The 250,695-nt window shown below is 42.2% G+C and overlaps 1 protein-coding gene and 1 long non-coding RNA gene across 2 annotated transcripts; one reads left to right on the top strand and one right to left on the bottom strand.

Moving 5' to 3' along the window:
- The first annotated feature begins 34,138 nt into the window (after positions 1–34,138).
- LOC137524388 (uncharacterized) lies at positions 34,139–208,039 on the top strand. The gene is made up of 54 exons (XM_068244164.1): positions 34,139–34,183; positions 40,767–40,873; positions 41,662–41,693; positions 43,347–43,421; positions 44,939–44,960; positions 45,062–45,092; positions 48,197–48,281; positions 52,493–52,645; positions 55,365–55,573; positions 57,918–58,009; positions 60,980–61,092; positions 64,337–64,683; positions 67,331–67,434; positions 70,290–70,405; positions 71,144–71,329; positions 72,726–72,940; positions 73,675–73,772; positions 79,391–79,488; positions 83,294–83,479; positions 86,978–87,180; positions 88,207–88,316; positions 91,030–91,148; positions 91,436–91,615; positions 99,990–100,189; positions 103,649–103,749; positions 110,592–110,704; positions 113,685–113,864; positions 115,805–116,007; positions 118,607–118,713; positions 124,116–124,231; positions 126,650–126,817; positions 130,076–130,278; positions 131,318–131,421; positions 143,088–143,209; positions 145,877–146,035; positions 151,359–151,552; positions 154,424–154,530; positions 157,237–157,355; positions 157,444–157,605; positions 159,198–159,403; positions 162,753–162,856; positions 165,557–165,672; positions 173,809–173,976; positions 175,749–175,957; positions 177,823–177,926; positions 178,997–179,112; positions 181,448–181,606; positions 185,581–185,789; positions 188,024–188,121; positions 188,804–188,925; positions 190,832–190,996; positions 194,788–194,990; positions 203,017–203,120; positions 205,314–208,039. Exons 2-54 carry the CDS (start codon positions 40,816–40,818, stop codon positions 205,457–205,459), a joined length of 7,419 nt encoding a protein of 2,472 aa, XP_068100265.1. The 5' UTR covers positions 34,139–34,183; positions 40,767–40,815; the 3' UTR covers positions 205,460–208,039.
- LOC137524389 (uncharacterized) lies at positions 113,691–127,896 on the bottom strand. The gene is made up of 3 exons (XR_011022667.1): positions 127,769–127,896; positions 115,888–116,060; positions 113,691–113,786 (listed from the first exon to the last, which is right to left on the bottom strand). It is a non-coding gene; the product is annotated as an uncharacterized lncRNA (long non-coding RNA).
- Positions 208,040–250,695: the final 42,656 nt, after the last annotated feature.

A 250,695-nucleotide genomic window follows, 5' to 3' on the forward strand; every position in this document is an offset into this window, starting at 1 on the left:
CCAAGTGGGAACGCAATCGCAAGAGTGGCGATTGCCAACAGCGACACAAGACTGAATGAGCACAGAGATAGAATGTATGTATGTCCACCAATCCAGTCGCCACCTGGCGACGGTGAACACACAACAGTAAAAACCAAGTGGGAAAACAACAGCGACACAAGACCGAGCAAAGACAGAGCATAAGTGTAGAAGAGAGACACAGCAAACAATAACGATCAGAACGCCAAGGAAAATAACAAACACTAGCTAAACGCGAACTCCGCACTCATTCGCAACAGCGAACGCGTTTAAAACACGGTCACCGCGCGTTAGGCGCCCAGTGACAAGCGTGCCACCCTAACTAACCAAAGTAACACGAAAATGAATAGAGAACGCGAACGCTTGCTAAACGGTTACCTCACCGAGCCTACAGCAAGCGTTAGTTCCAGACAACACAGACAGAAGGAGTAACCAGTAGCAATCACAGCTCTGGCCTACACTCCCAGACAGAGTACAGAAGGAACCACCGCCACTACCGCTAGGGCGGATGCAATCCAGACAGACAGACAGACAGATGGAGCAACCAATAGCAACTGCTGCTCTGGCTTGCATGCACCCCTAAGACAGAGTACAGAAGGAACCACCGCCACTACCGCTAGGGCGAATGCGATCCCAACAGACAGAACGATTTCCTGTCGACCCCCGCTGGTGACAAGACAATCGCAACAGAAAAGACAGAATAGGCAGTACAAATTAAACACAAACCGGACTGCACTTAATAGGAGTGCAAGGAGCACTCCCCAAGAATTACTCGAAGATAATCTTAGCAAACAGTTAGGAAAGGCTGAGATTCCAGGTAAGTTGCAGGAACAAACCTCTATGACTAGCAGGGAATTCTGGGAGCAAAAGGTATTTATACTGCAAGCCATCAAAGGAAGCAGCTAAGCAATTTGCATGACAAGTGGATGCAAATTTCTCACCAGCGGAGCAACTCTGAAACTTGCAGTGTGAAGACAGGTCTCCTTTCCAGGGACCTGCAGCACTCAGATCTACAAAATGGTCAAAAAGCAGTCTGTCTGTGCAGACAGCAGAGCGGATCATTACAATAGATTAGATAGGCAGCTTCCCCCAGTATAGATTAGATAGGCAGCTTCACCCAGTATAGGTTAGATAGGCTGCTTCCCCCAGTATAGGTTAGATAAGCAGCTTCCCCCAGTATAGGTTAGATCAGCGCTGCGTAATATGTTGGCACTTTATAAATACAATAAATAAAAATAAATAGGCAGCTTCCCCCAGTATAGGTTAGATAGGCAGCTTCCCCCGGTATAGATTAGATAGGCAGCTTCACCCAGTATAGGTTAGATAGGCAGCTTCCCCCAGTATAGTTTAGATAGGCATCTTCACCCATTATAGGTTAGATAGGTAGCTGTCCCCAGAATAGATCAGATAGGCAGCTTTCCCCAGTATAGATCAGATAAGTAGCTTCCCCCAGTATAGATTAGATAGGCAGCTTCCCCAAGTGTAGGTTAGATAGGCAGCTTCCCCCCAGTATAGATTAGATAGGCAGCTTTCCTCAGTTTAGGTTAGATAGGCAGCTTCCCCCCAGTATAGATTAGATAGGCAGCTTCCCCCAGTTTAGATTAGATAGGCAGCTTCCCCCAGTGTAGGTTAGATAGGCAGCTTCCCCCCAGTATAGATTAGATAGGCAGCTTCCCCCAGTTTAGGTTAGATAGGTAGCCTCCCCCAGGGAGGCGGGAGTAAGGAGGCGGGGAGCTGGGCGGAGCGGCGGGGGGAGCGGGCAGTTACAAACTCACCTCCGATCGCAGCAGACAGCCAGACACAGCCTCCATCTCCTTCCGACCTTCTCCTCTGGAGTAGCTCCCCCCCGCCGCTCCACCCAGGCTGCTGCCCATAGCTGTTCTCTTGCGAGCTGTTTACCAGCATCACTATATATAAATACTAAATAGTCAATGCAAGTAGTAGCTAGCATCAATTTTGAGTCATCAACCATTAGAGTATCTGTAACGATTGTGGAACTTTCCCCGTGATCAGCGCACAACGCGTGCGCTGACACGGCGGAAATCCTCCACAAGCGTATAATTTGCAGGAACCCAGCAAAAGGTGCTACGCACCTGTAGAGGGAAATTCCTGTCGGCAGATGGCGCTGGGGAGTGCAGAGGAAACAATCCTCTGTACCTCCACAAGTGCCAGACAGGAATTGTACGAAGCGCAGAACGCAATCGCAAGAGAGGCGATTGCGAATGAGATTGAGCAAAGGGATAGGTTGTATGTGTGTGCGCCAATCCAGTCGCCACCCCGCGACCGCGCACACACACAACAGCAGATACGAAATAGGAACACGATCGCGAGAGGTGCGATTGCCAGACAAGACACAAGGCAGATCAGAACAGAATACGAGGTTAGCAAAGGCACAGCAAATAATACAATGAGGAGATACAGAAAATAACAAATGCTAGCTAACCGCGAACACCGCACTCATTCGCAACAGTGCACACGGTTATGCGCGGTCTCCACGTGATAAGCACAATAGAGACAAGCACGCCTAACTAACCATTAACAGACAAACATGAAACAGAGGACGCGAGCGCTTGCTTAACGGTTACCTCACCGAGCCTCCAGCAAGCGTAGCAGACAGACACACGAAAACAGGGACAAGCGAGAGATAGGATCCACAGCACTAGCGAAAAGTGGCTAGCGCGATCCAAGTACAGAGTAGCAGAACAGAAGGATCCCCAGCACCAGCGAAAAGTGGCCAGCGCGATCCCAGAAGACAGAACAGAAGGATCCCCAGCGCTAGCGAAAAGTAGCTAGTGCGATCCCAGGAGACAGAACAGAAGAGATAGCTGGTAGCAACCGCTGCACCAGCTATACTCCAAGAACAGAGATCAGAACCATTTCCTGTCAACCACCATAGGGACAGGACAATGGCAAACAGGCAAGACAAGACAGAACAGGCAATACAGATAATACAATCCTAACAGCACTAGGGAAATCTGCCTAGCGCAGATTTAGGAATTACTCTAAGCTGATGTTCAAACAGAGAGCAAGGCTGACACCCCACCAGGAGTGTTACATAGGACGAAATCCTTATGAACAGCGAAGCATTGTGGGAAAGACATAGTACTTATAGTACACGCCTCCAATGAATGTGGCCAGGCAATTTGCATGACAACGTATGCAAATTCCTCTGCAAGCACAAGCTGCAAAACTGACAGAAGCTGTTCTTTCCAGAGTCCTGCAGCATGCAAACCTACACAATGGTCAAAAGGCTGGCTGCCTGCACAGGCAGCTGAGCAAATCATCACAGTACCCCCCCCTCCAGGGTCGAATTCCAGACGACCCTCAAAACTGCTATTAGCAACAGACTCAAATTGAAGACTCATGAAGGTCAGGACAGCCCGACAAGGTCCAATTCCAGAGTCAGTCCACCCGAAACCGACCTCATCGGAAACAGAAGCCACCGAAACATGCCTATCAGTACCACCAGTCTCAGTATAACACCCATCAGGACTGTGAACGCCAGAGAAGAAGCCATCGACACCCTCCAGACAATACCCACCACCTTCCAAGGAGCATCCGAAAATACCAAACCTGCCACAATACCTGTTCGAAGTGTCCCATACAACACAAAAGCCACCGTTGATCTTATCCAGGGGACCAAGCAAAATTTCTCCCGGAATCTCCCAGAACCTTTTGAAGCTCCACAGAGATCCCAAGAGGGCAGAACAATCACCAGGCTCACATAGAGAATTACAAAGAACCCCCATGGAACCAATGACAATTCTGGATTCAGAATTACGAGGACACCCATCAAGATCAAGACTTTCAGGGACCACTTCTGGGCATGCAAGCAGGCAGGCTAAATCAGAGCATGTCTCCACCGAGGAAGCATCTGAGTACGCTGGTAACCGAGGCACACTTGGGCTTTCTGGGTCACAGAGCACACTGGGGTACACCAGCACAGGAGAAACCTCAGGACATGTCGGGGAACTGCCAACCTCAGAGTCCGGCACGAGGAAACCAAAACCAGAACTGGGCAGAGAATCATCACGAGCAATGGTCTCAAGCACTGGACTTTCAAAAGAAGACTCGGATTCAAATTCGGAAATTTCTGTGACTGTAATATCATCATTGACTACACATGACTGAAGCTCCACCAGAGCTGAAAAGGTAGCCAGCAAGGCAGCAATGCCTACGGAAGAGGGCAACACCTCAGAAAGACTTGGGGGACAGGAGACATCTCCTACAAGTTCTGCACCCTTTGGGAGGAACTCGGAGACCTCCAGAACCGTGACAGTTAATAATGGCGCACAGCGCCAGGGGAATAAAAAGGGCGCCCCATAGACTTACATTATATAACGCTATTTAGCGTTATAAGTGTTAAAAAATGGCGCAGGCAGTGTGCCTTACACTTATAATGCTAAATAGCGTTATAATTGTTCAAGAATGCAGCGGGGGTCGGGGGAGGAGAGAGTCAGCGGACACTGGAGGGCATAGGCAGCGGGGAGGATGTGTGCAGAAGCATACGTTACCTTGTCCCGGCCGCCGATCGCTCCTTCCCTCCGCTCCTGCACTTCTTCCATTCGTTTACTGTAGTCCTGCAGCCGGCCAATCACCATGTGGCTTCAGTCTCCGCATGCTGATTGGCCGGCTGCGGGACTACAGCAAACGAATGGAAGGAGCGGAGGGAAGGAGCGATCACTGGCCCAGGATAAGGTAACGTATGCTTCTGCATACATCCGCTGCCTATGCCCTCTAGTCTCCCGCTGCCTCTCTCCCCCAGCCCTGCATGTTTATCATGGCGCACCGCTCTGCAATCAATGTAGCATAAAACGAAATTTACCGTTTTATTGTATTTACATTAAAACGGTAAATAGCGTTTTATGATACATTTATCGGCAGAACGGTGCGCCATTTTTCTCCCTGCGCCATTTTCGGATGAACCCCTCCAGAACATCAAACAAGACCTCAGGAACATCATTTTTCAAGTTTTCTAGGAAGGATTCTGAACTATCCATGTTACAGGGCAAAACTGGAACTTTATTTTGTGGACAGGGCAGATGTCCCAGGAATGGTTCCACCATAACCTGAGACTGGATCTCATCATCATGAGGGGAATGTACAGGTATATTTACTGGAACACACACTGACTCCCTAACTTCATTCTCACTGTACCCAGAATTCTGTGTGGCAGTCAAACTAGCTTTAAACTCCAAAACTGCAGAAAAACAAGTAAAAAATAGCAGCAATACCTAGACGAGCCTCTAGGGGCAGGGCAGGAGATATTGCACAAGGCAATGTTGACTCATCCAGAGTACAGGGTGGAGAGTCAAAACTTCCCTCAGAGCAAGAAAGGGACTCACAAATGTCAGTGTGATTGGACATCATATTGTTATTCATGGTACAGGGCAGGTTCAGAGAAAGTGTCTCTGAATAAGGCAAAGAGGGTTCAGCATCAGATTCGCAAAACCGAAGCGCTGTCTCACTCTTAGATTCGGCTAACAATGTCGAATCCGAGGAATCAGAACGCAAAACCTGCGAATCAAAATTCACTTTAGGTTGGGAAACTGATGCTTCTATAGCGCAAACCTCCGCGATCTGCGGAGCAGACTGCAAGGCATCTAGCACCGAAATGCTGGAGCAACTGTCCCCAGGCAACGGGCCCTTACAGGTGTGAACAGGGTGAGACAGAGACTCATCTGCAGAAGAAATAGTGACATCAACAGGACAAACTTTATTAGGCATATTAAATTTACTTTTGACGCTGCATAGTCGAGAACTTTTCCCCATAGCAGGGTCACAGACGGAAGATCTCAAAGATCTGTTTCTAAATGACAAAGGATCCCACACATCCTTGAGGAAACCGGCAGACTCATGCCGATCACAATCTGCAGGAACATCCGAGAAACAGGCATCAGATCGCACAGATTCAAACTGCACACTGTCAGGAGCGAATCCTTCAGGATTCGCACAGGAATCAACCACAGCGGCACACTCATTCATTTCAGATTGCACAAAGTCAAGACTCACTTGCTTTACCCCAGAAAGGCAGGAACAATCATCCGACAACGATGTCTCTTTATTGGAATCAATTGGTTGGTGTGTGTGCAACTCATCCAAAATCGTTTGCCATACATAGATCACCAGATCCACATCATCCTTGTCACATTCATCGGAATCAATCAGAAGGTACATAGAGTCAAGACAAGCATTCAAGACATCTTCGCTTTTTGCGATGTAAAAATCGCAAAAGGCTTTCCAATCAAAATCGAATTCCTCCAGCAAGGCCCCAACATCCCAGGAAGCAAATGGGGGTTCAAACAGGCCAGTATCCAGATAATCTCCATAGGGTTGGAGTTCAGGAACAAGAAAAGATTTTTTAACTGCTTTAATGTAGTGTGCGATCCTACCTATAGCAGGATCCACATAAGCTTTGGATTGGGGCAAAAAAGCCGGAGACGGAACAACATCATTACAAACATCAATAGGAAGTGTTTTATTCCGATGCTTGCGTTTTTTAGTTTTTCTCTTTTTCGCCACTTTGCGTGTCTGCTATTTAAAACCTGAAGTGGCAACAGACACATTGAACTGATTGTCATACTGAAAAGTTTTGCATGGAAGGGAAAGATCAGCTGACTTATCAGCAGCTACACACTCAATCAGAGCAGGTGGTAAGCCAGGCAGTTTAAACCAGTGAGAGAATATCACTGCAAGCAACTGATACAGATTACCATTCCAAGAATTGATTTTTAACAGATTATATGCCCAGGTGAACAAATCGTCTTTTAAGAGCACATAGGCAAACAGAAGAGCCGACGTGGACGGATCAGAAATCTGAAAGGTGGGATTCAGACAAAACCTCAAACATTCAGAAAGAAATTCCGCCTTGGTCTCTGAATTTAGCCTTTTAAAGCTCTTAAAGACACAGGACCCAAACTCGACAAAATCGTACAAATCAGAAATTCCGTCTACACTGGGGTTTTGGGTTGGGCTGTTCATACTGTAACGATTGTGGCACAACGCGTGCGCTGACACGGCGGAAATCCTCCACAAGCGTATAATTTGCAGGAACCCAGCAAAAGGTGCTACGCACCTGTAGAGGGAAATTCCTGTCGGCAGATGGCGCTGGGGAGTGCAGAGGAAACAATCCTCTGTACCTCCACAAGTGCCAGACAGGAATTGTACGAAGCGCAGAACGCAATCGCAAGAGAGGCGATTGCGAATGAGATTGAGCAAAGGGATAGGTTGTATGTGTGTGCGCCAATCCAGTCGCCACCCCGCGACCGCGCACACACACAACAGCAGATACGAAATAGGAACGCGATCGCGAGAGGTGCGATCGCCAGACAAGACACAAGGCAGATCAGAACAGAATACGAGGTTAGCAAAGGCACAGCAAATAATACAATGAGGAGATACGGAAAATAACAAATGCTAGCTAACCGCGAACACCGCACTCATTCGCAACAGTGCACGCGGTTATGCGCGGTCTCCACGTGATAAGCACAATAGAGACAAGCACGCCTAACTAACCATTAACAGACAAACATGAAACAGAGGACGCGAGCGCTTGCTTAACGGTTACCTCACCGAGCCTCCAGCAAGCGTAGCAGACAGACACAGGAAAACAGGGACAAGCGAGAAATAGGATCCACAGCACTAGCGAAAAGTGGCTAGCGCGATCCAAGTACAGAGTAGCAGAACAGAAGGATCCCCAGCACCAGCGAAAAGTGGCCAGCGCGATCCCAGAAGACAGAACAGAAGGATCCCCAGCGCTAGCGAAAAGTAGCTAGTGCGATCCCAGGAGACAGAACAGAAGAGATAGCTGGTAGCAACCGCTGCACCAGCTATACTCCAAGAACAGAGATCAGAACCATTTCCTGTCAACCACCATAGGGACAGGACAATGGCAAACAGGCAAGACAAGACAGAACAGGCAATACAGATAATACAATCCTAACAGCACTAGGGAAATCTGCCTAGCGCAGATTTAGGAATTACTCTAAGCTGATGTTCAAACAGAGAGCAAGGCTGACACCCCACCAGGAGTGTTACATAGGACGAAATCCTTATGAACAGCGAAGCATTGTGGGAAAGACATAGTACTTATAGTACATGCCTCCAATGAATGTGGCCAGGCAATTTGCATGACAACATATGCAAATTCCTCTGCAAGCACAAGCTGCAAAACTGACAGAAGCTGTTCTTTCCAGAGTCCTGCAGCATGCAAACCTACACAATGGTCAAAAGGCTGGCTGCCTGCACAGGCAGCTGAGCAAATCATCACAGTATCCTAATGATAACAGTATTTTTTTTTTAAATAAAACATTTAAAATGCACTGTTCAAAATTATTACGCACCATAGTTTCAAAACATTTAATGGGTTGTAAAGAACTAAAAAATGGTTATTTTATGAACTTGTAGCATTAGAAGGTCATATTTACTGAAATCAAAAACTATTTCAGTCAAAAACATCTTAACAGGTCAAGTTACATTTGATAGCAGCTTCACAATTCTTGCAGTCATTGAAATTGTGAGTTTTTGAAGAGTTTCTGCTTGAATTTATTTGCAGGATATCAGAATAGCCCCCCAGAGCTGCTGTGTAAATGTAAACTGCCTCCCACCCTTATAGATCTTTTGCTTGAGGTTGCTACAAACGTTCTCAATAGCTGTGCTGCTCGGATACCGCTTTTCAAAATCCGAATTGAATTCGGATCCTTTCGGAGGTCTCTCTCTCTCTCTCTCTCTCTCTCTCTTTCTCTCTCTAACTATCCGAATTCCTACTCAAAGTTCGGATAGTGGAAAAAGTTTGGATTATCTGGGTAGTTCGAATACCCGAATATTGGATGAGTAGCACTACTCAATAGGTTTGATGTCAGGAGAGGATGGGGGCCACACCATGAGTATCTCTTCTTTTATGCCAATAGCAGCCAATGATGCAAAGGTAATCCTTGCAGCAGGAGATGATACATTGTCATGCATGAAGATGGTTTTATCAGGGAAAATACGGTTCTACTTTTTGTACCATGAAAGAAAGTGGTCAGTCAGTGGTCAGTCAGAAACTCCACATACTTTTCAGAGGTCATCTTCACACCTTCAGGGACCCTAATGGGGCCAAAAAAACTCTCTTTGAATGATTCCAGCCCAAAATATTACTCCGCACCTCCTTGCTGACATTGCAGCCTTTTTGGGATGTGGGGGCTGTTAACCATCCACCACTCCATCTATCTGGACCATAACACTTATCAATAAACAAGACTGTTTGAAAATTAGTTTTCTTTAGTTCTGGCCCACTGTAGCTGTTTCTGCTTGTGAGCTTAGGTTAGGGTTGGTTGAATAGAAAGTTTATGGACTGAAATCCTCTGGTGAAACCTGCACTTGGATGTTCGCGGGACACCAGCAGCTTCAAGTATGTGTTTACTGCTTTGTAATGGCATTTTAGCAGCTGTTCTCTTAATCTGATGTATTTGTTTGGCAGAACCCTTCCTCAGGCTGTAGCCATACTACACTTTCTGAGAGATTTTCTGACCATCAGAGCTTTCTGAGAACTTTTTACAATTGATTTGCATAAAAATCATGGTAAAATCATGGTAAAATTGCTGCGATCGCAATTTTACCGCAGTTTTAATGCAAGTTAAAGAGAGCATTTTTTTAAAAAGCACTCAGAAAGCTCTGATGGTCAGAAAAGCTCTCAGAAAGCGCTCATAGTATGTCTACAGACTCATTTTGCTTTAATCTGCACACACAACCGTGTGTGCTCTGAGTCAGCTACAAATCTTTTAACAGTACTATGATCATGCTTACCTATGTTTTATAATATAAAGGTTTTCATACCTTGACCAAGGCATTCAGCTATTTCACACTTTTTGGCAGCAAGGAGATCATTTTTATTCTTCATATTGCTTGAAAATAACGGTGTTCTGCTTAAAAATGTGGAACACCCTTTTTTTTTTAGTAGTTTTTCCTATTATTAGGCTCACCTGGCAAACTAGTTATCAGAGGTGTCTGAGATTGATTTCAGTGATCAAAAGAGCCCTGAGACACAATGTCATCCATGAATTTAATTGAAAAACAAAATATTTAATCTTTATGACACTTAAATACAATTTGCATAATAATTTGGAACACAGTGTAAGCGTGGACATTTACCCAAGCCATGTTTCATATTTATGAAGCAGTCTGACTGCTCTCTAATATCAGTGGCAAGTCACTCCAAAAATAAAGTGATTGATTTATACATTTGATATGACTATTAACATCAGTACAACAAGCTGTGTATGTGAGTAATCCTATTTAAATGAATATCTGTGAATAGCACTAGCTTAGGCCTAGTTCACACAGACAAGTAACAGTCCATCCATTACTGTTGTAAGAGACACATGCACAGACATGCTACTAGCTGAATGCAGTAACATATTATTATTATTTAGTATTTATAGAGCGCCAACATCTTCCACATCGCTACCCAGAGTATATGGTCTTGTCATTTAACTGTCCCTCAGAGGAGCTCACAATCTAATCCCTACCATAGTCATATGTCTATGCATGTATCATGTAGTGTATGTATCGTAGTCTAGGGCCAATTTTGGGGAGAAGCCAATTAATTTATTTGTACATTTTTGGGTGTAGGAGAAAACTGGAGTGCCCAGAGGAAACCCACTCAGACACAGGGGGAACATACAACTCTGTTCAGATTGTGCCCTGGCTGGGGTTCAAACCAGGGACTCAGTTCTGCAAGGCGAGAGCTCTAACCACTACGCCACCAACATATTGGAATAATCCATGGTGTGTGTTGTAGTGTTTGAAGATGTTGTTATTGTTGCTCACTATGAGACAGAATGGGGAGCGGAAAGTAAGGGAAATCTTCTCCACAAGTTCCTGAGTTTAGACCTCATGGATGTTCTAACATTTTTGTGCTCCACCAAAACATTTGTATCATTGCACCCACTTGAGAGACTTCCCCCTACTTCCAGTATTCTGGAATATAGTCACCAATAAAAAAACATTTAGCTATGGAAAAGTTTTTGCTGTTATTTAATTTTAAGTGTAGCATTGATTGGCATCTGCCATTTCTGAGCACGGGCTATAATGATGAAGAAGCATACTAACAAAACATTGGAAGCAGAGGCATAGCTAGGTTTTTCAGCGCTCGGGGACAAATACAGTTTTTGCACCACCTGGGGACTCCTGTGCATGTAGCCTTTTTTGGGTAGGTACATGTTGTTGCCTAAACTATTAGCAATAAGTGGATGCTGAACTAACTCAATGATGAACCTGTGGGGCCAAATGACATATGGGGAACATTGGATCCTGGGCAAAAAAAGTACACTGAAAGTAGGTACTTTATTGATGGTGACGAGAGGTGGGCTGGAGGGAGGTGGGGAGTAGATAGGAAGTTGGCATAGAGCAGACTAGAGCAGGGGAGAATATCTGCCCCTTCCTTATTCTTTCAAAGGTGCTGCAGGGACCGGGAAGCATTGGGGATGATGCATTCCGATCCAGTGCCCACCAGATGGTGAGCCAGGGAAAGATGTCACCCCTTGCCCCCCCCCCCTTAACTATGCCTCTGAATGGAAGTGTTGCCTCTTGTTTATTTGGAACCAGCACTCAAGCTGCAGTATGAAGAGCTCTCCAATTTCCTGATGACTTTCTTGATGTATTACTTCTCAAGCTTCCCTCCTTGCTCATAATTACAATGAGCCCTTATGGCGGCCCCCAAAAATTCACTTTTTTGTCGTTTTTTTTTTTTGCAGGCAAGGACGGTAACGTTAGTAGTGTGGTAGGAAGAGTCCCGGTAAATTTACAGATATTCTACTATCGGGATTACTGGGTGCCCACATTTTCGAGCACCCACCTTCAGAACACCCAAGGTAGATGCAGCCATAATGCCCCCGGTCCCTTAATCAGCAACTTACCAGATCCGGGAAAAACCAATGGGCCTACATCATTAAATTGATCTGATTTCATTAGCGCATGTAAGGAGGGTTAACTGGCACTGTTTAAGTGTATTAACCATAATGAAACAACCCCATTGTCTCCTTCTGATGCTCACACCTCCAAAGATATCAAAATGATCACTTTCATAGTGTAAAAGTAACTTTGCTTATTCAAAAAAAAAGTATACAGTTATAAAAATAGAGCCCAACTCTAGTTCCTGCTGTTTATACTAAAACTTTGTTTTAAAAAGTAACATGCTAGCTTATAACATGAAGCCTTGACTTACCATACTTAAAATTTCAATAAAAATACTTTTTTTTGTTAAATGTGAGCAGCCACTGTGCAGACAGGAATCAAACTCAGTATGACTCATTCACCTCTCCTCCCACTTCTCCAGCCCTATCCCCCTCTTTCAGTCCCTTCATTGGCTGCCAGTTACACCTCATCCACCTCTCCTCCCACTTCTCCACCCCTATCCTCCTCTGTCAGTCGCTTCACTGGCTGCCAATCACAGCTCATCCACTTCTCCTCCCACTTCTCCAGCCCTATCCCCTTCTGTGAGTCCCTTCACTGGCTGCCAGCTACACAAAGATACCGTTTAAAATCCTTACACTCCCCTACAAAGCTCTCCACAACCAAGCTCCTTCTTATATAAATAAACTTATTTCCAGATACCATCTTACAAGCAATTCCGCTATACAAACAATATTCTCCTGTCTCCTTCTCTGGTCTTCTCTTCTCATTCCAAGACTTCTCTCGAACCTCTTCCCTCGTCTGGAACACCCTCCCTGAACTCATCCACCACTCACTCACACTTACTCTTTTTAGGCGCAATCTGAAAACTCACCTCTTCAGGCAAGCATAATGCCACAACCCCCTGACGAAGGCAAGAGCCGAAACTAGAGTCGGGTAGTGGAGGCTATGCTTTACTATGTGCTATTAAACAAAAATTGCTTCAGTAAGTGGATTCCCGTGTGTGGCCAATTCTTTCCACAGTGTGCACTATTGTTTTCCCTATCTTTTCAACAGCCAAGGAGCAGCGCAGTTGCTCACTTTGACTGAGCTGAGGAGATCAGTGTGGAATGCACATGAAGTGGAAACCAGAAGTATTGTGGATCACCCGTCCAGCCGGGTCCTGTTTGGAGCTCGTAGAGCGGAGCCATGTTGCTGACATAGCCGCATGCTCTTGTATGGATGTTGGGATTACATCAAGATACCTACATTCTCAGCACGGTGTGAGCAATCTCATCTGAGGTGGGATTACTACAGGAACAGGTACTGTTGCTCACTATTCCCTGACCATATCGTTCTGCACTTGAACTGTCCAACTTTGTGCGCTGAGGTATCTGACATTACTCTTCAGGCAAGCATACTCATTGTGATGCTTGGGGGTTATACTTTGACCACCCAGAGCAACAAGGCTGGTAGCTGAATAATGGAAGAGGCTACACAGGTTGCCCAGAGCAACTGCAGCTCTGGGCTTCCGATATCACTACAAATAAGACGCAATGGCAGCGCAGTGCGATGTTGCGCTGCCTTAGCGATAGCAAGCATTCAGACAGGTACAAGACAGGACTATAGATTGGAGCATAACTAGTAGCAACTGCAGCTCAAAGTCACATTATTATTATTATTATTATTATTATTTATTGTATTTATAAAGCGCTAACATATTACGTAGCGCTGGACATTAATTTAGGTTACAGACAATATTTAGGGGTGACAAACAGCAATATGACAATACAAGAATACAAGAAAACCAGATCACACAGCACAGTATGAGTACAAGGTAATGCTTAGTCAGTCACTGGAGGGGAGCATGGAGATTAGGCAAGTTAGGTTCACTCAAATGCATAGCATGGGTGCACAGTAATGGAGGTGCATGATCAGGTAGGACACAAAAGGAGGAGGACCCTGCCCAAAGGCTTACAATCTAGAGCAGTGATGGCTAACCTTTCAGAGGCCGAGTGCCCAAACTGCGACCTAACACCGACTTATTTACCTCCGAGAGCCAATGGGGGAGGGGGGTGTTGCGCCGCACCAAAAATGGGCGTGGCCATGATATTGTATGGGCGGAGCTAAGGTAATGATGTAACAGCGAGGCATAAGAAAGCAGTGTTTCCGCCATGATGTGGTGAAACGAGGATTCACATCATGGGTGTGCAGAAACTGTATGATGCTATTTATACCCGCCGTAACCCCAAAACAGCAAATATAGCCAACTATGACCATTAAGGGCTCATTCACACTATGTGCTGCGCTGTCAGTTTTGACGCAACGCACATAATGTAAGATTCATATGGTAACATGAAAGTCAATAGACTTCCATGTTACCATTCACACTACAGGTGTGCGTTCCCATGCGTTACGTTGTAACGCATCTGGGAACATTTTAACGCACAACGCATACGTTTCCCCGATGGGTACAGCTGCCAACGTCCACGCTTTAGCGCACCACAACGTGCATTCCGTGCGATCCCTGTGCGTTGGCAGCATATGCATGAAATCGCATTCGTGCATACGTTCTGTAGTGTGAATGAGCCCTTAATAATAAATGCAGCAACAGTTACCCCAGACACCAGAAAATAAACGCAATGTGTGCAACATTTCAGCAGAAAATTTTGCAATGTGGGCCACATTTCACCAGAAAACAAACGCAGTGGGCCACATTTCACCAGAAAACAAACGCAGTGGGCCACATTTCAAGAGAAAATAAACGCAGTGGGCCACACTTCACCAGAAAACAAACGCAGGGGGCAGCATTTCACCAGAAAACAAACGCAGTGGGCCACATTTCACCAGAAGAGAAAACAAACGCAGCGGCCAGCATTTCACCAGAAAATAAACGCAGTGGTCCACATTTCACCAGAAAACAAACGCACCGGGCAGCATTTCTCCAGAAAATAAACGCAGTGGGCCACATTTCACCAGAAAACAAACGCAATGGGCAGCATTTCCCCAGAAAACAAATGCAGCGGGCAGCATTTCACCAGAAAACAAACGCAGCGGACAGCATTTCACCAGAAAACAGACGCAGTGGGCCACATTTCCCCAGAAAATAAACGCAGTGGGCCACATTTCACCAGAAAATAAACGCAGCAGGCAGCATTTCACCAGAAAACAGACGTAGTGGGCCACATTTCACCAGAAAATATATGCAGTGGGCCACATTTCACCAGAAAATAAACGCAGTGAGCCACAATTCACCTGAAAAAAAAAGGCAGCGGGCAGCATTTAACCAGAAAATAAACGCAGCGGGCAGCATTTTACCAGAAAATAAACGCAGTGGGCCACATTTCACCAGAAAACAAATGCAGTGGGCCACATTTCACCAGAAAACAAACGCAGTGGGCCACATTTCACCAGAAAACAAACGCAGCGGGCAGCATTTCACCAGAGAACAAACGCAGCGGGCAGCATTTCACCAGAAAACAAACACAGTGGGCCACAATTCACCAGAAAACAAATGCAGTGGGCCACAATTCACCAGAAAAAAAACGCAGTGGGCAGCATTTCACAGTAAATAAACACAATGTGGGAAACATAGCATTTAGCAGAAAATAACACAGTGGGCCGCATTTCACCTGCAAAAAAAGTAATGTACTCACCTGACAGAAGTCTTCTCTCTCTGCTGGGCTCTGGCGCGCATCTCCCCCGGACGTTCCTTCTGCTGCTGAGTCTCCCGCGCTGCCGCTGACAGGCAGAGTGCAGGGCTAGGGGAAGATGGCGCCTGAAGCCCTGTACTGGAGACAAATAGTCTCCAGTACAGGGCTTCGGCGGCCATCTTGCCGTAGCCCTGGTCTGCCTCCCGGGAGACTGCGGGGCTGCGGGCTATGAACTGGCACGGCGGCGTCTAGTAGATGATGCGGCCAGTTCATAAGCAGCGGTGGCGTGCCAGCAAATTAGGCTACGCGTGCCGGGCCCAGCACGCGTGCCATAGGTTCGCCACCACTGATCTAGAGGGAGAGGTAGGGACACGAGAGGTAGGGGTCACATCCACAGAGGCAGAGCAAGTAGGCTACCAACAGTCACCAGCAAGCATCCACCCAGGCAAGACTACAGGATAGAACATAACTAATAGCAACCACAGATTATAGTTACATTCCCAGAAACTAGAGTAGCAGGAATACTACCAGTCACCAATGTGGTGATGGCAGAATCCAAGCTATCAGGATAATGGACTTCACTGGATGCAGCGAACGTCCATCAGGCATTGAAACAAGGCAATAAACAATAATACAGAAAAATAACAAACGGCTCAACTAACAGATAAATATATATTAGCAAGTCTGCATATATATTTATCAAGAAACTAGCTAAAGCACAAATAATAAGGTCACATTGAACTACAATAACAGATCTATAACAGATTGTCAAGATGCCCAGCAAACCAGCGTACTGATCGCTATGACGGGCGAGGTCTAAAAGGGGAGACAGACTTTTATGCCGGCATCGACCAATGGATGCAAGCATTCAAATTTCCACACAGCTGAATGGTAATCATTCAATCCTGAGCTGGCTTGATTACCATTTGCTAGCTGGTTGTGAATGCAAAGGACTCCCATAGGAAATACATGCAGCAATATGTAACAACATGCCTACAGGAAATCCAGGGCTATCTGGCCACAGCTCAGCTGCAGCAAGCAATTGGTGCAACGATGACAGCATCCTGAGCTGCCCAGAACTGCAGAGCAATTGCAAATGACAATGTGACTTATTGCAAATGCACAACCGAATGCAAGAAAACAAGCCAGAACTGTCTGTTTGCAGCTCCCCTGCAACGGACAGAACACACTACAGGAGGAATCCTTACAGTACCCCCCTCCTTTAAAGGCGGCTTCCAGATGCCTATAGAAACTGGCACAATTCTCCTGAACCACCCAAACCAGAAAACCAGATGCAGAAAATCCAGCAAACTGTTCTGACTGATAACTCATGAGGGTCGGGACAGCCCGACAAGACCAAATTCCAGAATCAGTCTCACCAAGACTGGACCAATTTGGAACCAGAACCTCCAGAACCATGCCCATCAGTACTACAAGCCCCAGTGTGATACGCATCAAACCGTGATTTTCAGGAAAAGCCCCCCGAAACTTTCAGAGCGATACCCACCACCTTCTAGGGACTGTCCAAAAATGCCAAACCTTTTAATGCAATGCTCACCGGAACTGTCATTTCCAACACAGTACCCACTGTTGAACCAGTCCAAGGCACCAGGACAAGTTTCCTCAGAAATCTCCAAGAACACTTTGAAGCTCCATAGAGGTCCCAAGAGGTTAGAACGCCCTTTAGGCTCACATGGAGAACTATCAAGAACGTCTATGGAACCTAGGGCAATTCCAGAGTCAGGGTTACAAGGACAAACATCAAGATCAGGGCTTTCAGGGACCAGAACCATCTCTGGGCATGCAGGCAGACTGGCAATATCAGAACATGTCTCCACTAAGGAAGCATCTGAGTATGCTGACACACAAGACACACTTGGGCATTCTGGCACACAGAGCACATCTGGGCACACTGGTACAAGAGAAACTTCTGGGCATGTCAAGGAACTGTGGACCTCAGAGTCAGTCACCATAGGACCGAAACCAGGACTGGGCAGAAAATCATCATCATGACTAGACTTCACAGTTACTGGACTCTCACTAAAGAATGCAGAATCAGACCTAGATGTCACTGACTCCACCAAGGTTATTAACAAGTCATGTTCAGGTGCATTAACAGGACAGGACAAAACTTCAGATGTATGCACTGAACTAGATAGGGTCTCCACAACTTCCTCTGGACTGGACAGAGACTCATCATCTAGTACACTGGATTGGAGCTCCAAAAGAGCTGCAAAACAAGTCAGTATTGAAGCAACCCCCACTGAACTGGGCAAGACTGAGGAACTCACTGGACAGGAAGAGGACTCTGGAACCTCTGCCACATTGGACATGGAACCAGAAGTTTCCAAGATACAAGGCAGGGTTTCAGGAACACTCACTAAACCGGACTGAAATTCTGAGACTTCTATTATTTTTACCAGAGAGTCAGAATTATCCATGTTACAGGGCAAGACTTCTGAAACATTTAGAGGACAGGGCTGGAGTTCCCTGGCTTCTACAACATCAGACAGGGGTTCAACAACATTAGTTAAATCAGACTGTGTACAGGGCAAGGTATCCAAAACACTTGCTGACGAGAACAATACTTCAATGGCTTCTGTTTCACTGGACAAAGATTCATCAAGTGTTACTAGAGTGGACTGTAGTTCCAAGACAGCTGCTAAACAGGTGAATATTACTGCAACACCAACTGAAGTAAGCAGAGGCTCTGAGTCCTCTGCTAGAGATCTTGAAGCATCTTCAGTACTGGGTGAAGCATAAGACTCTGCGACCTCAGGTTCTCTGGACAGCAGGGCCAGAGCTACCATAGAAAAAAATAGGCAACTGCCCCAGGGCCCCAGAGCCTGTAGGGGCCCCAAGTTGTCCCTCCCCATGTTAACTGTTACTCCCCAGGGTCTCTGCAGAGTCTGTTAAGTTGGGAGGTGATTGGGGGAGGGTCAGCAGCCAGCTCAGGGGCCCAGGAGGGAAGTTTGGCTGCAACAAAGGGACTCTAATGACGCTTTTTGGTCGGGGGGTGTCTGTTGGGGGGCCCCCAGGCTAATTTTGCCCTAGGGCCCAACTGTTAATTGAACCGGCCCTGCTGGACAGGATCACTGAGCAGTCCATATTGCAGGGCAGAACCATGAAAGCACCTGCTGGACAGCATAATGATTCTGTGACCTGAGCTTCATTGGACAGAACTACTGCGTAATTCATGGTACAGGGCGAATTTACTAGAACATTTTCTGGACAAGGCAATGATTCTGTGATTTCAGGTTCACATAACAGATGCTCTGAACCATTCGCGAAACTAGAGCAAGGTGTTGAAACAGGAAGATCAGGACACAGAGTTTGTGGATCTGAACCAAAGTTCTTCAACTGTAAAATTGTAAAATTCAGATGCTGGGGTTCTAAGGTTACTAAACCTCATTGCTGAAACTCAGGAACTGATGTAGTGCATCTATTGTTGTCTGCTGGATCATATGGTTTGCAGGATGCAGAAAACAAATCAGTAGGAATTTGTTTGTATTTTTTCGCAAAATGTTTTGCGATCAGTTTAACAAATTCCAGGGGGTCATCAAAAACTTCCTTGTTTTCATCAGCAACTTCCTCAGCCCAAGTTCTCATCTGGCTATCAAGCAGGTATAAGACAATAAACCTGGACTGATGAAATGTGGTGGCTGATGTGAAGAAAGAACATGAATTCAAAATTTTGCAATTCTGGAAGAAATTTAAAAAAGACTTATTGCCACCATTATAACGGGTTAGAGAAGCAAGGTGTACATCTGGAGCAAGGCTAGCAGCTGATGTCGTTGCTAGGGGCAACGGAGAGACCGAATTGACATTGGTTACTGAATATTGCTCACACTGACTCGCAGAGCGACCATTCAACATCTCATTCCATGCATCAATTAACGGAATCACAAAGTCATGCACACACAGATTCATTTCAATCAAGGAAAAAGCAGACTCAATGCATGCATGCAAAATTATGTTACTCTTAGCAGTGTAAAATTCATAGAAATATTTTCGATCATTCTCCAATTCATAAATCAAAGCTTCAATTTCCCATTTTTCAAACGGAGGATCCCATTCATTCTTGTCAGGAACTAAACAATTATTCTGGGCATAATTTACAGTTGGACCAGTCTGCAGGAAGCTAGCTGGAGTGGACATGGCTTGGTTTACTCCTGACAAAGAATCAACTCGATACTAGGGTATTTCCTATTCTTAAGAATGTCCAGGACTTGTAACAAGTGTTGAACTAAAGAATATGCAAATTTTCCTTGGTGCACAAACAATTTGATGTGTTCAGTACTCTGTAATATTTCCTCATAAGAATATTCAGACAATTCGTTTAAACAAAAATCTTTATTCTCCCTGGCTAGCAAGGAAAGTTCATTGATAGTTTCATAGGTCCATTTGACTCCCATGAATGACAATTGAATTTCATTATCTGTTAATGACAGAGTCTGACTATGGGTCTAATGCCCAGTTGCTATGGAAAACGACATTGCTGGTTGTGAACATTTTCTGGAACGTTTACGTTTAGTTTTATGCAAGACTTTAGACTTTGCTGCATACGGATTGCTTTTAAATGCTGCTGAAGAGACATTTGATTGACTAGCAATCAGGCGTTCATTAAGAGGATATGGTAATGGAGATATTCTTAACCAGTTATGGATCACAATAGCTATGAATTTTAAAGGTATTACTCTCAGCGTAGTGTGATTCAAAACATCAACTGCCCGATCAAAAAGTTTGCCCCTGAATAAAGTGCAAACTATCTGATCAGCCCAGGTAGAAAATGCTGTGGCCTGAGAATCTGGATTTAATAAACATCTAACAAATTCTGGCATACATTTGCTTGCGGTTTCACAGTCAAGCTTTTAAAATTTTTCAAAAGACAGGGAACCATAACACACGGTGTTAGAGACCTCCTCTATGTGATTTTGTGTTGGGCCCATCATAATGTAATGCTTGGGGTTATACTTTGACCACCTAGAGCAACAAGACTGGTAGCTGAATAATGGAAGAGGCTACACAGGCTGCCCAGAACAACTGCAGCTCTGGGCTTCCGATATCGCTACAAATTAGACACAATGGCAGCTCAGTGCGATGTTGTGCTGCCTTAGCGATAGCAAACATTCAGACAGGCACAAGACAGGACTATAGATTGGAGCGTAACTAGTAGCAACCGCAGCTCACAGTCACGTCCACATTAGCAGAGCAAGTAGGCTACCAACAGTCAACAGCAAGCATCCACCCAGGCAAGACTACAGGATAGAACGTAACTAATAGCAACCACAGATTATAGTTACATTCCCAGAAACTAGAGTAGCAGGAATACTACCAGTCACCAACGTAGTGATGGCAGAATCCAAGCTATCAGGAAAATGGACTTCACTGACCCACTGCTAGTGTTGGGCGAACACCTAGATGTTCGGGTTCGCGAACGTTCGCCGAACATCGCCGCGATGTTCGGGTGTTCGCGCCGAACTCCGAATATAATGGAAGTCAATGGGGACCCGAACTTTCGTGCTTTTTAAAGCTTCCTTACATGCTACATACCCCAAATGTGCAGGGTATGTGCACCTTGGGAGTGGGTACAAGAGGAAAAAAAATATTTGAAAAAGAGCTTATAGTTTTTGAGAAAATTGATTGTAAAGTTTCAAAGGAAAAACTTTTAAATGTGGAAAATGTCATGTTTCTTTGCACAGGTAACATGCTTTTTGTCGCCATGCAGTCATACATGTAATACAGAGAAGAGGTTCCAGGAAAAGGGACCGGTAACGCTAACCCAGCACCAGCAGCAGCACACGTGATGGAACAGGAGGAGGCGCAGGAGGAGAATGCCACGCTTTTTGAGACACAACAACCCAGGCCTTGCATGAGGACAAGAAGCGTGCGGATAGCATGCTTTGTACCACCATGCAGTCATAAATGTAATAAAGATAAGAGGTTCCATAAACAGGGACCGGAAACGCTAACCCAGCAGCAGCACACGTGATGTAACAGGAGGAGGCGCAGGAGGAGAAGTCCACGCTTTGAGACACAACAACCCAGGCCTTGCAGGAGGACAAGAAGCGTGCGGATAGCATGCTTTTTTCCGCTGTGCAGTCATAAATGTAATAAAGATGAGAGGTTCCATAAACAGGGACCGGTAACGCTAACCCAGCACCAGCAGCAGCACACGTGATGGAACAGGAGGAGGCGCAGGAGGAGAAGGCCACGCTTTTTGAGACACAACAACCCAGGCCTTGCATGAGGACAAGAAGCGTGCGGATAGCATGCTTTGTACCACCATGCAGTCATAAATGTAATAAAGATAAGAGGTTCCATAAACAGGGACTGGAAACGCTAACCCAGCAGCAGCACACGTGATGTAACAGGAGGAGGCGCAGGAGGAGAAGTCCACGCTTTGAGACACAACAACCCAGGCCTTGCATTAGGACAAAAAGCGTGTGGATATAGCAATGCTTTTTGCCGCCATGCAGTCATAAATGTAATAAAGATGAGAGGTTCAATAAACAGGGACCGGCAACGCTAACCCATCACAGATGGTCATTGTTCATGTTACTTGGTTGGGGTCCGGGAGTGTTGCATAGTTGTTTCCAATCCAGGATTGATTCATTTTATTTGAGTCAGACGGTCTGCATTTTCTGTGGAGAGGCGGATACGCCGATCTGTGACGATGCCTCCGGCAGCACTGAAACAGCGTTCCGACATAACGCTGGCTGCCGGGCAAGCCAGCACCTCTATTGCGTACATTGCCAGTTCGTGCCAGGTGTCTAGCTTCGATACCCAATAGTTGAAGCGTGCAGATGGATTGTTCGACACAGCTACGCCATCTGACATGTAGTCCTTGACCATCTTCTCCAGGCGATCGGTATTGGAGGTGGATCTGCACGCTTGCTGTTCTGTGGGCTGCTGCTGCATGTGTGTCAGAAAATTTTTCCACTCCAAGGACACTGCCGATACCATTCCCTTTTGGGCACTAGCTGCGGCTTGTGTTGTTTGCTGCCCTCCTGGTCGTCCTGGGTTTGCGGAAGTCAGTCTGACGGCGTACAACTGGCTAGAGGAGGGGGAGGATGTCAATCTCCTCTCTAAAGTCTCCACAAGGGCCTGCTGGTATTCTTCCATTTTGACCTGTCTGACTCTTTCTTCAAGCAGTTTTGGAACATTGTGTTTGTACCGTGGATCCAGAAGTGTATAAACCCAGTAATTGGTGTTGTCCAGAATGCGCACAATGCATGGGTCGCATTCAATGCAGTCTAGCATGAATTGAGCCATGTGTGCCAGAGTCCTGCCAGAATCCTCATCATCCTCTTGTGAGCGTTGTGATAGTTGTTGTGATGCATCATAGTCGTCACCTTCTTCCTGGTCTGCTTCTGCTGACCATTCGCGCTGAATTGTGGAAGTCCAACGTGCAGCGCTCTGGCCCTCGTCAGTGGTGGCATGAAATTCCTGCTCCAACTCCAGCTGTTCCTCCTCCTCTTCTTCGTCATAGCTGCTGGGGCCAGCATTTCCTGAGGAGGATGGCCTGATGTTGGTACCATTACGCTGATCGTTTTCTCCTTCAGATTCCCCCAGTTGCATCATGACAGCTGTTTCCTTGATTTTCAACATTGACCTCTTCAGTAAACACAGCAGTGGTATGGTAATGCTGACTGAAGAGTTGTCACTGCTCACAAGCAACGTGGACTGCTCAAAATTTTGGAGGACTTGGCAGAGGTCCAACATGTTGGCCCAATCGGATCCACAGAAGCTTGGCAGCTGGCCGGATGCGCCTCGGTACTGCGCCGTCATGTACTGGACCACTGCACTCTTCTGCTCGCAAAAGCGGGCTAGCATGTGCAGCGTAGAATTCCAGCGCGAGGGACATCACACAGCAAGCGATGGTGGGGGAGATTGAAGCGCTCCTGCATCTTGGCGAGTGCCCCCGAAGCAGTACTGGAATTTCTACAATGTTTGGCCACTCGTCGCACCTTCAACAGAAGATCTGCCACGCCTGGGTATGTCCTCAGGAACCGCTGAACTACTAGGTTCATCACGTGCGCCAGGCAAGGGATGTGTGTCAGCTTAGCCAACCTTAAAGCGCGAATGAGATTACTCCCATTATCACACACAACCATGCCCGGTTTCAGGTCCAGCGGTGCCAGCCACAAATCCGTCTGTTCCTTTATTCCCCTCCAAATTTCCTCCCCTGTGTGCTGCTTATCCCCAAGGCAGATCAGCTTCAGCAACGCTTGCTGACGCATGCCAACAGCTGTGCTGCACTGCTTCCACGATCCTACTGCTGCTGGGTTAGCATTTCCGGATGAGGTACAGCTTTGAGATGCGTTGGAGGAGAAGGAGTCAGAGAGGTAGGTGCTGCTGTTGTTATCCAGTGGGAGGGGCGGCTGTTTGCGGCGTGGGCAACACCCTTGCCGTAGCAGGTGAGGAATCGCTGCCAGGCTCCACAAGGTTCACCCAGTGCGCGGTAAGGGAGATGTATCGACCCTGGCCGAACGCACTCGTCCAGGTGTCAGTGGTGAGGTGAACCTTGCAGGCAACGGCATTCTTCAAGCTTCTGGTTATTTTGCTGACCACGTGCTCATGCAACTCAGGCACTGCAGAGCGCGCAAAGTGGTAGCGGCTGGGAACCACGTAACGTGGGATGGCCACTGACATCATGCCCTTGAAGCTGTTTGTCTCCACCACTCGATATGGCAGCATTTCGCAGGCCAGAAGCTTGGCTATGCTGGCTGTTACTGCCATGGCCCGGGGGTCATTTGCTGGCAATTTCCTCTTGCGATCAAACATCTCCGAGACAGACAACTGAAACGTAGGGCTGCACACTGAAGGGCTGTTGGTTGTTGTGTTTGATGAAGACTGGGAGACCTCAAGAGCACTACTCCGGAAAGTGACAGTGTCAGCGTCTAAAGTTTGTGAATGTAGTGAACCACGCAATGGCTGGGCTACTGCTGCTGCTGAGGTGGGTCTGGTGGTGAGTCTGGTGACCCCAAGGGAGGCAGTGTTGCTGGTACCCTGTCCTGCCGCGTTTGCCCACAGAGTGGGATGTTTGGATAGCATGTGGCGGCTCATGCTGGTGGTGGAGAGGTTGTTAATACTTTTCCCCCTGCTCAGGCGGGTCTTGCACACCTTGCAAATCGCCATAGTACCATCCTCAGTGCAGTCTTCAAAGAAAGCCCAGACTTTGGAGCACCTGCCTTGCTGGCGATTTCTGTTTGCGCCTCTTTTGCCTCTCACTTGAACTTCCACGCTTGTGGTGCCTGAAATTGCGCGCCGCCTACCTTGTGGCACAAGGCGAACTCGTGCAGCAGTGGGTTCTTCAACAGACTCATCTGTGCTGCTGCTGCTACGACGGTGATGTTCTCGTTCACAAACAAAATCTGCGTCTCTGTCCACATTGTCCATACCCTCCTCTTCCATCTCCTGAAACTCGTCATATGTCATTGTGGGGGGCCGCCGCCGTGGAGTAGAGCTCCCCAGAACAACCTCTGCGCAGCTCACTCCAATGGCGTCTTCCAGATCTTCTCGGCCGACCTCCTGCAATTGCAACCCCTCCTGCCCAACTTGCTCTGGGATTTGGGTTTCCGAGTCCTCCTCGGACTCGCCTTGTATATCAGTGCGCGGTGCATTTCCCACAGTTAATGGTTGTGAATCCGGGCACAACATTTCTGGCTGTTCCTCCATTGACCTTTGAAAGGTGGAAGTTTGTTGGGCTGGGAATAGCTCCTGCGAATACCCCATTGTGTCCTGAGGTAATTCATCGGACTGGTTATCTGGCAGTTGTGTGCGTGGTGTCGCTACCGGTTGTGTCAGCTTTGTGCCCACTGGCTCCTTGTAACTGGCTGAGGACTCGGACCTCGTGCGTGATGTGCTGGTGCTGCTTAACCCACTGCTGGACGCTTGAGAGGTCATCCAAGTAATTATCTGGTCCTGTTCTTTTGGATTTGTGAGGGTTGTTGTCCTGGACAACATGGGCGGTATTGAGTGGGTTTTCTTGGGTGCTCCCCTGTGGCCTGTACGTGAACCGTCAGGGGAAACACCTCTTCCCTTGCCCTTCCCTCTTTCACCGGATTTCTTCCTCATTTCACTTATCCTTAAAGTACACGCTGACTGGCAGCAGTACAGTGGCAGTACAGAAATGCTATACAGTGGTGGGTGAGCGGTGTACCACTATTCCCAGCAGCGACACAGAGCACAATGCTATATAGTGGCGGGTGAGCGGTGTACCACTATTCCCAGCAGCGACACAGAGCACAATGCTATACAGTGGCGGGTGAGCGGTGTACCACTATTCCCAGCAGCGACACAGAGCACAATGCTATACAGTGGCGGGTGAGCGGTGTACTACTATTCCCAGCAGACACAGAGTGGCAGTAAACAGAATGCTATATAGTGTGGCTGAGCGAGGTACACAGAGTGGCAGTAAACAGAATGCTATATAGTGTGGCTGAGCGAGCGGTGTACTACTATTCCCAGCAGACACAGAACAGTAAACAGAATGCTATATAGTGTGGCTGAGCGGTGTACCACTATTCCCAGCAGCGACACAGAGCACAATGCTATACAGTGGCGGGTGAGCGGTGTACCACTATTCCCAGCAGCGACACAGAGCACAATGCTATATAGTGGCGGGTGAGCGGTGTACTACTATTCCCAGCAGACACAGAGTGGCAGTAAACAGAATGCTATATAGTGTGGCTGAGCGAGCGGTGTACTACTATTCCCAGCAGACACAGAACAGTAAACAGAATGCTATATAGTGTGGCTGAGCGGTGTACCACTATTACCAGCAGCGACACAGAGCACAATGCTATACAGTGGCGGGTGAGCGGTGTACCACTATTCCCAGCAGCGACACAGAGCACAATGCTATACAGTGGCGGGTGAGCGGTGTACTACTATTCCCAGCAGACACAGAGTGGCAGTAAACAGAATGCTATATAGTGTGGCTGAGCGAGGTACACAGAGTGGCAGTAAACAGAATGCTATATAGTGTGGCTGAGCGAGCGGTGTACTACTATTCCCAGCAGACACAGAGTGGCAGTAAACAGAATGCTATATAGTGTGGCTGAGCGAGGTACACAGAGTGGCAGTAAACAGAATGCTATATAGTGTGGCTGAGCGAGCGGTGTACTACTGTTCCCAGCAGCGACACACAATGACTGGGGGGACCCTGGCTAGCGTGGCTGGAGCGCGAACTACCCTGCCTGCCTACCCAAAGCTAAACCCACAGACAAATGGCGGAAATATGACGTGGTTCGGGTATTTATTTACCCGAACCACGTGACAGTTTGGCCAATCAGAGCGCGTTCGGGTCCGAACCACGTGACCCGTTCGGCCAATCACAGCGCTATCACATGCGCTCTTAGTTCGGCCACGTGGCCGAACGGTTTGGCCGAACACCATCAGGTGTTCGGCCGAACTCGAACATCACCCGAACAGGGTGATGTTCTGCAGAACCCGAACAGTGGCGAACACTGTCCGCCCAACACTACCCACCGCGGATGCAGCAAATGTCCATCAGGCATGGAAACAAGGCAATAAACAATATTACAGAAAAATAACAAACGGCTCAACTAACGGATAAATATATGTTAGCAAGTCTGCATATATATATATCAAGAAACTAGCTAAAGCACAAATAATAAGGTCACATTGAATTACAATAACAGATCTAAAACAGTGTCAAGATGCTCTGCAAACCAGCGTACTATTCGCTTTGACGGGCGAGGTCTAAAAGGGGAGACAGACTTTTATGCCAGCATCGACCAATGGATGCAAGCATGCAAATTTCCACACAGCTGAATGGCAATCATTGAATCCTGAGCTGGCTTGATTACCATTTGCTAGCTGGTTGTAAATGCAAAGGACTCCCATAGGAAATACATGCAGCATTATGTAACAACATGCCTGCAGGAAATCCAGGGCTATCTGGCCGCAGCTCAGCTGCAGCAAGCAATTGGTGGAATAATGACAGCATCCTGAGCTGCCCAGAACTGCAGAGCGATTGCAAATGACAATGCGACTCATTGCGAATACACAACCGAATGCAAGAAAACAAGCCAGAACAGTCCGTTTTTCAGCTCCACTGCAACGGACAGAACACGCTACAGGAGGAATCCTTAACTCGTCCACCTAGGACACTTTGGCCACTTACCACCATTTCTACTATCTTATACACAGCTTCCCCTGTCCTATGCCTTTGTCAGGGACTTACCTGAATGCTCCCGCGATGAGGGCTCCCTTGGCGAGAGACAGGCTGCTCCGTCTTCTTCCGCATCTGTGCGCACAGCCCCTAGCAATGCCGGCGTCCTTCCCGACAGGGCTGCGCTTGCTCCTCCTCCCTGCGTTCCAGTGCTGGAAGGGGATGGACGTTTTGGAGCAAACGTCCATCCTATTCTTTAAGAAAGAGGAAGAGTTAGTGTCAGCTGACAGTTTTAGTCAGCTGACACATAGGTAGACTTTTTATTTCGTGTCAGCTGATCTGCTAGTCAGCTGACACTCAGGCAGGGCTGTTATGTGCTGATTGGTGCAGAGAGTGAGTGGCCGGCCACTGATTGGTGGATACTGATATTTAAGTCTGTCTCCTTCATTCACTTCTTGCCCGTGATAGCTTTGGCTGTGTGCTTTTGCTGGGTGTGATTACTTGTATTGGATTATTCGTGTACCGGCCCTTTGCCTGGAATCTGACTACTCTCTGTCTGCCGCCTGCATTGACCTTGGATTTCCTGACCCTGAAATTGCCTGCTCCTAGTGTACCTTGATACTTCTGATATAACGTGTATGACCTTGGCTTGTTACTGGACTTTCGCTATCTCCTGTTAGGTTCTGGTGAGTTACATAGTTCACTCTACGTTCAGCTCCTATACCTTGCACCTACAAGGCCTGGGTGTAGTCGAAGTCAGGCAGGTGTTGCTCTTCACCTCCCGTTCAAGTGGGGATGCACCACATAGGGTGAAGAAGGTGGTGGTAGATTGGAGCATAGGAGCTGAGTTGTGAGCTTATAACTTGTCAAGCCTGACATTATCACGGGGCACAATCTCATACTTATTCAAGAGGAACATTAACGGGGAATGTTCATAGATGGAGGCCTTATGTGAAATGATTGCTCAACTCCCTATTTCTGTGGAAGAAGTTAAAAAAAATCTTCGCAAATTCAGGAACAGTTGCACAATCCTGTGCCTACCCCACCTCCTGTTCTTCCTGCTGCTTCAACTCTTGCACCTCAAAGTAATCCAGTTCCAGTTCCGATTCCAGTTGATCAAGCTCGTCCTCTTGCCCCAGAACTTAAGCTTCCTCTGCCTGAGAGGTTTTCAGGGGACAGAACCAAGTTCAAACTATTTCATAGTGCCTGTTATTTACATTTTACACTGTTGCCATGGACTTATGCCAATGAAAGTGCCCATGTTGGAGACATCATCTCTCTATTGCAGTGCGAGCTACAGGCTTTGGCACTCCGTATGGTTGACCAACAACATCCAGCACTCTCTACCACTGCTACACTCTTTGAGGCTTTAGCTGAGTTAAAGGATGATCCTGGTTCGGGGGTTGCAGCTGAGATGGCTCTTCAGACACTCCGTCAGGGTAAATGTCCAGTGGAGGAACATGTCACTGATTTCTGCCCATGGTCTGGTGGTGACACCCTCTGTAATGATGCAGCTTTAAAGCACTAGTTCAGGCTGGGTCTTTCTGAACAATTAAAGGATGAACTAGCCAGAGTAGGGGTACCTGATACTTTAAAAGACCTTATCAAACTGTCTATCCAGATAAACCTTTGTTTCAGAGAGAGACGTCATGAGAAGTCTGCCTCTTTCCATCCAAATTGGACTGTCTCAGTTCCTGCAACTCCTCCACTTCCTGTATCTCCTCCTAAACCACCAGCTTTAGATGAGCCAGAACCCATGCAACTGGGCGTTTCCAAGCTTTCTACCACTGAAAAGACTAGAAGGCGTAATGAAGGTTTATGTCTGTATTGTGGGGGTTCAGGGCACTTTGCTCGGGAGTGTCCTAACAAGAGAAAGAAGCCGGAAAACTTCAGCGCTTAGGTGAGGTCGAGGAAACTCACCTAAGCGGGCAGGTATTTCCTCTAAAAAATTAACGAGTTTTGATTCCTGTTTCTATAGTTTGGGCGGATAAAACTCATAAAAACTCATAATTGTCAGGCCTTTGTTGATTGTGGGGCTGCGGGGAATTTTTTAGATTCTGATTTAGCCCATCAATTCCCGACTTCTATCTTGTCTGAAAATATATGTGTTACTGCAATTGATGACACTCCCCTTCAAAACTGTCAATTAATCACTGAACCCCCTGAAGTAGTAGTCAGTAGTGGGGTTATTCCATTCTGAGTCCATTCATTTTTTCATCTCAAGATACCCTCTTGTCCGGTGGTCCTAGGTCTTCCTTGGTTGCCTAAACATAATCCAGTGATTGATTGGCAGTCTAAACAACTTGTCACTTGGTCATCTTTTTGTTCTAAGAATTGCCATAAAAATCTCCCATTACTTGCTGTAGACCTAGGTCCTGGGAAAATTCCTAATGTATATCAAGAATTTGTTGATGTTACTATTGTGAAGCAGTACTCTAATTACACTCCCTGATTGATGTATACACATGCAAGATGTTTTAAAGCACTTTAGGCCTGCAATTTAGCATTCAATGTGATTTCTGCCCTTAAAACGCTGCTGTCATTAATTGTGAATTGTCACCTGACTTGTTTGGTCAGTTGTCCACAGTGCAGGATGAGGCTCCTCAAGCAACACCATCTGGTCGCCTATTTGTTCCTCTCAACCTCAGATTACAGGTTTTAGAACAGTGTCATAGTAGTAAAACTATGCAGGTCACCCAGGAGAAAAGAACTATAGATTTGCTCAAACGTCTTGTCTGGTGGCCTTCTTTAACCAATGATACTACTGCCTTTATCAAAGCTTGTCCTGTTTGCGCACGCAGTAAATCCTCTCACACTTCACCTCAGGAGTTGCTTCAACCTTTGCCCATTCCTAATAGACCATGGACTCACATTGCTATGGACTTCATAGTAGACGTACCAGTTTCTAAAGGATATACAGTAATCTGGGTAGTTGTTGATAGGTTTACTAAAATTACCCATTTTGTGCCTTTACATAAACTTCCATCTGCTAAAGAGTTAGCACAGCTCTTTATTAATAATATTTTCAGGTTACATGGAATGCCTGAGAATATAGTTTCTGATCGGGGGGGGGGGGGGGGGGTACAGTTTGTATCTCTATTTTGGCATGCATTTTGTACTCATCTTGGTATGTCATTATCTTTCTCTTCTGGATTCCACTAAGAAACCAATGGTCACACAGAAAGAATGAATCAATCTTTAGGACAATATTTAAGATGTTTTGTGCCTAGTTGTCAAGAGAATTGGGCAGATTATTTATCATTTGCTGAATTTGCTATCAATAATTTACATAAAAGCTCCACTAAATTATCACCATTTCAAATAATTTATGGTATCAATCCAAGATTCTGCTCTCTCTCTCTGGTCCATACTCTGAAATTCCTAGTCTGGAGGAATGGGTCGCTCATTTTCCAGATGTTTGGAAGCAGGTACAGGAAAATTTAAAAGTTGCTGTTAAACGTCAAAAAACCTTTGCTGACATTCATCGCTCTCCTGAGTCGGAGTTTGCTCCAGGGGATTTAGTTTGGGTATCTACCCGTAATATTCCACTCCAACAGCCTTCTACAAAATTAGCTCCCAGGTTCATTGGTCCATATCCATTTTCAGAAAAGATAAATCAGGTCACTTACAGAGTTAAATTGCCTTCTTCCATTAGATTGGTTGATTCTTTTCATGTGTCCCTTTTGAAATCTGCAGCTAATATTGATTTGTCGGAAGCTTCACCTCCTCCAGTTGAAATTGATGGAGAGCAAGAGGTAGAGAAAATCTTGTGAGAAATTCTCTTCAGTTTCTCATTGAATGGAAAGGGTATGGACCAGAGGAGAGATCATGAATTCCGGCTAAGCAGGTACATGCTAATTGTTAACTTAAATATTTTTATTCGAAATTTCCTGATACACCAAGATTGGAGTGTTTGGAGACCACTCCTCGTGGGGGGGGGGGGGTGTACTGTCAGGGACTTACCTGAACACTCTCGCGGCGAGAGACAGGCCGCTCCGTCTTCTTACGCATCTGTGCGCGCAGCCCCTAGCAACGCCGGCGTCCTTCCCAATGGGGCTGCGCGCCGCTCCTCACTCCATGCGTTACAGAGCTGGAAGGGGACAAACGTTTTGGAGCAAATGTCCATCCTATTCTTTAAGAAAGAGGAAGAGCTAGTGTCAGCTGACAGTTTTAGTCAGCTGACACATAGGTAGACTTTGTATTTAGTGTCAGCTGATCTGTTAGTCAGCTGTCACTCAGGCAGGGCTGTTGTGTGCTGATTGGTGCAAAGAGCGAGTGCCCAGCCACTGATTGGTGGATACTGATATTTAAGTCTGTCTGCTTCATTCACTTGTTGCCCATGATAGCTTAGGCTGTGTGCTTTTGCTGGGTGTGATTACTTGTATTGGATTATTCATGTACTGACCCTTTGCCTGGAATCTGACTACTCTCTGTCTGCTGCTTGTACCAACCCTCTGCCTGGAATCTGACCACTCTCTTTCTGCCGCCTGCATCGACCTTGGATTTCCTGACCCTGAAATTGTCTGCTCCTAGTGTTTCTTGATACTTCTGATATAACGTGTATGACCTTGGCTTGTTACTGGACTTTCGCTATCTCCTGTTAGGTTCTGATGAGTTACATAGTTCACTCTACGTTCAGTTCCTATACCTTGCACCTACAAGGCCTGGGTGTAACCGAAGTCAGGCAGGTGTTGCTCTTCACCTCCCATTCAAGCGGATTCAAGATTGGGGCATAGGAGCTGTGAGCTGATAACTTGCCAAGCCGGATACCCTTATACCTTTAGGCTGTAAGGCCTTTTGGCCAGGGTTCTCTTCTCCTTTTGTCTCACAGTGCTGTGTAATGTGTTTGCATACCTCCCACCCCTCTGTAAACCTCTGTAGTTGATTTTTATCACTGCATCAGAGGTAATCCACCATTGTCTGTTGTATACTTTGTATTGTTTGTTGTATACTTTGTATTGTTATACCGTGTATGCTGTTGTACAGTGCCACGGAAGATGATGTCGCTATATAAATCAATAATAATAATGATAATTAGAATAATAAAATAAAATAATAAACTCAGGGCCCTAAAATTGCAATAAATGTAGTCTTCACTCCCCACATCCAAAACCTCACAAAGTCCTGCAACTTCCACCTTCGTAACATCTGTAAGATTCGCCCTTTCCTGACCTCTGTCACCACCAAACTCCTCATCCATGCCCTCATAATTTCCCGTCTTGACTACTGCAATGCCCTGCTGTCTGGTCTCCCTATGACCCAAACAGCCCCACTGCAGTCCATCATGAATGCGGCAGCCAGAATTATCCACCCCTCCCATCGCTCCACCACGGCGGATCCCCTCCTTGAATCTCTCCACTGGCTTCCTATCCAGTCCAGAATCAGATTCAAGATACTGTGTCTGACCTACAAATCTGTCCACAAAACCTGTCCAACATACATTTCTGATCTTTCTCAGAGGTATACACCTAGCCGCTCACTCCGCTCTTCCAATGAACTTTGCCTAACCGCCCCCCGCATTACCCAGTCCCATGCACACCTCCAGGACTTCTCAAGAGCTGCTCCAACACTATGGAACTCCCTGTCTCCACCCATTAGGGCAGCCCCCTCCGTCAACATCTTCAAGAAAGCCCTCAAAACTCACCTTTTCACTCTGACCTACTACCCCTCACAAGTGCTCTAAACCCCACAGCTGAACTCTGGTCCGCTACCTTTCGTGTCCTTACCTCTCCCTCTAGATTGTAAGCCTTTGGGCAGGGTCCTCCTCCTTTTGTGTCCTACCTGATCATGCACTTCCATTACTGTGAACCCATGCTATGCATCTGAGTGAACCTAACTTGCCTAATCTTCATGCTCCCATCCAGTGACTGACTAAGCATTACCTTGTACTCATACTGTGCTGGGTGATCTGGTCTTTCTTGTATTCCTGTATTGTCATTTTGCTGTATGCCACCCCTAAATATTGTCTGTAACCTAAACTAATGTCCAGCGCTGCGTAATTTGTTGGCGCTTTATAAATACAATAAATAAATAAATAAAATAGTCGCCAAAAATTAACATTAGTGTAAGCAAGAGAAGTTTTGAATAAATAAAAACAAAATACACACAAAAATTTGCATTTAAAAATGAAATGTTATTAAAAGGGTGCCTGTATTTTGCCTTGTTTGTTTTGAATAGTTGCTACTGCTCTAAATTTTGCTGTTCCAGTTTATTGTGTAGGCCCTTTGCTTTAACTCCTCTCCTACAGGGTAGGGACAGGAGAAATGCTCCTAAGGCCAGAGCACTTGCAGTGATGCACGGTACATGCTTGGAATGTAGTGACACACACAACAGCCTATGATTGGGCTGGGCCTTTTGATAACTGTCCAAATAGTTAGCAGCATAACTCACCTGTAACCTTATGCCTCAAGTCAGGCTATAAGTACTCCTCACATAAATGACAAAGCACCAGTCTCCTTCTTTTTGGTTCCAAGACAGGTGCAGACAACAGACACCTACAGTAAGTTATTTTAGCTGTTACTATCCCATCGTATGCACTAAAATGGATCTTACAGAAAATCTCTCATATTCGCATTACAAGACAACATTTTTTTGTCCACTATGTTCCTCACGTTTTACATATTTGAGTTTTATTTTAGTGATTTAAAAAAAATGACAGGTAAAATTCTAAGTTAAGTAAATAAGGTCTGTTTCTTCAGTTCTTAATTCATTTTTGTCTCTTTATTTATTTTTGTAAATGATCTATTAAGTTGCAAATAATTTATACTGGCTATTCGAAAGTTAGAATTTAACTTAATTTTATATTATGCGTTATGGTATTAATGTTTAAAGATGTTCCATTATTTTAAAGTAGCCATTTTAATAATATTATATATTACAAATTAAGAATTATAAATTGCAATTGAAATTGTATGCATTCAAGTTAATATATATTTTTTTTAAAACCTTTTTTCTCCATGCTAATTTAGCAAAAAACAACAACAACAAAAAAAATTAAAAGCAAATCATACTATTAGAAAAGGTAACTCTTTAACTCCTCAGGATTTATGTCTTCAGATAAATTCTAAGCGATCAGAAGGGACCTATTTATAAAAAGAGAAGACCTGGGATTTAATCACCCTTTTACATTACATTATCTCTACATTATTAAAAAAGGGAAGAGTTTTTTTTCTGGCAATCGATGCTTAAAAATTATGCAATGTACAGCATATACCCTACAGTGGAGAAAAAGGCTTTCCACTGAAATGCACTAAAGAGCAAATCATGACATGTGTGAAAGTAGTGAACAGTGGAATAGTGAAAAACAGAAGCCTCCTTGACTTTAATGCCATGTTCTCAGTGGGAGTTGACTGTTAAAAGTTGACTGTTACATTGCATAAAGTGAAGCATACAGTAAATGAAAAGTATGCTTCACCATCATTTTTAGTGCATGCGTTATGCAGTAATGCACTGATTGGGATGCTGCTGTCTGTCAGATCGCACCGACACGTTGTGAACATTGCACAAGTTTTACATTGCAGTGCAATGTTAACCGTTACTACGCATCCATTGCGGTTCCCCGCAGCGCACCACTGTGAACGTAGCCTTATTAAAATGACCAAAAATAAGAGAGAAATACCAAAAGTGCCAAAAAAAATGGTATAAAAATGTTTCCCGTTATTCAACAAACGGGTGTGATCACCCTTTTTAGAGAACGCGGTGATCTGCCATATAAATGTATTTAAAAATAGTTAACATACTAAAGAAAAATAGGTGTGTTTTATTTTCCATTTTCAATATCAACAAAAATGCCTTAAATGTTTATTAGCAAAAGACAGCTGGTTCCCAGTCTGCCCTTTATTAGTAGGCCCATATTTAAAGGTAACCTGAAGTGATAACTAAGTATATATAGGCAGCCATATTATATTTTCTTTTAAACAATACCAATTGCCTTGCAGCCTTGCTGATCTATTTGGCTGCAGTAGTGTCTAAATCACACCAGAAACAAGCATGCAGCAAATCCTATCAGATCTGACAACGTTTTCAGAAACACCTGATCTGCTGCATGCTTGTTTAGGGCTGTGACTGAAAGTATTTGAGGCAAAAGATCAGCATGATGGTCAAGCAACTTGCATTGTGTAAAAGGAAATAAATATGGCAGCCTCCATATTCCTCTCGCTTCAGGTGTCCTTTAAATTATAATTGAAACCCTACCAGTTTCTATAATCAGATTAATTGTACATTGAAGTGAGCATTTTTACATAAAGAAAACAAGTATGTGAAGCATTCTGAAAAGTTATGTTGCATTCTTTTACTGTTGCTTGTGCAAGAAAATGTAAATGTAATTGAACAATGAGCTGCTTTGATGTGTGTAATTTTATGCAATAGCTCCTCTTCCAGATTGAGATGTGACTTATAGTATTTGGATGCCATGTTAATAACTAAGATTATCTGTCTGACAGCAATGAATATTGATTATGTGTGTGTATTCCACTTGGAGTGGTGCCAGAGGAATAAAAAAAGAAACGTATAATGATGTGACCATCAGTCTTATTCAATACAAGGAACAAATTAAAAAGAGCATAATAAAGAAGCGATAACAAATAAATAGTCATGAGCATCTCCCTAATGCAAATCAGTGCCACCAGAGAGACATAGTTTAGTGTACACAGATCGCAGCTAGCAGCTCAGCTGGTTTAGCAGGAATTGTAGTAATTGTTCAGTGATTCGCTGGCCCGACTGGATGAAGCCAATTAGCTGATAGGAGAACTCTTCACACATCCCTAACAATGAAAAGTCATTTTGCGCAAGACTAATGCTACGTACACACATGCGACTACGATCGTTCGTTGTTAACGACGAACAATCTTTTAATTGAGGAAAGAACGACCGGAGTAAAGTTAGTTCTAAAAAGTGTGTAACGATCACATCGTTAGAACGAACGTTACACCACGTAAAAGCACTTAATGCGCCTGCGCATAAAATTGTAAAGTTCCCTGGAGAAAAAGTGAAATGCGCATGTCCAGCCTGGTACAAACGATCGTTTCCAACGATGTACTACTTTTGCAAACGATCGTCGTTGGTTAAAATCCGCCGAGACAGAACTTTCTTTTGTAGCGATTTGGCTCGTTCGTCGTTAGACTTAATAGTCGGTGGTTCGTTTTTTGTAACGATCGTCGTTGGTAAAGATCGGGGAACGATCGTTACAAACGACTATAGTCGCATGTGTGTACGAACCTTTTAGTTCGATTATTCAGTTAGATCGAATATAAAGATTTTTCCAGCATGTCCGATCATTTTTCCCGAAAAAATGGGATAATCGTTCGAATTTCTTGATCGAAAAAAAAATAATTTTCAACTTTCATTCAATTCGATCATTTAGATCGAATAAACGGGAAAATCGAAAGTTTTTATTGTACCGTGTATGGCCACCATAAGGGTGGCCATACATGGTACAATTTTTCATTTTTTTTCGATTAGATAATTTAGTTTCGATTATTCCGTTAGATCGAATATAAAGATTTTTCCAGCATGTCTGATCTGATTTTCCTCGAAAAAACAGGGTAATCGTCCAAGTTTCTTGATCGAAATTTTTTTTTCAACTTTCATTCAATTCGATCATTTAGATTGAATAAACGGGATAATCGAACGTTTTTATTGTACCATGTATGGCCCCCAATGGCCCTTTTTTCCACTGACAGTTGGTAGGCAGTGAAATGCCTCTCAAACTCTCACAACTGCTTGCTTCGGCCTGGCAACTGCTCACTGCTGCCTGATAACTGTTCACTGCTGCCTTGTAACTGCTTGCTGCTGCCTGATAACTACTCACTGCTGCCTGGTAACTGCTTGCCGAGCACAAAGTTCAACTATCCGTGGAAAAGAGGCCTAAAGCTTCGTACACACGCGAGATAAATCCCGGCTGCCGAGAATCTAGCATGCTTAGGTAACTGATTGCTGAGCACACAGCTCAACAGTCTGTGGTAAAGAAGCCTTAATAAGGTTCGAAGTGTCCTGTTAATAAGTTACTTATGTTCTCCTGATATGACCCAATCAATAATATATACATCATACTTATTGACACCTGTTGTTAAACCCACCAGGCCCTTATTAAAGCAACACTGAAACGAGAAAAAAAAGGATGATATAAGGAATTGTATGTGTAGTACGGATAATTAATAGAACATTAGTAGCAAAGAAAAGAGTCTCATATTTTTATTTTCAGTTATACAGCCTTTTTTCGTATAACCCTGCATCATTCTCTAATATTTGCAGTTTACAAACTATACTCTGCATTTTCAACTATGAAACAGAGTAGAGCTAATGACCCTTTGAACTCTGAACTCTGAAGTTCAAAATCTTATCTGAAGTTGGCTTTCACTGTTTCTTTGATGTATAATTGCTTCAGAAAATAGCAATGTAGACAACCAAGTTTGGTTGGAGAGCTCAGAGAAGCTCTTTTGCATAGATAACAATGGACGTTTCTTAACTCTTCCTGTACTGGAAACAATATGAGACTTATAACCTAGCTACTAATGTTCTATTTCTTAGCTGTACTACACATACAAATAATATCATAAGTTGATTTTCACTTCAGAGTCCCTTTAATAAGCTCTCATGGAAGGCTTGTTTAAATGTCAGCAGATGTCACAGAAAACCTGTAGTGAGAGGAATGTGGCAGCTGCCATCATTATGTCTTTGAAATAATTTATACTGCCTGGCTGCCACATAAATCTTTTGTAGTGTAGTTTGAGTCACACCCTGGGACAACAAGGCAGTAAGTGAGGTTAGATTTAGGTGAAAACATGAAAACATCCAATCTGCATACTGATTTTTGTTCAGTGACTCAAAGTATGAGAAGCAAAATTACTTTTCAAAAAGCCCTTGTAGTTTTTGAGAAAATCGATTTAAAAAATACTAAGAAAAAATGTTTTTCCTCTGCATTTTAAAATATATTTTCTCAAAAATTACAAGGTCTTTTTGAAAAATTATTTTTTGGGCTTGCACCCACTATTCTCCTTAACATATGTAGCAATTTTGGTGGCAACATGTCTAGCTGTGCTATTAACCACTAAAATTGAAACAAAATTACGCAAAAATTACATGAAAATTACACGAAATTATGAATGATTACAATTACAAACAAAATTAATAAAGATTTTTCCCGAAATTTCGCATTACGATTTCACATTGTAAGTGTGAATTTCGATGCAAAATGACATCTATGCGAAATGTTTGCTCATCACTACAGTTAACCAGAAGGTTGAAGAAAATTTTGCTTTACAAGGTGGGCCATGTTGCAGGGGAGTTTTGGAAGGGATTAATTATATTATTCTTTTTAAATAAAAATCAGTGGTGTGTGTAATTTCAACTTTTCACCACTAGATGGTGCTAGAAACACTCCCAGGAAGTGTTTTTTTTTTTTTTACACTGTTCATTCACGTTCTTTATAATGAATGGACATGGCCCTGATTGGGGTCATGTCAATTCATTAAAGGCACTGCGGTTGGTTCGGGGAAGCCTTGCTTCCCTTCCCCAACCACCGACATGGAAATTCCATCACTCAGAGAGTGGCCGTCACACATGTGCACACAGCCACTTAAACAATGGACAAGAATACTCATCCAGTTTGCCTTTAGCAGCTCCTATCTATAGGCTTAGGTGGTTAACCAGCTAAAAGCGAATTAAGCGGCAGCTACTGGACTCAACTGGGTCAGTTTCAAGTGAGGGGGAACTTATATGGAAAGACAAAATTGAAGCTCATCTCAACTCTTCTATATTGATTGGGGGGATGGGGGAATACGGGTGGAGCCCTTGCATCAGTTACTGCATCTTCATTAATGTTATCTTGGTAATAATTTCCATTATGTGTGCTTTACAAGGTGTAAAGAATGTACAGTACATTCTTTACAACAAGTAAAGCACACATAATGGTGGTAGCCCATGGAAATCAGAATCCTTGGAAACCAAAGTGCGATGCTAGGGGGCTCCAGGGTAAAGCTCGGCTGATGGGGGCTTTCAAAATTTGATTAAAACAAAAAAAGCTACAACTAGACACCACATTGTGTTCTAGGAGATACTTTATTACTTTTACAGAGCAACGTCTTCAGTTTTGGTGAGTAGAGGAGATACCTAAGCAGGTATTACGTATTGTTAATCCACTTACTCCAGCCAACACTCCAGTCAATTGGTACTTGTTACACAAATGTTAAAGGAAACATCCAAGCTTAAAAAAAAGATCCACTTACCTGGGGCTTCTTCCAGCCCATGGCAGCCGTCTTGTGCCCTCGCCGCAGCTCCGTTGGCTCCTGGTCTTCTCCGCTGGCGCAGCCGACCTCGCTAGGTCCGGTTCCGGGTCAACTTCTTTGGTGCTACACTGCGCCGAGGTCAGCTGCACCAGCGGAGAAGACCGGGAGCCACCGGAGCTGCGGCGAGGGCACAGAACGGCTGCCACGGGCTGGAGGAAGCCCCAGGTAAGTGGATCTTTTTTTTCTTTTAAGCTTGGATCACTCCTGTAACAATTTAAGTTCTTGGCTGAAAGAAAATGGACTCTCTCCAGAGGATGGTTGGTGCATATTTAGGACAGAGAAGGTAACAAGCTTGCAGGAAAGGTGAGAGCAACTATCCATGTCAAACTGAAAGAAGTATAACTAAACAGGAGAGTGAGAAGTATAACTAAAATTCATCGTCAACTTACAATTCCATCTTATCATGCTTACATATACATTTTTAAGAAAATGAACAGTTCATCCAGGCACTTAAACAATAAACACATGTATGAAGTGTGTTAATTAGTTTGTCTGTTAGCTGGAGTAATTGGATTAATTTAGGACTTATAATTTGTAACAAATCTACTTCATTGATCAGTTGCTAAGTAAAAGTGAAAAAAACTTCTTTTAGAACATAAGGAGGCGTCCATTAGATGAACCATGACCTGGTTAAATGAAAAAACCTCAATAGAAATCATGTGTATTGGTTCTGGAACTGTTCGACTTATGCTTGTAATGAATGCTTTTAATTTTTGCACATGCAGATAAGGAATCATGTTTAACCTGACAGTTTATCAGGTTGTTCAATTAAACATCATCACTAAATTTATCCTGCAGGAAGAAGGGGAACTAAGATACAGCCGGACACAGACCGGTGTCTGCAAAAATGGGCAGAATATCAGCCTTATCTGTCCTTCTATTTCTCTCTGGAACTCTACTCTCAGGTAAATTCTGTTTATTATGGGTTTTAGGGGGGTATTTTCAATTGAAAAGGTCACTGGGTGACAGACCTTTCCTTTTAGCAATCTTATTGAGGTAGAGATACAGGCATGGTGACCATATTTCTTGACTTATAGACTTTTGAAGAATAATACATATAATAAATTCAAAATTAAATAGCGATGGCTAAAAAAACACGAGAAATACAGTACCTTAAAGAACTAATTTGAATGGAAAGCCCCACCACCTTTTTATTCCTTTTTGCTAGGGAAACTTAAGAATATTTACTTGACGAAAAGCCTGACCCAGTCCCTGCATTCTAGGTTATAGAAATGTGGTTAGATCTGGAATCTTTGGTCTGTGTGGGCAACTGGGCATGCTTAGCAAAGGCTCGTTCTATGCAGATTTTCTTTAAAGAGGAACTGTCTCAAAAATCTTAAAATTTAAAACACATACAAATAAGACGTACATTTCTCCCTGAGTAAAATGAGCCATAAATTACTTTCCTCTTACAGTAAGTAGTAGAAATCTGACATTACCGACAGATTTTGGACTAGCCCATCTTCTCATAGGGGGGTTCTCAGGGTTTTCTTTCATTTTAAAAGCACTTAGTGAATGGCAGTTGCTCCGTCCAACTGCCAAAATAGTGTGCAGCAAGCAGGTAGGCTGGCTAGCTTCTTTGTATTAATCATTTTCAGGGAATGTCTCTATAAAGCTAGTGCTAGCCAAAATACAATGGAGGCTATGCAACTTACTTGCAGCAAATACTAAACACGTTTTTAATTTTGTTTAGATCACTATGCAAATGGACAGACAACCCAAATAGTAAGTATTAGCACCACATTACTTAAATCTTTTTTTAACTATATTGTCTATTGTATATATAAGATCATTTGGAGCTTAATTTGCAAAAGGAGACCCACTAACTAATTTTCATTATATTCTACTGTAGAGGGGCAATTCTTAATCATCTTCGGAAACTTAGGCACCCTAAGTTTCCGAAGATACACATGCACTACTTCCGCCAACAATGGGTCCATCAGACCCTCCCGCTGGGCGGACGTTCAGCCGACAGTAGCGCCTCTGCATGCGCTGTCGGCAGACTGATAAGGCTGTTTCTGAACAACGGATCGTTCAGAAACAGTCTTCTCAGTCTGCCAACAGCGCATACACATGTGATACTGTCGGCTGAACTTCCGCCCAGCGGGAGGGTCTGACGGACCCGTCGTTGGCGGAAGTAGTGCGTGTGTACGCACCTTTAGGACTACTTTAGGTGGGCTCAGAGGATAATAGAATAAGTGATCATCAATGAATTACAGTAAGATTTGCAATGCAAAAAGACAAATTGTATAAGCAAACTTGAATGGGTATAGGAAATAAAAGCCATCAAGAAATGTTTGAAAATATACACCAATATAGAGCACTGCCAGGTGTCAACAATCGGGATCCTCAACGGCACCAGCCATCACCACCGGTTTCTTTTGTGAAGGGGCCATCACTGCTGAACATTTGCCTCCCTCTGTCCCCCCTCCCCCATGTCTCCTTAGGGATAACAGATGATTGCCAAGTGTGACTTGTGGCAGTGTAGTATGGCAGCCTTGGCTCATGGCTATCAGACATTTCCACCCCTTACTCTCACCATCCAACCCCCCTCCCTCCTTCTAGAACTTGTACGACCCAAAAACAATTGTGGGTACAATTCCTCTGTACTTGGCGAAATAAATGATTCTGGTTCCGAGTACTCCTAAGAAAAAGCTATGTGTCTAGGGGTACTTGAGATAATGTTAATAACCAGTACAGGCATTAATAAAGAGGTACATACTGAAATAAGGTTGATAAACACTGATCTAGAACCTATATAACTTCTTGGGTCTGTTTTCAAAGTCCTCCTCTTATTTTCATTTCATCTTTGCTAAAACTGCCTTGGGGAACAACATACTGCTGATGTCTTTGCTTATTTTTGGTTCATAATGTAAAAAAATGAAGTGCATTCTACCCCAAGGAAAAAAACAACACACGCACACAAATTTGAAAGAATTGACCACACCTTAGTTTTAAATAATATACACTCTTCACATTCTTTGACTTTATTCACATTGTTCAATACATTTCTTTTAAAGTTAGCCACTAAATGGTATTATCCTGATTCAAAACTTAATGTTCAATAAAAAACTACACATTAGATTGTTGAATTGGCTAGTTCCCATATCAAGTCTTGCATGTTAGTCAAAGTTACTTTTCTATATGCATTGATGTAGAGGTCATGCCACCTAGCATTGATGAACATGGCTTGACAGAAAACAGTTTACAATTTACTTTTTTTTAAAGATAAAATAATATGCATCTGGCAGGATCACACATTTTACTACTGTATGTGTTCATATACTCTTGATCATCTCAGGGGGCATTACTTTGTTATGCTTCCAATTTTTTAGTGAAATATAGATTCTAATTTTCAATTTCTTTTTCTCTCCAAAGTCAGGAACAGAAATCTTCACTTGGACAATGGAAATGTCAACCGAAATAGGAGCAGTCATAACAGATAGCAATACTGTAAGGATCCATCTCTTTTACATATTATAATGTTGTGATTGTTAGAAACATTGTCTCATGTAGAAGATAAAGCAGTTTTCCAAATCTTGACTGTTGACCTGGCTGATTGTGATATCTATGTGACCACAAAATATAAATATATAAAAAAATATATAAAAGCCCTCGTGGGGACAGAATCATCTGCCGTTACTGACTCTTTTTAAAGGACCGCTGTCACAAAAAACTACAATTTAAAATGCACATGCACACATATTGCTGTAACTTACACTAGGTAGAAAAAAAATCGGACGGATCTGGAACTAGTTGGACTAGTCCATCTCCTCATGGAGGATTATTAGTATTTGCTTTATTCTTTATAAGACTAACCAAAGAAAGAGGTAGGCTACTGGCTACCAAGGAAAGACCAACCTGACAGCCGTTTTGCATCTATGGACTCTTTTGCAGTGACCTAGTCAGTGTGTTGGTCACGCGTCTGGCAGTATCTTTCTTGTTGAAGGTTGGATTTACAGCCTATCTTTTCTGTCATGCAGATGTTTCCTGTCTGATTTCCAAAAATTGATGTGTGCAGTTGTTTGCTATCAAGGGAATTATCCTATCCTTTTGTGAATTTACCATTAGAAATTGCAAGAACCTGACCTACTTCCTCTCCTTGACCCTGACATTAACCACTTCACATCCATTGTTTCCCCCTTATGGGCTAAAGCAGGTTTGACATTTTAGCTATGTCCCTATTTAATCAGCAATTATGTTATCCCTACTTATGATACCTGAATAAAATATGTATCGTTTTTTTCAAGACAAACTAGGCTTTCATTGTATGGCATTTTTTCCTTTGAACAATTTTTTTTCTATGTAATTAAATGGTAAAAACTATGAAAAAATAGAAAAAAACAAACACATTATTTCTCAGTTTTAGCAATTCTAGTTTAAAAATAAAAACCACTGCAGCGGATATAAAACACACATTTTGTTTGGCTATTTCTACCGTTTATTACAAAAGTTAGATTATGTTTCTGTCACAATTTATGGTGAGGAAATTTGATTCTGAAATAATGCTACAGTGTGTATTTTTCACTATGAACTGAGAAAATAAAAGCCTTTTTAATGGTGAATATCACTTTTATTGGCTCAGAGAACATATGTTCCCTTTCACTAATTAGTGCTGCAGCACATAGTGCCAGAGGTTTTGCACAGGAGCAAGCCCAATCATGCACAGCTGTGCTTCAGCTACACAAATTATATCTGTGTCTTCGTGGCTTAGATGAAGTCACAGAGGACATAGATATGCTGTAGTGGTGGATAAAGTGGTGAAAGATGACAGAACTGATCATCTTAACTAGGGATGTACTGAATGATACAAAAGGCTATTGGCTAGAAGTGACACTTCCCCAAAACGAAAAGTTCAAGTTTAGAATGGTCCAATTCCTAGTTATGTGCAATTTATATGTCCTTTAAAAGTAAGACAATGCTTCACACATCACAAATAATTTGTCATTTTTTTTCCTAAACTATTCTAGTGCACTTCATATGCAGAAGCCGGTGAGTATTCTTTTTTATTAATGATTTCTTATGTTAACAATAGGATAAGTTCTAACTTCTAATAAGTATGTGTTTAATAAATGCATATTCCTCTTTGGCAGGTGCATCACTGTGCAGCAACTACACTGGCATGTAAGTACTCATTTTGATGAAAACCTTGTAACCCCAATGTACCTCCCTGGCGTTCAATTTTCCCAGGATTTCTGGGCAAAAAGTTATAACATTTATTTTTAAAACTTTTTTTTCCTGTAACTTGCCAAAATGTGTCAAGATTATGCACACAACCGAGAAAATATACCAGGGAAAAATAATCAAACACAGGGTCACTAATGACCAGCCCTTTGAGTATCAATATAGGAGTATTTGGCTCCACATTATTGGACCTAATGGTCAGTAAAAGAAACACAACTTTAATCGTGCCTAACAAGATTCACAAATTAATGTATAAAACCTCTAGTGTGGAGGTCTTGGCTTATCCCCCACAATAAGACATCTAATGTGAACCTATCAGAATGACATAATGCACAGTGGTTGAGACTTTTAGATACACTCTATATACTCACCTGGAAATCGATAGACATCATTCGAGATGATGTGTTATGTCATGTCAGTCACAATGTGACTTCTACCCTAAGATACAAGGTGCAAGTGTATAATTGTTACTGCTACTTATCTATGTGGAGGCTCTGATGCTGAATTTCCAAAGTGCATGTAATGCATGGATGCAATGCCAGCATTGCAGTGCTCAGATGAGCAATCGAATATACGTTTGATACATATCATGCGTTTATTTGTCACTTTGCATATGGATTGAAGCACAGTCTTATACGGACTAACAGCGCTAGGCCTAATAACATGGGTTGTTGTAACCCCCCCCCCCTCCTTTTGGTATGTCTCTACAGCTGACTTTGTGATGTGTCGCAGGTGCAGTCGACATTCATAGCTTATAGGCTCGCCGGCTGCAGGACGCATAGATACGCATCACTTCACACACATCAGAACCCTGATGTGTACCTGAATAGAAATGGTTAATGCATGTAGCCACGCCCTGTGGGTGTGCTTGTCCTCTCTCTCAGTCTATTTAAACCTGCACTGCAAACAGTGCCTCAGCTCTGACTTGGGCTATTTGCTGGGGGACATTTTGCTGGTGGGGGGTGCACTATGCTCATTGTATATATGTATAGCACTTTTTGAAAAAGCCGTAGGGTGAAACATGTTAAAGATCATTGTACAATCACTGTGTAAATAGCACTATCACTCCTCTATATGTCCTCCTGATATGTATATGTAGGTGATGGTCTGTACTGACTACAGGCAGCATCTGCTAGCAGTCTACATGACAGCTGATTGAATGCTAGTGGCTACAACCATCTCCTATACCAGCAGGGTTCTAAACCTTTATGTGGAATAGCTACACCACATTAGATGTCTTATTGTGGGGGATAAGCCAAGACCTCCACACTAGAGGTTTTATACATTAATTTGTGAATCTTGTTAGGCACGATTAAAGTTGTGTTTCTTTTACTGACCATTAGGTCCAATAATGTGGAGCCAAATACTCCTATATTGATACTCAAAGGGCTGGTCATTAGTGACCCTGTGTTTGTTCAAAATGTGTCAAGCAAGGGTCTAATATGCAGTGCAGGAGAGTATTGATGTGTATGCACGTTTATACTGTTCACAGCATGTTTTTATGGACGGATATATCTGTCCATACCGCTAGGGAGGTAAAATTAAGCTACAGTTTTATTTCGCCTTATCTTTTTCTAATTTTACAATTTGTGTAGAAACTTTTCATTACAGAGCAAGCAAAAAAAATGAAAAAAAAAACAAAACCCTCAAAATAAGTTGCCACTGATTAAGTAAAATCTCTTAACTTTTGATCCTATTACAGTATTTCAATAGAAATTATACAGATAAGGAGCCAAATTCTGTTATATTAATCTGGGATGAGAGGGTGCAGGCTAATGTACCATGTTTTCCGGTTGAACTCAAAGGACGTAGGTTTTTTTTTTACCCAAACTAACTATGTAACTATGTAATCACTAGTGTTAAAGCAGCACTGTAGTAACATATAGTAAAATGCAGTAAATATTCAGCACATAAAGGAATTACTGTCTTTTTCCTGGTTTCAGCATCAGAAACACTTCCTATAGCTATATATTGCTATATATTGGTATGTAGACCAGCCCTGCCAGTGATGGTTAGCCTAGGCTGTTTAGCTATGTGGAAGTTACCCCCCGCCCCCCCAAGCATCCTGGCATTCTGGGAGACCAGGTATTATTTGCAATGGCTTCGGAACTCTCCATAAACAAACATTCTTCAGAGATGCACCTTACAGGACTGAAAACGACCAGCCAGGTCGGATTGCTGGGAGGGGTCAGGGAATGTTGTACACATCCCAGCAAAGGCCAACATCATTGGCCTTGGCCGAGTTTCATATATCGTGTATACAGAGTTTAAAGCGGAACTGCAGATTGCGCTATTATCTAGTCCTGCTATGAGCGCAGCACGCAATTGCGGCTGGAACGCAGAAAAAGATATGTGTGGCTCGGGGCGTGCAGGCACAGCTGCCGTCGACTCACAAGTCGATGGTAACTAAAAGTAGCTGGCGGCAGGAGAGTGGAGGATTGTGGAGGACCGACGCAGGACGGGAAGGCTGCATGGGACTGGCAAAAGCCCCAGGTAAGTAAAGCACTTTGTTTTATTCCAATCTTCAGTTCCGCTTTAAGAGACCAGGAATGGTCTTTTTGTAGCTGGGTTACTGAGATTCCAAAGGGGCAAGGAAAACAGCCAAGAAAAAGAAGAGCTCTCCAATACTCCACTCCACCAACAACTGAAATATCACTTTTGGGGGTTTCTAAGACAACTTTCTAAGATGTGTCACTCTTCAATTATTTGTAACATTGCAACTTCCTCCATTTTACATACCAGGGCCAATATGCAATTCAGTTTTTCTCCTGAGTTTTCCCCTTGGAGATAATTTTTCATCTTTTATTCAAAATAAATCTTCAACACTTTGCAACTGAAAAAAAGTATCAAAAAGTAGGTGAGAAAGTACTATAAAAATATTTTCAGTATTTTCCTCCTTGCTGGTGGTTTTAAATACATTTTATTGACAATTTTGAAAATATCACCTTGGAGAAAACTAAGGAGAAAAAGTTAATTGCATATGGACCTATATATTTGATTTTTTAATGCTGTGTGTTAACTATGTCTTATTTTTTTTAATCTAGAGAGGATCTCAATGTTCTTCTTAGAAGTGGTAACACTTTTAGTTACTGCGATCACAGTCTTCAAGAATATGGTTGTGCCTCAGCAGTAAGTTTGATGGTCATTCTTTAGTTTGTTTCTTAAATAAATTGTCTGTATTACATGAGCATTGAGAATAACATTTGTAATTGAAAGGAATACTATAGGGGGGTCGGGGGAAAATGAGTTGAACTTGCCCGGGGCTTCTAATGGTCCCCCACAGACATCCTGTGCCTGCGCAGTCACTCACCGATGCTCCGGCCCAGCCTCCGATTCACTTCTGGAATTTGAGACTTTAAAGTCTGAAAACCACTGCGCCTGCGTTGCCTGCGCAGTACGCTCTTGGTGACATCAGCGGGAGCGAGGACACGGCAATGCAGGAGCAATGGTTTTTAGTCTATAAAGTCTGAAATTCCAGAAGTGAACCGGAGGCGTGGCCTGGAGCATCGGTGAGTGGCTGTGTGGGCACATGATGTCTGTGGGGAAATGTTAGAAGCCCCGGGTAAGTTTAACTCATTTTCTCCCGACCCCAATACAGTATTCCTTTAAACCTTTTAAACACATTCTGGCATAAAGTCACAAAGATTTGCTCCTGTCTTTATTAAGAAGCATAGTCATTTTTCATCTTGGTGATAAATCTAATATTCATAGTATTCACTAATATTTCTAGGTCTTATTTTCATGATCTTCTTTGTGTATTCAAAAGAGAATAAAACTGCACTTTAAAAACTTTTGGGTCTGTTGCTGGGTACAAAAGTATCAGAAAAACATAGTTCTTTACCACATCTTTTTTTTTTTTAATAATTTATAATATTATACAATCACCCACAGTATGTGTCACTGCAGTATCTTCATACCAGAAGATGCAGAGTGGAAGGAAGCTCTCTTTGGGTTATACTTTTACTTCTCTCTGCCTCCCAGGGGCGTATCAGGGTAACATAGAGCCTATGGCAAACACTGAAATTGTGCCCCTTCCTTCTCTGGTCAGAGCCCCTCTCCCCTCAAAAACACTTTCTTTTGTACATGTGTTATAGCTGCCTTAATTTTTGGGCTCAGGATAGGGCTGAAGTTACTTTTTTGGAAAGATTCTTATTCCCTCTGCCCTCTTTTCTAACACTAAGCCAAGCGTGCCCTACATACATAGGTTAAGTTGCCATGTGTTCCCAGATAACAGAAATAATCTAATCTGAGGTTTAAGTGATGGGGTAGGCACAAGGGCAGGCACGGTGGCTCAGCACAGGAGCAGGCATGGCAGCGCAGCACAGGAGCAGGCATTGCGCCCATGGTGCTGTGGCGCCCATGGCATGAGCCATGCCTGCACCCCTCTAAATATGCCTCTGCTGCCTCCTCCCTTTCAGTGAAGCATTACCATTGGAACAGCTTAAACGTCACTAGGCAATGGACCCAAACTGTGCGGCTGCCACTGGCCCAAACACAATGATGTCACAGTGTCTGACAGCGTGTTTGGGCCAGTGGTAGCTACTGAGATTGGGTCCATTTCCGAGTGACACGTCAACTGTAGCCACAGTATGTGTCACTACAAGGGAGGAGTAAAATTATAACCAACAGAGAGCTTCCTTTGCTCGGTACCTTCCAGTTTAATGCATAGACACATAGGTAATCATATAAATAGATCAATTTATGAAAAAAAGTGGTGGTGGGGGAGAGCTGTGTTAAACTAATACTGGCTTACAAAGTCCAGTTTCATCCTCCTTTAACTTTAGTACTATATACTTAAGTTTAGGATTTGCTCCATATTTTAAGGATAGAATGCGGTGTGAAAAGTCAGTTCGCAATGAGGAATACAGGTTTTAATAACTCTTAAAGTGGCTCTTTTAGAACTCTTAGAGTGGGATTAAACTCTGAAAATTTAAAATTAAGTACCTGCTCTTAGGTACCTAAAAGAAAATTTAAAGCCAATCCCATGTTCTAAAATATTTATTTTGTATGCAGAGAGCAGCACAAGGTTTTATCACTCTCGTAATCGTCAAGATAAGCATTGCAGCTCTCTGGCTTTCTGCCTGGCCTGCTCTTCCTCCTTTTTCATGTACTGCAATAAGGAAGCAATAATGAACAGATCCTTAAAGAAACAACATGATGAATCCTTAATATAAGGCATAAAGTACCACGCAAATTCTTAAAATAATGACTCAATCTCTTAAATAAAGCATGACGTGAACATCTTTTGTGAATGGACATTAAAATGTGTGTTATGTGGCTGCCCCTCCCTGCCTCTGTGCCCGCTGCCCACTGCACCCCTTCCTGGCTGCTACTCCCTCCAGCTCTGTGGCCCCACGGCCAGGCAGGCACCACCATCCCCCCCCCCCCCCCACTTCCACCACCTGAGGAACCTGCCCCCCTGTCTAATGATTTACCCTAACCTCACCCTCCACCATAATCCTCTTTCTAATGCCTTACCTAACCCCATTCACTAACATAATACCTTTTCTAATGCTTAAAATATGTTTCCCTTCTTAATGCTTAACCCTAATCTCCCCCTCTATTGTAGTCCCTTTACTAATGTGTAACTTCCCTTTTAGAATAATCCCTTTAAACATAAACTAGCACTAAAGTCCCGAACACATGCTGGAGAAAACTTGAACGAGGTGGCTGTGAACGACCACCTCTGCCAAGAATCTACTGTGTGTACAGTGGCCCCTGACACCTAAGGTAGCGATCCGCTGGCTGGATAGAGTAATGGTTAAGGGCTCTGCCTCTGACACAGGAGACCTGGGTTCGAATCTCAGCTCTGCCTATTTAGTAAGCCAGCACCTATTCAGCAGGAGACTTTGGGCAAGTTTCCCTAACACTGCTACTGCCTATAAAGCGTGCCCTAGTGGCTGCAGCTCTGGTGGTTTGAGTCCACCAGGAGAAAAGCTCTATATAAGTCTTTGTCTTTGAATGAGTTGGCTGATCTCTGGCAGAGGGCATCTTTCTTCTTACTCACCCTGCCCGCCATGTGACGTCACTCGTGTGATGCTCCGCCAGCCCCCCTCCACATAGCAATAGAACATGTCTCTAGCCTAGAGGATAGTGACGCATCTCTACAGTGTCAGCCGGTCATCCAAGGAACTGAGCAATTATCACTTGCTGGTGAAATTCCTTGTACGTGTGAACGGAGCTTAAAGCAAACCTAAACCAATGTAAATTTTTATCCAACTGTAATGTATGCCATTGTGAAGATACTGCGGTAAGAAGCAAGCACTTACCGCAGTGTCTGCACTTTTGTTTTTGCCCCCCCTTCCTCAGAAAATGCCTCCGTGCCTCCCCATCTGAATCCCCATCGACTGACCAGTCGATGAGTGTAAGTCATTGACTTTCCACAAGACATTCCTGGGTCTTAGCATCGATCACTGTGTCTTGTAATGAGGTACATGCGCGGCTTGTTTATGTGCGCGCGTGTTACCTCTGACATCACATTTGTGCATGCACACATGACCAGGGAGCGGTGACTGAGCGCGTTTATCACCCCCCGCATTCAGTGATTGTGCTCCAGATTACCCTGACATGCAGGACAGAAGAGCACACGTCAGAAGAGCAGTTCCACCGCACGGCCGCGCGCCAGACATCAAGACGCTCAGCTAGTGCACTGAAGTTGAACAGTGCACGAGCACGAAGCAGGAAATTCCTGTCAGGCGCACTGCGAGGAAGACAGAGAGGGTTCATGCACCATATTTGAAAACACAGTCAAAACGAAATTGCAGATGTGAAGACAATGCAGGCAAGGCGGAGTGGCGAAAATCAGTTCAGTAGCCAGAACAGAAGGTGGGCTGCTTGGAGAGGTGTTTTTGCAAAATATACTTTTTGGTTTAGGTACTCTTTAAGTTGTAGGCTAGGGCAGGATAGGATAAGACCATAATGTATTCTGATAGCTTGCTCGTCATGATTTCAGAAAAATAATTGTGAATAATTACATTTCACAATAGACTATTTCATTGTACCCTGGCTACCCCGAAAGCTAAAAGGGGCCATTTTCTATGACTGGAGTAACATTTTAAAGGAAGCTTTAAAATGTGAAATGGAAGCCAAGTGAAGAGATCTGCAAAGAGCAACAGCAGATAAAGAGTAGCAACAGGCATGGATTAATGTAGCTGCAGCCCTTGTGATGGACTTCAGAGGCAAGAGACTTGTTGGAAGCTGTAAAAGAAGAGTCTTACAGTTGATAAGAAAAATAATAAGGGCATGTAATTTGTTAGTTTGTTATTCACTTGACATAGGGTGAGGCATTTTCCCTCTGTGACAGAATATCTTTAAAAATGACTACTTTTCTTTTCTTTCAGGTTAAAGATGCATCGGTTGAAACTCTAACTTCTATCTTGAGTTGCTTCTTGACAGGCCCTTCAACCACCACTACTAATGAAGGATTTGCTTCATTTTTCGCACAATTTCCCATCGACAAACTGTCTGCACTCTTCAACGCAATCAATAATCAGGTAATTGTCAGTCTTACCATCTCTACCTCATGCTATATCACTAGCCAACAATAGGCATATTGGACTGCAGCCATGATTGTGTATGTTTGCATTAGCCTTCTCTGCTATTTTCTATATAAACTATATAACTATATAAAACTACCTACAGTGCCCTCCTTTAACCTTTTAGCAGCCAATTTATTTAGAGGCTTGCAAGTGCTCCAGGCCAATTTATGTTAGCACATTTTTTTTTTATTTGTTACATTTCCCTGCTTTTAATTAGTACTGCTGTAATGTGTATCTATGGCCACCTGTCACTAGGGAGCAGTGTGAGACAATAACAGAGGACTTCTGCTTCCAGTTTCTATATTTTCTGCTAGGAGAGATTGATCAAAGTATTCCAAGAATTTACAGCACAACGAGTTCTGTCGACTGAGGCCAAAAGCAGTGCACTTGTCTCAAACAAGATAACTCTTTTGAAGCTGCTAATAGGTTATTTATGTACAATGTCCAACCTGCTCAGAGCCATGGGAAATTAATTCTGCAGGAGAAGCAGCGGTCTGGGCTTATAAAATGGTGCATTAAAATAGAGCACATATAATCTAGTACTGTGTAAGAGGATGTGTCATTGACCACCAAAAGTTAAAGTGTCAAATGAGGCTACTGCTGAAATAGTCATGTGACCCAAAACCTGAAACAGTAAAAAGTACCTGTGGGTTGGAATACTGCTGCTTGGTTTGGCATCAGCAAGGTGTTCAAGAGGAACTGTAAAGTCATATAGTAGAATCAGGGGTGTAGCAATAGGGGGTGCAGAGGTTGCATCTGCATCGGGCCCTTGGGCCAGAGGGGCCCCAATGGGCCCTCCCTCAACTTCAGTATTAGCTCTCTATTGGTCCTGCACTCATAATAATCTCTTCTATAGATTCTTTGAATAGTGGTAATCATTAACAAACTGCACCCCATTCCCTTCTTGCACCTCTGACACTAATTGCCATTGGCAGGTTTTGGTGCACCGTATCAATTGTTATATATAGAGTGCCTGGGGGCCCCAATGTAAAACGTGCATTGGGGCCCATAGCTTCTTAGCTACTCCACTGATTAAAATTCAGCAAATTATTCAAGATACCCACCTTACAGCATCAGAAACACTTCCTATAGCTATATATTGCGGTATATTGGCATGTTGCCCCGCCCTCCCAGTGGTACTTAGCCTAAATATGCAGAATTCTTACCCCCCAGAGCATTCTGGGAGACCAGGTATATTTTGTACTGGCTTCAAAATTCTAGGAAACAAACATTCCTGCAGAGATCGCCTGCCAGCACTAAATATGTTACAGCCTGCGATACATTTCAAGGAATAAATCAGGGAGAGGAGAGATTTGACATTGGGCAAACACTGACTAAATAATGTATAAAGTAATATTGTAAAACAAAGAAAAAGCAATTTTACTTATTACCTTACTTCCACTACAAATCCTCTCTCAGACTGCAGGCTTTCTAGTCTCAAAATACCCCAACCTGTAATTCTGAAAGACTGGAAACTGCTTGGATGTGGGTCTACTGATCCAGTACTTACAACTGGTTTATTAGACATTAGCTCACCAAACTTCTGCTATTAAGGGACAGCATAGGAGGTGAAGTCTAACTTTTTGTGCCATGAGTTGAGCAGTAAAGAGGCGTAATCAATATATTAGGTGACGACTGGTAAAATGTTAACAGGCTTGCTACATGCTTGCCTGTGCAATCTTAAAGCAAACCCGAACTAAAACAAGAAAAGTAATGATACACACGTCATATCTACCTCCTGCATAGTCTGCTGACCAAACTCTTTCTCCTCTCCCGCGACCTGTTTGTCCACTGGGATTGATGGAATTCTCCATCCTCCATTTTAAAGATGGCGATGACTCTGTAGAAGTTCCCAGGTCAGCACACCGTTAAAGAGGAACTCCAGTGAAAATAATGTAATAAAAAAAGTGCTTCATTTTTACAATAATTATGTATAAATGATTTAGTCAGTGTTTGCTCATTGTAAAATCTTTCCTCTCCCAGATTCACATTCTGACATGTATTACATGGTGACATTGTTACTGTGGGAAGGTTATGTAGCTGCTCCTAGCTGTTTTGGCTGTTAGAGACAGCTGTAAACAGCTATTTCCTGTCTGTTAACATTGCTACATTGTGGCAGTTTGCCCAGAGTACTGCGGTACTCAGAGCTTCTTGTGTGAGGGGTTTCACCACAATATCAGTCATACAGCGCCCCCTGATGGTCTGTTTGTGAAATGCAATAAATTTGTCATGTAAAAGGGGGTATCAGCTACTGATTGGGATAAAGTTAAATTATTGGTCGGAGTTTCTCTTTAACCACTAATGTTGCATGAGCTGTAAGGAAACATGAACATTACCTTGCACATTAGTTGTCTTTTCAGTTATAACTGACATCAACTGATCAAGGGGAAAAGGGCCCTAAGGCTTCTAGTTCTGACAAGATTTAGTTGGAACTGGTAGGAATCATTCCTTGAAGAAAATGGTGAGCTTCTGAGAGGAACTGGCTGTGAGGTAAGTATGTAATATTCATTTTCAGGTAGATCATGTGTTTATTTTAAATAATATTAATCGGTTCAGGTCCACTCTATGGTTGGCAGTAGAGTGGGAAGGAATATCACATTGGATAAGTGAAAGCCATATCTCAGCAAGATTTACATGGCTTTGCGCACTGTTCATGTAAAATTTTGTCTTTCAGTTTGCATCTTCCTCTATAACACCTTTGAACAAAGAATACATCTTGACTGCAGCAGTTGAAGCACTGATTAAAGATCCAGTGAACTTGTTGCCTGGTACTCTCGCTACGTGGTTTCAGGAGAAATTGTACCTTGTTATTCCGGCTATTAACTCTAATATCTTGGGTTGCTTGGCCACAACCTCAATCACATGTGATGGATTAGCAGCAATGTGAGTATTCTATTTCCAGCTTATGTGGGCTTTTCAAAAAGACCACTAAACTGTTATTGCTATAAATCAGGTATTAATGTGCCCATTAATGAAACCATTTTGATTGTACAATCTTACCACTTTTCTGTAATATGAAGGACTACTTGAAGTATCCATTCAAACTATATTTACTCAGTTTTCTCTTCTACTTCATAAGGTTTGTACTATTGTACAATTAAGATTGTATCAGTAGTGGGCATCTTAAACGTGTATTCACTCAATTTACCCTTATACTACATATATTTGGTAAGATTGGATTCAAAAGATTGGATCCTTAGTGGTCACTTTAGATAGATGCTGTTCAAATACCTTCTCTAGAGGTTATATCTTTGTATGGCTTCAGTGGTGAAGGTCAGTGGAGGGACGTGAAAGTGTAACCATTGTGGAATTCTCTCCGTGATCAGCGCACAGGACGTGCGCTGACACTGCGGAAATCCTCCACAAGCGTATAATTTGAGGGAACCCAGCAAAAGGTGCAACGCACCTGTAGAGGGAAATTCCTGTCGGCAGGTGGAGCTGTAGAGTGCAGAGGAACAGCTCCTCTGCCCTGCCACAGATGCCAGACAGGAATTGTACGAAGCGAAGAAACGCAGGGCAAGATAGCCCTGAAAGAGAGAGATCAAAGCGACAGAGGGTATGTGTGTCCACCAATCTAGTCGCCACCCTGCAACGATGAACACACAACCAGGAAGATAAACTGAGAAGGCAATCGCCAGAGATGGCGATTGCTCACAGTGACACAAGACCGAATAAGCACAGATGAGGAATGTATGTATGTCCACCAATCTAGCCGCCAACCTGCGATGGTGGAAACACAACAGAGGAAACCAAGTGAGAACGCAATCGCAAGAGAAGCGATTGCGAAAGAGAATGAGCACAGGGACAGAATGTATGTATGTGCCCCAATCTAGTCGCCAACCCGCGACGGTGCACACACAACAGCAGAAACGAAGTAGGAACGCAATCGCAAGAGAGGCGATTGCCAGAGGTGACACAAGGCTTAAGCAAGACAGGGCATGAGAGTAGCAAACGCACAGCAAATCATACAATGAGAGGATAAGGAAAATAACAAACACTAACTAAACGCGAACACCGCACTCATTCGCAACAGCGAACGCGTTTTACCATGCGGTCTCCACGTGTTAAGCACAACAGAGACAAGCACGCCTAAGTAACCACCGACAGACAAACACAAAACAAAGAACGCGAGCGCTTGCTTAACCGTTACCTCACCGAGCCTCCAGCAAGCGTTCGTATCAGACAAGACAGATACACGAAAACAGGAATAAGTGAGAGATACGATCCACTGCTCTTTCCGCCAGAGCGAGTGCGATCCAAGTATAGAAACAGAGCGAGCTGGATCCACTGCTCTTTCCGCCAGAGCAGGTGCGATCCAAGTACAGCAAGAGAGTAGGAGAGCAGAAGGATCCACAGCCGCTACCGCTAGAGGCTAGTGCGATCCAAGCACGACCGACAGATGAACAGAAGGGCCTACCAGTAACAACCGCTTCTCTGGTTAGTACCCCACAGACAGACAGAACAGACAATACAAATAATACAATCCTGACTGCTCTAGCAAGGATGCCTAGTGCAGTCCCAGGAATTACTCTAAGCTAATCTTCAAACAATAAGCATGGCTGACACTCCAGGAGTGTTTCACAGGACAAACCGTTATGACCAGCGACGTACTGTGGAATCACATGGTATATATAGAGCAAGCCTACAAAGGATGTGGCTAGGCAATCTGCATGCCAAACGTATGCAAATTCCTCAGCAGCAGCAAGCTGCAAAACTGACAAAAGGTCTCTCTTCCAGAGACCTGCAGAATGCAGACCTGAACAGTGGTCAAAAAGCTGCCTGCCTGTGCCTGTGCCAGCTGAGCGGATCATTACAGAAAGGATGATAGATAGACAGACAGAGAGACATATAGATAGAAAGATAGAAAATAGATAGATAGAGAGACAGACAGATAGATAGACATACTGTATAGGTAGACATATAGATAGGTAGACAGATAGACAGACAGACAGACAGACAGACAGACAGACAGACAGACAGACAGACAGACAGACAGATAGATAGATAGATAGATAGATAGATAGATAGATAGATAGGCAGACAGACAGATAGATAGATAGATAGATAGATAGATAGATAGATAGATAGATAGATAGATAGATAGATAGATAGATAGATTGTAAGATTTCTGCCCCACAACCTTTTGTTTCATTATGTTTCTCTGTTTGTCCATTTAACTATTTTGACAATTGTGCAAGATAATTATTCCCCATTTATTTTATTCTAGCGTTTCTGCCCTGGATCTACAATTTTCTGTGTTCAACAATGACACCAAAGTTTACATAGGAATGTGGATCACCAAATTCATAGGATCACACTGTAAGTAACAAAAGCATTTGTAGGTCTAAGGGTCCTGTTACACCAGAGAGCCTTTTTCAGAGCGTTTTCGGTTTTTAAACAAAACTGACCATTGACTAATTTTAATGCAAGACAATGGGAACTTTTTTTTTTTTTTTTTTAAAGGAAAACGACCTGAAAAACACTTTCTGGTTTTTCTCCAGCCTAAGGTGGGCCTGGCTAGCCACAGCATACAATTTTTTTTTCAAAATAACATAACTTTATTATCAAAAATGACAAAAAAAACCAAACAAACTCCTTCTTTGTAAATCGGTATTGGAAATTCAGATTTCTGTAAATATCCAAAGAATCGCTAATAGGCATTTGTGTAGATTGGAATTTCCACAGAATCAGAAATCAGCATTTCCAACCCCATTGTACTCCTATAGCGAACTATAGCCAACTGCACATCTAGAACCAGTGATGTTTACTGTGGTACAATTATAGCCTAAAATGTAGATATTAAACAAAAATATATTTAAGTTTGCCTTTCATGATTAACCATTCAATTGTAGTATTAGGTCAGGGATGCGCAGCCTTCTACCTGTATTTGTTCCCATAAACTTGTAACTACCAGGCTAGCAGCTCCTATTGTGCTTTCCTGTTTGCATGGTAAGTATTTAGTTATGCATACAGTATGTTTTGCGTCTGTTTGATTGCTAAGTGTGTATTTGAGCTGTATAAGTGGTGCACATGAGGTGATAAGTCATTCAGATGCAGCCCATGTGGTGAGCGCTGGCTTTATTCTCTGCTTTCATGATTTAGGCTATGCATATGAAATATTGCCTATAGTTTCCCTACCACCTTCTGGATTTTATTGTTTCCCTACCCCCTTCTGGATTCTATTGTTTTCATACCACCTTCTGGATTCCATTCTTTTCCTACCAGTCTCTGGATTCTATTATTTCCCTATCACCTTCTAGATTCTATTATTTCCCTATCACCTTCTGGATTATGTTATTTCCCTACCACCTTCTGGATTATGTTATTTCCCTACTACCTTTTGGATTCTATTGTTTTACAACCACCTTCTGTATTCTATTATTTCCCTACCAGCCTCTAGATTCTAGTTTCTCTACCACCTTGTGGATTCTATTGTTTTCCTACCACCTTTTGTATGCTATAGTTTCCCTACCACCTTCTGGATTCTATTATTTTCCTACCACCTTCTGGATTCTATTATTTCCCTACCACCTTCTGTATTCTATTATTTCCCTACCACCTTCTGGATTTTATTGCTTCCCTCACACCTTCTGGCTTCTAATATTTCTCTACCACCTTCTGGATTCTATTTTTTCCCTACCACCTTCTGGATTCCATTCTTTCCCTACCAGCCTCTGGACTCTATAGTTTCCCTACCACTTTCTGGATTCTATTGTTTCCCTACCACCTTCTGGATTCTATTGTTTCCCTACCACCTTCGGGATGCTATTGGTTTCCTACTACCTTTTGGATTATATAGATTCCCTACCACCTTCTGGATTCTGTTATATCCCTTCCACCTTCTAGATTCTATTGTTTTCCCACCACGCTCTGTATCCTATTCTTTCCCTACCAGCCTCTGGATTCTATAGTTTCCCTACCAGCCTCTGGATTCTATAGTTTCCCTACCACCTTTTGGATTCTATTGTTTCCCTACCACCTTCTGGATTCTATTATTTCCCTACCACCTTCTGGATTCTTTTATTTCCCTACCACCTTCTGCATTCTATTGTTTTCCTACCACCGTCTGGATTCTGTTCTTTTCCTACCAGCCTCTGGATTCTACAGCTTTCCTACCATCTTCTGAATTCTATAGTTTCCTTACCACCTTCTGGTTCTGGATTCTATTATTTTCCAACCACCTTTTGGACTCTATAGTTTCCCTACCACTTTCTGGATTCTATTGTTTCCCTACCACCTTCTGGATTCTATTGTTTCCCTACCACCTTCGGGATGCTATTGGTTTCCTACTACCTTTTGGATTATATAGATTCCCTACCACCTTCTGGATTCTGTTATATCCCTTCCACCTTCTAGATTCTATTGTTTTCCCACCACGTTCTGTATCCTATTCTTTCCCTACCAGCCTCTGGATTCTATAGTTTCCCTACCAGCCTCTGGATTCTATAGTTTCCCTACCACCTTTTGGATTCTATTGTTTCCCTACCACCTTCTGGATTCTATTATTTCCCTACCACCTTCTGGATTCTTTTATTTCCCTACCACCTTCTGCATTCTATTGTTTTCCTACCACCGTCTGGATTCTGTTCTTTTCCTACCAGCCTCTGGATTCTACAGCTTTCCTACCATCTTCTGAATTCTATAGTTTCCTTACCACCTTCTGGTTCTGGATTCTCTTATTTTCCAACCACCTTTTGGATTCTATAGTTTCCCTACCACCTTCTGGATTCTGTTATTTCCCTACCACCTTCTGGATTCTATTGTTTTCCTACCACCTTCTGGATTCCGTTCTTTTCCTACCACCTTCTGAGTTCTATTGTTTTCCTTTTCCAGCAGTGGCTGGATAGTGTAATAGTTAAGGGCTCTGCCTCTGACACAGGAGACCTGGGTTCAAATCTCGGCTCTGAATGTTCAGTAAGCCAGCACCTATTTCAGTAAGGAGTTTCTTGGGCAAGTCTCCTTAACACTGCTACTGCCTACTGAGTGCTCTCTAGTGGCTGCCTCGCACGTGCTTTGAGCCCGACAGGAGAAAGGCGCTATACAAATACTGCAATTAATTAATTAATTACCACGTTTTAATATCCATTCTTTCCCTACTAGCCTCTAGATTCTATTATTTCCTTACCACCTTCTGGATTTTATTGTTTCTCTACCACCCTCGGAATTGTATTGTTTCCCTACCACCCTCTGGATTTTATTGTTTCCCTATCACTTTCTAAATTCTATTATTACCATCAGTATATCATTTCTAACATATCCTCTATATTTATTGTTATATTGTCTCCACAGCTTGCGGGGCTGGTGCAGCTGATGTGGCGCAAGTGATCACTAAATACTACAAGAGCTTTTCAGTTGTTGTGGGCATTGAGGACTATAAAATCGCCTTTGGCACTGAAGTTGTGGTAAGTCTCCCGCTAGAGATCCCTGTAGAATAATTTGCGCTAACCTGAAGATAGAATAAACATATGAAATAAGTGGCTGTATCTGTAGAATAATTCCTAAATAGAACTTTCCTGGAGTCCCATATGATTTGGGGTTTAAGTCTAGGTTCACAGTGGGCAGTTGTATAACACAAGCGTTATAATGAGTATGAACTGCGATGAAGACTGGCCATAGACTTTTATACAAAGCCTCTGGAACTGCGATGGAGACTGGCCATAGACTTTTATACATAGCCTCTTGAACTGCGATGGAGACTGGCCATAGACTTTTATACAAAGCCTCTGGAACTGCAATGGAGACTGGCCATAGACTTTTATACAAAGCCTCTGGAACTGCGATGGAGACTGGCCATAGACTTTTATACAAAGCCTCTGGAACTGCGATGGAGACTGGCCATAGACTTTTATACAAAGCCTCTGGAACTGCGATGGAGACTGGCCATAGACTTTTATACAAAGCCTCTGGAACTGCGATGGAGATTGGCCATAGACTTTTATACAAAGCCTCTGGAACTGCGATGGAGACTGGCCATAGACTTTTATACAAAGCCTCTGGAACTGCGATGGAGACTGGCCATAGATTTTTATACAAAGCCTCTGGAACTGCGATGGAGACTGGCCATAGACTTTTATACAAAGCCTCTGGAACTGCGATGGAGACTGGCCATAGACTTTTATACAAAGCCTCTGGAACTGCGATGGAGACTGGCCATAGATTTTTATACAAAGCCTGCATGCAGCGAGTTAGAAAAATGCGATCAGGTACAATGCAGAGATGCAGAGATGTGAACAGGCCCATAGAATTGGATGGGCAGTGAGTTGACATACAGAATTATTCTGCAATGCAAATGAAAACTGTGAACAGGGCCTAAGGGTCCTTTCACACTTCATCAGTTAAGCTGACCATACACTTATAGATTTGCAGCAGATTCGACCATCAGATAGATTTCTGTCAGATACTTGTCAAGTTGAATCTGACAGGAATCTATCTGATGTGTGCCACACACTAGGAACAGATTTCCAATAGATTTCAGAATAAAATTGATCGATCAATAGATTTGACAGATTGATCGATGGCTGAAATCGACCAGTGTATGGGCCTCTTTACGTTGCAGAATAATTCTGCATGTCAACTGACTGTCCATACAATCCTATGGGGCTGTTCACAGTACTGTGTTGTAATGGACAGACAGACAGACAGACAGACAGACAGACAGACCGACAGACAGACAGACAGACAGACAGACAGACCGACAGACAGACAGACAGACAGACAGACAGACAGACAGACAGACAGACAGACAGACAGATAGATAGATAGATAGATAGATAGATAGATAGATAGATAGATAGATAGATAGAGAGATAAATTAACATTTTTCAGAAACATTCTGCATTATCTGATTGGTCCAATTACTTAGTTGCGCTAAAGCGCATTTCCGCAGAATTCCAATTTCAGAATTCTAATTTCCGGTTTCCGAATGCGGAAATTTCAACTCCACAGAATCCGAATGAGCATCCCTAATGAACTGCACATGGGGGGAGGTTTGTGCTATTTCGGACGGTTGCTCAAGCAACCGGCAAGCACCGGTTACCGGGGCCTTTGCTGCACTTTGAAAATTAGTTTTCTTTCAGTTACTTATAACTGATAGCAACTGATTAAGTGTAAAAGGGGCCTAGGGTCTATTTACACTTAATGCTTTGGTATGCGTTAGTATTCATCGGTACACGTTTTTTTTATAGAAGTGCATTGTGAAAAAGCTTTCAGTAAAAACGTATATAGTGGGAACAGAGCCATAGGAAAACATGGACATTACTTTGAAAATAAGTTTTCTTTCAGTTATAAGTGAGAGCAACTGATTAAGTGTAAAAGGGGCCTTACTGTTATGCTTCCATGTCCCCCTTTGGGGGTGAACCATGCTTTACTGCAGCAGCCAGTATTTCTGGCAGTATGGGTAATAATACTTCAGTGGTTCCAATCCTTCTTGAGTGGCAGAACCCACAAAGTGTCTATGGGGCCCTTCCTGTCCACCCCTGTACTAATTAAGTATCCTCTCTCCCCTGCTTTTCACGATTTACATGTTACCGCTTGGAAAACTAATCCAAAAACATGGCCTGACATACCACTGCTATGCGGACGAAACCCAACTATATCTTTCCTTCAAGCCTGGTGTGACAGACCCAACTCTAACTATAAACGCCAGCTTACGTGAACTACAGCAATGGATGAATGACAACTGGCTGAAACTGAATGCAGACAAAACTGAAGTCCTTCTGATCGGAGGGCAGCGCATGACAACAAAACAACTTAAATTGCATTCTTCACCACTGGGAATAGGAGGCACGGATCTACGCAGCTCTGATCATGTGCGTAGCCTGGGAGTTCTAATTGATGGGGATTTAAACTTCAGAACTCAAATCTCTTCTGTGGTGAAATCATCCTATTTTCACCTGAAGAACATTGCAAAAATCAAGCACCTCATCCCCCCAGAAGATCTGCCAACCTTAGTTCATGCCTTCATCACATCCCGACTGGACTACTGTAATGCTCTCTACACTGGCCTTCCAAAAAAGGTCTTGTACCGCCTACAGCTGATACAGAATACTGCTGCCAGACTGTTAACCAATCAACCCCGTCACTGCCACATAACCCCAGTCCTGCACTCCCTTCACTGGCTACCTATAGAATGGAGGGTCCTATTCAAGATCGGCCTACTGACATTTAAATCCCTGAATAATCTGGGCCCTGGATACATGAAAGATATGTTACAGCTGCGTAGCAATCCCCACATTTTTTAGATCCACAGGTTCTAATAATCTAGTCATACCCAGAGTCCACTTGGAAACTTTTGGTCCCAGAGCCTTTTGTCATGCTTCCCCTACGTATTGGAACTCCTTACCTCAACAGATCAGGACAGCTCCATCCCTGGACGTGTTTATATCCAGACTGAAAACCCACCTGTTCAGTTTGGCATTTGCAGAAATATAACTTTTGTTGTGTGAATACTTCATGATTCTACTACCAATTACTGAATCTGAGAGAGCCTATGGGAGAAAAGCACTATAGAAATGTTATTGTATTATTGTATTGTATATTATATTGCCTCTGCCTGTTTTATTTACATAATTACGCTATTTCTCACAGGTGTACAACAAGTGTACCATAACATTCTGATACTGAAAAACCTTTTTTCTTGTCTTATAGACTACAGTATTGCCGAGCCTCAGCAGCGAACAAATGCTTCAATATGTCCAAACCAACAATGTGTTCACCAGCTATGAAAGCTCTACTGCAGTGCTGAACATACTGGAAAACCAGGATTTTAACTACAACTACGCCATTCTGAGCAGCTTGTCAGATGATGGCTATGATAATGATGTTCTGTTTACAATGCTCTCCAACATCCTGGTAAAATTGAATTCCATTTCAGACCCTACCTGTAAACCGAAAGTCAACGTTATCTTCAGTAAACTGGATTACCTATTCAAAGCAGTCAATGAGACCATTCTAGAGCTGTACCAACCACAAGACTGCTCTGATTTTCAAGCCTTGTAAGTACAACTTAAAAGCATTGTGTACCATGTTGGCCTATACTGACAGAAAAATAAGTCCACCAATGTTTGGTCTTTTTCAATGAGATGCAAATAATTCTGAGGTGACACAGGGTAAGGGTCCTTTTACACTTAATCAGTTGGTATGCGTTAGTGTGCGTTAGTGCGCGTTGGTACGCGTTTTTTCCATAGCAGTGCATTGGGAAGAAGATTTCAGTTAAAATGCGTTAAGTGTGAAAGGTGCCATAGGAAAACATGGGACTTACTTTGAAAATCAGTTTTCTTTCCGTTTTAACTGAGAACAACTGATTAGGTGTAAAAGGACCCTTAGGCTGATCTTGTCAGCAAATATATATACCGGCACCGGTGGGGATTGCTTGCTGCCGGATACATGTGCTTGCCGGTTGCTTGAGCAACTGTCCGAAATAGCACAAACCTCCCCCCTACGTGCAGTTCATTAGGTCCAATATATGGACCAATCAAATCCCACCAAGGTAGAATTTGATTGCTCTAGTTTCAAGTTGCAGACATTTGCATACCGAATTTGCATAATTCTGCATCGACTCGGAATTATTTGCATTTCATTGACCATCCCTACTTCTAAAATGAGGTTCCTCTTCCACTAAAAAAATTCAGGAAAAAAATGGATCAATTGAATCTTTTTGTAATTTTAAGACTGAGGCTACGTTCACACTGGTGCATTGTACAATATAATTGCTTTATAGATATCAGTACCAGCTTTTACCACCGTTCCCGCTAATGCCATGCTCGATCCCGGCATCTTCTCCTGTTCTCTCTTTTTATACTGGGTGCTACATGTAGTGTCCAGTATAACGCTTCCGTGTCCCCCTGTGGAGTCAAAACGAACAGTGACAAACGCTTCTCTGCTCGATTGCAGAGAAATGTTTAGCTTTTGCTAAACGGGATGCCGCCAGAAGCCTATGTGAACCGGGCCTAAGCTTCACTGGAGAATCACTGCAAAGTGCCTGAGTACTTATGTGCACTGTGCACATTAAACAATATAAGAAAGCAGAAATAAGGTCTGCCATTATAGTGCAAATCTAACCACATGCAGTTGGGTTCTGTCACAGGAGACAACCATTGTTTGTGGTGAAAATCTAGTGCAAGTTCAGGTGTCCCATGAGGTCAGTGATGACGTTTTTAGTGATCTGCCAGTTTGGATCACTAATGACCGCCCTCTATTGTTATTCTTTTGAAGAGCCCACAGCAGAGCACCTCCTGTTCATCCTTTTTTCTCCCATCTCCATGGAACCAGGGCCGGATTTACCATAAGGCACTGTAGGCATGTGCTTACAAGCGCCTGATGATGGAAAGGCGGCTCACTCCCCTCCCTGAGCACCTCCCTCCTTCCCTATATGCAGTGTCCTGATGAGAGTGTAAATGAGAGGTTACTCACTCTGCTCTCTGTATTCTGCTGATGAGATCTCCCTTCAGTACGGGACACCTCTATTTATGTAATAATGAGGATAGCTCTGGCTACCTAATTTTAAGGGGCACCTGTAGCTACCTATGACGGGCAAGAGAATTAAGGGAAAAATTACAGCTGGGCCAGGCAGCACACTTGCAGTGCAGTTTGGCAGGGTTTGTAGGATCATGGAGGGTGAAGTCTAAGGTGCCAGGACATCTGTGCCTATAGGCTCCTGTGATGTAAATCCGGGCCTGCATGGAACAGGACAGACTGCTTGACAGATATGCGACAAGTGTGTCCGTTAGTAATCTTTCCATACACTCATCCATATCAGCAGCTATTAGATTATTGTAATTAGAAATTATATTGTGAGCTTAAATTTCCCATTTCCCAGTTTTTTTTAATGCCAAATCACTTTGCTCTTCTCTAGGTGCTTGAAGATAAGTGATACTATTACTTCTCTAGGGGATAATTATTTTTCTCTGCATCATCATATCACACCTGATAAAGATAAGGTGGATAAAAGGGATTATTCAGTTCAGAATAAGAGTAAAGAGTGTCCTCACTTGTTAGTACATCCTAAAAATCACAAAACAGTGAGGTGTGGTTTGCAGCCAAGACAAGCTCAAATTTCTTGTTTCGCAAACTGTACTTCACATTATTTTGTGTGAAAAAGTAACTGGGTTACATTAAAGGGAAGGTCTGAGCAGAATAAAAAAAAAAAATCTACTTACCTGGGGCTTCCTCCAGCGCCTGGCAGCCGTCCTGAGCCTTCGTCACAGCTCCGCTCCCAGCTGGTGGCCTGGGGTCCCCTCCACTACAGATGCTGACCTCGCCAGGTTGGCATCTTCTGGGCTCGTGATCGCGCTCACGTGGTCTGGAGTGTTCTGAGCAGGTGCAGTAGATACCTGTCAGCTTCTGCAACGGAGTGGACCCAGGGCCACCGGCTGGGAGTGGAGTTGCGGCAAGGGCTCAGGACGGCTGCCACGGGCTGTAGGAAACCCCGGGTAAGAAGATCACGCTAGATCTTCCCGTTAAGGACCATGAACAGTGTTCTTTGTAGAAAAGTATAAACACAGGTAAAGCTAGCATGACTTCCTTGGCTCTCCTGCCATCAACATGTCTCTAGATCCTGTTAAAAGTCTACAGGGAAGCCAGTGAAACACTGGTGTCTTTGAAATGTTAACATTTTAACCTAAATTTTTAATTTTGTTACAGCTACAATGCAGTGGATTCTGCCAATGATAATCTATCTGAGGATGTCAGGAAGGCAGTGTACCAAGGCCGGCTGAAATTCCTAAATGCAGAGGCTCAGAGATCAGGTAAGCATCTCATATGTTGCTCAAGAGCGTAGCTACAAAACGTGGAGCACCCAGGAAAACTTTGATGGGCCCCTCCATGCATTCACCCCCCCCCCCCTCCATGTCCAGAGAACCCAACTGCTAGATATCATATAACAAGTATTGTTGCCAGGATCCTACTCTTAAAGCACACTCAAGGTAAAATTAAACAAATGAAATAAGCAACTGTATCTATTTCCCTTCTCCTAAAAATGACTTTTCAAGATATTCCACAGTTTTATTTTATGTTTAAATCTACTTTTTTAGTTTTAACTGTTTTATGACACATTCATTGAAGTATGCCGGAGCTAAAATATATGAACTATTGACCATTTTTATCTCTTTCCTTCTCTCAGAAGCCATTTTCTGCTAGGAAAGTGTTTTATAGTTGGAATTTCTTATCAGTGAGGGTCACACTGTAGTCACTTCCTGTCTGAGTCAGGACTGAGTCAGCCCCGTACATACCTGATATTTAACTCTTTCAGGCAGAGAAAGAAAAAAAGGAACACAGCATAGTTATTTGTGTGCTAGGCACTGTACATACCCATGTTTATCTCATCATGTCACATGTCACCTCGGGTATCCTTTAACAGTTCAGCCCTCATGACACTTACTATGACACTCTTTCTCCTTACTATACCCTGCATAGTCATGCGGTCTTTTTGTCCAAGGAAGGGTAAGACATTGGGCCTGATTCACAAAGCGGTGATAACTCAGTTATCACGCCTAAAAGACTTTAGGCATGATAACCTTTGCACCACACTGGTGAAAAGCCAGTTTAGGCGTGATAAGTTTAGGTGTGATAAGTTTAGGTGTGATAAGTTTAGGCATGCTAAGTTTAGATAAGTGTAGATAGTGTGCAAAGTCCCGCACACAAAGCAGCGCCATTAAACTCTATGCGAAGTGCACCAGACTTTGCTAGCGCAAAACTTTTGATCAGCTGTGCACTGCGGTGCTAACGCAGTTGGTGCTTAAACTTATCATGCCTAAACTTATCACACCTAAACTTATCATGCCTAAACTTATCACACCTAAACTTATCACACCTAAACTTATCATGCCTAAACTGAGTTTAGGCGTGATAAAGGGCTTTTCACCAGGGTGCTAACTGTTAGCACCGCTTTGTGAATCAGGCCCCTTGTGGCCTTTCCTAGCCCTGCTCCCCTCCCACCTTCTTCCCATGTGGCTGCATCACCAAAAGTTATCCCTCTGGGCTTGTTCTTAAAATAAATAAAAAAAATGAAATAAAATTGCATGTGTACTTCTAGTCCTATGTATCGCTTAGTGGCAGAACCTTCCTATACCTTAAGAAGTCAGCTGCAGTACTTCCTGTGCAGCTTTGTTGTCAATTTTCTTATCTCTTACTCAGGTAAAAAGCCAAAAACTTCGCCAGACTCCTGATCTTATATATCAGCTGGATATTGCACATCAAGTTGCATGATGGGAGATTTGCATTAGCAGAGCCTGCAGGCAGCCCCACCCACCCTCTGCTTCTCTATAGCTTTGCAATTATTGAAACTGGCTCGGTTTATTGAATAAGCTGAGCACTAAAAAAATTGGAGCCCTTGATTGAGGAGAGGAGGATGCATATATTAAAATAGTTAATACTGGTCAGATGGGAGTTTAGTCCCCTTGCAGTCTGAACAGTGTAATGAGTCTAGCAGAACCTGCCTCAAGGGCAGATTTATCAAAACCAGTGCAAGGAAAATTGGAGCAAATATGGTGCAAAACAGATTCAAAAGAGGAGCAGTTGCACATAGTGACCAATCAGAATCCTTGGCCTTGCTCCGCTTTTTGTACCAGTTTTGCTTCAGCTTTCCTCACACTGACTTTGATGACTCTGCACCTTTGACTCTTCAACTAGACTGCATTGAGTCATAAGAGTACATTTTTAGAACAGTTAAGTGAAAAAAGACTACATTTGATCATTCCACCTACTAAGCTGTATGGTGGTATACTTACTAAAGATGAACAGTGAGTAGCGGTGGTGATTTAGGTAGTAATTTTGCAGCAAAATTTGTAAAGCGAAGTGTAATGCAAGATTTCAGACTACTGGAAAATTAATTTTGCATGTAAAGGTAATTATGATCCGTAGTTTCCTAACGACCCATAATTTCACGAAAATATAGCTTTCTCATGCCCATGGACATAAAGGCATTTATGCAAAAATGTGGGGTTTTTTTTATCGCTCATAGACTTCAATGCATTTGTGTAAAAATTGTGCAAAATTACAGGAAATCAAGATTACCCATGAAGTTGTAATTACAATCAAAATCGTAATTGTGAAAATTATGCAAAATGTCACGAAACTCAAATTACTCATTACAATTAACACTAACTGAGGTGCTAATTTTTCTGACACATCGCCAAATTTTATTACCTATAACTTGGAACTGACCCAATGTAATGTGATTGCTGCTGATTCAGATTGGCCCAATTCCCAATTTGTAGTACATCTTAAATGCAAATATATGCAGCTGGAAAATGGACCAATTGGATCCCACTTCAGCTTATTTGATTGATTCCGTTTCAGGATGCATACCTTTGCAAAGAAAATTTGAGCAATTTTGCATCAGTTCAGAATTATTTGCGTCTCATGGACCATCCCTAGGTTACATCTGTGTATGGACATGCACTGAAACTTATAGAATAACAAACACATATCTATGTCAAATTGACAGAGACAGTCCTGCATTAAAAACATGTGGTAGTAAAAGTAACTAAATGAATAAAAGCACAATTTGAACATACAAAACTCCAAAACTTTTGTTTTCAAGAAGGATGCTGAACCTGATGGTTGTGTCATTTGTGAACTGATGTTCTTTTTTTTTTTTTAGGATCTGGTTGCACCTACGGATTCAACAGTGTCACTTGGCTGCAGCAAAACTGGGGGTTGTCAGTTGAATATGTGGCTTATTCCGAGTTTATTAGTCTCTTCAGTGCTTTTGATGGCGTAAGTTGTTTTATAATAGATCTAAGGAATGATGTTATACAGAGATATTGGTCTCCAGAATGGTATCACCGCTCGCTGTTTGTGGCCATTTTGGTGCTTCAGAGCTGGCACAGAGCCTACCCCAATCTAGTGATCGGAAAGATCATTGCCTACATCAGCTCGCTTTGTGGTCACCAATAAGAACTTGATGGTTTACATAGAAACAATGTTCTCAAAATAAACGTATGAAGGACACTCATATTATGAAAAGGCCATATACAGCTCACTGGCCTAAATTCACTGTACCTATATAACAAAGCATTTTGACAACAGTTTTGAGGGGTGTTTGTCCACTTTATAAACATTATACTGTTTATGTACAGCCTGGGTCTTTTAAGATTAGAATATTGTCCTGGAAATCCAAAAAGAATTGCAACAACTTACAAAGCAGTGCCCATTTAGGTGTTTAACTTAACATCCATGCTTTTCTTAATGGAGCTAGCAGTTGCCTATGAGAACTCCATAAAGTACAGTGGGCTAAGACTACCTCTGTAGTGCCCCTCCTACAGCTGTCACCCCAGGCGTCTGCCTTTATTGCTTGTGCCTAAAAAGTTGCCCAGTGTTCAATGATAATAACAGCTAAGTGCTAGCAGTTAAATATTTACCGTATATAAGCAGAATTACTAATCATGATCTGAACAGGTGTAACCTGTTCTCCATTGTGCACTGACATTGTCCTAACTTTTTTTCTTTTTGAAGTATGAAGCCTGCGAATACCTGAATACTAACCAGATTTTAGACATGCTCATCCAAACCGGTATACTCACTGAAGCATCACCAGCAAACTATACATATCGTATAACAGCCGTAACTAAGGTCTTAAGCAAAAGAGGATTTACAGAACTAAAGCTCTTCCTTATCCAATTCAGAACTATCCTGATCAAGGTGAGTGGTGTGACCAATTTTAAACACAAACACAGTAGCCTATTACTCTTCTTATGTTCAACCAAATTTCAGACTATTTTTAAAAAGTACTTTGTTTGTTGTGAAGTTTCCTCAAATCGACTACTACATTAAAAATAACATTGGAAATGTATGCCTTGCAAGGTCGGATTTATACTTTTTCTGCCCCTAGGCCAACTTTCTTGAGTCTACCCTTCCATGTGCAGCACTCCCCTCCTATTCCTTGTGCAGCCCCATCTTCCAGTTCTAACCTTAATGTACAGCAGCCCCCTTCAGTTTAGATCCCTTGGACAGCAGCTCCCTTCTCCCCTGTGCTGCTCCTTATTTACAACCTTAATATTCCATTTGCAGCAATTCCTCCATGTCCAGCCGCCCCTTGGCCAGCCGCCACCCAAGGCCCGGGCCTTTGTGGTCTTTCCAGAAATCTGGCCCTGATTCCTTGTAGACTTTTCAATGTCAGTTGTGCAACTCAAATCCCCACAGATGTGTTTGAAGATTATTTCCAGAAAGAGGTCACAAGATATAATACAGTTATCTGTAAAGACAATAGAACGGGGACTTTCTGATTGGAAGTGACTGCATATCATTGGGAACAATGTAGGAAATCAGATTTTGGTATGAAGGTGTTTTTTTTATATTCATATATCTAAATTATTAATACCATTGAATAATGTATGCCTACCTTTATAGTAGGATTTGTGCAGGGGTGTGTGGGGAGGGGCTTCAAAGGTACTGTAGGATATTGCTTATAGGGAACCTGAGGTGAGAGGGATATGCAGGCTACCATATTTATTTCCTTTTAAGCAATACTAGTTGCCTGCCAGTCCTGATTCTGTGTATCTAATACTTTTAGCTATAGACCCTGAACAAGCAGGCAGCAGATCAAATACTCTGACTCAGCTGACTAAAGTTCTACTAGATTAGCCATATGCATGCTCCAGGGTTTAAACTCAGAAAATAAAGGAAATAAATATGGCAGCCTCCATATGCCTCTCACCTCGGGTTCCCTTAAAGGACACCTGAACTGAGGGGGATATGGAAGCTGCCATGTTTATTCCCTTTTAACCAATACCAGTTGATCTCTTTGGCTTCAGTAGTATCTGGATAACACACCTGCACAAGCATGGGGATAATCTAGCCAGACTTCAGTCAAAAACATCTGATCTACATGCTTGTTCAGGGTCTATGGCTAAAAGTATTAGAGGCAGAGGATCAGCAGGACAGCTTTTGACAAGCAGTCACAAAAACACAGCTTGGGGGCAGAGCAGTACCCCACCCAAATACGTTTATGATTTTAGATGTAACCTATTTTGTTATTGTATTATTTGAACTTAATCACCTGACCTGCATGATTTTCTTTTTCAAAATTTCTCTCCAGTATGAGATTCGTATCATCTTCAATTTCCAAGTACGGTATCTGTTTTTGCAAGGCATCTGGCAAACAGTGAAGACTGAATTCTCTAGTTTCACATCAAATGACTGGTATTCATGGATGCATGAGTATCTGGTAGTCTTTTCATCCGCGTTTAGTGCTGAAGAGCTGTCTGATCTGTCCATCAATGTGGTCCATGATTGCTCCAACCTTCAGACAATGTAAGCAGTGATGGTCAAGAATTCCAAGAAGCCAATTATTATTGATTAATATAGTGCCAGCATCCTCTGGGACACTGTACAACAGCATACAGGGAGGGTATATTAATACATAAATAAACAATACTACAGTTAATACAAGACAATGGGGGATTACCACTGAAGCAGTGAACAAATCAACTACAGATGGTTACACATGGGTGGGAGGTATGTACACACATTACACAGCACCGTGAGACAAAAAGGGAAGAGAGGCCTGGCCAAAAGGTCTTACAGTCTAAAGTTATAAGGGATAGGAGGACAGTAGGTAAAGGGAAGCTGTGTATGAGATCTGGTAGAAATGATGGTTAGAGGCTGAAGTGTCCTAGATAGGAGAGTAAGCTTCCCTGAAGAGGTGAGTTTTCAGATTGCACCTAAAAAGAGTAAGTGTGGGTGAGTGGGAGATGTGTTGAGGAAGAGAGTTCCAGAGGTGGGGAGAGGATCAAGAGAAGTCTTGTAAGTGGCAGTGAGAAGTAGTGACCAGAGAAGAAGATGGGAGAATACTGTTAGTAGTATGTAGTAGTAATAAGTAGTATGTAGGAGTTCATGGAACATCTTTGGAATTTGCAAACTAACAAGGAGCTGTTACGACGCAGCAAAAAGTTGGCAAAAAGAAAAAACACACAATCTGTTTACTCCAAACTTCAATCTATGTAAATCTGGAATACAACAACACTTTTATTCTGTTTGTCTTCTAGCACAAGCGGCCTCAGCATGGGTTACGGTGATATGGGGGATGGAACGAAATCCGATTGCACAGACTGGGTTGCCCGCACAATTAACGATACGCAAAATCGTATGTTGTTTTTTATTTCATCTATATATTTAATTTTTAACTGCATTTTCCAGGAAAAGATTGTCGCTGTACTCTTTAAAAGGACACCTGGGCCCATATGCAATTCCCTTTTTCACCTGAGTTTTCTCCTAGGAGGAAGGAGGAGGAAGGATTTTCATTTTAAAATAACTTTCCAGTACTTTTCAACTAAATACAAAAAAGTAAACAAAAAAGTACCTTCCCAGTCATCTTTCTTTGTGCTCTCATTCCACCATTGTCCCCATTAAAATTATTTGACTGGCAAGTCCAAAATGTTATTGGCCTTCCTTGGGCAGCTTTGGGAAGTACTTGTGTTCCCGAGTACTTCCAAAGATGAGCCGATCCATGCTGCGCACGCGCTAGTCTGGGCTCTCATGCATGCGCAGTACAGATGCACCAGTCTTCAGAAGCATTCAGAGATGCAAGTGATTCTGAAGTCTTCTGAGGACTTTCAAAAGTAAAAAATTTGAATGACTGACAGTGATGGAACAAGGAGATGGAGAGAGGACCGGGAAGGCTCTATGGGGCCGAAACCAGGAATCTAATCTAAGCCAATTTCCCCAGTACCGGACTCTAACACCATGAAATCTATCCGAAGTCTGACCCTCACTAAGTCCCCCCTTAAAAATAACTAAAAGAGGACAAAGATAAGAGTAGTTGCACATCAACAATCACAGCTTAATGTATGCATGACCATAGGTGGTTGGAAAGCCAACTATATTAATAAATAGAGATGGCCCGAACGATTCGCCGGAGAACTTGTTTGCGCGAACTTAGCTGGTTCAAGTTCCCTATACTACATCATTGGGCTAAACTTTGACCCTCTACATCACAGTCAGCAGACACATGGCAGCCAATCAGTCTGTACTCCCTCCTGGAGCCCCCCTCCCCCTTATAAAAGGCAGCAGCGTTGGCAATGTTCTCACTCTGTGTGCTGCTGTATTAGTGAGAGAAGGGGGAGACATTGGAGAGATAGGGAAAGCGATGGTTAGGAGGTCTGTTAGGTTGCTCCTTGTTGATATTTGTTGATGAAAAGCACCCCAAAACTGCTCTTTTGAGAGCTAATGTTCTTCTGATGTGTGCCACTGACACTGCATATACAGCCCTGTCTGTCGCAGCTGGCCCTTGCTAATTACTGTACTGTGCCAGGCCCAGCACATTCAGTGCATACCTTTCACTGCCTCAGCGTGACTGCACTTTGTATTATACCACCAGCAGTCAAGTCAAAAAAGTGTTCAGTACCTCACCTTTATCAAAATGAATGAGGCATGGATCCCGAAGGGCTACTTCCTGCCAGAAGACTAAGTCAGTCCCCACACACAGCATCTCTGCCTGCATGCCGTGTGACTGCCTGCCCTAAGACTAAGGGTGCATACACACATCAGACCATAGTCTTTGGAAAATGAAAGATCGCAGTCCAATTTTACCCCCTTCCATGTAGTATGATAGCATACTCTACACAGTCTATTCTATTGAGCTGAACTCCCCATCAGATAGAAATCTTTGCAAGATGCTGCACACAAAGATGCTGTAGACATTCAAAAGATCAGTATCTGCAAATGATCTGTTCCTGCAAAAGATCAGTTCCTGCAAAATGCATTCATAGTCTATGATATCTGCAGATCCTCATACACACCTTGTTTAACAGACATTCATCTGCAGATCAGATCCACCTGGATGGATTTTCAGATCTGCAGGTGATTGTCAGATATGCAGATGAAGTCTGTTAAACAAGGTGTGTATAAGGATCTGCAGATATCATAGACTATGAATGCATTTTGCAGGGACGGATCTTTTGCAGGAACAGATCTTTTGCAGATACTGAACTGTTGAATGTGTACAGCATCTTTGTGTGCAGCATCTTGCAAAGATTTTTATCTGATGGGGAGTTCAGCTCAATAGAATAGACTGTGTAGGTATGGCTCTCATACTACATGGAAGGGGGTAAAATTGGTCTGTGATCTTTCATTTTCCAAAGACTATGGTCTGATGTGTGTATGCACCTTAAGTCAGTCCCCACACAGCATCTCTGCCTGCCGGTCGCTGCTGCGTGCACCAAAACTAAGTCAGTCCCCACACAGCATCTCTGCCTGCAGGCCACTTGACTGCCTTCTCCGCCACCACCAACAGGGTCCAGACCAGGACTCCAGGTGGATTCCTGAATTTTTAAGGCCGCTGCTAGCAGCGGCCGCTAACAAAAACGATAATAATTTTTTCTAGTGCATGTATATGCCTGCCTAATTTTTATGGCTGCACTGCGGCTGCAACAACAAAACAAAAGGCATATACATGTGTCAATTCCACTTCATGATCGTTACCTTGCCGCGGTGAAGGGGCTTGCGTATCACAAGGAAGCAATGACCGGCTATATGAGTGTGTTGGGGGGCACACCTGACCCAAGATAATAAGGTCGTTGCTTCATTGTGGACAGTTGTTCTGTCATTGAGCTACCTCAGCCCGACCATATGGGCTTGAAAACCGCCATCGCTTGCACTCTCGCCATCGTGCGCACCAGTCCAGCACGGCCATCACTAAACAAACAGCTGTGTGCGGTGTGTTAAACAGTGAGTTTGGTCTATCAGTGTAAAGCAGTACACTGCTAACACTAACTGCTGATCCATGTATACACACGCAAGATGTTTTCAAGCATTTTAGACCTCCAATTTAGCAATGCAATGTGATTTCTGCCTTTTAGGGATTATAACCCGCTTGTGCGGCAAATCTGTAATTTTCCCCGGGACTTTTGGCGTGTATCCCACTCCGCCATGCCCCCCTCCAGGTGTTAGACCCCTTGAAACATCTTTTTCATCACTGAAACATCTTTTTCATCACTTTTGTGGCCAGAAACAGTGTTTGTAGTTTTTCAAGTTCGCCTGCCCATTGAAGTCTATTGCGGTTCGAAAAGTTTGCAGGTTTGCGAATTTTTTCGGAAGTTCGAGTTCGAGGTTCGCGAACCGAAAATCGAAGGTTCGAGCCATCTCTATTAATAAATACAGTCTGTACACATCAACACACCATGCCAGGAGGTCCAAGAGCTAACAATGTAATTGATTCTGTATTCGATTCACCAATAATTGTTTCAGGGCCATGCAGGTTCCCCCTTTGTCAAGGTGATATAAAACAGTGATGACTGACTAACTAAAACCCCTAAAGCATGGCCGGCCTTTGACCTGAGTGACCGGAGCAGTCGCTCAGGGCACCGGCTTCCAGGGGGGCGCACGTGATGTGAATTCAACTGGCCCCGGCCACATTTCTACCTGCTGGCTGCAGCTGCAAGTCTGTGGCTGCTGCGAGTGGTAACTATGCCCCCTGGTGCTGCTGGGGGTGATGGGGGCGAAGACTCCAGAAACCTGCTGCTTCCTCTTGCTGAGTCTGTGTGAGCCATGCACGCCAGTAGCCCCGCCCCTCGCTCATTAGCGTATCTGAGCTGCGCACTAATCAGAGAGAGACCTGCTTGTCACTCCTGACTCCTGGCCAGCTTCTGTCCCCAGCTACAAGCCGAAGAGTAAAATTCCTCAACTGCCTCCTGGTAGGGGAAGTGTGCGTGTGTGTGTGTGTGTGTGTGTGGGGGGGGGGGGGGGGGCGCCTATATATGCTAAAGGGGATCTGCTTGTATCCTATACACTATTTATCTGCCCAGCTATATACGCTAAAAGGGGGGGGGGGTCTGTTTATATACTAAAAGGGGGAACCTGCCTCTATACACTATGGCTGCTTTCAGAGTGGGACGTTCCAGGCGCACGTTAGAGCAGCCTGTAACGCAGCCCAACTCACAGTAATGAAAAATCAATGGGCTGTTCACAGTGCCCACGTTGCAATACATTGTAATGCCGGACGTTGAATGAAAGTGCAGCATGCTGTGTGTTATAGCGGTGTTAGCCGCGTTAGACTGTTTGCACATGCTCAGTAATGTGTTTTTTTTATTTACTCATGCAGGAGAGGAGGAGGGGAGAGTCTGCTATTGTGGCCAGCCACATGGCTAATTAATATTCACTGCACTGCAGTGTAGTGATGGGAAGTTCGGCTCTTTTCAATGAATCGATTCATTGAAAAAAAAACGGATTTTCCATCACTACTGTTCAGAATCGATTCAGAATCGATTCATTGTAAAGAGCCGGACTTCCCATCACTAGGTTCAGTCCTGCTGCTCTGCTTCTGAATCGATTCTGCACAGTCGTGAAGTCCGGCTCTTTTCAATGAATCGATTCATTGAAAAGAGCCGGACTTCCCATCACTACTGCAGTGTTTACTTCCTGGAGCGGCCGCTTATTGGCTGGCGGGACCACGTGATGCCGAGTGTTCCGATCACGTGGTCTCCACAGTCATTTTAATGGCGCACCGAGAGCCACATAACGCGGCTTTATATAGCGTCCACCTTTGCCACCAGCAAGCGTTGCGTTAGGGGACGTTATGCAACCTTAACGACCCCTGCAAAGCAACGTCTAAGTCTGAAAGAGCCCTAAAGGAGGGGGGGAGGTGGGATCTGCCTATATACACTAAAGGGGGGGATCTGCCTATATACACTAAAGGGGATCTGCCTATATACACTAAAGGGGGATCTGCTTATATAATCTAAAGGGGGGATCTGCCTACATACACTAAAGGGGGGGGATCTGCCTGTATACAGTAAAAGGAGGGGGTCTGCTTATATACACTAAAAGGGGATATGCCTATATATATTAAAAGGGGGGATCTGCCTCTATACACCAAAAGGGGGGGGGTCTGCCTATATACTAAAGAGGGAATCTGCCTCTGTACACTAAAGGGGGAATCTGCCTATATACACCAAAAGGGGGAATCTGCCTATATACACCAAAAGGGGGATCTGCCTATATACACTAAAGGGGATCTTGCACATGGGCGCAGAGAGGGTGAATGGGGGGGCACCAATATCTGGTTATGCTCAGGGCGCTGTGAAACCTAAGGCCGGCCCTGCCCTAAAGTAATGCCTTATTTCAGAGGTTTCACACTGCAACTGAAAAAAAAAACAATCTGACACCAAGACAGAATGCACTGAAATGAACCAGATGAAGTGTGTTGGACTAGTGGGCTTATGGGCCCAGGGATCCCAGAGCCAAGGAAACTGATAAAACACCAGGGGCTTGATTCACAAAGCGGTGCTAACCTACTTAGCACGTCTAAAGTCTTTAGACGCGCTAACCAGGGTGCTAAGTAGGTTAGCACCGGATTTCTCAATCATATCGTGCGCTAACTTTGCGCGTGTAAAGTTTTACGCGCGCAAAGTTTTACGCGCGCTAAGTCCCATATGCTTTAATGGGCACTTCGCGTGGTGCGCCCTGCGCTCTGTGCAGTACGCGCGTAAGTTTTGCGCGCGTAAAGTTTTATGCGCGAAAAGCATGTTTAGACGTGCTAAGGGGGTTTTCACAGGCGTGCTAACAGTTAGCACCGCTTTGTGAATCAAGCCCCAGAACTAGAGAAATGTAAAATGTTTTCATTTCTGTACAGCTATGGGTACTTTCCTTCAACATTTCAATTCCTTGACCTCCATAGCCGTGGAATAATTCAATGCCAGTTTAAAACTTGATAATCCTGTGAAATGTTTTAAATTCCTTCTTGACTAGCTTATTTTTCTATTACAGATTGCACGGATCTAGTGGCAGATTGGCTGCAAGTCAACTTTTACAACTTTTCACAAAACATCAACATAGTTGTGATTAAGGAGTTGAACCCCAATTATGTAAGGAAATTTGATTTTCAATAGCAATTACTATCTATCTACTATCAAAAACACCTGATGACAGTAGATTAGTCCAAACACACAATACCAAATGAGCAGCGCTCAGAGCCTCTTCAAGGAAAGCGCAGGAGTAACCTGATACAGGCCGCCAAAAAGTTCAAGTTAACTTTCACCAATGGTGTACTTGTCCAGGCTGCTTGTCACTTTTCCTTGTGGGGCCAACACATCACATGTAAAAAGATATAAAAAAGCCAATAGTGTAATTCTGTTGTTACACAATTTCCACCACCTTCATATAGACTATTGTCAATAGACTGAAGTTAAATAACCATTACACCTCAGGTGAGCACCCTGACATTCCCCCTCAATGTCCGCACTCACCCAGCAATCCTCTAACAATCTCCGGAGGTAGAATTAATGGCTTTGGGGATGGTTTCACAGTAGGTCAAACGAGCATCAGCCGCTCTACAAACTGCAAATGCACCGTATAGCGTAAAACCATTTAATTAATACGTTTTAAAAGATTCAAAGATACACTCACAAAAGGAGACTTGGGAAAATCGCATTAGAAAACAGTTGGGTCCTGGGTGACCTCCCACATGTCTGCCGCTTGAAATCCCCGCGTATCCGTCCTCTCACTTCCCAGGCCAGTGACATTTATGAGTAAGCTCCTTAGTTTCATCTTTCCTGTGCTCAGTGGCGTAGCTAGGGTATTTGACACCCGGTGCGGATAATTTACCAACACCCCCCCTCCCCCCCCAAAAAAAGCGAAACGTGCCGCAGCAAAAAAATGGGTGTGGACATGACATTACATGGGTGGGGCTAACTGTAATGTAACTGTAACAGTAAGGCAGTGGGCTAATATAAGTAGCCAGAATAGTTGTCCCCAGCATAGGTTAGATAGATAGGTGCCCCCAGTATAGGTTAGTTAGGTAGGTGTCTCCAATATAGGTAGCCAGTATAGTTGCCACCAGTATAGGCTAGCTAGGTAAGTAGGTGCCCCCAATGCAGGTTAGATAGGTAGGTGCCCCAGTATAGATTACATAGGTAGCTGCCCCCAGTATAGGTTAGATTGGTAGGTGCCTCCAGTATTGGTTAGATAGGTAGCTGCCCCCCAGTATAGGTTAGATTAGGTAGGTGCCGCCCAGTAAAGGTTAGATTGGTAGCTGCCCCCCAGTATAGGTTAGATTAGGTAGGTGCCCCCCAGTATAGGTTAGATTAGATAGGTGGCCCCAGTATAGGTTAGAAAGGTAACTGCCCCCTAGTATAGGTTAGATTAGGTAGGTGCCCCCACTATTTAGATAGGTAGCTGCCCCCCAGTATAGGTTAGATAGGTAGCTGCCCCCCAGTATAGGTTAGATAGGAAGCTGCTGCCTAGTATAGCTTAGATTAGGTAGGTGCCCCCCATTATAGGTTAGATAGGTAGCTGCCCCCCCCCCCCCCCAGTATAGGTTAGATAGGTAGCTGCCCCCCAGTATAGGTTAGATAGGAAGCTGCTGCCTAGTATAGGTTAGATTAGGTAGGTGCCCCCCATTATAGGTTAGATAGGTAGCTGCCCCCCCCCCCCCCCAGTATAGGTTAGATTAGGTAGCTGCCCCCAGTATTAGGTAGGTAAGTGCCTCCCCTAATGGAGGGGAGAGCCGCAGCCGCGGTGAGGGCAGCCCGACCTCTCCCTCCCTTCCTCTCCCTGGGCTGCCCTCCATGCTCCCCCCTCCAGACGGCAGAGTAATGCAAAAGGAAGCTGCGCACCTACCTGGTTCCAATCGCCGCTCACTTGCCGCCGGACTCCTCCTCTCTGCATAGCCGCTGATACACACGCTGCTTCCTGCTACAGGAAAAAATAAGTGTACAATGTTAGAGGCACCATAATGACATATAGTAGAATGTAGTAAGCTATATAAAGGAAATGTTTTTCTGTAAAGGATATTATACTGTTGCTTCGCTTTTAGAGCAGAGAGGAAGTCCTGGGGTTAGGTACACTTTGAGAAATATGTAAAGACAGAAGACAAGCTAAAACAGCAGACAAGCAGATGTTCCAAAAGAGCCATTTTAATTCAGTTTCCTTGAATGACCAACTAATCTCTGATAGCATTAGCTTGGCTAGTCAGTGCATGAGTCCATACTGCACCTGTTTTGTTTTCAAACATGTTCATGAGTTATTCAAGAGTATCTCCTAGCAAAGCCTGCCCCCCGTCCCCAATGCTGTCAATTCCATTTTAATTTCCCGTTCATCCATACCATTGCTATTATTAGTGCTAGTGTACATACAAGTTTAAAGTGAACCCAAGGTGAGAGTGATATGGGGGCTGCCATATTTATTTCCTTTTATGCAATACCAGTTGCCTGGCTATCCTGCTGATCCTCTGCCTCTAATACTTTTAGCCATAGACTCTGAACAAGCATGCAGCAGATCAGGTGTTTCTGACAGTATTGTCAGAACTGTTCTTAAAAGGAGGCAGAAAACAAATGTGCAGCACTCCTTAGTCTAATTGCAATAAATAACAGTGAAAAGGTGAAAAAAAGTGTATCTCAATCTCACCCTCTCCTTGTACTAATGCACGATGCGGTTATCCAGGTGTGTGCTCCGCGTGACAAAAGAATTGATCAATGCAATTGGTAGAAGGAAAGCGTGCACCATCCGTCTGTAGACAACTGTGGTTTATTGTAACAGCATCCAAAATTGCATCTTACATGGATTGTAATCCAAGACTGCCCATAGTGTTGGTGTCTGGTTTGTGGGAGTGGAGTAACGAGGTGGGGTTGACGAGCACCGATGTGGGCAAGCGACGGCTGTTTCGCATCTATACAGATGCTTGGTCTGTAGAGACGCGAAACAGCCGTCGCTTGCCCACATCGGTGCTCGTCAACCCCACCTCGTTACTCCACTCCCATAAACTGGGCAACAGCACTATGGGCAGTCCTGGATTACAATCCATGTAAGATGCAAGTTTGGATGCTGGTACAATAAACTACAGTTGACTACAGACGGATGGTGCACGCTAGTTCAGACACTGCTGCAGCCAAATAGACCAACAGGCAGTCTCCTTGCCACTCTCACCTCGGGGTTAGTTTAACTTCAGCTTAAAGGACCACTATTGCATAAAAATTTTAAAATTCAAAATGCATATGTATAAAAGTAAAATGCACTAAAAATTACTCTTTCTCTATGTTGCTGTTACTTACAGTGGGTATTAAAAATCTGACAAATTTGACAGGTTTTAAATTAGCCCATCTCCTCATATGGGGATTCTCCTGGTTTTCTTTATTTTTAGAAGCACTAACTGCTCAGTCCAACTGCCAAAATAGTGGGCATGGAAGTGTGGAGGCTGGCCAACATTTTTGTACAAACCCTTTACAGGAAGTGCTTTTGAAAAGCAAAAGGAAATACTAAGAATCCCCCATAAGGCAATAGATTAGTCCAAAACCTGTCAGATTTGTCAGATTTTTACAGACTACTGGAAGTGACATCAACATAGGAGTAAAGTACTTTTGATGCCTCTTACTGTGGAAAACATGTTTTGCATATAAATATGTATTTAAAATGTTTAGTGTTCCCTTAACAGTCACATTAGTATTAATTTTAGTTCAGATCAACTGTAGTTTGAATTAAAGCTCAGTTTGCCATTAAATAGCAAAGTGTACTCATAGGCTGGAAAGTGCTAGCCCTAAGAATGCTTTCTTACATAAACTTGATTTCAGAGGGTAGCTGATGCTTTCAGAAAAAGCATATTGCTGCATGTTGCTGTAGCTATTTACAGCATTGGAGATATAATTACAGAAATCTGTCTTTGTGCTTTTGTTTTAGGAATTTGACGTAACTGTCTTAACGACTACTCAGCTTGGTCAGTTAGTCGTTGTGAGCGAGGAGGCACGCACCAATGTAACATATGTAGCAGAGATCTTCAGCAATATTATTGACACTGAGTCTGTGGAACAATCCATAAGTAACTTGGCCTTTTTCTGGGATAGCTACAATGTGGAAATCACCACGGTAATGGATTCAACCTATCTTATCATCATATCATATCAGTGTGTGGTTTTGAATTTGTCATACTGTATGTTCTCAAGGCTCTGGCCCATTTTAAAATTGCGTGGATAAAGACGGAAAAAGAAAATTAAAACATATTCTGCTTTAAAATGCTATTTCAACTTCATGTGAGCACTAATGAGTTGAATCATCACCCAGCTTTTAAACGTAGCCTTGTAGGGAGTCACTACCCCCGTCTGACAATAAAGCTGTATAGCATACAACCTTAATATCTCAACAATCCTAGCTGTTGTCACAATTAGGGCTCTCCTGAGTCACTATAACCAGATCAGAATCAGACTGTAGACTCACCCATTATGTCCAGCTAGGTCCCCCATGTAGACTCACCCATTATGTCCCTCTCCCTTCCCACATAACATCTGCCTAGCATCAGTAATGGTGCAGTGTCCAGATAGGTCCCTCATGTAGACTCGCCCATTATGTCCCTCTCCCTTTCCACATAACATCTGCCTAGCATCAGTAATGGTGCAGTGTCCAGATAGGTCCTTCATGTAGACTCGCCCGTTATGTCCCTCTCCCTTCCCACATAACATCTGCCTAGCATCAGTAATGGTGCAATGTCCAGATAAGTCCCCCATGTAGACTCTCCCGTTATGTCCCTCTCCCTTCCCACATAACATCTGCCTAGCATCAGTAATGGTGCAGTGTCCAGATAGGTCCTTCATGTAGACTCGCCCGTTATGTCCCTCTACCTTCCCACATAACATCTGCCTAGCATCAGTAATGGTGCAGTGTCTAGATAGGTCCCTCATGTAGACTCACCTGTTATGTCCCTCTCCCTTCCCACATAACATCTGCCTAGCATCAGTAATGGTGCAGTGTCCAGATAAGTCCCCCATGTAGACTTGCCCGTTATGTCCCTCTCCCTTTCCACATAACATCTGCCTAGCATCAGTAATGGTGCAGTGTGCAGATAGGTCCTTCATGTAGACTCGCCCGTTATGTCCCTCTCCCTTCCCACATAACATCTGCCTAGCATCAGTAATGGTGCAGTGTCCAGATAGGTCCCCCATGTAGACTCACCCGTTATGTCCCTCTCCCTTTCCACATAACATCTGCCTAGCATCAGTAATGGTGCAGTGTCCAGATAGGTCCTTCATGTAGACTCGCCCGTTATGTCCCTCTACCTTCCCACATAACATCTGCCTAGCATCAGTTATGGTGCAGTGTCTAGATAGGTCCCTCATGTAGACTCACCCATTATGTCCCTCTCCCTTCCCACATAACATCTGCCTAGCATCAGTAATGGTGCAGTGTCCAGATAAGTCCCCCATGTAGATTTCGCCCGTTATGTCCCTCTCCCTTCCCACATAACATCTGCCTAGCATCAGTAATGGTGCAGTGTCCCCCGGAGACCAGGAGGGGTTTTGAGTGACTGAGGCTGAAAAGGCATGACTTGTTCCTATAGGTGAGATCTGTGCACAATTCAATTTTTAGATCTCTGTATCCTGACAGGTCAGAGAAACCTACAGTTATGTATTATTAATGGTAGGTTTTAGATTAGACATGTGAAGAGTATCAGTGATGGTTATGTTAAAGTATGAGGCTAAGGATAACAATGCTAAGGAATCATTTTAAGGATCAAGGTTTCAGTTTGACTTATATGAAAGGCCTGGCATAATGTTGTTATAAGTATCTGTTTATATAAAGGCTATACACATGTCCAACTTAATGCACAACCAACCGCAAAACTTGACCAACCATACAAGTTGTTACATGACAAGTACATACACACACGCCATCCAACTAAACAACTAACTCACTTAAATACTATGCTAGCAAGCTAAATGACAAACTGCACAACATGTCTGCATTCAAAAGCAACAAAGTTGTTCAAGAGACTTGTACACACATTCCATCCTGCATAATAGTTGGTCAGATTGATCCTCCAGTTGTATCTGGCAAGCAACCTGTTATTAGTTGGTCATCTGGTTGTTAGCTAGCATTACACACCCAACTTATCTTCCAACAGACAAGTTTGGTAGATAGTTGGACAGATTGTTGGTAGGTGTATATGAGCCTTTACACATATGTCTTCAGCAACTTTTTATAACATACAAGTTGCTGACTGCCATATGAGCTTACAGTGTAATTCCTGCCATATTCATAGTCTAATGGTCTAATGTCCCTGTAATAGTCTAAAGTCAAACTAGGGGAAAACCAGTTAACTTTTTAGCATGTTTTTGGAATCTGGGAAGAAACCTACACAAACACAGGGACATACAAGCTCCATGCAGATAGTTTTATGCCCCATGCAGAGTCTCAGGAATAATTTAAACTTGAGACTTCAGTGCCTCAAGGCGAGAGTGCTATGCACTATTTCACTGTGATACCCAGACAATAAGTAGTACAATTTGTAGGTCAGGCGCAAGGTTAAGGCTATCAGGAGGTACAGGTATGAAAGGGGTTAGCAAACTGTTCTGGAAAGGAAAAGGGCAAAAGGAGGAGCACTTTGTAGTGTTATAACACTTTATTACAGGTAACACGCATAAAAAGTTACACTTACTGAAAGTCAGTAGTATGATCATATCCCAAAGGCAAAGTGCTTGTCAATGGGTGCTTAGGAGGCAGCCTTTCTAACTGCTGTGGCCAGCAGTGTTAGTGGCCCAGTTGGCGGATGAGACCCAAGCTCCTCTGAGGGACTTCTGTGCCAGTGAAGTCACTACGCATTTCAGCGCCTTCTGACGAAGGTAACGCCAGCGAAGTCACTGATGCATAACACTATAAAACTACAGAGCACTCCTCCTTTGCCTTTTGCCTTTTTTTAAGATCACCTCACAGCCAGGTTTGAGGAGCAGCTGGTAGTGTTGCTTATTGATTGCTGTCACCCACCATTGTTGTAGTGCAAGATTTCACATTGACTTCACTTCTTTTCTGGAAAGGAGACAGGGGAGGTAAGGATTAAGTCATTAGATAAAGAGTAAAATGAAGGTTAGGCCAAGTAGAAAGGCAAGCCTATTAAAGGTTATGATTATGAAGGGGCATGAGGTTGGTGGATATTTGGGTTAGCTTAATATGAAATCTGGTACTGATTTAAATGGTGACAGTATTATGGTGCCAGAAACAAACGTAGGTGTGAAGTGTGTTGGCCACCAAAATAAGAAGGTAAAGTCAGCCAGCCATAGACATTCCTTCCTCCACCTACAAAAATAACTGTTAAGCACTCTGCAACTGAAAAAAATACCAAAAAGTAGGAGAAGAAGTACTATCAAGGTTATTTTGAGTATTTTCTTGCTTTCAGGTGGTTTAAAATGCATTTTATTGACAACTTTGAAAATATCACATTGGAGAAAACTCAGGAGAAAAATGTAATTGCATATGTGGCTGTAAGCATTGTGTGATTGAATGAGATCATATGTTGATCTAGCAGGATCCAAGTTGGTCTCCTGTGCAATCTAAGTTTGGATAACATTTCTGTACCTGTTGTTATCTCTTCCACAGAGTGTGAATATTTCTAATGACGTGAAATACTTCATGCTGCAGCAGACATGTAGCCAATTGGCTGAAGTTATTGTTAACTTCACAGCACAAGAGACCTCCCTTTGGTTTGAAAATAGATTGACTACAGTCATGTCTACAATAGACAATACGATCCTCCAGTCAGATATCCCTGTCACTGTAGATTGCAGTGTCCAGAAGGTCTTGTAAGTATTGACTTGTTTCAGATTGAACCAATGAATGGCATTAGAATATCAGTCCACTGTTGCACTGAAGGTAAAAATACTTTTCCAATGTTACGAACAAAAGAAAAAAGTAGCGTGTGCTCAGACCAGGTGACACCTGACTTATATACTGGCTGCCTCATGTTAATTGACTAATTAAAATGGCATAGGATTTGGATGTTGCATTTGCTTGCCAGGAAGTGCAGGATCTAAAACTACCTCACTGCTGTTCCCTGCAGGAGTTAGCCCTCGCAAAATACTTTGCATCTCAACAGGGATGCCGCGTGTAGACCTCCTTGTACCTCCAAGAAATGGGGGCAGTGCAGACACTCCCACAAAGCACACACTGCCTGGGAGTGCTGTGGCTGCCCCTCGGGGGGGGGGGGGGGGGGGAGCAGACAAATGCAGAAAATAAAACCTCCAGGCATGGCCAAAGCCCAGAGGGTACCATCCGCGCTGCCCCCAAAAGATAGGTTCCTTACCTTTGCTAATTATGTCCAACTGCGAGTGAGCAAACTGCATGTCCTGGGAGTGAAAGCACTAATAGGTGGGGCGAGGGGGGAGGGAAGGTGCAATCCCTAACCCTAATCGATACTCACCTTTATTGTCTGTGCCTTCAACTTCAGCATCAGCCTCTAGTCTACTGTCCCTCCACCATTATCTTCTGAAGCATCTGACTGCGTACCTGAAGCATTTTTGTCATCAGCATTGGGTACTCAATTGGCTGAAGCAGGAGATATAGCCAATCACGGATTTCCACACCATTGGAACTGAAATCCCCATAACCTACTGGGGCAGATAAGCTTAAACTATTCTAATTTGTGATTGTTCAACTTCACTGTATGTGATATCATTGTCTTAAAAGTAATTGCCAGCTAAGGTGTAAGAGATTGGATCGGTCCATTGGAGATCTCACACCACTGCATTTCACCATTGTGACTTTCTTTTCCTTGCATGAATTTCTCCATCGTTAAGACTGACTGAAAATCTGCAAATTCTCTCTTGCAGTGTGAATGCCTTTAGCAAATGCTATGATGAAACACTTGAAAGCAACAGAAAAGATGTGACCGCTCACCTTGAGGAATACATGCAGCAGGATACGCAACACAAAACTGAAGGTATCTGCTATATCAGCAGTGACCAGTAGATCTAGTAAAATACTAGCCAGATTTCAGCTGCAAAAACAAACTACAATGCTCATAATGGTATTCAGAACCATCACTATACAGACAGGAAGTGGAGATTTTGTTTGAGACTGAGAGAGAGAGAGAGAGAGAGAGAGAGAGAGAGAGAGAAGGGGAGATCAACAAAACATTTTTATAAACTAGGGAAGAGTTAGGTGCCCATTGACGGTGCAATTTTAAGGGAACTATCATATTTTTGAGCAGATCATTCAGATTGAAAGATAAGATCCTGACTGCTCTCGCCACCCTGAAACCGGTTGCGATCGTATGTATGAAATAATCCCTCATGCTGATTAACCAGCTCTTTAACTACCTAACGACCATGTCATGCCAATGGGCGTAAACGCGGCGGCTCCCCCAGGATGGCGTAACGACAATTGGTGTCAAGTCCTGGGGTTGTGTTTTTGCAGGAGATCGTGAGCACATGTCTCCGCTTGAATGACGAAGCTCCGCTCCATCATCAGTCTCCCAGTGGCGATCGCTGCTAGGAGATTGTTAGATGGCGAAACGGCCATCAATTTACAATGTGCAGAGCTGCGATCTAAGGCAGCGCTGTACTGGGGACAGCCATGACACTTAGCTGTCGCCCTGGGAGGCTCAGAGAGTGATCGGCTCTCATAGGCTGATGTCTATGAGAGCCGATTGCTGGGATTGGCTGCCGGGGGGAGGGAGGGTGGAAAATTAAATAAATAAATAAATAAAAATGTATTAAAAAAAACAAACAAATAAAAACAAATATAAACAAACAAACACAGGAGCAGCGATCAGAGCCCACCAACAGAAAGCTCTGTTGGTGGGCAGAAAAGGGGGGGGGTCACTTGTGTGCTGAGTTGTACGGCCCTGCAGTGAGCTTTTAAAGCTGCAGTGGCCTGAATTATAAAAAATAGCTTGGTCACTAGGGGGGTGTAAGCCTACGGTCCTTAAAGAGTAACTCCAGTGAAAATAATGTAATACAAAAAGTGCTTCATTTTTACAATAATTATGTATAAATGATTTAGTCAGTGTTTGCCCATTGTAAAATCTTTAAAATCCCTGATTTACATTCTGACAATTATTACATGGTGACATTTTTACTGTTGGCAGTAGCTGCTGCTTGCTTTTTTGGCAGTTGGAAACAGCTGTAAACAGCTATTTCTCACAATGTAACAAGGTTCACAGACATGAAAACTGCCAGGAGTACCACGGTCCTCAGAGTTTCTTGTGGGAGGGGTTTCACCACAGTATCAGTCATACAGTGCCCCCTGATGGTCTGTTTGTGAAAAGGAATAGATTTCTCATGTAAAAGGTCAGAGTTTCTCTTTAAGTGGTTAAGGAAACACAGTAATGCAACCATTGATTGATTGGGCTCAGAAGCTTCTCTGTTTTAATACAATACAATCGGAACAATCTGATCGAAAATATGATTGTTCACTAAAAAATTGCACCACTGATGAGCACCTTCAGAAATCCTGTTTGGTTTTTATTGTTGTCCCTCATTTCCTGTTTCACGTAAAATTTGAAGTAGGTCTTGGGGACACAAAAAGCTTGAAGCTGGTAGGGATCATTAATGAAATGTAAATCATTTCTCCTAACATTAAAATTTCAGGTAAAAGCTGCGTATAATTTACATGAAATTTCAATGTTAGGAGAAATTATTTGCATCCCATTTATCATCCCTAGAGGCAGGCACTGGGGTGCTTTGGCGCAGGATTCTTTTGTGGACACCAGGAGAGCTTTAATTTCAGTATTGAGCCAAAGTTGGCTGTGCCTAAACAACCTCAGTGTAGGAAGCACATTCACCGATATTTCATACCCTTCATGTCATCTCGTCTCCTGTCAATTTTAAATTTTGCTTTGGGTACGACTGGAGTTCTTCACTCTTGAAGTATTTTTTTTTTACCTTTGGGACTGAATGAGATTAGGATTAGGTGCTATGAAGTTGAGGATACTAGAACATAAGGAGGATTTAGTGGGCTTTTTTTGGAGGTCACTGGAGAGTTTTCTTTAGAGCAGGGATTACTAGGATATGGTGCGGGAATGATTTGTTTTCTTATGCTGAGGGAGAAGGTTGTGTTCGGTATCTGAAATGCTTTGACATAGAAAGGGAACAATAGCTGGCTGGATAGTGTACTGGTTATGGGCTCTGGCTAGGGTCAGTACCTATTCAGTAAAGCATTCAAGGCAAGACTCCCTAACACTGCAGGGTGGTCTCTTGAGTGCATCCCAGTGGCTGCAGCTCTGGAGCGCTTAGAGTCGGACAGGAGAAAAACGCTGTACATATTATGTTCAGATTATTATTAACAATAACTCAGTTTTGGAGGAATGGGAATTTGAGCTGCAATAGCAGGGGTAAATTGCTGTCGCCAACAATTACTGCACATCACTGTGCATTACCGACACCAAAGCAACCCTAAGCTGTCAGAAAACCCAGTTTAATACCTTAAGGCCAGGAAGTGATAGAAAAGCTCTCCATTTGCAAACACTTGAAAAAAAACAACTCAAGATAGAAAAAAAGTTTCTAGAATTTGGTCAGGGGTTCATTAAGATTATAGGGATAAAGTGGATGGGATTTATGCCCATATATATCCCATATATAGCTTGAATACAGCCTAAGTATTTGTTCCCAGATATTGCACACCTCTATCACTTTTTGTTTTGTTTCTCCTAGTGAATCAATGCATAGATAAAGAGGAAAGCACTCTGACCTATATACAGGACTATATTGGAGAATACGTTTCTGAATTCAGCTATGAAGTACTGGAGTCTTACTTCATAAAATTTAATGTGGTATGTAACTGAATTTTCTCGATACTCTCTTAAGAAAATTATATATATATTGGAGATTAAAAAACGTTTGGGAAGTTTGTGATGTGGGGCCACCTGGGGGGGCAGTGTTCAGTACCTATTATATAAGGAGTAATTGGGCAAGACTCCCTAATGCTCCTGGGTGGCCAACGAAGAGCGCCCTTAGTAGCTGCAGCTCTCAAGCACTTGGAGCTTGACAAGCAAAAAGCCCTATACAAGTGTTAACCTTTCATTTCATAATACTATTTTTTTTCACCCTCTTGTTTTAGTTTGAGACTGGAGTTCTTGTGCTATTAACAGTGAACCAGATTGGAGACATGGTTGTGGTGGACAAGATTTATGAAAGTGATGAAGAATCCACTAAATTCATTACCTACCTGAGCAGCAACAGCACATCAGTGGATACTGCAGATGCTATTATGGAACGCTTTTGTGAAACCGGCACCCAGGTACGTTTTTGTCCAATTTGCCTCAGTTTCACCCTTTGCTTGGCTTACTATAACTTTGACTATTTACATTTTAATGTGGCCAAGCACTTAACCATTGAATGCAATGGCTCCACACCATCTATTGATGAGGATCCAGACACATGGTGCTTTTCGCATCTGAAACCATCTGCTGAAATAAATCTTTTATTTATGAATAATAGATCTTTGGCTGGAAGCACAATCTTCCAATATAAATTATTTTATCAGACTCTTAGATTACCATCATGCGGTTACAACAGCATGGTGTACTGACAGCGAACACTGTAGCCAACAGTGGCTGTTGGCTGAAGCTTGGCCAGTAGAAGACATTGAATGCTTCTAGCAGTCACACCTCTTTGATGAATATGAGTTAGCCTTTAGATCAGGGGTAGGGAACCTACTGGCTCGGGAGCCAGATGTGGCTCTTTTGATGGCTACATCTGGCTTACAGACAAATCAGTATGGTTTGATTCACTAAGCTACACTGCTCAAGCAGTGCACCTTAGTGTGGCAGCACAAGTAGAATTTTCATAGTGCACGGTACTACTGTAGCATGCTCTACTAACTCACTTGTGCTACTCCAAAACAATCGATTGTCCCACTCTGGACCCTGTCAGGTCCAGTGACTTTGTAGAACGAGATGCCTGCACTTTGATTGGCCCAATAGGCTGCCTGTCACTTGACAGGCAGCCTATTGGGCCGAAGTGCAGGGATCTCATCCTACAAAGTGAATCGACCCCCAAGTCACCTAGCTATTTGTACAAGCTGTTAGTATGTATTTATCCTGTCTGGCTCTCGGGGAAATTGCTGATGTTGCTGAAGCCCAAGAGAAGCTGAAATTTCTGACACTTCCGCTGCCTGGTGGATCAACTGTATACACATCCGCCATGGCAACAGGGACTTCAGCCCTACCTACTGTCCTAGTTTGAAACATATTGGGCTCGATTCACAAAGCGGTGCTAGCTTAGTTAGAGACTTTAGGCGTGATAACCATTGCACCACGCTGGTGAAAAGCCAGTTTAGGCGTGATAAGTTTAGGCGTGATAAGTTTAGGCGTGATAAGTTTAGATACGTTTAGATCGCGCGCAAAGTCCTGCACGCAAAGCAGAGCCATTAAACTCTATGCGAAGTGCACCAGACTTTGCTAGCGCAAAACTTTTTATCAGCTGTGCACTGCGGTGCTAACCCAGTTGGTGCTATAGTTATCACGCCTAAACTTATCACACCTAAACTTATCACACCTAAACTTATCACGCCTAAACTTATCACACCTAGGGCTCGATTCACAAAGCGGTGCTAACCCAGTTAGAGACTTTAGGCATGATAACCATTGCACCACTCTGGTGAAAAGCCAGTTTAGGTGTGATAAGTTTAGGCATGATAAGTTTAGGTGTGATAAGTTTAGGCATGCTAAGTTTAGATAAGTTTAGATCGCTTGCAAAGTCCCGCACGCAAAGCAGCGCCATTAAACTTTATACGAAGTGCACCAGTCTTTGCTAGCGCAAAACTTTTGATCAGCTGTGCACTGCGGTGCTAACGCAGTTGGCGCTTAAACTTATCATGCCTAAACTTATCACACCTAAACTTATCATGCCTAAACTTATCACACCTAAACTTATCACACCTAAACTTATCATGCCTAAACTGAGTTTAGGCATGATAAAGGGCTTTTCACCAGGGTGCTAACTGTTAGCACCGCTTTGTGAATCAAGCCCATTGTATGGAATTACACTTAAAAATATATGAAGTTTATGGCTCTCTCAGTCTAAAAGGTTACTGACCCCTGCTTTAGATGGTAGGCCAGGATGAGGCACTTGGTGGTCTACTATCTACACGTTAAGGGCTTATGTATCGATACATACTGCTCAACACTGCTGCCGACCACATTGGTGTGTGTGGTCAAGAGCAGTGTTGGTTTTTGAAGCACACCCTGCTGCACCACTCTCACTGTGAAGATAGGCATTTTTAAGGTGTTACCTCTACTTCCCATGCAGAGGAATGATGACAGGGGCCAAGAACAGGCACACACCATTTTTGTGAATAAATCAAGGACAAGCAGCTTAATCACTTAACATGTTAGGAGAGGTGCTTGTGTATAGAGGAATCCACAGAGAAGAATGCAATCAGTTTGAGCATGTGATTGATTCGTATAGCTCTGGATGGGTTGCTATGATTTTCGGCTTTAGTTTACAACAACAACAAGGTGGCACATGATCATGGCCATCCAATCAGAATCTTAGTGATCTATCACCTAATTCAACACATGACCTGCTTTCCCCCCATGAAATATATCCTCCATCCTGCCATCATTAAAAGACGGATCACATGCTTTCCTCCACCCTGCAAATATCAACTATTTTGCAGCCAACTTATTTAGAGGCTTGCAAGTGCTTCAGGCCAATTTATTTTAGCACTTTTTATTTCTTACTTGTTACATTTCTCTGCTTCTAATTAGTACTACTGTAATGTGTATTTATGGCCACTTGTCACTAGAAGGCAGTGTGAGGCAATAATAGAGGACTTCTGCTTTCAGTTTCTATATTTTATGCTAGGAGAGAGAGAGAGATCAAAGCATTCCAATTTACAGCACAAGGAGTTTTGCCGACTGGGGACAAAAGCAGTGCACTTATCTTAAACGAGATAACTCTATTGAAGCTGTTAATGGGTTAAAAGCTTGATCACATGCTTTCCCCCATGCAATATATCCTCCACCTGACCAATATTAAAAGCCTGATCACATGCTTTCCCCCCATGGAATTTATCCTCCACCCTGCCAATATTAGAAGCCACATCAGTTGGTATTGGCTCCACTTTTCTGGTCAACCAACCTCCATGATGGTTTAAGTGGTTATTAAAGCTTTGGGAGAGCGTATACTTTCTTAATATTAACAATAACGAGTTGCAGTGATATTTTCTAAATATGTTCTTGGACGAAAAATATCTAAAAAGCAGCTTTGCCAGCTGATGATTGCTGCAGCCATCACCTAAAGCATGAACCTCTAAAGCAATGGCCTGTAATCAAGGGTGCCTCTAGACATTTTGTCACTCCAGGCGAGAAAACTTGTGGCGGCCCCCCACCGCCCCCATGGTGCCCCCCCATGAAAATAATTATAATGCCAGGAAATAGTTTCACCAGGAAATAATAATAATAAAAAGAACATTTACTCACCTGCAGAAGACACTCTCCCTGCCTCCCTCCCGCGGAGCAATTCCCCCGATGATCTTCGTGGAGCAGCTTCAGCTGCAAAACTCCCGCACTGACAGGCAAAGCAAGGCTATGGGTAAATTGCACCCCAAAGCCCTGCACGGGAGACATAAATAGTCTCCAGTGCAGGGCTCCGGACTCCATTTTCCTGTAGCCCCCCTCTGCCTGCCGAAACCCACAGACTCCGCAGGCTGCAGAAGTGGGCTTACGGGCTGCGACCAGTGAATTGGCACAGCTTCTATTAGACGCCACCAGCCAGTTCACCACCTGGGGACACACCATCTGGCGGGGTAGGGGTGGCCTCGACCCCCATCCCCCCCCCCCCCCACCGTGCACAGCACTCGTGACCGCTTGGTCGGCCTGGTGGACCATGTGCCTCTGCAAGAAGGTCAGAAGGAGACACAAAGGGGGACACAAGGAGTCACAAAGGAGGACAGAAGGAGTCACAGGAGGACTAAAGGAGGCACACTGGGGAACAGAAGAAGGCACACAGGTGCACAGAAAGAGGCACAATGGGGGACAGAATGAGGCAAACAGGGGGAACAGAAGGAGGTACAAAGGGGGACAGAGGGAGGCACAGGGGGACTGAAGAAGGCACATGGGTAGGCACAAGGGAACAGAAGGAGGCACGAGGGTCAGAAGAAGTCACAAAGGAGGACAGAAGGAAGCACAAGGGGACAGAAGGAGGCACACAGGGGGACAGAATGATGCACAATGGGGGACAGAATGAGACACAAAGGAGGACAGGAGGTGGTACACAGAGGGGCAGCAGGAGGTACAGGGGGACAGAAGAAGGCATGGGGGCCAGAAGGAGGCACAAAAGAGAACAGAAGAAGGCACACAGGGGGACTGAAGGAGGCACACAGCGGGACAGAAGCTGGCACAGAGTGGGACAGGCGATGGCACAATGGGGACAGATTGAGGCACAAAGGGGGACAAAAGGGGCCACAGGAGGAAAGAAGGAGGCACAGGGGAACTGAAGTAGGTACACAGGGGACAGGAGGAGGTACAAAGGGGACTGAAGGATGCACAATGGGGGACAGAAAAAAGCACAAAGGGGGGCAGAAGGAAGCACAGGGAGACAGAAGAAGGCACAAAGGGGGGCAGAAGGAGGCACAGAAGGGGGGAAGAAGATGGCAGGAGGAGGATTTAAGGAGGCACAGGGAGACAGAAGGAGGCAGAGGGGGGCAGGAAGGACACAGAGAGACAGAAGAAAGCACAAAGGGGCACAGAAGGAGGCACAGGGGGACAGAGGAAGGCACAGGGTACAAAGGTGGCACATGGAGATGGAAGGAGGCACAAAGGAAGACAGAAGGAGGCACAGAAGGATTCAGAGTGGGACTGAAGGAGGAACGGGGGCAGAGGTAACACAAGGGGTCAAATAAAGGCAAATAGGACATAAAGACAGGGGGACAGAAGGAGGCACAAAGGGGCATAGAAGAAGGCAGAGGTGGCACAGGGGGACTGAGGGAGGCACATGGAGACAGAAGGGAGCACAAAGAGAGACAGAAGGACAAACAGGGGATCAGACATGGCACATGGGACTGAAGGAGACAGAAGAAGGCACAAAAGGGACAGAAGGAGGCATGAAGGTGGAAAGAAGGATGCACAAGGCAAGGAGGTGGCATCTGCCTGCAACTTACACTAAGTAGATGCAGCAGAAGCATGTAATAGAACACCCATGGGGGTAGGGCTTAGACTGGGGTGGAGCTAAATTTGGGGGCAGGGCTTAATCCAGCAACATGGCGCCCACCCAAGACCAATAGCACTCTAGGCAATGGCCTGTACTGCCTATGCCTAGAGGCTTCCTTGCCTGTAATTGCTTGTCGGATTCCCGACATGACATTGAGAATGGCATGGAAGTTTCATCCAAGCATGCTCTGGGGGCTTGTTTTTTTACTGTCTGGGAAAAGGTGTTTTGTTTGAAGGGAGCAGGAAAACCAAATAAATGTGTGCTGTTTTAAAGACTGAATTAGCTTTATTATTAGCAAGAAACGTCCAGAGATACTTTAAATACAGTAGAATCTCTTTATAGTAAACTCTAAAATAATAAACTCAGGTTATAGTAAACTCCATCTCCAGGTCTTGACCATACATACATGCCTGTATAAATACTGTACACAATATATGACCTATGTTTTCTGATATAGTAAACTACTTGGCATGGTCCCTTGGATTTAGCTATAGAGGGATTCTACTGTATTAAAAAAAAATCTATTTTAGTTTACCAAGAGAGCTCCACACAATAGAATGATAAATGGAACCTTATCTTTTTTGGTAGTGAGTGCTTACACAGTATACAGGAGAAACTCCCAAAATCAGAATATCATGCAAAAGTTAATTTTTTTGATTAATTCAACTTTAACTACTTTGTCCTCCTTGACGTAGAACTACGTCAAGGAAGCCATGTGCGCTCCCGCGTGCTCCCGCGGCCGATCGCGTGCATGCATCGTTAGCCCAGGAATCAATTAATCTGGCCATGGTGCCCGATCACTGATTCCTCTCCCCCACAGAAAAAGCGACAGCTTCTCTCGGAAGCTTCACTTTTTTTGCCTCCTATGTCCCTCTAAGCGTAGAGTGACGTCATGTAAACAAACTCAAGGTTGCCATCTTGTGGCCAAAAAGTAAAAGTACATCTATATATAAAAAAAAACAAAAATACACATATATTTACCCCAAACAAATACTATTTACATCCCACCCTCCCAAAAATACCCACAAAATGTTTAATATTAAAAAAAATTACAATAAAAAAAAACATAAATATTTACCTAAGGGTCTAAACTTTTTAAATATCTATGTAAAGATGAAATATTTCAATTTTTTTTTATAAGCTTGTAAATAGTGATGGATGCAAAACGGAAAAAATGCTCTTTCATTTCCAAATAAAGTATTGTCGCCATACATTGTGATAGGGACATAATTTAAATGGTGTAATAACCGGGACAAATGGGCAAATACAATAAGTGGGTTTTAATTATGGAGGCATGTATTATTTTAAAACTATAATGGCCAAAAACTGAGAAATAATGAATTTTTTCAGTTTTTTTCTTATTCTTACTGCTAAAATGCATTTACAGTAAGGTAGCTCTTAGCAAAATGTACCACCCAAAGAAAGCCTAATTGGTGGCCGAAAAAACAAGATATAGATCAGTTCATTGTGATAAGTAGTGATAAAGGTATAGGCTAATGAATGGGAGGTGAACATTGCTCGGATGCATAAAGTGAAAATGACCGAGGTGAAAATAAAATATGAAATCATTACATGAAAGGCGAGATATTTCAAGCCTTTATTTGTTATAATTTTGATGATTATGGCTTACAGCTTATGAGAACCCTAAAATCAACATCTCAGAAAATTAGAATATTATCAAAATGTTCAATATTCTAGTCTCAAAGTGTCAGACTCTAATCAGCTAATTAATCCAAAACACCTGCAAAGGGTTCCTATTTCATATATCAATTTCACCTTTTAAGTTGATTTACTGAAATAAATTAACTTTTGCACAATATTCTAATTTTTTGAGTTTCACCTGTGTACTTTAGTGTTCTGCTGTTTTTGGTTTCAGTTCCCACCATGTTTTTTGCAAATAAGTTACAATGTAGCTCAAATTAAATAAAATAATTAAAGAGGAATTGCAACCAAGGATTGAACTTCATCCCAATCAATAACTGATAGTCCCTTTCCCACAAGAAATCTTGACCTTTCCTCAAACGGATCATCAGGGGGCTCTGTGTTTCTGATATTGTGGTGAAACCTCTTCCACAGTGTGATGTCAGTACCTAGGTACTGACATCACACTGTAGGAGCCTTGTTGCACTGTGGGAAATAACAGCTGTTTCCAACTACCAGAAAAACAGCATCTCCTTCCACAGACATCACCTGCCAGCAAATCAAATGTCACCATGTAGTATATGTCAGAATGTAAATCAGGGAGAGGAAATATTTTACAATGGGCAAACACTGACTAAATCATTTATAAATAATTGTAAAAATTAAGCACTTTTGTTTCAACACTTTATTTTCACTGCAGTTCCTATTTAAGTGTTAGGTCAATGCATACAAATGGGGGCTACAGTGCTTTATATGCCAGGCCTGATTTTACTTCCAGTCCTGTCTGTTTTCATCTATAGCCCAAATATTCAGTCACAGGAGGCTGCTTCCCCCTAGCTTTTCCTTTGGGGGTGCATTAAATGTATCACAAAGAACTAGTGGTTGTCTGTATGCAATAAAAAAAGATCGCAGAATCCTGCACTGAGGGGACTGCTGTTTTCCACCTTAAAGAAAACCTGTATTGAAAAAAAGGCCCCTGGGGGTACTTACCTCAGAGGGGGGAAGCCTCTGGATCTGATTGAGGCTTGCTCCATCCTCCTCAGCATGCTGGCTGACTCCCCTATTTGAATAAGTCTGGAGATACAGTAACATGAGGAGCATTACATTTCCAAAGACGAAAGGTTGATTTTTAAACACAAAAGTATGCCTGAGTGAAGAATCTTATCAGTCTTAGAGAGGAACTCCAGTGAAAATAATGTAATAAAAAGTGCTTCATTTTTACAATAATTATGTATAAATGATTTAGTCAGTGTTTGCCTACTGTAAAAGCTTTCCTCTCCCTGATATACATTCTGACATTTATCACATGGTGATGGTGACATTTTTCCTGCTGGCAGGTGATGTCAGTGGGAGGAGATGCTGCTTGCTTTTTGGCCGTTGGAAACAGCTGTAAACAGCTGCTATTTCCCACAGTGCAAAAAGGCTCCCACAGTGTGATGTCAGAATCATGGTCCTGCCATCACACTGGGGAGGGGTTTCACCACAATATCAGCCATACAGAGCCCCCTGATGATCTATTTGAGAAAAGGAATAGATTTCTCATGGGAAAGGGGGTATCAGCTACTGATTGGGATGAAGTTCAATTCTTGGTTACGGTTTCTATTTAACTGCTGTTTTGAAGAAACAAAAAGAATCCAACTGTTTTACAAACCATGATTTAAGCTAAGAAAAATCAGTATTCAAAGACTATTTGCACAAACTGATTTAACTAGGAAAATGCGTTTACTTAACACACCTTGCAGCTCTCCTTTGTAATTCAGTCAGGGAAATTACCATTTGCGGCTACAAGCTAATTGCTGATCTTTCTCCTTTACCAGAAAAACGTCGAAATCAAAGAAAGCTCCGGGAAGATCATACTGGGAGGTTACTTGAACAAAATCAAATCAAGTATACAGACGTACACCAAAACAGAAATTAGATATATTTTTAAATACAAAATCATCTTGATTGTTCAATATTTCACATATGAAACACTGTCACTATTTGTTGTGGAGGACTGCGACACACTTGCTGTCATGTAAGTTTCTTAATGTTTTGTTACTCATATGTTTCATTGAAAAACCCCATAACATGTAGCCAACAAGTCCAGAATGGTGATACCACTTCTCTGACCCAGGCACAGAGAAATTCTCTCTCTACAGAGGTATAAGAGCTGGGTCAGTAAGATTCCACTGCTACTGAGAGCAATCTTTCCACTTTTTTATTACGATTAGTGCTGAAAATTTTACCAGGAACATATCAAATCTCATGAATGAAAATGTACAAATCTAACTGGAAACATTTTGCTTTTCATGTTTTTTTATTTCACTCTAATAAAGGGCCAGTGCACACCAAAAACCTCTAGCAGATCCGCAAAACGCTAGAGGTTTTTGAAGCAGATTTCAGAGCGATTCTAGGCATGTTTAGAGATGATTTCTAAATATGCCTAGCATTTTTTGGAGTGTTTTTGTGTAGCAGATTACAAATATTGTTACAGTAAAAGCTGTTACTGAATAGCTTCTGTAACAAAAACGTCTGGAAAACCGATCTGATCTAGCGTTTACTTTCCTATACTTTAACATTGAGGCAGAAATGCCTCAGAAATCTAAAAAATGCTGCAGCCCTCGAGTTTGCGTTTGTGGAAAAAACGAACCGGTCTGGTGTGCACCATCCCATTCACTTCCATTAGCCAAGCGGTTTTCCCTCTGCAAGCGCTCCAGAACCGCTCTGGTGTGCACCAACCCAAAGAAAATATGGCTCCATAGAGAGCAATTAGTTACCAAGTCCATACCCTACCAAATGTTATACACCAGGTCTGGATATTTATTTTGCTTTGTCTCCTTAAAAGGGAACCTTAATTGAGTGGGATATGGATGTTACCTTTTAAACCATACTAGTTGCCTGGCAGTCCTGCTGATCTCTTTAGTTGCAGTGGTGGCTGAATGACACACCTGAAACAAGCATGCAGCTAATCCAGTCTGATTTCAGTCAGAGCACCTGATCTGCATGCTTGTTGAGGGGCTGTGGCTAAAAGTATTAGAGACACAAGATCAGCAGGAGAGCCAGGTAACTGGTATTATTTTAAAAGGAAAAATCCATATCCTTCTCAGTTTAGGTTCACTTTAATGTTCCCTCATTGGAATATACAACATTAACATCTTATCAATAAAATGCCTTTTAAAGTGTCCCTGAGGCGATACGTGATGTGATGAGATAAACATGCATGTACAATGCAAAACATATAAATAACCAGGCTGTTTATCTTTTTTTTATTTTGCTGCTCAAAGGAGTTAATTTTCAGGCAAGCAAGTGATTGCTTCTGTCTTGTCGGTACCTTGTCGGGAATACAGTACACCTAGCTGATAAGAAAATTACAGCCATACACGTTTTCCTGGCAGAATACAACTTCTGAGAGCAGGGAATAGATAAAAAAGGTCAATAGTTCATATATTTTAAAATGTACCAGAGACATAGCAACCTGCTTTAATTAATACTATATACCAGTAGGGACATGAGAACAGACACTAACCCTGCTGTCTGTTTCATTCTCATCTGCCCTGTGAGCTTGTAATCCCCCCTGTAAAAACCACCGACTAAGCTTTCAGTCCGCTGCTTTATCAGGAAGCTCTATAGCAGTGAGAGCAGTCTGCTTAAGCCCGCCCCTCTCTCTGCCTGTGTTCTCACTATCTGTGCACAGAACAGCATCACAGAGAGCAGTGCCTGTGATGGGAGAAGCAGCTCAGTAAACATAGATTTATTTATCTACCCAGCTAATTGGTGTCTCTGCTTGAGTTACCCCTTTATCTCTCCCAATCTGAGCCAGAAACATGCACTACTCTACTGAGTATTGACTGTACACAATTCAAATGCAGCAGCAGCTGTGTTTGTCTGTGGTTTTACAGGAATAAGTAAAAAGTAAATGTGCCTGTGTGTATATATCTGCAGTTTTTTTCCTAATATACGGCGCGGCAAATTTTGACTTAAAGTTACTTTTATTCAACCAGCAAGTCATTTTTTTAAAGGTACCTGTTCATCTCAGGTTTCCGTTAACTCTGGGAGAGTTAAAAGACTGCCATTGAGCAGAGACATTAAAACATTATATCTACTTTTTAATTTTTAAATAAAAAATAAAAACATGGGATAGCTAAAAAAAGGTCATTTTTAGGAGGAGTAGGAGGATAGAAACAGTTGTCTATTTCATCAGTTCATTTTACCTTGGGTTCACTTTAAGCCACCAGCCACAAAGAAAATACACAAAATAATTTTGAAAGCACCTTGTCACCTACCTTTCTGTTTTTTTTATTGCAAAGAGCTAAAAAAAAATTGTATAGAGAAGGGGAAAAATGATCTGCTAGGCTGTCAGAGTGTAAGCGTCACATCTGGTGCCATTTGTTCAATTTGTACAGGTGTGGAAAAGTATGAATGGTTCCTGTTCTGTGCTAATTATCCATGTGGGAAGAGAAAATTACCTGGGTTGTTAGTGCACGTGTTAAGTATAAAGGTGCATACAGACAGGCCATTTTGATTGGCCAATCACTGACCAATTTTACCTCCTCCATGTAGCATGGGGGCCAACAGATATTAAATACTATGAACAGAGTGTGTAAGTAGGCTTTCATTCTACATGGAAGTAGTAAAATTGGCCAATCATTGGCCAATCAAAATTGGATAAGTGTACCTCACTTAACAAAACAAATGGTCTTGCTCAGTGTGGCTAGCTGATACAAACAGAATATAGACTGTAGTCTTCAAAAGAAGTGTGATTTAAAGCGGAATGAAACCCAGCAATTATTCTTTGCTATAAAACATTATTTACAGCATATTATACACTATCAGCATTTTTTACTAGAACAGCATTCAAAGGGTTAAACACAGGACAGAAAAGCTCAAAGCTGGACGAATTCGAACTAGAGATAATGTTATCTTGTGTTTAATTGTATCAAGTGAGAAATGTAAACAAACACTTCTCTGACACTGCAGGCTATCCTGAACAAAGACAGACAGTCAGAAAGTATTTCTGCTTATAATTCAACATGAAAAAAACCAGTTATGAATAAAATGCAAAGTCAGCTCTCAAAGCAAAAAAGTGTACTTTGGAAACTTGTAATTTCTAAATGAAGAATAATACTTATGCACAAAAGCAAATATGATAACCGTATGGCATATAAAAAGTAGGAAAACATGTTTTTATCCAATATTATGTCAGGGTTTTATACCACTTTAAGATTAGGGTCAGGTTTGAAAATGTATATCTGGCTACTAAATAAAAAAGAACATGTAATTTCTGATACCATTACATGATACAAATATTTGTGTAGTATTGACCCAAGCTCATAGCATGATAGCAAGAGCGGAATATTACTTCACTCGAATCTTTAGTGCTAAGCATCATAAATCCATATAAAGAGTTTTACTAAAAACACTGTACAGGATATCTCTAAATGCTAGCACAAATTCATTTCTCACATCAATTTTTGCATTTTGAATTGCTTTACAGGGTGAGTGAGTTGAACAAAGCTTACAACAAGATGACTGGTGATACCAAAACTCAAGTTGTTCGATGGATTTTGACGATGCTGAGGAAGTCCAGCCTCAACGGTAAATGCTGCTGCCTGCTTTTCTGTTATTATTATTGTTTAGTGCCAACATCTTGTGCAGCACTTTTTACTTAAAGTGTACCAGAGATGAAGCAACCTGCTTTAATTAATACTGTATACTAGTAGGGACATGAGAACAGACACTTACCCTGCTGTCTGTTTCATTCTGATCTGTCCTTTGAGCTTGTAATCCCCCCTGTAAAAACCACCGTCTGAGCTCTCAAGGTGGCCACTAACAATCCAATTTCTAGCGAAAAATCATTTGAGCAATTTGAAATTCTGATCGCAAGAAAATTTGCTCACTACACTATCAACGAACCAATCTTTGCTTCCTATCTATCACAACCAACAAGAAAATCCACATTTTGGTTTGATGAAATTTCAAACGGTCGACTGTTTTTATATTCGCTTGTAATATCAACGGAGATTATTTACAACCAATCCGGTCAGAATTTCTGATTGCTCTAATGAGTCTTCGCTAGAAAGACCATTAGGCTAATTTCACACCAGGACGTTGCGTTAGAGGGGGCGTTAAGGTCGCATAACGTCCCCCTAACGGAACGCCTGGTGGTGCTAGATCTGGACGTCAGAGTGAGCCGCGTTGTGCAGCTCACTCTGGCGTCAGTGATGCCGTGATGCGCACTCTTGTGCGCATGCGGCATCACGTGGTCCCTCCGGCCAATTGCCGCACAGAGCGGCTGCTCCAGGAAGTAAACACTGCACGTCATAACGTGCAGTGCATATTAATTAGCCATGTGCCTGGCCGCTCTCCGTTCCTCCCCAACATTACTGAGCATGTGCAAGCAGTCTAACGCGGCTCAGCCGCGTCCAAAGTACTGCATGCAGTACGTTGTCTTGTGACGCAGCGTTACAATGTAACGCAACGTCCGCACTGTGAACAGCCCCATTGATTTTTCATTGCTGTGCGGTGGGCTGCGTTACAGGCTGCTCTAACGTGCGCCTGTAACGTCCCACTGTGAAACCAGCCTTAGTGGCCACCTTCAGTTGTGTGCTTTATCAGGAAGCTCTGTAGCAGTGAGAGCAGTCTGCTCAAGCCCGCCCCCCTCTCTGCCTGTGTTCTCACTATCTGTGAGCTGAACCTAACTGCATCACAGAGAGCAGCGCCTGTGAAGGGAAAAGCAGCTCAGTAAACATAGAATTAGTATTTTTTCGGAGGATGGCGCTCATTTTCCTGAGGTTTCAGTGTAGTATATGGGTATGCGTCTCCTCTATAGGGATTATTATTCCCAGAGTTCACATATCATATACCTACCTATACCTAGTTTTCATATTGGACTTTGTCTTCAACAGCATTTTTATAATAAACAAATTTACATGTTTGCAATTTAGTGTTACTATTTGAGAATTTTTTCTTATTTTGATTCCCCTATCCCCATACATATGAGGAATTTCTGGTAGGTATATGATATGTGAACTCTGGGAATAATACTCCCTACATAGGAGACGCATACCCATATACTACACTGAAACCTCAGGAAAATTAGCGCCATCCTCTGAAAAAATCCTTTTCTGCTTCAGTAATCGGCAGGGGTTAAGAGGGTACCCCAGACCTTTAAGATAAGGCAGCTTAAAATATAATCTAAGAAAGTAGCAGCGCTCCTCAATTATCTTACTAAACATAGAATTAGTGTCTTGGTTTGAGTTACACACTTATCTCTCCCCATCTGAGCTAGGAACATACAGGGACACTGCTTTACTGCTCTGATGACTGTACACAGATCAAATGCAGCAGCAGCTGTGCTTGTCTTTGGTTTTACAGGAAAAAGTAAAAGTAATTGTGCGTGTGTGTATGTATGTGTATGTATGTATGTCTGCAGGTTTTGTTTCCTATTATATATACTGTATGTCCCTGCATACATTATTTGATGGAGAAATTAACACACAGTGACACTGACCTGGAAGCAGATAGCAACCATCTTGGGCTTTAGACAGGATAAAAATGAAAAATGAAGTATGAAATGAGCACAGGAGAGCAGAGCAAACAAATTTACAGGAATAGCCTGTATTTGGCATACGCTTTCAGGGGGTATGTTTATTTTAAAGGTACCTGTTCATCCCAGCTTTCCTTTAACTGTCCTTGAAAGAGGCTCAAGATCTAATCCCTACCATAACAATACGCAGTGCCAGGACAAGGTCCTCCAGCAACCAAGACTGAGACACCAAAGTGTGCCTCTCCATCCTTCCCACCCCAGCTTTTACACACTGATTGCTATTAGTCTAAGAGGCGCGCCAGGACCCCCAACTCTCCAACACCTTAATCACTAGTTATGTGGCTTCCAGTCACTGCCATGTATCCCCTTTTCTTATTTCTCTCTTCTTCAAACACAATAGGGGAATGATGGCTGAGTGAGTTGAGCGCCCCCTCCTACACTGTGCCCTGAGGCTGGAGCCTCTACCGCCTCTGCCTTGACCCGGCCCTGGCAATATGTCCCTTGTAGTCTAGGGATTATTTTAGGGGACGCAAATTAACTTTGTTTTGTATTTTTTCGGGATGTGGGAGTAAAGCAGAGCACCTGGAGGAAACCCACGTAGACACAGGATGAAAATACATCTCCAAGCAGATAGTGGCCTGGTTGGGATCCAAACTGCGCTGCAAGGCGAGAGTTCCATCCACTACGCCACTGTTCTACAAGCAAACGTCATGTTGTTAGCTTGTAGAACAGACATACATAACTTAGCTGATCATTATGTTCACTTAGGGATATTTTGTCTTTTTTATTCTGTGACCTATGAACAAACGCCACAGAAGACATGGGATTCTGCTCTTCATGTCAGTGGGAACAATATGACATCATTGTTTTTGTCACTTTGGTTAACCTATATGTACGGAAGTGTTAGGATGCCTGGGGAAGAGGTTAGTGGTGTGAGAATATTGTATTGTATTAAAAAGAAGACTAAACCGATCTTAAAAAAAGAGTTTCACTTACCCGGGGCTTGTACTCACGCCGGGACAAAACAATCCTCCATTCCCCCCTAAGTCACTAAGTTTCATTTTGCCGATTGGTCAGTCAATGGCTACTGCGCCTGTGCACGTCCTCGATTACGTTCCTGTTGCTGGGAGCGTCTTGAGCATGCGCAGTAAAGGATTTTCTCATTTTGCGCATGTGCATTACATTCTCAGCAGCAGGCGTGTGACTGAGTACAAAGCTAGGCAGGCGCAGTGGCCATCCACATGGAAACTTAGGGACTGTGGGGAACTGGAATATCGTTTTGTCTTGGCGTGGGCACAGGGTAGCTGCAGGGGGCTGGTAGAAGTGCCAGGTAAGAGAAACTCTTTCTTTAAGAGGTTGAAAAATGACTGAAGACAACTGACAAGTGTACAGGATGAGGGACATGTGATAGTGGGGATGGGGCTGAATGGGAAGGTTACTGGGGAGGGGAGCTTATTTATGGGTAGGCATGATGGATGGAGAGTATGACTGTTGAATGTAGATAGTTGGTTCAAACCCAAGATCAGGCACAGTTTTTTATTGTGCATTATTTGAAAGCCCTAGTTCACCCTTCTGGAGCTTTCATTGTTAGTAAAGAGCTTTCATTGTAAGCCATTACTGATACAGTTTTCATGTTTCATTTTGCCATTCCAGAGAAATACCTTTTTAAAAGTCAGCGATTTCTCCAGAAAGTATTTTGTTGGCAGCAAAGTGGGTGTTTCTCAGCTGGAGAGAATCTGTCACTGTCCGATAGAAATGAGTTTATAAAAGTTTAATGAGTTTATAAAAAACAGAAGCTTTACAGCTGTGGGCCATGGCAGGGGGATTAACTCTTCTTTTTTGCTAACTCTGGCCGTTGCATTTCACGTCACTCCAATGCTTCCTTCCTCCGGCTTTGAAGGAAGAAGTATTGGAGTGATGAAACGTGACCAGAAACGTATCGGTCAGAGAAGGTGGCAATGGTGAGTTAACATCCCCCCTCCCTTGCCGCTGTGGCCTTAAAGTGTTCCTGAGATCTAAAAAGAAAAAGATTTCATACTCACCCGGGGCTTCCTCCAGCCCCAAGAGCACTGATACGCCGTCCTCCTGAGTGCCTTCATTCGGCTGCAATTAGTCCCGGGAATCTGGCTCAGTCGCGGCAGTCGGCTCTTCTCTGGTTAGCTCTTCTGGGCATGTGCAGCCCCTCAGCACATTCGTAGAAGAGCTGACTGGCATGACTGAGCCAGATTACCGAGACTAATTGTAGCCAAATGGATCTTTTTCTTTGGGGATCTCAGGTTTACCTTAAAGCTTCCATTTCTTACAAATCCCAGAACTTGAAGTTGGAAGCTCATCCCTACTGCCAAGCCTTACTCTGCTGCTTATAGACTACCACTTTGTGACCAGCATTGCAGCTCAGCAGATTTCCATCATTATGACACTCTGTGGTTTTTGCAGTGCTAACCAGTGTATGAGCATATGTGTTCATATGGTAAAAAAAAATTGTGTTCATCAGCCATTGTACTGCACATGCAAGGCTACTATTCAAATATTCAATGCAAAAAATGTGTTCGCATAAGAAAAACATTTGCGCAACTAAGACAACTTACATTTATTGCATGAATTACACTAACATAGTTAGTTAATTACGGTTAGCGATTGCGTTACTACGTTGCAAATTTTGTTTTAGGCATAATCTGTAAATTTTGCATTATGATTAGGATGTGTATTTGCAAATTGTGACATGTAATTAAGCATAGGCATAATTTCTGCCTACCGCTACTTTTTTAATTGCAGAGTGCTGAAAAGATGAAAATTCATCTCCTAGGAGAAACTTGATGCCTGGTACACACCATGCAATTTGCCGTCAGATTTTGGGTCCAATCGATAATTCCAGACAGGTCTGATCTGACTTCTGATCATTTTTCTGACATATTTTATACGGAAGTGATCAGAAAATTTATCAGAAAAAAAATGGAAATCAGATCGGGCCTGTTGGAAATTATTGATTCAACCTGAAATCTGACAGGAAATTGCATAGTGTGTACCAGGCATAAGAGATAAAGTGAATTAGATCGGGCCGTTTGCTTTCTAATTTAACAGTTTTACGACTTATTATTATTCCTGTTTATTTTGCAGCAAGCTAAAAAGGTCTAAATTTGTCATGCAGCTCAAATTGCAGCCATGTTGACAGTGCACGTTTTCTCTTTAGTGCACAGATTACCTACAGATTCCCATTGCCCTGCATGAATAATTGCTCAGAGCAAAACTTTGGTTATTCCTTTTTTTCATATCATTTAATTTTATTGATAAAAAGGACCACAATTTATCCATCCAGAATACAAATATACAGTATAAGGCTGGTTTCACAGTGGGACGTTACAGGCGCACGTTAGAGCAGCCTGTAATGCAGCCCACCGCACAGTAATGAAAAATCAATGGGGCTGTTCACAGTGCGGACGTTGCGTTACATTGTAACGCTGCGTCACAAGACAACGTACTGCATGCAGTACTTTGGACGCGGCTGAGCCGCGTTAGACTGCTTGCACATGCTCAGTAATGTTGGGGAGGAGTGGAGAGCGGCCAGGCACATGGCTAATTAATATGCACTGCACGTTATGACGTGCAGTGTTTACTTCCTGGAGCGGCCGCTCTGTGCGGCGATTGGCCGGCGGGACCACGTGATGCCGCATGCGCACAAGAGTGCGCATCACGGCATCACTGACGCCAGAGTGAGCTGCACAACGCGGCTCACTCTGACGTCCAGATCCAGCACCACCAGGCGTTCCGTTAGGGGGACGTTATGCGACCTTAACGCCCCCTCTAACGCAACGTCCTGATGTGAAATTAGCCTTAATCCAATAATAGAGAAATATGCTGTGCACAGGAACAGGCTCTTTACCAAGGAGTGCAGCTTACCCATACAAGTAGCAAATCCAATACAGAGTAGATTAAAATTCATAACACCATTACTGTAGCAGGCAATGGAGAGAGGTACAGGCAGTATAAGAGGTCTACAGCCATTTCGTCAAACATTGTGGTGCATCATCAGGACCTCTCTCCATTGCCTGCTACAATAATGGTGTTATGTTTTAATCTACTGGAATAAAAGTGACGTTTTACTTGGATGTGCACGACCACTGTTTCTCTGTATTGGATCTTATTCTGTAATATTCTAAAAATAAACCATAACAAAAACAAACAAAACAAAATCACCCCCAACCGAACACCCTTCCCCCCCTCACCAAAATATCCTATCAAGAGCCTCCCCCACCGGAATCTACAATCTCTTTGTATTGTTCAGAATCCATAAATTCAATCCATCCCATCCATTTTAAACGCAAACTTTCCCAACTATCCAATTGTAAAGCAATCTGTTCTTCTGCATCTTTTATTATTATTACTGTTTTTAACTCAATTTAGCAATGAAGGAGGATCTGGGCATCTCCAATTAACTGGAATTAAACTTTTAGGCCTCGTTCAGACTATACGCGCTGCCGTGCGCATTTTGGCAGCGCGTATAGTGTGCAACACGCAAGAACGGTAGAAGGGCATAGACAGCCCTTCTACCGTTCCCATCATATGATTGCGCTATCGCGTGCTGCACGCATTTTTGTGAATCGCAGCGCAGATCCCATTCATTGTAATGAATGGGATCTGCAGCGCAGCGCATAGGAGCGCAGATGGCGTGTGATTGGACGCGTTGCGTTCCGATCGCACAGCCATCTGCGCTAAATGATGTGAACAAGGCCTTAGCTGCTGGTTACTCCTATTGAGGATCAACTGCATCAGGCTGGGATATACTCATCTAGGATATTTTGTTAGCCTTTGGAAAGACAATATTTGTCCATGCAGTTAAAAACATAGCTGAGAAAGCTAAAAGTATATTTGACATTATGTCCCTGTCTTTCAGGATGCACAACTACATCCACCAACTCAGTTGAATATATTACCATCAACTTCCAACAGTTCTTCCAGGACACTACCATATCTGAAGTGATACAGGTTAATTCTAACATAAATGTGGTAAGTCATCTGAACACCTGGTGCTTGTTTGTTTGAAGAGATACCAAAAAAAATGAATGAACATTTGGCAAGTAAGGTGGGAAAGAAACAAAGAAGACCATAATTAACAAAGCTCTGTTTTTGAGCCACTCGGATCCAGAAATCTTTTTAGAATTGTGCATTTGCTTCCAATAGACTTGTGTTGAGTCTTCAGGTGGCTGTAAGGGCCCATTCACACTAGAAATCGCTAAACGCAAAAGCAAACGCTGAGCGATTTTCTGGAGTTTTTTCCTAGGGATTTCCCAGCGATTTTTCACTGTATAGAAAGCATTTTTCCAGCGTTTTTTCAGCTATTAGCATTGCAGGCAACGAGTTTGCGTTTCAGCAAATCGTTTAGATGAGAACACTTCCGTATACTCTCATTGTACAGGTGTTTTTCAAACCGCTAGTGATTTTTAGCAATGCTGAAATCGCTCTGAAAATGCACAAGTGTGAATGGGCCCTGAGGCCCGGAACCCACTACAAGTCAAAAAATCACAAATGCAATCACTGGCATTTTGAATTAGCGATTTGTAAGTGATTTCATGAGCATTCTCTGGCGATTTTGGTAGCGATTTTAAAAAGTGTAAGCTGTTTGCCAGCGATTGCAATTGTGATTTACAATTAGCCATTTAAACTCTGATTGGTGGTTTTAAATTATTATAATTTTTTTTTTACAGTTTGCACTCATTTAAAATCACACACAAATCGCTATGTGTAACGATTTATAAGTGATTTGACTGCGCTTCAATACTTTACATTGAAGCGCAAACGCTCCCAAAAAGTTGCATGTCCTGCGTTTGCGATTTGGCTAAACACAATCACTACTGTGGAATTTGTCACATCCATTTTTATTGGCAGAGCGTTTAGGCAAATCGCTAGCGATGCCTAAATGTTTAAAAAAGCACTCTAGAAGGTTCCAGGCCTTAGACCTTGCTTTACACTAAAATTTAAGTGTGGATTTTTGTTTTATTTTGACAGTTCACATGGATACTGAATATAATATTCAGAACAGTAAAGACCACAGTTATATACTAACAGTGTAATGTTTTTTTGTTTAAGGCTTCTTGCACACAGGGACGTTACAGGCGCACGTTAGTGCAGCCTGTAGCGCTCCCCCAATGCACAGCAATGTAACACAAGTGGGCTGTTCACACTGCCCACATTGCGTCACATTGTAACACAGCAAAGTGCTGCATGCTGTGCGTTCTGCGCGGCTAAGCTGCGTTAGACTGTTTGCACATGCTCAGTCATGTTGGGGAGGAGGGGAGAGCGGCCCGGTACATGGCTAATTAATATTCACTGCACTCAGTGACGTGCAGTGTTTACTTCCTGGAGCGGCTGCTCTGTGCGACGATTGCCCGCCGGGACCACGTGATGCCGCATGCGTCCAAGAGTACGCATCATGGCATCACGGACGCCAAAGTGAGCTGCACAACGCGGCTCACTCTGACGTCAACATCAGAGAGCACCAGGCGTTGCGTTAGGGGCACGTTACGTGCCCTATAACGTCCCCTAAACGCAACGTCCTGGTGTGTAACTAGCCTAAGGGCCCATTCACACCTGCAAGAACCGCTACACAATGTAGCGAGTGGCAGTGTTCTCACTGCCGCGGTTGCGGTTAGCGATAACGGCAACCGCCCTGCATGCAGCGGTTTGCCGGCGACTAGCGTTCCGCGATTTGCGGTCGTGATTAGCGTGCATAGCACGCTAATCGCGATCGCTCCAAAACCGCCACAGTGTCCAGTGATTTTTCCGCGCTAATCGCCGGCGTTCTGCGATTTTAAGTGTGAACGGGCCCTAAGGGTCCTTTCTTATTATAGTATTGGTTTGCCATGGCTTCATTGTGTTTGGTCACATGATAACTGTGCTAGTATTTTTATGATAACTCCTTGCTATTCAAACAAATGACATACAGTTTGAAAGCCACGCATGGGAAGAAGCTATGAGTGGCATAGGCATTAGTATGAACAGGGAGGCCTTTTGCAATAAATGTGCATGTTTTTATAAGATCAGAAATGTAAGGTAAGTGAGAAATTCCTTTGAAAGTGATTTAAAGACAGAGTGTGGTAGCATGAATTTGATTTGAGGTGCACCAAAGGCCAGTGAAGTGATCTAGAGAGCAGTGAGGAGCAAGAAGAATGGAATAGCATAGTTGATGCATTCATGATAGACTGCAGAGCAGAGTCTTGCTAGTGGAATACCAGGTAAGTAGGGATGGTCGGAAATTTCTGTTGGAATGGAAATCGGCTTTCCGATTGGAAAATCTGACATACAGCAACTTTGTAATTTTAGGCCAATCGCAGCACTCAGAAGCATTCCACCAATCAGAGAATGCAGAATTTCTGAAATAGAAATCGAATCAAAAGATTTGAAAACAGATGAGTCTTTTGATTGGCCTATAATTATGGCAGCACTCTGATTTCTGTTTTAAAAATCTGCATTCGCTGGTTAGTTGAATGCTCCTGAGTTCCGAAGTATTTAGCCAATTACGGTAACTGTTCAGAAGAAATATCATACCATAACAACAAAAATCGGTTTAAAAAAATCCGTAATATTTTGCGGATGTCTGTAAAAGCTACAGACATCTGCAGAGTATTACAGGTTCCTTTTAAAACCATTACATTTCTGGATTTTGGAAATCGCATTACCGTCGGTATACCGCAGTAACGGAAATCGGAATGTGCGAAAATCAGCATTTTCACGGAATCAAAAATCAGCTTTTCCAAGCATCCCGACAGGTAAGTTGATAATGCAGTTGTCTAGGTAAAAGACTATGAGTACATGTACCAGACATTTGTTGACCTTTGGGGATTGGAAGCAATGTATTCTGAGAAATGGAAGTAACAGGTTCAAAAGATTACCAGTGGTAGAGGGTAACACCAAAAGTAGCATTCCCGTGGGTTGGGAAAAATGACATTTCATTCACAGTATAGTAATAAATGTTTATTTACTGTTCCAGCTTGACGTCATCGAGTACACCAGTGTCAGCCAAAAAGTTGAATACCTTGTTAGCTCTACTGTTTTAACAAGTGTAAACCAGACAGTAACCGTTTTGGAATCCCTGAAAGCAGAAGTCAACGTCAGCCTTTCGCAACAAGTGGACACATTTTTGACTGAATTTAACACTGCATACACACAGGTAAAAGGCTTGCTCTGCTATTCATTTAAGTGCTTACACCTTTTTTTGTTATTTACTCAAGGGCTTTGTTTTTTTTATTTATTAAATTACTCATAGTCTGACCATCAAGCAGGCCCAAGGCCTTTTGCAATATTCCACAGTCTTTATCGCTATTGCTTGTACAAAGTAAACACACAGAGAAAAATAATTGTAGCATGATAAAAATGTAACCACTTTTCTCCTTTTTTCCTCTTATTCTATGCTTTTCTTTTCTTTGTTTCCTTTATTCCTTTATTCTCTTATTTCTAACCTCTGTTTTCTCTTCGCTAACCCTTCCAATCGGAACAGGGATGGACAAAATGAGAGGAAGGGAAGATCCTCCTTATCCTCTCTTATATTACTTTACCAGGACTGTAGGTCTATGGTACGCTTTTTACCACAGGCCCAAGAGACTTATTCATTTATTTTATTTATTTATATTATTATTTTATTTATTTATTTTATTTAAATATGTATATGCATTGTTGTATTTATTTAGTATTTATTTATACTCTGCGGCTGCTCTGCGGTGCTCCGGCTGGAAGTGCTGCCGCTCTGTCTCCGTGTCAGAGCGGTCAGCTGTTTGTGGTGCAAATAGATCGGCACCTGGTCCTGGGGGGGAGAGGGGGAGAGGGCAAACATAGGCATGTCATCAGTATCTGATATGCGGCTTTGCATCGTTAGCGTGGGCAAAAGGCTACATAGTAGCAAAATTATACTGATTTTTGCAGAACGCATTGGCTTTTTTGATCACTTTAATACTAAATAAAACATTGCTGTACAGATTTAAATTTCACTTTGGGGGCTAACAGTTACTCTTTAAAATAAAACATGCTGCCATAATTAAAACCCACACATTTTATATGCCCATTTGTCCCAGTTATTGCAACATTTAAAATATTTCCCTACTACAATGTATGGTTTTAATATTTTATCAGGAAATAAAGGTGCATTTTTTCAGTTTAGTGACTTTTATTTCTATATGTATAATTAAAATCCTTTATTCACAAAATTAACAGTAATATTCCTTCCTCACATACACATTAAAAAGTCTATAATTTAACAATTTGGGTTTTTTTTGTTTGTTTTTTTAAATTGTCTTTTTAATTTTTTTTATAAGTGTTTTATTTGGGTAACTATAGGGTAGGAGTGTCATGAGTTAAACTGTAATAAAAAGTATGTATAACTATTTATAAAGTGTATGTGGGTGTATGTGTGTGTATGATTGAGTGCATTTTACTTTTTGGCCACCAGATGGCACTACACTTAATTTCAGAGTGCGGTAAACGGTACTCGGAAGTAGTTAGGGTATCTGTTTACGTGAATGAAATGCCGGCGTCAGTGTGATTTGGTGGTGCAGCTTTTCTCCATCCAGGATTTCTGTTTCTTGACTTTTCATTGGATCTTTAAATGCTCCTGGGGCTTGCACACCACTTTGTATTGGGAGTGCGGATTCATCCTTGTATATTTTCATTCATCGCGGGGACAGCGATCAGGATGGGAACAAGCTGTTCCCAGTCCCTGATCACCTTATCGGCGGAACTGCGGCGGAGATGAATGGCGGAAGTGCGGCGATTGTGAGCGGCGATTGTGAGCGGTGAGGTAAACAACGTGGGTATGTGTATTTACGCCCCTGTTTGTGAATCATTGTGCAGGGGGGCATAAATACACGATGCAGTGGTTGTGTAGGAGTTAAAATAGTTTAATTTGGGTTATTGGCTAATGAGGTTTTTTTTTTTTGGTTTTGCCACTTCAGCAGCCCAAATTTTAAAAATATAAATTCAACATTTTATACCTGCTCAGTGTCCTATCCAATAACCCTTCACATAGTTCTCCATTAAGACATCAGGTTACCTGTATTTATTACTTAAAGGTACAATAAAGAAAGAGATACACTGTAACCTTGTATGTCCCTTTTATAGTCCACAGAAAAGTCTATGACTGATGAGGTGAGACAAGCAGGCATGGATATACTGTTTACATATTATACCAGCAACATCAATACCTTAACAACTGAAGAGGTTTCATCATTCTCACAAAGCTTCCAATATTTCATCTCTGGCTTTACTGTGAATTTGACCCAGGAAATTCCACTGGACATGAACTGCCACGCTTACAATAAAATGTAAGTTTAAAACATTTAGGGATTTCTGTTGTATTGTTAAGCCATTCCACATGCTAAAAGATACAAATAGAACATTTAGGCCAATGTTACTGAACTACTAAAAGGATAAAACTCCTGTAAAAAAAGATTTATTTTGCAACACTTCCTAGTGTCATCCCTTCTTTGATGCTTTAGTTTAGTGTTCATGTTTACAAAAGCCGCTTCCACCTTACATGAATAAATACTGTAGTGCATTCACTTAAAGGAAATATCAGGCAAATTCAGCACCTCACAAACCGCCTACCTCCTGCTGTGCTTTAGGTAATTCTGTGCTGGATCGCTCCCTCCATTGCTGCCAGAACTCCTTCATTTGTCCTCAAATTGGTCCAATAAGACCCCCGTGCCTTGGTAGTAATTGTTACCACGCAGGCGCAGTTGAGACTTCCTGTATGTGGATTGCTGGCACGGTTCAATCCGCTTGCATGCTTACGTACGTGTGTTCACATGGATTGTAGCCGCTGGCAGCATCAATCCACGTGCGCATACGTATGTAAGCAAGCAAGCAGATGGAACTGCACCTGGGATCCACATACAGAGAGTCTCAACTGTGCTTGCGTGGACCAGTTATGTCCAGGTTATGGGGGGGACTCGACTTGCGAGCAAATAGCAGCAAAACAAGCCATGTCGAAGACACGATTCAGGACAGCAATAGGTGAGGAACATGCATACATGTGTGTTTATACTAGCACAATTTGCCTGATGTTTCCTTTGAAGCTCACCAGCACATAAGACACTATTACTAGAGTTAACTACAATAAATATTAGGTCAGACAAGGAACAGTACAGAACCCTATTCAGATACTTCCAAGGCTTTTAAAACCATAACTGGGCATGTAGCACAAATTCTGTAATATACATACTGTATGACGCTGAATGCATAATTCCCTTTGAGTCCACAGACCAGTGGATTTACTTATGAAGCATTACTTTTTTGAGGTGTTTTTAAAATCCTTTGGAAATATCTGAGCCTAGAACTGTCATTGTGCATTAAAATTGGAATGTAGAGATGGCCCGAACAGTTTGCCCGGTGGGTAGTCCACGTGGATATCAGCTACCCGCACCCGCGGCGGGTAGCGAATATATATTGCGTTCGACCCACTTCCTATACCTCGTCATTGGGCTAAACTTTGACCCTCTACATCACAGTCAGCAAACACATGGCAGCCAATTAGGCTGCACACACCCACAGACCCCCCCCCCCCCCCTATAAAAACGCTGCAGCATCGGCCATGTTCTCAGTCTGCTGATGCTGTAGTGAGAGGAAGGAAGAGACATTTGTAGCTAAGGAAAGCGTTAGTTAGGCTGTTGTTAGCTTGCTCCTCACTGAATTTTGTGCTGAAAGCATTCCACAAAAGCTCTTTTGAGATGTGTTTTTTTGTGTGTGTGACACAGACAGGCATAGATATAGCCCTGTCTGTCACAGCTGGGTCTAGTTGCTGTACTGTGTGAGGCCCAGCACACTCTGTATTACCATTGCATATCTTTCCACTGTATTTGTGATTTAACTTACTAAAGCATAGCTGTCTTTGTGGGTGACACTGCATACAAAAGGCATGTACATGTGTCAATTCCCCTTCATGATCATTACCTTGTCGTGGTGAAGGGGCTTGTGTATCACAATGAAGCAAAGACCTATATGAGTGTGGAGGCACACCCAAGATAATAAGGTTGTTGCTTCATTGTGGACAGACCAAATTCGATCAGCTGGACAGTCACTGTTGTTCTGTCATTGAGCTACCTCAGCCAGACCATATGGGCTGGAAAACCACCATCACCTGCACACTTGCCATTGTGCACACCAGCACGGCCATCACGACACAAACAGCTGTTTGTGGAGCGTTACACAGGGAGTTTGGTCTGTCAGTGTGAAGCAGTACACTACTTACACTACCTGATCCATGTGTACACACGCAAGATGTTTTCAAGCACTTTATGCCTCCAATTTAGGAATGCAATGTGATTTCCGGCCTTTAGGGATTATAACCCTGCTCTGTGTCAAATCCATAATTTTACCAGGGACTTTTGGTGTGTATCCCGTTCCGCCATACCCCCCTTTCAGGTGTTAGACTTCTTGAAACATCTTTTCCATTACTTCTGTGGCCATAAACAGTGTTTGTAGTTTTTAAAGTTCACCTACCCATTGAAGTCTATTACAGTTCGCTGTGTTCGCCGGTTTGCGGACTTTTGCGGAAGTTCGTGTCTGCGGTCCGGGAACCCAAAATCTGAGGTTCGAGCCATCTCTATTGGGATGCAACTCAACACATATCTTACATACACTATCCCATGCAGGTCAAATATGGCACTTTTCAAAATCTCAACCATCCATGTCAAATAAAAGCAGAGGGACTCCAGTATACCTGAATGGTCAAACATCATTCAGCAGGGGAAAGCCCTTCCACATGGGTTTTTAACATTTGCAGTAGATCTCAGCTGCGTACAGACATTTGAACTCTCATAGATTGACATACAGTAGGATGGACATATGAAAAACCTTTCGCTGGGTTTAGCCGACCCTACATGTTAAAATGTTTTTTCTCCCTTGCTTTTTCTCTCCTTCTAGATTCTCTGGTATTGAAAGCGTGAGTTCGGATTTGACTGATGACACCAATGCTGCTGTGTTTGATAGAGCAATATCCTATCTAAATCAAAATCATCACGGCTCCTCAGGTAAGCGTATTTCATATAAGACTCATATCAAATTCTATGGTTTAGGCATAAAAGAAACACAACATTCAGCACTAAGTTTTCAAAACCTTAGTTCAAGATTGGGTTTGTCACAAATAACCATTTTTTATTTTATTTTTTATTAAAAATAATTATGATCAGTTTGGGAACATCTCAATATTGTATTGTTCATTTTGTTACCCCTCAAACATTCCTAAACCCACAAACTAATGGCAGTGAAAAGAGCATTAGTCGTGCGGCTCACTCTACCCAAGCTAGGGTCTAAATCTTGTGTAAGGGCCCTTTTCCACTAGCAATCGCTAGCGTTCGCGCTAAACGCTAGCGATTGCTGAATCGCAAGTGCTGGAAACTTCCCAGCGATTGCGTCCACGGTTTTGCTATGCAATGCACTGCATAGCAAAATCGCGGCAAAGATCGCTCCGCGGTGCGATCGCGTTTGAGTCAAAAACGAATCGCGGTAGTGGAAATTACCTACCGCGATTCCTATGTTAAAAAGCAAACCGTAGCGATTTCAAAATCACTAGCGGTTTGCGATTTTGCGATTCAGCATCGCAAACGCCGCTAGTGGAAAAGGGCCCTGAGGGCTGGTGCACACCAGAGCGGTTCTGGAGCATTTTTAAAATGAGTAATGTATTTCAATGGGCTGGTGCACACCAGAGTGGGCGCGTTTTTTCCACAAACACAAACTTGGGGGCTGCAGCATTTTTTAGATTTCTGAGGCGTTTCTGCCTCAATTTTAAAGTGTAGGAAAGTGGAAAACCGCTCTGAAAAATGCTAGATCAGAGCGTTTTTCCAAGCGTTTTTGTTACAGAAGCCGTTCAGTAACAGTTGTACTGTAACAATATTTGAAATCAGCTACACAAAAACTCTCCAAAAACACTAGGCATGTTTAGAAAACCTCTCTAAGGCCCCATTCACACTTGAGCGGGAATCGCGCGATTCCCACTCAGTGCAAAACACGCTAGCGGTTTTTCGAAACCGCTAGCCCATGTAAGCCTATGGCAGTGTTCTCACTGCCGCGATTGCGGTTAGCGTTAACCCGCAAATGCATAACATGCAGCATTTTGCCGGCGATTAGGGATCGCGATTAGCATGCATAGCACCACTACTCGCGATCGCTCCCAAAACGCTGCAGTGTCCAGTGATTTCTCTGCATTAATCGCAGAAAAATCACTCCCACAAAACGCTAGCGGTAATCGGCGGTTTTAGGTGTGAATGAGGCCTAAACATGCCTAGAATCGCTCTGAAAATCTGCTTCAAAAATCTCTAGTGTTTTGAGGATCTGCTGGAGGTTTTTGGTGTGCACCGGCCCTAAGGGCTGTTACACACCAGAAGAGCTTTTCTGAGTGCTTTGTGATTTTAAAAGCTCCTGCTAATGTTTTCCTATGTGTGTGTGCACACTGGAGCAGTGTGATTTTATATAAATCCCCCATAGCATTGCATTAGCAAGAGCTTTTTAAATCTCTAGCGTTTAAAAAGCTCTTCTGGTGTGCACCAGCCCTGAATTGTGCTAATCACAGTGAACTCACCCATCCTCCGCTAAGCAGTTTGCACTAATTTGCACCAGTCGTTTGGGTCCTCTGCTAGTGTAGTTGCTAAATTTTGGTATGTTCCTATGTCACTGTTCTGAAACAAGGACCCCAAGCCACCACACTAGCAATATCTAGGGGCCATAATCCAGTCATAAATCTCATTTTAAACAAATGTGCAACAGAAATTGACTGAAGGTTGCCACACATTACAATTTTTCTGTGCAATTTCACCTCATTTTGACTTAAACGATCAGTTGTGCCGAAAAAATTTGAAAGGTTTTTTTTTCCGATCGAGAAATCTGATCAAATTTCTGTTTGTCTGGATTTTTTGAGATTGTGCATGTTGGGAAACTCAGACTAATGGTGCCCATGCATGGTACAATTTTTCCATTTTTTTTTTTTCGATTAGATAATTCAGTTCGATTATTCAGTTAGATTAAGTGTAAAGATTTTTTCAACATGTCCGATTGGATTTTTATTGAAAAAAACAAAATAAGGCCAGGTCCACACTATAAGCGCTTTTGGGAGCACTTGCGTTTGATTAGCGCTTGCTGAGCTAAGGCGCTTATAGTGTGGACCCGGCCTAATCGTTCATTTTTCTTGATAAAAAAAAGATTCTTGTCAACTTTCATTCGATCGTTTTGGTTGAATAAACTGGAAAATCAGGAGTTTTATTGTACCGTGGGGGTAGGGAAAGCAACAATGCCAAGTGTGTACCTTTGTGAAAAAAAGTATATAAATTCTGAGTAGACTTCTGTAGGCTAGTCGCTTCTAGCAAGCTTCCAGCCTTTAGTACTCAGAATAGCGAGCTAAACTGTGTACTAATGTACTAAACGTTCCCACCACTGCCAGCCAATTAAGTCAGGAACCGGCCCGCGGCACCCGACTGCAGGTTTGACCAGATCGAGAGGGGAAGCAGCCTTAGCCAAGCTACAACAAGGCAGCCTGTGACCCCTCAGAACACTTCTCACTGCCACCACTAGCCGTTGCTAGACACGTCCACTCAGCTGTCGAGTGCTCAACACGCAATCTGCGTTTTAGTATTCGGGTCAACTTTGCGCTTTAGGCCGAATACGGAAACACCACGCACATACACAGTTGTACAGTAACAGAGCACAATCAGGCACTGACTTGTAATGCAAGTTACACTGTCGTGCAGCAAAACCACTAACAGTCGTTCCGAACGATACTGTTAGCCACTCTGCTGTCGAGCGCAAAAGTGCTCTATACACACAATGCAATTACAATCTCATACGATAGCGTTGCTCAAACGTACAATCCAGCATGGACTTATACACAGTTACACTTCAGTCTCTTCTAGGCTATGAGTGTTAGTTTAGTACAGCAGAAGTCAACCTTATTAAATAACAATTTAATATTCCAGAAAAAAAATGGAACAATGCAGAAAATAATATATACAAAAGATGTACAAAAAACAAAGTAAAAAAGTTACAAAGTAAAAGTTACAAGATTAAGAGTTTACAAAGGTACACACAAAGCTATTTGCTTACCGAAATAAACAGGGAAAAATAAACGTTATCAGCGTTGTTTGAACGTCATTGGCGGGAGAGCACCGCTTCGACCAGTAGTCGGGGAGCCCTTAGCGTCCTTGCTATCTCCAGAGAGCTACGAGTTGTGAAGGACCTGTGCAGGTTCTTATAGGCCCATTTGGGGCCTGGGGCATTAAATGTTCCCTCCCCAAAACTAACGCAATTTCCCCGTTTGTGACATCACGGTCTGCCAAGCCGCTTGTCACATCTGGGCTAGCTGTGACATGCAAATTTCAAGGCTTTTCCTGTCACACCTGGCTGACTTCAAAGCAATTCAGATCACAGGTAAAATTGTATCAAAAGAACTTCAAACCACTTCACCCACTTCCAGGTAGGCTGCCATCTGAAAACTTCAAACATTCCTGTGTTCCTTCAAAATCCAATTTCCACAGGCAGACGTCTATAGTTCGACATTTCTAGTCCATACATCAAAAGATTGCATTTTGGTTACAGGTAGCAGTTTGCCTGTAATTGCCTGTAAACAGACACAGACAATCACATCCAAGATTGTCTGCTATTGTTCTCCCTCAAATGCAAATGTCCTACAGGAGATTCAATTAGCAGCATCCAACTTCCAGAGGAACTGACTACAAAAGCTCAAAGACCTTCATTGTTATACAGCAAACACAGTTTTCCCCAAAGCCAGAATGGCTGTAGCCGACATCACAGTCAGAAAATGAAAGAAATATGTTCCTGTATTATCCTTACATCATAAGCACCCCAATATATCACCACAGGCACCATAACTTTACCAAGAATTGATATGATAGATTGTCAAATGTCAAATTGTATAGAATTGTATGGCTTTGTTGTTTCTATAAACAACAAAATAGATGGAACTATAAAAGTGTGTGTGTGTGTGTGTGTATATATATATATATATATAATGAAAAGATGTAAAGAGTATGTTATGGTATGTAGTGTGAAAATTATATCTACATTTTTGTAAAAATATGATATGTAACTGTATAGTACATGGTTTATTTATGTAATTACTGAGGTGTATCTAGGACCCCTCTAGATACACCTCGGTAATTACATAAATAAACCATGTACTATACAGTTACATATCATATTTTTACAAAAATGTAGATATAATTTTAACACTACATACCATAACATACTCTTTACATCTTTTCATAATATATATATATATATATATATATATATGTGTATGTATGTATGTATGTATGTATGTATGTATGTATGTATGTATGTATGTATGTATGTATATATATATATATATATATATATATATATACATATACACACACACATGCTTTCATAGTTCCATCCAATTAACATGGCAGGCATAGCTCATACCATGGACACCACAGCACCACGGTGCCATGTCTGCCCCCAGCTCCCATGTTCTCCACCACCAAACTGATGGATGCCGCTCGTTACTTATACTTGGGGGGGGGGGGGCTAATTCTAGCAACCTATACTGGGAGGGTCACTTATACCGGGGGGGGGGGGGTAACTCACCTAATTACCTATGTTGGGAGGGCAGCTTAAACTGATTGACTACCCATACGGGGAGGGCTACTTCTGGTTATGGCTACTTATACTTGGGGGCAACCTCTGGCTATCAGGATACTTATACTGGGTGGCTAACTGGTGACCTATAATCTGTGCTACCTCTGATGTACAATAATGAGGGCTAATTCTCACTACACTCACTACATATACTGGGGGGCACCTTTGTCTACCTCTGCTAAATGTATATGGGGTGCAATTCCAGTGTTTGCCATAGGCGCTATATTACCCAGATACGTCCCTGTGTAATTAAAAAACAGAAATTGAAAGTAAAGTGCAGTAAGTGTAGTTGTCAATAGCAATGTGGTGTTCAGTGATACTTGTAATACTAAACAGCAAATAATGATCGCATGAGATATTGACAAATACAGAGATGGAAACTGGTGATAAAAAGTGGAAAATGTAGTTCTATGAAAATGCAAAATGATCAAAAGTTGATTATAGAGTGAAAGGTTGCCATTCAGGAAGGGTTTTCTATATATCTTTGGACATTTATGATCTTTTTCCCCAGAAATTGCAGCAATCTCAAACACAAGTGTATGTTAAATCTAACATCTCTTCATAATCTAAATCTAAATTTCTTCAAAACTTCCAATCAACCAAAAAATTGGATTGGATTGGTCGAATTGAATCAAAATTAAAAGAAAAATTGTAACGTGTGTGGCCACTTTGAGGATATTTTTGTACATCACCCTAATCCCATAGTCCTTGGTAACTTGTGTTTTGATTATTATGTAACTACGTTCTACTCTTTTTTTTCTAGATGTCTGCAGCGAATTGTATACTGACAGTAGGACCTATCTCCAACAAGTCTTTGTAGGAATGTCCTCTTATGCTAACATCACACAGTTTCAGGAGTACTACAGCAACTTTAGTGCGGTAAATGCAGTTTTCTGTTGCATTATTTACTACTCACAAAATTGTTTAAAATATCAAGCAGCATGTTAATACCAATTAGGGGATCACAGTATATTGAGAATGTGCATATTATTTTGCCTAGTGATGTTGTTTTCACCGATTATACTGTAGAGAGCCAGGTCCTGTTTTATTAGTATTATGTAGTACTGTATTTTATCCAAGTCATCCAAGTTTTTCCTAATCATGGAGAGTTTTGCCACACCCTCTCTGTTCCACTTGATGATAAATTGGCCCTTTTTATAGTAGATGAGGCTTTATGGTATAAGAGACATGCAGGTAAATATATACAGTTGGCACCAGTTGAAATGTTAAACAGGCATCTCACTATATGAAGACAGGAGTAGATAAAACAAATCAGTTGCAGTCTGACAGCTGTTTCTCGCTGTATCAGCACATCTTCAAAAACAGAGTGGACGTTGAAAAGATCACCCAAATGTTTGGGGCATTGCTTTTTACCTTTTTCTGACGTGTGACCCACCCACAAGTTGATACCACCAATCACTGGGAGCCTCGGCCACTTCCTGGTACACGCCCAGATGTCACATGCAAATGCAGACGTCAGCACCAGTGCTCAGATAACAGGACTCTTATCTATCGTTACTGGACCACTGCCAGCTAGTGCTACATAGATTTCTGTGTAAATTCACCTTCAGTTCATCTACATAGAGAACAATGTTTCTCCTCACCACTAGATGGCATATATGGATCAGAGTGAATATAACCAGGTACTTACATCATACGAGAAGTTGTAATTATGTAAAACAGGGGAAAAACTGCAAAAAGAAGGCCACCTATTCCACCAGTGGGGAAAAGGAAAACCAATGCCGAGGATCTGAAAATAAACCCCATGTGTTGTTCTTAACACTATATAACAAGAGTTGCAAAAGACTTATTTCAAATATACTGTGTAATACAAAATATATATCAAAATGATTTATTCAGAATTGTGTGCTCAGGAAGTCAGGTGCAGACATGTCAGCGCCTAAAAAACCATTTACCCACCTTACAGCAAACCAACCTTTCAGCACAGATACTGGATTACTGGATACTGGATTATGGTGTGCAGCTTCATTTTCTATGAGCCTGAGCCCACTGAAGCAGTTGTGTCTGCTTTTCAATTGCACATCAGATGCTGAAAAGCGGACACAACTGCATTAGTGGGCTCAGGCCCCAAGCCAGAGAGGGTAATAAGGCTGCATGGAATGTTGTATTACCATCTCCTTTGCAGTGCTCGGTAGAATGTAGCCTTGCTCTTTATGAACACTATGTCAAAACTGAAAAACCTTAACCTCCTGGGCGATAATCCCGAGCTCAGCTCGGGCTATACCGCCGCGGAGGATTTCTCAGGCCCTGCTGGGCCGATTTGCATATTTTTTTTTGTTACACGCAGCTAGCAATTTGCTAGCTGCATGTAACATCCGATCGCCGCCGCCGCTACCCGCCGCGTTATAGGACCCCCCCGCCGAGTCCCCGTGCGCAGCCTGGCCAATCAATGCCGGGCAGGGCTGAGGGGTGGATCGGGACTCCCTTTGATGTGACGACATCGATGACGTCGATGACGTCATCGTGATCATCACCATGGCGACGGGGGAAGCCAAACAGGAAATCCCGTTCTGAATGGGATTTCCTGTTTGCTCTGATCACCGGAGGCGATCGGAAGGGGTGGGGGGATGCCGCTGCACAACGGCTATTATGTATCTAGCGCTAGGCTAGCTACATGATAAAATAAAAAAAAAACATTAAAAAAAGTGCTGCCCTGCCCCCCTGGCGATGTTATTGTATCGCCCAGGAGGTTAAAGTGGATCCGAGGTGAACGTTTACTCATTGCATAATTGTGTTCCTTTCCTATTGTTTATAGGGCATTCCTCAAGCCAACTACTTTTTTGTTTTTGTTTTAATACTAAACTAAATAAACCACACCCACAGGTTTTCAGAGAGCCTTGGCAGTAGCAAGGGCTCATGGGAGCTCAGTCTGGGCAGGAGGAGGAGGAGGTGTTACTAGCCATTGATTTCAGAGGCAGAGGGGAGGAGGGAGGAGGGGGGATTAGGTTTTTTCACGGGCTTAGTGATCAAGATACAGATAAGCCTGCCTCTGTGTAATGTAAGATTTTACAATGGGCAAACACTGAACACTGACTAATCTATACATTAATTTTTGTTAAACATAGGCAATTTTATTCATTATGTCATTTTCACTACAGTTTTTCTTTAAATAACTGCTCTTCATATACTTAAACGAGAAGCTCATATTGGCTCTTTATGTGCTTAAAAGATAAGTTCAAATTGCACATTAAATGCATAATGCTTTCTAGACTTGTTATGGTTTGGATTAAGATAACTTAATCCTGTCTTAAACATCTTGTTTATTTTTCCCTTCAGTACCAATGCCTTGACCTGTTCACTGGTACGCAGCTGGGCAGCCTGATTATTACCACCACAGCCATCAGTAATGTAATGGAAGCAGCCCAGATTCTCTTGGAAGTTAAAAAACGATCTACTGAAGATGTCTTCGACTTTGTGGTAGAAATTCACCAGGTGTCAATAGAGGTCAGTTACTGAATAAAATCAGTACATCACATTTACTGAATAAGTTTTGAGTACCATCTCCAGAGATACTGTTGTTAGGAACTTAACATTTTTTTACTAGTTCTCGATAAAGCATTAGGAGTTTTGAACCTCTGCCATGTGTTTATTGCTTTTTGTGACCCATGGCAGAGATATTTTCTCATGTCGGTTCTCAGTAACCCTGTTACCTACAAACAGATGACATACCAAGATATTTCAGAACTTTGCTTGGCCACAGGAACACCATATATTTGAAAGGGGCACTGAAGTGCCAGAAATGCCTCCCCCACACCCCACAATAGCAAGTAGCAAAATTACAGAATAGTGTCATACCGGTCTTACTTATCTCAGTGACAGGTGGTTTTGGTATGGGCTTTGGGTGATCTTGAAGACAGTGATTTGGGCTTGGAACTGCTTTATTGGGTAAATATTTTGTGGCTTCTTTAGGGATGGGTGGTGGGAGGAAGAGACTGCTAAGGCATGGAGGGGGAATAGTTTTTGTCTACAGTGGTGGGATTTTGTTTGCTGGAACACAAAATCTATCAAGGGCATACTCTTTACAACACACCTCAAACGGGAGGAAAGTTACGTTTTTATATGTTCTTCTTGAAGGACATTTAAAAGTTGTCACAGAAAACAATTTGGACATCTATAATTTGGACACTTGACACAGTAAAATTCCCTTTCCTTTATGAATAACCAATAACTTTCTGCCGCACCCCTGGGAATGTAAATGGGGGAAAGTCCTCTTCGTAAGGATGCAAACAGCAATAACAATCTGGCAGGTGTTCTAGCCCTACTTTATTTAAAGGGGCACTATGGTGAAAAATTGTAAAATTTAAAATATGTGCAAACATAAACAAATAAGAAGTACGTTTTTTCCAGAGTAAAATGAGCCATAAATTACTTTTCTCCTATGTTGCTGTCACTTACAGTAGGTAGTAGGAATCTGACAGAAGCGACATGTTTTGGACTAGTCCATCTCTTCATAGGGGATTCTCAGCAAGGCTTTTATGCTTTATAAAGATATTCCCTAAAAAGGATTTAAACAATGAGGCTAGCCAGCTTCCATGCTTGCTACAGTTTTTTTTTGGCAGTTGGACAGAGCAACTGCCATGTAGTACTGTATTTTTTGGACTATAAGACTCACTTTTTCTCCCCCAGAAGTGTGTGTGTGGGGGGGGGGGGGAGTCACTGAATCTTATAGTCCAAATGCTGTGAGTTCCTGACTTGTGAACCCCTGCCAATACGAACCTCTAACCCGCCGCAATGTCGGGGACTCCCTTTACTGTGCCCATGCAGAAGAAGAAACAGGGGGACACAAATGGGCATAGAGGAGGACACAGGGAGACACAAAGGGGCATAGAGGAGGACGGAGGTGGACACAGGAGGACACAAGGGGGACAGAGGAGGACACAGGGAGACACAAAAGGTACAAGGGGACATGAGGTACAAAGGGGGCATAATCCACAAGATGTACCTTCACCATGGATGCACCAGGTTTAGTATATATATATATATATATATTTCCCCTGGTTTTTGTCCTCTAAACCTAGGTGCGTCTCATGGTCAGGAGCGTCTTATAGTCCGAAAAATACGGTAAGTGCTTTTGAAAATAAATAAATCCCTGAAAATCCCCATGAAGAGATGGACTAGTCCAAAACCTGTTGCTTCTGTCATAATTCGACTACCTGCTGTAAGTGACAGCAACATAGGAGAAAAGAAATTTATGGCTCATTTTACTCTGGAAAAAATGTACTTCTTATTTGTATGTGTGTGCACATATTTAGAATTTTACAATTTTCCGGCATAGTGCCCCTTTAAAGTGGACCTGAACTCTTGCATAGGACAGATGAAAACAGAGATACATGCACCCTATATGTATTTAGAGAATAAAACCTGTTTAATTCACCCTAAGTTGTATGTAATTACAAGTTTTAATTTGATCTTCCATGAAGCAGGAAGTAGAAACAGTGCAGATTTATTTTAGGATTTGTATCAGCTGTAACAAATGTTTTTTGTTTAAAGGTTATTATGCTGTTGCGCATCTTACAGTAGAGAGGGCATTCTGAGTTCAGGTCCGCTTTAACACCTAAACCCCCTTCCCTTCCAAAAATCAATATGGATAATCTTCAATTTTAATGTTTTTAAATCTTTTCAATTTAAGCAGCATAGAGAATTAAATTAAATCTTTGTGCCGCCCGCAAGCTATTTATCATCCAGGGTACATGATAATTAAAGGAAACTAGAAAGTGAAAGTAAACTGATAAAGTCAACATCTACAGTCCTCGTCCTAAATATTACTTTCCTAGAATCCCATAGTCCTATTTTGCTTTAAAATGATAAAAACTAACTCCAAAATATTGGCTGGCTTGGGTGAATTATAATGGTTATGTAGCTCTGGGTGACTTTTTTTTTTGCTTGGAAAGCACTGGAAAGTTATACAAATACAAATGTGTAAGGAGGGATAATTTATAAAGTAAGTTTTGTGACTCTACTTAACTAGCTATGAAAAAGCCATAGGTAAAAAAATAATAAAAATAATGGTTTTTTTTAAAGAAAATTGTATGTTTATTGTGCTTAAAAAAAAGGAAATGCATACTTCAACCCTTCAGAGTGCTGATGTAAATGTGTACAAAAGGAGACCAACTACCTGAAAGCTAGTATAGCTTTATTTATTGTTTTGTTCTGTAACTTACCCAGTTAAAGGTATAATTTTTACAAAATATTTTTTTACCCTTGAAAGAAATGGACAAATGCCTTAATTTTTGTAATGTAGATCCCATCACCACATGACCTATGCTGAAATTCTCCCTCCTCTTTTTAAAACTGGGTACTGCATCACTGAAGTACCTTCTGGGCTGAGGCATGACTACTACTGAAAGGGGTTGCTACAAGGCTTCCACTTTTCCAGCTTATAAAGGTGCATAACTAGTTTGTCACTCACCCACCACCTTCCTAAAGCAATTTATACAAAGTGGTGGGTAGAAGCCTCCAAGGGTGGCATGGTCTGGATAGCTAGGCTATCAGAGATTATGGGCAAAAGCTTGTCCAATTTTTTAAACAGAGAACTCCAATCCTTCTCATGAGTGAGTAACAATTTAAGTCGGATCATAAATGCTGGCCCAGGATGTTGTCATAGTGATAACCTATAATTTATCCCGATTAGGATTTGCTACCAATGGAAGCACCAACTTTGATGATTATTTCTCATTGTCTAATCTTCATCTCTCTGACTAGGAAAACATACAACAGATAGACTCAAGTGTTCAGACCTTGATCTGCCAATCAGTGTTGACCAAAGTGATTGAGGACGTGAAAGAGACAGGAAACTACACAAGATGGTTTGATGGAAATTTGGACCTGCTGGTTTCAGGATTCACTGCTTCAGATATTGAAAGTATTCCCGTGAAAAAAGATGACTGTAATTCCCAACAAAACGTGTAAGTGCAATGACTTCTGGAGGGATAGATATACATATATAGTTTGGTAGTCTGAAAAAGTTGTCCGCTTTTCAAAGCCTGATCGTCACCTTTTTGATGCCAGATTATTACACACGGGAGCAGGCTGTGTTCCCTAGAGACGAGGTAGTGAAATGTGAAGAACTTCCTTTATATTAATATTCCTAACATGGTGATCAGAAGTCCCATTCATTGGCAACAAAAGGTGGAGTAATTGTATTTCTCTGCGTATGCTAGTTTTTCCCACCTATTATTATTGGCAAAGTGCCAGCAGATGCAAAAGTGGCCAACAGGTATTTGAAACAAACAGCCATGTTCTTCACTCTTTTTTTGTGAACATTATCATGTGCCCATATATAGTGGCAATCAGTTTTGACAGGGACACATGGGGGGAACATCCAGAGAAGGATTAACATGAAATGAGGCCCTGGGAAAGATGCCAAATTAATCTTCTGCTGGCCACCTGTCTTCTTTGGTAAGGAAATACAGGGAATGGGAGTCAGAAAAGGCTCCAGACTGACCCCTGGGTACTCACCAGACTCTAGGCCTCTGCCTAAGATGCCTTATGGTCGATCTGGCTCTGAGAGCATCTGACTGTTCTTTCAAGTGAAGTCATGTTTTTTTACTGCCTTCAGCTGGCTGAGCAGTTTTCTTTATTATACCTTTCCTTTTTCAATGAGTAAATAAATTAAACCAAACCAGAGAAGTCCTAAAAGAAAGATTTGAAACTTACCCGGTCTTCCTCCAGCCCCATAAGCACCACTGACTCCCTCGCCACCCTCCCGTGTGCCTCCGTTCAGCCCCAGTAACTGGCTAAGTCGCATCAGGCGAGGTCTACTGCGCATACACTCTGCCTCACCCTTTCCTCCCCTTCTTCAGCCTGCTGATAGGATCGTTCAGGTCAGCAGCTAACTGATGAGCTCATTATTGATCTTTATTCCTTTCAATAAAAACAAAAAGTGGGCTGTGCTTGTTTGGGCTTGGTAATTGTTTATTGATATAGTTTTGTTGTATTATGCAGGGTTAAGTCCTTCAGTCAGTCATATGAACACCTGAATGACGACCAAAGGGGAGCAATGATCAACAGGATAAAAGATTTCAATGAAGGTTACAAAAAAGATACAGGTATTGTGAAAAATGGAGTGAAAAAATATTTGTTACTAAGAGACAAACGAATACAACAGGTTTTACTAGAATTGTTCTTTAAAACTTGACAAAGCAGCTTCAAAACAGCTAGAGCAACTTCCCAGTGAAAATTATGATTACTACTATGATTATTATTAAGATTACTATTACGTGTCTTTCTTGATCTTGCAACCCCAGATTATAAATACAATTATTATGACAATTATTATTATTATTGCTTTATAAAGCGCCAACATATTACATGGCACTGTACAAAGTAATAAATAAACATGGGGTACGTGATACAGACAATAGTGTACACCAGGGGTGCCCAATAGGTCGATCACCGGTAGATCGCTACTGCCTATTTGGTAGATCGAGGCCGTTTGGCCGCGTCATGTCAAATTTTGCGGCCGGCAGCTGTCAGAATCTGCTACCAGCCGCTGGCCAATCGAAGAGGAGAGGAGCGGTACTACAGCGTGAGAGGAGGACGCCGCCGCAACGTCATAGCTGGGGGCGGCGCTGGGCACAATGCGTCAATGCACGCTGCCTGCCGCCCCCTTCGCTCTCCGGACTCCGGAGTCTTCATTAGAGTGCCCATCTGTACTCGCAGCGCAGCTGAAGGAGGGGAGACCAGGAGTAGCCCCAGACATCGCCGCTGGAACTGGAGGGAGGTGAGTGGCACCTACCCCTACCTACACTATACCTGGCTAACTATCCTGAAGGCACCACACCTAACTACACTATACCTGGCTAACTATCCTGAAGCCACCTACACCTAACTATACAATACCTGGCTAACTATCTTGAAGGCACCACACCTAACTACACTATACCTGGCTAACTATACTGAAACCACCAACACCTAACTACACTATACCTGGCTAACTATACTGAAACCACCAACACCTAACTACACTATACCTGGCTAACTATCCTAAAGCCACCTACACCTAACTACACTATGCCTGGCTAACTATCCTGAAGGGACCTACACCTACCTACACTATACCTGGCTAACTATTCTGAAGGCACCACACCTAACTACACTATACCTGGCTAACTAGCCTGAAGCCACCTACACCTAACTACACTGTACCTGGCTAACTATCCTGAAGCCACCTACACCTAACTATACAATACCTGGCTAACTATCCTGAAGGCACCACACCTAACTACACTATACCTGGCTAACTATACTGAAGCCACCCACACCTAACTACACTATACCTGGCTAACTATCCTGAAGCTACCTACACCTAACTACACTATGCCTGGCTAACTATCCTGAAGGGACCTACACCTAACTATACAATACCTGGCTAACTATCTTGAAGGCACCACACCTAACTACACTATACCTGGCTAACTATACTGAAACCACCAACACCTAACTACACTATACCTGGCTAACTATACTGAAACCACCAACACCTAACTACACTATACCTGGCTAACTATCCTAAAGCCACCTACACCTAACTACACTATGCCTGGCTAACTATCCTGAAGGGACCTACACCTACCTACACTATACCTGGCTAACTATTCTGAAGGCACCACACCTAACTACACTATACCTGGCTAACTATCCTGAAGCCACCTACACCTAACTACACTATACCTGGCTAACTATCCTGAAGCCACCTACACCTAACTATACAATACCTGGCTAACTATCCTGAAGGCACCACACCTAACTACACTATACCTGGCTAACTATACTGAAGCCACCCACACCTAACTACACTATACCTGGCTAACTATCCTGAAGCTACCTACACCTAACTACACTATGCCTGGCTAACTATCCTGAAGGGACCTACACCTAACTACACTATACCTGGCTAACTATCTTGAAAGCACCACACCTAACTACACTATACCTGGCTAACTATACTGAAGCCACCCACACCTAACAACACGAAACCTGGCTAACTATCCTGAAGCCACCCACACCTAACTACACTATACCTGGCTAACTATCCTGAAGCCACCCACACCTAACTACACTATGCCTGTCTAACTATCCTGAAGGTACCTACATCTAACTTCACTATACCTGGCTAACTATACTGAAGTCACCCACACCTAACTACACTATACCTGGCTAACTATCCTGAAGCCACCCACACCTAACTACACTATACCTGGCTAGCTATACTGAAGCCACCCACACCTAACTACACAAAACCTGGCCAACTATACTGAAGCCACCCAAACCTAACTACACTATACCTGGCTAACTATCCTGAAGGCACCACACCTAACTACACTATACCTGGCTAACTATACTGAAGCCACCCACACCTAACTACACTATACCTGGCTAACTATCCTGAAGCCACCCACACCTAGCTACACTATACCTGGCTAACTATACTGTAGCCACCCACACCTAACTATACTATACCTGGCTAACTATACTGAAGGCACCCACACCTAACTACACTATATCTGGCTAACTATACTGAAGCCACCCACACCTAACTACACTATACCTGGCTAACTATACTGAAGCCACCCACACCTAACTACACTATACCTGGCTAACAATACTGAAGCCACCTACACCTAACTACACTATGCCTGGCTAACTATCCTGAAGGGACCTACACCTAACTACACTATACCTGGCTAACTATCCTGAAGCCACCACACCTAACTACACTATACCTGGCTAACTATACTGAAGCCACCCACACCTAACTACACTATACCTGGCTAACTATCCTGAAGCCACCCACACCTAACTACACTATACCTGGCTAACTATCCTGAAGCCACCCACACCTAACTACACTATACCTGGCTAACTATACTGAAGCCAACCACACCTAACTACACTATACCTGGCTAACTATACTGAAGCCACCCACACCTAACTACACTATACCTGGCTAACTATACTGAAGCCACCCACACCTAACTACACTATACCTGGCTAACTATCCTGAAGGCACCACACCTAGCTACACTATACCTGGCTAACTATACTGAAGCCACTCACACCTAACTACACTATACCTGGCTAACTATACTGAAGCCACCCACACCTAACTACACTATACCTGGCTAACAATACTGAAGCCACTCACACCTAACTACACTATACCTGGCTAACTATACTGAAGCCACCCACACCTAACTACACTATACCTGGCTAACTATCCTGAAGCCACCACACCTAACTACACTATACCTGGCTAACTATACTGAAGCCACCCACACCTAACTACACTATACCTGGCTAACTATCCTGAAGCCACCCACACCTAACTACACTATACCTGGCTAACTATCCTGAAGCCACCCACACCTAACTACACTATACCTGGCTAACTATACTGAAGCCAACCACACCTAACTACACTATACCTGGCTAACTATACTGAAGCCACCCACACCTAACTACACTATACCTGGCTAACTATACTGAAGCCACCCACACCTAACTACACTATACCTGGCTAACTATCCTGAAGGCACCACACCTAGCTACACTATACCTGGCTAACTATACTGAAGCCACTCACACCTAACTACACTATACCTGGCTAACTGTACTGAAGCCAACCACACCTAACTACACTATACCTGGCTAACTATACTGAAGCCACCCCCACCTAACTACACTATACCTGGCTAACTATCCTGAAGCCACCTACACCTAACTACACTATGCCTGGCTAACTATCCTGAAGGGACCTACACTTAACTACACGATACCTGGCTAACTATCCTGAAGCCACCCACACCTAACTACACTATACCTGGCTAACTATACTGAAGCTACCCACACCTAACTACACTATACCTGGCTAACTATACTGAAGCCACCCACACCTAACTACACTATACCTGGCTAACAATCCTGAAGCCACTCACACCTAACTACACTATACCTGGCTAACTATCTTGAAGGCACCACACCTAACTACACTATACCTGGCTAACTATACTGAAGCCACCCACACCTAACTATACTATACCGGGCTAAGTATACTGAAGCCACCCACACCTAACTACACTATACCTGGCTAACTACACTGATGCCACCTACACCTAACTACACTATGCTTGGCTAACTATCCTGAAGGGACCTACACCTAACTACACTATACCTGGCTAACTATCCTGAAGGCACCACACCTAACTACACTATACCTGGCTAACTATACTGAAGCCACCTACACCTAACTACACTATACCTGGCTAACTATCCTGAAGGCACCACACCTAACTACACTATACCTGGCTAACTATACTGAAGCCACCTACACCTAACTACACTATGCCTGGCTAACTATCCTGAAGGGACCTACACCTAACTACACTATACCTGGCTAACTATCCTGAAGCCACCACACCTAACTACACTATACCTGGCTAACTATACTGAAGCCACCCACACCTAACTACACTATACCTGGCTAACTATCCTGAAGCCACCCACACCTAACTACACTATACCTGGCTAACTATCCTGAAGCCACCCACACCTAACTACACTATACCTGGCTAACTATACTGAAGCCACCCACACCTAACTACACTATACCTGGCTAACTATACTGAAGCCACCCACACCTAACTACACTATACCTGGCTAACTATCCTGAAGGCACCACACCTAGCTACACTATACCTGGCTAACTATACTGAAGCCACTCACACCTAACTACACTATACCTGGCTAACTGTACTGAAGCCAACCACACCTAACTACACTATACCTGGCTAACTATACTGAAGCCACCCCCACCTAACTACACTATACCTGGCTAACTATCCTGAAGCCACCTACACCTAACTACACTATGCCTGGCTAACTATCCTGAAGGGACCTACACTTAACTACACGATACCTGGCTAACTATCCTGAAGCCACCCACACCTAACTACACTATACCTGGCTAACTATACTGAAGCTACCCACACCTAACTACACTATACCTGGCTAACTATACTGAAGCCACCCACACCTAACTACACTATACCTGGCTAACTATCCTGAAGCCACTCACACCTAACTACACTATACCTGGCTAACTATCTTGAAGGCACCACACCTAACTACACTATACCTGGCTAACTATACTGAAGCCACCCACACCTAACTATACTATACCGGGCTAAGTATACTGAAGCCACCCACACCTAACTACACTATACCTGGCTAACTACACTGATGCCACCTACACCTAACTACACTATGCTTGGCTAACTATCCTGAAGGGACCTACACCTAACTACACTATACCTGGCTAACTATCCTGAAGGCACCACACCTAACTACACTATACCTGGCTAACTATACTGAAGCCACCTACACCTAACTACACTATACCTGGCTAACTATCCTGAAGGCACCACACCTAACTACACTATACCTGGCTAACTATACTGAAGCCACCCACACCTAACTACAGTGACGAAACCTGGCTAACTATCCTGAAGCCACCCACACCTAACTACACTATACCTGGCTAACTATTCTGAAGCCACCCACACCTAACTACACTATACCTGGCTAACTATACTGAAGCCACCCACACCTAACTACACTATACCTGGCTAACTGTACTGAAGCCACCTACACCTAACTACACTATGCCTGGCTAACTATCCTGAAGGGGCCTACACCTAACTACCCTATACCTGGCTAACTATCCTGAAGCCACCACACCTAACTACACTATACCTGGCTAACTATACTGAAGCCACCCACACCTAACTACACTATACCTGGCTAACTATCCTGAAGCCACCCACACCTAACTACACTATACCTGGCTAACTATCCTGAAGCCACCCACACCTAACTACACTATACCTGGCTAACTATACTGAAGCCACCCACACCTAACTACACTATACCTGGCTAACTATACTGAAGCCACCCACACCTAACTACACTATACCTGGCTAACTATCCTGAAGCCACCTACACTTAACTACACTATGCCTGGCTAACTATCCTGAAGGGACCTACACCTAACTACACGATACCTGGCTAACTATCCTTAAGCCACCCACACCTAACTACACTATACCTGGCTAACTATACTGAAGCCACCCACACCTAACTACACTATACCTGGCTAACTATACTGAAGCCACCCACACCTAACTACACTATACCTGGCTAACTATCCTGAAGCCACTCACACCTAACTACACTATACCTGGCTAACTATCCTGAAGGCACCACACCTAACTACACTATACCTGGCTAACTATACTGAAGCCACCCACACCTAACTATACTATACCGAGCTAAGTATACTGAAGCCACCCACACCTAACTACACTATACCTGGCTAACTATACTGAAGCCACCTACACCTAACTACACTATGCTTGGCTAACTATCCTGAAGGGACCTACACCTAACTACACTATACCTGGCTAACTATCCTGAAGGCACCACACCTAACTTCACTATACCTGGCTAACTATACTGAAGCCACCTACACCTAACTACACTATACCTGGCTAACTATCCTGAAGGCACCACACCTAACTACACTATACCTGGCTAACTATACTGAAGCCACCCACACCTAACTACAGTGACGAAACCTGGCTAACTATCCTGAAGCCACCCACACCTAACTACACTATACCTGGCTAACTATTCTGAAGCCACCCACACCTACCTTCACTATACCTGGCTAACTATACTGAAGCCACCCACACCTAACTACACCATACCTGGCTAACTATACTGAAGCCACCCACACCTAACTACACTATACCTGGCTAACTATCCTGAAGCCACCCACACCTAGCTACACTATACCTTGCTAACTATACTGAAGCCACCCACACCTAACTACACTATACCTGGCTAACTATACTGAAGGCCCTTACACCTAGCTATCTGTACTGAAAGCCCCTATACCTAACTATACTCTACCTGGCTACCTATACTGAAGGCCCCTATACCTATCTACCTATACTGAAGACACGTATATCTGCTACCTAAATGTTGGTAGATCTCCTGGACTCGGCAAATTTTAAAGTAGCTCGTGAGCCGAAAAAGTGTGGGCACCACTGGTGTACACCAATACACAAAATACATAGTTAGTGACAAAATACAAAATCGATACAAAATACTGAATTGGTAATTACAGTGATAAAAGTAACATTATGAATAAAATGTATAATGAACTCCAAGACACAAAAGGGGAGAGAGCCCTGCCCTTGCAAGCTTACAATCTAAAGGAATAACAATTATTATTACATGCCCTTCTTGATCTTGCAACCCCAGCTGGGACACCTTCCCATGGACTAACTCAGACTTGAGTGGCTGGGTCTCTGTAAAATTACATGATCATGCATCTTATACCGTTTTCATGGATACCTTGTGCTATGTTGTATGTTGTAGGACCATTTGCTACGTCTGTGTCTGTCACACCTTGTTTACATTGTATGTATCCCTATTTATAGTCCGGTGCTTCGTAATATGGTGGAGCTTTATAAATACAATAAATACATAAATAAATAATAATAATAATTACTAAATCATATTACTGACTAGTTCTCTTTAAAATAAGCAGAGTCCATTCAAGCTTGAAAAAAAAAAGCTAAAATGGCTGCAGGAACAAATGGTTGTTTGCCCCTGAGTCTGACTGTGTACAGCTGCACCCCCACACCTCAACAATTTTTAGGCACAAATGTGGTCCTAAAGAGGGTCATTAACCACTTAAGGACTGCTGTGTTAAACCCCCCTAGTGACCAGGCCATTTTTTACTAATTGGGCCACTGCAGCTTTAAGGCCTAGCTACAGGGCTGCACAGCTCAGAAGACAAGTGATTCTTCCCCCCCCCCCCTTTCTCCCCACCACCAGAGCTCTCTGTTGGTGGGGTCTGATCGCTCCCCAGTTGTTGTTTTTTTATATAAATATTTATTTTATTAATTTTTGAATAAATGTACCTGTTTTTTTAAGTTATTTTATACTCCCCTCTCCCTCCCCCCGCTAGCCAATCAGCGTGATCGTCTGTCACAGGCTTCAGCCTATGACAGCCGATCACTTCCCTGCCTACAGAGGGGACAGCTGCGATTGCAGCGCTGTACAGGGTTATTTGACGGCGGTTTCTCCGTCTAACAGTCTCCGAGCTGCGATCGCCGCTGGGAGACTGAAGGCGGAGTGGAGCTCCACCCTCCAAGTGGATATGTGCTCGCATCAGCGCGCGCGATCTTCTGCTAGCCCCATTCCTAGCAATTCAAGCCAATCGGCGTGGAGTGGTCCTGGGGCTGCCGCCAGGTTCATGCCAATTGGCGTGGAGCAGTCGGCAAGTAGTTAATTAAATTAACGGCATGTAAGGCAAGTAGTGCAATGGACACACGGCATCAAATTATGTGACAGTTACACTAGTTAAAACTGCCAAAGAAACAACCTATTTAATGCCTGGTACACACGATGCAGTTTTCCCGTCAGATAGATTCAATTTACCCATCAGTCATCCAATCTGCTTCTGATTGAGAAAGTGATTGATTTTGTGCAGTACTGATCTCAAAATTGATCCCTTTAATGATCGGATGCAGTTCGAAAATGCTGGAAATTATTGAACAATGGGAAATTTCCTGTCAATCTGGCGTGGAAATTGTACAGTGTGCACCCGACCCAGCCTCACAGTTTACCAATACACTGCTAAAAAGCCCTTACTGCAAAAATATGGCTGCACTACAGTACACTACACTACACTGCACTCTCACTCTCTCTCTCTCTTTCTCTCTCTCTATATATATATACATATACAGTATACATACTTATACTGTATATATATATATATATATATATATATATATATATATATATATATATATATATATATATATATATACAGTGGTGTGAAAAACTATTTGCCCCCTTCCTGATTTCTTATTCTTTTGCATGTTTGTCACACTTAAATGTTTCTGCTCATCAAAAATCGTTAACTATTAGTCAAAGATAACATAATTGAACACAAAATGCAGTTTTAAATGATGGTTTTTATTATTTAGTGAGGAAAAAACTCAAAACCTACATGGCCCTGTGTGAAAAAGTGATTGCCCCCCTTGTTAAAAAATAACTTAACTGTGGTTTATCACACCCGAGTTCAATTTCTGTAGTCACCCCCAGGCCTGATTACTGCCACACCTGTTTCAATCAAGAAATCACTTAAATAGGAGCTATCTGACACAGAGAAGTAGACCAAAGCACCTCAAAAGCTAGACATCATGCCAAGATACAAAGAAATTCAGGAACAAATGAGAACAAAAGTACTGTAATTGAGATCTATTAGTCTGGTAGGTTATAAAGCCATTTCTAAAGCTTTGGGACTCCAGCGAACCACAGTGAGAGCCATTATCCACAAATGGCAAAAACATGGAACAGTGATGAACCTTCCCAAGAGTGGCTGGCCGACCAAAATTACCCCAAGAGCGCAGAGAAAACTCATCCGAGAGGCCACAAAAGACCCCAGGACAACATCTAAAGAACTGCAGGCCTCACTTGCCTCAATTAAGGTCAGTGTTCACAACTCCACCATAAGAAAGAGACTGGGCAAAAATGGCCTGCATGGCAGATATCCAAGGCGCAAACCACTTTTAAGCAAAAAGAACATTAAGGCTCGTCTCAGTTTTGCTAAAAAAATCTCAATGATTGCCAAGGCTTGTGGGAAAATACCTTGTGGACCGCCGAGACAAAAGTTGAACTTTTTGGAAGGTGCGTGTCCTGGTAAATCTGTCGTAGAAGTAACACAGCATTTCAGCAAAAGAACATCATACCAACAGTAAAATATGGTGGTGGCAGTGTGATGGTCTGGGGTTGTTTTGCTGCTTCAGGACCTGGAAGGCTTGCTGTGATAGATGGAACCATGAATTCTACTGTCTACCAAAAAATCCTGAAGGAGAATGTCCGGCCATCTGTTCGTCAACTCAAGCTGAAGCGATCTTGGGTGCTGCAGCAGGACAATGACCCAAAAGACACCAGCAAATCCACCTCTGAATGGCTGAAGAAAAACAAAATGAAGATTTTGGAGTGGCCTAGTCAAAGCCCTGACCTGAATCCTATTGAGACGTTGTGGCATGACCTTAAAAAGCCAGTTCATGCTAGAAAACCCTCAAATAAAGCTGAATTACAACAATTCTGCAAAGATGAGTGGGCCAAAATTCCTCCAGAGCACTGTAAAAGACTTGTTGCAAGTTATCGCAAACGCTTGATTGCAGTTATTGCTGCTAAGGGTGGCCCAACCAGTTATTAGGTTCAGGGGGCAATTTCTTTTTCACACAGGGCCATGTAGGTTTTGAGTTTTTTTTCACACTAAATAATAAAAACCATCATTTAAAACTGCATTTTGTGTTCAATTATGTTATCTTTAACTAATGGTTAACGGTTTTTGATGAGCAGAAACATTTAAGTGTGACAAACATGCAAAAGAATAAGAAATCAGGAAGGGGGCAAATAGTTTTTCACACCACTGTATAGAGAGAGAGAGAGAGAGAAAGAGAGAAAGAGAAAGAGAGAGAGGAGAGGATCAAAAGGATCTAATAACTTGGTCACCCCCAGAGCCCAGCTCCAAATCTTTGGAGACAGAGCCTTCTGTCATGCTGCCCCTACACTTTGGAGCTCCCTGCCACACCCAGTCAGGACATCTCTATCCCTGGAAGCATTTAAAGAGACTCTGAAGTCTCCAAAAAATGAGGTTTTTACTTTAAAAATATCATTAACATTATTGCCCCTCTTAAATCGCCACATCACCGTGGCTGAAAACACCCTAAATCACCCCAAATTCTCGGGGGGAACATCGTGGGCTCCTTCCGCATAGAGGCAAAGCATTTGGCTGCAGCTCTGCCTCTATGCGTGGCAATCAGCGCGGATCGCAGCCTCTCCCCCGCCCCTCGCAGTCTTCCTTCACTGAGAGGGATGGGGGAGAGGCGGAGATACGCGCTGATTGACGCGCATAGAGGCGGCAGCAAAATCCACGACCACAAAAGTCATGGATTTTGCAGGGTGAGTTAAGGGTGATTTAAGGTGTTTTCAGCCCCAGGGATGCGGCGATTTAAGGGGGGCAATAATGTTAATGAGGTTTTTAAAGTAAAAACCTCATTTTTTGGAGTCTTCAGAGTCTTTTTAAGTCCAAATTGAAAAGTCACCTATTTAGTCTGACATTTAAGAACACCTGACTATTTCCCCTGTAACACAGTCCAGCCTGCAACCCTCTATTTATCTGAGACATATCTACGCGCTTTGAGTCCTATGAAAGGAAAGCACTTTACAAATGTTATTGTATTGTATTGTATTATTGTATAAAGTAGCCAAGCCATGTATGAGCTCTCAGACATACCGCCACTAACACTGATACCAGCTCTGTCTGTATTTCTGCAGCCATTGTAGTCACTTTGGGGTATTTCCCTGAGAGTGTAATCTAGGTAGCTCATTACATAAATCGTGTAACCTGCTTTATTCATGCACAAGCAACATACATATCGCAAGTATAGCAAGAGATACGCTATTTGTGTAACTCACATCATAGATAATATAAAAGCCAGTTAACTTAACGTGTGCTCATTGTGGACGCTGAATTTTACTGATCTTTTGTGAATATATAACCCAAAGTAACTTTGGGATTTACACATCTCCTTGTCTTATTAAAACTTTCTGTGCTCCTTTCTAGGACATGCCTGTCCAACACCGTCTGATAACAGCAGCGCTGCCTGGGTGGAGAGCACATATGGCAAGTTCAGCCAAAACTTCTCAATTCAGGATTTCAAATTGGTTAACGACGACTTCAAAGCAGTAAGGATTCTCGATCCACATATTTTAACTATTTAACTATAGCAGTTTATTATGACTTTGAATGGTCCATTTCCAAGCTGCACACATTTGCAGAAACTTTACATAAAGTTTGCATCAAATTCAACCCCACATTTTTAGCATCTCGTTGACTATTCCTACTTCCAACCTCATTATGTTATTGTTAACGTTCCATTCATAGCTGAGTTTTGCAGCCTGTTTTTTGTTTTGTTTGGTTTTTCTGCTTGTTTGGTGTTTTTTACCTGTATAAGGGCTTGTTCACACCTAGGGCATTTTCACTTTTTTTTAGCGCTGACAATTTTAAAAATCGCCCTAAAAGCACTTGTGCAATGTTTTCCTATGAGAGTGTTCACATATGAGTGGTTTGTTTCCGATCCACTCACCAAAGCGCTGCCTGTACCATTTTCTGAGCGTTTTTGCTCAATGGAAGGTATAGGGAAATCGCAAAGTGCTTGAAAAAGCGCTTTGTATAGAGATTTCCCCAGCGCTTTCATGAATAAATACATTGTATTTATTAAATTCCAGTAAAAGAGTTTACTTCATGACTGACAACAGGAAGTGAAAAAATGAGTTGTCTGCAAAAAACGCTTAGAAAGGTGGTTTTCTACGCGCAAAGCGCAGGGAAAAGCGTGGAAAACACCTCTCAATAAATCGCTCAGCGCTTGCGGTAGTGCTGGCGATTTATGAACAAAGCCTTAGAGCTTGCAATAGTGATGATGGTAATCAGCTAATTACAATTACGCAAAATTGTGCATACATTTTTGCAATTATGCCGATACATAATTACGATTTGTAAGTTCAGCTGATTTTTGTGTAATCATTCGTACTTTTGCATAATTTTTGCGTACATTTTTATAAAAAAAATTTGATTTTAAAAATGCAAAGGAAAAATGTTTTTAAAAATGACAGTTTCAAGCCATTTTTCCTTTGCATTTTTAAAATCGATTTTCTTAAAAATTACAAAGACTTATATCGCACTTTTCTCCTGGCGGACTCAAAGTACCAGAGCTGCAGCCACTAGGACGCGCACTATAGGCAGTAGCAGTGTTAGGGAGACTTGCCTAAGGTCTCCTACTGAATAGGTGCTGGCTTACTGAGCAGGCAGAGCCAAGATTCAAACCCTGGTCTACAGTGTCAGAGCCCTTAACCATTACACTATCCAGCCACTACAAGGTTTTTTTTTTTTTTTTGCCTTTTACCCACTATTTTCCTTAACATATGTAGCAATTTTGTGGCAATAGCATACTTGGGGGCTTTGCTATTTGCCACTAAATTTTGCACAAAATTATGCCAAAATTGCACAAAATTACAAATGATTACAATTACAGACTAAATTAATTATGATTTTTCCCCGAAATTTTGCATTACAATTTTGCATCATAATTGTGAATTACGATGCAAAATTGCGTCAATGTAAAATTTGTGCTCACCACTAGCTTTCATGCTGCTGATAACGTCAACTCTATACACATTAGAGATGGCTCGAATGGTTCACTGGCAGACGGTATCCGGCGAACTTACGCTGTTCGCTTTCTCTGTGAACTGCAAACATATGGCGTGTTCGACCTGCCCCCTATATATCATCATGGAGCCAAAGTTTGACCCCTTACCTCACAGTTAGCAAACCCAACTTTGCGTCAACTTCGTAATTTTTGGTGTGACTTTTAGCATGGACCCCCCCTCTGGCATGCCACAGTCCAGGTGTTAGACCCCTTAAAACAACTTTTCCATCACTTTTGTGGCCAGAAACAGTCTTTGTAGGTTTTAAAATTTGCCAGCCCATTGAAGTCTATGGTGGTTTGCATTTTCGTGAACATTTGCGGAAGTTTGCATTTGCTGTTTGCGAACAGAAAATTATATGTTCACAACATTTCTAATACACATATGGAACAGGGATACTGATAATTCACATCTTTCAACCTGCTGTGTGTATGGTTATTTCAGCTTCTCATCTCAATGTGTTCACAGTCACAACAGAAGCAGCTTCTTATCCATTGTTCATAGAATGGAGAAGCATCAGCCCATCCTACATGTATTTATTGTAAACAGGTGGTGGCCAACGATTCTTATAAGGACCCTGAATATTGTTAAAGTGGAATAAAACTCTGACATAACATTCAATAAAAATGTGTTTTCCTACTTTTAATTACCCATACAGTTATCATACTTGCTTTTGTGCACAAGTTATGTTGTCTGTTTACAAATTACACATTCCCAAAATACAGTGTATCTGCTCTGAGAGCTGCCATTGCATTTTATTTCATAGCTGCTGTATATATATATTGAAATCTACTAGTGATCACTTCTCAGCTGCACACATACTAGAAGCAGAGAGAGCTCAGTTTCAGCACTTTGCTAATGTTTACTAAATGTATCTGACAAAGGAATATAAACAAAAGATAATGTTATCTTATCACCTCTTCTGATGCAGCCAGAAGCTGCCCACTGAAGCAAGGAGCTTTCCACTGAAGAGCAAAGTGCTGTGTTTAACTGTTTGAACGCTGTTCTGCTTAATTTTTTTTCGTGTTAGTAGCTTTTATGCTGTAAATAATCTTTTAGAACAAAGAGGAAATGATGAGTTTCAAACCACTTTCATTTGGATTCTCATTCAGTCACTTGTTGTTTTTTTTTAACTTCTTTTTCCTGCAGGACGAAATCCTGAAAATATGCACAGGCTTTCAGTTGGCAGATGTTGCAATTCTAAATGGAGCATTGAAGACTGAAGAAGCCTTAGTTGTCATTTTGGAGAATGTTGACACCACCGAAAAGCTGTCAGACTTCTTGGACCAGTGTAACTCTCAGTCTCCGGTAGGTTTCCCTCTATTACCTTTTATTTTATTTTATAATTTGTTTCTTCCATATCGTCTGTGTAAATATTGGCGAAGCCCATTAACTGCTTTATGTTTCCAGTAACAGCCCGGCATTGGCGAAGTAGCTTAAAGGGACACTATCGATTAACATGTTTTTTTCCCAACTGAGATAGGAAATGTTTGGGAACTGCTGCTAAGTACTGGTGTATACATTTCACTGCTTATCTATTTTATTACTGTTATATAATTCCTTTCACATTTTTCTGACAGCAGTCTGCTGAAATTCTGACGGCAGACTCAGCCATGAGCGGAGATGGGAATTCCCTTCACAGTGCATCATTAACTCTATGGGCTTTATTCACTCAACCGTGATAACTCATATTACGGGCATTTTTGCACGTGTTTTTGCGTTTCTGCGCGATCGTGAATTTTCACATGCAGACGCGAATTTTCACTTGAAAACGGCCGCATTTGCGCTCGGAAATTTGCAATTGTGAGCTCAAATTTGCGATTGCGCAAATACGCGTGAAAACAGACAGGATATGAGTTATCATGGTTTAGTGACTTAAACCCTATGTGTGCAGAGAGCTCAGTCAGAGACAGGCAGAGCTTTCTCTCACAGAGAGCAGAGGAAATCTATCTTATGTGCAACATAAACATTTGTAATACTGTAGTGTGTGAAACCTGATACCAGTTTTCAAATAATCTGCTTCAATATTACACTGTTTTTAACATGTCAGATTTCAGAGATTCATCTCTGCAAATGAAACATTCCAAACGTACCTAAAATCTACACACAATGGGCTTGATTCACAAAGATGTGACAACTCTTATCACGGTCGTGCTAGCGTTTTGTGCGCACTAAAGCATGCGTAATGTTATCTGCATGAACGCCAATTTGTATGCAAAATCACATCCATTTCTGCACGAAAACAGCCGTGATTTAGCACGCAAATTTGCGTTACGCACGCTATAAAGCTAGCGCGAGTTATCGCGGCTTTGTTAATCAAGCCCAATGAATTACAGCTTTTGCCTCTGATATTTAACATGAATAGTAGGAAAATGTTTACACAGCTACTTAGACATTATTTGTGCATTGTCATTTTTGAATACTTGGGCATTGATAGTGTTCCTTTAACTGCTTGCAGTTTCAGGATGTAGATTCTACATTCTAATTAGTCCTGCAGTAGGTTTCAGGATGTAGAATCTACCTCCTGCATGAAAAATCGCTGATTCGCTGCCCGCCGGCGAGCGTGCACGATCCGCTAGTGCACGTGCATGTTAGAAGTGAAAGATCGTTGCTATCGCTAGCAACAATCATTCGAAAAAGTTTGGCAAAAAAAAAAAAAGATGGTCCCAATAAAATAAAGAGTGTTTTTTTTTTTATCCCCACTTAATTTTTAACCCCAGCCTAGCCTATTAATTAACCCCTGCAATACCTATACCTGTTTATAAACTTTTAATGACTGCCGCCTGTAGCGATCGGATGCAATTGCTAGGGTGAAAGTTTGGGGCCACAATGCTCTACAGATGTATTGCTCTGCCATTGCCTAGCGATGCATCTGTACAGCACTATGGCTCTTGAACAGTCGCCCTAGCGAATGCATCCTATCGCCACAGACGCACATGCTGGGGAAAATGGTCTGCTATGTGCTCAGCTATTAATAAAATATGGCATATGGGGCGAGCGCTTTAATTACAGCACAGGAAGATTTGGGCGCAGCCGGTGCCACCATAGGCTGTAATAGGATTTACGGTTATAGCAGCGCACACAGAGTAACTCCAGTGCCGTCAGAAGACGGAGCTGAAGTTACATTTAAAACACTGTAATTCAGCCTCCAGCAACAGCTGGAAGCTAAATTACTTCATTCCCCACTATACGCGTCGACCTGGAGGGGGATTAGATTTTAGCACGGCCGGGAACTTGTGCAGCAGCAGGATAAGCGATACCAGCTGTATCCTACGCCCAACTCTCACGGCGGCGAATATATATGTATCCCATATGGTGTATCATCATTTTAACCGGGAAGGGCCAAAGAAATTATATTTTTTTTGTGTTTTATAACTGTGGGACGAGTCATTTGAAAATTAGGAAGGGTGAAAAATGATACATTTTCTGCATTTATGCCTAATTTTTACCCAAAAATGACTACAAAATAAAATAGTTTAGGGAAAAAAAATATTACCCAAAGAAAGCCTAGATTGTACTGAAAAAAAGATAGAAAGATAAAAGATATACAGATCCTTCTCAAAAAATTAGCATATTGTGATAAAGTTCATTATTTTCTGTAATGTACTAATAAAAATTAGACTTACATATATTTTAGATTCATTACACACAACTGAAGTAGTTCAAGCCTTTTATTGTTTTAATATTGATGATTTTGGCATACAGCTCATGAAAACCCAAAATTCCTATCTCAAAAAATTTGCATATCATGAAAAGGTTCTCTAAACGAGCTATTAACCTAATCATCTGAATCAACGAATTAACTCTAAACACCTGCAAAAGATTCCTGAGGCTTTTAAAAACTTCCAGGCTGGTTCATTATTCAAAACCGCAATCATGGGTAAGACTGCCGAACTGACTGCCATCATTGACAAATAAATACAATTTATTACATTTAAAATTAACTGTTTACCCCCCACACACTGTTTACCCCCCACACTCCAAAAAAATACCCAAATAAATGTTTTAATGAAAAAAAAATTACAATAAAAAAACAAAAAAAACATAAATAGTTACCTAAGGGTCTGAACTTTTTTTTAATATGCATGTGAAGAGGGAATATTACTACTATTTTTTTCATTATAAACTTGTAAATAGTGATGGACGCAAAACTGAAAAAATGCACCTTTATTTCCAAATAAAATATTGGTGGCATACATTGTGATGTGGACATAATTTGAATGGCTTAATAACCAGGACAAATAGGCAAATAGAATATGTGGGTTTTAATTATTGTAGCATGTATTATTTTAAAGCTATAATGGCCAAAAATGAAGAAAAAATGTTTTTTTTCCATTTTTCCTTAATATTCCCATTAAAATGCATTTAGAAATAAAGAATTCTTAGCAAAATGTGCCACCCAAAGAAAGCCTAATTAGTGGCGGAAAAAAATAGATATAGATCAATTAATTGTGATAAGTAGTAATACAGTTATTGGCGAATGAATGGGAGGTGAAAATTGCTCTGATGCATAAGGTGAAAAGCGACTGAAGGCTGAAGTGGTTAAGTAGATCAAAAAATAGAAGTAAATACTGTTTTTGGGGCCTAAACATCCTCTCAGGAGAGCTCAGCAGATTTTCTGTGTAGAAAGTTCATTGGCCCTCTCCACTTTTCCATTCTTTTGCCCCACTGATTGATCTTTTTTACTCTATTGGCCTTCACTACAAGTTAACTATGTAAAGAAAAGCACTCCCACAATAATTTGTCTTAAGTGGAACTTTAACCCAAGATTGAACTTTCTCACAAAACAGTAGCCATGCCCCCCTTTCCAACGCAAAATTTTTACTGTTTCTCGAATAGATCATCAGGGACATCTGTGTGGCTGATATTGTACTGAAACCCCTCCCACAGTGTGATGTCATGACCATGACCCTGACTGTTTGCTGACTGTGAACCTTGTAGCATTGTGAGAAATAATGGCTGTTTCCAACTGTCAAACAAGCAGATTCTGCCTCTGTGCACAGAACTCTCAGTAAATCTTTCAATTGCAGTATTCAGCCAGCAATTAATTTCCAAAATTAAGGCTAAGCCCAAACTAAACTTAGTTTCTAACCTTGAATCTGTACACTGTCTTTTAGTACAGAAAGCCCCTGTGTTTCCTTTTCCTACATGAGTAACCATTTGCACAAAGCAAGAGCCATGTTAGACCTTAGTTCAACATCGGCACTGAGTGACTGTCAGCTGCATGGACACTCCCAACCTGACAGTCTGTGCTATGATCATAGTGGAGGTGGGTTTGTCTGTGCTCCATATTAAGGAATGCAATGTGAAATAGCATTTGGCATAAATCCTAGCAATTTGTAGGGCGGACCTGCTTTTTTGTTCAACATAGGTGGACTTTCTCTTTAAAGTGCACCTGAACTCTTGCACAGGACAGAAGGAAAGCATAGAGAAATGCATCCTGTATGTATTTAGAGAGTTTAGCCTGTCTAATTCCCCTTCCTCTGTGACTAAGCACACATTGTAATTTGATCCCTCAGCTGTGTCAGCTGCCTGCCATGGCAGAGAGGTAATTGGTAAATACAGGATCATAGGCAAGTTAGGGGCGGATTACAGCTGCCCAGAATCCCCCCTCAGACCATGGACGTTGCCGTGTCTGGACACAGTCACAAGTTGAGACACCAGAATATCTGCAGGTATCCTGCAACTCATAATACAGAGCATGGAGCAGCTCTTGGGAACTTAACAGAGTACAGAGTCCGGCATGAGCACAGCCCAGTGCCCCTGCTGTGTGAATGCTTCACCTTCCCCTTTATTACAAATGTTGGCTGTCCCCATTATTATCTGTATCCAAACTGCTCCTGATCGATCCTGTTGTCAATCGGGAGCAGATCGTACATGTTAGAAATAATCGTCAGATCCTGTCAGTTGGACGGGAAATTGCATTGTGTGTACTCAGTATGATGCCCTACCATATTATTATTCTGTATTATGTGTGGCTGAGGGAGACCTTACAGTCACCCCCCTCCTCTTGAAAATCCTGGGTTTGCCCCGAGGATGTTAACAATATGTCTGCTTCCATGAAAGCAGGAAGTAGAAACACTACAGATTTATTGCAGGATTTTGATCAGCTGCAACAAAGAAATGTTTTTCTTTAAGGCCTCTTTCACAGTGGGACATTAAAGTCGTTAAAGTCGCACCGCAAACCTACAACGCAACGCACCCAAAAAGTCGCAACGTAGCATTACCAACGCATACAGCATATCCAGTAGAAAATACAGGCGATGAAAAGTATGTCTCTAAGTCATTACTGAGCATGTGCAAACAGTCTAACGCAGCTGATAACGTGTATAACGCACAGCATGCAGCACTTTCACGTGCAGGGTTAGACACCAATGCAACGTGTGCACTGTGAATTGGGCATTAAATTTTTCATTGCAGTGTGTTTTTCTGCGTTAAATTATGTTTTAACGTGCGACTTTAACGTCCCACTGTGAAAGAAATCTAAAGGTTGTTGCTGTTGTGTCTCTTTTAGAGCAGAGAGGAAGTTCTGAGTTCAGGTCCGCTTTAATAAGTGGCAGACCTCTTGGTCCTTAGAAAATGGTAATTTTCTGATATACCAGTGGTAAAACAAGCTTTCCATTTTTTGCAGGAGGACTTGAAGAACGGACCTGCAGCACAAGTAATCTGTTCAAAAACGTTTGAAATACTAGAAGTAGATACATTATCTGACATAGAAGTGAAGGACTGGTTCCAGAACAAGCTGGTAAATGTCCTGCACCAGGTTAACAGCACAGACTTGGATAATGTGAATTTCCCCTTGAGATGTTCAGCCTACAAAGAGATGTAAGTGTCTGAATGCATTTTCTTTTATTCATTTTTAAGTTAACTCTTCTTATAGCCTATATCTCTCTTATACGGTATAGTTCAAATATCAGCCATACCAAATAACATTATTATTTTATAGCTCAGCTACACTCAGCTGATTTGTAATTGCAATCAGAATAATGAGTGAATAAAAGGACTGCAAATAAGCAAAGTGGAAGATAAGACACCAAGATGCACTTTTCAAACTTTTCAACAAAATGCCTTTTAAATCACTAGCAAGCAAGGAAATACTTAAAATAGTTTTGATAGCACTTTTCTACCTAGTTTTATTCTAAACAGAAGGTGAAAACATATCTCCTGTGGTAGGAGCAGGGACGTAACTAGAAATCACTGGGCCTCCCTGCAAAACTTTGGATGGGGCCCTCTTCCCCAGCTTTCTGCAAAGGTAAACTGAGAACCAATGCCTAGTGCACATTTGAATGTGTTTTCCCCATGCAGATAAAAGCTTCTAAGGGTACAATGGTTAATTTGCATATATTCAGCAGTGTTGCTCTGGGAGACATCTCAAGCTCACTCCGACCTGAATTATCGCAAATTCTTTCTGTTTAAGAAAGCAAACTTGTGTTTTTCTTAACATCTTAGTAAGGGGGCTTTTAGGACCATTGTAGTCCCTTACACACTCCAATGAGTTCTGGGTCACCATGAGCTGGCTGGTTAGTCTGTACCTCTCGGTGTTACAAGCCCTACTGCATAAAGCCAAATTAATCCATGCCATGCACTGATGAGGATCAAACAATCTAAAGCAGTCAGTATGCATGTTGGATTATTATGGCGCTGTACAAATTAACAAGCTGACACATCATTGCACTCCAGCGGTTCTGGAGGTGTGTCTAGCTGCTAAGGGTAGAATGGTTAATTTGCATATATTCATGCCTTCGGAGACATCTCAAGCTCACTCCAACCTGAATTATCGAAAATTCTTTCTGTTTTAAGAAAGCAAACTTTTGTTTTTCAGATAAAACTGAAAGCAGCGAAGCACTGCACACATTTTCTCTACACACATGGGGCCATATGCATTTTTTTCCTAGGTGATATTTTTAAACTTGTCAATAAAATGCCTTTTAAGCCACCAGAAAGCAAGAAAATACTAAAAATAATTTAGATAGTGCTATTTCACCTACTTTTTGGTACTTTTTTAGTTGAACAGTGCTGAAAAGTTATTTTAAATCAAAGATAAAAAATTATCTCCTGGGAGAAAAGTCAGATGAAAAAGTGGATTGCATATGCCCCAAGGTGTACATAAAATGCATACAAACAACCAACAGACAAGTGAGCTCTCAGCCTCAGCTTATTACACTCACTCTGTCCATCTCTGATGAAGCAGAACTGCTTCTGCAGACTCCTCCAGCATCACTACAACAGTACAGAGCACTTGGGGAGGGGTAGAGGAGTTGTAGGCTGGGTGCTGTTTACAAGAGCCTGCTGCACACTGAATAGGGATTGTCTACAAATCTTTGTCTACAAAAGTTTGTATGATTCGTTATCAGTGGCTGATCAGATGCAGTCATTAGAACAATTGTGCCGAGAGCAGAACGTTTTTTCTCTCTGTGCCCTTAGTTGGCAGTCTTTAAGGACGTGGAAAAGAAAATTCTCCCCCCACGGGGCCCCCTTCAGCTTCTGGGCCCCCCTGCAGCTGCATCCTTTGCAGGGTCTTTTGTTTTGCACCCGGTTAGGAGAAATCTCAGGAGAAAAATTGAATTACATATGGGCCCAGGAGCCTTATTAGTTTTCTCCTTGGATATAATTTTTCATCTTCTGTTCAAAATAATATACACTTTCTAGTAGTCCTCAGCAATTGCAAAAATAGTGGAAGAGTGCTGCCAGAATTATCCTTTCTTGTTGGTGTTTTTTTTCTTGCTGGTGGTTAAAAAGGCATTTTATTGATAAGGAATGAAAATACCTCTCTCAATTCAGCTAGTGAACAGTTCAATCTGTTGGCACCAAGGGCAGGAGAAACAAAATGACTTGGTTTACTGTAGAACTACAGTTGATTGTATTACCCTTATAGTTGTACCGATTTGTCTTTTATGTAGAATGGTGGCGTAGTGGTTAGCAGTTAGCACATTTACCCTGTACTGCTGGAGTCCATAATTTCTATCCTTGCCATGGTACTCTTTGTATGATGTTTGTATGTTTGCCTGGGTCTCCGACAGCATCATACATATATAAAGATGATGGCAAATTAACTGGCTACCTCATTAATCTAGCTGAATTGGAAGGCAGATAAGCTGATTGTCCGTATCAACAAAATAATTACTTAACTGTAAGATGTAAATGTAATGTTGCCTTCTTAAAACAGAACAGAAGGCATTTGTGATAATTCAGCTTTAAGTGAGCATAGAGAAAATTTGAAAATGAGTGACTTGATTTGTTCAACGTATCAACGTACCCCCCCCCAACCAAAAAGCGTCATTAGGGGCCTTTTGTTGCAGCCAAATTTCCCTCCTGGGCCCCGGAGCTGGCTGCTGACCCTCCCCCAATTGCCTCCCAACTTAACTGTGCTCCCTAGGACCTCTGCAGTGTCTATGTCAGTGTAGTGTCTCACCTGCCCGCCAGCACAGATGAGACGCTACTCTGCCAAAGACTCTGCAGAGTCCCTGAGGAGCAACAGTTAAGATGTGGGTGGGACACCTTGCGGGCCCCTACAGGCTCTGGGGCCCTAGGGCAATTGCCCATTTTTTCCTATGGTAGCTCCGGCCCTGAACGTACTCTGCAAAGCACTTTGAAAAATGTGTCTGCATTTCATAAATACATAACAGTAATAAATGCCCTCTGAAATCATGTTAATATTTAAGCAGATACTAATTTAGTCATTTTCCTCTCTGACAGGGTGGCTGGGTTCAATAATGTGTACGACGATATGACAGAGGACACCCGGAAGACTGTATATGACCATTGTATCCATCGCCAGTTGACCTCCATTCCTGATACCAATGGTAAGTCAGAGAGGACCACACACTGACCTCTCGCACATGTGCAGAAGACCCAGAATGATGTGAGTAAACCAGTCACCAGGGCTGATTGTGGCTGAATGACAGACCGCAAGAGGACGGCGTGGGACTCACACGTGTTTATGGGGCTGGAGGAAAGCCCTGGGTAAGTATCAAATCTTTCGTAATCTACGTTTCTGGTACACATTAAGGCTGTATTCAGTGCTTCTAAAAGATTTTGTTTTCTCTGTCAGTTAAAGGGGCACTATGGCTAAATTATGCTTATATTATTATTCAATGTAAAATCTGTGCAATTATAGCAATGGGTAAGACTTGTATTGTGGCTGAATAAAACTCTGTTTCAATATTGCTTTACCCTAAATCAGTGCTGGAGTCCCGTCGCCACAGAAAGTTAAGCGACGCTGAACCAGCACATTCCATTCTGCAGGAGGAGGCTGCCTTATCAGACGTTTCATCTGTAGTTGTAATCTCCCCCTTTGATGTTTGGGAGAGGATTCACCCAACTGCACATTAGTGTTGTTACAGCTCCTCTGATCTGCCGTACGTCTCAGGACAATGACGTACGGCTCTGCTGAAATATATGCTCCCCGCTTAGGCCATGTTCTTACTCTGCTGATCTTGCTATAGTGAGAGGAAGAGAGAGACATTTGGAGCTAAGGAAAGTGTTAGTTAGGATGTTGTTAGCTTGATCCTCACTCAATGTTGTTGCTGAAAGCACCCCACCAAAGCTCTTCTGAGAGCTAATATTCTTCTGATCTGTTTTTTTGTGTGTGTGTGTGTTACCACAGACAGGCATAGACACAGCCCTGTCGCAGCTGGGCCTAGTTGCTGCACTGTGCCAGGCCCAGCACACTCTGTATTACCAAGCATAGCTTTCTTTGTGGGTGATACTGCATAGATAAAGCCCACAGACAGTTGTCAGCCCGGCCAGCTAGGATTTGTAGTTCCACACTGGCAGCATACTGTATTACCATACCACTGCATATCTTTTCATTGCATTTGTGATTTAACTTACTAAAGCATAGTTGTCTTTGTAGGTGACACTGCATAGACAGAGCTCACAGCCAGTTGCCAGCCAGGCCAGCTGGGATTTGTAGTCCCACACTGCCAGCACACTGTATTACCATACCATTGCATATCCTTTCACAGTGTTTGTGATTTTACTTACTAAAGCATAGTTGTCTTTGTGGGTGACACTGCATAGATAGAGCCCGTAGACAGTTGCCAGCCAAGCCAGCTGGGATTTGTAGTCCGACACTGGCAGCACACTGTATTACCATACCATTGCATATCTTTTCACTGCATTTGTGATTTAAATTACTAAAGCATAGCTGTCTTTGTGCGTGGCACTGCATATAGATACAGCCTATGGACAGTTGCCAGGCAAGCTGGGATTTGTAGTCCCACCACTGGCAGCACACTCTACTATACTAGTGCATACCTTTCCTCTGTACCTGTGTAACAGCACACTCTATTATACCACTGCATACCTTTCCTCTGTACCTGTGTGACAGCACACTTTATTATACCAGTGCATACCTTTTCACTGTATCTGTGATTGAATGAACTATATCATAGCACTCTCGCCATTGTGTGCACCAGCACAGCCATTACTACACAAATAGCTGTTTGCGGTGCGTTACACAGTGAGTTTGGTCTGTCAGTGTGAAGCAATACACTACTTACACTACCTGATCCTGTATACACACGCAAGATGTTTTCAAGCACTTAATGCCTTCAATTTAGGAATACAATGTGATTTCTGCCCTTTAGGGATTATAACCGTGCTCTGCGTCAAATCCGTAATTTTCCCAGGGACATTTGGTGAGTATCCCACTCCGCCATGCTCCCCTCCAGGTGTTAGACCCCTTGAAACATCTTTTCCATTACTTTTGTGGCCAGAAACAGTGTTTGTAGTTTTTAAAGTTTGCCTGCCCATTGAAGTCTATTGTGGTTTGCCCAAGCTCACCGGTTCTCAGACTTTTGCGGAAGTTCGCAACCACGGTCCGCGAACCCAAAATCTTAGGTTCAAACCATCTCTAATTATTAGACAGGCTAAACTCTTTAAATACACACAAGGTGCATTTCTCTGTTTTCCTTCTGTCCTGTGCAAGAGTTCAGGTCCACTTAAAAAGAACAGCCTTTCCCAATTCAGTTTTGATCGATACAGCAAGCAATTAGGTCCCAGTATTTAATGAAATTTCACTTGACTCACTGTTTTTATTGACTGAAAGATCTAATTGAATAAAAACTTGCATTGTGTATGACTAGCTTGAGAATGGTTGGACCAAATGAAGAATACATGGATGCATATTCTCTGGCAAGTCATGATAGTAAAACTAGGAATATGATGGAGGGAGAGATGTCAAGAAATGTTTCTTCCTGTACACATTTTTTTTTTGCCCAATTAAACATTCCATTAGACAAAAGCAGCTAATTAAGCAAAAACTGTGTCTTCCATCAGCACCGCAATCAACCCACAAACAACATTACACCATCCGCAATGGCCATTCTTGGTGACGTTGTTCGCAAGGTTGATCACAGTGCCGATTGGCGGTGCAGCTGTATAGTATATGGCCGGATTTAGGATGTAGGCAATGAACATTTGACACATTTATATATATTTTTTTTTTATATGGGTAATGTTTAAACAAACTAGCAGAATATAATTTGAAGTTTCTTATGTTGCAGGAGTTAAGTGTGGAAAGCTCACCGACAATCCACAAGTCTGGCTTCAGGATTACATTGGCAGCTTTTCTAAGGATGGAAATGTTACCGACTTCTCATTATGGAACCCCTCAGTACAGCTTGTGAGTATGAAGAGAAAAGCATTCTCCTATCTCTTCCAGTGTCTTTCTTATCTTTAGCACTTCCTCATAATCTGATGTTTTCTTTCAGGTTGAAGTACTCACTAATTTGAATCCTAGCCAAGTGGCTGAAGTGATCGTGGCCTCCATCAACAATGAGGAAACTGCTTGCCAAGTTGCAGCGAAGGTGCAGCAGTACGATAGCACCAGTGTCAGTGAATTCCTGGATTCATTCAGTTCCACCTTGAAAATGGTACGACACCGTTTTTGTGACAACTGTTTTGATTATCGTGACATCTTCCGTATCACTTTATAGATTAGTAGTAGTCATGTCACTAAGTATCCCTCAGAGGGTCTCACAATCAAATCCTAAAGTCTGATGACCTTATTGTGGTCTAAGGACAATCAATGGGGGGGGGGGGGGGGAATTATCTGAGTATGCTTTTGAAAGAAATTGGAAACTCTATAAAAAGACAGGGAGACGATACAAACTCCATGCAGATAGCGTTCTGGACAATATTTAAATCTATGAATCCAGATCTGCAAAGGGAAAGCGCTGTCCACTATGCAACTGAGCTGTTTATGAAACCACTTCAGGCACAGTTCATAAAACTAAGCAAGAGGAGTAGCCAATTGTTACCTGTTTTTTGGCTTCATGTATCTAAAGATCTTGATGTAAAAATGAGGTAACATGACATGGAGGAGTCTGGCCGAGGGATCTATTACAGGCTCTGTGAGCAGGACTTACGTCGGTGCATGGTTTAGTATCAGAAAGCTGTTGAGACGTCAAAAAGGAGGGACACAGACTAAACTGTCTAAAAAGATTGCACCTGCAAGCAGTGGTGTAGCTTTGGGCCCAGTGCAAGGAGCTTTGGGCCCAGTGCAAGTTTTACATTGGGCCCTCCCAAACATTCTATACTATGGTGCTTGTGGTCAGTAGCCGGGCAGCTGAACTGCTCAACAAACGGGCACTTCATCCATCCATGGAAAAGTGACCTTAAAGGGAACCTAAATTGAATTAAAAAAAAAGGTTCACTTACCTCGAGGATGGACGTGGCCAGGGCCTCACAGGCACAGTGGCCATCCACATTTTCTTGTTCTGCGAATGCGCAGGACGCAGCAGGCGGCGAGAGCGTGATCAAGGACTCACGTGGCCAGAGCTGCATGGGCGCAGTGGCCATCGACTGGCTAGTCAGCATGAACAAAACTAAGTGGCAGTGGGGGACCGGAGGATCGGTGAGTGACGGCGTGGGCACAGGGCAGCTGCAGGGGGCTGGTAGAAGCCCTAGGTTAGTGAACCTTGTTTTATTGTTTCCATTTAGGTTCCCTTTAAAAAGTAATTTATATGATATCAGCTGAATATGGAGCTTCTGCACAGACAAAAAGCTGTTTTGCCAAAAGAACAGTTAAAAACAATATTGCAATAATATTGCATGGTTGATCAGTGCCTACATTGTAGGCATATCATTCTAGTTAACTAAAAATACTCAGATACTTTAAGACTTCACATAGAACTCATGGCTTTTGAAACACATGCAATGTGCGGAAAAAAACCTTGAATGCTTGCATTTTTTTCCCCACAAAGCAAATGCTTAAAAATTAAGGGAACAAAACCGAATATAAACAAAATTGCTCAATCGCGGTCAACGATTAATAAATTGCATGCCTGGCTCTCTGCATTTGAACCAAATCAGCAAAATGGCCTTGATTTCCCCTAGTGTGCACCCAGCCTAAGTTCGGATTTTATGGATAATAAAAAAAAATTCTTTTGTTTTACAGTACATACAAATATTTACACTACAATCCCTCTCAACTTTTTTTTTTTTTGTTCTTTTTTTCTTACAGCAAAATGTCCAGGTGACTTCAGTTGTTATCAGCAGTAAGATCCTGGCTGCAAGTATTTCTGCTCTCAGCAGTTCTCTGTCTCAACTTTCCTCTACTGACTGGGACACTCTGCTAAAAGTTCAGCTGTATCCACTGTTCCTTGGTTTAAATGCTGACGACATGTCCACCTTGTTGGAAAATGCAGATTGCAGTGCATTCAGCACACTGTACGTTTGTGATATGTAACTTGTGTGTTAATTTATGTGTACAGTTTTGAAATTAATTTTTTTGGGTGGGGGGGTGTTAATCATAGAAATTGGGCACAGTACAGCGATGGAGTTCAGGGATCAATGGCAGCCTGACCAGTGAGCATACTTATTAAAGGGCACCCTGGTCTGGACTGGCCCAGCTGTCACTTCTCCCTTACTTCCCTTGCCCACCATAGGTAGCTACAGGAGCCCCTTGGTATTAGGTAGCTAAGAGTACCATAAATAATAAGTAGCTAGTGATGCCCCCAAGTATTAGATAGCTAGAGGAACCTCAGTACAGTATTAAGTAGCTAGAAGTGCCCCTGACTGAAGAGAGATCTCGTCAGTGGAATGCCAAGAGCTTGTTGAGTAACCTCTCATTTACACTCTCATCAGGACTCTGCGTAGGTAAGGCAGTAAGAAGGCACTTGGGGGGGGGAGTGAGCCACCTTTCTATTATCAGGCGCCTGTAGCCACGTGCCTACAGTGCCTTACGGTAAATCTGGCTATTTATTTCACTCCTGAAACATGCATGCAGCTAATACAGTTAGACTTCAGTCAGAGAACCTGATCTGCAAGCTTGTTCAGGGTCTATGACTAAAATAAGCAGAGGCAGAGGATCGGCAGGACAGCCAGACAATGCTTATTGTTTAAAAGAAATAAATATGTCAGCCTCCATATCCCTCTGACTTCAGGTGTGCTTTAAGAGAACTCTCACACTTGTACAGATGCTCAGTAACTGTCTTCTGGTACAATCATTGGTGATTGTTTTGTATGTCAGTTTTATGAACAATTGCTGTATAGACACGTTGCTTGGCTATTCTGGTCAGTGGAGTAGGAAGGAGGATGGCAGGCAGTGGGATGCCCAAATAATAGTATTTTTTTTGTGTGAAAATACTGTACCCACAGCTGGGTCACGTCCATCAGCACACAAGGAAGAGTAGGCATGCTATGTCCCCTCCTCCTTCTTCTACAGAACATCATTTTCACTGTTCAGAACTAACCCATGTCATGCTAATCATGATAGTCTGTAGTAGCCTAAAGCTACAAATAAGGTGTGCACACACTAGTTGGAATTGATTGTGTGTACACTACAGGTGTCCCTCAAGCTTGGATCAAGATCAGGAATGTTGGATCTCTAAACGATAGCGACTGCTGCTCCATCTAGTGTCACACATCATTACATCTTTTGTCTCCATAGCAACAGATGTCCCACTCGGCTATAGCTGAGTGAGGGGACTGTGCAGCATTTGGTCCCTCAATTGGTTGCCTAAGGGATTGAGTCCAAAATTTGAGCCACCAAACTAGGAATGAGGAAGAATGTAAACTGTTATTTCAAACATTTATTCTCATGGGCAGGTGCCTCCCATGCCAATCCCTCAGCCTAGCCTTGACTATACTGGCCCTAGACTTTTGTCTGAGGTGATCAGGAACAATTTTCTTGGCCAAGGAAAGGGTTTGTACCTAGCTCTTGGCCCTCATGCATTAAATGCCTCAGCCTCAATGGCACTGAATGATCTCCTTGGCGAAGTGCTATCTAGCATGTGTACAAGCTTTAGAAAATCCAAATCAATTGGCTCTTGGGATCAGTGGTGGGCTGAAATTTCGCATATGTGAAATTTTGCATCGAGAATTCGCATTTATGCATTGTAATGTGAAATTTCAGGGAAAATCGTAATTAATTTCATATGTTATAGTAGTATTTCATAATTTCGCGTAAATTTCCGCATAATTTTTGCACAATTTCGCGAAAATTTTCTGCCAAATTTAGCAGTTAATAGCAAAGCCCATATACATGCTATTGCTACCAAAATGGGTACTTATGTTAAGGAGAATATTGGGTACAAGTCAAAAAAGAATTTTTCAAAAAGACATTGTAGTTTTTGAGAAATATGATTTTAAATATGAAAAGAAAAATGGTTTTTAACCACTTAAGCCCACAGGGTTGTTTATTTTTTGCATCTGAGCAACTTTCACCTCCCATTCATTTGCCAATAACTTTATCACTAAACTTGTTTTTTTCTGCCACCAATTAGGCTTTCTTTGGGTGATACATTTTGCTAAGAATTAATTTATTCTAAATCAATTTTAACAGGAATATTAGGAAAGAAATGGAAAAAAAAATCATTATTTCTCAGTTTTTGGCCATTATAGTTTGAATTTAATACATACTACCGTAATTGAAACCCATGTATTTTATTTGCCCATTTGTCCCGCTTATTACACCATTTAAATTATGTCCCTATCACAATGTATGGCGCCAATATTTTCTTTGGAAATAAAGGTGCATTTTTTTCAATTTGCGTCCATCACTATTTACAAGCCCATAATTAAAAAAAATTATATTAATATACTCCTTTGACATGCATATTTAAAAAGTTCAGACCCTTAGGTAACTATTTATGGTTTTGGTTTTTTTTTTATTGTAATTTTTTTTATGAAAAATTTGATTTGGGTAATTTTTGTTGTAGGAGTTAAACAGCTAATTTTAAATGTAAAAAATGTATTTATTTAATAAAAAAAATGGATGTGGGTGTAGTTTCATTATTTGGCCACAAGATGGCCGATGTCAAAAAATCCTGGAAGCGTGATCGTATGCTTCCAGGAAGCATTAGGACGGGAAACATTTTGTAACTCAGAAAAACCGCTGCCTCTGATAAGAGGCTGTCGGTTTTTCTGCGGGGGCTTCGATCAATGAATTTGATCTATAATCCCATTCATTGATCGCTGGGCTAACAGCTGGCAGCGGGAGCGTGGCCCACGGGAGTGCGCGCAGCCTATCTGGACGAGAATGTTCGTCCAGATAGGCTTAAGTGGTTATACTGTCATTTTTTTTGTTTAAAAAACATTTTTTCCTTGCATTTTTAAAATTGATCTTCCCAAAAACTACAAGGTCTTTTTGGAAAAGTGTTTTTTTTTACTTGTACCCACTATTCTCCTTAACATATGTAGCAATTTTTGTGTCACTAATGTATGGGGGCTTTGCTATTCACTGCTGAAGTCGGCATGAAATTACGCAAAAATTACGCAAAATTTTTGGCAACATTATGAATCACTACGAAATCAATTGAATTTACAAATCGTAATTAAGTATAAGCGTAAATGCAAAAAGTTACGCAAAATTTGGCGTAAGTGTAATTAGATTGTCACTGCTTGGGATACAAGATAACTACACATTGGTTTTCAGAGCAATTGCATGTTGGGTTGTTACAACAATGATATAATGATTTCCAGAATTAGAGTACAATGACAGAGAAAAAATGCATACTGACGATTCTGATAATATGACAATAGTGTACTTATGCTCTGCTTCTGTTGTGTGTTTCAGTAACAGCCAGCTGAATAATGTTTTCGATAAATACTCAGAAGATACTAAGAACAGCCTGTTCAACTCTGTCAATGCTTTTGTCACAAAACATCAGACCTCTACAGGTATGTTCAAATGGGGAACTATTTCACTAGTCAGTCAATCTTCTTTTAGTTTTTGGGAGTAGTTACAGGTTTACATGCTCATTTGTTACTGTCCCGTACAAATACACTCTCACACCCAAGGCCGGATTTATACTTTTTGCGGCCCTAGGCCAAGTATGTTGTGGCTACCCTTTCTTGTGCAGCAGCCCCTCCCATTCCATGTGCAGCCCCCTCTTCCATGTGTATCATCCAAGTACAGCAGCCCCTTTCTTTCATGAACAGCTCCCTTGAGCATCAGTTTCCCTTTTTTTCACGTGTTCCTCATTTCAGTCTCCTCTGTCATATATAGCAACTCCTATTTTCCATGTTCAGGTGCAACTTTAGGTTGCAGCCGCCCAAGGCCTGGACCTTTGTAGCCTTTCCAGAAATCCGGCCCAGCCCACACCACCAGCACCATTATTTAACTGTATTATCATTCCTTGGCTATTTGCTCTTCATCTCTGTGTGGGACTGGTAGGAACCCCACATAGACTGTCTCGTTTACTACTTGGGAGTGTTCATGGTTTTTCTTTGTTTTTCTGCTAATAACCTTCACAAACAAATAATACCTTCCATAAAAAAAAGTTTTCTTTAATCCGCCCTGGCAGTATGATTCTTTCTGGATTTTAGAGCCTGAAAGCGGTGCAATTTTTTGCAGGCTTTTAGACCCTAAAACCAGGAAAAAATCAGCCCCTGCCCGTTACTCACTTCCATGGGATCCAGTGCTGTAATTCTCCCTACGTCCGCCGGGTGGCGCTGTAATCCTGTAGTGAGATCGCCATCTGTTGTCATGATGACAAACTGCAATCTCACCTGAGGGATGCAGAGCCTCCGGGGACTGGAAGGTGAATGGCGGATGGTGTCTGGATCCCAGTGGAGGCGAGTTAAAACGCCTCTGCGCATAGCACTCTGCACAGACCTTCCGGCGGCTAACACGAGTCAGGCTCAGGATTAAAGGACATTTGAATATGGACGTTGCCATATTTATTTTCTGATTAAACAATACCAGTTGCCTGGCAGCACTGCTGATCTATTTGGCTGCAGTAGTGTCTGAATAGCACCCAAAAACAAGCATGTGGCTAATCTTGTCAGATCTTACAATAATGTCAGAAGCACCTAATCTGCTGCATGCTTGTTCAGGGTCTATGGTTGAAAGCATTAGGGGCAAAGGATTAGCAGGACTGCCAGGTAACTGGTATTGTTTAAAATTAAATAAATATGGCAGCCTCCATATCCCTCTTGTTACAATTGTCATTTAGGCCGGTTTCACACTAGAAACCGGCATTATAGGTGCGGTGCGATAGAATGGTCGTATCCCACCATAACGTTAAAAATGGCCTTTAGAGATTTCAGCGGCATTGCGTGATAATCTCTAATCTGGCTGCATGCCAAGTCAGAAGTGAGACTCTCCAGCCCTCACTTCCTGTGGCAGAAATACAAAGTGCAAGGAAGTGTATTGACAAAACATGTTACCGCGCATGCCCGACGCGAACGGCAAACAGTTTAAAATATCTTGGCGCCATAGACTTACACAACTTCCGGTCAATGCATGTCACCGCGGGTGGTTGCCGATAACACGCTGTTGTTGTTGCATTAACCACTTGAGGACCCACCCTTTACCCCCCCTTAAGGACCAGCGCTGTTTAATGGGATCTGTGCTGGGTGGGCTCTGCAGCCCCCAGCACAGATCAGAGGGCACACAGAGCGATCAGATCGCCCTCCTTTTTTCCCCCCTATGGGGATGATGTGCAGGGGGGGTCTGATCGCTCCTGCCTGCAGGCATTTAGCGGGGGGGACACCTCAAAGCCCCCCTCCGCGGCGAAATTCCCCCCTCCCTCTCCTACCTGTCCCCTCCCTGGTGATCCGGGCTGCACAGGACGCTATCCGTCCTGTGCAGCCAGTGACAGGACGTCCCCTGTCACATGGCGGCGATCCCCGGCCGCTGATTGGCCGGGGATCGCCGATCTGCCTTACGGCGCTGCTGCGCAGCAGCGCCGTACAATGTAAACAAAGCGGATTATTTCCGCTTGTGTTTACATTTAGCCTGCGAGCCACCATCGGCGGCCCGCAGGCTATTCACGGAGCCCCCCGCCGTGAATTGACAGGAAGCAGCCGCTCGCGCGAGCGGCTGCTTCCTGATTAATCAGCCTGCAGCTGGCGACGCAGTACTGCGTCGCTGGTCCTGCAGCTGCCACTTTGCCGACGCACGGTATAAGCGTGCGGTCGGCAAGTGGTTAAATTGGGGACTTCACGGGAGGTATGAGATGTCTTATAGAATTTCATTGCTTTAGCGTTACCCTTCGGTAAAAAAGGGTAACGCAGCGCAATGAAAACGTCCCAGTGTGAAAGAGGCCTCAAGGCTTAATTCTGATACCAAAAATAGCAGTATTGTTTTCCATGTGGCCAGATCACGTGGCCAGACTGAACTGCAATATCTCATTGCTACTAGTAATTGTTTCCATGAATACTGAAAGGATTTTTTATTTACCCAGTTTTCGTATCATGTCTTTAGAACAGGATAAAATAGACTTTTCTTTACCCTTTCCTGAGTTTGCTCTAGCTGAAGACTTACTGTATGCAGAAACGTTTGATCTAGAAAGTATAGTTCTGCTTTAAAGCTACAAATAATTTGCTCGTTCGTACTAGTGAATGTTTTTTGTTTTGTTTTTTTGTCTCTTGCAGGTTTCTGTCTTCAAGGGGGTGCAGAAAGTAGTGAAGCCACAATAAACAAGTTCGGCCGATTTGCTCCCTATTTTACTGTAGCTCAGTTCAAATCCATGAATCCAAGCTTCAGTGGGGTATGTGTTTATGGTGACTGTATTAGACCTCATAAATAACAACAGGAAGACATTTCCTATAATAGCCAGGGCCATATTTACTATTAGGCACTTGAGAGTTAGTGCCATGTGAGGCACATCATTGCTCATCATTGACAATTTAGGCATGCTTATAAGTACACATTAAGGCTCTTTCATTTGGGCAGCAGATGAGCAATGAATTCTCCGCCTGTCAGCTGCTCTCCTGCACCAGCTGCGCTCTTGTTAGCTCTTTGTACCGGCGGCACCACCCCCACCTGATGCTACATGGCGTTTTCTGCTATGCAGTAACACCACCGCTTGTCAAGCACTGACAAGGGTGGTATTACAAACACTGCCATTTGGCTGCATTTTAAATGCATCTGAATGGCGCCTGTGGGTGGCAGATGGGACACTGAACTGCCTGACAAGTGTGCAGCTCAGCCTCCCATCTAAAAGAGGCTTTAAACTGATTTGACTTCAGCCAATCCATGGGCTTCTACACAGATAGAAAATAACTCAGCCACTAAGGAACTGCACAGGAACTGGAAACATTTGTGCCAGGAGTTGAGTCTCTAAGGTTGAAGAAAACTCCAAGGTGTGCTATCCTCTAGTTATATCAGCTAGACAGGCTTTAAAGAGACACTGAATCGGGAAAAAAAATTATGATATAATGATTTGTATGTGCAGTACAGATAAGATATAAAACATTAGGAGCAGAGGCATAAGTCTAATATTGTTTCCAGTACAGGAAGAGTTAAGAGAAACTTCATTTATCTATGCAAAACAGCCACTGAGCTCCACAACTTTCAAAGTGGCAGAGAGCTCCTCTTCTGAAGCCAAATATTAGAGAATGACGCAATGTTATAGAAAACACTATATAGCTGAAAATAAAAATGCGAGAATATTTATTTGCTTCTAATGTTCTAGTAATAATCTGTACTACACAACCAATTCATTATATCATTTTTTTTGGGCTTCTGTTTAAGTAAACTTGGGGTAGCCTATTTTAGTGGTAGAAACTGAAAATTACATTTTTGCTCTAAAACATTAAACTGAGCAAACAAAGAAATGACTGGTATTATGTCACTGAAAAGCATGTTTATGCTGCACTAAAGCTAATTTAAAAAAAAATTGCATGTTGCAGTGCACATTATCAGATTGTCTTGTAATCCACTAATTGCGGTGCAAACAAAGTAGAGCAAGTTCCCTGATTTCCCCCTGGATGCAGTGGAAGATTTTCTGCATTGTTTACATAGTTCAGTATTAGCTAAATGCAATCTGATCATTTCAGTGTGCTGAACAGCACTCTTATCAATTAGCTTATAAGTGAAGTAAAAGAATGACTATTAACCCTTCCAGTAGTAGCTTCCATCAGCTTCATAATCTTTTATACCATTTTTTTTCCTATTAGTTTTATGCTGTGTTTAATGTTTTACACCATAGATAAAATTTGAGTTTTATCTGACTCAGGCCTGGTGCACACCAAAAACCGCTAGCAGATCCGCAAAATGCTAGCAGATTTTGAAACGCTTTTTCTTCTTTTTCTGTAGCGTTTCAGCTAGCATTTTGCGTTTTTGTAAAGCGTTTTTGGCGTAGTAGATTTCATGTATTGTTACAGTAAAGCTGTTACTGAACAGCTACTGTAACAAAAAACGCCTGGCAAACCGCCCTGAAGTGCCGTTTTTCAGAGCGGTTTGCGTTTTTCCTATACTTAACATTGAGGCAGAAACGCATCCGCAATCCAAAATCTGCAGCAGCCTGGGAGTATGCGTTTCTGCAAAACGCCTCCCGCTCTGGTGTGCACCAGCCCATTGAAATACATTACCCTAGCGGATCCGCACCCGCAAGCGGATCGCAAACCGCAGCAGAACCGCTCTGGTGTGCACTAGGCCTTAATGTCATTTTCTGCTTGCTGGTGGCTGGTTAGAGACTAGGGATGGTCGGAAATCCCAATTACCCCTTCCACAGAAATTCCACTTACCGCCAACGCCAATTACCACTACCGCTTTCCGCATTCCGCATAGTTCCACATTCTGATGTACATTTTCTGCCAACATTTTTTGCATTATGTGACTCATTCATCATGTAAGTCTTCTAAAGTTCTGATTGGCTTAAAATTACCGTATATCGGTAAGCGGAGTTCTGCAAAAAAACGCATTATCTGAGTGGCCAATTCATTCCAACTTTCTGAGTCTTCTGATTGGCTTAAAATTACCGAATATTGGTAATGAGGATTTTCCGCCAACATTTTTTCTTAAAGTCCACATTCTCTGATTGTCTTAATTATTGTGAGTCTTCTGATTGGCTTAAAGTTACTGCTTATTGGTAAGCAGAATTTTCACATTTCGGCAAAATTCCACATTAGTATTTCTGTGTTACGTATTCCGATGCGGAAATACAGATTTGCGATCGGAAATGTGGAAATTGTATTTCCTCGGATTCCGAATAAGCATCCCTAGTAGAGACAAGAGAAACATTTCTAAAACCAGAGGCTCACCTGTGATGTGCTGTACATACCAGGAATATAGTGACAACACTGAATGGCCTGTGTTTGGACTGAGCCTTTTCATAGCTGTGTGAGAAAACATTTTCATAATTTCTGTTTAGTTGTCTAATAACTTCTTCCCTCAGCCATCCTTTTATGTTTAAAGGATACCCGAGGTGACATGTGACATGATAAGATAGACATGTGTATGTACAGTGCCTAGCACACAAATAACTATGTTGTGTTTCTTGTTTTTCTTTCTCTGCCTGAAAGAGTTAAATGTCAGGAATGTAAGTGGCTGACTCAGTCCTGACTCAGACAGGAAGTGACTACAGTGTGACCCTCACTGATGAGAAATTACAACTATAAAACACTTTCCTAGCAGAAAATGGCTTCTGAGAGCAGGAAAGAAATTAAAAGGGTCAATAGTTCATAGATTTTAGCTCTGGCATACTTCTATGAATGTGTCATTGAGCAAAAACAATAAAACAGTAAAAACTTAAAAAGTAGATTTAAACATAAAATAAAACTGTGAATATCACAAAAAGTCATTTTTAGGAGACGGAAGAAAGATATAATTGTTTATTTCATTTGTTTATTTTTACCTCGGGTGACCTTTAAAGATTATCTTCTTGTCATTTGAACTGTAGTGCAATGCATTTGGTTGTGGTGATACCTCCAGACTAGTCCAAACAGAGTCCTAATGGCTGGGTACATTCTAGCAGATCCCCAGTCAGACCTTTGGGCAATCGATCATTCTGATTGATGTCCCAATCTGTGACTGATCAGATAAGAAGGGCCCATTCATACTAGAAATCACTAAACGCAATTGGAAACGCTGAGTGATTTTCTGGCGTTTTCCAGTGTTTTTTCCTAGAGATTTTCCAGCGATTTTTCACTGTACAGAAAGCGTCTTTTCAGCATTTTTTCAGCGATCAGTGTTTTGCGATTTCTACTTCAATAAGCTGTGTCTAAGTCTTCCATAAACAGGAAATGACATCTGCACAGGAAAAAGAGGTATTTTGTGGGTAAACTGCAAGGTTTGATGGGTAAAATTGCTGGAAAAACTCTGTTGATTGTGAACAGGCCAGCACTTCCAGAGCAATTTACAGTAGCTGTGCTCCTATACTTAACATTGAAACGCTAATCGCTCAGAAAATGCTGCAGGCAACGCATTTGCATTTCAGCAAATTGCTTAGATGAAAACACCCCATATACTTTTCATTGTACAAGCGTTTTTCAAAACGCTAGCGATTTTCAGCGATGCTGAAATCGCTTGTAATGCACACAAGTGTGACTGGGCCCGAATGTTGGATTCCTGTATACAATGGCTTGTCCATCTGATCTTTTCAGGGGCGTCTCTAGCCATTTTGTCACTCCAGGCGAGAAATCCTGTGGCGCCCCCACCCCCCGTGATTGCCCCCAGCCCCATACCCCCCACCCCTCGTGGTGAACACCACTCCTGTGGTGAACCCTGCCCCCAAAGCCCCGAAAATCATAATGCAGCAGCGTTTCACCACAAAATACACTTATTGCGGCATGGGTTCACCAGAAAGTAGTTGTAATGCAGCAGAGCGTTTCACCATAAAATATACTTATTGCGGTATCCACTCACACACACCACACACAGTACACACACACACACACACACACACACTATACACACGCACACAGTACACACACACCCACCGCACACAACATACACACTATACACAGTACACAGACACACTATATACACACACACACTACACAATACACACACACAATATACACACGCACACACAGAGCACACTATACACAGCACACAGTAGACATACACTATACACACACACACACTATGCTGCTACCAGGGGAGGACTGGGACCTTCTGGCCTGGGGGGAAACACAGACTAGAGGCCAGTTATCATGGCAGCCTCAGCCCAAATTATGTCACACACTCACCCCATGTCGTATATGCCAGTAATCATGTGGAGTGCCAATGCGGAAATACAGCAAGGACACTCTGTGAACAGTGTGACAGGTAAAGTACAGGCATCAGGGGGGCACAATACATTTTGAGGGACAACGCAGAGGTGGCCTTAGAGTACGCGGGGCCTGGGGCGAGTGTCATATGCGGGGCCTAGAGACATATGCTGTGGATACACACACACATACACACACATACACACACACACACACACACACACACACACACACACACTGTGGAAGCACACACTCTGGAAGCACACACTCTGAATAGGTTAGATAGGTAGGTGCCTCCAGTATAGGTTAGGTAGGTGCCCGCAGTATAGATTAGATAGGTAGGTGCCCTGCAGTATAGGTTGGATAGGTGCCTGCAGTATAGGTTAGATAGGTAGGTGCCCCGCAGTATAGATTAGATAGGTGACTGCAGCATAGATTAGATAGGTGCCTGCAGTATAGATTAGATAGATAGGTGCTCCGCAGTATAGATTAGGTAGGTGCCTGCAGTATAGATTAGATAGGTGCCTGCAGTACAGATTAGATAGATAGGTGCCTGCAGTACAGATTAGATAGATAGGTGATCCGCAGAATAGATTAGATAGGTGCCTGCAGTACAGATTAGATAGGTGCCTGCAGTATAGATTAGATAGGTAGGTGCCCCGCAGTACAGGTTAGATATGAAGGTGGCTGCATCGCTGGGGAGAGGGAATAGTAGTTAAAACTCACGTGTCTTCCTCCGATCCTCACTGCTACCATCTATTTCCTCTCCCAGCATCTGTGTATTGGTAACAGCTCCCCCTGTGGTTACATGTGGTCATGTCATCATAGGGGGCGCTGTTACCAATACACAGATGCTGGGAGAGGAAATAGATGGTAGCTGTGAGGATCGGAGGAAGACACGTGAGTTTTAACTACTATGCCCGCTCTCCCCACCGCCGCAGAGGGTGCGGGGCCTCTTCAGGTGCGGGGCCTGGGGCGATTGCCCCACTTGCCACCCCCAAAGGCCGGTTCTGGGCCGGGGTTTCCATCTTGTCTATAATTCGTGGTTATCGCACTCCATGATTATCGCACCTGACAACCACATTGGCCCGAGATTTCCCAACATCTCAGATTGATACATTCAACCAATTTCCACCCAAAATTTTTTATCCGATTTGCTAATATCAAAACGGTTGATCGATCGGCTGTCGAGTCAACAGAAGTATGGCAACTGTAATTCCCTCAAGGCCAATCCCCCCACGCCCCCCTTCCCCCCCACATACACCTACCTATGTCCTCCCCTTCACCACCATCTCTACTAATCCCGGTTTTCACTACCTTATAGTGTGTCTGATCCCTTATGCAGAGAAATAATGAGGAGAGAAAAGCTGAAAGAGAGGGAAGAAGATATTTGCCTCACCAGGATTGCACTTTTATTTAGCTTTCCTGTATGACAAGAAGACACAGACACCCAGCATTAGGGAAAGAGGGAAACAAAGGTGAATGAAGAAGGCTGGTGCACACCAAGAGTGCTTCAGAGCGCTTTTCAAATTTACAGCAATTTGAAAAGCTCTGGGCTAATGTTACCCTATCAGGGTTTTCCCACAGCAGTGCTGTGATTTTTTAAAATCGTAAACATGCTGCAGGTAGCATTTATTGGAGCGATTCTTTCAAAAATCGCTTCACAAAGTCGCATTCGTGAATTACTAGCGATTGCTATTGCGATTGTGTCGTGCACTAGCCCAGAGATAGGAGGAGTGGAGTGAGACTGAGAATAGCCTGAGATGGAGCAGAGAGCTAATCTGTATTGCAGTCCCACATTACACAGAGAGTAGTTGCCGGTAATAGGACTGCTGTCCCTGCCAGTCTCTCTCACAAGTCAGAAAGCCCTCCTGGAGTCTAGGGACTGTCAAAACTTTTCAACCTGTTTAACACCTTATCTGCCCATGCAGTCATTTTAACAATGGGGAGAGACCAGACAGATTTTTTCCCAAGGACCCTCCTCTGCATCATGGTGTATATTTACCAGCTTGCCTGCACTCTAATTGCACTTTTATCAGCTAGCCTAGTGTTTTACAATGCCTTACAACAACAAACCTGTATACACCAGACACAGGACCAACCCTAAATCACTGAATGAAAGGCGGCCTGGGGGGCAGTCAATGCCTGGTTGCTATACAGTCTCTACTTCCACGCAGTTACCAGTAGCAGAGAGAGAGGGACTGAATGAATCTCAGGACTCAGGAGCTGATGCTGTACTCGGATCCCTGACTAGGATGAGTGCCTTCTCTCACTGACTCATTCATTACTGTGGTTCTTTGAATCATTGAGCTGAAGGAAATGAATGAATCAGTCAGTAAATCAGTTATGAGTCGAGTCAGGCGCTGCTGCTGCTGCCGCTGCTGCTGCTGTGTAAATTGATACCTGAGTGAGCTGAGAGGCATTTCTTCTCTCACTACTCAGTGCAGTAGCGCCCTTCCCTCCTCCTGTCGCTCTAGGCAAGAATTTATTGCTCCCTAATGGCTCAGATGCCTCTGGATCTTTTAATCCCAATATGTCTAATCAGATCTCCTATTCATGTCACATTATATTGATCAGTAATTTGCATGTCCACATGGAGCGACTTCTGTTCCACTGACTGATTTGCACAGCACCATCAGATTGCTTAACAACTCATTAAATGCTTATTTACCGGTCTAAAGAATTGTCCTTGAGTCAATAGACAATCAATTTGATTATGTAGTTTGTTAGTTGGAAAGGAATTTTGGCTCCTGTGTATCAGGCTTTGGAGATCTGCAGTAAATGGCATTTTTTTAGGGAAAAGGTATAAAGTGCAAATGTTATTTCTAGTCAATGCACAGTCCAATGACACTTCTAAGAGATCTCCTTTAACCATTTGTGCTCCTATGTTGGACTCAGCGCTTTAATGGCTGCTGTATGTGGCACTGTTGCTGGATACAATCCGGCACAGCATTAGCCTCTTCAAATCAATGTGCCAAATGAAGTCCTACACATTGTTCACCGTCAATCCCATCCTAATATAAACATTACGTGGGCACATTTAGAGCAGGATCATCCACCAGGCAACCTAGGCAGGTGCTTGGGGCCTAGTGGGTGTCAATGGGGTCCACCTGCCACCTTCGTTGACCTCTCTCTACTTCAGCTTACCAAAAGGATCACAAGGGGTCTCCAAATCTACTACCTTGCCTAGGGCCCTATTACATATTAATCCATCTCTGGGCACATTTGATCTGTCTGAAGGGGCCCAATTGCTGGATTTGAGTCTGACACAGACTCTCCCTATTAGGAGCAAAGTGTCGGCCAAAAGTCCTCTCCAGCACCACAAAATTACACTGGCACACGTGTGTGTGTTTGCGTGGGTGGGGAAAGAAGGGGGGGGGGGCGTGAGAATGGTTGCTCCTTGATCTGGAGCAAGGAGGTAGAGAACCTTCGGATCCCTGAAGCTGGTGGGTTTTTGCGATCACCCACATCGTCTCCAGCACACCGGAAAAAGTAAGTGCTGGAGGATGCGTGGTTGATTGCAAATATGGATTGGAAGAGGTCAACTCCAATTGGACATACTGTTATGACTAAAGAGATTTTACTTTTTCAATGTTTTTTACCTCATCAATAAAATGTATTCAAATAAAAATAGTACAAGTTGGGGTTTTCCTTTGCTTTTAATTGGTCGATGTATTTTCTACCTGCAGATGTCAGCACTTTCTTCACTAAGTTCCGCACAGGTAGCCACCGTGTGCTTCGATGAAAATGCCATCTTTGATCAAAGCAAAGCCACCCAGGTTACTAGCATAATGTCAAGCTACACCTTTACACAGTTAGATGGATTTCTCCGTGCTTTCAAATCCAATGCAGATACGGTAAGTGACTGTCTTCATTGTATTACTAGTATACTGTTATGTATTAGTGATAGTCTACATTGCAGTCAGTGGCATAACAACAGGGGATGCAAGCGATGCAGCCACAGGGGGGGTCCGTGGGAGGAGAAGATGCTGTAGGGGGCCCGTGGGGGAGAAGTTTCTTTTCCCTGTGCTGAGAGACTGACAACTAAGGGCATGGAGAGAAAAAGCTTTCTGCTGTCTGCACAATTGTTCTAATGACTGCATCTGTTCAGCAGACAAAGATGAGTAGACAGTCCCTATTCAGTGTGCAGCAGGGTCTTGTGTACACAGCCCCAACCTATCTACCCCTTCCCAATTGCTCTGTACTGTAGTGATGCTGGAGAAGTCTGCAGAGCTAATTCTGCTCCATCAGAGGAGGACAGAGTGGGTGTAATAGCATACATTTGAAATCGGCGCCGGCAGACTTGGGCGCAGGCTGATCCTGCTTCTGCAAAAGTCCGGGCCGTGTTCATTACTATTTCCCCCCCAGGCCGCCATGGATAGTGGGGAATGATATAATGAAATCAAATTATAGTGTTTTAAAAGCAATTTCGGCTCCGTCTTCTGACGGAGCCGACGTTACTCACTGAGCATGCTATAGCTGTAATTCCTATTACAGTCTATGGTGGTGCCGGCTGCGCCCAAATCTACCTGCACAGAAATGCACTGCTAAGGCTGGGTGCTCATTTGTCTGTCGGTTTTCTGTGTGTTTTCTGCACACTATGTGTGTAAACATGCACGTTTTATCACAGAAGCTAATGTAATTGAGAGAGAAAATGTGTGCAGTGCTTCACTGCTGTCAGTCTTTATCTGCATGGGAAAAACACATTAAAGTGTGCACTAGCCAATTGAATAACATTGGTTCTCAGTTAACCTGTGCAGAAAGTGAGGGGGGGATCCAAGGTTTTGCAGAGGGGCCCAGTGTTTTCTAGTTACGCCCCTGATTGCAACACTAGTATTCTGTTATGTATTAGTGATAGTCTTCATTGCAGTACTAGTAGTATACTGTTATGTGTTTCTGTAGGTGTTCGAGTAAACACTTAATTTTATTTTGTTTATATGTGTGGAATATATCATAAATAATCTCTAATTCACAAAGTTTTGCACAAACTGGTAAATCATTTTTTCACTATTCATTTTTTTTATTACCTCTCTGGCTGGGTTTACACTGCTGTTGTCCTGTGCTAATGAGATGAAGCCTGATTAGACTGAACAGCAGTCTATGAGCTGTTCAAACACCTCCCCCATTGCATCTTCACCAACTTGAGATAGTCAAGAAAAAAATGGGTAGGGGTATAAGCCATTAAAGCCAATATTTTCTTGTAAATGCAAAACTAACCATGCCAGCTACTTCCCCTGTGCTCTAAAGTAGGAAACTTTTCCAAAGGGATAAATATAAACAGTGGGAAAGGGGCACCCAGGTTGAAATACAAATGCGTTAAAGGCAATAAAAGGAGAAAAAGGAAGCAGCTTAGCTCAGGGATGACACAATTAATTCAAAAATTAACCATTTTTGTTTGCACCATGGATTTCTATGGAATAGCTGCATCAAATAAGAAAATAATGTGAGTAGGGGCGGGGGGGATAGTTCCCTATTAACCTCTATTAAAAAGTAGAAATGCTAGATAAAAAAACTAGAGTTTTCAGTACAGTAACACTTAGACCTGTTGATTTTTTTCTTAAAGTTTGCAATATTTAGGTGCTGATTGTATGTATAATTTTTACTGATGGCTTTTACTTCTCATCTACAGAATAAATTAGTTTCCTTGCCGGATGCCACCATTGCTTCCTCCTTTTTTACTACCATCTTCAACATCGTCTCAAGTCAATTTGCCACCTTCACAGATAGTCAGTGGTCTGATTATTTTGGGGTTTTACTTACCCCGTTCCTTCCAGCCCTTAATGTGGAACAGATTCAAAAGTTGCCTCTTAGCATGAGCTGCTCATCATTTGCTTTCGTGTAAGTATGAAAATACTGGTGGGCTGTATGGAGTCCAATATGTGATCCATCTGAAATTGTCTGTGTTGGTGTGTGCACTGATATTTTAAACAGGTTCAATCTGCAAGTGATCTGATTTCTCACCTCAAGCCTGATCTACAAACAGGTTTACCATAAGGCACTGGTTCAAAGTGGTAAACTTCTAATAATTCCCTAGTTAGTTTCCAGTCCGGAATTAATCAATCAATTGTCTGATTTAGCCACCCTCAGGCCTCTTGCACACTACATGCGATTCCAATTTTTTATACGATCCAATTTTTGATTCCAATTAAAAAAGTACTGCATGCTGCTAAGTTTTCAAAAATCGGATCGTATAAAAAAAAAAAATTGGAATCGCATGTAGTGTGCAAGAGGCCTCAATCTGTGCATGGCTAGATTTAAACTTGGTACACACATCCGTGTACTATGAGAGCTCACTTACACAATATGTTCATAGTATTCACAATCTGTTGTCCCTCCATGCTACATGGAGGTGATAAGATTGGCCAGTCATTGTCCAATAAAAAATGTAATGTTAGTACCAGGCTTTAGTCCTATGAAGCAGAAGGAATCCATCTGTCATATATATTTCTAGTGAAAGATGAACAAATATGGGCCATGATTTAAAGCCCCACTTGCGTACTAGCTAACCTGCAGAACTTGTTACTGTCTTTGTCTAAACTCCCTGATCAGCTGATGCCAAATGACCTACTAGTCTCAAAAACGAATGAGGTAAATTATAATGGCAGTAAGGTCGATGAAGGGGATAAACAGTGTATAGAAACACAGTACTGGCCAGAATAACTATTTCATGGACCTAATGTGCATGCCACTACAGTAGAACTTCTTTTATCTCCTCCTGGGATTCAGCTGTTGAATGGATCAGTCAGGTGTGTCTATGTGACACATAAAGTAGGAAGAACAGTAGAGGCCAAGCGACACTTCCCCAAATCCCTGCATTAAAGTAGAAACACATGTGTACCCCAGGGGCAGGGAGTTCTTAAAGGAAACCTTAGACGTCATAATAAAAAGATTTGCTTCCTTCAGCCCCATAAGCAGCGATGTGTCCCCAAGTGTCTCCATTTAGCCGCAATCAGTAGTGATAACTGGCTCAGTCACGCCAGTCGGCTCTTTAGTGCATGCGCGGAGGGGCTGTGCATGCACAGAAGAGCCAACTGCCGCGACTCAGCCAGATTACCAGGACTGATTGTGGCTGAGCTGAGGCACTCGGGACGACGGCAAGGGACATATTGGTGCTCATGGCTGGAGGAAGCCCCAGGTAAGTATAAATCTTTTTATTATTTGTTATTTTTATTATGATATCTCAGTTACACTTTAAGTTGGGCCCGGTGGGTTTTTGAACCGTTCCTAGTCAATGCTTTGCAGTTATTTATAATGTTAAAAAGATGATGAATCATTTATAAATAAACCTGAATATGCATTTATAGTTAATAAAAAAAACATAAGGAAATGTTTGAAACTTAGTTATGGAGCATGCCTAAGGCCCCATTTAAACTTAATCAGTTGGTACACATTTTTTTTTTCCATAGCAGTGCATTGTGAAAAAGATTTCAGTTAAAACGTGTTAAGTGTGTGTAAACTGTGCGATAGGAAAACATGGACATTACTTTAAAAATCAGTTGTCTTTTCAGTTGTAACTGACAGCAATTGATTAAGTGTAAACGGGGCCTTAGAATTATGGACAGTAAATTTGTCAAGGGGTTCTTAAATACCCACAGAAGGGAGTACTTAGCCAGCACAGCTAAGTAACCTTGGGTAACTGCTTTTTAAATGTGTCCTGTCACTTCATAGCTTCTCATGGTATCTGCTTTGTTTCCCATTTGCAGAGTGGCTGGATGTAACAAATACTATGAAAGATATCCAGGCGATGTACAAAGGGCATTTTTTGAGAGAATAAAAGCATTCCTGACCAGCAAACAAACAAGCACTGGTAAGATAGCACGTTATAGTGTATGTGTTTTTAGCATGGATGTTTTGTTACATACTGTGTTAAGCTCATGATTAGAAATGGCAAAGCACATATCTAGTTAACCCCTAGTCTAGTCTCTCAGTCAGTTAATGACGTGTAACTCCAAACATTGGGGTTGATTCACAAAATGGGCCATATGCAAATCACTTGTTCTACCTACTGTAAGTGACAGCAACATAGGAAAACATAAAGTACAGTGCATTTTACTCTGGTAGAAATGTACAGTTTGTATGTATATATTTTTATTTTATCATTTTTTTTTTTTTTGCTATAGTGGTTATTTAATTAGTATTGACACAATACATTCACAAGGACTCACAAGTATCGCTGCTACGAACAAATGCAATAAATATCCTTGTGAGCTTGGACTGACACCGTACTGATGCTTTATATCAGGGTCTAGTGCTAAGATATTAATAGATGAGTATTCTGTCCATCATGTCATTTGTGAAAATGGTCAACCAATCAGTATTTGCAGTTTGAGGTTGTGGTTCTGCCCTTTTGCTCTTTAGTGCTTCCAGTGGCTTCTAAGTAGTTTACATAATTCTCTTAAAAGGCTATTTAACACATTTCCCACACTGTCAGTGTTACTCTAAGTAGGATGTGCTAAAATGTAGGCAAATTTTATATCCAATCAGACCCAGATGTACATCACAGGAGCCTATAGGAGCAGATATCCTGGCACCCTAGACCTCTATGAACCTACAAACCCCACCAAACTGTGCTGCAAGTGTGCTGGCCCTTACTTCCTTTGCCCGCTATAAGAAGCTACAGGAACCCCTTAGTATTAGGTAGCTAGAGCTATCCTCAGTATTAAGTAGCTAGAGGCGGCCCTAACTGAAGGGAGATCTGGTCAGTGGAATGCTGAGAGCAGGGTGAGTAACCTCTCATTTACACTCAGCACTGGACTCTGCATAGGTAAGACAGGAGGGAGGAACTTGGGGGAGGGGAGTGAGCTGCCTCTGTAGGTACCTACCCATGAATATTTATGTTTTCGGACTTTTCCATCTAATTTTTTTTATTTTGTTTAGGCTCACCATGTGTTGGCAACTTGAAAAGTGCTATGTGGCTTGACTCATACATGGGTTATTTCAGTGAACAGGCAAGCACAGATGAAATTTCAGCAATATATGCACAGTTTTCATTTGTAAGTATTATTAATCCTGTTTATGTCTTCAGCCTTAAAGTCTACCCTTTATTCTCAATGCCCTGAAGGAATGTATTGTGACTCGTCTGTTTTTGGTTAATTGAAAGTGATCACATGCTGTTACCTTCTGTTTCAAGGTGGGAAAACTGTACTAGTAGAGAGGGCTTAGTGATGATGCTAATCAGCTAATTACGATTATGCAAAATTTTGCGCACATTTTTGCAATTATGCCTAACAGTAATTATGATTTGTAAGTTCAAGTGATTTCGTATACACATTCGTAATTTTGTGTAAATGTTGTGCCGATTTTAGCAGTGAATAGCAAAGCCCCCATACATGCTATTGAAACCCAAACATTTTTTTTTTTCAAAAAAACCAAGTTGTTTTTTTTAAATATGCAAAGAAAAATGGTTTTAAAACTCAGAAAAATGACAGTTTAAAAACGATGTTTCCTTTGCATCTTTAAAATAGATTTCCTCAAAAACTACTAGGTCTTTTTGAAAAATGTCTGTTTTTTTTTCCAAATCTCTTTTTTTCAAAAAAATGTTTGACTTGTTCCCAGTATTCCCCTTAAAGTGGACCCAAATTAAAAATACAAGATTTCAGAAATAAAATCTATTTTCTAAATTATAATAATAAATAACACCCTTTTTTAGCTGCATGATCACAAATCTAAAATATTTTACATTTATTGGAGGAACCCCTCCCTTCCTTTCATATTGCCGGGACAGAATCCGGCAGACTGGTGGAGTAGGTGGTGTCCGGCAAAGGAGGAATTGCTAATGGCTGCCACCCGTATAACCATAGTTATGATAAGAGAAGGGTGAAAAGCATGCACTGAAATGCTCATAGGCTTGAAGGAGTGTTTATTTATCTTTGCATGTGTCAGAGTGGTGGAACTAAATATTTTGAATTAAAAAAAGGTTTGGTTTGAGTCCGCTTTAACATATTTAGCATTTTTGGTGATGACAGCATGTACAGCCAAAGTCGGCACAAAATTACATGAAATTTCGTGAAGTTACACAAAATAATGGATGGATTACATTTACATTCAAAATTTATTATGAATTTCCCCAAAATTTTGCATTAAACATTTGCATCGTAATTGCGATGCAAAATTATGACTATGCGAATTTGTGCTCATCATGGGCACCTCATAGAGTTATTTTACATTTACTTGCTTCTGCTAAACATGAGCAGCATTGCCCATTTAAGCCTCACCACATGTTGAATCATTCAGGTCCATGATGGGCAAATAGACCAAAACAGATATATGTAAGCTGTAGTCATGATTTTGTGCAATTAAGAGCAGTTCTAGGTATACTGTATATACTCACATATAAGCCTAACTTTTTGGCAAAAAAAATGTGCTGAAAAGTTACCCCCACGGTTTATATGTGAGTCAGTGGAGCAAAACAGATGGTGGAGCGGGTTTTGCTAATTTCAGAGGGGCGTAAGGATTGGGCACTAGTGATCCTGCTCTTACCAGCTTGTGCCCTGCTGTGTCCGTGCCCCCCATCCCCTGCAACATGGTGTGCAGAGTGCGCTGCTCAAGACTACCTGTGTCCCCTGGTTTGTGGAGTGGAGTGTGCAAGCAACGTGTCAGCGGTGCAATGATGAGGAATTCTTCCTGTGTGGCAATCGCTGTGTCTCATATCTATGATGCCATCTAGAGGCTTCTTGAGACACAGCTGTATGATCCTGGGGCACATCTGGCTATTGGGAGGGAGGCTAACTTGTACTGGGGAAACATCTGGCTACTGTGGAGAGGGCTATATTGGGGAGGGGGCTTATATGCAAGTCAATCACTTTTTACTAGTTTTTGAGGGAAAAGTGGGTATCTCGGCCTATACACAGGTCAGCTTATATGAGAGTATATACGGTATTCATCTATTTGGTGATTTACAGTTGAAATACATTTATGGCTATAATTACTAGATAATGCCCAGTGGTGTTGATTCAGGGATTTTATCTGATTGCCTTCTGGAGTCAGGAAGGATTTTTTCCCTTTTGGGGCTAATTGGACCATGCCTTGTAAGGGTTATTCGACCATTTTCTGGATCAACAGGGATATGTGAGGGAGCAGGCTGGTGTTTTATTTTCTGGTTGAACTCGATGGACGTATGTCTTTTTTCAAACAAAATAACTATGGAACTATGTAACAGTATAAAGGGGCAATCACATTGATCGGTGCTTTATAGATGTGGTAATTATCATTTATTGCCAATAGTTATTGACAACAGTATTGATCACTAGAAGCAGGTGGATAGTTATTTAACTGGCAAATATTTAAGCTAGCTGCACCAACAATTGTTTGTTTCACTTTTCTAAACAGGTGGAATCCATCAACTACCTCACACCTATACAGTTAGGTGCCTATATGGCCAGTGCTACTGTTTTGACAAATGCAGAGACAGTGACTAAAATCATGACTTCATTAAATTCCCAAAACATTGGTGAATTCATGAATTCATTTAATGCTGAAGCAGAAAAGGTAATTCTTTGTTTATTCTTTTGTATCTTGTTTGTTGTCCCTTATCTTGTTTTGCTTTACTTGACCCCTTGCGTACCAGCAGTCTCTGGCCCATTAAGGGCCAGAGACTGCTAGTACCACAAAACGATGCTTACCGATGAATCGGCGCACATACCTGTTGCTCTCACCTTTCACACCGATCTCCCATCACCGCAGGCTCCTCTCTCTGCTGTCGCTATGACAGCAGATCTCTGTGTGCCGGTCAGAAGTCGCTCTCATTGGATCCTGACCCTGTCCGTCAATGTAAGCCAAAGGGATTAGCTCACAGTGTTCACAGGGTCAGGAGACAATTAAATTGGCTCCTGAATGGCTCACAGAGCTCTGCCGTAAAATAGATGGCAGGGCGAGTGAACTTCGGTGGAGAGAGAGCGACGTGATCGGTGGTAGCATGTGAAAAGCATGTGGCGGGGAAGTTGAAATCTACGTCCTGTCAGAGCCGCGCAGCCACCTGCAGGATGCGGTCTGGAAGAAGTTAACATTCTGCTGTATTCTCTCACACTTTCATTCCTTTTTTCTTTTTTAATTTCTTTTTCTTTTCTCTTTGTATATGAAATGAAAACATATGGGTCACCTGGACCCCATTTAGTGTTCTACCGACACTCTCACCAAAAAAAACCTCTTCACTTCTTATGAGGTGAAGGAGATTTATATGCATTGGTAACTCACATACATTGGTCAACAAAGAATCAAATTGACAGTCTAAGGGTCCTTACCCATGGTAAGATTTCATCTGTCAAAAAGACAGATGAACAATGGCTACTTCCAACTGACATCGTATAACTATGTTTTAAGGAAAAAGCGGTAAATGATGGTTTCAGACGGCCAATGTATGACAATAGTCGTGCATTTTGAAAGACTGTCATGGTGAATCAAATTAGAACAATTCATTCAGGCAGGGAACACATGTGACTGTTTTCGCGCGCCTTTTCTGCACAGAAAAACTGAGAACTCACGTTGATCAATGGGCTAGTTCACACTTAATATGTTTTTCACACACAGAAAAAACTGACATTCTGCATGATGACTCTGCACACTTTGTCAGTTTTCTCTATTAATTACATCAGCTGCTGTGAAAAAATACGCATAGAAATACACTTAGTGTGCAGAAAAATATGTAGAAAAATGCGCCCAGAAAACTGGAAGACAAGTGTGTTCCCTGCCTCAAGGTCTCCCATGTGTACAGATCATACAAACTTTTCACTAAAGTCTATGGAACTTCCCCCCTGCATACTTCTTCATTCAATGATTTTATAGTTGGTAATCTTCTTGTGGACTATTATGGTCCACATCCCATCGGTAAAGGTCTTTAGTATAAAGAATGTGGAATCTTCTTTCATCAGCAGTTTCCAGCAATTCTGTCTTGCAGTGGGTACCTAGCTTAAAGAGACACTGAAGCGAAAAAAAAATTATGATATTATGATTTGTATGTGTAGTACAGCTAAGAAATAAAACATTAAGATCAGATACATCAGTCTAATTGTTTCCAGTACAGGAAGAGTTGAGAAACTCCAGTTGTTATCTCTATGCAAACAAGCCATTAAGCTCTCCGACTAAGTTAGTCATGGAGAGGGCTGTTATCTGACTTTTATTATCTCAACTGTTCCTGGACTATTTACTTTTCCTCTGCTAGAGGAGATGTCATTACTTCACAGACTGCTCTGAAAGAATCATTTTAAATGCTGAGTGTTGTGTAATCTGCACATATTATAGAATGATGCAATGTTAGAAAAAACACTATATACCTGAAAATAAAAGTATAAGAATATTTTCTTTGCTGCTAATCTTCTAGTAATTATTCATAGTACACAACCAATTCATTATATCATATTTTTTTTCCGCTTCAGTGTCTCTTTAAAGGTGATGTTGTGATGCTGGCTTATGGTATGTACTGTATTTTTGACATTTAGAGAAGGATAATAAAACCACATCATGCGTTGATGCAGAATGGTGTGAAAGGCTGCCATTACTCCTCCAATGTCTTTGGTTGCTGCTCACTGATCATGTGACTCTCCTCAGGCCTGCTACACCCAGCAAGAGTCTGTGACGCCAGCTTCTTTTTGTAGCTTAACACAGGATGGGATTCATTCCCAAAGTTCACTTATTTTTCATCTTAATGCTGGGAATGCACCATGAGATTGTTTTTAGCAGAGAGATGGTTCGATAGATAATTTCCGACATGTCCGATCTGATTTTCAATCGTTTCTCTGATCGATTTCTCATAGAAGTGAATGAAAAACGATCGGAAAATCAAGTGAACAGTAAATCTGCTGAAAAATTTCATTGTGTATTCCTAGCATACCTGTAAGGAGAGCTAATGCATGAAAAAAAAAACAAATAAGGAGAGATGATTCATGAGATAAACAGATAAGGGGCCATATGCAATTCACTTTTTCTCCTTTGTTTTCTCCTAGGAGATAATTTTTCATCTTTGATTTATAATAACTTTTAAGCACTTTGCAATGGAAAAAATACCATAAAGTAGGTGAAAAGTACTAACAAAATTATTTTGAGCATTTGTTGGCTTGCTAATGGTTTAAAAGGCATTTAATTGACACATTTAAAAATTTCACCTAGGAGAAAACGTAGGTGAAAATGTGAATTGCATATGAACCAAGAAGAGATAAACCATGAGTTAAGTCAGTTAAAATGAACCTAAACTGAAAGGGATATGGATGTTTCCTTTTAAACAATACCAGTTGCTTGGCAGTCCTGCTGACCTCCTTGGTTGCAGTAGTGGCTGAATCACACACCTGAAACAAGCATGCAGCTAATCCAGTCTGACTTCAGTCAGAGCACCTGATCTGCATGCTTATTCGTGACCTTGAGACTGTACTGTGTACTCCTGTCTGTTTATTGCCTGAGGAAGCGGGAATATACCCGTGAAATGCGTTGCGGTTCTGTTCATGGAGTATGTGAATAAATTGTCTTTATCTTAAGCGACAGCATCGAGTCTATTTCTGAGTGGCCGGTCCACCGCCGCCACCCGAATATTTTAAACATTTTTGCATATTTTATCCTTTTGGCGCCTCTGTACATCTACTGATCTGCATGCTTGTTCAGGGGCTGTGGTTGAAAGTATTAGAAACAAAGGCTCAGCAGAAGACTCAGGCAACTGTTATTATTTAAAGGGAAACATTCATATTGTTCTCAGTTTAGGTTCCCTTTAAGGAGGTTGATTCAATAAACATCCATAATATTAGTGTGTGCGCATAGTGCACGGCAATATTACTGTTAGTTCTGCAACTATATACTGCGAGATACGCTAGAAGTGTGACCCACGCTACTCTAGTAGAGCACCTGCTACTACGGTAACACGTGCGCTACTAGAGTACCGCGGGTCATGCTACTAGCGCAGCTCATGGTACTTTCACGCAGAAATAATAGTAATATTGCCATTCTCTGTGCATACACAGCAATATTACCTATGTTTAACCTTTTCGGGACCGGGAAGCTCTGACCCTTCAGGAACCAAGCTTTCGTTTTCCTATTGTGCCCTGTGATTACTGTAATTGGCTTACAGTAATCACATTGGTTCCTGACCAAGATGCAGAAGCTGTGTTGTCACTGAGACGGGAGAGTGACGAAAAAGCGGCACAAACGGCGAGGATGTAGTGACGTGAGTGCATGGCGAGGAGCAGTTGAAATCTATGTCCTGTCAGAGCCGCACAGCCACCAGCAGGATGCAGATTCCAACTACGGCGGTACAGAACCGGTTAATGAATCAACCCCAAGAAGAGAAAAATCATGAGTTTAATTGGATAAGGAGAGCTAAATCATGAGTTACATCATTTAAGGGGAGATCAATTGTGAGTTAATAAGTAAGGTAAGATAATTCAACAGAAAAGCTTTGGGAATAAGCCCAATATCTGGTAGCAGGAACAGATGACTAAATAGTAATCTTTTCTTTTTGTCTTTTTTTTAATTATTACTTTTAGAATGGAATTACAGAAATTAACAGTGCTGATGTTAGGAAGGTTATAATAACAGAGATCTTCTGCAAGTATGGAACTGCCTTCTCATCCTGGATGGCATCTGATTACTCCTACCTCTTCACACACACACTCCGTCTGGTGCGGACTTCACTCAGTACAAAGGCCTTCAGTTTTCTCCCATCTGGTCTGAGTTGCAATGCCATTTCTTCCATGTAAGGTTTTTCTTTTATTTGTGTGCCTTATAAAAATATAACAGAATATTGACTTGTTAAAGAACAACTATTAAAGAAACTGTTTTTCTGTAAACCCCACATACCTATAGAGCTTTTAGCCAGAAACACTAGACTGCTTTTCAGAGGTCTCTCAGCACAGCCTGTGTGAAAGGAATGCTGTGTTTACCAGCTGTTTTGTAACAATTTTGTGTCGGCACCGGGGGGGAGGGGAAGGCAGAGCTGAACCTGGCTGTAAACTGTTTACTTTAAACACTGCGTGGCAGAGAGAGACACACACAGACAGGAACACAGGGCTTCAACTGATGATTATTTACACACATTTGAAGCTATATTTCTGCTTTATATCATTCTGAACAGATTTCAGTCACAGTATTAGAGCCAGCCAAGAGTGTTTCTGTATGTTGGATATGCTGGGCACAGTCCTCCATAGTAATGCCCACAGTGAGAACTGTTCTCTTTAAATGTCATTTTCTTCATATAAATCATGAAAAGATGAAAAACAAAAAAACTAAACTTTGTATTGTTGTATTGCTATTCGCTAGTAATTGCTGGAAATATATGTGGCATTTAGAATTTCAGTTAACTTTGATAGTTGTCCTTTAAAGTGACACTGAAGCAGAAAAAAAGTATGTTAGAATTTATGTGTAATACGGATAATTAGCAGAACATTAGCTGCAAAGAAAAGAGTCTCATATTTTTATTTTTAGTTATACAGCTTTTTGTTATAACATTGCATCATTCTCTAATGTTTGCAGTTTACAAACCACACTCTGCATTTTAAACTATGACACAAAGCAGAGCTAATGACCCATTTCCTGCAGTAAAATCTTATCTGAAGCTGTCTTTCACTGCTTCTTTGATGTATAAGTGCTTCAGAAAATAGCACTGCTCTCTGACATTTTTGGGGTTCCCATTATTCAACTCCTCCTGTACAGAGTAAACACACAGCATCCTTGCTTTCATGTGTCACAGTAGCTGGAGGGAAGGAGGGTTACCTTGGGGGCCCCCAAAGGCTCTGGGGCCCTGGGGCAATTGTTCCCTTTGCCTCAATGGAAGCACCGGCCCTGTACACAATACATGGGTCTAGTTAGAGTGGATTCGTCAGCCTCGAATGCCAGGTGCACTCCATGCATTTTCCCATCAGATAGACAAGTTGAATTGATTATATCCAACAGGTCTGATCTGATTTCCAATTGTTTATCTGATAGAAGTATAGAAGTGATCGGAAGGACATAACACATTTAGTAGAATGCAGTAAATTATTCAGGATACCCTCTTTTACGTTAAATATCCTGGATCAGTAGCACTAGCCAACTGCTATATAATGCTATATATTGGTATGTAGCCTAGGTTTTTGATTAATTATGCAGAATTCCCCCTGAATTCTACTGACTTTTAAACTCTCAGTTATGAACATTCCACAGAGATCACCTGCCATTACTAAAAATGTTGCCACCTGTGATAAATTCCAGAACTTAAATCAGTGAACAAATATTTTTTACAATGGGCAACCACTGACTAAATAATGTATACATTTATAAATGAATAAACAATTTATAAATGAAAATGAATATTGTAAACCAATAAGCAATGGTATTGTTTTATATTTTGGCGCTTTATAAATTATTATTATTAATAATAATAATAATAATAATTCATTATATTGTTTTGGTTACAGTTCCTCTTTATGTAATAATTAGACTCAGGGGTTGAAGGGACATTTATGCTTAATGACTGTTATTACTAGCCATACTAGTACTAGTAAGAGTAGCAGTACAGACAACATGCAGAGCACAGCAAATACAACAATGACATTATTAGTTATCTTAAAAAGGAACTGTAACCGAGGATTGAACTTCATCCCATGTATGGCTGATATTGTGGTGAAACCCCTCCCGCAGTGCGATGTCAGTACACATCACACTGTGAGAGCCTTGTTGCATTGTGGGAAATAACAGCTATTTCCAACTGTCAAAAAAGCAGCATCTCCTTCAGCAGAGACATCACCTGCCAGCAGTCAAGATGTCACCAAGTGATAAATGTCAGAGTGTAAATAAGGGAGAGGAATGATTTTACCATGGGAAAACACTGACTAAATCATTTAGAAATAATTATTGTAAAAATTACCGTAAGCACTTTTTTCCATTACGTTATTTTCACTGCAGTTCCTCTTTAAACATTCAAATAACAGTTTCTTATTTTCTCTTCTGCAGTATGGCACCTTTAATTAGCAACAGTGATGGGATTGACACTAAGCCGGTGTATGATTTTGTTTATACACAGCTTTCACAACAGCTTCAACAGCCTGGAGGTAGGTCAACCAATAACATATGGTGGTATTTCTGAACAGGAAACCGAAAATGTGTCAGTAGCCTTTATCCAAGAAACCGTCAGCTAAGATCAAACTGAACCTGATGGGATGTGCATGCAGCACATTGTAATAAATTTTAAAGCAAGCGTCATTTGTAACATAAGTGTAACGTGGCAAAAGAACCCTCAGCACTTGATGTCAAAACTGGGTTTCTGCAGTCATCAATAAGTGCTTTCAGACATATGAGATAACTGCCACCCAGACAATAAAAGTTCAATGGTCACCAACTTTCATAAAAAGTAACCAATTTATTTAACAATAAACACAATTAAAATTGTAAACATATACTCACATCAAGGGCCCTTATGACTGGGACCCCTTGCATGTGTGAAAGCATCTCGTATATATGCAATACACTAAAAGTCACTGTGTGATGGTAGACAAATGCCCAATCTCCAGTTCCCGACTGGTTTTGGCTCTCCGAGACTGACAATAGACATGATTTCAACTGAAATTTTGACAAATATCTAATTGTGCGGAGTGGCACAGCAGGTAAAAGATCAATTGATCTTTTACCTGAGCTACCACTAAATTGCTAGTGAATGGCCACCTTAAGATTCATTGCCTTTTACTGTATAATCCAATACTCTACAATTCTTAATAAGAACTTTTTTTGGCCTAGGTTCTGCATGCACAAAAGGCTATGATTCAAGGACATGGGTATTAACATTCTTTGGAGGAGCAACATACTTCCAGGACGCATTATGGAGTGAAATCATTATACTTGATCCAAACTTTGATGTTGTGAGTTGACTTAAAGTATCTAATTTTTCATCGGATACACAATGCATACTATTCTTTTATACTGAATACAGCGATTCTTCTACACCCACCCATTATGTGAAGTTTTGAAGATCTGAGGAGACGGTTGGGAAAAGAGCAAATCTTGTGTTTCCTAGGAAAGCCTTTGGATAGTCCCGAAGATTCCCCCAACCTCCTCAACAGCACCGATCCAGAGCTAGACCCTCCGAGCATATTTGCTTGTCAAGAATGTTTTTCAGCTGAGTGCCCAGCAGGCCGGTGTAAGACAAAAGGACTTAGGGTCCCCATGCCCCCCTTCCAAGCAAGCACAGTCATCCCCTGGGGGATCACCCCATATATCAACTCGTCTTCATCCGGCGCATTTTATGTGTAAATAACATGTGCTTTACGCAAAAGTTTGTGTACATTTTTGCATTTACGCTTATACGTAATTACAAATTGTAAATTCAATTGATTTTGTATAGTGATTCGTAAAATTTCGCATAATTTTTGCGTAATTTTGTGCCGACTTTGGCAGTGAATAGCAAAGCTCCCATACATGGTAGTGACACCAAAATTGCTACATATGTTAAGAAGAATAGTGGGTACAAGTAAAAAAAATTGAATTTTCCAAAAAGACCTTGTAGTTTTTGAGAAAATTGATTTTAAAAATGCAAAGAAAAAATGGGTTTTAAACTAAAAAAATAAAGTTTAAAAAACAATTTTTTTGCATATTTAAAATCGATTTTCTCAAAAACTACAAGGTCTTTTTGAAAAATTATTTTTTTTTTACTTGTACCCACTATTCTCCTTAACATATGTAGCAATTTTGGTAGCAATAGCATGTATGGAGGTTTTGCTGTTGACCGCTAAATTTGGCACAACATTTCGTGAAATTGCCTAAAAATTACACGAAAAATGACGTGAAATTATGAAATATTACTATTACATACAAAGTTAATTACGATTTTCCCTGAAATTTCGCATTACAATTACAATGCGTAAATGCTCATTTCGATGCAAAATTTTGCATATGCAAAATTTCGGCCCATTACTGGCCGCGCATACAGAACTGTACTTGAGGACAGAGATCGAAAAGGATCAGCCGCTGGCACAGGTGAGTTGTTACACAAGACAGCTCAGGCTCAGCTACAGAAGATGCAGGGATGGGGTCCACTGGTGCAGTCACCCTGGGGGTCCAGCCCCTGGAGTGGTCAGGGCCCTGGGGCAATTGCCCTCATTGCCTCAATGGAAGCATAGAACTGCACACGGATAGTTTTGTCCTATGTGCACAAGCAGCTTTGTAATACTGCATAGACACAGACCATACTTGCATATTTAAATATACTGAAGTTCGGTGCCCCGGCGTGCGCAGAAGCCTCTGAAGACTCTCAAGGAGCGAAACGTTCGTTAGGCGGCACCGCTGCCCCCCACCTCACTCCACAGCCAGCAGAGTCAGGGTAGGCAATAGAATGTATGCTATATACTCATGCACTTTTTAATGTATCAGCCGGACGAAATAAAGCTGTTTTATACGTGCCAGCCTGCTCTCTTCTAACCTGATTGTAATTGCTACCCGTTTTCTTCTTGGGCTTGAGCACACATCATCTGATATCTAACTACCCTGCTTGCTGCCTCTATACGTCTGCAACACTGTTGTCTACTAACGATGCTACAAAGCTTTAATACTGCAGTGCCTGTTCTGTTTTTCAACTCTGCCCACCACAGACCATACTTGCACCTGCACAGCGCAGCTGAGCTCGTGCAGGGACAGGAGTGTGGTTGCAAAGAAGAAAGGTGTCCCAGTGGATAGCTTAAAGTTGTAATGGTAATGAAGTGGATGGTTTTTGTGTAAATCATTTCTGTGCATATTTTTACGTATTCTCTGTCTATGATTCTCTGTTTATAGTCGTCCTGTGCAGATTTTATGACCAGCGTACAGATCTCTGCGTCCACTTCCTCTGTCACTGTCACTCGTAATGTTACAACAGTAGTCACCATATTACAGACTATCAGTGGAGACCTATCCAATCTTGCAGCATTCCTGGATCAGCTTAAAGCTGCCATAGCAGTGGTAAGAAATCACTTGTAAAGTATTCTTTCAAATAAATGTGATATTCTGTATGCACCGCAATGAAATGTTGTAGAATGTCATACATTATTCAGGTTACCCAGTTTTACATAAATTGGCCTGGTTTGATCATGAGAAACGCTTCCTATAGGTATATATAGCTGTATATTGGTAGGTAAGCTATTTTAATCATAAAGTTAAGTTAAATTAAATTAAGTTAAGTAAGTTAAGTTAAAGTACCCCTGACGGCCCCCCTCCCCCCCCCCCCCCCTCCAAAAAAATAAAAAAACTGGGTTGGGACGGAAATCCACAGCTCAGAGCAGTAATCCCATGCCTGAGTGAGTTGAAATGCCCCATAGACTTTCACTGGTGTAGCATTACTCTGCTGCAAAACAGGGTAACACAACGTGCCAGTGTGAAAGGGCCCCAAGTCTGAAGTAATAGACATAGGATAGCAGAAGGAAAAAACACAGAGAGAACCGGGAGCCCAATCTGGTGCAATATGGTTAGTGGATTGGGGTAGAGTAAGTAACAGTATAAGTTATACTCACAAAATTGGGTTGCAATGAAGGCAACCACTCATGTCCGCAGGTGGGGAAATACCGTCTCGACTCGGCCTTTGGGTCCTTAGACGGTCGCTGCTCCAAAAATTGATTTGTAGGTCGACAGAAATCGGCCTGATCTCCCCTACTAACAAGAGGGGTGTTTACTATATGAAAGCACATGGGAGGCGCCCGGGAAAGGATATATAGGTGTTGATTTTAATACTATATTTGGCAGTATTCAACTATATTTGTAAAAATAATAAGTTGTCCTACCTTTGTAGGTGTCCCCTTAGGGAAAGAGACATATGCAAGATCGAGTAACAAAGGTTTATTAAATGGTGCACTAGACAATGCGTTTCATGGTCACAACCGCTTCCTCAGGTCAATAACAGTGCCTGTAGTAAGGGGGTTCCGAGTTTCCGGGCGCCAGTTGAATACTGCCAAATATAGTATTAAAATCAACACCTGTATATCCTTTCCCGGGCGCCTCCCACATGCTTTCAAGAAGTAATAGACATGTTTGTCACATGAAAGCTGCCACCTTGCTAGTGATGTTGTCACCACTATGCATAGGGTAGGGAAATTGTCAGCCTGAAACACTATGTGTCACCTTAGCAGGCCAGCAAAAGAATTTAAGTGTCAGAGGGGATCAGTTGTTTATCAATACTTTGTATATACAAGACAGGTGTAAAAAGCTGTTTTATTTGTTATAAAACTGCCCAAATCATCCTGTAACCATCAATCTGCAGCCAGCTAAGATCATTTAAAAAATCACAGTTGGAGCACAGCTGCTCTGGTTGTCTATAAAGCTCCACCCCGCTACAGAAGTAATAACCTGCACAGAGCAACAGCCATTGTTGCTCATTTTCAACACCTGCACTAATTCATTGACTAGCAACAACCATTGACCTCTGTGTATTATGTATTGTTCTCCAACATATGGTATTATGCTTCAAATCCATCATTTCAGTCCTAACAAAAAACAGGAAGTGAACATAAAAGCAGATTTTAAAGTGATTAAATAAAGATGCTGGGGTCCTGCAGTGAGGTCTATTGTAAAATCTGTGCAATCAGCCTTCTTTAGTAAATGAGATAAGTAATCTCATCACAGAAGGAGCATTATGGATCTATAAAGATAGGAACAGGGATGAGCAGAAACTACGCCAGTGTGAATTTACGCATCGTAGTTCGCATCTACGCATCGTAGTTTGTAGGTGAAGTTTCAAATCTACGCTTACGAATTTACGGGTAGCGAAGAACCGATACGCGTAGCTTACGCCCACTATGCATAGTTAACAAGTGTATTGAGTAGAGAACTACGAATGCGTTACTCACGTCTAATTTTCCGCATTTGATTGTATGCTTACAAATGCACGCATTGGAATGGGGAATGTACGCATAGAAGAGTTCCCGGTAAAAGCATATAAAGAGTAATTAATGCATACAATGTTCTGCATACGGGCATAAGCATCCGCATAAACGACTCTTTCCACTACGCGTAAATGCATATGCGTAGTCTACGAAATGCATACGAAACGAACATTTGATTTCGAAGCCATAGTTTGGCAAAGCGTAATTGCGTAAAACTACGCGTAGTTCCAGCGTAGCAAAGTTGGCTGACTATGACCATCCCTGGATAGGAAGCCTGTTTCTCATTGCAGCTGTGGGATTAGATAAGACTCTGCTAATGGGTACACTCGGCATTTGCATAGTAAAAGAGAAGGGGGATAATGGGTGTCCCAACAATGCTTTTGGGGACATATGATGGACACTTAATGATATTGTGTGACTGGGGGGGCTGGCAACCACCATAGGGGGGGAAATTGCTGGGGGGGGGGCTGTGCTAGGGGGACCTCCATTGTAGCTAGAAGTGGCCCTGATTAAAGTGTATATGTATCATATTAGTTCTGACAATTCATAACAGGCGTTAAATGGCAACATAAGGATACTTTTTAAAAACTGTTCATTTGCAAAATGACTCATGAAGCATCAATGTTTTAAACCCATTTTTAAGTAAAACTAAAGTTTCGCTTTGAAGCAATTCTTAGTGAGTAGCCCTTACAATAAAAACAATTATGGGAAATGCTTTCTGAGTAAATGAAAAATGTGCAATCAGACTACAAGTCTGCTTTATGGGTTAAACTTGCAGTGTTCCCCAACCCTGTCCTCAAGGCCCACCAACAATGCATGTTTTGTGGAAATCCAATGAGGTAGTTAATCAGCTCTGCTGAGACACTAATTACCTCATCTGTGAATGTTTGTGGTTTTCTGCAAAACATGTCCTGTTGGTGGGCCTTAAAGGGAACCTAAACTGAGAGGGATTTAGATGTTTCCTTTTAAACAATACCAGTTGCCTGGCAGTCCTGCTGATCTCTATGACTGAAACAAGCATGCAACAAATCCAAGGATAAAAAGAACAAGGGTGCGCTTCTATGGTGTAAAGAGAAGAGTAGACCCGGCGCTAGCTGTAGCTTAGTGTGGCCCTTTAAGAGTATATTATGCCCACGGTGCCGCTCCCTTAGCTGAGTGGTTCCTGGCACCACTCAGCTAAGGGAGCGGCACCGTGGGCATAATATACTCTTAAAGGGCCACACTAAGCTACAGCTAGTGCCGGGTCTACTCTTCTCTTTACACCATAGGAGCGCACCCTTGTTCTTTTTATCTTTATACACCAGATTCCTGGCACCACCCAGCTAAGGGAGCGGCACTGTGGGCATAATATACTCTTAAAGGGCCACACTAAGCTACAGCTAGCGCCGGGTCTACACTTCTCTTTGATATGCAACAAATCCAGTCTGACTTCAGTCAGAGCACCTGATTTGCATGCTTGTTCAGTGGCTGTGGCTAAACATATTAGAGACACAGGATCAGCAGGAGAGTGAGACAACTGGTATTATTTTAAAAGGAAAAATCCATATCCTTCTCAGTTTAGGTTCCCTTTAAGGACAGGGTTGGGGAACTCTGGGTTAAAGTACCACTCTTGTAAAAATCGTAACATTTAAAATGCATGTGTATGCATTTGTATACAATATACTGGTACAAAAAAAAGAGTAAAGGGTTGAATGTGGGGTTATGGTGAGAACTACACTTAGGTGTTACTTTATTGTTCCCCCAAAACCAAGAGAACTACATCACTGACGTTCAGCCTCCCAATTCATCCAGGAAGGTGGTTCAATATTTAAGCACTAAGCAAATCATTTACACTAGATTAATTTAACTCAGTATATTTTTTTCTGTATCTTTTCTTAGGATCCATTACTTGCATCAAACGGCAAAGTCTTTGAAGCTATAACGGAAGCTGTAGCAACATACGTGTTTGTCACATATGATACGCTCTCTCCTGCAGAGATTACAGCCTGGATGAACAGAGCTTCAGTACTCTATGCATATCTCAATGCAACCTATTTAGAATTCATACCACTGGATGTGTCATGTGAACAACTTCAAGCTGTGTGAGTAAAGATTACAAAGCTTGGAGCGTAACAATGTTTCCTCTGTGTTTGTGAAGAGCAGGTTTTTAAAGAGAAACTCCGACCAAGAATTGAACTTTATCCCAATCAGTAGTTGATACCCCCTTTTCCATGAGAAATATATTCCTTTTCACAAACAGACCATCAGGGGGCGCTGTATGACTGATATTGTGGTGAAACCCCTCCCACAAAGAAATTCTGAGTACGTACTCTTGGCAGTTTCCTGTCTGTGAACCTTGCTGCATTGTGGGAAATAGCTGTTTATAGCTGTTTCCAACTGCCAAAAAAGCATGCAGCAGCTACATCACCTGCCAACTGTAAAAATGTCACCATGTGATAAATGTCAGAATGTGAATCAGGGATTTAAAAGATTTTACAATGGGCAAACACTGACTAAATCATTTATACATAATTATTGTAAAAATGAAGCACTTTTTTTTATTACATTATTTTCACTGGAGTTCCTCTTTAAGGGTGGGTTATAACTGTACATGGTGTTGGAGGCTTACGTAAATCATTTGTGCTGTCTTCAGTGAGAAGGCAATGGACTATTCTCTGGGCCATCATTCTAAAGCAGAGGCGTAGCTATGGGGGGGCAAGAGGGGACATATGTCCCCGGGCAAAGCACTGTGAGGGCACTCAGCACAGAAGCTGCACCCCCATGTGTGTGACAGGTCTGCCCAAAGTGCCCCTGCTTCTATCCGTCCTTCTGCATTGGAGAGCAGAAACGTTAACAGTAGCAGAAAAAGTGGGGCACATCTGGCTATCTAAAAGGGGGCACATCTGCCTATCTAATGGAGCCAGGATCAACAGGGATATATGAGGGTGCAGGCTAGTTTTGTACTTTATTTTCGGGTTAATCTCAAAGGACGTATGTTGTTTTTCAACCCAAATAACCGTGTAATTATGTAACATCTAGCTATCTATAGGGGGGCACATCTGGCTATCTTAACAGGAGGAAGGGGGCACATATGGCTATCTATATGGAGAAAGGGTGCACATCTTTCTGTCTAAACAACATTTGACCCCACCCCTGACTACAACCACATTCTGATGTGTGGCCATGCCCATATTGTCCAAAGGGGGGCACAAATACTGTCTGTGTCCCCGGGTGCTGAAAACCCTAGCTATGCCTCCATTCTCACGAGAAGATCAGATGATGCAGTCTCCTTAGTGACAGCCCTGGCCATTTGTTGTAATGACAACAAGAGAAGCAGGAGTAGTGGGGCAGAGGGAGCTGGTTGTTTTGGTTCTGGTCCAGAAGTGCTTGTTTCTTGACTGCTCAGAGGCATCTTTATGGGTTTATTTTCAAATGGAGCCTGTGTTTGTATTCATACAAATAAATGCAAAACAAAAAAGAGTCTACAAAATGTTTTTTCTAACTCCTGCCTAGCAATGAAATCAGTTAAGTTTTAGGTGTCGTTTCCACTATTGCTGTGCAGAATCGCCTGGATTCCACCGCTGATGAAATCGCATGCAGGTGCGGTTTTTTATGCGTTATTTTACGCGATTACGCATGCGATTTTGCATAGGTTAGGCTATATGCATTTTTAACCATGTCACTGCCTGTGTTAATTTACATTGGTTCCTATGCGGAATCGCACGCGTAATCGCGTAAAATAACGCGTAAGAAAAACACATGCGATTTCCCTATTAAATACATTGCATGCGATTTGCATGCATTCCACTGGCAGGCGAATTCTGCGGCTCTTTTGTGCGTTTTTTCACCGCTGAAAAAAACGCACCTCAACAACGCTACAGTGGAAACAGGCCCATCCACTTGCATTACATGTGCGAATCCGCATGCGTTGGACGCATGCGGATTCGCGATAGTGGAAACGAGCCCTTAAAAAGCTTCCCTGTGGAGCAATGGCTTTTACCTAGTGATGATCGTTAGCTGCTAATTATCATTATGTGAAATTTTGGGTAAATTTTCACAATTTCGGCCATATGTAATTACAATTTGGACATTCAATTGATTGTGTGCAATCCATTAGTAATTTTGCATAAATAAAGACCTTGTCATTTTTATTTTTTTTTAAATGACCACATTTTTTCAAATAAATGACCGTTTTTTCTTTGTCTTTTTAAAATTGAGTTTCTCAAAAACTACAAGGTCTTTTAGAAAAATAATTTTTTGACTTGTTCTCACTATTCCCCTTAACATACAGCAATTTTGCTGATGGTAGCATGTATGGGGGCTTTGCAATTAAACGTTAAATTGTGCACAAAATTATGCAAAAATTACACAACTTTATGGTTCCTGATTATGTTTACATACGACATTAGTTACGTTTTTCCTGAAATTTTGCTTAACAATTTTGCATCTAAATTGCGAATTTTAATGCAAAATTACGATTATGTGAAATGCGTGCGCATCACTACCTTTACCTAACACTCTGTATCACAGCCGCTACCCACTTTCTCGCAAACTGCTCAGAGACATATCCAAGCACAGACCTCATGTATCTGACATAGTGAGGCTTAAAGGGAAGTTTAAGTGCCATGTAATATGGTGAGAGAGACGTCTATGTACAGAGCCAAGCACACAAACAAATACGCTGTGCTGGTATGCTTCTTTCTCTGCCTGAAAGAGTTAAACATAAGCATTGCAAATTACAGTTTTTCTCCAGTCGGATTGAGTCGGACTATAGTGTCCTTCACTGATAGTAATTACAGCTTTCCTAGCAGAGAACAATGCTTCCTAGAGTAGGGGATAGATAAAAAGGAAAATAGTTCATGATTTCAGCACTCTGAGACACAGGACAGACTGTTTCATTGAGCTGACACAACATAATAATCTACTTTTTTAAGTTTTTAAACATAACATAAATCTGTAGGATATCTTAAAGACATTTTTTTAAAAGTAGGAGGATAGATACAATTGTTTATATTATGAGTTCTTTTTCACTTAAAAAGAAACTCCAGTGAAAATAATGTAATAAAAAAGTGCTTCATTTTTACAATAATAATGTATAAATGATTTAGTCAGTGTTTGCCCATTGTAAAATCTATTAAATCTCTGATTTACATTCTGACATTTATTACATAGTGACATATTTACTGTTGGCAGGTGATGTAGCTGCTGCATGTTTTTTTTGGCAGTTGGAAACAGCTGTAAACAGCTATTTCCCACAATGCAGCAAGGTTCCTAGACAGGAAACTGCCAGGAGTATGTACTCAAGAGTTTCTTGTGGGAGGGGTTTCACCACAATATCAGTCATACAGCGCCCCCTGATGGTCTGTTTGTGAAAAGGAATAGATTTCTCATGTAAATCAGCTACTGATTGGGATAAAGTTCAATTCTTGGTCAGAGTTTCTCTTTAATTTTAACTTTAAAGGACCACTATCGCAAAAAAAAGTAGGTAGTTATAGTCTGACAGAACCTGAACAGTGGGTTAACTGACAAAATAGTAAGATACCAGCCAGCCTCCCTACTCCCATGCACACTATTTTGTCAGTTAGACTTTGCAACTGACTTTTCAACAGCATTTCAGGAAATGTTGTTTAAAACAAAGAAAACCCTGAGAATTCCCCAAGAAAAGATGGATTGGCCCAAAACCTGTCGGTTTTGTCAGATTTTTACTACCTACTTTTTTGCGATAGTGGTCCTTTAAAGAAAACCTGAACTGAAAATTAAAAGTCAAAATAAACATACACAAGTCATAACTACCTCCCGTGTAGTCTACTCCTCAATCTCTTTCTCCTCTCCGGCATCCTGTTTGTCCACTGTGATCAATGGAATTCTTCGTCCTCCATTTTGAAAATGGCCATTTCCCCATAACAACTTTCTGGTCAGCACACTGTTAAACTGTAACATCGCCCACTTGAGACATAGGGAAACATAGACATTACTGGGCACATCAGTTGTCCACTCAGCTATAACTGACAGCAACTGACATATAACTGACAGTAACTGATATATTTCAATTCTGACAAAATGTTGTCAGAACTGGAAGGGATCATTGTCAGAAGCAAATGGTGAGCTTCTGAGAGAGACTGATGGCAAGGTAACTATTTAATGTTCATTTAAAGTTACCTCATGTGTTTATTTTAAATAATTTTACTCAGTACAGGTTCCCTTTAACAACGATTGGCTGATAAGGCGGTCTGTACATGACATCAGCTTTAGCAACGACACACTTGGCAATGCTTAACTGGCTGATGGAACTTACAGAAGGAAACGTACAAGAAGTGTGCTGGGTGGAATTACAGCCTGGCAAAATTACAGGACACCTGATGTAAGAGGAGTATGGAGGCTGCTATATTTAATTACTTTTAAACAACGCACTTTGCCTGGCTGCCCTGCTAATCCTCTGCCTCTAATAGTCTAAACCATAGACCCTGAACAAGCATGCAGACCAGGGGATCTGACTGAAGTCTGATTGGATTAGCTGCATGCTTGTTTCAAGTGTGTGATTCAAACACTAATGCAGCCAAAGAGATCAGCAGGACTGCCAGGCAACTGGTATTTTTTAAAAGGAAATAAATATGGCAGCCTCCTTATTCCTCTCACTTCAGGTTCCCTTTACAGAACACTTTCTGTGGAATTTCTCCTTAGATGGAATCGAAAATACCACTGTGGAATCAGTTCTGTGGAAACTACCTACTCACTTCTAGTCAGCAAATGTTTTCTATTTATAGTTGAACTTTTGGCTTTGTCTGCATACCTATGTCCTTGGTGATAGATTCTCAGCACCATTTAAGTGGACTGTTAACACCCAGTTAATCCATTCTGTTAAAGAGGAGCTGTCAGCCATACTATCTCAGAAAAAAAAACACATATATAAGTAGATAAACACTTGCTCTACTTACATAACATATGTATTGCTTGTCCACATTTTGATTTTAGTGATTTTTCTTCAGTAAAAAAATGAAAAAATCCTTCTTAGCATTTTGCATTTTAACTGTGGCTATTTTGAAGCCAATCCTGATGTCATTTCCTCCCTTACTCTCCTCTGCCTGATTGTGTATGCATTTCCCGCCCTCCACTATAGAAAGTGCATTGTCTCAGCATGAGAAATATTGGCCAATCAGAGAGGAACAGAGGTGTGGGAGGGGAAAACAGGAGGGAAAGAGGCTTTAGCCAATAAGGCTGCATTAGTTAATTCTGAGGGGAAAGTTAAGAAGCAAAGAAGGACAACCCAACATGCCCTGCAGCTTCCTTTTTGTGTACCAAATTTTGTGTGTACCAGATAAGAGTCAGGTAAACTGGGGAATGATCATTTATAAACAAGAAAAGTAATAGTGATTTTAACTTTTGGATTGCCTGGTTAGCACCCCTATTACTTGTTTACCAGATACAAATAAAGAATTATTTTTTTAATTTTATACCCGACAGTTACACTTTAAGTTCCATATCCACAAAGTTTCCACTCCTCCATAATCACTATGATCCCTGACACCCCCATTTCCCCTAAACCAAACGTCACTTTATGCCCTTTGCGTAAGAGATAATCTAGGAGGGAGGGGCCTGGTGGATGCTAGCCCTAAACAAATCTTACTAAAAAAAGCCGGGTGACCACCAGCGGTGGGCAAAACCTGCTATCTTATCTATGGCCCCATTTCATCTTAATCCATTTCTGGTCCTTACCTTATGGTGTAATACATTACATTATCCCTGACTCTTCACCTAAGCTTAACCCACTGTAAGCTTTCTTCCGAACTAGGCACCTCTAGCTTAACCTAATATTTTTGTATAGCCATAACCAATAATTCTAGCTGAATTCTAACACTAACAACCTCTAACCCTAAAGTGTTTTGACCATTATTATGCCCAATAGCATTCATATTTCCTGGTTAGAGAGTCCAGGTAATTGGTAATGGTTTTTTTTTTCACTTTTCACCAAAAGTAGCTCTTGCTACCTAGTCTTTAAAATGAACATAAGGGCCCTTATTCAATTCATGTTTTCTCCTAGGAGATCTGTAATGCTTGTGTGCATAAGCGATACTGTCTGTTTACAAATCTCAAGTGTAATGCTTGGGGTTAAACTTTGACCACCCAGAGCAACAAGGCTGGTAGCTAAATAATGGAAGAGGTTACACAGGCTGCCCAGAGCAACTGCAGCTCTGGGTTTCCGATATCACTACAAATAAGACACAATGGCAGCGCAGTGTGATGTTGCGCTGCCTTTGCGATAGCAAACATTCAGACAGGTACGAGACAGGACTAGATTAGAGCATAACTAGTAGCAACCGCAGCTCACAGTCACGTCCACAGAAGCAGAGTGAGCAGGCTAACAACAGTCACCAGCAAGCATCCACACAGGCAAAACTACAGGAAAGAACGTAACTAATAGCAACTGCAGCCTATCAGTTATGTTCCAAAAACTAGAGTAGCAGGAACACTACCAGTCACCAACGTGGTGATGGCAGAATCCAAGCTATCAGGATAATGGACTTCACTGACCCACCGCGAATGCAGCGAACGTCCATCAGGCATGAAAACAAGGCAATACACAATAATACAGAAAAATAACAAACGGCTCAACTAACGGATAAATATATATTAGCAAGTCTGCATATATATTTATCAAGAAACTAGCTAAAGCACAAGTAACAAGATCGCATTGAACTACAATAACAGAACTATACAGAGTAGCACAGTGCCCAGCAGACAGACTTTTATGCTGGCACCAGCCAATGGATGCAAGCATGCAAATTTCCACACAGCTGAATGGTAATCATTCAATCCTGAGCTGGCTTGATTACCATTTGCTAGCTGGTTGTGAATGCAAAGGACTCCCATAGGAAATACATGCAGTATTATGTAACAACACGCCTGCAGGAAATCCAGGGCTATCTGGCCACAGCTCAGCTGTAGCAAGCAATTGGTGGAATGATGACAGCATCCTGAGCTGCCCAGAACTACAGAGCAATTGCAAATGACAATGTGACTCATTGCGAATGCACATTTAAAGGCAGGCAGACAAGCCAGAACTGTCCGTTCGTGGCTCCACCGCAACGGACAGAACACGCCACAGGAGGAATCCTTACAAGATCATTTTTCATCTCTCTGCAAGTACCAAATAGTAGGTGAACAAGTACTGTAATACTGTGGATAAAAAGTGAATTGAATAAGGGCCAAAGTGTCCCCTTGAATGGCATAAGGACTGAATATTAGCCATATTTCCCTATCAGTATTCTCACATGGGACTCCACTGATGCCCAGTTGGTCATTGTTGTTAGCTGGACATCTATGCAGGCTCAAGAGGCTAGGGGTAGGCAAGCGAGTTATGATGATAGAACAAGTTAAGAGGTGAAAGTTAGACACAACAGTGCCGGTAGGAGGTTAGATCTAGAAGAAGAACATTGAATTAAGATAGGATAAATTAAAGAGTTAAAGTCAGGAACATGGCATAACGCATTAGATAAGCACTAGGAAAATCCCAGAGGGCTTGGTTAGGGAAGTCAGAAGGTGAGGGTCATGCACAGCGGGGTGGAAAGAATTTAGGATTCAGAGAAAGCTAGGGTAGTAGGCTAGGGTTAGAAGGTGAAGGTCAGGCATAGGTGTGTGGGGAAGAGATTAGGCTTAGGGATAGGTTAAAAGGTGAGATTGTGGTAAAAAAAAGAAGTGAAAGTCAGATGCAAAAATTTTGGCAGGAGATTAGGAATAGATAGAGTGATAGCAAGCCCTTGGGGTTAAGATAAGGAGGGATAAGTAGGAGCAAAATATCTGGAAGAATAGAACAACTATTCAGAAATACGGTTTTATCAGATTGTGTACTTGAAAACTGTCCAGATCAGATTATAACAAAACAAACTGAGACAAAATAATGTCTTCCCATTTCTACTGCCCCAAATCTCCTGCTTATAAAAAAAACAAGGTGCCCTATTTCCAGGTGCTAGGCTCTAGCAACAGCTTATTGGAGATGTTGTTCTCTTTATCAGCCTGAAGAAGTGGGAACCTAGTCCCGAGAAACACATTGCAAACAATTTACATAGTCACCTATAAAGTGTGTGAGCCTGACGTATATATTATAAAGTGCCATGTGTTTTTATCTTGCAGCTGCGGTGGCCTGCAAAAAGCTAAATCATCTCTCTCACAGGGGAAACAACAGGGTGTATCAAACTTCATTCTAGGTTATCTGAAATACAAATATGACAATGATGGTAAGTGTAATGAGGCAAGCTGAGAAATGCCTTGTTCAATCTTTAATATCTATACAGAATAGAACAGTATTTATATTTAGTTATGATATCAACATGCTCAACAGAAGCTTTAATCTAAAGCTATATATGCCAGTGATGTATCTGGGTAAAACAGTGCCCATGGCAAACACTGAAATTGCTCCCCCTCAGCCCAAAGCAGAGCCTCTTTCTCCCATAATTACATTATCCATTATCACCCTCACAGGTTGAGCAACACCTTCATACAAACATACACATATGAAAAAATTAAGTAGTCACATGCATCCAAGTAATTAATCATCTAGTCACATTACCGCTAATAAAGATATTAAGTATTCACAAGTATCCAGATAAAATAATGGTAGTTATGGTAGCCCCCCTCCCCTCAGCATAGGTAGCTTTGATAGCCCTCCTCCCCCTCACTATAGGTAGCTATGGAAGCCCCCTCCTCCTCAGTACAGGCAGCTAAGGTAGCCCCTCCCCCTCGGTACAGGCAGCTATGGTAGCCCCCTCAATATAGGCAGCTCTGGTAGCCTCCCTCCGCCCTGCCCGTGCTGCAGACCTCAGATCAACGGTGATCAGAAGACAGAAGAGTGGCCAGCCGGCACGAAGAGAAGTTCAAATACAGGACATGATTAATGATGTTACTTCCTGCATTTGAAGTTCACCTTGAACTTGTCACTGTTTGCCACTGGACGCTCTTCTGTCTTGTGGTCGCCGTTGATCTGAGGTCTGCATTGTGTTGGGGAGGCGGCCGTTGCCATGCCTGCATCCCTACAGATATACACACCCTGAGTTAAACTCAGGGTTACTTCCTGTGCTAGGAATACTGGGAAAATTTACATGGTAGTGGTCTGTCGCTTAGAGACCCACTCACCAAATTCTCAGAGCTCTTCTAACAGGAAGGGGTGAGGCACAGGTGTTATACTGAAGAAGGGGCTGTCTTCAGAAGTGCTGCCGGTGGAGTGACCAGGAAGAACTGAGATCCTGAACTAGGATGGGCTGCTGAGAAGGGCAGCATAAAAATATAAGTTGGTAGGTATAACCCTTTCATCCTGCAGTTATTTTTTTTTTGGCTCAGACTTACACTTTAATCTATATGCCCAAAAAAATTAGCAACTGCACCCATGCTTAAAGGATACCACAACTGAAAATAAGATTGCGGCAGTGTGTGGGGGAGTACAAGTAAATACCTTCAGCTATTCCTGCCCCCTCCATCTGCCTCCATTTCTCTAATATTCCACTCCACTGCCTACCCTGGGCTGCGTGTGCGCTCCATTACAATAAGCGTCACATGATTATCATGTGACGCTTAGTGTAATGGAGCGCACCCGCAGCCCAGGGGAGGCAGCGGAATCAGCATGCTTCTGAGCCGAACACGATGCGCCAGCCAGAAGTGAAGAGGGGATGACATACTGCGCGCACAGGGCGCAGTATGTACAGGTCATAGGTAAAGAAAGTCGCCGGGCACCGGGAGGAATATTAGAGGAACGGAGGCAGATAGAGGGGGGCAGGAGGAGCTGAAGGTATTTACTTGTACTCCCCCACACACTGCCACAATCTTATTTTCAGTTGTGGTATCCTTTAACAATCAATCTACTTTACTTTCGTTCGAGTGTTATAAAGCAAATTAAAATCTACAATGGAAGGTACGGTTTGGCTTACCTTCAGTAAAGATACTGGGTGATTCAGTACCAAAATACTTTATTTACCTAAATCATTTTGTGGCTGATTCGATCTGAGTCTGCTCTGGAGGTAAGCCCACCCTCACATTGCATTTTAGGTTTTTAATCATTTTTTTTTAATCACTTGGATGTCTGTTTCCCAGCATTTACTTGGCTACCTTAGTTGAGAGGTTAGTGTTTTATGGAGTTTTAGCCCCCTAATGTCCCTTTTTCTAGAGTGTGGCCAGCAGCTGCGGTTACCCCAGATCCAAATGAGAATAGATTAGTTCACCTCATAATCAAGTCTAGTGATTTCCTATGTGATTCATCCAATTTTATGAACACAATACTACATTCCTATTGTCTCATACGTGTTCAGAATTATTGCACCGTATTGGCTCCTGGTTTATTTCTCCTGAGGTTTCCTTAGCACTTGTACTTATTATTTTATATGGCTTTGGACTCTACATATAACCGATTTTATTTTCCTCTCTCTCTCTTTTCTCTGAAGGAGCTGCATGTACTTCAAACAGTCAATCAGTAGGAATTTGGATATCAAATTATTTGGGAGGATATTGCAGCCTTATTACCTTTGACAAAATGAACTCAATTTATCCAACTCTAGACACCGTAAGTTATGGAGTAATGTGTCCCTAACCCTAAGACCAGACTAGACCACAGCTGAAATGTTCTACGGGAAGATTAAATGTCATCCTCTTTCTTTCTTTACTCCTGCCACCAATGCTGTAATGGTCTCCAGGGATGTGCTGTAGATTGACAGTTAAATTCCTGGATTTTCTTTCTTCCTTGCTGGGAACTGAGCAGTGTCAATGTGGTTATTCAGTGAGTAGCTTTAAAAACATAACTTAGAGGTTGCACTCTTATTGGGATGTAAAATGTACCTGGTTGAAAATGATAAACAGACTAATTAATAGGTACGTTGTTTAGCATGGCAAAGCCTCTTTTAAAAAAAAAAAACCATGAGCAATACATGCTTGAAAAAAAATGAGTGTTACAAGACACGATCATTTTATTTTTGAATGTTAGAAGTTTAATTACTCAGTTCTTATAGCCTTCAAAGGACCTTAATGGGAATATCCCTTTGCTGAAGTTGCTTACATTTATAGCAATGGCTGTTATGGACTCATTCAAGTCACTTCCTCTTAAAAAAAAAGGCGGCAGGAGACTGGACTCATATTCTGCCTCAATGTCCAACACTGTAATTCCAACGTGAGCATTTCAAAGCCTTAATTTCAATCAGCTCTGTAGGAGAGAGAGAGAATGGGCTGTGCAGCTCATGCTCCTTATTGGAAATTAGTCATTCTACTTAAGTCATGAGAAAGAATTTGCTAACGTCAATATTAACTGACTTGCAACAGAGCCATTCAAACCCAGAACATATTGCTCAATTAACCTAGCAGCTGTTTGATTCACCAGCAGATAGAGGCTTTAATTGGCTTTATTTAGTCCCTTACCTGAGTGGAAAGTCATGTTAGTAGTTTTTGTTCTTTTATAAGTGGCTGATAATGCAAAAATAACTATTCACAAGGATATTTTATGCAGACAGTAATGGCAGACTACTCTGACCTATTGATTAAGAACAAGAATGCCTTGAGCTTCATAAACATTTGGGCAATGATTCTTATCTATACCCCATCATGGAATACAATAGCTTTACCTTCACTCAGGTTAGCCAAATTGCATCCATCTGGTGCTGAAGATACTGTAACCATAAAAATGTCACTGACAGTGGCTTGAGACTTTGTGGAGTCTTGCAAATAGAAACAACACAGAAAAGCCAAAACAACAATTTTCTCCAATGAGTTATCTTGAGTAAAGAATGTTCGTGTCTGTAAAATTTGTTAAGAGTGCTTCCTTTCAAGGTACCGTCCATCCCAGGTTTGAATTGTTAGACCTCTTCTTGTCTTTAGTGCACTGCATTTAGTTTAATCAGTAGCAAAGTTGTGTCATGTATAGATTCCACCTTTTGTCTGCTGCTCTCTTCCACCTGATTGTCATCTATGTTGTCACTGCGAAGAACACTCCCAGCGTCTTGTGAAGACAGAGCTTGAATGCCTATACAGTATATTCCTATATCCTGACATCCATTACTACTGCTGGCACAGGGAAAGTCAAGTAACCCATCATTGGGCTCTATTCATAAAACATTTGCGGTAAAAAAAAATCTTGGAGGGAAAACACAGCATCGGTATTTTAGACTTTTGTGTGCTAATTCATAAAAATGTTTACACTTGTGATAATAGGTCTGGGAATTCCCGCACTAAACTGGCAGTACTGGCTGAGTTGTTACATTTGCTGGCTGAGTTGATACATTTTCTCCTGCAGAGACAGCATTAGTATAAAGGAGGCAGCCCCAGCATCCCTTTACATGTGCATTTTTCTGCCTCTCCTCCTGAATCTGCACTGAATCTGTCTATTAGTCTTCCTAATCAATCTATTAAATTGCTGCAGCTTAGAAGAAGTTCCAGAAATGTTACACATGCAGGCTTTCTGATGTGAAATTTATCTGAAAACAGTTACCCAAGGGGTTAAAAAAAACACAGCCTTGGTATTCCGGAATGCCTTGTCTGCTCTCCTCTCACTGCAGCTGCCTGGGAGGTCTGTCTCTCCATTAGCTTGCCTGTTATTGTTGGCTTATCGCCTTATCTAAACAGCCGGGTTTCTCCGCACACATTCCGCCTGCTCTAATCTTTATGAATTAACCTTTAGTGACATGTGTTGTGATAATCTCCGCACAAGGCGGTAATTTCCCGCACTGCACAGGAATGTCAGATTTTCATGCGGAAACAGCCTTTATGAATGCCCACTTTGCTAAATGGTCGGGAAAGTCAGCTGTTTTGAGCGGAAAACTTGTGGTAAAGTTTTATGAATAGAGGCCATTGTGTGATTACTTCACTATCGCACCTCTGTAAACCCTTATGTGTATTTAACCAATGTAAATAAACTCACCCATGCAACATATGACGTCCTGGGGTCAAATTTAATATATTGCCCACAAAATACACATTTCGCTTAATGATTACATAACTGTGTGTCTGTATGGATTTTAATACTGGACATAATAATGGGAGTGTTATATCAGTCTTTTATTTCTGCATGTAATTTTGAGTAAGAAAATAAATCAAATATTGTACACTTGTTCACTACCTGTAATCCCTAAAACAGTGTGCCAGCATCTCTTTCATCTATACTTTTTGTCTTTTTTGTGGCTGTCTACTTGCTTTTAATAAATATTCATTGAAAAAAAAACTTGTTTGTCGATCGTTCATGTTGTCTTTGTGTTGTTTCTTTAGTATATGCTTATGTGTTGCGTTAGATGTGTCTAATACAACTAACCCATTTGCTACTGGTTAAACTAAACAAAGACTGAAAACTAGGTAGGGCGGAAACTAACTAACCTGGTTTGGGGTTAAGGAAAAAGCTAATAATTCATATTCTTTCGAGGTATACCTTGTACCAAATCATGCAACTGAGGCTAATACTTGTTGGGTGTTTGTTATATTTATATTATATAATCAGTTTCTTATTTTATTTCTAATATTATGCTTACTATTTACATAATACTAATCACACTTATGCATGATTAGACCCTTTGTACTTTTTTCAAGTGTATTTTGCATCAGAAAGCTATGGAGGCTGCCATATTGACTTCCTTCAAATGAAGGTTAGTGCCCTGACTGTAAGCCTGTCCCTCTGGCAAAAATAACGTCAAGTAAGTATATAGCTCAGCAAGATGTTTTGAATTAGGATGATACCATTTATTGGCTAACTTAAAAAATATAACAGCTTTTGGTTACTGTGCCTTCATTACATCTGGAATCCTGAATGCTGACAAGTTGTTAATGCGCACAGCTATATACATGCAACATCAAAATAGGCAGTGTAGTGACATGTATTTGTTTCCAAAAGAGTCCATGTATCCCCTTTTGATGTTGCATGTATATAGCTGTGCGCATTAACAACTTGTCAGCATTTAGGATTCAAGTCAGATGAAGGCACAATAGCCGAAAGCATACTCTTATATTTTTTAAGTTAGCCAATAAATGGTATCCTTTTGATTGAAAACGTCTTGCTTTTACTGATGGCTAACAGAATACAATATTCTACTGCTACAGTATAGCTCAGCTGTCTCAACTTTCACAGTCTACCTGTTTGTTGCAGAGGATCAGCATTGCAGACCAGAAACAGCGAGTTTTTAGAAAGAGATCAAGATGGCTCCATCTATAGCTCTCTAAAGTTAGGTTTACTGTAAAGCAGGAGGTGATCAGGCTCAGGTCATTTTACACCTTCCTCACTACCCAAAGCTTGAGAACTCCACAAATGGCTAACCGGCCCATACACGATATAACAAAAATGTTTGATTTTCACGTTTATTCCATCTAAATGATCGAATCGAAAGAAAGTTGAAAATATTTTATTTTTTTTTATCAAGAAATTCGAACGATTATCCCATTTTTTCGAGAAAAATCTGACCGGACATGCTGGAAAAATCTTTAAATTCGATCTAATAGAATAATCAAACTAAATTATCTAATAGAAACAAATGCAAAATTGTACCATGTATGGGCACCTTAAGCAAAATAGTCCTCCTGGCTATATCAGTTATTGCAATGAATATTTGGTTACTGTCTGCCCCTCGATGATTCTCTGCTTTGAAAAAGGGCTGCATTTCTACTACTGAAAACACCACAGTCCTGATTCAGTTAACAATGTTCTTCCATAATAATTTTTCTCATCTTTTCTACAAAATGCCTGTTAAGCAACTAGCAAGTGAAAAAGTGCTAAAAAGTAGGAAGTAAAAGTATAGCAAACCTAATTTAATTTGAAGCAGCATATATTACTTTTGTGCTTGCAGAGACAACTCATGGTAACAGTACCGGCATTACCGCAGCAGTGTACCGCAAGTTAACATGCGCTTATAACACATGTTACCATAGCAACGCTCACAGTGCTTGAGTACCGCGGGCGCACTAATAGCGTAAATTGCGGAACACTGCTGTGGTAGTATGTGCAAGGCAATATTACTGCTACTTTAGTGCATCAGGCCCAAAATCTCCTGTGAGAAAATGTAATTCAACAGTGCCCTTTGTATCATGGATTGAGTGTATATGGACTTAAAGCATCTTTTTTTTTTTAACCCACTACAGTGATCAGCAACTTCAGTGCATGTTTAACTAGTAAAAATATTAGCTATCTCGTTTCTGATGGACTACATTCCTAAATATGCAATAATGAAGACAACCACCAATCAATTGACTATTTCTGTTAGGTATATAAAAGTGTAGAGTAGTAAGGAATACATGTTTTTGCTATCTGAAAATATGCCTTCAAACAAGTACGGTACATTTACATAGATGCACGTAGACCAGATTATGACTTGTCTTTCCCCTTTCATGACTGTCAAATCCTCCATACTTACAACAGATTTAAACATGTAAAAATGTCCCTTTTTAATTTAGCAGAAGGTATGAAAAGAGTGAAATGTAGAGCTAGTTTGGGATGATTTACAATTTTTATAGCATACATTTTGTCATAGACATCTATTATCTTTTCCCAAATGGACTTTAGCCAGGGGACATTCCCTCAACAAGAGAAGATTTGATCCTATGTGAGCTTTAGACCGCCAACAGATATCTGTAGAATCCTTAAAATAGGATTAACCACCAACAAATAATTTTAGAATTTTCCTCCGGCATGTTTAAAGTTGTAAAACATTCATGTACCACTGACCTCAAAGATTTAGACCCATCCTCAGTCATACCATAAGATCTTTATTCCACTCCCTGCAGGATCCCACACAACTATGATATAATATGGTTCTCAGCCTCCTAGGGCTTTTAAATGCAGTTAACCAGTTCTATGGATCTTGGCGATTCTTAAAACTCTATACAAAGTTGCTTCCTTCACACCCAATCATCAGAACATCTAGAGTCACCTGTCTTTCCTCCCTCACTAAAGTTGCCCAAAGAAGTGTCTAAAAACTTCATGCCTGTGCCAGGAATTGCTGCCTGCTATGCAGGTGATGAAAAAGCCTTGGGATTGTGGATATGTTTTATTCATCATTCCAATTATCCCATAGATGCAGCGTACTCATCATCAATAACCAGGAGTCTATCACACTGTGGTCTCTCAGCTGCTTTGACCCATGAGTGGGCTGCAAAGCCTCAGACATGTTCACATTCAGGGGATATTTAAAGTTTGTTTAGTAAACTCTGAAAACAATTACAGTATCTCACAAAAGTGAGTACAACTCTCATGTTTGTACATTTATTTGTATGGGACAACACTGAAGATATGACACTTTGATGCAATGAAAAAGTCAATGTACAGCTTGTATAACAGTGTAAATTTAGTTTACCATCAAAATAACTCAGCATACAGCCATTTATGTCTAAACCACTGGCAACAAAAATGAGTGCATTCCCAAGCAAAGAATGTCAAAATTCTGCCAAAAGTGTCAATATGTTTTCTGTCCACCATTATTTTCCAGCACTGCCTTAATTCTCTTGGGCATGAAGTTCATTGGAGCTTCACAGATTGCCACCAGATTCCTCATCCACTCCTCCATGTTGAAGCTGGTGGATGCTAGAGACCTTGTACTCCAGCCCTATTTGTTTGAGTATGCCCCACAAATTCTCATTAGGGTCTAGGTCTGGAGACATGTTTGACCAGTCCAGCATCTTTACCCTCAGTTTCTTTAGCATGGCAGTGCTTGTCTTGGAGGTTTGTTTGAGGTCGTTATCATGTTGGAATACTGCCCCGTAGTCCAGTTTCTGAAGGGAGGGGACAATGCTCTGTTTCAATATGTCACAGTACATGTCGGTGTTCATGATTCCCTGCAGCTCCCCAGTGCTGGAAGCACTTATGCAGCCCAAACCATAACATTACCACCACCATGCTTGACTGTAGGTAAGACACACTTGTCTTTGTATTCCTCGCCTGGTTGCCACCACACGTTGACACCATTTGAACCAAATAAGTTCACTTTGGCCTCATCAGACCACAGGACAGGGTTCCAGTATATCAGTCTGCATTTCTTCACCAAAGTGTTTGCAAGCTTTCTTGCGCATCTGCAAGTGGCTTACTTCTGGGGCGACAGCCATGCAGACCAAATTGATGCAATGTGCGATGTATGGTTTCAGCACTGGCAGGCTGATTTCCCTAACCCCTTCAACCTCTGCAGCAATGATGCTTGCAAAAGACAACTTCTGGATATGCCACCACGCATGTGCTCTCAAATTCTTTGCTACTAATGCTTGTGAGCCAACAAAAAGAATTATTACAAGAATTTCCACCATGATAAGTGTCTCCAATGAAAATATCTGATACCAGCTATTGCATTTAATATATACTTTATTAAGACCATCAAAAAATAAAAACAATAAGTTGGGGTTCACCGAAGCACATACTCAGCCCAATATATGTAGAGGTGAGATAAAAAAAATAATAATTGTAATAACCACAATAAGTCTATGCCATGCACATTCACACAATCATTTTCGTTTCTAAACATGCCTAGGTATAATGCAACCTGCCATTGTAAGATAGGTGAGCAAACATGCAATAATGATGCTCCGGGGCCCCCATGCACTCCCTCACATGTTCTGCTGCCAAACCACTTCTCCAGAGGTGACCTTCTGGCCTCCTGTTCTGATATGAACACCTGTTTTCTAGTGTGTTCACTCAACTTCTTTGTTCAACCATGGCAAGGCCTATTCTAAGTGGAACCTGTCACGTTAAACTGCTGTATGCTATTGGCCACTGTACTGAAGCTCAGTTTCCGGGTGTTGCCAATCTTCTTATAGAGCCTAGGCTATCTTTATGTAGAGCAACAATTCTTTTTTTAAGATCTACAGAGAGTTCTCTGCCATGAGACATCGTATTGAACTTCTAGTGACCAGCGGAGAGCGATAACACCAAATTTAACACATCTGCTTCCCATTCACACCAGATACTCTGCAAAATTAAGGAGAAACATGACCCCAGGGAGGGAAAATGTCTAATTTGGTCTCACTTTTGTTGCCAACGGTGTAGACATGGCTGTGTGTTGATTTGAGTTATTTTGATGGGACGGCACATTTACACTGCTATACAAGCTCTACACTGACAGCTTTACATTGCATAATAGCTCCAAAATTGTCCCATGAAAAGATATAAAATATTTACAAAAATGTCAGAGGTGTACTCATTTTTGTGAGATACTGTACATATTCCATATGTTTCGGACCATAAGATGCATTTTTTCTCCCCCAATTGCAAGCGGGGGCACAGGGGGCACCTCATTGCTGCAGGGACACAGGGGCACCTAACAGGACACAGGGGGCACCAAAGAGGACACAGGGGGCACCTAAGAGGACACCGGGGGATGTATGAGAACACAGTGAGGACATAGGAGGACACAGGGGGCATTTAAGAGGAGACAGAGGAGTGCACAAGGGAGACACTAAATGTACAAAAGGGGACACAGGGACACAAGAGATACAAAGGAGAAATTCACAAGATGCCCCTGCACCATAGACGCACCAGGTTTAGTAATTTTTTTTCCATTTTTGTCCTCTAAACCTAGGTGCGTCTTGTGGTCTGGAGCGTCATATGATCGGAAAAATATGGTCTTTATGATAAACATTAACATTTGGAAGGCTAAAGCTTTATCTCTAAAATTGAGTTTAATTTCTTTTTTATTGCTAAACATAGTGCCAGAGTAATCAATCTCTGCGTGTGAAAAAAGACATGTACTCTAATAGATAGAACTTCGAAAATATATAAAACTTTATCAAGGTGACCATTTCTAAAATGCTAATTCTACCAGCCCATAAGATACAGTACCTCCATTTGTGAAAGTCTTTCTGCATGTCATAACGTGATCGTAGGTAGTGCAGGGAAATGTCTTTGGAATCTTGGTACCCAAGAATTTAATAGCATTTTGCTACTACTACGCATGGCTGGATTTCAGGCAAGGCCACATAGGCCATGGCCTAGGGCACCAGGAAAGCAAGGGGCGGTCTGTGGGCAGCAGGGAGGCAGTAGCAGTTAGCCTGCCAAACATTTGTCTTGCTACAAAGAGTTTGCATATAGCATTGGGCGGCTACAAACAGCCGGATCTGGCACTCGGGGGATGAAGGGGCAGCAAATGACTGTCACTCACCAAATGTGCCACTCTCCAAGGAGCTTACAATTGAATCCCTGCCATTGCTAATATCACTAACTGTTCTCAGAGAAGCCTACAATCTAATCCCTGCCATGTTGGGGGGGGGGGGCGGTCCTGGGACAGCTGCTGATAGTCGGCCTTGGGCGGTAAAAAGTACAAATCCGGCCCTGCTACTACGTAAATGAAAAAGTATATTAGGAATTATAGGTAGTGAACTATCTAGTGCCTTTTATTTAGACAAGTCAATTTCTCTGCAGAAAAGGAATTAAAAAGGGGCATAAAACACAGTAAAACTTGCTTCCATACTCTTTACTACCCCTACTTTTTTTTCTTTTAAAGAGATCACATTACTAGTGAACAAAAGAAAGTCCTTCCTTCAGGATATCATTCATAGGACCTGTTGTTCCATGGAAAATGCACATCATTTTTATTTTTTTGGGAGGAGTGGGTGAAAAAACTTTTCTTTTCTGTGGTTATGGAGAGCTGAATTTTGCAGAACAGAACTCTGCAATTGATATGATTGAACAAACACAGAACAAGTATAGTTTCCTATTCAAGATCGGCCTACTGACATTTAAGTCACTACATAACCTGGGGCCTGGATACATGAAAGAAATGTTGCAGCTGCGTAGAAATCCCTGCAATCTCAGATCCACAGGTTCTAATAATCTAGTCACACCGCGTCTATTTGAAAAGGGCTCCTGGAAAAAAGGGTGCCTGGTGTAGCCCATATATGCCAAATTCGGCTACAAAAAGGGCACCTGGTGTAGCCCATATACCAACTTCGGCTACAAAGGGTGCCTGGTGTAGCCCATATATTCCAAATTCGTCTACAAAGGGCGTCGGTTGTAGCCCATATATGTCAAATTCGGCTACAAAGGGCATTTGGTGTAGCCCATATATGCCAAATTCGGCTACAAATGGCACCTGGTGTAGCCCATATATGTCAAATTAAGCTACAAAGGGCGCCTGTTGTAGCCCATATATTCCAAATTCAGTTACAAAGGGAGCCCAGTGTAGCCCATATGCCAAATTCAGTTACAGCCTGATATAGCTCATATATGTCAAATTTGGCTACAAAGGGCTCCTGGTGTAGCCGGAAAAGCTAGTTTTAGTTTATAAAAAGGATGCTGTTATAGGCAAACATTTGTTGGGCTATAAAAGAGCTCTAGATATAGCTGAGAAAAGTGATTACTATGACCTACCTTTTCCCTACTCTCACACAGAACCCTCCCCTGATAGTGCCTAACCCTAACCCCTCCCTGGTGGTGCCTAACCCTAAGACAGCCCCTGGTGATTACTATGACCTAACCTCTCCCTACTCTCACACAGAACTCTCCCCAAACCCTAACCCCCCCCTGGTGGTACCTAACCCTAAGACCCCCCAGGTGGTGCCTAACCCTAAGACCCCCCCTGGTGGTGCCTAACCCTAAGACTCCCCTAGCGATGCCTAACCCTAAGACCCCAGAGGTGGTGCCTAACCCTAAGACTTCCCTGGTGGTGCCTAACCCTAAGACCCCCCAGGTGGTGCCTAACCCTAAGACTCTCTTGGTGGTGCCTAACCCTAAGACCCCCCCTGGTGGTGCCTAACCCTAAGACTCCCCTGGTGGTGCCTAACCCTAAGACTCCCCTGGTGGTGCCTAGCCCTAAACTCCCCTAGTGGTGCCTAACCCTAAGACCCCCCCCCCCACACACACTTGTGATGCCCAATCCTAACACCACCTGCACCCCCAAATCAAAAATCTTGGCTATAAAAGGGTGCCATTTTGTAGCAGAATCAAAAACCTTGTGGTCGAAAACGTTGAAGCTGAATAAAAATATGGGCTACAAAGGGGCGCCCTTTTGTAGCAGGATCAAAAACCTTGTGGCCGAATTAAAAATATGGTCTACAAAGGGGTGCCCTACTGTAGCCGAAAACCTTGTAGCCGAAAAAAATATGGGCTACAAAGAGGCGCCGTACTGTAGCCGAAAACCTTGTAGCCAAAAAAATATTGCCTACAAAGGGGCGCCCTACTGTAGCCGAAAACCTTGTAGCCGAAAAAAATATGGGCTACAAAGAGGTGCCCTACTGTAGCCGAAAACCTTGTAGCCGAAAAAAATATGGGCTACAAAGGGGTGCCTTACTGTAGCCAAAAGTAACCAAATAAAATATGGGCTACCAAGGGGTGCCCGCTTGTAGCCTATATCAAAACTCGGGCGCCCTTTTCACCACCTTGTAGCCAATATTTGCAGAAATAACATTGATGTCTATGGAGGCGCCCTTTTCATACAGGCAGCTCAGGTGCCCTTTTCAACGGATCCCGTCACACCTAGAGACAACCTAAAAAAATTTGGTCCCAGAGCCTTCTGTTATGCTGCTCCTACCAGGGCCGTGCAGAGGGTCCTTAAGTGGGGGGTACTCAAATGTAAAAAAGGGGCCTGACAATGCCTTCCCCAGCATGCCCCCCCCCCTCCTTGTTTCTGGCTAGGGGTGTATTGATTGTCATGCTGCTGAATGCAGATGATGGGTGCCATGTAGGTTCTGGGTGTAAGTGCTGAGTGTCATGTGGGTTCTGGCTATGGGTGGGTATTGAGTGTCATGCAGGTTGATGATTGCAAATACTTAGTGCCATGTAAGATCTTGGTGCATGTACTCGATGTCATGTGGGTGCTGGGTGCAGGTACTGGATTTGACATGGGTGTGAATACTTGGCGCCATGCCTGTACTGGGTGCTGGCTATAGGTGGGCTTTGGGCATCACATGGGTTTTGAATGCAGGTACTTTGGGTGCGGGTATGGGTTAAGTGGGTGCTTGGTGCAGATAGAGGGGGCCATGTGGAAGCTGTGTGCAGGTATGAGTACTGGGTGCAATTTTAAGCCTGGGTGCAGATACTTGGTGTCATGTGAGTGTGAGTACTAGGTGCCAGCTATGAGGGGAAGGGGTGGATGCTGGGAAAAGTAGAGGTCAGTGTGGGTGCTGCAGGAAGGGGCAGGGCCATGCAGAGGATCCTCAAGGGTGTGGTGCTCAAATTTGAAATCGATAAATCATGCTAAATTGTGTATGTAATACCCCCAGAAAGCATGAGGCAGTCTTAACCCCCCCCCCCTCCCACACACACACACCTTTATAGCAGTATTAGGTAGACTTTGTGTCTTCTTCCAACCAACTCTTTTGGTGCTACCACCCTCAAATCAGCACTGATAGTTGCCCACTGTTAGTGGGTTAGAGTGGGCACAGTGGAGCCCACAGTGGAGGCACAGACTCACCTTTAATTACTGGGACCTCTTTCCCTCTTAATCAGCACCCAAGCCTCTTTTCAGGCAAATAAGTGGTTACCAATATGCAGTGGTTGCTAAGCATTAGTAGATGCAAGACTGCAGTAAGTGCCATGGTGCAGTAGATGGTAAGACACAAAGGTTCACTTTGTGCTAAGTTGCAGTGGATGCTGAGATGCCAAAGTAAAGTCTGTGTCAAACTGCTTTGGGTACCAAGGTCCAGTTTGTATTGGGTGTTTATTTGCAGTGGGTGCTATGCAGTATTGGGTGCTGAATGAGTAGCAGATGGTGATAAACAATAGTGGGTGCCATGTGAGTGTTAATTGGTACAGGGAGACATGTGAGTGTTGGACATGAGTGAGTAGGGAGCGCCATGTGTGGTCTGGATGTGCGCCATGGGAGAGTACTGAGTCTCATATGGGTTCGGGCCAAGGATGGGTACTGGGTGCTATTTGGGTGCTGGCCATGGATGGGTACTAGGTGCATATAATGGCTTTGGAACTTGGTGACGTGTGAGTACTGTGCCATGTGGGTGTTGCTTATGGGGGTATGTGGGTCTTAGGTGCAAATACTGAGTGCCAAGTGGGTACTGGGGTGAGTAATAATTCTTTTTTTTGTACATGGTGATATATGGGTGATGGGTGCTGGCTAGTGGGGTATTTGTTGTCATGTGGGTGCTAAAGGCAGATGCTGGGTGCCATGTGGGTTCTGGGTGCTGGCACAGGGTGTCATGTGGATTCTGGCTGTATGGGTGTGTATCAACCATCATGTAGGTGTTGATTGCAGGTACTCAGTGAGTTCTGGGTGCAAGTACTGGATGTGATAGGTGAGTGCTTGGTGTTTGTACTGGGCACCAAGTGGAGGCTTAGTGCAACTGTAATTACTGTAGATGAAACATGTGGGTGTTGGGTGCAGGTACTGGGTGTCACATAGGTGCAAATACTTGGTGCCATGCCTGCACTGGGTGCTAGCTATGGGTGGGCATTGTGTGTCATGTGGGTTCTGAGTGCAGGTACATTGGGTGCTAGTACTAATTATGTGAGTGCAGATAGTGGGTGCCATGTGAAGGCAGTGTGCATGTGTGTGTAGTGAGTGCCATGTTGGGGCTGGGTGCAAGTACTGTGCCATGTAGGTGTGAGTACTGGGTGTCATGTGGCTGTTTGATGCAAGTACTAAGTGCCATATTGAGGCCAGATGTGAGTATTGGGTGCAGGGTGCTTGATGCAAGTACTGGGTGCTTGCTATAGTGGGAGTTACTGGTTGAGTGTAATGTGGGTGCTGAATATTGGTGGGATTGCTGTGGGTGCAGGGGGTGGGAGATCACTGTGGGTACTGCTATGAATGGCATAGTTGCTGCTAGGGGAGGTAGAGGTCAGTGTGGTTGATGGGGGAAGGGTAGATCACTGTGGGTGCTGGGGGGAGAAGTAACTGTGGGTGCTGTGGAAGGTAGAGGTCAGTATGGGTGCTGGAGGAAAGGGAGGTCGCTGTGGGTCCCTTGGGGGAGATTACTATGGGTCTCGGGAGGTAGATGTCATTGTGGGCGCAGGGGGTGGGAGGTCGCTATGGGTGCTGCTATGAATGGCATATTTGCTGCTAAGGGAGGTAGGGGTCAGTGTGGGTGCTGGGGGAAGGGTAGGCCACTGTGCTGTGGAAGGAAGAGATCAGTATGGGTGCTGGAGGAAGGGGAGGTCACTGTGGGTGCTGGGAGAAGTCAGTGTGGTTACTGGAGGAGGGAGTGGATGCTGGATGTTGGGAGAGGCCACTTTGGGCGCTGGCAATGGGAGAGGTCACTGTAGGTGCTGCTTTTGTAATGGGAGGTCCCTGTGGGTGCTGCAGGGGACAGGAGGGTAGCCACTGGGGGAGGGAAAATTCACTGTGGGTGCTGGGGGAGGGATAGGTCAGTGTGGGTGCTGGGGTAGGCAGGATCACTGCTAGAGCTGGGGAGGAAGAGGTCACTGTGGGTGCTAGGTGGAGGGAGAGGTCACTGTGGGTTCTAGATGGAGGGAAAGGTCACTGTGGGTGCTGGGTAAAAGAGAGGTCACTGTGGGTACTAGGTGGAGGGAGAGGTCACTGTGGGTACTGAGTAGGGAGAGGTCAGTATGGGTCCTAGGTGGAGGGAGAGGTCACTGTGAGTGCTAGGGGAGAGAGTGGTCACTGGGTACTAGGTGGAGGGAGAGGTCACTATGGGTGCTGGGGGAGGTAGAGGACAGTATGGGTCCTAGGTGGAGGGAGAGGTCAGTATGCCAAACTAGGATTCCTGTCTGGGCCTCTTCACTTGAAAGTGTCCCAGGCTGGGGTGGAGCTCCGCCCTGACCGTGATAAGCCCCGCCCACATGCGCAGTAGCCAAAACACACGGGACACAGGGGCAGGAGGATGACGCAGGGGCAGTTAGGGTTTTATTACTTAGTATTACTTAGGACAAGTGCGTTGTGATGATAACAAAGCAGGGGTGAAAGGTGGCATCGCAGACATGTGCTATGGTGGAGAAAGGGGATCCTTTAAAGAGGACCTATAAAGACTCATAACAGAGCATAAAACATTATTCAAGATACCAGAGCCAGTTCTGGTAACAATGGGGCCCCTGGGCAAAATAAATCTGGGGCCCCCCGACAGTCACCCCCAAACTAGAAAGCACAATGAGGGGTCTCTTGTTGCAGCTATATTTTCCCCCTGAGCTGGCTGCTGTCCCTTTCCCTACCTCTCAATTTATCTGTGCTTCCTGGGCCCCTGCAGAGTCTTGGTCAGAGTCGCATCTCACCTGTCCTGGTGGGTGCACTCCTCTGTCACTGCATGGCTCCATGCAATCCCAGACTTCCTCCACACAGGGGCGCCTCTCCTCCATGACCAGGCGCATGTTATTATTATTATTATTATTTAGTATTTATATAGCGCTGACATATTACGCAGTGCTGTACAGTGTATATATATATATTGTCTTGTCACTAACTGTCCCTCAAAGGAGCTCACAATCTAATCCCTACCATTGCCATATGTCTATATTATGTAGTGTAAGTACTGTAGTCTAGGGCCAATTTTAGGGGGAGCCAATTAACTTATCCATATGTTTTGGAATGTGGGAGGAAACCGGAGTGCCCGGAGGAAACCCACGCAGACACGGAGAGAACATACAAAATCTTTGCAGATAGTGCCCTGGCTGGGATTCGAACCAGGGACCCAGCACTGCAAGGCAAGAGCGCTAACCACTACGCCACCGTGCTGTTATAACGTAATATCATGCCACAGGTCACAGAGAAGATGCAGCCAGTGGTGGATGAAGATAGGAGTGCTAGTAGCAAGGACAGGTGAGATTGTACTCTGCCAAAGACTCTGCAGGGGTCCCAGGGTGCAACAGTTAAAGAGATACTGAAGCGAAAAAAATGATGATATAGTGATTTGTATGTGTAGTACAGCTAAGAAATAAAACATTAGGAGCAGAGACATAACTCTAATATGGTTTCCAGTACAGGAAGAGTTAAAGAACAGTTGTTATCTATGTAAAAGAGCCATTGAGTGCCACGACTTTCAAAGTCACAGAGAGCTCTGTCTTCTGAAGCTTGTTATCTCAACTGTCAGTCACTGTATTTACTTTTTATCTCCAGAGGATAGGTCAATAGTTCACTAGTCTGCTCTGTGGCCTGGTGCACACCAAAAACCGCTAGCAGATCCGCAAAATGCTAGCAGATTTTGAAACGCTTCTTCTTATTTTTCTGCAGTGCTTCAGCTAGCGTTTTGCGGTTTTGTGTAGCGGTTTTGGTGTAGTAGATTTCCTGTATTGTTACAGTAAAGCTGTTACTGAACAGCTACTGTAACAAAAAACACCTGGCAAACCGCTCTGAAGTGCCATTTTTCAGAGCGGTTTGCGTTTTTCCTATACTTAACATTGAGCAGAAACGCATCCGCAATCCAAAATCTGCTGCAGCCCGGGAGTATGCGTTTCTGCAAAACGCCTCCCGCTCTGGTGTGCACCAGCCCATTGAAATACATTACCCTAGCGGATCCGCACCCGCAGGCGGATCGCAAACCGCAGCGGAAACGCTCTGGTGTGCACTAGGCCTGTAAAAACATTTAGAATGCTGAGTAGTGTGTAAACTACACTTTTGAGAGAATGATGCAATGTTATAAAAACACTATATAACTGAAAATAAAATATGAGAATATTTTCTTTGCCACTAATCTTCTAGTAATTATCCGTACTACACAACTAATTTATTATATTATAATTTTTTTTCGCTTCAGTGTCTCTTTAAGTTGGAGGGACACCTTTGGTGGGCCCCTATAGGCTCTGGGGCCCTGGGGCAATTGACCGCTTTGCCTCTATGGTAGCGCTGGCCCTGCAAGATACCCATTTTTATGATAATTATCCTGATTTCAGCATCATAAATGCTTCTTATATCTATATATTACTTCATGTATGTAACTTAGCCCACCCAGTGATGCTTAGCTTTGTCTATAATGCCATTACACAGCCCTCTGTCCCAGAACAGTATGCCAGATCAACTGACATTTTTGCTCACTACACAGACAGAAAAACTTTCCCACAGGGATTCACCTTCTCAGCAGTAAAGATGCCAGCATCACTGATAAATAAAAGTAAATAAGGGTGAGGTAATATTTTACAATGGGCAAACATTGACTAAATAATTTACAATGGAACATTGTAAATACAAAAATACAACAACAACAAAAAATAGTCAATATTTTAGTCAATATTTATATTCAGTAAAGTTCCTCTTTAAATGCTTCCAAAACCTTTGATTTTTATTTGAACCCAAGGTGAGAGTGATATGGAGGCTTCCATAGTTGTTTCCTTTTAAACAATACCGGTTGCCTGGCAGCCCTGCTGATCTATGTGGCTGAAGTAGTGTCTGCATCACACCAGAAACAAGCATGCAGCTTATCTTGTCAGATCTGACAATAATGTCAGAAACCCTTGCTCTGCTGCATGCTTGTTCAGGGTCTGTGGCTGGCTGGAAGTGTTAGGGTGCATACACACATCAGACCATAGTCTTTGGAAAATGAAGGATCACAGACCAATTTTACCCCATTCCATGTAGTATGAGAGCAATACTCTACACAGTCTATTCTATGGAGCTGAACTCCCCATCAGATAAAATCTTTGCAAGATGCTGCACACACAGATGCTGTACAGACACAAAAGATCAGTATCTGCAAAAGATCTGTTCCTGCCAAAGATCCGTTCCTGCAAAATGCATTCATAGTTGTCTATGATATCTGCAGATCATCATACACACCTTGTTTAACAGACATTCATCTGCAGATCAGATCCACCAGGATGGATTTTCAGATCTGCAGATGATTGTCTGATCTGCAGATGAATGTCAGTTAAACAAGGTGTGTATGAGGATCTGCAGATATCATAGACTATGAATGCATTTTGCAGGAACGGATCTTTGGCAGGAAAAGATCTTTTGCAGATACTGATCTTTTGTGTCTGTACAGCATCTGTGTGTGCAGCATCTTGCAAAGATTTTTTTCTGATGGGGAGTTCAGCTCCATAGAAAAGACTGTTAAGGTATGGCTCTCATACTACATGAAGGGTGGTAAGATTGGTCTGTGATCAGGGGCGTAACTAGGCCCCACCGGGCCCCCCCTGCAGATTTTTAGAGCGGGCCCCCCCCCCCACTCCCCCTGGGGCCCGCTCGGAGTTTTGTGGGTGCTGGAGGGGTGGCAGCATGAGGGGAAAGCCTTGCCCACAGTCGGCGGGGAGAGGGGTAGTTCCCCCCTCTCCCTCACCTCGGGGCTCTCCCCTCTGTGCTCCCCTCCAGCTCGTAAGTGTGTGGGGCTGTGGTGGGCAGCGAGCGGCGGGCAGATACATACCTGCTTCTGTGCGTTCCATCGGAGACTTCTCCCTCTAGCGGCTGACGTCACTTCCGGAAGTGACGTCAGCCGCTAGAGGGAGAAGTCGGCGATGGAACGCACGGAAGCAGGTATGTATCTGCCCGCCGCTCGCTGCCCACCACAGCCCCACAGACACTTACGAGCTGGAGGGGAGCACAGAGGGGAGAGCCCCGAGGTGAGGGAGAGGGGGGAACTATCCCTCTCCCCGCCGACTGTGGGCATAGCTTTCCCCTCATGCTGCCACCCCTCCAGCACCCACAAAACGGCCCCAAGCGGGCCCCAGGGGGGGGGCCGGGACCCCCCGCGGGCGCAGGGGCTTCAGGGCCTATTCCTACGCCCCTGTCTGTGATCTTTCATTTTCCAAAGACTATAGTCTGATGTGTGTATGAGCCTTTAGAGGCAGAGGATCAGCAGGACAGCCAGGCAACTGGTATTGCTTAAAAGGAAATAAATATGGTAGCCTCCATATCAGTCTAGAGAGAAAAGACGCCTTAGAGGGGATCTAATTAACATGTATAAATACATCAGAGGGCAATATAATAGCTTGGCGGATGAGCTTTTTGTCCCTAGCCCTTCTCAAAGAACTAGAGGACATGATCTGCGCATGGAGGAAAAATGTTTTAGCCATTTATTTAGGAAAGGGTTCTTTACAGTAAGAGTGATTAAAATGTGGAATGCATTGCCTCAGGAAGTCGTTATGGCAAACTCTATACCTGCATTTAAAGGGGGCTTAGATGCTTTCCTTGTGTTGAAAGACATCCATGGCTACAATTACTAGGTAATGCCTAATGATGTTGATCCAGGGATTTTATCTGATTGCCATCTGGAGTCGGGAAAGAATTTTTCCCTTTTGGGGCTAATTGGACCATGCCTTGTAAGGGTTCTTTCGCCTTCCTCTGGATCAACAGGGATATTTCAGGGAGCAGGCTGGTGTTGTACTTTATACTGGTTGAACTCGATGGACGTATGTCTTTTATCAACCAAAATAACTATGTAACTATGTAACTATGTAACCTCAGGTTCACTTTAAACGTGATTGTACTTGGGACTTGAATGGGACTTCTATGGTGGCATTTTCCAGGTCTGCGATCAGTTTTCCTTCGCACAAGGTAGAGTGGGAAAGAACTTGGCTCCATAGCAGTGCAAAAACTACTGACACAAATCCCCTACCATGCCCCTGCCAGTCACAGACAAAGTGGGCAAATGAGTGGCCTACGGTGAGGCAATTTACTAATGCCCTATGGTCGGCATCTTGTCTGCTCTGGTTAGTACTGTGGTGTGTGTTTGTGTGTGTGTAAGTGTGTGTGTGTGTGTGTGTGTGTGTGTGTGTGTGTGTGTGTGCTTGTGTGTGTGTGCTTGTGTGTGTGTGTGCGTGTGTGTGTGTGTGCGTGTGTCCGTAGACAGCTTGAAAGGTGAAGTAACAACAAATTGACTTAGGCTACATACACACTTAAGATAAAAGTCTTAGGAAAAGGCAAGTTCACAGACAAATTTTACCCCCTTCCATGTAGTATGAGAGCCATACTTTACACAGTCCATTCTATTGAGCTGAACTCCCCATCAGATAAAAATATTTGCAAGATGCTGGACACAAAGATGCTGTACACATTCAACAGATCAGTATCTGCAAAAGATCAGTTGCTGAAAAAGATCCATTCTTGCAAAATGCATTCATAGTCTATGATATCTGCACATCCTCATACACACCTTGTTTAACAGACATTCATCTGCAGATCAGATCCACCAGGAGGATGGATTTTCAGATCTGCAGATGATTGTCAGATATGCAGATGAATGTCTGTTAAACAAGGTGCGTATGAGGATGTGCAGATATCAGACTATGAATACATTTTGCAAGAACGGATATTTTTCAGGAACTGATCTTTTTCAGATACTGATCTGTTGAATGTGTACAGCATCTTTGTGTGCAGCATCTTGCAAAGATTTTTATCTGATGGGGAGTTCAGCTCAACAGAATAGACTGTGTAGAGTATGGTTCTCATACGACATGGAATGGGGTAACATTGCTCTGTGATCTTGCCTTTTCCAAAGACTTTTATCTCAAGTGTGTATGTAGCCTTTTGGCGCGTACACACATGCGACTAAAGTCGTTTGAAACAATCGTTCCCCGGTCATTTCAAACGACGATCGTTACAAAAAACACGCAAATGATCATTAAATGTAACGATCAACGAGCGTAATCGTTTGAAACGAAATTTCCATCCTAGATAATAAAAGGCCAGTTTCCGATGAGCCAACATGTTACAGTAGGCGCGCTGGCACTTGCAGAGATGCGTGAAACAAATAACTGCTGCATGCTGTCCAGAATCACGATTTGGATGGTATGCTGTTGCTGGAATAGGCAGTATTTCCCCATGACTTGGATGTGGGGAAACGCTGCGTATTCCACTCAAGTGGAAACAGGCCCAAAGCCCGGAATACCTAAAAGTTCAACTAAAAGCTTTTGATGACTCACAAACAAACAAGGACATGTAAAAAAAAGACTAAGACTGAGCAGTAAAACATTCAGGCTGGGAACACACTAGGCAGTGCATGACAGGTTGCATTTTGCTGCATGTGTGTTTGTGCATTTTTTGTCATTATTAAGTGTGTTTTGAGTACATTTGCATTTCACGCGTTTTGCTTGTGTTTTACTGTGTTTGCATTTTGCACATATCAATCGGCAGTGCGGTGTTGTGCATATTGTATAAAAACACATTTTCCATGTCCTTTCTGGCTCATCACTAGTAAGTCAACAGGAAGTAGAAATACATCATCAAACTGGATCACCAAACTAAAATGCATAAAAAAAAACAATAAAACCCTATACCTCTGCATCACCGTTGATGTACATTATGTGCGTTTTAGATGTGTTTTGTAAAAATATGCTGCAAGTTCTGAGTTTCAAAAATGCATGTTGCAGAGTGCAAACAGATGCGTTTTTTCATGCCGCGCATTGACTTACATTATGTATGTTAACGCTAGCATTTTAGGCAGCACTAGTGTTTCTGCCTAATGCCTAGTGTGTCCCTACCCTCAGGCGAATACATATATTCAGTAGTATATCTGAACCAAAGATAAGTTAATTGCAGCAGATTTATCACCACAGTTGCATGAAAAATTGGAGCAAAACTGGTGTAAAACTAGTGCAAAACAACTGAAGAACAAATTGCTCCACTACACTAGTTTGTTTTAATTTTTACTGTAGTTGTGCTGATAAATCTGCTTCACTGTTTTTTACGTGGCAGCCTGTTTATGAGGAAAATGTTTGTTCCACTGTAACCTAGTATCTGTTCCAGATGCTGGGAATTTGGCACTTGTAATAAGTACACAGATTTTTAGTTTGTGGAATGCACACTTTTTTTTTTTGCTTAACCATTTTCGCCTTTTGAACATCACTGTCATGTCCAAAAGGCTGCTGCTGGGCTGCTGTGCGCGTCTGCGTGCTCCCGTGCCCCCCCCCCCCCCCCCGGTAGCCCAGAGATCAATGAATGGGAACATAGTTCCCGGTCGAAAAAACGACGGCTTCTTTTCAGAGGCCGCGGTCTTTTTAACCCAAAAAAATAAAAGTGATGGCAGAAAACACAAGATATAGATCAATTAATTGTCATAAGTAGTGATAACGTTATTGGCAAATGAATGGGAGGTGAACATTGCTTTGATGCTTAAGATAAAAAAATACGACTGAAGGCTGAAGTGGTTAAAGTGGATCCGAGATGAACTTTTACTCATTGCATAATTGTGTTCCTTTCCTATTGTTTATAGGGCATTCCTCAAGCCAAATACTTTTTTGTTTTTGTTTTAATACTCTAATTCCCTATAAACTAAACACGCCACGCCCACAGGTTTTTTAGAGAGCCAAGGCACTTTCAGACAGTAGCAAGGGCTCATGGGAGCTCAGTCTGGGCAGGAGGAGTGGGAGGTATTACTAGCCAGAGATTTCAGAGGCAGAGGGGAGGAGGGAGGAGGAGAGGGGATTAGGCTCAAGATGCAGATAAGCCTGCCTCTGTGTAATGTTTACAAACAACATGGCTGCTGTCATTGTATCACAGGAAGAAATGATCATATTCTATTAAAGCTGTTTGCAGCTAGATTTGCTGTGTAAACTATCTAAACTTTAGATAAGATATATGGACAAGTTACTTGTTATAGTTAGTTTTTCATCTCGGATCCGCTTTAAATATAACAAAAATATCTACTGAACATGCTCGAAGGATCTGAAAGTGAAAAAGCAAAAAGTCTAAGTGGATTTTTAACCTTTTTGTGAATGTATTTTTTAAAATGTAAGCTAACCATAATTAAAATCTTATGGTTAGTACAAAAATAACAATTTAGTGATTTCACAATGAAAACTTGGAATTCGCAAATTTCATAATTTGTTCAGAATTTCGTGAGAAATTTTGGAATTTCATCAGATTTGAAATTCAGCAATGCCAACCATCCCTATTTGGAACCAAGCAGATGTTACTTTGTGCATTATCCTTGCTTTTTACACTGATATCTCATAAGCCAAAATGTGAGGCATCATAAAAGTCAATACAGGAATGCAGCCAGTGCCTGGGATTGTGTAGTGGTTCTGGAATATAAAGTAAACTTTATAGTATTCTCCTTTGCAGAATCAGCTGATACCTTTTCTGGGTCCAGAAGAACTGGCTGGTCTGACAGTGAACAAAACACTCAACAACATTTCTGAAACCAGCTTGATCATAACGTCTTTGAAGCACCTCTCCTTCAGCAGCCTATCAACCTACGCCAGACAGTTGAACTTCTATGCTCAAGGGGTAAGATGCACAATGCAGTTAATACTGAAGCAGACACCAGTGTACAGATATAAGATATTGGGGGGGTACAAATAAACTAAGTTAACTATCTTAGCAGTATGGACGAGCTCAGCTCGTCCATCACCGGCGATGGCTGCCGCTCAGGCCCTGCTGGGCCGATTTTGTTGAAATAAAAAGCAGCACACGCAGCCGGCACTTTGCCAGCCGCGTGTGCTGCCTGATCGCCGCCGAGCGGCGAAAGAGGGTCCCCCCAGCCGCCTGAGCCCTGCGCAGCCGGAACAAATAGTTCCGGCCAGCGCTAAGGGCTGGATCGGAGGCGGCTGACTCCGCTCGTCGCCATGACTCCGCTCGTCGCCATGGCGACGAAGTAAGCAAAACACGGAAGGCCGCTCATTGCGGCCTTCCGTGTTACTTCTGGCCGCCGGAGGCGATCAGAAGAACGCCTCCGGAGCGCCCTCTAGTGGGCTTTCATGCAGCCAACTTTCAGTTGGCTGCATGAAATAGTTTTTTTTTTATTTAAAAAAAACCCTCCCGCAGCCGCCCTGGCGATCTTAATAGAACGCCAGGGTGGTTAACCATTCAGAGAGAGAAAAAACAAATCCTTAGCTTATGAGAAATTCATGCTTCTACTAATCAGAGACATTTGGAAAAATTGAAAGATCTTCAGAAAGGTTTGTGTACATATAATTGCTCTATTGCCACAACTACTAGCACATAATTTATACAATTACAGAAATCGTTTTTTGTTTTTGATGTTAAAAAGCTGTACTTTTATTTTATCTGGATAGTGGAAACATATCTACATGCCTACAGGAAGCTGCCAACTCAGTTGCAGGCTGGAAGAGACCTTTGTTATTTGAAGTACTGTATATCTCTTCCAGCTTGCATCTGATCCAGTAGCTACCTATAGGCATAATCATGTGTACACAGCCTTGGGAAATAAAAATAAGGGTTTTTTTTTAGCTTTAAAGAGACACTGAAGCGGAAAAAAAATGATGATATTATGATTTGTATGTGTAGCACAGCTAAGAAATAAAACATTAAGATCAGATACATCAGTATAATTGTTTCCAGTACAGGAAGAGCTGAGAAACTCCAGTTGTTATCTCTATGCAAACAAGCCATTAAGCTCTCCGACTAAGTTAGTCATGGAGAGGGCTGTTATCTGACTTTTATTATCTCAACTGTTCCTGGACTATTTACTTTTCCTCTGCTAGAGGAGAGGTCATTACTTCACAGACTGCTCTGAAAGACTCATTTTGAATGCTGAGTGTTGTGTAATCTGCACATATTATAGTATGATGCTATGTTAGAAAAAACACTATATACCTGAAAATAAAAGTATGAGAATATTTTCTTTGCTTCTAATCTTCTAGTAATTATTCATAGTACACAACCAATTCACTATATCATATTTTTTTTTTCGCTTCAGTGTCTCTTTAAAGCAACAAAACCGCTTTATGTTAAATGCTATGCTACGGCAAGTGTACATGTTGACTGTAGTTACGTTATACATGCAACCTTGATATTATTTTGAACACAATAAAAAACAATATAACATGTACTATACATTTTCTTTAAACATTAAAACCCTACATTCCCAATAGATCACCATGCTTGTAAAATGTAACAATTATTTTGATTCAACTATAGGCCAACCTCGCTGTTCTTCCCAATGATGACGTCCGCGACGCCCTATTGTCAATGTTTCTTGATCGGCTTCATTCCAACTTCAAATATCTTCCACCCAATCTGTGGGGGGTGTGGTTTGATGGCTACTTACCCCTGCTTCTTCCAGGAATTAATGAATACCAGATATCATGGCTATCAACAGACATTTCATGCACTTTCTACCAGTCAGTGTAAGTATAACACTCTATAACATTCTTTTATTTTTCTAGAAGAAATGAAGAGGCTCTCTGACTCAATTCCCAGTCTTAAAAGAGAATTCAGGATGTGCTAATAAATACTATTTCCTTAAGGCTCATACACACATCAGACTATAGTCTTTGGAAAATGAAAGATCACAGACCAATCTTACCACCCTTCATGTAGTATGAGAGCCATACTCTACACAGTCTTTTCTATGGAGCTGAACTCCCCATCAGAAAAAAATCTTTGCAAGATGCTGAACACACAGATCCTGTACAGACACAAAAGATCAGTATCTGCAAAAGATCTGTTCCTGCCAAAAATCCATTCCTGCAAATTGCAATGATAGTCTATGAGATCTGCAGATCATCATACACACATGATTTAACTGACATTCATCTGCAGATCAGATCCACCAGGATGGATTTTCAGATCTGCGGATCTGCAGATGAATGTCAGTTAAATCATGTGCAGATCTGCAGATCTCATAGACTATCATTGCAATTTGCAGGAATGGATTTCTGGCAGGAACAGATCTTTTGCAGATACTGATCTTTTGTGTCTGTACAGGATCTGTGTGTTCAGCATCTTGCAAAGATTTTTTTCTGATGGGGAGTTCAGCTCCATAGAAAAGACTGTGTAGAGTATGGCTCTTATACTACAGGAAGGGTGGTAAGATTGGTCTGTGATCTTTCATTTTCCAAAGACTATGGTCTGATGTGTGTATGTGGCCTTAGTCGATCAGTTATTGTACATCATCGTTGAATATGTTTTCTCTAGCTTATCATAGTTTACTTTGAAACAACATTTCATTTGTTAACGTGGACCTGAACTCTTGCACAGGACAGAAGGAAAACAGAAAAATGCACCCTGTATGTACTTAGAGAGTTTAGCCTGTCTAATTCCCCCTCATCTGTGTCTACTTACAAGTTGTAATTTGATCCCTCAGCTGTATGAGCTGAGTGCCACAGCAGAGAGGCTAATTTGAGAGAACAATATGACTGCTTTGATGAAAGCAGGAAGTAGATACTCTGCATATGTATTGCAGGATTTGTATCACCTATAACAAATAAACAAATTTCTTTAATGGTTACTATGCTGATGCTTATCTTTTAGAGCAGAGAGGAAGATCTGAGTTCAGGTCCACTATGTTATGGTGTGTAGGCTCAGAGCAGTATCAGCCACAAGGCAACCTAGGAAAGTGCCTGGGTCCTAATGGGTGCCAGGGAGCCCAATTACCACCTTTTCTGACCCCTATCATGTCTCGGATTATTAAAAGGACAATTAGGGGGCACCAGAGCTGCTACTTTGCCTAAGGCCCCATCTTATCTTAATCCATTTCTGTGTAGGCTCCTTACTAGAAGGAAAGTTCAGGTACGCTCAACCCCCATAACTTCATACCAGTCGGTGCAGGATCTGGAGAGCCAAGCCAGCCACATGCATAGGTAAGGAAGGATCCACGAACCAATCTCTGGTTTGCGGATCCTTCCTTACCTATGCATAGGCTCCTTACTAATAGGCAACATTTTAATACAATGCAATTATTACAGTTCTGTGCCAAAGATGATATGATAAAGTTTATGGAATAGTACCACTGGATGGATAAACCTGCCACAAATAAGTGTAAAATACAACCGGAGCCCATATATGAGACAATGGGGCAGATTATCTAAATGCTGTTAAAATTTGCATGTACAAACAGCACACATATATTTTACTGGTGTTTATGTAGGTAAAGGGCATACATAGTGCAACTTGCATCCTGTACTCAATCTGCATATTGCTTGTATACGGTGTTAAATAAACAACAATTGCATTGTGTATAGTGGTAGGCAGAATTTACACCTACGCGTAATTAAGCATCGTAATTCGCAATTACGCATCGTAATTGTAATGTGCATAATAGCTAATGGTTTTATGCATATAAACACATTTTTTGCATTATATATTTAAAAAGGCACGCTTGTGCAGTATACTGGTTGTAAACGTGATTTTTTTCGCATACAAACTCCTTTGTCCAATTGAATATTTAACGAATAGCCGGGCGAGTGCAGTATACTGGCTGGTGAATGCAATTTTTTTTTGCATACAAACGCATTTTTCACATTGAATATTTAACTAATAGCCATGTATGCACAGAACACTGGCAAATAGATGCAAATATTTTTACGCATTGAATGCAAATTACGCATTTTTAGTTATATGTACATAACAAATTATGCAATGCGTAGTTGCAAAAAATTACGGGACATTTTGCATAATTGTAAATGGCCCATTACGAGCACCGCTAATTGTCTAAGTAATGCAAGTTGCATGAAAGTTTACCAGCAGTTAGCGAATCGGCACATTGTTACAAAGATTGGATATAAGAGGGATATCTCTAATGGTGGCCATACATGGTACAATTTTTTAATCCAATCTTACCATTTCTATGTAGTATAAGGGTAAATTAAGTGAATATATTGAAAGGATAATTTAGGCAGTTCCCTTATATTACATAGAAATGGTAAGATTGGATTAAAAAATTGTATCATGTATGGCCAGCATTAATGATATTTAAAAATATATTGGCATGTATTAATTTTTTTGTTACACAAGTTTAATACCCATGTTACTCATAGTGTGCTATCAAATACAATATTAATTATCCACATTAGGTCCCTCCTTCATCTTGTGTGTTCATGCAATATTGGCAAAATCTGAACTGTGCTGTTTTTAACCTTTTTGGGATCCTACCTTAAAGTAGTTAGGTATTTTCTTGCAGCATCAAATGTTTGGTCAGAAAGTCCTGGTTTCCTATCCTCATAGGGTGGCAACTTGAAGACACATGTCTTACAGACATTAGGGCCTACAGCATGAACATGGCGGGGGGGGGGGGGGGGGGGGGGGGGGGGGGGGGCAGGCAACTTCCGTATGTAGGCTTTACAAGCAGAACAGTTGAAAAGGGCACCCAGTACAATAGTGGGTGGCCCCGGTACCACGCCTGCTGTTTTCTAGCCCCAGTTTGCATGGGGGGGTATCTTAAGTGTTAGACGTCGGTGGTGGTGTGTGTGTGGGGGGGGGTCCTTAGTGTTAGGCATTGGGTTGGGGGGATTAAGGTTAGACTTCACAAGGGGGTCTTTGGGTTAGGCAACACCAGGGGGGATAAGGCTGTGCACCATCAGGGAGAGTTAAGATTAGGCACCACCAGGGGGTTTTAGGGTTAGGCATGAGTAGAGAGAGTGTTCTGTGTGAGAATAGGGTTAGGTTAAGTCTTAGATTAAGAATTAAGTAGTACAATATTGGTGATTTTACCAATTAACTGCTATCGGCTATTTCCTGTGTCCTTTTCAATGGGTGCCTTTATTAAATGTACGCATTAGAAGCCTTTTTGTTACCACAGGTTCACTTTTAATAACGTGTTTGGGATACAGTTTTTTCACAGTGACAACTTTATGACAATAAAAGAAGACTGCAGCTGCACTAACATTTCTGTGTTTTTGTTTTTTTACTTAGACAAGTAACAGTTATAGTAGAATACTGTAACTACATGTCTTAATTAACATGATAATATAATAGGCATTACTCATATTGCTCATGCTCACTAATGTTCACAACTATTTATAATGTTATGTATCTGTCTGTTCTATCTATCTATCTAATTTTATCTATCTATCTATCTATCTATCTATCTATCTATCTATCTATCTATCTAATCCATCTTTCCTATCTATCTATCTATCTATCTATCTATCTATCTATCTATCTATCTTTCTATCTAATCTATCTTTCCTGTCTATCTATTTATCTATATATCTATCTACAATCTTTCTATCTATCTATCTATCTATCTATCTATCTATCTATCTATCTATCTATCTATCTATCTATTTAATCTATCTATCTATTTAATCCATCTGTCTATCTATCTATCTATCTATCTATCTATCTATCTATCTATCTATCTATCTATCATACCTATCCATCTACCCATCTTGCTGCTGTTCCTCTGCCCCTCCATCTGTCTCTCCAGGGTGCATGGATTTAACACCGCGTACCAATATTTGCCGATTGCCACAAGAACTATTTTCTATAACAACTACATTAAGACATTTTTGAACAAGCGAGCTTTGGCTGAAGGTAATCACAGAATGTATGCAGTATATCAATATGTGTTCTTTCTATTCCTGCACTGCTTCAGAGCCTGCTCACATGTATGTGCTGGAGTCTTGCTTCCAACACTGCACACCACTTCTTATGTGCTTGGAAAGTTGTCTTTTTTTATTGGTACCCTTCCTACCTGTGTTTTTTGGAGTGGTTAATTTTACTAGGTAAAGTTTATTTGGGTGTTTAGGGCTTCTGCACATTGCTGCTTTTTCATTTTACTTCAAGCAAACCTAAGTCATTAAAAAGTATAACAACAAAAACAAGTGTAACAAATCAGTAATATGAAACAATATCTCAGCAACTGATAAGCCTTTGGGGTGATTAATACACATCAACAAGGATTCTCGTTTTCAAGTCCAGCTCTTCCAAAGCTAGGCTTGACCACATCACGTCTGGCACCCAGTCAAATACGCCCAATGATTCTCATGTTAGCATATTATAACTTTGTGACAAGGCCAGTGTAGAAAAAAAAAGTCAAGCTCTATTTAAAGAGGAACTGTAACCAAGGATTAGGGATGCAAAATTTTGGGGAAAAGCGTAATTAATTTTGTATGTAATTATATCCATTCGTAATCACACATGAATTAACTCGCAATTTAAGATACATTTTGCGCCAACTTTGGCCCTGAATAGCGAAGCCCCCATACATGCTATTGCTACCAAAATTGCTACATATGTTAAGTATATATAGTGGGTACAAGTGAAAAAAAGACCTTTTGAGAAAATTGATGTTAAAAATACAAAGAAAAATGGTTTTCAAAGGGGCACTACGGCAAAAAATTGTAAAATGTAAAATATGTGCAAACATATACAAGTAAGAAGTACATTTTTTCCAGAGTAAAATTAGTCATATATTACTTTTCTCCTATGTTGCTGTCACTTACAGTAGGCAGTAGAAATCTGACATAAGTGACAGGGTTTGGACTAGTCCATCTCTTCATAGGGGATTCTCAGAGATTTATTTATTTTCAAAAGCACTTAGTGAATGGCAGTTGCTTTGTCCAACTGCCAAAAAACTGTGTAGGGAGCAGGGAGGCTGGCCAGCATCATTGTTTAAATCCTTTTTAGGGAATATCTTTATAAAGAATAAAAGCCTTGTGAGAATCCCCTATGAAGAGATGGACTAGTCCAAAACCTGTCACTTCTGTCAGATTTCTACTACCTACTGTAAGTGACAGCAACATTTTACTCTGGAAAAACGTACTTATTTGTTTAAGTTTGCACATATTTTAAATTTTTCACCATAGTGCCCATTTAAACTTTAATTTTTCTGAGTTTAAAAAACATTTTTCTTTGCATTTTTAAAATTGATTTTCTCAAAAACTACAAGGTCTTTTTGAAAAAAATCTTTTTTTTTCACTTGTACCCACTAGTCTTCTTAACATATGAAGCCGTTTTGGTATCAATAGCATGTATGGGACCTTTCCTATTTACTGCTGAAGTCGGCACAAAATTGTTTGTAAGTTACACGTAAATTCAGGTGTAATTATGAATGCTAATACAAAGTCAATAGCATTAACAATTTGTAATTACATATAGGCGTAATTGCGAAAATGTATGTGAAATTTCACGTAATCATAATTAGCTGATTACAATCATCACTACAATGGATTGAACTTCCTCCCAATCAATAGTTGATACCCCCTTTCCCATGAGAAAACTTTACATTTTCTCAAATAGATCATCAGAAGGGTCTGTATGGCTGGTATTGTGGTGAACCCCTCACGGTGTGATCTCAGGACCTAGGTCCTGACAGTTTCCTGTCTGTGAACCTTGTTGCATTGTGGGAAATAACAGCAGTTTCCAACTGCCAAGCAACCAGTATCTCCCTCTGTGTATATATACTGTACATCTATTAAAATAAAATCTTTTAGACTCTCGCATTGTTAGTGGTTATAGTTATAAATTATGGCAGTTGGTGCTCTCTTTTTTTATGTCTGCCAGTAGTAAAGATGATTACCCACAGGCTGATTGTGGATTAAACAATATGAACAAACTACACAGCGAATATCTATAATTTCTTGATCTCACTTTTATTTTTTAACTTCTCACTTTTGCAATGTTTTGAGTTATTTTTTGCCCTTTTTGCTAAAGTTCCTCTTTAAACAGGGTCCATCAATTTAATTTGTTCCCCTAAAATTGGCCTCAGATGACTATAGGAACCTATAACCATTACTATGGTAGGGATTATACTGTGAGCTCCTCTGAGGAAAGTCAGTGACATGACTATATACTCTGTAAAGTGCTGTGGAAGATGTAAGCACTGTATAAATATTAATAATAATAATCAGGGGCTTCCGAATAATCACCGGTACATGAAGGCACCACTGGGTGCTACACTCCGGCAGGTCATAGTTCAGGTTTTGTGATACTCGAGATAACCTCAGAAATAATATAAACATCTGCTTCTTTCTCATAGATGTATGTAATTACGTGGATCCTATGCAGTGGGTGAGCGACAATCTTGGAAATTTTGTCAAACAGGCCACATTCCTGGATTTACGTTTTTATAGTGGCAATATTAGCAGGGTGAGTATTTCCTTCAATGCCTTTATAATAGTTCTGTAAGCTGTGTTGTAGTTCCAGAACCTTGGACCCCAGTGCAAATCCTCCTCCCCTTCTCAGCACTGTATGTAACTGCATGATATACACCATTAAAACCAACTCCAACTTTTCAAGGCTGGCTAGTGTGTGAGAGTGGTGCAAGCAGAGGAAAAGGGATGTTTGTTAACCTCCCTGGCGGTATGATTATTTACAGATTTTAGAATCATTTCAGCATGTTTCAGACCCTAAAATCAGGAAAAAATCATGCCGCTCGAAAGTCAGCAGCAGCCCCTGCACTCACTCACCTCCCTGGGCTTCCACGCTGCAATTTCTCCTCCGTCCTCCGGGTGGCACTGAAACTCTGTAGTGAGGTCACTGACTGCAATCTTGCCAGAGTGATTCAGAGCCGCGGAGGACAGGAAGGAGAATGGCTACCAACATCTAGATCCCCGGGAGGTGAGTAAAAATGCCTGTTGCATACTATACTCTGCATTGAGTTCCCGGCGGCTTGCCCGAGCCTAGCTCATGCTTACCGCCAGGAAGGTTAATGATTGCCACTAATCAAAGCACATAGATCAGTACCACTACAACACCACTAAACATGTGAGGAAAAAGTGCCTTTGTGGATGTGTGTTCTATTTCTTGTGCCCTCCCCTTTCTATAAAATAAAATGGAGTGCTTAGTAGAAGGTCAATAAGCTCATTTATACACCAGGGCCAGGCCGAGGCAGAAGCGAGAGAGGCTCCAGCCTCGGGGTGCAGTGTAGGAAGGGGCGCTCACTCAGCTATCATTCCCCTATTGTGTTTGAAGCAGAGAGAAATAAAAAAAGGGGACACACAGCAGTGACTACAAGCAGATAACTAGAGATTAAGGTGTTGGGGGGGTTGGGGGCCCTTGGGGCGCCACTTACTCTAAGCAATCAGTGTGTGATGGCTGAAGTGGAAGAGATGGATGGTGCACATTGGTGTCTCAGCTCTGCTATACACTGATCAGAATAGACAGAGGGGAGTGACATGCCCCTAAGGAGCTGTGATTTGAAAAAAAAAAAACTTTTATTGGGTGCAACCTGCTTTGTTTTCAGGTCTGCAATACTGAATGTGAACCTGCAGACAGTCTTAATCCAGGTCATATGAGAAACCTTCATCTCTTTAGAATTGTTAAAATGTTTTCCTGTTACAGGCATTGTACGGCACCTTAACTACAAAAGAACTGGCAGACTTTACAGTGATAGCAGATAGTGTATGCAGCAATAATTTACTACACACCGTTCTGAACGACATCGCCTCCTTGGAGTCATATGAAGATATCCATGGTTATCTGATGTATCTTCTGGATAGTGCAGTGCAGGTAAGTTCTACCTTGCACAACTCAGTAACATTAAGGGCCCTATTACACTGGGGGCGGTGCGGTGGGGTATTTTTAGGGCAATTAAAATCTTTGCGGTAGTTCATTTTACCCACATTGTGGTGCAGTGCGCCAGAAGTGCCCTATCTAACGCAAACTTATCCCTATGCTGCTGTGCGGCTCCTGTGGAGCAGACCGGAAGTCATGTAAGTCTATGGCAACACGTGTTTTTACCACTTGAGGACCATGGGCTTAAACCCCCCCAAAGACCAGGCCATTTTTTACAAAATGGGCCACTGCAGCTTTAAGGCCCCATTGTGCAGGACTGCACAACTCAGCACACAAGTGATTTCCCTTTTCTCCCCACCAACAAAGCTCTGTTGGTGGGGTCTGATCGCTCCCCCAATGTTTAATTTTCTTTTTATACAAATATTTATTTTTTAATATATTTCCCATTTTTTTATTATTTTTTTTAGTCCCCCCTCCCTTCCTCCCCCCTGCCAGCCAATCAGCATGATCGGCTGTCATAGGCTTCAGCCTGTGACAGACGATCACTGTCATGTCTCCCAGGGGGACAGCTGTGTCACACTGCTGTCTCCAGTACAATGCTGCTATAGATCGCAGCGCTGTACGGCTATAAAAGATGAGGATTTCTAACACAATCTCCTAGCGGCGATCGCCGCTGGGAGGCTGATGGTGGAACGGAGCTCTGTCATTCATGCACAGATGCGCGCTCCTGCAAATCCCCGCCCCAGGACTTGACGCCAATTGGCGTTAGGCGGTCCTGGGGCTGCCGCCTTGATCACGACCATTGGCATTAGGTGGTCTTTACAACCCTTTGCAGTTTTTGGCATCAACACATCATGCAGAATTGCTGCAGCAATTCACTGAGCCTAAGAGGCATGACACAGCAATCACAGTCCTCATTGTGGACCTGTGTGACTTCAAGGGACAGGTTTCAGACTAACTTGGCATCATGGCGTGCACAGGTAGCGGTTGCTGGTCCCTGGTGCAGCAGGTATTTTATTTTTGTTTGCAATAACTACATTGTTTTTACTACCTTTTTATGCATAATGTATTACTAGTAATAGCTCATACACTATTTGAATGAATTACAGGTTCCAGCATACAATTTGGCTTGGTGTAATGGCGATAGTCTTCTAGGTCAGTTAAGTGAAGTAACACAGCAACAAGTTATTAGTGGCATCCTTGTGGCACTGCACAATGAGTGGGCTCTGAATAATATAACAGAATGGACAGCAACACTAAAAATCCTAACAAAGAACTTCTCTGGAGCCTTTGATGCATCTCAGATCTCAAGCTTCACCATCAAAATGCCTTGTGAAAGCTACCAAGACCTGTAAGTAAAAGCTGACAAATAGGTATTTTAAAGGAAAAGTACACATTTTGTTATTTTATTTATTTACAAATCATTTTATGTGATTTTAACCACTTTAAGATCGCAGTGGTAAACCCCCCTAATGACCAGGCCATTTTTCTGGAAATAGGCCACTACAACTTTAAGGCCTCGCTGCAGGGCCGTCCAACTCAGCACACAAGTGATTCTCCCCCTTTTCTCCTCACCAACAGAGCTCTCTGATGGTGGGGTCAGATCGACCCCAGGATTGTTTGTTCATTTTTAATAAATATTTTATTATTTTTATTAATTTTCCCTGTTTTTTTTTCTAACACTCCCTTCCTCCGTCAGCCTATCACAGCGATCAACTGTAATAGGATTAAGCCTATCACAGTGGATCGCTCCTGAGTCCCCCAGGGGGACAGCCGTGCCACACAGCTATCCCCAGTACAGTGCTGCCTTAGATCGCAGCGCTGTATTAAGTAAATAGACGGCGATTTCGCTGTCTAACAGTCTCCTAGCAGCGATCGCCACTGGGAGACTGATTGCGATGTGCGCAATCTCCTGCAAATTCCCGCCCCAGGACTTGACGCCAATTGGCGTTAGGTGGTCCTGGGGCGGCCGCCTTCATCACACCTATTGGTGTTGGGCGGTTGTTAGGTAGATAAAGGGCAGGGTATACATTTCAGGACGGGATGGTCATTAAGATGCAAATCATTCTGAAGTGATATGGGATTATGTAAATTATGTATGCACATGTATGCAGCTTGAAAATGTACCAATCAAATTCTACGGAGGTGGAATTCTATTGGTCCATTTTCAAGCTGCATAAATGTGCATGCAAAATGTGCATACGCCAAAAGTAATTTTTGTGTACAGACTTTAACGGTGACTGTCAGAGGGGGGTGTAACAACCTGTTGTAATCATATAATACAAGTATATGGGTATTTCAAGGCAGTCTTAATTTTCAGAGAGAGTACAGTGGCTGTGCTTTCAAAGAAGTACAACTTAGGGCTGGTTCACACCAAGAGTGCTTTTGAAAGTGCCCATGTTTTGAAAAGAGCTTGGCTAATGCAACTCTATAAGGGTGTTCACACAGCAGTGTTGTGATTTTGTTACATTTGCAAACGCGCTGCATGTAGCATTTTTTGGTACTTATGCATTAGCGCATCCGGCAGGTGGCGCTGTTGTTGCTAATTTCAATCATACAAGCTTCACGTAACAAAACTGTGATTGTAACCGCCGCAGGTGGTGCTAATTGTATTACTAGTTGACGTAACAATATGTCTATTAAAAAAGTGAGTTAATTAAATGACAAATAAGCCGGCAGCAATGTAACAGATCAAGCCGCCTGCTTCATGTCTCGATGTCCTCCCCGCTTGGCCTCTCTCCTATAGAACACTGGCAGCCCTGGGGATACTCGTGTCCCCTCAGAGTCGTTCGTTGCAATAAAACAAGCAGGATTCCCTGCCGCGATGAAGGACTCTGAGGGGACACGCTTGCCCCCCCCCAGTGTTCTATAGGAGAGAGGCCAAGGGGGGAGGACATCGAGACACGAAGCCGGCGGCTTGATCTGTTACATTGCCGCCGGCTTATTTGTCATTTAATTAACTCACTTTTTTAATATACATATTGTTACGTCAACTAGTAATACAAATTAGCACCACCTGCAGCGGTTACAATCACAGTTTTGTTACGTGAAGCAAGTACGATTGAAATTAGCAACAACAGCGCCACCTGCCGGACGTGCCCGGCTAACGGATAAGTACCTATTTTTTTAATGATTCAGCTTGAATGAATGTTCAAATATTGCTCTGAAAAGCGCGTTGCAAAATTGTAATTGCTAGGTGCTATTAACTGCAATTGTGATTTTTGGTTTCAGTTAAGCGTTAGGCTAGTTGGTATTTTTAAGCAATTGGGTAGCCAGAATGCCTAGTTGTAAAATCCCTGTATATTAATGAACAGGTTCACAATAGTGTTCAGGAGATGTATTTGCAACATTGTTCTTCTTTGCTGTATACGGTGCAGTGTTTGGAATATAGTGGATGTCTATGGGAAAACCTGCCAAATGCTTGTTTGAACATTTGGCAGACATGTTTTTTTTAATCTTTAGTAGGTGTTTATTGTAATTTAAAAAAATGAAATGCTTATAAAAGGGGCACTATGGAAGAGAAATATAAAATGTAAAACAGTTATATACACATACATACACTTATCCCAGAATAAATGCACTGTAAATGTTATACACTGTATATATTACAGTCTGACACCTCTAAACCTCTTACTCTCAGTTTTCTGATTATTCCATCTCCTCATAGGACATTTTCAAAGTTTCTATTAATTATGTCAAAAGCAGGATCCATACAAAGATGCCAGCCAGGCTGTATACTCAGGCTCCAGTGCTTTTGAAAATTAAAAAAAAAATCCTTATAATCTCCCATGAGGAGATATAATAGTTCAAAACCTGTCAGTAGAGGTTCAGACTTGGTTGATTATAATGCCTGTTGCAAGTGACAGCAACATACCAAGCAAACAATATATAGTGCATTTTCTGTAGGTAAAATCTTATATGTAGGTGTACATACAGTATGAATTACAATTCTATGGTTTTTAGCCATAGTGTCACTTTAATCCCGTTGGTTGACAAAATACAGGATATGTCAGAAAATGCTTATTTAAATGCCAATAAAAAGCTAGTCATGTTTTTCTTTGTATTTAAGATGAATGTAAGCGTAACTTTGAAAAAGAAACATCATTTTAATAATATCAAATTACGTGGAGACTTCAGCATTATGGGTTTTTGTAATGAAAGTGGAATTTCAGCATAAATTAGAACATGACTATATTAATTTCACAGAGTTCTTTATCCTTTCTCTTTTACTAAAGCAACTGCAGTGATTACTCATTGGAAGGCCTGGAACCCACTAGCATCGCTTATCTGGAGCTCTTTGTGATTTGTGATTTCATAAAAATCCCCCATAGCATTGCATTAGCAAGAGCTTTCTTCAAATCACTAGCACTTAGAAAAGGCTGCTAGTGGGTTTGAGCCCGAAACGCGTGACAGATTTCCTGTAAAACTGATAGTTTGATGCCGATTTTGCTTGCTTAATACGATGTATGAACGTTCTTTTTTGTTGTGCACCAGGGTGCAAGCACTGAATGACGTATATCCCAACTTCAACGAAGCTCAAGATGCTTACATCTACCAATTCTTCCTGTCCTACCTAACCCAGCAATTGAATTTAACAGGTAATATTATGCAAAGGAAAATACTGTATCAATACAAAGAGAATAATACCTGGTACACACCTACAATTCCAATTGTAAAACTTCCGTGTAGTATGAGGGTCAACAGATTTTGATTACTATGAGCAGATTGTGTAGGTAAACTCTCATACTACACGGAGGTGGTAAAATTGGTCAGTGATTGGCCAATCAAAATTGAAGGTGTGTACCAGGCTTAACATTGTGCAGTCCTGTGGTTGACAGTGTGTGTATCTGTCTGCGTATGTGTTTATCTGTCTGTCTGCATTTGTGTGTGCGCACATGTGTTCACATGCATATGTACTGTTGGTCAATCTGCATGTGACTGTCTGTCTGCGTATTCGTCTGTCGATCTCTCTGTCTGCACTTGTCAGCCCATTAGGTCTTGGTGACTCAATATGATTCTAGATAGCAAACAAAAAACAAGTTCAGTTTTAAGTAATGAATTAAAGTGAAGCAATAATTCTCCTCTTTATTAAGCACTGTGAGGTTCTAAAGACGCTCCCCCATCCCCCTCTGCAATGCAACCCTGTACTAATGTTTCAGGACAAAGGAATCTTGTCCACCTCTGTGTCCCCCAAATTGTTGGGTGGGGGGTTAATTGAAAGAGGGGAGAGCCATTGCCACTTGTAAATAAGTAAAAGGGTTCATTTTATGACACTTCCCCATCCATCCATTTATGACACCCATTTACACAAAAAATAACAATATCAAAAAATATTCCATTGAAAAAAGACATTGATACCTGCATTTAAAATATTTAATGAAAGTCAATATTCTTTTTTTTTATCCTGTCTATCCTTTATCTGTTGCTTTATCAAAGAACAGTAGAACTGGTTTTTCACTCTCACCACATTCTCAATGCCAACTGACAGTGAACCCAGGATTTTGCATATTTGATCATCTAAATGAGGATTCCCATTAGATTATTGCTCAGAAGTTTAAACATACTGCATATGGGGCCCCTTGTCATAGTGTCAGAAATGTATTTAAAGAGGACATCAGGTCGACAGTTGATCAGTCAAACAAGAATATTACTTGATAAAAACAGAAAAGCACAGATGAAGAAAAAAAATGTCAAACAGACATAGATAATAATAATAATAATAATACAGTATATATTTTAATTATTAACAGTAGTGTACTTGTTTCATTAAACATTTTTTCATCATTTCTTTTTTTTATTTTAAATTCCTCCTCTAAATGTTGAAATTCATGAGTATTGGTTTTGGATCAAAGGAAAGAGAGCTGACATTCATTTCTCTCTCCTAGATATTCAACTAGCATGACTGCATAAAGGGTTAATTTCACTTAGGGTGGGAGTGTCTACAATGTTTTATTTATGTTTTTAGTACATTTAGTATGTTTTTAGTACCAGTTTGAAAGGCCTCACAGCCACTGCATGGTTAAATTCAGCAGCAACCATAAAATTTTGACTGCAGTAATTCTTAGAATTACAATCTCAGTGGATCTCATTTTTTTTATACAAAAGTATATACAAAAGTAAACACGCAAACATTGAATTCACAGTAATCTTACTAATATTTATTTTTAAGGATCTGCATGTGCACAGGAAACGGATAATACCAAAGATTGGATCTGGAAGAATTTTGGACATTTTTATCCCAAAGCCAGGATCACTGACCTAATTTCCTTGTATCCTAGTCTGGATTTGGTAAGCAGTATAATGATAGCAGATGTCAAAGTACACATGTAGGGTTAAAAAAGGTTACATGCCAGAACCCTCTACCACACTCCCCTCCATGTATGAACATGTCCGTACTGCAAATGTAGAAAAAATGGTGTTAATGAGTAGGGATGCTCAAATCCAAATTCGGGTGAAAGCCGAATAGTTGCTATTCGGATTTCACCTTTTTAATTACAATCACCTGTGTGGGCTTGGTGGTGAGGGGGGGGGGGTGCAATCTCACCTATCTGACGTCTTCTTCAGTCCGTCCCTTGGCGCCTCCTACGATGCGGTCCACGTGGCAGTCACGTGATTACAAACACTTCCTCCTTCCGGGTTGAAGGAGGAAGTGTTTGTACTCACGTGATGCGCGTGGACCGCATCGTGGGAGGCGCTGAGGGACGGACCGAAGAAGACATCAGATAGGTAAGATTGACCGCCCAGCCCGCACAGGTGATCGTAATTAAAAGGGTGAAATCCGGATAGCAACTATCCAGCTTTCACCCGAATTCGGATTTGAGCATAATGAGCTGCTCCATGATACTGCACAGACATTGGCCATCTGTGTGTATATCTCAGGAATGGAGGGGCGTAGTAAGAATGAGGAAGCCTCTGGTCTACCTGGCAGCTTCCCCCTACTAAATTATCTAACTTATAAAAAAAAGGATCTGATTACAGGTACTCTTTGAGCATAACATAGTGACAGGAAAAGTCCAGTAAGGTCACACGGCTAACTCTGTGTTTGCAGAACTCCAATAAAACAGATATTTGCTCAAACAGGTGTCTTGTTCTTACTTTAGCCAGTGCTTTCTCTGTTTACTAGTATTTATTTACTCAGCATTGTCACAACCAAAGGAAGCAGAAGTGCAGTGAACTGCAAATTTCAGGTCTGCCGGCAATGTCAGGAAGAGCAGGTTTTAGAGGCTTCTGGGTTGATCTTGGGGTGCTCAGACAAGTATACAGTATATAAGTACACTTATTCAAAAATAACCTGTAATAATAATGCTAGAGAAACTACCCAGATATTACAAATGTTGCTAATTCCAACACCTGCTTATAAACCAGATTGAGGACCACACCCTTCCTTTCTAGAAGTGGTCTGGTGACCCCAGCTATTTTCTGGCATGATTATCAATGCATGTCCTACTTTTAAGGAAATGACTTCATATGATGTGACTCGTTTAGATGCTAATTAGAGCAGCACTCTATGGACTGTGTTTAATTGTCTGCTGTATTTCATGTATAAAAAACTGTTATAAAACCCAGTGATTTTGTAAGTATCTTGAATTTAGGGGAAGGGGTCCCCCTTCCTGTGGTTTCTTCCACTTGATCATCAGGTATCTAATGCTCTGACCACAACTGTAGAGCTGTCACTTACTACAAAGCAATGACTCGTGAGATGAAGGAGACCAAGAAAAAAAGGAAATTCTTATCCCCATAAGCAACTATGGTGACACATACAAGTTTTACAGATATTGGGCCCAATCCAATTCACTTTTTCTCCGAAGTTTTCACCTAGGAGATAATTTTCATCTTCTGTTTCAATTCACTTTTCAGCACTCTGCAATTGAAAAAGCACCAAAAACTAGTATTCTGACTATGTTCTTGCTTGCTAGTGGCTTAAAAGGAATTTTATTGCTAAGATGTGAAATACCTCCTAGGAGAAAACTTAGGAGAGCAAGTGAATAGGATCATGTCCATTGTGTGATATTTCTGGGTATTTTTTTGTATATTACGGATTTAGAGGGCAACTGAAGGAAGAAGACTATGGAGGCTGCCATGTTTATTTCCTTTTAAATAATATTAGTTGCCTGGCAGCCCTGCTGGTCTGTTTGGCTGCAGAAGTGTCTGGATAACACCAGAAACAAGCATGCAGCTAATCTTGTCAGATCTGACAATAATGTCAGAAACACCTGATCTGCTGCATGCTTGTTCAGGGTCTATGGCTAAAAGTATTAGAGGCAGATGATTAGCAGGATAGATAGGCAACTGGTATTGCTTAAAAGGAAATAAACATGGCAGCCTCCATATACCTCTCTCTTCAGTTGTCCTTTAATCCTTCTACTATTATATGACTATAGGGTTTGCAAAAAGTCAGATGACTAGAATGCTCCTTTAATTAAGTGGATTGCTATGATCTTAAAGTGACACTAAAAGTAGTGAGACAGATGGTAGGGCATTGTTACCGGGGAAAATAATATTTCAAAAAATACATACTACCAATCATTTTTCTGTTATTCGTGGCTCATCCCCTAATGTTCACATTCTGTGCCATGGAAGCAGTCAACCCTGGAGTGTTGTTTGGTCCCACCTTCTGCACCCCTTATGACTGCATGATTTTACTTGGCTTTGACACAGAGAGGGCTTGCTTTCACCAATAAGCCACTGTGGGCCCCACACTACTTAAAAAAATCCCACACCAAAACCAGCTCCTGGCCTGCCTCTTACACTATGTGACCACTGCACCACCACTGATGTTTTTGCGAAATCAGTCCATAGTGTCCAGGGAAGCAGAAAAGGTGGTAGCTATGGCAGGCAAGGAAGCATAGAAAGGATAACCCATGATGGAAATTTTAAACGGTTGTGTCCAGCCATCTGTACCAGGATCTTGACCCAAATGTGTGCCCCATGTATACTCAGTCAGGAGAATCCTGTTAACAGAACCACGTCTACATCTCAAGGGCATACAGGCACCAAAGACCTGATGCCTTAAACTGCCACCCGCAGTTACAACACCCTCGGACACACCCACATGATGCTGGTAAACACAGGAAATAATTTAAACTAAGTTACTGGTACACAAAAATATATTACTTGTGCAGCGCAAACGATAGTGTTCAGTTCAGCGCATTTCCTAGTAAAAAAAACCTGAACTGAGAGGAGAGAGAACATTCAGACAACAACAAGCAGTAGGTTTTGGGCGAGTAACTTCATAGTTAATAGTGGAGTTTGAATGAGAATGGCAGCCATGGAGCTTGCACCTTCAAACTCAAGTTGATCCAAAGTGGTTGTTCCAAAATTATTTCCTACATTACAACTTAGCAAGGTCAGCAATCTTTTTGGATGGTAATAGAATCAGGCACAGCTGGATGTTTAATCTACTTTTCTTTTATTCCAGACTGTTCTTTTCAGTATGTCGACACCAGACCAGCTGGCTGAACTGCTTCTTAAAGATGATGTGCGCAACAACTACACTCTGATGACAAGAATGATGACCTTAATTCATCTTGATGATGTCAGCCTATATGCCACCGCCATAACAGATATAGCACAAAGGGTAATAGTTACATTCTTTCTTTCTATTTAGATTTGCCAAACACTCCACCATATCCACTAAAAATAATTGTATCTTCTCAATGCTCCTCATCTGCTGCATATGCAAACTGCAAATTTTTATACCAACTATGATTCACTTCAGAATCAAAAACAAAAGACCACATGTCAATGACCTACTAACTGCAAAACTATGCAGATGTTTGGGTGAAGTTCCAGGAAAAAAGAGAAACCCTAAAGCTGAACTTCACTTTGGCTTAACATGCCAAATCGACATTAACTGTATAGTTACCCTACATGCATTTTACCAATATGTTTGTGAAAATAACAATTCCCTCCCATTTCACTACAGCTAGTACTCTAAGCAGTTATTTTGAATAGTATGGTAATCTACACTTCATTCTTTAAGAACCAAAGTGCTATTTCTTGAATGTTCAGTTTAGTCTGCACACATGATCTCTCTGCTTTAATTGAGTCTTATCCCCTGCAGTCAGAGATAAAACAACAGACAGTTGAGGGAGTTAACTAGATCAGTGGAAGTAAACCTATTGACCCTTTCTTAAAATTTAGAACAGCATTGCTAATATATTGAAGCAAAGGGGAAAGCAGAGGAAAATGTTGACTGTAGGTCCATGTTAAATGAAGGAGCTGCAAATGCATGATACCAGAGAGCTTGCAGAAGGCCACCTGCTGGTGGGCAGTAGCAGTACACAACAGTCCAATCACTAACCAGTTACTGACTTGTAATTAACCAATTAATTAGTAAATAAAGGACAGAAAGTTCTCCCCCCCTGGCTACAGCAAAAAGTGTCTGCATTGTTTACACAGCTTAATTCACTTCCAGCACAATCTGATAATTCTATATGGCACCAGCAATCTTCCCAGTTAGCAGCTAAGTACAGTGAAATGTTTAAAGCGGACCCAAACCAAACATTTTTTTTAAATAAAAATATTTAGTTGCACCACTCTGACACATACAAAGATAAATAAACACTCCTTCAAGCCTATGAGCATTTCAGTGCATGCTTTTCCCCCTTCTCTTTTCATAACTAGGATTATACTGGGGGCAGCCATTAGCAATTCCTTCATTGCCGGACACCACCTACTTCACCAGTTTGCCGAATTTTGTCCTGGCAATTTGAAAGGAAGGGAGGGGTTCCTCCAATAAATGTAAAATATTTTATATTTGTCATCATGCAGCTGAAAAAAAGCTGCTATTTATTATTATAATTTAGAAAATAGATTTATTTCTGAAATCTTGTATTTTTAATTTGGGTCCACTTTAAGTATTTAGCCTAACAGTAAATTGGAAATCAGTCCTGTGTTTTTAGCTATTAGTTTTATACCATGTTTTATGCTTTAGACCATAGATGAAACTTGCATTTCATCCCACTTTGGTAATCACTTTTTAAACAGTCTCTCCTCCATATTTTCAATATTCCAACAGGAAAACATCTACAGTCTAGAAGTGACACCAGTGATGCAGACTCTGTTGGCAGTGGCGCTTCTTGAACTCCCGTTGGAGATCACTTCATACAACTGGACTGTGTTGCTTGAAAATGAATTGCACTTTGTTCTCCCATATATGAATGAGACAATTGTTGAGATGCTGCCACTTAACATCACCTGCTCTTCCTATCAGTCAATGTAAGCAGAGTCTGAATATTGATGAATGTCGTTACTAATCAAACTGCTACAAATCAGCATTATAACCACCTAAATCCCACACTACTTAATTGTTATGTTACGTTTTAGGCGCAACACCCCCCCCCCCCCCCCACACACACACACACACACACCTTGTTTGTTTTCTTTTTCTACCACTTTGAAACACTTAAAGTGTACCTGAGCTGAAGCTTGGATCAAAAATCACATACTTACCTAGGAAGAGGGAAGCCTCTGCATCCTATAGAGGCTTCCCAAGGAGTCCTCCGGTTCCCCATTGCTGCTTGCAGACCCCCCAAAGATTATTGACAAGGGCTTGTTACAGTAATCTGATCAGGACCACACTCCTCTGCAACCACAAGTGTGGCCATACTGTGCCTGCACGAGTACGGCTGTGCCTGCACAGTAAGCCGGAGGGTCCTGGGCAGCTATGGTGAGGCGGAGTACAGTGTAGGTTAGGTAAATTAGTGTTTTTTCACACAAGTTTTGACTCAGGTTTGCTTTAAAGGGATTCTGAAGCAAAAAATGAATTTCATCTTTAATACATACCTATGTAGAGGGGATGCTCTGAATACCATAGAACATTTCCGGTATTTGGTAAGTCCTGTCAAAATTTTCTACACAGTGCCAGGGGGAAGCTATTCAACCAGCTTGGTTGAATAGCTCATCAGCACTCCTTGCGCAGACTTCAGAACTACTCGCATTCCCGGGTAGTTTCGAAGATGAGCGCATCTGTAGTGCACATGAGCAAGTCTGAGCTGGTGCATGCACAGTACGGATGTGCTCGTCTTCAAAACTGCTCCGGGACGCAAGTAGTTTCAAAGGTTGCACAAAGATAACCAAAGACCTAGAAGAGTGAGTAGCTTCCTCCAGGAACAACAAGATTGACTGAGGACTGGGAAGACGCTGTTGTCTAGAGTCTTTGCTCTACATAGGTACTGCATGTATCAAAACTGAAACTCATTTTCGGCTTCAGAGTTGCTTATAGGGCCTTTTAATGAACATTTTTGATTTGTTAACTGCAGCCCGCAGTATTTTCTCAGGTGTGACATAATCTGTATCAATGGGGTTGATTCACTAAGACAAATAGCATGCCTTATCAGAGTTAATATACCTTATCAGAGTTAACATGCCTCATTAGAGTTAACATACATTATCAGAGTAGCATAGCAGGCACTACGAACTTATGCCTGCTAATTGGCAATAAGCTTCATTCAACCTGCCTTGAGCCCCTTCAGGTCCAATCACTTTAAAGGACATTATCCTCGCATTTTTATTGGCCCAATAGGCTGCCTGTCACTTGACAGGAAACTTGACAGGCAGCCTATTGGTCCAATCAAAGTGCAGGGATAATGTCCTTTAAAGTGATTGGACCCCCAGGGGCTCAGGGCAGGACGAGTGGAGCTCTTGTCTTTGCCAATTAGCAGGCATAAGCTCATAGCGCTCGCTATGCTACTCTGATAAGGCGTGTTAACTCTGATAAGTTTGGTTAACTCTGATAAGACATGCTATTTGTCTTAGTGAATCAAGCCCAATTTCTCTTGACACCTCAGAGTTCTCTTTCTCACTTAATGTAAAGTAAGCGTTTGCACCTAGGTGACTTTAGTAGTTGCAAACATTGCTAATCTGTGAAATATAATACAGATAGCCTTTGTTTTACTTCCTGTCCTAATGT

This window comes from Hyperolius riggenbachi, chromosome 7 (assembly GCF_040937935.1).
Source record: "Hyperolius riggenbachi isolate aHypRig1 chromosome 7, aHypRig1.pri, whole genome shotgun sequence".
Lineage (NCBI taxonomy): Eukaryota > Metazoa > Chordata > Amphibia > Anura > Hyperoliidae > Hyperolius > Hyperolius riggenbachi.

What these genes read in the sequence shown, in the direction of transcription:
- LOC137524388 (XM_068244164.1), top strand. Translation starts at nt 40,816, where the DNA reads ATGGGCAGAATATCAGCCTTATCTGTCCTTCTATTTCTCTCTGGAACT. An exon ending in AAATCATCACGGCTCCTCAG is followed by an intron (nt 118,714 to 124,115) that starts GTAAGCGTATTT and finishes TTTTTTTTCTAG; the next exon opens with ATGTCTGCAGCGAATTGTAT. An exon ending in TGCTCATCATTTGCTTTCGT is followed by an intron (nt 175,958 to 177,822) that starts GTAAGTATGAAA and finishes TCCCATTTGCAG; the next exon opens with AGTGGCTGGATGTAACAAAT.